Source organism: Equus caballus, chromosome 1 (assembly GCF_041296265.1).
Source record: "Equus caballus isolate H_3958 breed thoroughbred chromosome 1, TB-T2T, whole genome shotgun sequence".
Taxonomy (NCBI): domain Eukaryota; kingdom Metazoa; phylum Chordata; class Mammalia; order Perissodactyla; family Equidae; genus Equus; species Equus caballus.
The window spans coordinates 16,572,376-16,816,168 of NC_091684.1; the positions used below are offsets into that span (position 1 = coordinate 16,572,376).

The following is a 243,793-nucleotide window of genomic DNA, read 5'->3' on the forward strand; positions in this document are numbered from 1 at the left end:
AGCAGAGAAACAGACACCCTCCTGATGACATCATCTGAACTCCTAGATCCAGCCTTACTTGAATTCTCCAATAACATGAGACAGTAAATTATCTTTTTGGCTTAAGCTAGCTAGAGTTTGGTTTCTGTCACTTGCAACTGCAAGAGTTCCAACCAATAAATTTTTCTAATACACAAATCTGCTTCCGATTTCCAGGTTATGGGAAGAGAACTTCAAGTGCAATGATGCAGGACCATTGACTTAAGTTCAATGCTATACTTGACTGTTACTTTTGGGAAGATGATACCTAAGGACAATTTTAAAGGAATGAGAAGGTTGAGAGAGGTCAGATTCAGACTCTGTTAGACCACATGCCTCACCTACACACCAGAAGTTAGTTCCTAATAAAGTCTCTTGCCTGTGTAAATACATTCTGGGTCCCTCAAGAATGATTACTTTGGTCTACTAGGGTTTCCATTAAGGGATGTCACTCCCTATGGATTTTACCCAAATGTGCACTTCTGATATGAAGTGAATTTATATTCTAACTGAATATCTTGGTACTTTTCAAACTATAATAAATATGCTTGGTAAGAAAGGTTTGAAGTTAATGAGATTCCTCTTAGTTTACATTGTTTTTACTATACCCCAAAACCAAAACAAAACCCCAAACTTTAATAATTTAAAATGACCATTGACCAGTCAAATAGTCCTCACATTTTCAATTTTCCTGTAATATATCATGTCTCCATTGAAGTGGACTATTATAGCTGCCTGAAAAAGTATTGTTTGATGTCTGTAAGCGCAGTCAGCAATCAATAATTTGAAATTTGTACCATTTGTACCTTTAAGTCCTGGCACATCATTTTTTTATTTCATTCAAACTGCTTACTGTTGAAGAAAAAGGATTTTGAACCACTGCCACAGAGCACATTTATGTGTGAAACAGGGTTCATTTATATGGTGGGAAGTACATCATTTTGACGTTTATTTGCAATATTAATTGTATATATTGATTCCATTTTTTCAGAAATTGTAAATTTATTATAAATATTACCACTGATGACCTTATTTTGGTGAGAATATTCTTCTGCAGAACTTGAAAACATTTTGGAGTCAAGTCATGGATTTTTAAATTCAGAAAGACAACATATGCTGTAATATTAAATTAAAATTCTATACTCAGTTGTTAGTTCAAGGACAAACTCGAGCAGGAAATGCATTTTTTTTTAAAAAAAGTTTTCTCTTAGCTGTTGGATTAAGAACGAATGACCTTTCACGATCAGCTCTTCTTTACTCATTTCTCATGTTTGATCTTAGCCCAAATATAAATGTAGTGTGGAAAGTTATCTTTAGCCATTTCTAAGTGTCACTGGTGTTTTCTGTTAGTAATCATAAGAATAACCTGTCTCAAAACCTTTTGCTGCCCTCCCCATCTATACCACCCTACACGCAAACACACAGGGGTAGGTGTGGGGTTTGAAATAACTGCATAATGACCCTTACAGAGATCACCCGAGTTCAGCAGGCCTGGGAAGAAGAGAAGTCAAAGAGCTGCCGCCCGAGAATCCCGGGAACGTCTTCAGAAAGAGAAGGAAGACTTCAGACTTTCACAAGGGATGAGATGCTCTTGACCTGTTAAAAGGGATACAGGATTTAGGCTGGGCAGGTAAGCTTATCCCTGGAGGATTGCCGCTGACAAGGGAGGAATCCTCTTCAGAGAGGATAACTACACTCTGGGAGAGAGAGTGATAATCTGGATTCTGTCCTTTCACTCACTCAAAAGTATAGGTCAGTTACTTTATTTTGTGGACATGATGATTAAAAATATTACGTCAAGCAATTTAGTGCTTGCATTCTTATCCAGCACCTCCTATGGGATGATGTGATAGGTCCTATGGAGGGGATGCGGGTGGGGGAGATGAAAGATGTGACCCTTGCAGCTAAGAGGCCTCTACCATGGTGGAATAAAAAGTAAATGCATAGAACTCTAAGACATTTGAGTTGAATCTTGAAGGGTGGGTAAAGGGAGATGGAGGGGAGAACATTAAGCAAAGGGAATCACATAAGCAAAAGGCAGGAAGATATATAGTTATAAATATATAACAACATTCAGGAAATGTTGTCCAATATATGCGGCATGTAAAATATAGAGAGTAGAGAAGTAGAAGACTAAAAAATGCAGATTGGAGCCAAACCGTGGCAGGGCAGGTCTCAAAGGACAAAAACAGAATTTGGACTTTCCTCTGCAGACACTGGGAGGCCACTAAATGTTCTAGGGTAGAAGAGCCAGATGCTCGTTAGAGTCTAGGAAGGTCATCCCAGCGTCATTCTTCTTGTGCATGAGGATTGGGACAGACTAGAGGAAGGTGTCCAGGAGGAAGGCAGAGAGGAGCTGATAGGGGTCAGGGCACTTGGAGTGGAGAGAAGAAGAGTAATAAAGGAGGCATGGCGGAGGTAACACTGTCAGTCTCAGCAACTGCCGAGCAAGAGACAGGGGAGGGTTGAGCCTGGGTAAGGAGAGGATGATGGGAGGTGATGAATTCAATTCCAGACGTGTTGACTTCAAGTTTCCCGTGTGAGATTTAGGAAAAGAGTCCAGCAGACAGCTGGAAATGTGGTCGGGAGAGAGGATGCAGCTAAGATAAAGATTTGGGAGTCAGCCACAGAGAGGTGAGAGTTGAAGTCCTGAGAATGGATGAGATCACCAAGAAAAAACCATATGGAGGGAGGACCAGGATGAGCACAAAGGAAACTGAAAATGAGAGGAAAAACAAAGTACTTTGGAAGACTGGCAAGAGCCAGGGAAATGCGATATAGTAATGAGGATGCATAGAATAAAAGGCTATTATCTGGAGCTGAAAGAGACCTTAGAGATCAGTCGAGCCAATCTTTTCATTTGACAGGAAGCAGAGGCTCAAAAAGGTTAAATTACAGCTGGCCAACAACTGTATTCTGGGCTCTACTTAGTCCAAATGGAGAAGTAGGTAGAGCTTGTCTCCCGTCCCCCCACCTCCCTTTCTCAGACTGTCCTTTCTTTCTTTATTATTTATAATAACATTCATAGTAGCAACAATTGTTAAGCTCTTTCTTGGGGACATGGTAGAGAGTCACGGTTACGGACTTTGGAGCAAGACTCCCTGGATTCCAAACTCGGCCCCTCTGCTTCCTAGTTGTGTGACTTTTAAACCAGCTACTTAAACTTTCCGAGCCTTGGTGTCCTCGGCTGTAATGGGGTAATAATAGTATCTGCCTTGCAGTTGATCCATGTAGAATACTTAGAACAGTACTTGACATCTAGGAATCACTAAGTGAGCATTAGCCGTTATTTTATGAAGTACTGTAAGTTGGGGCCACCATATAATTTATTGTTTGAGGTGGGATGCTTTTGAGCAGTGCCTTGCAGAGCCATAAGGGAGCCTGAGGGAAAAGGAAAAAAATCAGTAAGACTGATCCTTCTTTCATTTAAAATTTTGGTAATTTGTTAATCCAAAATTTGAATTTGTTTGGATTTTTTGCATTAATTTAGATTTTTGAAAATACTGCCTTAAGATATGATTTATCTTGATTACTGAGTTTTTGGGTGCCCCTTAACTTTTGCACCCTTGGCAAGGACTTCACTGACTTCATCTCCCTCCTTCTGGCTCTGCTGTTGAGGGTGATATGGGAAACTTAAAAATTACGACAGTGGGTCCTGCCTGGCAGCGCAATGGTTAAGTTCATGCACTTCACTTTGGCGGCCCAGGGTTTGCAGGTTTGGATCCTGGGCATGGACCTACACGCCACTTATCAAGCCATGCTGTGGCAGGCATCCCACGTATAAAGTAGGGGAAGATAGGCACAGATGTTAGCTCAGGGCCAATCTTCCTCAGCAAAAAGAGGAGGATTGGCGGTGGATGCTAACTCAGGGCTAATCTTCCTCAAGAAAAAAAAAATGTATGTCAGGACAGCAGGCATAAATCAGTATCAGGTACGATGGGACACGCAGTCCCCCTAGCTTTCAGTGCACCATCTGTAGAGCTCCTATTTCTAAGTGTGTGTGTGTGTGTGTGTGTGTGTGTGTGTGTGACTTGTTTCCCACCAGTGTATGTGCTGTTTTCCCAGGGCATAGCTCTGACCTCAGGACCAATTGGGAACCATATATGAAATCCAGGTGTGCTCGATGAAAGATCACCTGGAATTGGATCCTGGGCCCCAAGCGCCGGGCTCACTGCAGTTGTTTCCCTCTAGGGTTGTGGCCTCAACCTTCAATCCATATGGCCCTGCAAATATGCCACGAGGCCCGATGATAGGCTAATCTCACGAGGTGAAAGTAAGACAGCTTAATGTCTTACTATTTCTTGGAGTATTTACATAATTTAAGGGATAACATTAGAACTTACCTCATAAGATTAAGTGAAATAACGTATATAAACTACTTAGCAAAGTATATGTGGACATGGTAGGTGCTCAATAGGTGGTAGGAGCTGTTATTGCTATTTAATGACAAATAATTATACAGTACCTAAGTAGGTAGGTGTTGTTAATATAATTGAACTGTATGAAATTGTTGGTAGTCAACAACGTTTGACCTACAAAGTAGCAATCTCACGTGGTTCAACCTATTACTGCTGCTATTATGATAATTAGGTGGGACCATATGAACTGCCACTTGGGAGATCAAAGTGGTCAAGTGTTTGCAATTTCACGTGGCTCAACCTAATAAAAACAGTATATGCTTGGCAACATTGAATTAATCCAAAGGGCTGGGTGATTAACAGTTGTTATATTGGGTAATCACTCCACATGGGCAACTGCTTGCTTTATGAATTAGAAAGCTCTTCCTAATTATATGACGTATCATTACCTGCATAGTATCATTGCATACATTCCACAAACATTTATGGAGCTTCGACAACATGCCAAGTATTGAGAAATGACTAAAAGGACTGTATGCCAGCCACAGTGTAGATTTTTTCCAGAGCACAGTGTTCTGGAGACCGAGGTTGTATCTCAGATTGTGTCCTTTTAGAAGCTAGAAGTTACTGGGAGGAATTGTTGCACGTGGTCATTTTTCTATGTTGATAATTCCCAAATTTTCAAAAAAATTCACTTCTTTTTAGCAGAGCCAGTGAAGTTATCAGGAATAATATATGAGATGGTGTCAGATGGTGGAGGGAAGTTGTTGCATTTCCGGCTTTATTCCCAGTTCCCTAAGATACAGCCCAGAACAAGCAGAAAGGCAGCCTACACACTTGATTTTGATTTGCTGACGTACACTGTGGATGCCTCTGCCCAGACCCTAAGTCATCCCTATGAGAAGGCAGGATTTAAAAATGTATAAGCATTATACTCTCCGGAAACAACGTGGTTTAAGTTACAGAATGTCAGCCAGCATGACCTTTTCATTTTTGCATTTGGAGAGAACTGGAGAGATTTGCAAACTCTTCCCTCTGTCTTTCCAAGTCCTCTCTCTTGACTTCTTACATTCTGCCCCCAGTGTGCTAATTCAGCCTCCTCTCGCTCACGAAGAATTTGGCGTCAACTGAAGTTTATCTAAAAGTAACCGTTGTGGTTAAATGTGGGTAAAAAAACTGGGAATCCTTGGGCAGGCCAGTAAAATGTCTAGGAAGTCAGTTACTTAGATCTATAGAAATAAACTGATTCAAGATTTTTCTTGAATTCCTATGAAAACCAGTAACTGGGACACAAATAACTCTCAGAAATAGTGGATGGTAGATAAGCAGGAATATGTGAACTTCAACATAACTTTGATTGAAAAAATTTTCCCCCCAAAATGACCAAATATAAAAACAGTTTTTAGAGAAAATTATTTCAGAAAAAGAAGATGTTTCAAAGTCACTTAAAACAATATTGCGAGGTTCCATCTTTGTTTTACTGACTTAGTTATTAGCTATAATTTATCTTTCTTTTGTGTTAAGAACACTTAAGATCTACTCTTTTAGCAAACTTCAAGTATACAATACAGTATTAATAACTAGAGTCAAATGCTGTACATTAGCTCTCCAGAACTTCTTCATTATGCATAACTGAAACTTTATACCATTCGGCCAACGTCTCCCGGCTTCTTCCACTCGTCAGCCCCTGGTAACCACTATGTGACTCTCTGCTTCTATGAGTTAGATTTTTTTAGATTCCACAAATAAGTGAGAACATGCAGTAGTTGTCTTCCTGTGCCTGGCTTATTTCACTTAGCATAATACCTTCTAGGTCTATCCATTTGGTTGCAAATTATAGGATTTCTTCCTTTTTAAAGACTGAATAATATTCCATCATACATGACCTCTTTATTTAATTCTCTTTCTTTCTCTGGATTAGAGGGGAAAGCACCTTTCAAACTGCAAGTTAAAACGTCCTCTCTTTCCTTTCCCTCCACACTCCCTGTCCTCTACTTCTTTCTCTCTCTTTACTCTTTCCCTGGATAGGAGCACTGATCATGTGTCAGTCTGAGCCCCTGGATTCTGCAATGCACAGACTACAAAATATGTCTATTTGCTCTCTCAGATTCTATAACTTACTCTGAATAGTCCTTTTCTTCTAGGCAGCATGGGGTTCTCAACTTCTCTTTGTCTGACGTTGGTCTGGTTTGCCCTTCTGGAAAGAAGTAGTCCCACTTCTGAAAAGGGCACTTTTTAGATAAGGCACAAGCTTCTTGAGGTACCTTTCTTTAAAAAAAAAAAAAAAAAAGTGAAAGTTTTATTTGCCTCCTTTTGTTTTCGTAATTGTTTTGCTGCCTACCTTCTCTAACACATAAATGTGTTAATTTTAAGCAAATGGTAACCCATTTTTGCTTCTTTCCAAATAGTTGTTCTGTGAATCATGTTCAATTATTTGTTCATTCACTGAATTTTTATTGAATCTCTATTTTATTAAGGAAGCATCCAGCACCTAATACACTGTGAGTTACTCAGTGCTGATGCTGAGAACTATTCAAAGATGACTAAGAAACAGTTCCCACCATCAAGAAATTTGCAATCTGGTAAGGTAAAATCATAAATATACATGATAACCTGTAATACAAGGTAGATTATAATAAATATCATCCAAGTTAAACGATTTAAGTATTTAGAAAATCATTCTCCTGAATTTCTATGGGACTCCTGCAGCCTAAAACCTTTATCTCTGACTCAAGCATTTAACAAATCATGTCCCACCAGGCACTTTTTCATAATATCAGATCTTTTAAAAGTAATTTAGCCATGAAAGGTTTCCTCTACTTTCCCTCTCAAAGAACCACAGCTTCCTAGTCAATGTGTCAAGATAACCCTTATATAGCATTGGTGAACTCTGGTAAATGTGAAAGTCATTCTTTTTTATTTTACTTATTTATTTTTGGTGAGTAAGATGGGCCCTGAGCTAATATCTGTTGCCAATCTTCCTCTTTTTGCTTGCGGAAGACTGTTTCTGAGCTAACAGCTGTGCCAATCTTCCTCTATTTTTTGTGTTTGGGATGCCACCACAACATGGCTTTGATGAGCAGCATGTAGGGCTGTGCCCCATATCTGAACCTGTGAACTCTGGGCCGCCAAAGCAGAGTGTGGGAACCCAACCACTATGCCACTGGGCTGGCCCCAAGTCATTCTTAAATGTGGAAGCCAAGAAATCAATGTCAATATTTCATCAATAACAAAAGGATGGATTAATGATGGAAAAAAAGACTGTCTCAAAAACTCGGAAGTCATCACTAGTGATACTTCCTTCATAGCTAAGGAAAAACATTGCTAATGTTGTCAACTCAGGTGCCTATAGATAGGTATTTAAGTATTAAATAATTCTTTGACAAACCCAGGGATCAGCATGGAGGGAAATTATTAATATTGATAAGTGGTATATGTGGATTTTGTGAAGCAATTAACAAAATTACATAGACAACAATTTCCTGTGATTTCCCAGCACCTGGCACAGTGCCTGGCCCATTGTACCTGAACAGATGAAGGAGCACATCATATTTCTCGTACCTAGTAAGGTGCCTGGCATACAGAAGGCACTTAACACATATTTCTTAAAGGAATGATTCATTAATAACTCTTGTTTTAGGTACTTAACTAAGTTATGACACCCATTTACAGTTCTCAGTGCTGATGAACGTTTCTGCGGCAATTCCAACATCTCAGTATTTCAGGTGAAGGTGAGAGAGCACACTTCCAGGCAATAGGGTCACTGCTGTTACCTCCCCTTCACCTGATATCTCTCATTCATCCTTTGAGACTCAATTTGAATGTCGGTTTCTCAGAGAGGCTTTTCCTGACCCCTGGACCAGCATTTATTGAAGTCTGGCTCATGACCCACCTGTATTAGATTCCCCTGGGTTATTGGTCAAAGTGCAGATTCCTACTCAAACACACACTTGTCCACCCATGTTTATTGCAGCATTATTCACAACAGCCAAAAGGTGGAAGCAACCGGAGTGTCCACCAAAGGATGAGTGGATAAACAAAATATGCTATATATATACAGTGGACTATTATTCAGCCTCAAAAAGGAAGGAGATTCTGATACATGCTACAACATGGATGAACCCTGAAGACATTGTGTTGCTGGGAGTAGAGGGGAATGAGGAGTTATTATATAAAGTTTCAGACTGGGAAGATGAAAAAAGTTCTGGAGATGGATTGTGCTCATGGTTGCACAACAATGTGAAGGTGCTCCTTCATTGAACTGTACACTTAAAAATGTCAAATCATAAAACGATAAATATTTTGTTATCTACTTTACCACAATAAAAAAAGATCAGATTTCTGGCTTCCACTCTGGCCTATTAAATAGGAAAATTGAGAGGAGAGGATGAATGCAGCAGGAACCTGCAAGCTTTCCAGGTGACTCTGATAAAAAAAATTTGAGAACACTGATACAGACCGTATTCCATCCCCCCGCTTCATACCTCCAGAGCAATCTCCACTTTCTCTTTGTGATCATGACTGTAGTTTGACTGTAAGCTCCATGAGGGCAGGAACTATGGTTATCTTGTGCAGCACTGCATCCCAAGCATTTAGTACAATATCTGGCTCAGAGTGGTACTGATTATATATTGATTGAATTGCTTTATTTGAACATGAGTTTCACATTCCTTGTTTGTAAAATAAGTATAATAATTATCTTGAGCGCCTGATATGAAGATTTGAGATAATACTCATAAAGGACCTCCCACCATGCCTGACTCACAGTATGTGTTCAATCACCAGAAGCTGCTTTATTATTATTACCAGGAGGAAGAAGAGTATAATTATTCAGGGTTTAGACCAGGAGTTACAGACTCAGATGCCACAGGCTCCAAGCAGGTAATGTAATTGCACTCAGCATGCTGTTTTAGTATTATCCGATAGGAAGTTCTCGGAACTGTGCTGAACTGAACCTGTATATGCTGTATAAAGGAGGTTACCACTACTTAGCTTTTGCCTATTGGTGCTATATGGGTACTCAGTCCCTGAGCTACCATATCTTTTGATTTTTCAAGAGAAGATAGAAATATGGATTTTCATCTGAAATTTGCCAATTTATAAAAGTCATCTAGTTATTTAAAGGTTTCTAAAGCTCTGTGCAAAACAAACAAAACACTTTTGACCATGGACCTTGAGTTTGTATGCCCTGATTCATCCCAAGGTCCAGGGTATCCCAGGTCCCAAGGAGAGCCCCTCCTTCTACTGAAATGGAACTGGAAGCATTCATCTTGATCCGGTTCACTGTGCTTCTGGGTTTAGGAGACCATCTACTTCAAACCAATGAAAACAATAGGTGGAAAGGGGTGACAGTGTCCCTACAATCGACCTTTCAAGAAGTTCAGGGGTGCGCAGGGCCAGGATAGATGTCCAGGGATGCTCACAGCAGTGTTGACATTACTACCAACCCAAATGGTAAACAAAAGTGGAGGATCACATTGCATGCTTTCATTTAATTCTTTTCCAGTAGGTTTCTTGGTGAACTACTTACTGCCTTTGCATTTAGGTTATTTATCTACACCCAGGAGGACAGAATTATTTCCAACAGCTAGGGGGCTCTAGCAGTCCACCTTTTAGACACAAATGGATTTGCTGTAACAGTTTCAAATCTAAAAATGGTTGACTCTTCATCGTCATCTCCAAATGTCAATAGATAAATGCTATCTTAGCATTATTTAATCCATATGCAAAATTATTGATATTCTTTGTCAAACATTATTTTTTTTCACTTTTTTCTCCTATCCATTTAAATTTTTTTTCTATATGTAATTAAGCTTCTTGATTTTATGTTGACAGAGTTCTTCAAATTATCTAAATTAGAAAATAAATTTCTACTGATGTGATAAATTATTGAAATGCCTGGTAATCATACTAAGCATTTAGGCTGGTATATTTTAACTCAATTCTTGCCTAGCACATCTAGGGAAAAACTATATATTGATACTGATAGATAAGAAAAATAAATTCTCGCTCCACAAAAATTATATAATTTGACCATTTTAGAATCAAAACAACTTTTCAGCTTTTAGGGATGCTCCACAAAAGCAGATTTAAGTGGAGCATCTGAAGTTTTATCTGCTTGTCACTCCTGCTATTTTTTCTGACATTTCCACTATCGAGACACTTAAATGTACTAATTTAGCCTTAATTCCCAGTTTCTCTTTCTTGTGCCCTCCATTCTGCTCTAAAACATGTTTTAAAAGCACTTAGAGGCACTTAATGGACAGATTTAGCCAAATCTTCATCCTGTTTCGAAAGCTCAGTTGCATACAAAAGCCTGAATAAACACTTTCCTCCTTCTGCCTTCATCCCTTAAAAATATTGATTGTGGTCAAGGGGGGATGCAGAGGGAGAGTTCTCTTGTGTGAAAGCTACACAGAAAAAAATTCTTTTTTGAATTGGTTCTTTTCAGATGCTAAATGCCCACTTCCTCTTTCTTATCAGCCACTTTAGTGTACTACTGGAAATAACAGTACTTAAACAAGTACCCATACATATTTTCAGTTTCCTGAACATCTCAAACGTCACTGTTTCCCAAATATACTGACTTCAGGAAAATAGGAAATGCATTTTATTCCAGACCCTTCTTTCCAATTTGCAAACCCAGGAGAATTTAAGGGAAATGCAATCCACATGTTTCTGGCCATTTCTACTCAAATACATTCATCTAAAGGCTTCTATTTTTTTTCTTTATGGAAGTGATTTGATGTCTATGAAGCTTTTAAAATAAATCTTGGTGCTTTTTTCCCTAAGAGAGAGTGAGTTTTCTTTTTAGATAAGATTAAATTAATATAAACCCTTTAGGATTTGACTTTGGCTTCAAATTTAAAAGTCATTTCAGTAAGCATGAGTTCTAAACTCACTTCTAAGTGATCACATAATCTGGTCCCTCATCTATTTTTATCTTTTAAAAAATTATTTTTTTTATTTTTTGCTTGAGGAAGATTGGCCCTGGGTCAACACCTGTGCCAGTCTTCCTGTATTTTTTATGTGGGATGCCATGACAGCATGGGTTGACGAGTGGTATAGGTCTGTACCTGGGATCTGAACCCATGAACCCAGACCACCAAAGCGGAGCACGCAGAACTTAACCACTATGCCACTGGGCTGTTTCCTATCATTTCCTTTATTACATTGCTTCAAATCCTTTTCATACAGTAAATCATTCATTCACCCAACTTCTATTTAGAATGTCAACTTAGGCCAGGTCCTGTGCTAGGTGCTGGGGATATGGCAAGAACACATCAGATATGCTCCCTGCCCTCATGGAGCTTAGAGTCCAGCAGAAAAGAGAGAGATTGAACAAGAGGATTGCAGATCTGAGGAGAGAACACCCGGGGATAGCAGAGAAGGCTTCCCAGAGGAAGTGTCCTATAAGGAGAACTTCAGCTAAATAAAAGAGGGGCCAAGAGCCAGGCTGAGGGAACAGCATGTGCAAAACTCTGAGGTGGAAGAAAAAGAAGGTGAGTATGACTGGAGCTTGGGAAAGTGAGCGGGAGGAGTGCAGGATGAGGCTGGGGCAGCTCACGCAGGACCCTGGTTCCCCATCTGCCTCTTCGAATTCATGGCACAGTCACCGCCACTAATAGGGATAAAACAGCATCCTCCCAGCCTGACACATCTCCCAGATCAGCTGTCTGTGAGCTTTTCACCTGAGTGCCACCAGCCAGGCAGAGCAAAGCCTCAAAGGGCGAAGGTAACTCCTCTGAAATGCTTCATATATATACGTACATATATATAAAAATAATATAAATATCTAAATAATATATACAAATATATACGAATATATACATATGTATGCTTATTGATATAAGAATATATTTATGTATTTAAATATGAACAATATATTCATATATATATCTTTATATGTATACACATATATGTAAATATGAATGTGTAAGTGTGTCTTTTATATTTTACTGCCTTTTAAGTGGAGCCCTTTTCTCTTGGCACTGTGGCTGCCTTGGTTTGGGCTTCGTTTTCATCACTCTCCAAGACTTTGAAATAACCTCTTCAGTCTCACTGCCTCCAGCCTCTCCCCTTTCCAATCTCCCAGCTGCTGCCAGGTTTAATAATGTCACTTCCCTGGTTAGAAATCACTGAGAAGTCCTCGATGAACCTCTGATAAATCTGCTTTGCCAGAGTGCGGAATCCAGAGCAGTTTCTGGCCCCAATCTGCTTAAGCAGCCTGGCCTCCTGCCATTCCACCTTCACCCACATCCTCCCCTCCTCCCCCATACCACTCCCGCCCCCAGCATCCTACTCTGTAGCCATGCAGCCACACAGACGTTCCTTTCTTCATTGAATAGAGCATCTCTCAACTTATGTCATGTAACACTGGTTCCATGGGATGTTAATAGGAGTTAGGTCCTCAAATAGTTAAATATGTTGGGAAATGATGATGAAGTTTGCTATGAGTTGTATTGCGTCCCCCTTCCAAACTCATATGTTTAAGACCTAACCCCTAGTACCTCAGAATGTGATTTTATTTGGAAATAGGGTCTTTACAGAGGTCTCGAGTTAAAATGAAGTCATTAGGGTGAGCGCTAATCCATTATGATTGGTGTCCTTATAAAAAAGGACAAATTTGGGCACAGAGACACACACACAGGGAAAATCCCATGTGAACATGAAGGCAGAGATTGGAATAATATATCTACAAGTCAAGGAATGCCAAAGATTGCCTGCCAACCATTAGAAGAAGGAGAGAGGTGTGGAATAGATTCTCCTTCACAGCCCTCAGAAGGAACCAACCCAGCTGACACCTGGATCTAGACTTCCAGCCTGCACAACCACGAGACAATAAATTTCTGTTGTTTAATCCACCAGGTTTGTGGCACTTTGTTATGGCAGCCCTAGGAAACTGATATGCAGCGAAACAGCTTATTATAGTGCAAGATTTTTCAGAGTCCTTAATATGCTAACACACACCCTAAATCTCCAAGATGTTACAGAGCATCCCAAACTTGTTTGACAACAAAACTCGCCCCCGCGACACACCCGTGCGTCTTCTAGGAATCAGTATTCTGAAGAACTCACTTTGGGAAAAGCTGACCTAGGACCCTGAACTCAGCTAAAGGTTAAGGAGGATAAAATGCAAGAAGTGAATGAGTAAACAAATTCACCCTAAATTGTGAATAACTAATAGCCATTTAACATTCCTAACATAACCCCTGTGGAAGGCTGAGTGAAAAACTGCCAGGGTGAGAAAGTAAGCATGGGCAACAAGATGTCCATTCTCTTATCTCTAAGTATCATCTTAACCCTCGACCAGTTTTGTAATTTGCAGGGCCTAATGCAAAATGAAGATGCAGGATCGCCGTTCATAAATTATTAACTTCAAAATAGCTACAGCAGAGCATTAAACCAAGCTCTGCTGCCTTCTACGCATGGGGCACTGTGTTAATGCACAAGTCTCATGCTCGCAGAGACCACCGCCTTGACCGGTCCACCGTAATCCTTTAAAATCTTATTCTGCTATCTGTTCATTGGACGAATTACATTTAAAATATTTCTATGTTGAAGGTCCCTAAGACCACGCCCAGGTTTGATGATTGCCTTGGACGACTCACAGGACCCAGCATCTGGTTGTACGGCTATAATTTATTACAGTGAAAGGAGACAAAGCAAGATCAGAAAAGGAAAAGCCATGTGGGGCAAAATCCAGAGGAAACCAGGCGCAAGCTTCCAGGCGTTCTCTTCCAGAGGAGTCACACAGGATGCGCTTAATGCCCCCAGCAAGCAGTTGTGACAACACCTGAAATGTTGGCTACCAGGGAAGCTCATTAGAGACTTGGTACCCAAGGTTTCTACTAGGGGCTGGTCATATAACAACCCTCTTCCTAGCATGAATCAAAATTCTGGACTCCAAGAAGGAAAGTGAGTGTTTAGCATAAACCATAAGCCATATTGTTTTCACAAACTGATTAGGCAGAGTGAGCCATTCTTACCAGGAAATGAGGGGGACTCTTCTCAAATCCAAGTTACCAGACACCAGCCAACAGCCAACAGCCAGCCTTGTAAGCAGGCCTTTCTAAGAATAGCAATTTCAGGCCTGCTGTGTTAACTCTTTTCTGCACAGTTCCAAGGGTGTGTTTTCTAAAAGTCATTAGATTTTGCTAATAAGTGTTTACACTAACAGAAACTAGCAAATCAGGCACAGATCAGCTTCTCCGAACGCTCTTTCCTGCCCGTGCTGGGTGGATGCACTTGTCAATGAATTCAGATTTCTCCTGCCCAGCAATTTAAGATGACTCCTCTAAGAGGCCTGTAAAAGATGGCACACAGTGAGTCTCAGCTCTGGTGGAGAAACCTTCCTTCTACCTCTGCTTCTACAACTTGCTTAGGCATGAAGCGAAAGTGAGAGTTTATTGTACCGTTTTTAGAAGCATTACATTCAAGCATTTGGGTGTTGTTAGACACGGCTGAAGTCTTCCCTTGCACACCCACTCCAAGCCTAACCAGTTTCCAGAAATTGGTCTCTTTTTGGGAGCTGAGTCTGCTGCCAATCCTCCTCTTTTTGCTGAGGAAGACTGGCCCTGAGCTAACATCCGTGCCCATCTTCCTCTACTTTATATGTGGGATGCCTGCCACAACATGGCTTGACAAGCAGTGTGTGGGTTGGCACCTGGGATCCAAACTGGTGGACCTAGGGCCGCCGAAGTGGAACGTGCAAACTTAACCGCTGCACCACCGGGGTGGCCCCTGAAATTAATTTGATAGGACAGGGAGCTGTCCTGAAGCCCCTGAATGGACATTACACTCACTGTGGAATCGGTAGCATTCAACAGAAGTCTCAGTTTGCCCATTGAAAGGCTACTCTGACTTGACATTCTTAATGATTTCTTAGTCTTCACAGTAACTACTGTGAATGAGACTAACTCAGGTTCAGTCAACTGTCCTCTAATATTTTGGAAAGGCATATAGGAGAAGGGGTCTGGGGTAACTCTCCAAATTATCCAGATTTCTATTTATCCAGATTATGTTTGGTTCTGATCAATCCATATGAGGTTACTATCTTAGTATTTCATAAATGGAGCAATCAGACAATTCACTAATCATTTTCAAAGGTAAATTAGTATTTAACACTTGTCAATTCAATGTGCTATGGGATGTAGCATATGAAAATTTATTTTTTTGTCCCTTAGAATGAATCTTGGATAGGTAGTGCGGCGTACAGGAAGGACCACCAGACTTAGAACTTGGCTCCTGGACTAAGAAGCTGGGTGGCCTTGGGCAAGTCACTAGTTAGCTCTGAGCTTCAGTTTCCTCATCTGCTCAATGGAGAAAATAACACCCATCCTTCATCACAGAGCAGGTATAAGGATCAAATAACGTAATTGAATTCATGTGGAAGTGGTTGGTAACTATAAATCAAATTGTGTGTGCGTGTGTGTGTGCGTGTGTGTGTGCAAGGGCTGAAAGAATAAGGGAAAGTGATTGCATTTAAGAAAACTCTCACGTTTAATAAATGATGGCAATAACCCCAGCCCCATTATTGGGAGCAGTTACTGTCATCGTCTGCATCACTGATGGCACAATTAACTTAATTAACACATACCTCTGTGGCGAGTCTGCTGAAATAACAGTTTTCCTTTTACATGCCCCTGCCTTGCCAGCAAGGCATCTCCAAGTCGTCCATCTTCCAAGTAGGAAGGCCAGAGTGTTAAATGGCTTTGAGTTGGTATGCAGAAGACAGAATTCCAGAATATTCACATTTTTAGCAGCTCAAATTACCTAGAGAAATAATAGAAGCGTCATCAAAATCTTGTAGAATAGGGCAAAGATCAATGCATGCTAAAGTGGAGGTGTGTCTGGTTGGGGTAGCTATGACCCCATAAGGACGTTCTCATCAAATCCAGAATGACTTCCATAGGACAACATCCTGTTCCACATGAGGTTCTAACAAAGAGCCTTTGGCCTTTGGTCTGTCATGATGGTAACGAGGGTTTTTGACAAATAAGGCTGAGTCTGTGTCTCTATGAGGAGCAGGTCTGTGGATGGGAGGCTTTGTCATATCACGGACCCCTGCTGATAGCCTTGGTTGAGTGCTAGATAGGGCTGAACTGGAAGACCCGGGATAAAAGGACATATCACTACTATTTTGGAGGTCTTGAATTTCATTCCAGTTCTTCAGAGTAGTTGAAAACCTCTCAGGAATGTGCCTCCTACTCCATTACCCTCTTTTACCCTTCTCTCAATTCCATGGATCCATTCATTTTCTACCTTTCTGCCTATATCTTCTGACTCTGTAGAGCCTTATTTTTATTTCCATTCATGGTGACATTTCATCCTACACACTTTTACAATGGGATTTGATTATTTCAGATATGCAGTTCATCAATGAGATTACATTTTCCTTCAGAGCCTTCTGCATTTCCCACAGCAACCTAGCAGAGGGCTGGACCATGGCAGAATCTCAGTAAATAATTGTTGAATTGAATTGACTTTCCTTTCTTTCTCTCCTTCCATTAGCAGTTGGATGTACTAGCTCCACAAGATTGGCTGTATGTATTGGAGACCCACTGTAACAGTGGCTTCAATAAGACAAGTTTATTTGTCTCTCACATCATAGTATGGGGTGGAAGGTCCTGGATGGGCAAACAGCTTTGCTCCAGGAGGCCATCCTGGGACTCAGGTCCCTTCTATCTTGTTGCTCTACCATCTCTAGTTATTCAACCTGCCTGGTTGAACGTAGCACAATGAGCAGCAGGATGGAGGACAATCGAAAAGTTTAGAGTAAGGGCACCTCTCAGAGATTCTTCACATCATTTAGGTCACATCTTATTTATCACATCCTGACCACATGACCACAACTGGCTGTGGTGGAGGCTGGGAAGTGTAGTCTTTCCTCTCATGGCCAGATGTCCAAATACAGAGTATTATTAACATAAAGATGTGGTTTTCAAAGTTGTTAATGATGATTCATCAATATGAAATACATTCTACATGACAATCCAATACAGGCACCATACACTTATAGAAATTAAGAGTTTTTGAAACAATAATTACCCCTGGTTTGTGTAATGCATTTTCGTATTTTTATATGATATAAAATAAATGTTTGTGACTAATGAATGGAGCATGGCCTGCAGTTTGAAAGGCACTACTATAGAAGGATGAGAGAAAAATCCTAGGGGGTAATTAGAGTGCCTACCATCAGGAAGGAAGCATTCAGATCTGACTTTAGGCAAGATCATTTACCTGCATTCTTTGTAGTGTACTTCACAGTACCAGCTACTGGATAGGTATGAGAAAATAAATAAATCAACCAAAGCAATCCATCCATGAATCAAGTAGTCGACGAAATCTGAGAGAGTACAGGTGGAGTCTCTACTGACACCTGAGACAAAATGTTAAAGGCTCGAGGGCCTTTGCACCATGAGATCCTCTAGGGACTGGAAAAGAAGAAAGTCTTTTTGTCTCTTAATATGGATTGTGTGTAGATAAAACACTCACACAAACATCCATCCCATTGATCCTTCTGTATTTTAAGCTTAAGAGATAATTCAGATCAAAACGAAATTGATCTCATTTTAATTCTTCATCATGGTCTCAAACTTATGAACTATGTCAAGGGCAACCTCATATATTCGTTGTGATAGTGTATCTTCTAGACTAGCCTAATTCACTTTTGTGCTAGAGTCATCTATATAACAGATTTGTCATTCCTTCTATACTTCAAATTTGAGGAAAACCTCATATCGTGTGATGTTTTTTTCCTTGACAGTTTCAACTGACTTTTGTCAGATTTTTGACAGGGGAAAATAAAGCCAACAACTCTAAGAACATTACATTGCATTTGTTTTCAGAGCAGCAGTTTTGGATGAGTTTGAAATGACTTTTAAATGATGTCACAATAGATGCTTTAAAACAGGCCCCAAATCCTTTGTGCTACAAGCACCGTTGGCTTAATTAGTTCTGGTGGGGGCATCATCGTTAACTGCAAGCTAATCGTGTTAGTGGGCGCATACTACAGTGCTGCCAGGGGTTTTGGTTTTGGTAAACAGTGCATTTCCATGGCATTTATTGAAAGACGCCTGGGTAAGTGGCATGACAAGGACATGCTGCACGACAGAGTCTGCCATTGTTGCAGCCAGGGCCTCTGAGCGTCTCACTCCCAAGTTTTTGGGAGTCTTTGCTGCTTTCCTGCTTCATCACTGCTGAGAGGCCCATCCTACCACTTCAGGCCTAATGAGCATCAGTAGAAATCAGAAGTTTTTACTCTCTTAAAGGCTGCTAAAAGGCTTCTGAAGAAATGAGTCAGTGTTTTCAGTCTTGTTTTCATTCTGCGTCCCAAAGCTCATCCGGATCGGCATCTGTGTTTGCTGCCTCTAGAGAGAGAGAGAGGCTAATTACTGGACAAAGCTGGGGATTAAGCTTCCCTCTCGCCCTTATGAAGGAACAGTCCCTCTGGAACAGGGTTGGGCTTATTAGGAAAGTGCTGGGGAGAAAGGTGTTTCTCAGTGCAGATGTTCCCATCCTTTGTGGATAAAGAGGACTGAAATGTACAGGGCTTTTAATACAGTACCTTTGGCAATCACTAAGAAAACCTTGCAAGTCCCCCGAAGATGGGGTGTCTTTTGCCATATATCGAAGCAATAAGACATGACAGGCACTTTATTTCATCGAGGCTACACACCTTGAATGCATTTTGTGGCATAAGGCCAAAGTACAAATGACTTCAACTCTCATGAAATGCAATATTCTTTCACAAATGCATTAAAACCTTTGCATTGGCTTATTGGTACTAAGAAATGAAAATTACTTGCAAACTAAGGAGGAAGAGAGGTTTCCTAAGACAGGTTCCTAGGGGTCAGGCTCCTTGACAGCCAATAAGAAGACGCCGTTTGCAAATAATGTTCAAAAGATGTATCTTAATATAGTCAGCCTGGAAAAGGGTTTTGAAATCTGAGAGCAACTGGCTCTTCCTGTATCACCGAAGGGCAAATGCTGAAGCACAGCCTTAGAAGGTGAGATCTGTGTCAGCATTATAGACCCTCCCACCAGCTTTCTGGGTTCGAATGATGACCATTTTCTCATTTTCCTAAAACATTGCACTAGGTCTTATGTGTTTATAAAAGTTTTTAACACTTTTGGGTCAATTCTGCTTTTAAAAATTTGCCTCCAAGGATGAGGGCTTCAGTGTAGTTGTAACCTGGGCCTTCTAAATCCTTCTCTCTCAGAGAGAGGCACATTTCTAGATGATTAGAGAACTTCAGGTGGAAACGTTACTCTGCCTCTGGCTTTATGCCTTAAAATATGACCTAAGGCAAGCTATCATTTCCCAGAAATGAAATATGTCATATGTTACTATTAAAGTGAACCAGAAAAAGAGCATTCTATTACAATAATGGGTTTTGTTAAAAAAAAAAAAAAAGTAAATGTCAAATCCCCAAAGGAATAATACATATTTGATACTATTATTGGAACAGCAATACCAGTAATTGCATGAGCTCCTCATATTTAGTATTGTTCATATAGTAAAGGGATTTTATGTAAACCTTTCAGTAGAATTATTGTGTCAGAGGAAAATGAGAAACAGCATCACTCTTTATTCACGCAATCAATATAGTACATTTATTGGGATGACTGTGTGTCAGTCATCAGTCTAAATGCTGGGGATGCAAAAAACAAGAATAGAGCATCTTCCTGCCTTCAGGGAACTCACATTCCAGTGGAGGAGACAGATATAGCAACTAACTACAATGCAATGTCACAACAGCTATAATAAAGATTCCAATGGGGCCATGGGAGTATGCTACAAAGAACTATTCATTATGGCTGAAGGAGTCCTTGCTATTCTTAGTGGCCTGTTAGAGCTAAGCCAGATCTTAAAATATCGCGATGAAGCACATATTAGGCAGATGCAACAGCATGGGTGAAAGTGTAACAGTAGAAAAAAAAAACCATGGTACATATATTTAGGAGATGGTGAGTGGTTTTGTGTAGCTACAGAGGTAGGTCTGCCAAACTGTCTAATGCCAAATACTTTGATGGATTAGTTTGAGTTAAAGAAACTTGAGTGATTTTTGAGCAGCACAATTTTACAAAATGAATGTATTTTACATTATACTCTATAGGGCCAAGGCAATGAGAGTAGGAGACAAAATACTGCATGGAAAACTGTCATTCTCACCATGACTCATCTGTTAACTTGAAAATACTCTTACATCAAGAAACGCAGGAAAATTGCTCACTTCACGTGCTTATGGGTGGATTGAAACTAATTTTCTAGCATTAAAACCAATTTCCCACTGAGAAAACATGTCACAGAGGATGGCATGAACCTTTATAATTATTAATAATATTTGATATTTCAATGTCGCCTTTCATCCTGAGATCAGTCCCATACACATGGGAACATAAGCTCCAAGGAAACAGAGATAATATTAATACAGTAAGTCACACTACATTTTTATCTTTCATATTCCAAGGGCTTGCTGTGTGTTTCTCTCACTTTTAGAAGGTAGAGGATATAGCTGTAAGGCAGTGATTTTTTTTTTATTAGCTCCTATTACGGGAAGGCTTAGGATAGAGTCAGGGCCACAACTTTCCATACACAGTTCTCCTCACGAGACCAACTTTTGAGGTATCTAGTCCCCTTTCCTTGGCTTCTTTGCCTGCTGATCTCATTCTGAGTGGAGGACACACCAGCAGTGGGCTGTGTCTTCATGGATTCTTCAACTTCCTCAGCAGAGTAATAAGTCATTATCATCATCATCATCATCATCACAACAGCTACTACTACTGCTGCTCCTTATAAAGTACTCGCTTGATGTCTGCATTATTCTGCTACGTGAAGAACTTTATACGTACACCACGTTAACTAATTTCACACCAACATTGTAGGGTAGAGCTGTCCAACAGAACTTTCCGTGATGATGGAAATGTTCTATATCTGTGCTGTCCAATACGGTAGCCATTAGCCACAGTGGCTATTGAGCACTTGAAATGTAGCTAGCGTTGCTGAGGAGGTGCATTTTTCTTTTATTTAATTTTAATTAATTTTCATGGGAATAGCTGCATGGCTAGTGACTATTGTACCGGACAACACAGTCATGGTGGCTGATGGCTTATTTTTTTCTAAAAAAATAAAGCTCGGTTTTCATCATCAGTAAGAACTTGAGGTGTGAGTGCATGATTCTAAAATATTCTTGAATCTATAAATATTTTTAAAAGAAGCCCCGTATTCTACATTTGGAGAACTTTTATTCCACTCTTCCCCACCCTGTTAAAATTTGATTTAAAAGATGTCTGTGGAATATCAGGGTAAGGAGAGTCATTGCTAAACAAAGAACACTTACAAAAGATGTGGATGATGTCCTTAAATGAAATATCCTTGTCATTCAACCATCCCACGTGGTCAGCAATGATAGGCACTGGTCTATCCGTTGAGAATTGGAATTCCAATAACTGATTTTCCAAAGGGAGACATTCACCTCCGCTTGTAAAACGGAATGGTGAAAGAGGGTTTTATGTTTTGAGTGTCCACGAACATTTACATTTCAGTCCTTGTCTCACTTAAACCACCTCCCCAGGGTTTCTCCGGTTTGTGTGTGAAAATACGGGAATAAACTTCTTTAAATGAAGAAACTGACTGAAAGACATTACATTTCCGCTTAGTCCACCCTGTAACTTAGACTGTTACCACTGCTTGAGAAAGAGAACTTAAGTAGCCCTTGGTTTGAACCATCTGTCGCGAAAATGTGACATATGTTTGCTTTGTTTACTCAACAACCAAGTGTAAACTGATACACTGAACAAAATAATCCGTGTATGGTGTGACTGTGTGTGTGTGCGTGTTTAGGGGAGTGCCTGATGAGTGCGTTAATTTCCTCATAGCTGCCCCGGAGGAACACGTGCCCAGGAGCGCGGAGCAGTGGGATGTCCCTGGGGCTTGGGGCGCGCATCCAGGCGCAGACACACTCCAAACAATGCGCCGCACGCATTCGTGCCGCCGCCACAGCCGAGGGGCGCGCCTGGCTGATGAGCAGTTGAATAGAGAGCTACTCACCCCTCCTCTTTCCTCCTCCTCTTCTCCCCGCCCTTACACCCGGGCCTCAAACTTCAACCAAAGCCTGTGCCCTTTTCAATTAACCCCCCTCCATCAAAACGAGCTCTTCTTTCCTCTCTTCCTCGGCCCATTGTCTAGCGAGATGGGTTTACAGATTTGACAGCTGGGCTCACTCCTACTTGATTCAAACTCGGTTTCCCTGAGAGATGAACTTGGACAACAGGAAAGATCCCAAATACACGCCCTGAGCGGCCAGACCGCCATGCATTACAGCGGGCTCTTCACTAGACCCCTCTCTGGACCTAGCGTTGACTTGAGCGTCCCGGGCGCCCCCCGGCGTTCAGGGAAGGGATCGTGCGTTTGGGGCGGGGTATGGGGGTCTGCAGCACTGCTGAGAACGAGTGGTCCCAGAGACTGGGGTGAAGGGCTGTGTATGTGTTGGACTTTTAAATTTATTATTATTTTTAAATGTACTCTTGAACCAGCCAAGATGGAGGTCAGCTTATAAATTTTCCAAAGCCTGGTCTGATGCGGTTTAAAAGGCGTGGGCCGGGGGTTCCGCTTTTGTCTCCTTGTTCAAGCTTGAGGAGAGAGGTAGAGACTGCCTGTGCATGTCTGAGTGTGAGTGTGAGTGTGCGCGCGTCGGCGTGGATGAGTGGGTGGGCGCATCCCTCGATCGCAGCTCCGAAGGACTGGGTTTGAATGTGTCTTTAACGCGCCAAGTCTTGAGTCACATCAGCGAGTGACGTGGGGAAAAACTTTGTGTTTGGAAGAAGGGTCTGGTTCGATTGCCCTACAACAGAAGAAAGAAAGAGCTCTTGTTGCATTGTGCCCTTTTGTGTCTCTGACTGTGTGTGTTTGAGAGAGAGAGAGAGAGAGAGTCAGTGTGAGTCTGGCAGCGCTCGCGGCCGGCTGCATAGCGCTGCGTGTCCTGTGCGCGCGTGCGGGGTCCAGCCCCAGGCCCCACCGCCGGCTAGTGTGTTCATCTGCAGGGTCCGCGCCGGGGAGCATCGGGGAGGCAGGGGGAGGCTGGCGGTGTGTTGCGGGGTGGCGGGAGCCGGAGCAAGCCGAGGGTCCTCTGGCAAAGAAATCTGCTCTCCGAACCTGCTTATCCTTCGCGCAGCTCCCAGTAACCACTAACATCCCTAACGGCCATCAGAGCTGGGGGCTCTCTTTGGAAATCGTGCTGGCCCAGCTCGGTTCTCCCAGCTCGCGAAGATTACCGCATCTTTCTTCCTAGCGCAGAGAAGTGAGTCTGGGAAGGGAAAGAGGGGGCGGGGACACCCCCCAACATAAACAAACAAGCAAACTGGCTTTTCGCTGCGGCTGGACACGGTCGATTGAGTCCAGGTTGGTGGGATTTGGAGAGTTTTCTCGTTCCGTCGGTTTGGGAACCTATTTCCGCTCTCCCACTCCCCGCTTCGCCTTTTGAAAACGCCCCTCAACTTTGGGGCCCAGGGGCGCGCGCGGCGCGGGGCTGCACCTGCCCTGGCGCTCTGGGGCTGCCGGCCAGCGCGCTCGTCCGGGGCTTTGGCATTGATGCGCCCGAGTCCTGAGCACTGGGCTAGCGCGTGTGCGTCGCGCACGCCAGGGAGGGAGCGGAGGACGCACGGCGGGTAGGGGCTCAGGAGCTGTGTTTCGGCCTCAGCCGGGACGCCGGTTCCCCCTCCCCGGCTGCCTCTGAAAGGAGACAGATCCGGGAGGAGGGGAGACGGCGACAGGGGGCAGCGATTGGTGGTTTGGGTGGGGAGGGCCGGCGGCTGGGAAATCGAGCTGGCGCGAGGAGGGGGCGGCGAACTTCCCGGGAGAAGGGGCTCTTTCCGCGCCAGGGCTGGCGAGAGAGCTGACGCCGCCGTGTGCTTCGACTCAGGGCAGCGGCCGTCTCCGCTCGCAGCGCTCGGAAAGTAACGTTATTTATTTATTTGCTCGCGTTCAGCCTCCTGGCTTGGACCCGATAGACACCCCCTTGGACTTTGGGAGTCTGCGTCCGACCTCTTCAGCCCCCACCCTGCCCGTGCGGGTGGCTCCCGGGAATACACGCACATGCACCTCCCGCACCGCCTCCCCGCGCCCCGACCCTGGTAGGGGTGGGCCCTCACCCGGGCGCTGGAAAGTCCCTCAAGGCGGGAACAAGGGTGGGTAGAGGGGAGGGGGGGAGGATCCAGTGCTCTCGGCTCTCATTTCAAAGCGCGCTCTCCCTTCCAGGTTGGATCGGACCTGAACCCCTAAAAGCGGAACCGCCTCCCGCCCTCGCGCCAGCCGCCCGCCCGGAGCTGAGTCGCCCGCGGCGGTGGCGGCGGACAGAGTTGAGAGTTTCCTCCCGCACTGGATGGAGCTGAACTTTGGGCGGCCAGAGCAGCGCGGCAGTCCGGGGATCGCTGCATGCTGAGCTCTCTTGGCGAGACCCAGCGGCGGCTCGGGAATTTTTGGGGGGCGGGGACCAGCTGCGCGCCGGCACCATGTTCCTGGTGACCCTGTACTTCGCGCTACCGCTCCTGGGTAAGTCGAGGCTGCCGCTAGCTTTCTTAACACGCTAAGTCTTTCCGAGGGGGTACTCACTGCAGCCCCCTCAAAATTGCGGCACGGGTGCTCTGGGTGTGGGAGGGTGAAGTTTCATTTTGGGGAAGGGGATCGTGAATCGTCAGCACCCCGGGCCTGGGAGGCGGTGACGGCGCGGCACTTGCCCGCAGCTTTTCGTGGTTGTTTTTTATCTTCTGTGGTTTTTAATGGCCTAGCCTGGCAGGGATTTAAGGGGTCCGAGCTCTCCACCCCCGGGCGCGGCGCCACTTGCGAGTCCCGGGGAGCTCGCGGAGGCGCGGCGGGCAGGTGGGGTGTGGGCGAGCACTGGGCTGGGAGAGCAAACTTCGAAGGGAAAACTTTTCCCCGAATAGCGTTTCGGCGCTCCCCGCCGGGCCGGCTGCGGACAGGGCGCCGGCGCCCCGCCTGCTGTCCTCTTCCGAAAGCCCGCGGGCTTCAGCCGGGCCCGGCGGAGCGAGTGGCTGGAGCTGGGGGCGGCGGGAGGGCAGCCCTGGAGACCAGGCAGCCTTTTGCGCACGGCTGCCCCGGGCGGCGGGGCCGGTGCGCGCAGTGGGCAGCGCACACTCCGGGGCAAACCGCGAATGGCCCCTCAAGCCTCACGGGCCTGGGGGTTGGGGTATGGGGGAGACCGAGGCCGCAGGAGGTCCCCGGGCGGGAAAATGGACCCTCGGGCGTAGAGGGGCGGGTCAGCTCGCTGCGCGGCGCGCCCCTGAAGCCAGGTCAAGCACCGCTCTCCCCCGGGCAGGGGCAGCGGGCGCTGCCCAACATTACTCACGCTCCCTCCCCTCCACCCGCAGACGTGCTCCTGGCGGCCGAGGTGAGCGGGGGGGACCGCCTGGATTGCGTGAAAGCCAGCGATCAGTGCCTGAAGGAGCAGAGCTGCAGCACCAAGTACCGCACGCTGAGGCAGTGCGTGGCGGGCAAGGAGACTAACTTCAGCCTGACATCCGGCCTGGAGGCCAAGGACGAGTGCCGCAGCGCCATGGAGGCCCTCAAGCAGAAGTCGCTCTACAACTGCCGCTGCAAGCGCGGTATGAAGAAGGAGAAGAACTGCCTGCGCATCTACTGGAGCATGTACCAGAGCCTGCAGGGTACGCGCGGACCGTCCTCGCCCCCCGTCCCCCCCAACCAAGCAGGCGGGCCCCTCAGCCCCCGGTCACGCTGACCTCATCCTCTACTCGCTTCTCCCCAGCTGCAGAATGAGGACCTTTCATTGGCCCCCAGGGACAGCGGCAGCTGGTGTTTGCTGCTTCCCGAGCAGCATTGTCAGGGCCTGGTTGTTGGAAAACCCATGAGGGTGTGGGGGACACCCCCGGGACCCCGCTGAGCTCTCTGAAACCTGGTCAGAGCACCGGAGTAGGAACCCATTAAAGGCCACGCGAGGACCCTGCAACTTCTCTCCAAGGAGAGCTGGCTTCAGAGAATAATAATACAAAGAATTGCCCTGCATCTTGGCTGCAGTTTTCCCCCTTTCTTCTTCCCTTCTGTCCATTCTGACATGAGATAAAGAATTAAGTATAAAAGGTCCGGTAGAATCCGTTCTGTCTTTACCCCTTTCAAACCCCATCAAAGACAGATGTGGGAAAAACCATTTGTCGTTTTAGATTAGCTGAGGCTTGAAGCAGCTGGTATGGTTCAACCTTGGTTAACAGAGAAGTGGCTTAGCTATAAAGGTCCACTTGTCACAACCATCCGTTCCAATGGGAATTCTTTGGTCCTTGTGTGCCAGAGGTGGCTCGTGTTTGTAAATCTAACACAAACATCCAGTGCATTCATTTTCCACTGAGACTCACACCAATAATTTGTAATAGCAGATTTGACCTCTCAGCTGCCATTTTCTCCAGAACCTATTAATGAAAACCTGTTTCAGAGGCTGACTGTTTAACAGCCTGGGTACTTGCTTTCTGACCCAATGCCATGTTTTGAGAGCAAAGAAATGGGAGCCTCTTTTGGGTCACCTTTCTTTCATTGGCTCCTGGAGGCAAGCTGGGCTTGTGACGTCACTGGGTTCTTCCTCTCTGATTTCATTCCTTTGCAAAGAGTGGGAGAGTTTTCTGGCAAGATCGGGCTGGGTCGCTCTCCAATGTTTTCATGGCACTCTGGGGAGAGCAAGGACAACAAAGGCAGAGGGAATGAAAAGAAATAACCATAGCCAAATAGATGCATTTGAAATCTTTGAAAGTTTCAGCATCTTTTTGTTACACAAGCATAACATAGTTAGAATTCAGTCAGTAACAAAAACTGCGTGAAATATGTCTGTTTTCCACATCTGAGCCCAATCTTTCTGTTGTTTTTAGGAAATGATCTGCTTGAAGATTCCCCATACGAACCAGTTAACAGCAGATTGTCTGATATATTCCGGGTGGTCCCATTCATACCAGGTAAGCAGATTTATACTTCCACTCTGCTGCCTTTGCCGGCTTGAAGTCTGTTGGCTTGCATTCTCTTTGGCTCTCAAATAGTGTATAAGTAGATAGTTGAATGGCGCAGTGTTTCTGGGAAATTAGAAATAGGATGATGATAATGAAGAGGCAAAATGCCTAGAGATGATTGTATGACTTGAAAGTAATTCTAAATGAAGTAATGTGCTATGGTGGTTTGAAAGAGGGTGGAGGGAGTGACTCGGTTGGATTTTTTTTCACATTAAAATATGATTGGCCAACTCTTGCAAAGGGAGGGCCACTTCTGTCTGTAGGTGGCAATCGTATTCTCTTTTTGCTTCTACATACCTTATACAGTGCCTCCCTGTAAATGGGATCTGTTCAAATGATGCCACTTACTTAACGAGACGTTTGAAGATAATCTTGGATTGTTGAAGAATTTTGGTTGGACTCACTTGTCTGCCTGTGATTTAAAGGATTCAGCTCTACCATTTGTGAATACTTCTTTTGTTTCTAAATTTTCCTGAGCAAGTATGCACGTATATAGGAGAATGTATTGCTGTCCCAATGGCCCTTCAAAAAGTATTCTCACTTCCCATGGTTGGTTTGGTCTCTCTCTGGAATTCTACATTTGGTTTAGAAGTGAACTTAGTTTTAGAATGAAGTTTTCCATAACATCTGCATTCAGAAACCCCATAAATAATGAGCAAAGCAGGAATTTCTCTTAATGACATACAGATTCCAGACTGGTGTTGTCTTTATTTGTTTACAGTTAAGAAATTTTCTCAAGTGTATACGGCCATTACAGATTATATGTTTCTCAGTGGTTAAACGTGGTGGTTAATGTTGAATTTGATTCTGTGGGATAACGGTTTGTTACTGGTGAGAGTGTTCTGGCTTTCTAAACATTTTCCTTCAGAAAGCGGTAGAACCAGGAGAGTATATAAACTACTGATGTTGTGTGTGGGTGTATTATATATACATTCATTCATTCACAAATATCCACTGAGCACCTACTAAGTTCTAGCTATTGGGATTTTGCAAGTCGGCCAGACAAATGTTGTCCCTACCTTCATGAATCTTAGTGGCAGCCAGCAACTGACGTTTATGAAGCTCTTTTTATGTGCCAGGCACTGTATCAAGAGCTTTCCATCATTAACTTATGTAATCATCATCAAGTGCTTCTTCAGTATTATTATTTCCATTTAGAGATGAGGTGATCGAGGCAGTGTGAAGTTAGGAAACCAGCCCAAGATCACAAAGCTCCTAATGGGCGGAATCAGAATTTAAACCCAGATTTGTTCTATTCCAAGCTTTTGTAACGCCTTCCCCTTGCTACCCAGAGTGTGGTCCTCAGACCAGCAGCATGGACTCACTTGGGAGTTAGAAGTACAGAATCTCAGGCTCCGTTGCAGACCTCCTGAATCAGAATTTTCAGTTTAAGATCCCTGGGCAGGGGGCTTCACATACACATGAAGCTGGAGAGGCACTCCTCTGCATTATTCTGTCTTTTGGTTTGAAGAAAAGTATGGATTTTGTGTGTTGTGTGTGTGTGTGTGTGTTTGTTTCTGTTTTAGGATAAGATATTAGGGGGTGTGTATATGTGCACACACACACATATATATCAAAAGCATTCATACGTTATTCTGAATAATGCTGATAATTACTACTCCAGATCCCTACTAATGCTCTCTGTTCCCTTGGTCCGGACTGGATCGTGGCTGAAACAGTGGAGGAGAGATGCGCAGACAAATGTATGTGACCCTCTAGGCCCTCATGGGAGCAGGGCTGGAGGAACTAGGATGGGGTGTGGCACATGGGGTACCAGAAGTGAACCTGGCCTTCCCAGTGCTTTGGGGGGCAGCACCTCTTGCCTGCGGCCTGCCTCATGGAAGGGTTACTCCTTCGTCTTTGTACCGACGCCTGGAAGGATATGAACCTCCCCGTGGACAGTGAGAGTGAGGAAGCAGGCAAGGAAGAAGCTTCATTTGGGTTTTAATTTCAGAACTGCTATGAGCTGTGGGACTTTAACAGACTCATTTTCCCTCTCTGGGTGTCTCTTTTCTTAATATAATGAGGCCACTGGAGTACACAATCTTCAGTCCTAACAGCCCAGGATTCTGAGGGAAGATTGAGGTCACCTCCAGAATCCCTCCACTGTGCTCTTGCATTGCAATTTCAGTTCTTGCTTTCATGCTACACTTCAAGTGGCTTGGTCATCCTCGGATACCACTGGTTTTCTGAATTTCTTTTAGGAGTATTAGAAATTCTTCTGCATGAACAAAGTCTCACTCATTCACTTTTTGAATCCCTCTCTCAGCCAGGTTTCTTTTCATAGCAAATATGATCCTGAGTTTGTGAGACCAGTCCTGCTGAGAACCAAAAAGTCATAATGAATTAATCAGAGCCAGGAAGGCCTTGTCTTGAGCTTCACTTTATATCTCAAGGGCATTTGAATTTAGGTTCCAGCACTAATGAGCTTTGACCTCTGACAGTGACTGTGTTCCTTAAGTGGGTATAAGAAAGCCAAATGGAGCCTTGAGAGGTTTTAAGTCTTTGAATAATGCATATTATCCAGTTTGGCATTTGTAGAATGAAGAAGGACAGAGAAACAAGATGATAAACGTTGCTTTTCATGGTTTGAATTTGAGTTTCTAGAACATCTCTTCTGTCTTGAAAATCTCTCAGAAGAAACCAGGACAACAGGGCCTGTGCCTTTCACAGATATGGTAGCAATCAGTTTCCATATTTGGATTTCTCTGCCCAATGTTAAGGGAATGTTTATCTACATACATTAAGTGTGAGCTGAATCCTCTCACCGAGCAAGACATGTTTGACGTTCTTGCGTTTCCATTTTCTTTGGACTCCTCAAGCCCACAGCCATCTTTGCCATTGTTTACTTATGACCAGTGAAAAGGCCTTATTGAGGTATTATCTCTTGCCTGGTGGGAAAAAGGAAGGGAACAAAAATAAGGTAGAACCTAAAAACTGTCCTGTGTGTTCTGAAGCGGGAGCTGCAGAAGGGAAATGAAGCAGGCTAGTCAGGCGAGAATTACGGTGGGAGCGTGGAGGGACTATTCTTGTGGAAACTTGATAGCGGAAGCGTTTGGCCTCGAAGGTGCTTTTAAGGGCTCGAGAGGAGGTGCCTTTTCTGTGGGTTGATGCCGGTGTGGTTTTTAGGCGTCTTGAACATCAAGAATCAGGCTGTGAGTGGGAGTACACAAAGGAGAAAGCTAGCCCGTGCAAGAGGATGTCGAGGAGAAAACACACAAAAGTGTCTTGTGAGCCAAGAGGGCAGAGCTGTGTGGGGGCGCCGGAGGCCCAGAGGACCAGCCAGCGCGTGGCGTTTCACATCTGCGTCTCTCTGCCCTGTAACCTCCGTTCCTCCCTCGCCTTTTCTTCTTCATAAAAGTTCAAGAAGCAGCAAGAAGTAAATAGTGATTTGGAAGGAAGATGAACCTGTTGGCGATGTTTTTGGACTCTCTGGAGGGGGAGAACAAAGCAGAAATTTTGAAAATACAGTGGGTGCCAAGAAAAGCCTGAGGATGGGGGATCAGAGGGAGGATATAAGAACCTCTGTAGCAGCGAGAGAAAAAGAGGGCTCCAAGGTTTAGAAGTATTGATCGGGAGGTTGGATTTTGTAGAGAAGAGTCAAGTGATGCCAGGCCTTCCTCGAATATAGTCGAAGTTGGTGGTATTGCAAACGAGAATCAAGTGGAGAGATGGTAGGGAAAGAGTGGTGTTAGGATTTGAACATGCTAAATCGGATGTGCTGAAGGACCAAGTTCTAGCTCTGGCTCTGTCATCATTTCCTGCTAAGTCCCAGGAGTTGCTTAGACCTTCCCGGGAAGCCTTAGGATCTTGAGATTGGTTCCCAAGTAGTAGTTGGAAATGGTTTGCTCCAGGATGCCCCTCAAAAATGGGGATGGCCCCTATTTCTGAATGATGCTGTGAATAACTAGCCATGTCTAGCATTTCTGTTTTAATGTACCTTCATATTTATGGCACTGTTTAAAAAAGCTTTCTTAAAAATTTTACGTGTTGAAGGAGAGCCTTCTAAGGTCATCTGCTGTCTTGTCAAATTGTGATGAGAGAAGGGCTTGTAAATACCAGCTGCTAGGGTTGTATGGTCCTTTCCTTTGCAGTCAGCTGTCTAAAACAGCTCTCTAATCACGTTGTCCCAGAATTTGAGAACGCCGGTTAGTTCCTTGCTACCTTTTCTGGCATATGGTAAACTCCTTAGCAGGCCGGCTTGGCCCTGCCCTCCTTCTCCAAGCCTCCTCCCCATTACCTCCTCTCCACTCAGACTCCCTGAGCAATCCATTCCCCAGATGTTTCATATACCTTCACTTCCTTGCGCCTTTGCACATGGCTTTGCCTCTGTTTGGGAAGTTTCTATTAGTTCTTCAAGACGAAGATCAGACTGCATCTCTGAGGGCCATGCTGGAAATCCCCCAGCCAGGCACTTCCACTCAGAACTCTCAGGCTGCATTCTGCTCTTGCCTTTATGATAGCTGTTAATCACAGCATATCGAGAGGACTTATTTATGTGTCTGCCTTTCCCACTGCAAAGTCAGAGACTCGCTTGTTGTGCTGGGTGTCTGCTCAGCATGGAGCATCCTTCCTGGTCCTGAGTAGGCGTCCCGTTAACCATGGGGGTTGAATATCAGAGAATAAGGGCCTTACAGACTTAGTCTAACCCTCTGCTTTTACAGCATTGAAGCTCAGAGAGGGGACGTGGTTTGGCCGGGGCCACACTGCTTGAGGGTGGCTTCCAGGACCTTTGCCAGAACATGGCGCTGCCTTAGGAAAGGCCAGCGTCGGCTTCTTTCTGTTCTCTGTACCCTCTGGACAAACTTCATCCATTCCTAAGACCTCAGCTACCACTTACACCAGTGCCTCAGAGCCTTGCCTCCCACTCCAGCCACTCCTGAGCTCTAAACCAGTGTTTCCAGCTGAATCCTGGACAACTCCATCTGGATGTATCTCAGTTATTTAAAACTTGGAGCATTCAAAATGGATCTCATCCTCTCTCCCCTTTTCTCCTTACACCCTTCTCTTCTGGAGTCTCCTGTCCCACATGATGGCATGATCTGCTTAAGTGATAAGCTTCGAGGTCATCTCTACCCCCTCTGCCACCCTCACTCCTTTGGCTGGATCCATCATCAAGTCCTGCTGAAATTACATTCCATCTTTTGTGCTGCTCTCCTCTCTTCATTCCCTTCGTATTCTCATCTTATCTCTCACTTCAACTTTGCATTGGCCTTCTTACTGGCCTGCCTGTGTCTAGTTTCTCCCAATCCAACGTGGCCTCCTCATTGCCAAGTCTTACCTTAGCACCTTGGTGGCTTACAGAAACCATCTGGCTTCAGTCTTCATCCACAGATTCTTCTACTAATAGCTTTTCTGTCTCGCCCCAGTTGCCCCGTGTCCAGATAAGCTGGGTTGACTAAGTGCTGTCCCACCAGAGGTCTGGGCAGCTTTGTGCCTGCACATCTTTGTACATGCTGGTGCTGGAGAAAGAACTCATGCTCTGGAGTTCCACCGACCTGCATCCTCGCTCTGCCTCTCACTTTGTCTTGGGCAGGTCATTTGAGTTCACTGTTCCTCAGGCTCCTTAGATGTAAAATGAGATGATGACAATGCCTACCTTATAGGTTCCTGCGAATTAAAGATGCTATATTTAAAGTACCTAGCATAGTGCCCGGAACATACTTGGTCCTCAATTAATCTCAGTCATTTTTAATGCTGTGCCAAGGTTCTGTTAGCTGTTGGCTTGCTCCTGACTCTAAGACTGGGACTCCTTGTAGCAGACCATATTCCCTGATCATGGAACAATGTTTGTACATCTTGAAAAGGATAGCAATCCGGAGACTTCAGAAAGGCTGCTCATAAACTACCTTGGACAAGAAATGAAAAATCTATCCTCTGTCTAATGGGCCCTGGAGGAAAGTCTTGTCTCTTAATAACCTGGTTTGAGTCTTACCTCCCCTTTGGGGAAGGTCTCCCTTATTCCTGCTCCGAACCCCCTGTTCCTGTGGGGCCTGATCCGTATGCTCTTTGGCCGGAGGTGAGTTTGCTGCAGCTGGTGGTCACCCGGGTGGGAGCTCTTCCTGTGCTTAAGGATTCTTGTGATCAGCCTTCCCTTCTCAGCTTGACTGACTCCCATTCTTCTCACCTTTTCCCATAAATCTTCTTTCCAGCGCCCCTCGTCGCAGGAAGAATTACTGCTCCCCGAGAAGGGCATGCCTTAAAGTTGGGAGATGCTTCTGTCTCCACAGGCTGTGCTAAGTACACTTACATTTCACTTTCACACACCACTACTTTTGGTTTTTATTCTCTCCCTCTCTGGCCCCTCCGCAATCCATTTTCTTTTTTTTTTTTTTTTTTGTAGAACAATAAGGAATTCCAAACAGGTAAAGAAGGAAAATGAATTTAAATCACCCATAGTCTCAGCTCCCAATTATAACTACTGTAAACGTGTTGATATGAGACTTTAGATTTTTTCCCTACATATATGAATCTGCATATATATGTGTGTATGTTGTGTGTGTGTGTATATATATATCTTATTTTTTTGAAAAATGGAGTCATAGTCTACACATACTTTTTTTATTACCCTCCTGATGACCTGAGGAATCTGTGTCTTTTTGTGTCACTGACCACTTCCTAAAGGCAAATTTTATTATTTAGATTAACTGTCAACCTCAAGAAGTTTCATGAATAAACCAGCAGGTCATTCCAGTATCTAGATACTTATGGCAAAGGCCTGAATGTTCCAGTGAAGGCTGTGAAAGTAGAAGACAGTCAAATATTTTGCATAGAGTCACTGTAGGTGCTGTTACCAGAAGAGGGGAGATAAAACATCAGTGAGTGACAGGTAATTGGGTGAACTGAAGATTGTTACAAGGTGCGCAATTATTTATAGCCAATGTGTCTGTCCTCATTCCTTCTCCTTAGTCCTCTGAAGTATTTCTTTCTGCCGTCTCTTAATTTTTCTGCTGTCTTAGCTTGTTCTTTCCAAAGGATGTCCTGTTTTTGTTCTTCAGGATACAGTACTGAATTCTCAAGAGAAGGTATCACATCCAGATTGTTTGGTCCAAAGAGTACTGGTCCAGGAGTCAGGAGAATGGTGTTCTGCTTCCAGCTTTACTCCTAACTTGCCGAGTGACCTTGGGCAAGTGCTTCCCCTTCCTGAGAGTGATCTAGTCCTTTTGTAAAATGAGGGCAGGGGTCTAGGGTGATCTGTAACATATTTTCCTTCCTTCTCGAAGGGCTTGCCTGTTGAATCATGTATTATTTTGAGACTTAACTGTTTTTCTTTCTAGCGTTTTCTTCTTACCAAAGAAACTTGTGAACTTGCCATATATATTTTTCATATTAATAACATTTATAAAGCATGATTTATTCAATATACTCCTTACTTTGAACCAGAATGTATTTAAAGCACCTCATTTGAGTACATGGAAGAAGATAAAACAAAATAAGAAATAAGTGTAGAAAATAGGGATGGGGAGAAAATGAAGCCAGGAGGGAGTTCAGTAGACAAAAGGCATATCATAAGATTATATTTAAACAAATTAACAACAAATTTAAACAAATTATCGGAAGTGCTATGTTTGTTTTACAGGGGGATAAATAAAATCAGTGGACTGTCGATGCAGTCAGACTTTTAGAGGTCGTTCTAGTCCAATCCCCTTATTTTACTGATAAGAAACTGAGAGTTCCATAAATTTCTAGGACAGTAGAGCATAAATTGTGTAGGACAGTGATGACAAGTAAAATTAGGTGTGTGTTTGTTTTTAAATTGATATTGGAAACTCTCCCCATCCTGGCATTTCCCCGCCCTGTTTAAATTGTCCCTCACCTGGCCGGGTCTGTGCCCGTTAGCATGCCACTCTTTGTTTTTATGCAGTCAGGGTGAGAACCACAGCTTCGGTTAATGGGGGAGTTGTCCATTGTTTCGGGATTGTTGCGAAACAAGGGTTGATTAATAGGTGTCTGGCAACAAGAACCAGTGGCCGGAAGGTTAATTTTCGTATCTTTTGGCCCCATCAGAGTTGTCTGCAGGGGAAAGTGAGAAATCGTTTGTTACTTTAAGCCCTCTCAGTCCTCGGATTAAAAAAAAAAAAAATTCATCTTTCATCTGGAATTTTTTGTTAAAGAAGGTAACCACTTCCCGTAATTTAGAGACTCAACTAGCTGGGTCAGTGATGGAAACGAATGGGTGATTTGCATAAGGGGCTAATTTATTATGTCCCCTGGGCATTTCTTTCATCTCTCTTTCCATTCTAATTAATGTTCTAAGAGGGTCTATCACCATATCAGAAATTAGGGGTGAAAGCAGCCATTGTTAACCTTTATTCTTCTGATTTTTTGTCTTCTGTGATCTTTTAACCATTTTCTTTTCATATCCAGGGATTTGCATAGATAAGGCTGGGAGTGTATGGAGAGGAGATTGTAGGGGTGTGCTCTTTGTTGATCTTTGTTCAAACAGTAGGTTGTTGTAAAAATAAAAATGACTCAGGATAGCTCTCCCACCGCGGAGGGATTCGCAAAGCATACGGAAGGGTACAACCGGGGTGCAGAATTGCTTCTAAATTCGAGCCCTCTGAAGCATCCATCTAAACTGCATACACACACACAGATCTAGATATATTTGTGTGTCTGCCTGCTCACGTGTGTCTATTTATAGTGTGTGTGTGTGGACGTCTATATCATTAAAAATTTTGGCCCCAAAAACGTCTTCCTTGACATGTGTTTCAGTTGGTTCTGGCTGTGACAAAGGCAGCTGTGTGTGAGAGAGTGTGACACAGCTGAGGAAAGGCACGAGAACAAGCAATTTCTTCGGAAATCAATTGCAATTTACTCCTACTAAATTGGCCCAAGGTCCGCCCCGTCGAAGCATTAGCATATGACAGACTTTTAATCATTTGGTCAAATGGCCTATTTTTGACCAAACCACAGTTCCCTCTGGGACTCTGCCCATCAGTCCCAGAACTCTGTAATCTCTAAAGCTGCGCTCTTTTTAAAGGGAAGGTGAGTGTGGGGAGAGGAGTACCTCTGGGGGACCCTTGCTGAGTGCCCTGCATGGCACAGCCTGCTCATGGGCGTTATTTCCTTTTGGTCCCCACCATCCTAAAAGCCAGGTGTTATCTCTGATTTCTGAGGAGGAAACCTGGACTCAGAGAGATTAAGCAACTTTCCCAGGGCCACACAGCTGATAAGTAGAAGAGTTCAGATTCTCATCTTGTTCCCCATCTCCAAAGCCTGTGCTCTTTCTGCTGTTACGTGATGAAATTTTAAGCACAGACCTGAGTCCTTGATTAAGGAGAAGATATGTGGTCCCTTCTCTCCCTCAATTCCCAGTTTCTTCACCTCTGTCTTCCACCTTAAAACTGTTCAACAAAGGGCCTTCAAAGTTGAAATATAAGCCAATTTCTATTACTTTAATATTTATCCCTGCATTCTGTGGGTTCTTAATTGACAACCGAAATCCAGAACACGCATACTATTAAAACCATTCCTGCGGAACTGCAGAAATATTAACTAAAGAAGCAATTTCTGGATTGTATCTTTTTTCATTTCAGTGGGAGATGGAAGGCTTCTAAAGTAGAGCAGAGTGCCTAGGGCCATTTTTTGTCATGTTGTCATATAAATAGCATTACACAGTGGTAAAGAAAGGAATACATAGTTTAGTCCCACTTTACGGTGACCTAATATGCTATTCATTTGTCTTCGCCATGCTGGTACCACTTTCCTTTACGTCCCTCTGAAGGGTCTAAGAAGCACCATGCCGACAGTTATTTCTCTTGCCCTCTGCACATTATCGTTTTGTATACAGTTAATAATGTATGAAAATAAGTATTGACTGCATTCTCTGTAGGAATAGGCCAGCAGGTTTCTTAAAGCCCATGTTTATGAAATGTTTCATTGATCCCTGTTACTACGAGTTTCAAGTAAACTCTTGATGAAGAAGATACCAGAGGATCCGTGAATTCCGGAGTGTCCTTGAGGGAACCACTATATTCTTGTACGCTTAGGAATAGCAGGAGGCACGTGAATGGGAAAAGAAGTGGCCAGGCTGAAACTCTAAACATATTCCCAATGGGAAATGATTACCCTTTCCATGAGACCTCAAGAGAAATAAAAGTAATAATTACAACGGCTGTGAGAGGCAATGAGCTAGGTGTTTCACAGGTAATAACTTCTGTCAACCTTGTTTAATAATGGGTACTCTTAGCCCCACTTGATGGGTAAGGAAACTGAGGTTGAAGTAAGAAACTTGTCTGAGGACACACACCTGAGAACTGATAGAGCCACAGTCTCATCTGGGAAGTCTGGCTCCAGAACCAGTGCTGTAACAACCATTTGCAGGAGAGAGAGTCTGGGAGGGTTATGTGCCCAAACTGCATGAAGGAGTATTAGGCATTTCAAACTGAGGGATATATATGTGAGTGTGTAAATAATATATATTTTATATAATACATGTAGTTACTTATTTATTTATTTTTTTGGTGAGGAAGATTGGCCCTGAGCTAACATCAGTTGCCAATCTTCTTCTTTTTGCTTGAGGAAGATTGTCGCTGAGCTAACATCTGTGCCAATCTTCCTCTACCTTGTATGTGGGATGCCCCCATAACATGGCTTGATGAATGGTGTGCAGGTCTGTACCTGGGATCTGAATCCGTGAACCTCGGCCACTGAAGCAGAGTGCTCGAACCTAACCACTATGCCACCATGCCGGACCCATGTGTTTATTTATTTTTGAATGAAGAGAAGAATTGGTCAGTTTCTGTAATCTTTGTCAGTGTTCAGTATTTCAGTGTGATGGAATGATGTTTTGTCAAATCCATTCATCAGATATTTACTGAGACCTTATTATGAGCCTAGTGTGAAGCCTGAGTGATTCAGAGGTAAATAGGACCCTGCCATTGCCTTCTAAGAATTCTCTTTTTTGGGGGGATAGGTATAAACAAAACAAATTATGATGCAAAGTGGTAAGTGAATGAGTACAACTCTGTACAAGGCTCAGATATAGCCCGAACGAGGGAGTAACTGACTAGATGGAGTTGTGGGTCAGAGAAGGCTTGCTGAAGGTGACTTTGAGCTGAGTTTTGAGGAATGGATAGGAGTGTTGTAGATAGAGATGGTTGGGGAGGGCGTTCCGGGCAAAGGCGACAGCATGGGCAAAGGCATGGAGTGTCCAGGGTGCTAGTAATGAGCCACTAGCTACGGCTGGAGCACCAGGTACAAGCCGTGGTGGGAGGAGAGCTGGGCAGAGAGGCAGACTTGCCATACTCGGGGGTTTGGCCTTTGTCTCAGCAGAACTGGGGAAGGAAGATGGCTAATTCACCTCAGCATTGCTGGAACTTTCAGGTTGAATCATATGAAATTGCCGTTTTTGTAGGTCAACATGGTAGAAAAGCAGAAATTTCATATAGTTCAACTTAATATGGTTTCGTGTCGTAAAAGCCTACCCAGGGCTCTGGATGCTCCTAGACTAGAGAATGACATAGGCCTGCTGTGGGTGAGAAACCCCTCATCACAGAGGGCACCCTTTGGGGAAGTGAAAAATGAGGCCAGGAGCACCGTGCTATTTGCCTCAGCTCCTGGTGGACACAGAGCAACTGTAGGTCAAGTTCAAGCTCCTCTCTCACAGCTTTGCCTTTTCCTTGTCGGGCAAAAGGTACACAAGGCTCCAGAATGCAAAGACCATGTGCACACAGCTCCCCATTTAGGTGCCAACAGTGGGCAGAGGAGCAGGAGTCAGTGGGGCTGCCTGGGCCTCATAGGGTGGTCCTGGGAAGGTGGGTGGGACACATATAGAACAGATGACAGCAGAGCAGACAGATGCCAGCAGGAGTGAGTGCAAGAAGCAGAGTGGTCTGGAGCTACGTCGTGAAAGGTCTTAATGCTTGTGGTAGGAGAGAGGTGTTCCTGAAAATTGTTCAGTGGGGCCCCTTGGGCACTGAGTGACCTGCCTGGTGAAAGAAGTCCTCCACGGATGGGCACTGGGTATGTGGACAGTCTTGGACCCCTGAGAGGACTGGCTCCCCACCTGCCTTTCTGCACCAGTCCAGTCCCCAACCCAGCGCTGCCCTCTGTCTCAGGCTCGGGATGGGCTTCTCCTTTTTCACTTGGGGCCAGTGGCTCAGGCATGGGCGTTTGGATCCCCAGGCCAGCACTGTCCTGCGGCTGGGAGGGCTGGCCCTGGCCAGCCTCTCTGTGGACCTTTGGAATCCTGACAGGGAGCACTTATTTGGAGGACTCGACATATGGGCTTGTTTTTTCATTTGTTTTCTATATGCTGTTTTATTTTCCTGGTTCTCCGGTCCTCTGTCTCGCTTGGCTGTTTTCTGTGCCAAATTCTCAACTGGCTTCAGAACATTTCGCAAGAGTGTGTCTGAATGAAAACTCAAAGATTCTAAATGCAGGGAGTTGTCTTAATTGAAAGAGATGCCCACTAACCCCAGGGCGCGCCGGCGAGGGAAGGACCAGGAGGGAGGGCTCGTGGGATGGCAGCCAGTAATTACCGCAGCTCACAGAGCTGGTTCCTGAGAAGTTACTGAATCTCTCCTGTGTCCTTTCTTGAGCCCAGGGTGTGTTTATGACATTGTCTTCATGGTATCCTGGGGGTGGGAGTGGGGAGAGGTGGTATTCGGCGGCAGCTGATCCCTGGGTAGGAATGCACCCAGAGCTGGGCAGCGCTTTCATACCTCAAGAACCACCAGGCCAACCATCTGCATTCATTCCAGAGATTAAGGTGGGGCTAGGGAGGGGCAGGGGATGAGGTCCTGATGATCCTAGGAAATTATGAAATGCAGAAGAGCATTGGGAAAGAGCAAAAGTCTTGGAGTTAAGCACACCCGGATTTGAGTCCCGCATTCCTGCCTTTACTGGCTGTGGGACCAGTTACTGACTGACTTAGTTACTTACTCCCTTCTCGGTCTTGATCTTAAATGGGCATAATCATAGTATCCAATTCATAAGATTATTGGAAGTAACACTTGGAAGGGACACTCAAAAGTGCTCAGTAAATGGTTAGTGAGTGACTGCCAGTCCCTTCCTTTTGTAGGCACCCTTCTACCTCCTCTCCCAACTTATTAGCACGAAACAGAAATAGTGGATTATTTGAGTGGATGTAGATCTCTTCCGCTCTGGAAAAAAAAAAAACCCAGAATAGATACCAATAGTTATAACTGGAATGATCATCACCAATTCAATTCAGTCCAAAATGCTTTTTATCTACTAAAAAAATAACTAATTACATTCTTTGAGAACTTTCTCTGTGCCTGGCATTGTGCTGGTTGCTGGGGAGATGGTGGAAAACCCAGAAAGAAAGTACAGAGCAGAGTGAAGTGCCATGGAGGGAGGGGGAGGAGAAGGAGAGAGGAAGGGAAGCAGGATGCAGGAAAGAATGCTCTGGAAGGAGGTGGCAGAGACTGGGGTGCAGGGATGTGGGGAGTGAATTCCGGGTGAGCCAGGGCACGTTGGTGGGAGAGGAAAGAGTGTTCACCCAGCATGGAAAATTAATATTGGATATGCTCGCCCTGTGTTGAGCGGATATGAGAGAGCTGAAAACCTAGTGTTTTTTTTCCCTGATTATTCTCAAGACTGTTTAAAAAATGTAATGTTTGCAAACAAAGTGGAAACAGTCGAAGCATTGTTTTCTATTAGCAGGATAAGGTTCACTGGCTATGGGTATTTTTTCATTCTTGTCTTCCAAATTGTAATTTTAAAAGATGAAGCATTTCATATTCAAGAATTTCCTTTGTCTGAAATAAATTATTCATTTCTACCCAGTTTCAGAAACAATGAACATAATACTTAATGCATCACAATTAAGCGGGTGTAGCTTCATATAAAATTATGTTCCGTGCATTTTGGTGGCAAACAGAACAGTGTATCCTATATCTTGTCGACATTTGTTCCTCATAAGCAAAACATAAAGAAGTAGAGACTCAGAAATGCGTTTTCTTTCCTCTCCTGGTGGAGGAGGGGGAACTTCAGACCCAAGCGGCCTTGTTTTTGACATTCCACAGCTGTTGGTGGCTATGTCACTGCAGAGAAAGTGAAGTTACTGCTACTATATTGTGCATGGGGTCAGGTGAGGGTCAGAATTCTTGAGCACCACCATTCATCTCAGTCCCTTTGTCTGGGTTTGAGATCCCCTAGAATCCTGTCTTAGAAGGGCTGCGCCTGGAAATGACTTCCTTTTGGGTTTGGCGGCAGCTGCTTTGTGAATGCTGGCTGGTTGGTTGTGTGTGTACCTTTCCCAAGCCTCTGGCTCTTGGAAAACTCTTCTTGTGACAAGGTTCCTCCTCAGAAAATTGTCATTGCCAGCAAGGGTCGAGATTTCCATGGAAAGCCTCTTTAGGCTTGAAGGTTTAGCTGTGATGGTTCCCGGGAACTCAAGTCCCAGCCCTGAGGTCAGAGTGAAAGCTGGCTGTGATTGCCGGAGAGCAACTGTGAAAACATTAATTGTGAAATGCCTGCTGTGTGCCCAGCAGGAGGATATGAGATGCCTTCGTAGGTTATTTCATGTAATCCTCATAAAAGCCCTGAATGCTGGCCCAAAGTTGGGCTGGAGGGCATTGTTCACATTTTATATAAGAGGAAACCAAAACCCAGAGAAGGTGAGTGATGTGCCTTAGGACACACAGCTAGTTGGTGGAAGATCCTGAATCTGGGCCATGGGTGTCCAGCTCCAAAAGGCATAGCTCCTGGCATGCTATTCTGCTCGTTGCCTTTTTAATCGTTAGGTCAAGAACAAAAGCAACTAAATGCAAGATGGATTCGCAGCTACCTCTGGCCTAAACAATATTTTGTATTTGAACAGTAAAAAAGAAAATAATTTCTAATTTTAGGGAGGCTTAGAAAGAAGACCCTGGACTTGGCCAGAAGTTTTCCCAGATGCTTCCCTGCCCTTGACCCTGGTTTAGTTCGTTGAGTGCCTGCCCTGGCTGGCTGGACTGCCTGTAGCCCTCCAGAGATGTGGGTGCTCCTCTGGTCTCTGCTTCGACCTGTGTGCCAATGTGTCACCTTTGGAGCTTCTGCCGAGTCCTCTACTCTGACCTATATTTCCTATGTGGGGTTCAGAGGACCCCTGGCAGCTCTGCACTCTCAGTTTGAGGGGCTCTCTTTTAGAATATATCCATCCGGCTGCCTCCTGGATAGTTCCACCAAGTTATCCTGGCCACAACTCAAGCATGTTCCATTTTGAACTTGCCTTCTCTCTTCAACATGGGGGATGAGGAAGAGGCATATTAGAATCTTAGGGAAGTGTTTTTCTGTTTTGGGGGAAGCAGGACTGTAGTGGAAAGAATGTGGATTTGGAGTCAGACCTGGGTTTGCATCCTGACTTCAACAGTTCATAACTTAGGCAAGTTATTCAGCTTCTTTAAGCCTCAGTTTCCTGATTTGTCAAATGTGGGTAATATCTACTCTGCAGGGGCATTGTGAGGATTGGCTCTGAGTTGGGAGACACTGTGTTTAAGTGTATAACACACTGTCTAGAGGCCTCAAAATGATCGAAGTTCTAGTTTAAAAACAAGAACTTACTCGTTGGCCTCAAGACATTTCCCTGCACGGTGGTCCATGTGCTCATCCTTCTAGCTTCTCTCAGACTTCATGGCTGCTTCTGCAGACCTCTGCATGCATTTGTAGTTGCCATCTTGAGATGCACAATCACTGATCGCCTGGTTCAGCTATAAAACAGAGCGGCCACATCACGCACTATGCACCAGCTGTATACCTCCCTTGTTATAACCTGCAGGCCTGCCTTATGGTTTCTTAATTTTCTCAGACATTCTCGCAGCCTGGCAGAGCTGATGCAGTAGCACACTGAACATAGGGTCAGTCACTGACTTTTTCCTTCACCCCTCACCCTCAATTAAGAGAAAGTACAGCATACACAGATAGACCTTCCAGAAAGGGCTTTTATGCAGATCTGGCCGGCTGCTCATGTCGTGGGTGCACGTTGGAGACTGAGGGGAGGAGAGTGCTTGTGGTTCACACGCAGGGTGAGTATCCTGAGTTGAATGTAGAATTTTCCTATTATGAGCAGAACCAAACAGCTTTTTACATAAGCACTCTGGCGTGGGCCAGAAATGCTGGGCAAATATTTACCCTAGATGTAAAATGCTCACTCAGTTAAATGTTGTTGAGAAAACTCTAAAATAGAAAAAAATTATACTCAGGGTTTTATATTTGGTAATTATAAAAAAAGGCCTGCTGTTGTTTTCCATTTCCTCTTGAGATGCCTTTTACAACAGGGATGACAAAACGGTGGCCTGCCTGGCCTGCTCACTCCTGCACCTTCCCCCTCGCTCCCTCAGCCTTCATCCGGGTCCCCCTCTCACCCACATACCTTCCCCCCATCAGAGTGACTCTGGGGTTTTTGCTCTAGAAGCCCAGCACCATCTCACCTTGCCCACTTTATGGATCTCCATGAGCTGAGTGTGCGATGCCGGCATTGGCAGATTTTCCTCCCCACCAGCTGCCAGGAGTACAGAAATTCTATTGACAGAGATGTTTAAAAGCCTAGAGGACTGGCACTGGGGACTTGAGAAATTCTTTGCATGTGTCAGACACTTGGATTTGAGTCTCTGAACGTCCTATTAAATAAGTTACTTTCCTTTGCTAGACCCTTCTCTTCCTCTCTGGCAAAGCAGAATATGTGGGCCACAGTGGCTTTCACCAGCAGCGTCATACCTTTGGTGTGGTCATTGTCCCATGGGGGAGGTGTAGGATATTCTGATAGCTTTCCCCACCTCCACCCCAGATGTCCTGTCTTGGCTGAAAATTGTGCTACAACTGGATGATTTCTCCAGGGACTTTGCAGTTCTGACCCACCATGTGCTCTTTGTTGCTTTGTCAAGGATCTTAGGATGATTTCTTCCTTCAGTTCATCAACGGATATTTACCAAGCCAACCTTTTGTGGGCTGGACACTGTGGGGACATGGGCATGGACAGGACACATGAGGCCCCTGAATGCATGAAGCTCACGGTCTAGTGGAGGAAACATAATGAGTTGAAACAAACAAGTGGTTTTCAGTGACAGTAAGTACTCTGAAGAAGACAGACCAATGTGACAGCAAAGAGAGGGGAGAGGGAAATCCCATTACACAGGGAAGTCAGGAGGTACTGCTGAGGAGGTGACTTTGCCCTGAGACCTCAATGACAAGGAAGAACTGGCCATTCTGAGCACCAGCTGAAGTGCACTGTTAGCAGAGTGCAAAGGCCCCCAGGTGGGCAGAAGGCTGGCACACTCTCAGTGAACAGGGATGCCAGTGTGGTTGGAGACTTGGGACCTTTTTGCCAGTGATGATCTCCTGTTGCTTCCCTGGGCAGGGGGCCAGCAATGGGAGCAAGGCCACCACCAGGGGTCAAGAGGAAGCTGTAGCCGGGGGTCATGGGGGCACTAGGAGGCTTCAGGGCCATGGCGCCTGCTTTTGGGGGGCTCATGTACCTTATACAAGAAAACGTCTTTGGCTGCATTTCACCACTCTAGAATTCTGAGACGTGAGCAAAACAGCTGTCTGAATAGGAGACTTTGTGTTTGAGTGTGACCAGAGTGACCAACTTTGCCCTGTTCCGATGTATGCTTCGAAAAGGAGCTTCTTTAGTGACAGTTCTCTGTTAGGGCTGGCTTCATATTTTCCATTGATTTATTTCTTTTTTAAAAGACAAAGGAAAATAATTATAGAACAAATTGGAGTTGAAAGAGTCTTTTATGATCCCCAAGTCCTGGCCCTTGGTTGATGGATGGATGACAGAACTGGAGACTAGAATGGTTAAGGGACTTGCCAGAAGACAGACTGGTCCTGGAGCTGCGTCCTCCTGGAGCTGCGTCCCACACGCTTCCCCCTCTCCTCAGCTGGCATATGCAGTGTGTCCAATTAAGGCAGGCCTGGAAGATGAGGAGACTCGAAGGCGACAACTCTGTCCCTGCAGGCATCTGGACTATCCTCGCAAGAAGAATTCTTAAATAATCAAGTCCCTTCCCACTTCTCTGGCCTCGTCTTGTTTCATTTCCCCCGGAAGGATCATAGACTCTAAGCCACTCTGCCTTTTTCCTGCCCCTCAAACACATCAAGCTTGTTCAGTCCTGGAGCCTTTGCTCTTGCTTCCCGCATTGTCTTGAATGTTCTTCTATGTCATGTTTGCTTGGCTGGCTCCTCCTGGTCATTTTTAATCCAGAAGTCTTCCATAACCACTTACCTAAGTATTTTCCCCTCCTCCCTCATTCTTTATTACATCTCACTATTTCATTATCTCCAAGGGACTTACCGCTATCAAAATTATTTTGTTGATTTACTCGTTTGTCCATTTCTCTCACTAGAATGTTAAGTTGCATAAAAGCAAGGACCTCATCTTGCTTGTTCACTTCTCTGTCCCAAATCCTGGAAAACCACAGAGTAGGCACTTGGCAAATATTTGTTGATGAATGAGTGAATGATGAATGAACGAACATGCAGTGAGTGTGAGCTGGGTAGGCAAAAACAAATAATTAAGTGCTTATTTGACTAGAACTTAGGTGAAGTAGGACAGAAATGTACAAAACCGTGCTGGTGCTGTGAGGGATCTTACAGTCTTGTTAGGGAGCTGTAGCTGGTAGGATTCTTTCTCTCATGAATGATGGAAAACTCACCTCTAACAGCCTTGGATGATAAAGAGAATTTGTTAGATCTTGGAATTTATTACATATCCAGGGGTAGGGCAGGTTTCCAGGACTGACACCGAGAACATGACTTCTTGACTTCCGGCTCTTGGATGTGCCCTTTGTGTTGAGATGTCATCTTCAGGGTCAATAGCGCGACATCTTCCAGCAGCTCCACACTCTTCCCTCATGGCCACAGAAGGGCCTCAGCCTTTCCGTCCATCTCAGCCTTGTACATGCCATCCCTGGCTAGGTACCTGGTGATACAATGGTGAACAAAGTCACAGTAACCCTGCCCTCATGGAGCTTCTAGTCTAGCAGGGGAGAGAGACACAGATACATAGAAAATTCCAAGTGTCAAAAAGTGCTGTCAAGGAGAAGCAGGTGGGGTACATGGGGCCTGTAATGCAGGTTAGACTTGGTCTGCGTGGGAACATCATCCAGGCAAAGAAAGGGAGAGACCATGTGGTGTGAGGAAGCAGGCGAGGAAGAAGGCCAGTGTGAGTGAGCCTGGAGAAGTCGGCTCAGGCTGGCTAGGACTCGGCGGGGGAGAAGCAGGGCTGCACACTGGGCCTGTGTGCCTAAACAGCGGAATGCAGTGTCTGTGGGGCCTGCATGGTTTTCTCAGCTCATTGTCGTCATTGTCACATTTGAGAAGGACTAACTACACCCATCTGGGAAAAGGAGGCCCCAGAGCACAAGTGCTGGCATACTAGGGATTTAAGTCACTTGCTTTTCAGAGAAAACTCTCATCTCTTAGGCCAGGCCCTTCACCCTCGCAGCCTCAGTGTCCTCAGCTGTGAACTGGGTCATATTCGTACCTGCCCTGGGTACTTTACAAACTTGTTGAGTAGACTCGCATTACATGACACATGGCAGAATGCTTTGTGAACTCCACAGTTCCAAACCAAGTTGCTTTCGGGTTCTTCGATCGTCCTTCAAATGTGGGAAAAAATACGGATTCAAGACAGTTTGACAACGAGTCCTAGAACTTTGGGACCAGAAGGAGCTGAGGGAGCTTTTGGTTAAGCTGTGGAAGGTGAGGTGTGAATTGCTGAGGCTGTCCACTGGTTGGGGCTTTGAGGTCATCTCAAGGTCAGCTACCTCTCCTCCCCTGTGAGCAGCACATCCCCTCCGTGCCCTGTAAGGCTCCCGGGGAAGGAACAGCCCTCCTCTTCCCACCTGATTGGAGCAAGGCTGGCGTGTTGTACGTGAAGCTCAGGCCTAGAGACTGTAGGTGACTCACCCCCACCCTCACAGGGAGAGAAAGGCAGAGCCCGGCGCCCTCCCAGTCTCCAGCTCTGTGGCTGCTCCTCTGCTCTCCCTGTACCCTTGGCTGACCCAGGCCACATTCTGGAAGGAAAACAAGACCACAGGTCTGTCTGATTCACCTGTGGAACACACAACTGGCTCCCCACTTTGCCTCATGTCTTTTAAAAGGAAACTATTATAGGTGAAGTTGAAGTTTCCGTAAAGCATCATTGAGTAATTGATAAATGCTACAGGTATTTTCTGAGTGCCTTTCTGTATATTGAGTGCTGTCCTGTATATTGAGGATACAGTGGGAACAAGCCAGAGAAAGGCCCTTCCCTCAAGGAGCCTACATTCTGTCTGGGGGGAGATAGACCATAAATAAACATATAAGGAAGACAAATCGAGGAGGGCAGGGATAGAGAGTAATAGGGGTGAGCATGTTTTAGGTAGAGGAAGCCCTCTCTGGTGACATATTTGACCAACAGTCACCATAAAACCTGGTAAAGAGTCTTTGAGGTTGAGGAACCAGCCTGTGCCCAGGCCCTGTGGTGGGAACAAGGTGACAAGTGAAAGTGCCATGTGCGGAGTGAGGGCGAGAGAGACAGCAAGGGGCCTGGTCACGTGATTGCAGGACCTTAGCAGCCACAATAAGCACTTTTGGCTTTGTTGCAGGTGTGATAAGAGGCTCTTGGAGGGATTGGAAGGTTTAGAAGAGAATAATGTCATGATTTATTTATGTTTTAGAAAAATTTCTAGAATGTAGAGGGGTAAGAGGAGAAGCAGAAAGCCAGTTAGAAGACTGATGTAGCATCAACTCCAGAGCTGACGGGGGCTCACACTGGGTTAGCGATAAGAAGCAGTTAGAGTCAAGGAATGCACCCAACTCACTGATGGATAGGTAAAGCGGGTGAGAGATAACGAGAACTCAGGAATGACTTCTAGGCGGTTTTGGTGTTGTCGTTTCCTGGGTGAATGATGGTGCCATTTTGTGAGACGGGAAAGACTGAGGGTGAGTGCTATTTTTGCTTTGGGAGATGAGGATTTAGAGTTCCATTTTGGACACGTTAACTTTGAAATGGCTTTTGCTGTTCTGAGCAGATGTTTTCCTCCTTGCCTCTTCAGAATTCAGTGTTCAGCTGTGGTTTATCCTGTCCATATTTTATGCTTTTCCGCCTGTATGTTTTTCCATGAACAATATTCCACTCTAGATCGGCATTCGGGTTAGTTCCTTGTTTTTGAGATTACAAATAATGCTGCTGTAATGTTCTTACTCTGGCCTCTCTGTGCACCAATGGGGGAATTTATACTTAGAAATGGAACTCCTGGGTTATGGGCCATGCATGTTTTTTGGGGAACAGCTTTGTTGAGATAAAATTCACATAGCCTACATGGGGACACACATTTTCACCTTATTTTTAAATCTTCCAAAACTAGTTTTTGTTTTTAAGTCGTCAGTACATCTTTCAATTTACTAACACATTTAACCACTTTCTCTGCTAACCTCTGCTGATGCTTATCTTTTCATAGCTATTTCATCAGGTGTCCTTGCATAATAGTCACTGCCTTTTCTTTTTTAATTTTTCTTTTTCTAATTAGTAGACTGTATTTTTTGGAACAGTTTTAGATCTACAGAAAAATTGGGCAGATAGTAGAGAATTCCACTATACCCTCCTCCCAATCCCCCACTCCCAGTTTCTCCTACTGTTAACATCTTGCATTAGTGTGGTGCATATGTTATAATTAATGAGCCAATATGATACATTATTATTACCTACAGTTCCCATTTTACATTGCTATTCCCTCTTTCTGTTATATAGTTCTGTGGGTTTTGACAGATTTATGATGTCCCATATCCACCATTACAGTATCAAACAGAGTAGTTTCACCAAGCTAAAAATCCCTTGTGCTCCACTTGATCATCTCTTCCCTGCCCCTGAGCCTTTGGCAACCACTGGTCTTTTTAATGCCTCCATGGTTTTGCCGTTTCCAGAAGGTCATATGGTTGGAATCATATGGCCTTTCAGACTGGCTTCTTTCACTTAGCGATTGCCCTTAAAGTTCCTCCCTGTGTTTTTGTGGCTTGATAGTTCGTTTCTTTTTATCACTGAATAATATACCATTGTCTGGATGTACCACAGTTTGGTTATCCATTTCCCTATTGAAGGAAATCTTCCTTCCAGCTTTGGTTGCTTTAGTTTTTAGAGATTATGAATAAAGCTGCTATAAACATTTGTGTTTCGATTTTTTGTGTGCATGTAAGTTTCCAACTAAATTGGGTAAATTGATTTCCTAGGAGTGCAATTGATAGATTATATTTTAGGTCTGTGTTTAGCTTTGTAAAAACTGCCAGACTGTCTTCCAAAGTGGCTGTATCATTTTTCAGTCCCACCAGCAATGAATGACAGCTCCTGTTGCTCTGCACCCTTGTGAGCATTTGGTATTGTCAGGTTTTTGGATTTTAGCCTCTCTAATAGGTGTATAGAGGTATCTCATGGTGGTTTTATTTACATTTGCAATTCCCTAATGGCATATGATGTTGAATATGTTTTCATATGCTTGTTTGCCATCTGTGTATCTTTTCTGAGATGTCTGTTCAGATATTTTACTCGTTTTTAAAATAGGATTGTTCTCTTCTTGTTGAATTTTAAGAGTTCTCTGTATATTTTGGATACAAATTCTTTGTTAGATATGTGTTTTTATGTTTGAAAATGTCTCTATTTAGTCTTAATTCTTGACTAATTTAGTTGGGTAGAATATTCTAGTTTGGCAATTATTTGCTTTTAGCACTTCTGCAATATTGTTCCACTGCCAGTTGGCAACTCTTGTTGCTGATGCAAAGTCTGTTGTCAGTCTAATTGTTGTTCCTTTGAGCTATCTTTTTATTTCTCTTTCTTTCTAGTAGTTTAAGATTTCCCTCTTGTTTTTTGCTCACTGATTTCACTGATATTTAGATATGGTTTGATTTTTAATTTGTCCTGTTTGGCATTAGGTTTTTTTTTTCCTATCTGAATACTTTTGTCTATTTCTGGAAAATTCAATGATTATTTCTATCTAATACTTCTCTATTCTCTCAATTCTCTTTCTTTTGAGTTCTTCAGAGCTCTGATTCTTTCCTCCATTTCTCAGAACTTTGGGTTCATATTTTTGATTGATTTCTCTGAGGTATGCTCTGGGTCGGGTCTTCAGACTTGTCTTCCTGGTCATTAATTCTCTGTTTTGTGGTTCATTGAACCCATCTATTGAGTTTTTTGTTTCAATAGGTATATATTTTCATTTTAGAATTCCTATATGTTTTTTTCAATCTTTTTCTTCTTTTTTATGAGATGTGTTTTTGTAATTTCCATTTATTCCTCTATCTCACTGAACGTTTATATTTTTAAAGCCTTCTTTCAGATTGATCTGTTCTCTCATTGTCCCATTCGTGGCTCCTGTTTATTTTGTTGTATGTTTTAATATTTCACCTATAAGAAATTCATCTTTAGTGACAATGGCTTTCCCTAGGAGTCCTATGTAAGGTCTTGAAGGCAATGTAAGAGCATAGACTAGAATCAAGTCTGAAGTTTTGAAAGCCTATTTTGAAAATTTGACTAAAAACAGAGAATATTCTTTTTAAATCCATCCCCTATAAGAAGTCACTTAAGCAGATAATGCCAATTTGTCCCCCCAAAACTAATACATATACAATAAAACATGACCTTAAAACTGCCCTACTTTGATTCTTTCATTATTTGAGGAGAGAAGGTATCCACAAAAACAAAGTTTTTAATCACAAAAAAACCCTTCAAAAATTGCCCTCCTTTTGCTTCAGAAACCATACTCAAGATGATAGGATCTTGAAATAATCTATATTTGCTTGTCTGGGCCTTACAGGTTTCATGGATTATGGGCCATGTTTAAGTGAATTCCTTGGCTTGGAATCCACACATCGTGTGGAGCATGCCCTTGGGATGGCACACTCTTACGAGATTCAGGCTTCTTTCCGTGTCCTGTCCCTCTGCCAGTGAACAGAGATATTCTGGGCCTGTTTTCAAGATATAGACCTTTGGAGCTGCTGGTTTCATGCAGGAAGGTCTTTGAGAGTTTCCTGGTCAAGGCCTGTGACTGTGGTGGCTGCGTTCTCATGTCCCTGTCACAGTGGTTCTCAAGCTGGGCTGTACCATGGAATTACCTGGGAGCTCTAGGATCCTAATGCCTGGAGCTCACCCTCAGATTTTTTTTCAAACCCCTCAAATGATTGTGAATGTGCAGCCAAGTCAAAAATTATTGCCTTATAGGCATTTGCCCAGTTCCCCAGTTTTTTCTTGCTTTCCTTTTGTGTTGTTGTTGTTATGTTACATTTAGTATTTTATCTTTCTTTTTGGGGTGCATCTCTGTATCTGCATCGGTTCAGATTACTATACTGACCAGAAATGAGAATGACTAAAATTTTAATCAGATGATAAAATGACTCAGACAGAATATTTTAAGAGGCCTCATTGGCTTATTGAATTCTTCCTGCGATTTTTAATTTCTCTGTGAAAGATAACTCTTTTGCTGGTGCCCTCCACCCTTCATTTCTTTCAGCATGTGTGCTTATCACATATCTTTAATTAAAATGAATTTACAGTTTGGGGCTGAATTTGAGTTAGTAGCATTCTCTGCTTCTCCTTTGTAATACAAATGTTTCAACGTATTTTGTAGTTGGAGAAAGTATTCCAAAATAAGCTAAATTGGGGGTCATAAATGTAGTGAGATTTTAAATGTCAATTAAGAAATGATGAAAGTTGTTTTTTTGGGGGGTAGTGGAGAGAGTAGATTGTTCAAAAATCAAGGTGAGAAAAAGTGATATATAGAAGGGAGCTGTTTTTTCTAGTTGATTTAAGAAAATGTATTTGATATAAATGTGATTTCTGAGGCAAAAAGTGGGTAATTTTTGAAGATTTTTTTTGTTATTAAAAACTGTTTTCATGGATACCGTCTCTCCTCAAATAATTAAAAGATCAAAGTAGGGCAGTTTTAAGAACGTTTTATTGTATAAGGATTGTTTTTTGGGTACAAATTGTCATTATCTGCTTAAGTAACTTTTTATAGGGAGTGGAGTTTAAAAGGAATGATCTCTGTTTATAGTCAGATTTTCAAAATAGGCTTTCAAAACTTCAGACTTAACTCTGGTCTATGCTGAGTTGCGTCTGCACATGATTGTAACCATAGACACTTGTGTCCCTAAGTATGTACATCTGCAGATAATTTAATTTCAATTGCCAATGCACAGGACGAGTTTTAAGCTATGTCTAAATAAGAACGTTGTAGAGATAAAGCCATTATCTGGATAATTAAAGCCAAAACACAAGAATCTTGAATTATGTCTTCCATTTTCTGGATATTTCAGTTGAGGGGATGTTTTGATTGAAATCATCTGGGCAATTGCCTCAGTTTTCCACTTCACTTTGTATGTGTAAACACAGCTGTTGTATGATTGACATTTTTGGGTTTTTAAAAAAACCTCCTTTTGGAATCACTGTTTCTCAAGATCAAAACTCTTACTCAAGGATGGTGTACTTGAGCCCACCTTTAATATCTAGATCCTTGGATATTAGTCACGTCCAGTGAAAATGCCTTCCAGTGAAAATGGCTGGGTAGCAAGTTAATTTTCCTTATCCCGGTGTTGAAGAAACTTCTTTCTGAATCTAGTGGTATTTCTAGCTAGCCTCTAGAGAAAACAGACAGTAGTCTAGCCAGCGCTGTGAAATCCTGCGCATAAAAAAGGTTCAGTCTTCACCTGTATCTAACAGTCACAAAAAGCATGGCGAATATTCCCATGTTTAGAAAAAGATCTAATTTGACCATCCTGTCAGCTCCAGATGGTACCTGCTTCTGATGAGCCCCTGTTTACTGCCAAAGTGGAACCTCAGCCAGTGCATTTTAATTCCATTCCCAAACTCATCTGCATCATGTGGCAATGTGTATTAATACCCATTGAGCTGCTGCTTCCATCAGCTGAGGATGCTAACGTGGAGAAGTGAAGACAATGCTGAGACACTCAGCTGGGAGGCTTCGGAGACCTTCTGAGACTCTGCATTTTTGAATCCGAATGAAGGCTGTATAAGATCTGAGAAATTCTGTGGTTGAGATTTGTTTTGACAGATTTGGTTCTCCAAGGCCTCTCTGTTTTCTCAGTCTCTTCCAGGCAATTTGAAATGCTTGCAGGATAGTTGGATGGAAGCATGGGGACCGTGAACCTCTTGGTGACAGGTTCTTGGAAATGTGTGAATTGTTTTTTTCCCCCTGTTGTTAGTTTTAAAAGTTCTTTAAGTTCTTCTGGCAGAAGACACTCTGTCACTTCTATATCCGAGAGTATTGTTTTGCAGAACCACACATGTTTTAGAAATCCAGTGTATTATGAAATTATAAATTATCCATTATGGGAAAATAGGTGCATCTTAAGTCAGGGCTTGTTTTTGAGGATTGAGAGCCAGTTTGGTAATTTGGTTGAGAGCATAAGGTCTGAAGCAGATGGTTTGGTTTCAGATCCCAACTCCACAAGTCTAAGATGAGTAATTGTAACCTCTGTACACCTTAGTTTCATCATCTGTAATATGGGATGATCTTAACTGTCCCTACTTTATAGAACTGTCTTGAAGGTTGAAAGCTTAATGTCCTCTCTGACTCAGAATAAGCACTCTGTCTGTTATCTGGTATTCTTTTGTTTATTCCTTTCAGTCTGTAGACATTTGTGTGGTGGGCCAGGTTGTAGAGACGGGTAAGATTTAGTCTCTCTCCTTTAGCAAGCAGTTCAGGGCCTAATGGGTTAGAAAAGTAGGCGAAAGTTACTGTGATACTCTGTGGTGAATGAAGAGTAGATAAATGTGCCCTTTCTAGTCCTTTGCCAACGTTCTGAGGGCCTCTTTCTGCCCTGCCCAGGTGTTATATTGGGTGGCCTTGAAGGGCAAAAGTTCAAAATGAGTCATTCACTCTTTTTTGTTTTGTTTGGTGAGGAAGATTGGCCCTGAGCTAATATCCGTTGCCAATCCTCCTCTTTTTTTGCTTGAGGAAGGTTGTCACTGAGCTAATATCTGTGCCAGTCTTACTCTATTTTGTGTGTGGGCTGCCACCACAGCATGACTTGATGAGTGGTGTGTAGGACCACGCCCAGGATCAGAACCCACGAACCCCTGGCCGGCCAAAGTGGAGCACTCAAACTTAACCACTATGCCCCTGGGCTGGCCCTCATTCACTCTTGAGGTGCTTTGATTTCTGACAGATGGGAAGACTTGATTCAGGAGGAGAAATCCACCTCTAGAAAATGCCTCTTTGTAAATGTGGTTTTGTTGCTGTTTATGAGAAAGAAAATAGTTCTTGAGTGCCAAGCATTCAGTCTTAATTTTCGCTGGGTGGGGAGATGGGTGGGGCATTATCTGAGGACTGGAAGGGTGATGCAAGGATGAAGTGGAGTAAGTGAGCCTGGGGTTGGGAGGTCTCACCATCCAGCAAAAACCGAGCTGAAGAGCATTTCGGTCACAACAATGGGAGTCAAAGGCGGGTGCATGAGGTCAGCCTGAGGCTGCACAGTGGGAGCTTTGTCCTGAAGACATAAGATTATGGCAGCTGCTTCCTCAGACTCAAAGTCACTTGGATGTTCTTGGTGGCTTGATGAACCAGATACAGAATGAAATGCAATGGCTTCCCATTTTTTATAATACACCATAGAGAAATCAGACGGACACCTGCTGTCGATGTCCTTTTCCCCTCTCTGAAGTGTTGTCACGTCCCGGGTGTAGTGAAGCTGTAAGGGATACATTGTGACGTTTTCGTCTGACGACCCTTTCCTCTGATTAGGAGCCGTACTAACAGGGCTCTATTGTGCAGCACTTTCAAAACTGCTTTCATAGTTTTGCTCAAATTTAACTCTTCGAAAATTTCGATAAATCCCAGGAGACTTGACTGTCAGCTTAAGGGTTTGTTATTGTTGTTAGAGTTTTTAAAAACTCAAGTATAAATTATCTTTTAATGAAGACCAGTAACCTTCTTTTGTTGAAGATGATACTTGTCTGTCACAAGATAAAGAATCACTTTAATTATTACTATGGCACGGGAAACTACTTTTTAAAAAGACTCTCATTCTAAATGTATGACAGACTAAATTAGTATTTAGGAAGTGCTGAAAGGAATTCATTGTTAAGTTACTTTTTATCTTACATCCTATCTGGCTTTCTTTCTTTAATTGAATGTTATTATTTTGGGCCTCATAATATTTGCTGTGGGTAAAATAACAATAAGTCATTAGATTCACTGCCTCTGCATGAGATCAATAATAAAATTTCCATTATTTATTTTCCCAGAAGACCTTTAGACGCTGAACTTCCAGCATGGTATAAAGGAAAGGGATTTTATAATGATTTACTTTTAAAAGATTTTCACCTCTGATATATATCCGAGAAAGCCCCACTAGAATTGCACTGTGATAATAATAATTATAAAACAAAAATGTCAAGAAATTGTTCCTTCGTGATCTGCATTTTGACTATACATGAAACCTAAGAAATACAAGGCATGCAAAGCATAACAGTGTTTAGGCACAGGCTTTATCTGAACAAAATTTATCAACATGATGTGTTAGGGAGAACTGTAAATATAAACATTTTTAATGGAAACCCACAAATGTGGATGAACATCTTTGTTGATTGATGGCTAGGTGATTTCTCTGTCTCCCTCCCTGGGCATCTTGGTAAAATACGTATTCCTATTTGTTTCTAATGTAGCTGGACATGGCTCATGATATTTCTGCTTTGAGATTTCTATTCCATATATTCCCATTGTGAGCCCAGATGAGGAAAATGAAAAACAAACATATAAGCTTTAAAAGTTTCTCACTTTAGGGGAATTGCAAATGCTAATCCTATAGCTGGCAAGCTAGCCTTAAACACGGGCAAAAATTATAGATTTTTGTTTCTTTAGTAGGGCAGCCTTTAAAAGGAATCGGCATTTGTTTTGCATGTCAATAGTTTAAAATTAAATGTGGAGGAAGAGATTGAAATATTCTATCTCAGAAAAATCTGTAATGTCTCATAGATTTTAGATTAAATGGATTAGATTAGAATAAGTGTAGAGGACATTATTCTTTCACTGAGCAGATTATAACCAATTAAATCGTAATTCCGAACTCTTGTTAAATAAATATCTCTTATCATCAAACAGGACAGCAAAGTGTCAGAGAAAAGACGGGTGTGTGTTTTCTGAGGCAGTCACTCGCTTTGCAGAAATTCTACATTTTTACGGAATATACACAAAGAATGTGGACAGGGAATGGTGTGTGTCACATTCTGAGTGATCGTGAGTCTGGCCCTTCCGAAGGCTGGGTTCTGTATCTCGAGGGACTGGGAGGCTGCATGCAGATGGTGAAGTTTGCGCTGTTCTAACACTCCCCAGTCAGACAAGTAAACCGTTCTGATACCTTGCGAGGTCACAGGGAGGTCACCTTTCAGGCCAGCATCCTCCAGGACCTGTGATGTTGAAAGACACAGCTCTCCTGTCGTCAAATGCTGCACCTTCCCAGCAGCTGTGCCCAAAAGAGCCCGTGAAGAAATCAGCTGTGTTTGAATGCACTTAATGTTGTATATAATTCCGGTGTTAAATTTATTGGATGGCTGAGCCTAATGTAAAACATAGTGTAAAAACGAGGCTACATGTGTCAGCTTTATGGCACATTTGGAAGGAGCTGAAGGTTTTCAGGATGTCTGCCCCGTGGAGGAAAACCGGCTGTGACCGTGGCGAGCGAGGCGTGGAAGCTGGCGGTCAGATGGCTCTGACGCTTAGAGGTGTCCGTGTGATACCCTGGGATCTGGGCACAGATGCTCTCTGCCTCCAGAACTCTCTTCCGCTGCTGGCTTGTGACCTTGTTGAGCAGACCTTTGGGGCTTTTGGCCAGCAGAGGTGACACTTGCATCCATTCCAGGATGTCCTTTATCCAGGGATGGAGGAGGATTAAATAATGTGGGGGGACCAAGACCCAGGTTTTTGTAGGACCAAAGAATAGCTAAAAACCTCTTTGTTTACTACTCTGATAATATACAGGAGTGGATGAGCGTGGATGCGGGTCACTACAGAGTGAAAAAGAAGAGCAGTGGTGGCAGTGAAGGATGGAGGAAAGAGCAGAATTACTTATCTTGCTATTTTTAAACTTTTTCTTTCGCCATTTTTTGTTGGCTCATTAATCTGTTCACCAAGTATTTATTGAATATCTGGTTTATACCAGCATTGTGGCAGGCGGTAAATACAACAAGTTGCTTAAGGGCTTGGGTTTGATTCTAACCCATTTCAGCTTGAGTCCTTGCTCTGCCACATACCAGCTGTGTGACTTTGGATAAGTCTCTTAACCTCTCTGAGCCTCCGTTTTCTCATCTGTGAAATATAATAATGGAAGCATCCATCTATTCATCAATAGAAGTGTGGTTACATAGTTTATGCTTTAAACATAGAGTGGAATACTATACAGCTTTAAAAAAGGTATGAGACAGTTTTCTATGTAAGTATCTTCAAGACAAGTAAAAATTTCAAAGTATAGGGCAACTTGTACAATATGCTACCTTTTGTATAAAATGTGAGGCTTATATATACATACATAAGCTCTGGACTGATACACAAGATACTAATAATAGTAATAGTTATGTGTGAGGGGGGTGGGAACTTGACATATGGCAGACAGAACTTGGAGCGAGACTCTTCACTGTATACCTCTTTTTATGTTTTAATACTTTTTAACCAGATGAATATATTATCTCGTATAAAATGATAATAATACAGCTTAGTAAGTTTGTTGTGAGGGTTAAATGAGATAATGCACTTAAAGTTCTTATTCCAATGCCTGGCTCAAAATAGCCCTCAAGTTATGTCTTTCCTAACATTGTTGTGGTGGTAATGTTGAAACAAAGTTGCGTAGAAGAAGTAAACTTTTCCTGTTTAGTGGAGAAGACAGATAATCACAGGATATAACCAATGTGGCAGTGAGAGAAGGTGTAAAGTGTTCTGGAAGCACAGATGAGGTTGTACCTCAGTTTTTGGGGGGACATGGGGAGCCTCGCAGAGGTGGTCTGGATAGTAACTTCATTTTCCTCCTTCAACTCCTTTCTTGATTAACTAAATGTGTTATTTAATGTAACAGCTGCCCCATTCCTCACGTAGGATACACATAGTGTATGTTTAATTTCTATATATATTGGGGATGAATTCAGTAGTTTTCATCAGTTGCCTCCTTTTAATCATTTTTTTTTCCTGGGTCTGTTTTTTCTCAGATCACCTGCCTCCTGGAAGGCAGGGACCATATTAATTTGACTTGTTTTCTTCATAGTGACTTGTTCTTACTTGGTAATTTTTATAAATAGGAAACACTGTGCACTTTTCTCCTTTTATATCTGAGAAGGTACTGACAACCTTCTTTTGGGAATGGAGAGGAAATTTCCCACCCTAGGCCCCTTTCACTGATGAAAGGGAATTGTTGTTCCCAGTTCTGTGGCTCCTGGCAAAGGCATTGACTTCTGGCCGCACCGGAAGTGATACGGGTGAGGCATCGGAGGGAGTGCCAGCGCCACGGATGTGGGACAGACCTCCCTTGGGGATTGTGGGCTGGGGTGGTTATCCTAACAGGGCACTAGGGGGCGCCCACGTTCATGGCCTGCTGGTCTGTGCTTGTAACAAATATCAGAGCAAAGGAAGATTCTGGTCGGAAGGTGAGCTTCCTTGCTCCCTTTCCGGGATTCCTCCTCTGTCAGTGTCCTGAAAGGCAGTGACAAAACTCACAGGGATGGATGGTGTCTCAGTCAGCTTGGGCTGCCATAACAAAACACTGTAGACCGGGAGGCTTAAACAACAGAAATCTATTTCTCACACTTCTGCAGGCCGCTGGTCCACGAGCAAGGTGCCAACAAGGTAGGTTTCATTCTGAGTCCGCTCTTCTTGGTTTGTAGGCAGCTGTGTGCTCGCATGACCTCTTCTTTGTGCGTGCTCAGAGAGCGTGCGAGTGAGCGAGCTCTCTGGTGTCTCCTCTTAGAAAAGTGCTGATCCCGTGATGAGACGCCTCACCTAAACCTAACCACCTCTCGGAGGTCCCATCTCCAAATACCATCGCGTTGGGGGGTAGGGCATCGACATAATGAATTTTGGGGGGATACGGGCATTCAGTCCGTAACAAGTGGAATGGACATTTGCCAGTTTTGGGGAGGGGTGGTTGCTGGAGCCACATTATGCTGGACTCCCCTCTCCCTCACCCAGCGTGGGGTACCGGCCGGATCTGCTTCCCTGGTTTGGATTCGGGTTCCAGGTACTGGGGGTGGGTCATGATAGGGGGCTGTTTCTCGGTGCTCAGAGGTGTAGTGACCTTTTGGATGGGACTTGAGCAGGACGTTTGGATATTCAATCAGATATTGATACCATTTTCCTCATTGTTAGGGAAAGAGAGAATGTGCGCTGCGAGATTCATTTCTTGTGAAAAGAAACTTGTGGATCAGAAAAAAAAGCTTTAATTTAACAGCCTGGGAATGCTCTGGCTAACCAGTAGTTTTCAGACAAGCTGTGGTGGCCATTTTAGCTACATATCTCTTTTGCTTGACTGGCCTTGGCCAACCACCTCCAAGGGTAGGTTTGGTTTGGTTTTCTGCTTGCTGAGAGAGATGAAGACGACCCTCACTCAGTGGGTCTCATGCTTGAATATTGAGGTGTTCCCAGTGCTACTCTGGGTTAGTGGCGTGGGTCCTCGTCCCACCCCAGGGCTTCACGGAGCGGTCCTGAGTAATACAGTTTTTGCATGTATGTAGTATAATTTACACTATAGAATGTTTCGTATACTAGGAGGGACATTAAGAGGCCAAATGTGTTGCCCAAGGGCCCTGAGAGATCTAATGGAGGGCACAACCAGGTGTACAGGCCCATGTCTTAGCTAAACTGGACCCAAATGAACAGACCTGCCTGAGTGAGGTCTCTTTTGCTGTTTGAGTTTAATCCTAAATTTAAGCTGTACTCTGAGGATTCAGAAACACCCATCCCAAGTGAAAAAGGCTGGCTAAATTTTAGGATTCAAGCCCCTTTTTTTCAGCACCAGCTGAAGCTGGTTTCTTCTGTATGCTTGTCCCTTCATTTCACTAGATCCTGAGATGCTGTGCAGTTAAAGGTTTGACCCTGGCCAGATGAGATTGAATGGATTCCCAAAGCTAGAAGTTCTTCCTTGCATCTTAAAAGTTACATTGGAAAGAGAAAAAAGGCAACTGGTTATAGACATTTTCCTTGAAAGGTAACCTATATATATATATATATATATATATATATATGTGACAGTAGGATAGTCAGAGCTCTGTTCTGGTTTAACACAAAAATCCTACATTCATCAGGGTTGTAAATATGAGTCCAGTGCTCCCTTCTCCCAAAGAGTAGGGAGATTGAAAATGCTCATTCCACCCAGGCGCTGAGGAAGGAGACAAAAGGAGCCGTATCCAAAAAGGGATCTATCCACAGCTGCCGGTTCTGTCATCCACGGCATGGAACATCGATTATAGTAAATGACAGACTCTTTCCCAAAGCCATGTTCAGTGAGGTCTGAGGAAAATAATTCCTTTTCTTCCTTTTTATGTAAGATGGGCCTTTATATGTAAATTGTGTTGGGGGAAAAATGAAAAATCAAATGTGTTTGTTAAAAGAAACCAGGCAAGGTATTTCGATGGTTCAGTTTTAAAGGAGGAAGCCAGTTGGGCAGGACAGATGCCCTTGAAGGAGGAAGATGGGGATTGGGAGCCCCTGATGGGTGGTGGCTCTTGGTGAGATGGTGAGAGAGGCCAGGTGACCAAGGGGAGCAGGCAGGCTGTGCCTCTGTGGAGCTTCTGGACTAACAGGGCAGAGTGAGAAGAGTGCCATGAGAGAGGACAGGGAGCCGTGGGTGCTTAAACCAAGGGACATCTGGGCTGGACCAGACCAGGCTGCAGCAGCATCTCCCCGGGTGTCTGTGGCGGGGGCGGGGGGAGTCATTAACTGGACAGCTCTGAGATCCTGGGAATGAATCCTGGGAACTCTCTAAGGCGGGGAATTCTCGTCTTTTAATATGCTTACACACTGTCAGGAGTACTCAGAAAGCTGACTAACTCAATTAAAAATAATTTTACTTTTAAATAATAACAAGAAGGAACTAAAGAGGGCTACTTAGAATCCTGGTTTAGGCCTGAACTTAAAATAACTTGCTCTTTGATCTTAGCTAGCAAACTATATTTAATTAAAGGTCAGAGATCTCTGTAGTCCCCTGCAGCAGGAAAACACATGAAAAGTGGGCTTTCCATCAGCTGCCTCTAGACGCGCTTATCAAAGAGGGGGCCTCAGACTGGTGACAGCCCCTAGTAGGAGGCCCTGGGAAGATCTGAGCCTTTTGCGCCCTGAAATTGAGGCCGTCCCATAACCCTCCTGATTACTTTTTAACACCTTGAGGAGTTTAATGATTAAAATGTGTTCCACTTCAGAAAACTTCAGAACAAGCTGTAAAAAGTAATTTGAAATTCTCCCTTTCTCCATATCTATGCCGATGTGATGTTTAATTACTCCATAATAGCTTTTTGTGCTGGTGATTTGTTACAAAAATAGACAAGTCCTTTATCATCATTGAACACCAGGATTAGTATTTTTTTTTTTTAATTAGGAATAGTTTAACTATCTTAAAAGGGTTGAAGAAGAATGGCAGAGAACTTTTTCTTGAGATATGAAATTTTAAACACAATGCCTTGATATTTACAATAAATGGATTCATTCAAATGGTATATATTTAAAGAGAAGTCAAGGCACCAAAATACTCATCTCTTTAAATCACCCAACAGCTTTTTAAGGCAAGATCCTGGACGGCTGCCAAATTACACTCTGTAATGTATATTCCCTGGGAGGATGAAATCGCTGGTGTTTTGCTCACGTGATTTCTGAATAGTATGGAATATGTTTAGTTTTTAACCTGTTTGTCTTAACAGGTTCCAGAGTCCAAGGGCAGGTTTGGTTAGTTTGACCTAAGGGGGCAGCACTCTTACTTGAAATTCCCACCAGTTTGAATCATTGGGTATTTGTCGGTGAGAAGAGAAAGTGAGCCATTAAGGAAGAAAGAGATCAATTTGCCTTCTCCTCTCTCTCTCTCCTCCTTGGCTGTCCTCTCCATACTGGGGTCCTGATTTGATCCCAGTAATAACATCTACTTGTCCACTGTAGACACAGCCACATATTAAAGCAAATCCTTCTGAAATGGTGCTGGTTGCCGAAGGAAGGAGAGTTGATTCACAACTTGGTTGAGTTAGTTTTAAATAAGCTTGTGTGCCCAGGTCTTGATTTAGGTGTTGTGGAAATATGAAGTAATGCCTGTCACAGAGCATTAGCTTTTATATTGTAGTTAGAATTTAAATTTATGGGTATATTCCAACAGATTATTTTTCTGCACTAAGCAGGTGAGTTGGGAAAAGGTTGGCAGCTGTTTTTAGTTAAGACAAAGGTCTAGAATTTGGAAAGGGAAAAGGGGAATACTTTCTAAGGCTGGGAAAGGAAAGCATTATTTAATCAAGGCAGCTTTCAGAACAAGAAGCTTTCACCTGGATTCACCTAACATATATACACTGAAAAAAAAATACTTTGTATAAATTATATCATGTGAATCCACATTGAGATCCAAATATCTTAGGACTAGTTATCACCATGCTTTATATGATACAAAGGCATATTTGCTGTGGTGGGTACAGATTTATAACTTTGAATTATAACGTTTTAGAGGTAGGTGTGGTTGTAGCTATTATTTAGTTCAACCTCATCATTTAAGACATGAGGGGACTGAGGCTCAGAAAGTTTCAGTAACTTGACTCATGTCACAGAGCCAGCTAGTGAAAAAGCTGGGACTGGAAATTGAGGCTGTCTGTCAGATTTCACTGGCTTTTGGAATAGCCTTGAGGACGGGTTCTGTGCCTGGTTGTCACCTTCTCTGGGACCCATCTACTGTTGCCAATCCCCATAACCGCTTTAAGGAATTCCCTAAAGCGCAGCTGTGGACATTCTACTTCCCTGCTCTGAAGTCTGCATGGCTCCCCTGGAATGAATTTAAAATGTGTATGTAAGAGTATTTTAAAATAGAAAATAAAGCCCAAACTTGCCTTAGCATCATCTTCAAAGTCTTTTCCAATCTGTAATCTACTCCTGCCCTACTTTCCAGCGTCGTCTAAGAAGTCTAAGATGCTCCATTCGTCCAGAGATGTTCTGTATTTCCGCTTCCCCATGTTTTCCTCTGCTTCTACTTGGAGTGTACCTCCTCTCTGAAGCTTCCTGAATTAATTACTGGGCTGCTGCTTATTTCTGTAATGCTCTGCTAGCTGATAGCTTTGATGAAGTACTTCTCTTTCCCATATTGTAATTGTGTGTGTGTCCATGCCTGGTTTCTTTAGGAGAGGGTAGGGGCTCCCGGCCTCCTTATGCGCATTGCCTCTGTCTAGTAGTTTCTCAATAAATATTTCTAGAGTTGAAACAGGTCCTGTTTATGTCATCAAGAACTCCTCCCTGAACTAGTTAGAGAAGCTCAATTTCAACTGAGAATCGACATAAAGCAGCCTTTTGGTGTATGTCTTCATTGTGGCACTTTTCCGGTAACTTCTGGGGAACAGATAGTTTCCATCTTGGGAGGTCATGTGGCATAATGGAAGAACTTGGACTTAGGCATGAGAGAGACCTGGTTTTGAATCTGGTTCCTTCATTTACTGTCACTGTGACCTTGAGCAATTTATCAGTCTTAGTTTCCTCATCTCTAAAGTGGAATAATAATACTTATGTGTCAGGGATGCTGGAAAGTTCAAATCAGAAAATACATGTGAAGTGCTTGGAATGGTATAGACACTCAGGAAATGGCAGTAAGAATCATCGTGATGTGTCAGGAATCCTTTTGGTTAGGAACCGTACTGTAGCTGGGTTTGTAAGTCCTCCCTTACCCTACGTGCTGTTTGAAGATGCCCTTTGGGTTGATGAGATGAAACACTGACTGAAACCTCCAGGGAGTTGTCAACTGGGAGGCTGACTCCTCCTTTCGATGGATGGTTGGGTAAAGTACAAAATGACCAAAAGAAGCTCCTTGGAAATCTCAAGTCAAAGACAGAGCCAGGGATTTGCTGCTAGATTTCCAGGGTAATTTAGGGAAACGGCAGCCTCTCAAACCGTGCCAGTGGAGATATGTAACACTGTGGAACCGCGTCCTGTCTCACACAGATAGGTGCATCAGTGAGACCTGCTTAAGATGAACTACCATCTCATCCTTAAGGAAAAAGAAGAGGGAGAAGAACACCCATCAGTCCCTCCAGCCATCCAGTTCCCCGTCATGAGCTGTGCCCCAGCAGTGTCCAGGCACTAACGTATTTGCTTAAAACGCAAATCTGTATTAGGGAGAAGGGCAGTCCTACTGCTGGTTGTCTGTACAGAAGCTTCATAGGTCTATGTTTCAAGCCAGGAGAGGAGTCACCTCCTCACCTTCATGAGTCACTCCAAGTATTTATTCTGCATGGAACACATTATGCCGTAATTAAGGAGGTTTGGGGAGGGTCGAAGTCTTAGGAACCAAACTCTGGGAATCCTACCCTTCCTTTCCCTGATCTCCTTCCACATGAGAAGAGGTCTGTCTAATAGTGTTGTTGGTGCTGAGAAAGCTCCAGATGGACAAGAACTAAGGGCTCTATAGGGCCAGCAAAAGCATACAGAATCGGGACCAGAGCATTGGCTCCTTCTCTATGGCCCAGGGCTTTGATGCAATTTGTACTTGCAGTCCCGTCCTAGACTGGATCATTCCACAGAAATACTTGAGCTTTCTTTTGGACAAAATTGAGTAGTTGGTTAGACTGGCTGTTTTGACTGTGTGATCATTCCACTGGTCACTTGGCCTCATTGCCTGACCATCCCACTGTTTGGTTGTGTATAACCAGTGAATTCGTTTTCTATTGTGCTTAACAAATTGCCCCAAGCTTAGTGGCTTAACCAGTACAAATTTATTCCCTAGTTCCAAAGATCAGAAGTCCAGTATGGATCTTTCTGGGCTAAAATCAAGGTGTCAACAGGGCCATGTTCTTTCTGGACACTCTAAGGGAGAATTCATTTTTTGCCTTTTCCAATTTCTAGAAGCCACCTGCATTTCTTGGCCCATGGCTCCCTTCCTCCATCTTCAAAGTCAGCAAGATACCATCTCTCTGACACTTTTTTTGTTCCAACATCTCTCTAGTGACAGAGTCTCTACTTTTAGAGGTTTATGTGACTAGATTGGGCCCACCCAGAAAATCCACGACAGTCGCCTCATGTCAACATCCTTAATTTAATCACATCTGCAGAGGCCTTTTTGCCATGTATGGTAACATAGTCACAGGCTCCAAGGATTAGAATATGAACATCTCTGGGGGCCATTATTCTGCTCACCATAGCCAGAGACAGAGAAGGGCTGGTGCCCTTGATCATCCATTGGAGCCATCCTGGCTTCCTAGGAGTGCCCAGCTAGGAGATGATTGAGGAACCTTTAAATCTCCTCATCAGAGGCCTCCAGATTTTGGGGGGCCTGCCATGACTTTGCCTTCATAATTCCCTTAACTTTCCGAGTCACACCACTCAGGGCTTTCTAAGGCTGCCAGTTGCTTACTGACGCCAGGCCTGGGAGATAATGGGAGTGGTGGGAGGAGAGTGGAAAATGATGCCTCTGATTACCCAGACCCTGAAACAGTCCATCTAGAAATAGCCATGTTACAGCCAGTTCTTTTGAAACTCTAAGTCAGGTACATTTTGTAACAACTGGTATAATTTGAAGACGTCTTAAGCCACTAACTGGCTCCAGAAGTGAGCTTTGTTCTTTACGGCACACTTTGCCCCAAACACAGGCCCTGTAAAATAACTTGGAAGGCCCTTACTGAGGAACATCTTAGAGAGATTGCGGTATGTTCATCTTTGTTTATGCCCAGCCCTGAGCACGATGCATGGCCTGCCCTAGGTGCTAGATCAAGTGTAGTACGTGGTGTGCTCTTCCATTTATGAGCACATAGAAGAAATGGGTCTAGTGTGACAAGATGCAGAAGTAAGTGCTGTGTTTCCCCCTTCCACCCAGTGTGGGCCCAGAAGAAATGAAGGACCCTGAGATATTTTGTCTCTGCTTCTGTAATGCACAGAATGAAGGCAATTAAGCCAATGAAACTGTCTTCTATTTCAGTTTACTGGAGATTCGGAACAAAAGCAGGTGCAGGAATTTGAGTATCTCATTTGAGGAGGCAAAATTCTAGTTGGTACATCTTTTTTAAAAGGATCACCCTGACCTTCTGTTGCCACAGCATGCAGAGAGGAGTAGTGTTTGTGGAATGAAAGGATGGCTGTAGAGCTCAGTGCTTATTAAGAGCACTAACTTTGGAATTAGACAACCCCATGTTGGGATTGTGGCTGTGTTACTTACCAGCTCTGGCCACGTGACTTCAGCTCAAAACCTCTTAACTCCAGAGAGTGGGGAATGACACTGTCAGTTGACATAGTTCTTTGGGCATCAGCTGAGTAAGGAAGAAGCAAACAGATATGTTGGTAGTGGTCTCAGCTCTGCTGCTCTGTGATAACACCTTTATCACAAGAGTCTGCCACATCTGAGGTCCATTTCTGTTTCCTCTCTTGGGGCACAGAATAACTTTAGATTTTTTATGAAGTTTCAGCAGAGCCAGGAGTTCAGAGCTTGCCTCTGCCTCACGGGCCCTGTTCTCATTGCCCTGGACGTGTGGATCAAAGAGGAACCTGGAGAAGGAGAAGCAAAAAGCTTCCTAAACAATTGAGGGCTCACAAGTGAGGGGTGAAGGGGGAAACCCTCACAGATGACATGCAAAGCCCCTGTTAGATGAAACCCCTTTGAGAAGAAATTTTCTTCCTGTGAATAGGGGTCTATCATCTCAGTCTGAACTTTAATCGTTTTCATAAGGCAGCTCTTTGATCATGAATCTTAAAGAGTTCAGATGAAATTTTCTGGGCCTGCCTTATTTGGGAAACATTTGTGCTTTGTAAAGACTCGGGCACGCCAATATTTAAAAGGCCATGCCGAGCATCTTCAACTCTAGTCCAAGGGACCAATTGGCAGAGGGCAGCAAACAAGGAACCTTTTGTGCCTCCATGATTGCAGAGCAGCAGGCATTTTGTAACTGCTGGGTGGACTTCAAAGTTAATTACCATTTAGAAGTCTGCATAAGATAATCCTCCAAAACACTGGAGATCAGGAAAGTTTCAATGATTTGTTTACACTTAAAAACCTAAGCCAGTACTACCCAATAGAAATAAGAGTGTGAGCTACGTGTGTAATGTAAAATTTCCTAGTGCCACCTTCAAAAAATAAAAAAGTGCAGGTGAAATTAATCTTAACATTTGATTTCACCCAATTTATCTGAAATATCATTTCACCATGTAATTCAATATAGACAATTATTAATGAGCTATTTTACTTTTTTTGGCTGACCGAGGCTTTGAAATCCAGTGTCTGTTTTGTACACATCTCAATTCAGATTCACCACGTTCAAGTGCTCGGTAGCCACACATGGCTGGGTGAGGACTGAAATACCAGGCGGTGATCCCTTGAGAAGGGGGGGCGTTGTCTTCCATCTGCACATAGCTTTTTCAGTGCACAGTGTGGTACCCAGTACCTGAGTGTCGTTCTTTAGATGTGTTCATAGGATGAAGAGCTGGATGCAGTTATGAGGATGGGCTTGCCCATCTGTGGCCCAGAGAGGCAGAGGTTGACGTTGCTAGTCATTAGAAATGTAGTCACAACTGAGGACTCTATTTTTTCTTCAAACAGCTTTATTGATATGTAAGTCACATACCATACAATTCACCCATTTAAAGTGTGCACGTCAGTGGTTTTTACTATATTCACAGAGTTGTGCATCCATCAGACAATCAATTTTAGGATGTTTTCATTACCCCAGAAGGAAACCTGGCACCTCTTAGCTGTCATCACCTCCCCATCCCCTCATCCCTTCCAGACCTAGGCAACTATTAATCTGTTTTCTGTCTCTAGATGTACCTTTCTGGACATTTCATATAAATAGAACTGAACAATATGTGGTCCCTTGTAATTGGCTTCTTTCACTTAGCATAATATTTTCAAAGTTCATTCATATTGTAGCACGTATTAGTGCTTCATTTCTTTTTATTGCCAAATAAGATCCCATTGTATGGATATGCCACATTTTATTTATAAATTCACCAGTTGATGGACATTTGGATTGTTTCCACTTTTTGGCTATTATGAATAATGCTTCTGTGAACATCTGTGTACAAGTTTTTATGTGAACATGTGTTTTCCTTTCTTTTGAGTATATGCCTAGGAGTGGAATTGCTGGATCATATGGTAAACTCTATATTTAACCATTTGAGGACCTGCCAGACTGTTTTCCAAAGTGGCTACACCATTTTACATTCCCACCAGCAGTGTGTGAGGGTTCCAGTTTCTCCAGATCTTCGCCAACACTTGTTATCTGTCTTTTTGATTATAGCCATCCTGGCGGGTGTGACGTGGTATCTCATTGTGATTTTGATTTGCATTTCCCTGATCTCTAATGATGTTGAGCATCTTTCCATGTGCTTATTGGCTATTTGCATGTCTTCTTTGGAGGAATGTCTATTCAGATTCTTTGCCCATTTTTTAATTTGGTTGTTTGTTTTTTTATGTTTGAGTTGTGATAGTTCTTTATAGAGTCCAGGTTCAAGTGCCTTATCGGATATATGATTTTCACTTATTTTCTATAATTCTGTAGGTTGTCTTTTCACCTTCTTAACGGTACCCTTTGAAGCACAAAATTTTTAATTTTGATTATGTCCAGTTTATCTATTTTTTTTGTTGCTTATACTTTTGATGTCATATTTAAGAAACTATTGCCTACTCCAAAGTCACGAAGATTTATACCTTTTTTTTCCTAAGAATTTTATAGTTTTAGTTCTTTGATCCATTTTGAGTTAATTTTTGTAGGTGGTGTGAGATAAGGGTTCGATTTAATTCTTTTGCACGTAGATGTCCAGTTGTCCCAGCATCGTTAGTTGAAAGATTATTTTTGCTCTATTGAATTGTCTTGTCAAAATTCAATTGGCCATAAATGTGAGAGTTTATTTCTGGACTCTCCATTCTGTTCCATTGATCTATATGTCTATCCTTTATACCCATACCTCATTGTCTTGATTACTGTAGCTTTGTAGTAAGCTTTCAAATCAGAAAGTGTGAGTCCTCCAACTTTGTTCTTTTTCAAGGTTGTTTTAGCTATTTGGTATCCCTTGAGATTCCATACAAATTTTAGGATCAACCTGCCAGTTTTTGGGAAAGAAGTTGGAATTTTGATAGGATTGTGTTGAATCTGTAGATTGGTTTGGGGAGTGTTGCCACTTTAACAAATGAAGTGTTCCGATCCATGAACAGGACTCTGGTCCCAATTTAGTGCCTTTTCTACCCTTCCACAGAGACACATCATTGTACTTTGTGAAACTCTGTAAAAGGACCTCGATCCCTGTCATTTACCTGATAATTCGGAGAATTGTAGATTGTTAGATCTAGGGGGAAAACGAGTAGAGTAGTTAAATCACCTTTGATGAGGCAGAAGAATCAGGTATGTGGGAAATATGTTCAGGAATCGTTACTTAAAATGCACAAATTTAAAGACTCCAATGATGTATTACACACAGAGTGTTTAGTACGATGTGTATCTTTGGCTACCATATATTATTAACATCCAATTCCATGAGCTCATTTTTCCAATATTTCACTATGACAAATTTCAACACAAGTTGAAAGAACTATACATTGAACACCTAAATACCTACAAGCTGAATTTTTCAATTAATATTTTACTATATTTACTTGACCACATCTCTGTCTCTTTCTTCATCTACCTATCCCTCTATCAATTCATGTTATTTTTGATTCCCTTCAAAGTAAGTTACTGGCATTAGTACACTTTATTCCTAAACACTTCAGCATGTATATCATCAATTAGAATTCAATATTTGTTTATATAGTTTACTTACAGTGAAATATACCATTTGTGAGTTTTGACAAATACGTATACTTGTGTTACCTAAATCTTTCTGAAGATACAGAATATTGCTGTCACCCTACAGAATTCCCTTTTTTCCCTTTTTAGTTAGCTTCAACCCCTTCTTCCAACCCCCACCCCCTCCACCGAGGCAACTAATGCTCTGTTTTTTTTTTCACCAGAGATTAATTTACTTGTTCTAGAATTTCATATAAATCAAACCACACAGTATATACTCTTTTGTGTAAGGCCTCTTTCGCTCAGTATAATATTAATAAGATTCCTTTATGTTGTGTTGATGTTACTATTTCTGTTCTTCTATATTGTTGAGTAATATTCTATTGTATGAATGTACTGAAGTTTGTTTATTCATTCTCCTGTTGATGGACACCTGGGATATTTCTAACTGTTATGAACGTTCATGTACAAGTTGTTCTTGTGGATTTATGTTTTCATTTCTCTTCAGTGAATACCTAGGAGCAGAGTTGCTGGATCATGGTATGGGTGTATGTTTAGTATTATAAGAAACTGCTAGACCTTCTCCTGAAGTCATGCCATTTTACACTACCACTAACAATGAAGGAGAGTTTTAGTTGTTATTTATCCTCACCAAAACTTGGTGTTATGAGTCTTTTTAATTTTAGCCATTCTGATGACTATATAGTGATATATCACTGTAGTTTTAATTTACATTTCCCTTATGACTAATGATATTGGACACTTTTATGTGCTTACTGGTCTTTTGTGTATCTTCTTCTATGAAGTGTCTGTTCACATATTTTATCCATTCAAAAAGTTGGGTTGTTTATGTTTTTATTAGTGAGCTTAGTGAGTTAAAGGAGTTCTTTACGTGTTCTGGATACTAGACTTTTGTTATATGTAGGTTTTGTGAGTATTTACTCCTGAAAATTGTTTATAGATTCACTTTCTTTCTTTTGTTTTTTTTGGTGAGGATGATTGTCCCTGAGCTAATGTCTGTTGCCAATCTTCCTTTTATTTTTCTCCCCAAAGCCTCAGTACATAGTTGTATATCCTAGTTGTAGGTCATTCTGGTTCTTCTATGTGGGATGCTGCCACAGCACGGCTTGATGAGTGGTGTGTAGGTCCACACCCAGGATCCAAACCGGTGAACCCTGGGCTGTCAAAGTGGAGCATGTGAACTTAACCACTCACCTATGGGGCCAGCCCCCTATGGATTCATTTTCTTAATGGAATTCTTTATTGAGAAAAAGTTTTAAATTTTGATGAAATTTAACTTATTTTTTTTCTTCTATTGCTCTTAGTTTACTGGCTAAGAAATCTTTACCTGTTCCTAAGTCACCAGGATATTTTCTTATGATTTTTCTAGAAGTGCTATAGTTTGAGCATTTATCAAAACCTTTTATTTGTCTCTTTCTCTATTTATCATTTATCTATGACTTATCATGAGTTAATTTTGTGTATGGTGTGAGGTAGGGCTCCAAGTTTGTTTTTCTCTATGTGGATGTTCCATTATCATTTGTTGAAGAGACTTGCCTCTCCCCACTGGCTTGTGTTTGCTCTTTTGTCAAAAATCAATGACTGTAAGGGGCTGGCCCCATGGCCGAGTGGTTAAGTTTGTGTGCTCCGCTGCAGGCAGCCGAGTGTTTCATCTGTTCAAATCCTGGGTGCGGACATGGCACTGCTCGTCGAGCCACACGGAGGCGGCATCCCACATACCACAACTAGAGGGACCCAAAACTAAGAATATACAACTGTGTACCAGGGTGCTTTGAGGAGAAAAAGGAAAAAAAATAAAATCTTAAAAAAAAACATCAATGACTGTAAGATCACAGGTCCACTTTTGGGCTTTCTGTTCTGCTCCACTGATCTACTTTTCTGTACTTACGCCAATAATACTCTGTCTTGATCACTGTAGCTTTATTGTCTTTCTTGAAGTCAGGTAGCATCAGTCCTCCAAATTTTCTCTTCTTTTTTCAAGATTACTTTGGATATTCTAGATTCTTTTTTTATAAATTTTAGATTTGGCTTATCATTTCCTACAAAACATCTGGTGGAATTGTTATTGTGATTGTGTTCAATCTCTAGATCAACTTGGGAGAGCCAATATCTTAACAATATTGAGTCTTCCAGTCTGTGAATACAGCATATACCTCCATCTGTTTAGGTCTTCATCAGTTTCCCATGAGCTCATTTTATTTTTTCTGACTCACTTGTCCTGTTGCTCCCTTTTCTCTCGTTTCCACCTTTTGAGTCCTACAGTGCAGTGGTGACAAGGGAGTGCCCTACAGTCAGATTGCCTGTGAGATCTTGGGCAAATTACCTTATTAGTAAATTGAAGATGAGAATGATATTTACCTCATAGCGTGTGAGGGAGCATTATATGAAATATTTAGGTAAAGCCCTTAAAAATGAGGGCTCACTAAATGTTGGCTTTATTTAGGACTGCTCTTCGTGATCCAGCTCAGACTGGACGTGGTCTGTGAAGCCTGCTTAGTTTCCCATCTCTGGAATTGCTCTCTTCCTCACTGTACTGTTTTCTTCTTTAGCAATTTAGCACTATTGCCTTGAGTATGTCTGACTCTCCTCTTTACTATAAGCTTTTTGACTGTTGGGTCAGGATTTTAGCTTGCTTTGGATCCATTACTTGCTCATTATCATGCATCAGCTCCAGTGGACAGTAAAAAGTATCAGAAATGTTCAGTTTATTTTATCTGAGCGCGAGCACGTCCACTATCTTATTTTTTCCTTGAAGAAGTAGTGAAGACAGGCTTTATCCTCAATTGTAGATGAAGAAACTGAGGTGCCCCAAGAGAGACTAAGCCACTGGCCATAACCAGTTAGGGACAGAGGTAGAACTAGAACCCAGCTCTCTGGACTTGAAAAATAATAACCATGATGCTTTAAAAAATATATGTGTAAAAGCGTAAAGCATGACTAAAATTTCTCAACCTCTATAAGATGCTGGAATCCTTTTTTTCAGTGCAAGCCAGTGGCACAAATGCTTCATGAAACTGACATTTACATTTCACAACTGTATTGAGCCAGTGAATAATATCATACAGATTTGAAAGATTCTTGGACTGCCAAATGAACGTCCCCTTCTTTTCTTGAAAAGGTGCTCAGTAGGCTATGATCTGTGGTAACCACATTTACTGTTTGCTGACTCTTCTTCACAGGGATGAAAATTTACACTGCAGAGGTTGGTTGTAAAGTGTCCTCAGCTCCCTCGGTACTCCGCCTTTTGCAAATGCCCGCTTCACTGTAGAAGAGCCCAGCCCAGTGTGTGGTCCCTGCCATACACAGCCATGACGCAGGATGATGGAGAGAGAGGAGCCAGGTTAGCTACCGAGCCTGGGAGTAGGTGACTTTTAAAAATATTCTGCCTTCCAGAAGAAAGACCTGTGCTCTGAAAGATTCACAAAGTACCTGTAGTTCACATTTAATTACTTGCTCCTAACTACCTTTGAAAAATACTAGCACTTATGTGATATAGATTGTGGAGTAATACTTCTAGGGTTTAATGTTCGTTCATGCGATAAACATTGATCCTGCTTCCAAAGGAACAAATATGACTAGGAGAGAATGAATACTCCATTGCTAGAGGTGTTCTCTCATATCTTTTCCCTGGGCTGCATCATTTCACGCTGGAGACTGGTGGGCATGGGGAGTAGACTCTGGGATATTTCACTGGACTCCTCTGATTTTTTGGTTTTAGAAGCCATGCAAGTACATTTTATTTATCATGACAAGCATAGTTGCCAGGGTGCCAAAGAACTGTGTTGATCTTAATGATATCCTGAAACTTAATTTCCCACAGGTCTCTGTCCAAATTGCCTGCTTCCATTAATTGCCTTCTTTGTGCCAGGCACTGTGTTAAGTCTTTACGAGCTTGATATCCTTTAATCCTCACAACAGCCTCTGTAACTCCAAGTGTATCAGATGGAGATGCTGAGCCTCAGAGAGGGCATCTAACTTTGCCAGTGGCTGAGCCAGGATCAAAACTCAAGCTCTCTTGACTCCAGAGCCCGCATGTGTATTGCCTGCACTGGGTTACCTCTTACCCTGGGCCTTTCCCTCCCACAGCCTCTCATACCCTCCTTTTCATGAATCCTAGTGGGATGACAGCTGGATCAAGGGCAGCTGCACGGATTTTTGTAGCTCTGTCATGTGTCCTTGTATTGTATTGTTCTCTCTTTCCTTATCCTCTTCCCGGAATGCTCATTTTTCATCCAGCTCTACAGTCTTTCCCCATGTCCTTACTTACCTTAGCTGTTGCCATGAACCTACTGAGATAGTTGCATTTTTTCAAAAAGAAAATTTGTAATATTTTTAAAAAGTAAAGGAATGTCTAGGTGCTTTCTGCATTTGGACCCAAAATCCACAGATAATATAGGTACAGAAAAAGTGTGGTTGGAGTTCTAAAAATACAGGGAGTATGGTATTAAAAATATTATGGGTATGGCTTGAGTTAACTCTCTGGGGTGTTTTGGAAGGAAGGAGGCATTTTTGCTTGATTATCCTTCCACACATCCATCTACTGGGCATTCATTGAGAGACAGTGTAGCATAGTGGTAAAGAGTTTGGGCTTTGAAGCCAAACTAATTGGGCTGAATCCACGATCACTTGCTTCCCTGTGACCTTCAGCAACTTAAGTTAACCTCTCTGGGCCTCTGTCTCCTTATCTGTGAAATGAGGATAATAAGGACAGCTACCTCTTAGGCAGTCTATGTAAAGTACTCAAAATAGTGCCTGATACAGGAAAAGCTCTGAAAACATTAGTTATTATTAATATTAATATGTGCCTACTATGCTCTAATATTCTGCCCTGGACTTTGGGACTACAATGGAGAAAACATCCCTGGCATCGGGGTGCTTTCAGCTTAGCTGGAGAGAAAGAGAGAGAGAAAATGACAAGTGTATATTAGTGCAAGTAATTTGGGAGCATATAGCAGAGGGTCCTAGTGGAAGACCCTGGTCACATTCATTATAGAACTCTAGAACTGGAAGAGATTGCAGAGGTTTTTGGGTCAAACCCCCTCTGGAACCCAGAGTGCTTAAATGGTTGTTCTCTGTTTATTCAGGGGATTTATCATAGGGCCAGGCCAGATCCTGTGCTTCTGAAACTCAAGTCAGGCCAGAGTGTATCATGTGGCCAAACCTCCTCCTTGAAGACTTGGGCCAATTTGCTGAAATGTATTTACTCACAAATTGTTCCAATTAGCAATGCTTGATGTTGGGGGCAGTTTCTCCAAACTCAGATTTTAATTGTCTCTGGCTCCTGGGAGTTCTTCTGATAGAATCTGTGCCAAGCCATCAGAATAATGATGATAGCCATTGTCTTACATTTAATGTAAAGTTGTCCATCCTGGTAATGATCACCTGGCAAAGAGAGCTTCATTCTGCAGGACGTTTGTAAATATTTAGGAGACTGGGTAACCCCATCTGATTAAAACCAGGATCTCACAGACCTACCTGAGGAATCCATACGTGATAAAACTAATCAGTTGACTTGGAAATGGAGATGGAAGAGCATCTTTCAGGAAGTGCATGTTGGGGGTGGGGGCGCAGATAGAAACTGATTCAAGAAGGCACTGTAACCTTAAAGGTTTCAGATGATTTATAATTTATCTGTAATGGGAAAAACACTTTACTACCGAGACACTATCTTGGGATAAGTTTGAAATCACTAGCCGTATTATGGATGTGTTTGTGGATGTATGTGAATTGCGAGGAATGAAATTTTTTTTCTGTGAATGTAATTTAGCGTGGATAAGATGACTAATAAGCTATATGCAGTAAGAACCCATTTAATATAGTGTGTGTAACTTTAAACTTAAAACCGTCATGTTGTAGAACTGGAAGGGACCTTAGAGATCATCTAGCACAAATCAGTTTTTGGATGGAGGAACTGAGTCCCAGAGAAGGCGAGTGGCTTTGCCTGCAGTGTGAACTAGAATCCAGATATTATTGGATTATTGGATTTGGAGACTTTTTAGAACATAAGTTTTGATATCCACAGCCTTACTTTTAGTATTTTACCACTAGTGGTTTTATGTCATTGCTAACCAGAGCCATAATCTGATTTCTTCTGGAAGATGGACCAACTCTTCAGGCCTTTGCATATGTGGCTGCTTAATAAAAATACTTTCTGTGACTCCTAATTGATACTCAATTGCATAAGTTTAGGGAAATTAGAACAATATTATTTGTCAACTGCTTCTTTTGTTTGAGCTATTAATGTGGTTTCTTGTGATTTCTCAGTTAGCTGATTTAAAAGAATTCAGAGAAAGTCGTGTATGTTGTTCTTTTCAAAGAAAAGTACTGGTTTCTAGAGGGATTGAGTTTAATGTAGTTTCATATCATTGAGGTTTTAATAATGCAGTCTGAAGTATTTGTATATGAATTCATTAAGCCCAGATTAGTCTTATTATAATTACTCAAAAAGTAATTCAATTTAAGAGAAAACATTTTAAATGGATATAAAATACACTGTTAGCTGGGAAGCCATACTGTTCTACTTTATCAGCTCCATAAAGTACTAGCAGATTTGAACATAACTTTCACAGTATACAGAATGCAATCATAAAAAGTATTATTCCTAAATCTATTTTTTTTATGTTCTTTCAGTAGTTAAGAGCTTTATCCCTCTGTGCTAGGAATGAGATATGCTAGGGATAGAATGTCATAAAAATGTTAGGGACTTACTAGCTTGTGTCCATTGCACTGCCTTCCCAAGTCACTGTAGGGTAATGGGTTACAAGCACGTGGCTAAGATTGATGTTGATAGCACATGCCATAGAAAATGTAGCAGGAAGATACTTCAGGGCTTTAAAAAAATTTTTTCTTACTCACAAATAAAAGACATTTACGTGTGCCTTCAGAGATACAACAATGACAGGCAAAGTGTTGGTCTTCATTTCGAACATGATAAAAGGTGAGAGGAGGCCAGGAGCAAGGAAAATGATAGAACTTTCCACAGTCCGCATAAAAAATGAAACAAAAGGAAAAGGAGCGAGAGATACAAGGCCTACGCACATTAAAGAGCGGGTTAGTTTTTGGCATCAAGGGCTAGAGTTTGAGTGAGGCCTTCCGGTTCGTCCTTAATAACCAAGACTCACCAGGGTCTGTTCAGTTTGAGCTGCCTGAATGTGCCTGGGAGAAGCAGGAGGGGCATGGATATTGGCTGTGTGGCCACATGGCTGCCCGAGCTGTCTGGCTTTGGAGACACAGAAAACTAATCATAGCCCCTATGTGGTGCCATTGAGGCCAAGCAGTGGCTCTGGAGGAGCCCTTGACTCTGGCTGTGCTCCAGGAGAGCACAGACCCACACCTGGACAGGAAGGGGCTCCACTTAAATGGTTTGTTGTGTTCCAACTTTAACAGATTTATTTAATAAAGCAGCAGAACCTTTTTCTCAGGCAAATTCTTCACAGAACCCCAGTGTACTGAGCAGAGTGGTTCTCAATTCACTTGTCCCCATGCACTCTCTCTCTCTCTTTTGAACCCTTGGCCTCCAGGGAGCATGGCTTGAAACACTGATCAAAGCCAATGGCAGGGCTGGGTGAGCCCCTTCCTTGGTAACCTTGAGAAATAATGATGGATCCAAAGGGGAGAGGCTGTGTCAGAGGGGCGAGTGGTGCTGAAAATAAAGGACAGGCCCTGGGTTTCTGGAACTTTTGGGTTCTAATCACAACTCCTTGGATCATTGGTGTTTGAAGATAGGATGTCATTGGACCTCTGATCTCAAAGATTAAAAATAATTCATTCATAAGGTCATATTTGAGAATTGCTTTGGAGTTTCTTAATGGCACATAGCTACATGATGACAAGAAGGAATTAAAACGATCATTTTATTTTAATGGATTTTCCTCTTGTGATACTTTTACAGTCCTATAAAAGTCACAAAGCTTTGTCAAATAGTAGGCAATCAGTAAAATGTTTGTTGACTAATCATGTTACAATTTATAGAAGTCTTTCTGAGTACCACTCCTTTTGCACCCTTATATGTATTACTTCATTTAACCTCCATAGCAATTTATAAGGTAACACAATAATTGGCAATTATTATCATCTGCATGTTGCTGCTGAGAAAAACAAGGCTTGGGGAGGTTGAGTAATGTGACCAAGATCACACAGCCAGAGACGTGGGACCAGCTCTGACTTCAAGACCTGAGCTCTTTGCTGCCCTGTTCTATTGCTTACTATCCTAATAACATTAACTTTTGCTTGTTGAACATGTACTCTAAACAAGCTACCATGTGCTAAGGATTTTACATACATGATCTGAGCTGTCTTCATGAATTCTGAAACATGTTTTATTTTCCCCCTTTACAAATGAAGAAACTGAGACTCTGAGGGGCTAAATAGCTAGCCCAATATGGCTATGGCTAGGATGGTGGTTTAACAAGGCTTTGAACCTGGTGTTATTTGACTCGAAAGTCCATGTGCTCTATGCTGATTAAATTCTCCGACTTGATCCTCGTGATATCCCTGTGATATGGAAAAGCTTCTTTCTACCATCCCCTTTTTATGGATGAGAACATAGGCTACAAGAGGTTGAGTGACCACTCCTGGTTTCCACCTGGTGAGGGCCTGGGACCCAATCCTAGGTCATTGGGATCCAGTGGCCACAATCGTGGTGACACGGCAGTGAAACATATTTGGGAGAGAAGGAGTTAACCCTGCCCTCCTTGGGAAGCCCACCTGCCATTTTTGGACCTATGCTTTGTCAATTTGAAGCTGAACTAGTCTGGAGTGCTGGTATTCCTTGAGAGGGGAGGCATTTGTGGGCCCCACTTTTCAACACAAAAAAGAAAGATTTACTTCATTCACAGAGATTTGGAGAAGTACACAGACTGAATTCAAGTTACTCTTCATATTCATACATAGAGCTTGCTGGTTTTTGAAATTTGGTGTGGGGGCAGCTCTGCTGATCATGAAATTGACTTCAGTTAATGGTGAACCTGACCCCATTCAAGGAAGCAGCGTTCATTGCATCTGTTCCCTCCATCCCTTCCTTTGCCCCTGGTTAGTTGGGTCCCAGTAAAATTTCCAGTCCTTTGCTGTAAAAGCACTTGTACTTGAAAGGAGAATTTTCTTTCTGTAGCTCAAACCACAGGAGGACTCACAAGACAGCTGTCTCCCCAGGTGTCACTTCTTAAATGGAGTTAAGTGCATGCATTTTCAAGAAACTAAACTCCCTTCATATATAATTTAACCTAGAAAAGAAAGCAAAATTGAGAGAGTAGTGTGATTACATTGTTTGAGAACTAGTAACTTTACCTCCCCTAGTCTTATGGAAGTCATGCACACTTTCACTGTTTGGCGTATCTTTAATGCTATGGGGTGTGGACTAAGTGTGATATTGTAATAATAGTGAGAGTTTCTCTAACCATAGCTGGGGACTGTGGATTGAAATAGTAAATTATGCCCAGCAGACTGAATGAGCAATAAGACTGCCATCCAGTTCTCCTCATAAAACAAAGTAATAGATAAATAAAGGAGAGCCAACTCACTTAACCTGTGTGGCTCTGTGGGCTGCTAATTATTAACCCAGGCGCAAGAGAGGGCTTCACCCAGAATGTAGTTAAATGATTTTTAATAGAGGTAAACACTAGCCGTGTGGATGAGTAGCACTCAAGAAAGTTTTTAATCAGCAACGTTTAGCAATCACCCAGCCTAATTGCCATAACTTATTAATAATAATAAATAATCTAGTCTTTTTATGGCCCCTGTCTCTGGAGGACTCAGTGCATTAAAGATCTCTGGGGTGTGAATCTCTCAGTAGCAATGTGGGAGAAGGACAAGTATTCTTGATGCTCACTCCTAATGGAAGAAACTGGACATTGAGGCTAAGAAAGGCAAATCTGAGTTCCTTCTTTCTTATTTTCTTCTTGCCATATCTGAATCACCAACCACACATGCCGTTTCATCTATCTATAGGACCAGAATGGCTCCAGGGGGTGGGAGTGAAGCCAGAGAATAGGCTTTCTTTGTTCCTGTGAATGACTGGGGTTGAGCTTTTCTCCCTTGGGAAGTGAGTATGAGCAGAGCTTTGTCTGAAGGAGTTCATTTCCTCTGCACAAGTGTCGCTGGCGTCCTTTGGGCTCAACCTGACTGTGGCTAGGGTGGGCAGTGGAAACTCCCAAATTGTGTGATTTCCAGTTCCTGGGAGAGCAGAAAAAATGGCACTGAGTCTTACTCTCAGGGTGATTCTCCACAGCAGCTGATGGGAAAATGTTTGCGTGAATTATCAAACTTAACCTCCCCAACACCATGATGTGGGTATTAAAACATCCCCAGGTCAGCAGCGAGGCAACTCAAGCTCAGAGAGTGCATGTGGTTGACTCCCAAATAATTCTTAGTGGTTGGTTGGGCTGAAAGGAAAATATCACGCATGAATTTGAAGCCCTTTGATTCTTATAAGTAACAAGTCCCTATGGTTTGGGAGTTGGGGTGGTGGACGTGAACAGGAGAGTAGAAGATGGTAAGAGTATTTCTATGGCTAATATTCCCTGAGGTCCACAATTTTGGGGGAGTAAAATGTAGCCAGACAGCATGGAATCTACCTTTTTCTCACTTGTTTTCCATTTTTCTGTCCATAAATCATCTGAGCCTGAGCTGGAATGACTTTTTCAGTCTGGAAAAGTGAAATTTTAAAGAAAGTACCCAAGGCGTTATTATACAGAGCAAAGAGCTAAATAATGCTAAGAACAGAATTATTTATGCCATAGACTAAAAAAGACATAAATTTAGAGTGTAAATTACAAGATAACTCCTGTGCAAAATTGTTGCAATATTTATGCTAGTGTTTATTAAAATTTACGTTTGAATAAAAATGTGCAAAATGTAAATGAAGCTGAAAAGGCTTTAAAAAAATCTAGAGTAGCTTATACAAAAATCACGAGAGTCTTTTGGAATAGAAACTATGCATAGTACTCTATGCAGATTTGTCTGCTAAAGCGTGAAATATACATTGGAATTGGGAGGAATAAGGTCAATAATTCCCTGCCCGAATTTCGTGCCTCCCTGCTCACTGATACTTTCCAGTGATTCAAATGAGTACTGAATTTCGAAGGAAGTGCTCCCTGACAAAAGCCTTGGAGAGCAGGTTGAGGATTCTGGACGGATGTCGAGACTGGATCGGTGTTTGAAAGACTAATCTTATTTCACTGATGTTTTCAAGGTTGGAAATTTTTGTCTGTATTCATTAGAGGAGGATGATAAATCTCTAATTTGTACTTTGCTAATAATAGGGATGAGCTTTTGCGCTTCATTAAGGTTAAAGGAATCTCATGTAGTCCTTGCTCAGCCATTAAAGCCGTGTGTGACCTTGGGAAAACTCTCTTATTTCTATGGGACTCAGTTTCCTCATCTGGACAATGAGGGGGTTGGACCAGATGAGTACTGAGACAGGCAGCCCTTTTTCCCTCTCTCCTGTGTGGGAGCATACCATGCCAGACAGTCAGGACCCCCAAAGGCGGTCAGGACACATAGCACTTGTCCTCAGGAGCTCATGGTCTACGTAAATAACTAATTATAATATGAGCTATAATTGCAACGTGCACAAGTTCCTCTAGGAGCACAGAGGCAGAAACAGTGACTTCTCTCTCAGTGGAGATAGGCTCTGAGAAACTTCCCACTGGCTGTGACATTTGAAGGCTGAGGAGGAGGACTCCTCCAGGTGTGTAGGCTGGTCAGAGGGTGGGTGGTTCAGACTGTGTGTTCCAGGCAGCAAATGCATGGGAAAGTGGTATATTCAGGGAGCTGCACATGGTCCTTCTCTCAGTCTCCGGACAGTGTCTGACACTGCCGTGTCAGAATTTGTACTAAGGATGAATTACTGAGAATGGAGTTAAAGTTGTCCTGTAATGGTACCAATATGGCCCATGTACATTCCAGTTGGCTTTTATAAGTCTGAGAGAAAGGGTAGTGTTTTAGCTAACTGCCTGGGAATTGTGAGCTTGCAATCTGCCTTACCTGGGCCCCCTCCACTGGCCTGGGTGTGCCCTTGGGAGCATGTGTGTATTGCATGTGAATGACATCCCTCATGGGGGTCACATGTGCGCTAGTGGGATGAACACTGCCCCCACAGGCATTCTCTCCTTGTGGTCTGTTTCACCCACCGGGTGCGTGTTTCACCCACACCATTCTTGGGCTCTCGGCTCTTTGTGACCTTCTCGGATCTGATGTTTTAGTTGATGACTGACAGCAAATTTAGATGTTGATGATATAGTTCTTATTTAGTTTTTAAGATGAAAATAACTTGTCTTAAAATTCAGATTATAAAGGTAAGTCATGTTCATTTAAATTTAATAAAGAAAGGCTTACATAAGTTTAAAAAAAAAGAACCCAGGTTCCATCACCTGAAGATAAACATTTTGTGACGACCATCACAGATCGCACTTCACATAGACATACGCGCACAAGCAGTGGCTCAGGATACATGTTCCATGTTGCTGTCTGATTTTTTTCATTCAAAAGTAATCAAAGTCTATAAATAACCATTTTAAATGGCTGCACCATAATCCATTTGGTTAGATTATTTTTGGTTTGATTCCCTATTGACAAACAAATAAGCAATATCCGTTTTTTTGCCATTGTAAACAATGCTGTGATGAAGACCCTTGTAGACTTCTTTTGTACCTTTACTGATTTCATTAGATTAAATTCCGGAAAGTGGTATTGTTAGGTCAAGGAATGTATATTTAACATTTCTTTGCATGTTGTCAAATTGCCTTCTAGAAGTTTTGTACCTTTTAAAACCCCACCAGCAGGGCAGGAACTGGCTCATATTTGGGTATTGCTGTCTGTATTCCTGCCAGCAATATCTTCCCTCTTTAAGTTACTGAATGAGAAAGGATGAGCAGATAAGAATACTTTTGGAGCCATTGGGAGATAGTAGAAGCAGGGTGAGCCAGTGTGCACATGATGGGTGTCAAAAAGTACCTGGTTTATGCACATATGCTCACCAAAAGAGATATACAAGAATATTCATCACAATTGTTAATTGCCAAATACTGAAAAAAATCCAAATATCCAGAACATTAAAATAGAGAAATAAATTATGATGTAATCACACAGTAGAATACTATACAGCAGTGAGAATGAATGATCTACTGCATGCTACAGCATGGATGACTCCCACAATCACTGTGGAGCAAAGAAGGCAGACAGAAAACATTCAAACTGTATCAGTCCATTTATATAAAGCCCAGAAACATGCAAGACAAATGTAAGGTGTTAGAAGTCATGCTGGTGGTTCCCCTCAGGCGGGTGTTAGTGACAGCTACTTCATTTATGCTCTTTGCTATATGTGTGTTTCCCGGTACCAGACAGTGCTTGGCATACAATAACCTCTCAAATATTTGTTGAAAAATTTTTTTTTCACCTTTTAATAGACTTTGACCTGGGATTTGTTATGAAGTCATGATGTTATTAGTTGGGAGTTATGATGTGGAGAATTCATACAAATGTTTTGTTTCTGTGATTTAAATATGGCATTTTAGTCTGTTCACAGGCCTTTCCTCTGTTTTACTTCTTGTGTGTCATTGTTGCTTTTGTTGTCATTTATAAACCTGTCAGGCAACTTAGCGGTGGGTAAGAAGATGCTTTTTGAAATCAGGCAGACTTGGGTTCAATCCTGAGCCCGTTGCTAGTAATCCTTCCTCTGTGGCCTTGGATAAGTTACTTACCCTTCCAGAGCCTCAGTTTCCCTATCTACAAAGCGAGGATGATAATACAACCTACTTTATAGGGTTGTTGTAAAAGTAATATTATTAATATTGATAATAGCTACCAAATTTTGTATGTTTATTATGTGCTGGGCACTGATCTAAGCTCTTAAAGCGTAGGGAGTAATTTATTTCATCTTCCCAATACTCCTATCTGTTTATGGTTTAGGGAACTGTAAGGCACAGAATTAGTAAGTGTTGAGTCAGGATTTAAACCCAGGCAGTTCATTCCAGAGTCTGAGCTCTTTAACCACTGCCTTCTCCGGGTTAAAGGAAATATTGTATGAAGTGCTTGGCAAAGTCAGCATATGTTAGCTATGACTACCATCATTGTCATTTTCAGCATCTTTACTAATATATTTTTCTCTTCTCTCTCCCCTCCCCCTCCATTATTCCTCACTCCTGGCAGATATTTTGCAGCAAGGTAAGCTCACTGTCTGCTTCCTGCTTTTCCATTGGCTGTGCCCTTTTGGGAATAAGAGTGGGGTCAGTGTGCAGAGTTGTGGGACTTTGCATTCTCTGTGGACATGTTTTGGGGGCTTTAGGAGGCTTCATGGAGACGGTGGCCTGAGGTGGCCTGAACACCGTCATCTTCCCTGGGCCTCTGCTGTCCAGCCTCTGCTTCTTCCTCTGGACCATGTTGTGGGTAGAGTGGAGAACTGGACATTTGGGGCAGGGACACTGGGGAGGAGTTCAAGGCTAGGCCCTGTCAGGGGCAGGCATGCTGTAGGACTTGTGAGACCGGAGAGGAGCAGGTGTCTCTGGAGGGGGTCAGGTGGAAGGCCCCTGTCCCTCAGGACTCCTGCATCAGGGCCGGCTGTTGCTTGGCCAAGGCTCCATATACCAGCTCCACATGGAAATTTCTTCACCAAGCAAATGTGTCGCTGTCCTGGAAGTGTGGGCAGGGCCATGGCTGGCTGGTTGCTTTGTGCCCTTCAACCCAGGGGTGCCTCACAACCCCTCCAACTGGGTCTGTGACCGAGACAGGGCCAGGTGAGGGTGTGCAGTGTTTTATCTGTTTTGCCAGCCAAAGGCAGGTGTTCTGGAGGAGCTGGACACAGAAAGCCTACCCCTAGACTCTGTCTTTTTGCATACGTCTTAGTCCTCGCTTAGGATGCACATCCACTGTGCTGTAGGAGACTCATGGGCATGGCCTTGTTGAACCTGCGAGACACATGGTAAGGGGGAACTGCCTCTTTCCCTTTTTTATCACAGTCTCAAACTCCCGGGTGAAAGCGACAGGGCGTACATAACTGTTTGTATTCAAGCTGGGAAAATATGTTTGCAGCACACTTCTGATACATCTTTCTTGAATCCAAACCTGGCTTAGAATAAAAGAGACTGGTTTAAAAATACATCCAGGCATTCCATAAATAGCTTCCAAATAATCTTACAGGCTCCATATTTTCACACCGATTATTTCACCCCAAACAGGCTGCATGTGTTATGGAGAATGTCTGTCTGCTCTCTCTGGTAGAAGCACAGTTGCGGGTACCAATGAAGGGACTGTGTGTTGTTTTTTAAGAGTCTGGAGTCATACACCTACTTTTATAAATAATTCATAAATCCCAACAAGCTATAAGTAATAAGTTCCATTTGGCTAGAGACTAAGAGATGAGCAAAATTGAAAAGGTGCCGGGACTGTTTGTGTAATAAAAATGCTGCCGTCAGGGCCCGTTGCTGCAGTGTTTTCTTCCTTGACAAATTGGGGGTTCAGTGGGATGCTCCTGGAGAGGAATATTTTTTTTTTCTGTGGGCTAGAATGCAAGCACCACCCAATGCTGAGCCACATTTCTCCTTCTGAGACATAAACGCTGGAGTTTGGAAAGTCTTCCTGGTACATGTGTGCAGAGGCCTCTGGAGAATGGGGAGAGAAAAGGCTTGTATCAGATCCGGCTTTTCTCTAGACAACTGTGAGCATTCATGTTTGTTGTAGTGGGTATAAAAAATGGCTTATCAGACTGCCTATGTCAAATTTGCCTCCTTTTTTAATCAGTCACACCATTCGATTGATGGGATTTGCCTGTCAGTAACAATGATATGTGGAGCAAAAGTTATAATCATCTGCAAATCACTGGCTATCGAGACTTAATAGCATCTTCCAGAGATGGAAGCTGCTAGCTACCCATTGTCCTATGTGATGGTGGGTGGCAGTCCTTTATAAGATATTACTAGGATTTCAAATGGAGGGAACCGAACTCGATTTTGTGAATTATTAACATGGCTCTGGCCTTATCGGACCATTTTGTATGGAGAGATATTCTCTGAAATAGTGGCAAAAAGCTCACCAGTTGATACCCCCTCCTTACCTTCGCTTCTGGCCATTCTGCCTATGAAATTAATGCTCAGTAAAATGTGGCTGTAAAAATGTGCTGCTGACAGACACATCAGACCAAGACAAAAGGTTCTTTGTCTTACAGACAGAATCTAAAACATGACTCCACAACATCTAGTGTGCTTGAAATTCTGTTCCAGAATTGTGCCATTAAGTTGAAACATGGGGGGCTATGAATTGTGCTAGAAGTAAACAATCAAAAAACCGTGTGGCTTCGGATGAACAAAAGCCACTGGGTCGTCTCTGAAGCCCATCCATACACACAGTGGTAACTCTGAGTCGCTCTTACCTCCTGACCCGCCATGGGCATCTAGGCCCTGCTTGTTTTAGTTTGGCCAAAGAGTCCCAGGCAGTTGAGGGAGATGCTACTTTGCAATGTGGGCTTCTGGCAGTGAGGGAGTGAGGCCTCTTTGCCCAGAAGAGTCCCTGCATATTTGGGCTGCTGTGCACGGTGGCAGGCAGAAGAGGGAAGCGGGCTTGCAAGTTGACGACATCAGACATTCTCAGAGGAAACCAAAGTTATTTCCTCTGGATTGCATTATCTTTTATTTCGCTGCAGATCAATCTTGTTATAGTAGGTGACAGCGCAGCAACTACTGCTGGGCCTTTCTCTGCTGTATCCATGGTGTGTGCGCGTGGGAGCGTTTTTCTCCTCTGCTCCTGTGCCATTTTATAGCTTGTTCAGTTCTTTCATCTGTAAATGCCACTTGCTGTGGTGTTGGACCTCATGGCATGAGGACTGTCAAGGACCAGTGGGCCCACAGCTGGACCTTTGGTATGTATGAGTTCCAGGGCCATGGGGCCACATTTTCAAAGAGCCTTAATTGACCCACATTCTCTGTCATCCACGGAGCTCATGAGCCGTTGGATGGCTCTCAGAAATTCCAAAGTGCCATAGAATTGCTCTTCACAACATCAGATGCAATTGAAGGTGCTGTGTGTGTACACGTGTCTAGAATCTCGAGTTTTAGAGCACTTTTATACCAATCGTTTAATAATGAAGTCAGAACCACACACGCGCACGCCTCATTTGAAGTTACTGAAGCACTGTTTGAATGCTCATCCATTAGGCTCAACCTTGATTCTGAAATCGAACAGAAACCAAGCAAGCGGCTTGGAAATCAGAGCGGTGCCACTCAGCAGGGCATTTGAAAGCATAAGTGGGCACAGTATAAGATTTCACCGTTGAGTTAATTCTCTGCTCTGAGCTATGAACTGAAGTTCCTTAAAGACTCCACCTGAAGAGGCATAGCCTTTCCTCCTCCTCAATTCTCACCTGGAGCTGGGATCTTGCTGTTGGAGAGATTTTTCTTCTAGCTCAAGTTATTTTTGATACCTCTCAAAATTGTTGTCTATTTTGCAACCAGTAAATATGTGCCAGACACTTTCTAGGCCATGAGGATAAGGGAGTGGACAAGATAGCAAAGGGCCCCGTTCTCATGGAACTTACAGTCTAGCTCAGGGGACATTGGTGCCAAGCATACAAATAAATAAACAAAGTAAATCCTGGGAGGGATACATGCAGTGAAGAAAGTATCACAGGATGGTGTGCTAGTGGCTAGTAGGTGGGGTGGCCAGATTATGACAAGAAGGACCAGCTATTGGAGGATGTGTGAGACAGCAGGGGCACTTGCAAGGGAGAAGCTCATTAGGCAGGAACACCTCAATGTTCCAAGAAACTGGAGTGAAGGAGAGAGTTGTGTGCCATGAACAAGGAGAGGAGGGCAGGAGTGTAGTCTGGGGGTGGGAGGAAGGAAGTAGGTAGCGGGTTTTAAGCAGAAGAGTGGCATGGCCTTATTTACATTAAAAATCACTTCACTGGGGCTGGCCCCGTGGCCGAGTGGTTAAGTTCGCGCGCTCCGCTGCAGGCGGCCCAGTGTTTCGTCGGTTCGAATCCTGGGCGCGGACATGGCACTGCTCGTCAGACCACGCTGAGGCAGCGTCCCACATGCCACAACTAGAGGAACCCACAACGAAGAATACGCAACTATGTACCGGGGGGCTTTGGGGAGAAAAAGGAAAAAATAAAAGCTTTAAAGAAAAAAAAAAAATCACTTCACTGGCTGCTGTGAAAATGCACAAGAACATCGTGTGAGAAGTTAAAACCAGAACTGGGACTGAGTGTTGAGCAGGCTCAGGCCAGGCTGAGATGGGGCCCTACCCACAGGCCCTAATTGCTTCCCTTAGTGGGTCTCTGCAATCCTGGGCAGTGGGAGGGGGCGGCCCCATTCCCAGCCAGCTGGCCTCTACTGAGTGTCCAATTTTCTGCTTGGTTTGCCTCTGGGGAGTCTTGTATCTATGACTTGCATCTCCTCTCCTTAAGGTTGGCAAATTATGCTCATCAAGAGCATCATTAAAATATTCCTATATGTGTCTTTAGATTTTAAAAAACCACTTTTCTCCAATATATACATACATGTATATCATATATTTTATATATTAATCTATATGTTATTGTGCTTAAGGGACCTCAATTTGGCTCCCAGCAGGGTACTACCTTTGTAGGGGAGCTTGGGCCGAGTGCTTTGCCCTCTAGCCTCAGTTTTTCCATCTGTAAAATGAGAGAGTTGGAGAAATTCCTGACCCAACTTGGCTTCCTGCTGATGCTCTATCTTGAGAAGTTTTAAGCGGATTTGAGTTAATGGAGTACAGAAATAGCTAATGCTACAGATTTTGACTGTTCTCTAGAGAACTTGGGTGAAAGCAGAGGCTTCTCTAGTGGCTGAGAATTACGGTTGAAGGAATTGTGGTTTTAAAAGTGTAACCTACTCGCGTGGCCATTTTGAAACATAAACTCTTTCCCACATGGATTAGTACTGGAATTCTCAATGGATGGCATTGCTTTTACTAATTTGAAGAGGACAATAAATCATGGTTTGGTTTTTGGCAGCCTGGCTAAGCCTGTTAATTGTTGGGACAGACTTGTGGTGACAGGGACCACTGCCATTTATAATGTGCTTGACTTGAGCTCTTTTGCATGTTTCAAACTTCTTGGTCGAATTGCTGGGGCTGGATCTTGGGTTTTCCACCCACTTCAGAAAACCCATTTATTATAAAGCTCTGACCCGTTAGCCATGAATTATGGTCCCCTTGGTAATGTTATACATTATGAAATATTGTTTTCTTTATGAGTGTGGGATTTGGGTGAATAAATTAAATCTATTGTTACTGTTTCCAGATAAAAATTCCAAGTTGTTGTATGATGTTAACTAGTAACTGAGAAAAATGCATTAATGTTTTTACGGTGGAAAGTGGTTGGCTCCCTGGTCACACTTCCTATATGCTAGTATTTACTATATACGTATATCATCCCCCGTTCTATCCAAAATCAGTAGAATATTCTGAGTCATGTACGAAATGCATCTGTCTTTCCAGCACAAAGTGAACAACATTACCATTTAATTTTACATAGATTCGCTTTGTGTGTGTGTGTGTGATGTATGAGGAAAAATGATAACGATATTTAAATAATCACAGTCTCTGAGATGCTTTATCATATTCTGCGTAGGCTGTGCACAGCAGCCTCTTCCCTGCCAGGTGACCTTGGGGTGGGTTTTTCGTTGTAGCAAATTTGTTATGTGCCCACTCCAATCCCAGGGTATGAGTTTGGGATGAGGTTTCAGAGCCTCTTCTCCCAGTAACTTGAGTTTCAAAATTGCCAGATCAGTAAGGGGGAAAGCTTTTAGATTCTTCTGTTGGGATGGTTGCTAATAAGAAGAGTGGTTAATCTTTTTAAAATTTTGTTTTATTTGGATGATGATAATGATGATAATAATAATAATGTCAACATTTTCGTACTTCCTTCCTATATTCTAGGCATTAGGACAGGTGCTTTACACATGTTCTCTCATTGAATCTGCCCATAAATTTTATGCAGTAGGTATTATCACTAATAATCCCACTTTACAGAGGAGAAAACTGAGGCACAGAGTAGAATCGACCTAGTGATGGTTATAAACTGGTGAGTGGTCAAGCCAAGCTTTTTTTTAATTGAGAGATTTTTTTCTATAGAACAGTTTTAGATTTTTAGAAAAATTGTGAAGATAGTACAGAGAGTTCCCATATACCCCATACCCTGTTTCCCCTATTACTAACATCTTACATTAGTATGGTACATTTGTTACAATTAATGACCCAGTATTGATCCATTATTAGTAACTAAAGTCCATAGCTTATTCAGATTCCCTTAGTTTTTACCTAATGTCCCTTTTCTGTTTTGGGATCCCATCCAGGACACCACATTAGATTTAGTTGTGATGTCTCCTTAGGCTCCTCTTGGCTGTGACAGTTTCCAAGACTTCCCTTGTTTTTGATGACCTTGACAGTTTTGAGGAGTCCTGGTATTTTGAGGACTATATTGTAGGATGACCCTCTCTTGGAATTTGTCTGATGTTTTTCTCAGGATTTGACTGAGGTTATGGGTTTTGGGAAGATCACAGAGGCAAAGCACCATTTGCATCACATCGTATCAAAGGCACCTGCTATCAGCTTGATCTATGATTGTTGATGTTGATCTTTATCGCTTGGCTGAAGTGGTGTTGGTCAAGTTTCTCCACTGCAGAGTTACTTTTTCTCCTCCTCCTTTCCATACTGTACTCCTTGGAAAGAAATCTACACATAGCCTACTCCTAAGGAGTAGGGGTGGGGGGTTATGCTCCATCTCATTGAGGGGACAGTATCTACATAAACTATTTTGAATGGGAGACTTGGCTCTTATCCCTCATTTATTAATTTGTTCAATCATTTATTTAGATCAATAGAGACTCATGGATATTCACTTTATACCTTGGGTTATAATGCAGTACAATTTTATTTATTCTCTTGCTTTGGCCCCTGGGAGTTCTTTTCCAGCTTTGTTTCACCTTAGCCATCGGAGGCTCTTTCACTTGCTCCTCATGCCCCTTTGATATATCCCTGTCAATTTATTTGAGCACTTCTGTAGTCCTTATTGAGACTACAGGATGCTCCAGGGTCACCTTGTATATTTCCCACCTCTGTCCTAGATTCAACTGTTTCTCCAAGGAGCCCTTGTTCCTTTTATTGTAGAATGATATTAGAAACCAAGATCTGGGTGCTAGGTGTGCTTGTTGCTACTGGAGTTTTGTTTCTTTTAGGCCCTCTCAGCTGACAGAGCAAAGAAATTATGTGTCTATACAACCCATGTATATATATGCATATCTATTTCTATACGTAACTAGGTCTATCTATATTAAATTAAGTTGTGAGTTTTTACTGGCATCTCTAACTCTTATCCATTAGCAGTCATTCTAGCTCCTCCCTTGCTTATTTGTACATTCCCACTGCCAAGGTGAGACACCTAAGCTGGGATTTTTGACACCAGGTAGTGTAACTTCAGGTCCTACAATATGCTCGCCTAACTCCTAGAGGAGGGTTTTTGTCTCCTCCTTGTGGGACATAGTCACAGATCTTTGATCCTTCCCAAGGCCCAACATGACTGCCCAGGTACAGAATCATAAACTGGAGGGACTCAAACAACAAGCGTTTATTTCTCGTGTTCTGGAGGCTGGAAGTCCAAGATCAAGCTACTGGAAGTCCAAGATCAAGGTGTTGGCAGATTAGGTGTCTGCTGAGGACCATCTTCCTGGTTCATAGATATCTGTCTTCTCACTGTGAAGGGCCAAGGGAACTCTTTGGGGTCCCTTTTATAGAGGTATTAATCCCATTCATGAGGCCTCTACCTTCATGACCTAATCACTTCCCAAAGGCCCCATCTCCTAATAGCGTCACATTGGGGGTTAGGAGTTCAGCGTATGAATTTGTGGAGTACACAGACATTCAGTCCATCTCAGTGCCCCTCTGCTTCCACACCGGACCCAGGCTTGTTCTCATGACTCCTCAGCCAGTTCTAGCTCTGCAAGTTTCTGAGCGGATTTGCCTTATACAGAGCAGAGGCTGATTACTTAGTGCCTTGTTTCTGAGCAAAGGCATTTGCACTTTCTCCCATAGCCTGGGCAAGCCAGAGACAAAACAAATGGTCTGTTTATAATATTCCAGCTATTGAATGCTCAAAGCCCCCTGCACCTTCCTTAGATTGATTGCTGCTCATTGGGGACCAAGATAGACCCATCCTTTAAGTTCCTGAATTTGTCCTGGGGACAGGTTGTGAAGCTGTGAGTGTTTCCAGCTTGGGCAGGAGGGTGCATGGGAGGTTGAGCATGTTTATCTGTTTGGGCTGGCACTCACCTGCCAATTTCCCCCAGCTTCGTCTCTCTGACGCCCCTCCCCAGATGCCCCTGCTGGTGCATTGTCCCCTTCAGGCAGAGGGGATGTTCTCACATGGAAGCCTGCCTGTGAGGCTGCATTCATCACCTGGCTGACAGGTGCCTGTGGAGGTAGGTGGTGCCCATTTGACAGTGCCTTCTGCTACCTCTGGTGCACTTGGTCCCCTCGAGCCCAGCAGTCAGGGAGTGGGGGCTCTTGAATCCCATGATGTCAAGGAGCTCCACTCCTGTTGTTTTTGGAGTCTGGCTTGCTGGAAGCCACAGAACATTACAAACAAGTGCAGTTGATTCACTCAATTTTTTTGTTTGTAGCTGAAGCTGTCTTTTGGGAAGCATTTTGGGAGTTGATAGACATGTGTTCTTTAGACTTGACAGTGGGTTTGATGGTGTGTTCCCAGGCTGATGGCAGGATGTGAGTGCTCATGGACAAGCAGCTTCTTCTAGGGGACACCAGGCCAGACCACCTCAAGCCCACCCTTCATTTCTGACACCCCTTCCCCATCTTGCCCCGTTCATCCCCCGAAAGCTCTACCAGGTTGATCCCTATTCTTCAGTGTTCATTCACACCTCTGTGCCTTTCGATCTACTGATTGTTCTATTTGGAATGCGTTCTCCTCTTTTCAGCACACCTTGTCATGTTCTGCACCTCACCCTCAGGAAAGTACCCAGGTTCTGCCATCATGGTGACTGGCCCAGGGGTGGGTGTGGGTCTGCAGCCTGACGATGATGCCTCCAATGTGTGTGAGAGGTGGACGCTAATTTTCACATGGTCCTCTAATGTGTTATTATTACAATATTCACAACCATTGTGACAACAGATTGAGCTCCTAGAGAGACAAGATTGTGTCTTTTATTTTGAATCCCTAGCACAAATGCAGTGCCTAGCACATAGTAGGTACTCAATAGATGTTTCTGCTTTTTGTCTTTGTTTTGCTGAGGAAGATTTGCCCTGCGCTAACATCTGTTGTCAATCTTCCTCTTTTTTTTATGTGAGCTGCCACAGCATGGCCACTGACAGATGAGTGGTGTGGTTCTGCACCCGGGAAGTGAACCTGGGCCGCCGAAGCAGAGTGCACTGAACTTAACCACTAGGCCACTCGGGATGGCCCTCAACAGATGTTTGATGAATGAAAGTGGAAATGAAATAACAAAGCTCAGCAGAATTGACATTTTTTGCATGGCTCTGTGCATGTGTGTGTGTGCAAGCATATGCATGTACGTTTGCATCTTTTGTGTTTGACAGTCTAGGTTCTTTAATAAAGTTGAGGCAGAATGCTGGCAGTGTCATAGATGGTCATGTTGACCGCCAAGCCATATCATTTCCTATCCTTGAGGGCAAACATCTTTTTCTATTCTGTTCCTTCACCACCATTCTTTTTTGGCAGGGACAGTATTTGGACCTAGAATCAATCAGCAAGTATTTACCTGCTCAGGTTTGTGCAAGGCCTGAGCAAGGTATGAACATGGGGGATTTAGGAGACAGTGCCCCTGCCTTCCAAGAGCTGACGATTTCGCCAGAGACCTAAGGCTAGTCATTCTGTGGGCCAGTGGGTACTGTTCTCATCCAGTGCTGGAGGAAGTCAGGGAGGATGGGGGCCCTGGGAAAGGGGAGGCGCTGATGAAAGGGAGGTGCTGGAGAAGGTTTTGAAGGAAGCAGAGATCTGAGTGGGCAGGATAAGGGCAGGCCTGTCGGTGGATGGGGTGGTGGGAGGGCAGTGTGAATGGAGGCAGAGACAAAGACAAGCATGGTGTTGTGTCTATGGGATGTCGAGAGGGCAGTGAACCTGACAGGCTCTGGGCTGGGATTGGATGGCACCAGTTACGGAGCCTTCACAACCTACTGACTGCCAAAACCACTTTGTCTCTCATGGCCCCCAACATTCCCAGTATGACCGAAAAGATTTTTGTCTACCCAATGAATAGTATTGGCTATTGATTTTTCCCATTTTTTTAACCCATTTTATTACTCCTTTTGCTATTTGAGAATTACGAATCAGCCAGTGTTCCTGGTTAGCACAGTGAGTGTTATGCCCCTGAGCTGATGAAATTCCAGTCTATAAAAAGCCAGCTTGATAGTTTTTTTAGTACTGTAACATTGGTTTATAACATTATATAAATTTCCAGGTGTACATCATTATATTTCGATTTCTGTGTAGGTTACATCATGTTCACCACCAAAGACTAGTTACAATCCATCACCACACACACGTGCCTAATCACCCCTTTTGACCTCCTCCCTTCCCCCTTCCTCTCTAGTAACCAACAATCCAATCTCTGTCTCTATGTGATTGTTGTTGTTTTTATCTTCTACTTATGAGTGAGATCATATGCTATTTGACTTTCTCCCTCTGAGTTATTTCGCTTAGCATAATACCCTCAAGGTCCATCCATGTTGGTACAAATGGCCAGATTTCATCGTTTCTTATGGCTGAGTAGTATTCCATATATACCACATCTTCTTTATTCATTTGTCCCTTGATGGACACCTAGGTTGCTTCCAAGTCTTGGCTATTGTGAATAATGCTGCAATGAACATAGGAGTGCACGTATCTTTATGCATTTGTGTTTTCATGTTCTTTGGATAAATACCCAGCCGTGGAATAGCTGGATCATATGGTAGATCTATTCTTAATTTTCTGAGGAATCTCCATGCTGTTTTCCATAGTGGCTGCACCAGTTTGCACTCCCACCAGCAGTGTATCAGAGTTCCCTTCTCTCCACATCCTCTCCCATACTTGTTATCCTGCCATTCTGATGGAAGTGAGGTGGTATCTCATTGTAGTTTTGGTTTGCATTTCCCTGATAGTTAATGATGTTGAACATCTTTTCATGTGCCTGTTGGCCATCTGTATATTTTCTTTGGAGAAATATCTGTTCAGGTCTTTTGCCCAGTTTTTTAATTGGGTTGTTGGTTTTTCTGTTGTTGATTTGTATGAGTTCTTTGTATATTTTGACTCTTAACCCCTTATCAATATATGGTTTGCAAATATCTTCTCTCTATTGTTAGGCTGTCTTTTTGTTTTGTTGATGGTTTCCTTTGCTGTGTAGAAGCTTTTTACTTTGGTGTAGACCAATTTGTTTATTTTTTCTATTGTTTCCCTTGCCTGGTCAGACAGGGTACTTGAAAATATGCTGCTAAGACTAATGTCAAAGAGCGTACTGCCTATGTTTTCTTCTAGAAGTTTTATGGTTTCAGGTCTTACATTCAAATCTTTAATCCATTTTGAGTTAATTTTTGTGTATGGTGTAAGATAATAGTCCACTTTCATTCTTTTGCATGTGGCTGTCCAGTTTTCCCAACACCATGTATTGAAGAGACTTTCCTTTCTCCATTGTACCTTCTTAACTCTCTTGTCAAAAATTAGCTGTCCATGTGCTGGCCCCGTAGCCAAGTGCTTAAGTTCACGCACTCTGCTTCGCCGGCCCAAGGTTTCACTGGTTCGAATCCTGGGCGTGGACATGGCACTGCTCGTCAAGCCATGCTGAGGCGGCATCCCGCATGCCACAACTAGAAGGGCCCACAACTAAAAATGCACAATTATGTACCTGGCGGGGCTTTGGGGAGAAAAAAGAAAAATAAAATCTTTAAAGAAAAATTATCTGTCCACAGATGGTGTGGTTTTATTTCTGGGTGCTCAGTTCTGTTCCACTGATCTTTGTGTCTGTTTTTGCGCCAGTACCGTGCTGTTTTGGTTTCTATAGCTTTGTAGTATATTTTGAAATCAGGGAGTGTGATACCTCCTGCTTTGTTCTTTTTCCTCAGAATTGCTTTGGGTATTCGGGGTCTTTTGTTGTTCCATATAAATTTTAGGATTCTTTGTTCTATTTCTTTGAAAAATGTTGTTGGAATTTTGATAGGGATTGCATTGAATCTGTAGATTGCTTTAGGAAGTATGGACATTTTAACTATGTGAATTCTTTCGATACATGAGTATGGAATATTTTTCCATTTCTTTGTGTCTTCCTCAATTTCTTTCAACAATGTTTTATAGTTTTCAGTGTACAGATCTTTCACCTCTTTGGTTAAGTTTATTCCTAGGTATTTTATTCTTTTTGTTGCAGTTGTAAATGGGGTTGTATTCTTAATTTCTCTTTCTGCTATTTCACTGTTAGTGTATAGAAACACAACTGACTTTTGTATGTTGATTTTTTACCCTGCAACTTTATCGTATTCATTTATTGTTTCTAAAAGTTTTTAGTGGATTCTTTAGGGTTTTCTCTATATAAAATCATGTCTTCTGCAAATAGTGACAGTTTCACTTCTTCCTTTCCAATTTGGACTCCTTTTATTTCTTTTTCTTGCCTGATTCGTCTGACTAGGACTTCCAATACTATGTTAAATAAGAGTGGTGAAAGTGGACATCCTTGTCTGGTTCCTGTTCTTGGAGGGATGGCTTTCAGTCTTTCTCCACTGAGAATGATATTAGCTATGGGTTTGTCATATATGGCTTTATTTTGTTGAGCTACTTTCCTTTTATACTCATTTTATTCAGAGTTTTTATCATAAATGGATGCTGTATCTTGTTAAATGCTTTTTCTGCATCTATTGAGATGATCATGTGATTTTTATTCTTCATTTCGTTAATTTGGTATATCATGTTGATTGATTTGCAGGTATTGAACCATCCCTGCATCCCTGGAATAAATCCCACTTGATTACGGTGTATGAAGTTTTAAATGCATTGTTGTATTCAACTTGCTAGTATTTTGTTGAAGATTTTTGCATTGATGTTCATCAGTGATATTGACCTGTAATTTTCTTTTTTGTGTGTTGTCCTTGTCTGGTTTTGTTATCAGGGTAATATTGGCTTTGTAGAATGAGTTAGGAAGCTTCCTCTCCTCTTCAATTTTTTGGAGGAGTTTGAGAAGGATAGGTATTAAGTCTTCTTTGACTGTTTGGTAGAATTCACCAACAGGCCGTCTGGTCTTGGACTTTCATTTTTTGGGAGCTTTTTGATTACTGTTTCGATCTTATTGGTGACTGGTCTATTCAAATTCTCTATTTTTTCTTCATTCAGTTTTTGAAGGTTGTATGGTTCTAAGAATTCATCCATTTCTTCTAGATTATCCAATTTGTTGGCATATAGATTTTGTAGTATTCTCTTATAATCTTTTGTATTTCTGAGGTGTCTGTTGTACTTTCTCTCTTTATTTCTGATTTTATTTGTTTGAGCATTCTCTCTTTTTTTCTTGGTGAGTCTAGCTAAAGGTTTGTCAATTTTGTTTATCTTTTCAAAGAACCAGCTCTTGGTTTCATTGATTTTTTTTCTTTTTTTTTTTTAGTCTCCATTTCATTTATTTCTGCTCTGATTTTTATTATTTCCTTTCTTCTACTGATTTTGGGCTTTTGTTTGTTCTTCCTTTTCCAGTTCCTTTAGGTACACTGTTAGATTGTTTATTTGAGATTTTTCTTGTATGTTGAGGTAGGCCTGTATTGCTATAAACTTCCCTCTTAGAACTGCTTTTGCTGTATCCCATAAATTTTGGCATGTTGTATTTTCATTTTTATTTATCTCCAGGTATTTTTTGATTTATCCTTTGATTTCTTCATTGACCCAATTATTGTTCAGTAGTATTTTGTTTAATATCTACATATTTTTCACTTTTCTGATTTTCTTCCTGTAGTTGATTTCTAGTTTCATACCATTGTGGTCAGAAAACATGGTTGCTATTACTTCAATCTTCTTAAATTTATTGAGACTTTTTTTTGTGGCCTAATATGTGATCGATCCTGGAGAATATTCCATGTGTATTCGAAAAGAATGTGTATTCTGCAGTTTTTTGATGGAATGTTCTATATATATCTACTAAGTCCATCTGGTCTAATGTGTCATTTAAGGCCAATCTTTCCTTCTTGATATGCTGTTTGGATGATTTATCCATTGGTGTAACTGGAGTGTCAAAGTCCACTACTGTTATTGTGTTACTGTCTATTTCTCCTTATATGTCTGTTAATAATTGCTTTATATATTTAGGTGCTCCTATGTTGGGTGCATAGATATTTATAAGTGTTATATCTTCTTGTTGGATTGTTCCCTTTGTCATTGTGTGGTGCCCTTCTTTGTCTCTTGCTGTAGTTTTTGTCTTAAAGTCTATTTTGTCTGATGTAAGTATTGCTTCCACAGCTTTCTTTTCATTGCCATTTGCAGGGAGTGTCTCTTTCCATCCCTTCACTTTTGGGTTGTGAGTGTCTTTTGGTGTGAAGAGTGTAGGCAGCATATATATGTGTCTTGTCTTTTTATCCAATTGGCCACCCTATGCCTTTTGATTGCAGCATTTAGTGCATTGATATTTGAAGCAGCTATTGATAAGTATGTAGTTGTTGCCATTTCATTACTTTTTTCCTGGGTGTTTTAGTATTTCTTCTCTGTTCCTTTCTTCTTCTCTTGCTCTCTTCCCTTGTGGTGTGATGGCTTTCTTTAGTATTATGTTTGGGGTCCTTTCTCTTAATTTTTTGTGTATTTGTTATAGGTTTGTGGTTTGTGATTATCATGAGGTTCATATATAATAACCTACATATATAGCAATCTATATTAAGTTGATGGTCTCTTTAGTTTGACCTCTTACTAAAAGCTCTACTCTTTTACTCCTTTCCTTCCACATTTTATATTTTTGATATCATATCTAACCTCTTTGTGTATGTGTGTGTGTGTTATCCATTCCCCTCCTATTGTGGGGTAGATAATTTTAGAACTTTTGTCTTTTGGCCATCATATTATCTTCATAGGTGGTTGATCTGCTACTTTTACTGTATTTTTGCCTTTACCAGTGATTTTATTGCTTTTTTTTTCTTGACAATTTTCTTATTCCTACTTATGGTCTTCTCTTTCCCACTTAAATAAGTCTCTTTAGCATTTCTTGTAAGACCGGCTTCTTGGTGATAAACTCCTTTAGTTTTTGCTTGTCTAGGAAACTCTTTATCTCTCCTTCCATTCTGAATGATAACTTTGCTGGATAGAGTATTCTTGGCTGTAGGTATTTTCCTTTTAGCATTTTAAATATATTGTGCCACTCCCTTTTAGCCTGTAAGATTTCTGATGAGAAGTCAGCTGATAGTCTTACAGGGTTTCCTTTGGATGTAACTTTTGCCTTTCTCTTGTGACTTTCAGGATTCTCTCTTTATCTTTAATTCTTGACATTTTAATTATAATGTGTCTTGGTGTGGGCCTTTTTGGGTTTATCTTGTTTGGTGCTCTCTGTGCTTCCTGTACCTGGATGTCTGTTTCTTTTCTTAGGTTAGGAAAGTTTTCAGCTATTATTTCTTCAAATAGATTCTCTGCCACTTTCTCTCTCTCTTCTTCTTCTGGGACACCTATAATATGAATGTTAGTGTGCCTGATGTTGTCCCAGAGGTCCCTTAGACTGTTCTTGTTCATTTTTTCTTTTATCTGTTCAGCTTGGGTGAGTTCCTCTAGTCTTTCAGCCAGCTTGCTGATCCGTTCTTCTGTGTGATTTGTTCTGCTATTGAGTCCCTCTAGTGAATTTCTCATTTCCAGCATTGTATTCTTCATTTCTGATTGGTTCTTTTTTATATTTTCCAATTCTTTGTTGAATTTCAAACTGAGTTCATCCATTTTTCTCCCAAGATCAGTGAGCATCCTTATGACTTTTTGTTTGAACTCTTTGTCTGGTAGATTGTTTATTTCTGTTTTGTTTAGTTCTTTTTCTGGGGTTTGTCCTGTTCCTTTCCTTGGAATATATTCCTTTTCCTCCTCACTTTTCCTCTTTCTCTGTGCTTATATCTGTGTATTAGGTAGGTCAGCTGCGTCTTCTGATCTTGGAGAGTTGGCCTTATGTAAGAGATGCCTTATCAGGCCCAGAAGTGTGCTTCCTTCTCATCACCAGTTCCAAATATTCCAGGGGTGTCCCCTGTGTGAGCTACATGTGTCTTTCTGTTGTGGCAGGGTTGCTCTTGCTGCAGGTGCCCAGCGAGGCTAGGCTGTCCCCCTGGCCAGCTGATTGTAATGCTCAACTGCATGTGGCTGCTGTGGACTCTTCAGTCACTTTATTGGGCATGGGAAGCCCCAGCACAGATGGCTGCAAGGTCTAATGTCACATTCCTCTTGCAGTTTTTCTGTTAAGTCAGTAGGCCCCCAGTGTGGCTGGTTGCTAGGCTCAGGGTCTGACAATTGTTGTAGGCCTCTGGCCACAAGGCCCTTGTCAGCTCCCTCAGGATGGCAGCTGCGTGGGGCTGGCCCCAGGCATGGGAGCATACAGTTGTTTCAGGCTTTGGAATGTGGGGCCAATCCCCTGTGTGGCTGTTTGAGAAGCACAAGTCTTCTGCAGCTAACAAGCCACACTTTCCACAGGGCCACACACACCATCAACACAGTCCTGCCCTAGGCGCAGGCCCCTACCACCTGAAGCAGACCCAGTTGCCCCACTGCAGAGGCCTCACACACTCCACCAATGCCCCACACACTGCATCCACTCTTCACACACACCCTGCCCCGCAGAGGTGGACTCAACTGCCTGGCTGTGGAGGTTCAAGGCACCCAGCCTATGCAGGCCCATAAGTTGCCTGAGGACTTGCTGTTGGGTGAGGCCAGTCCCTAGAGCAGGCTGCTTGCCCTTGCTGAGATCGATTAAATCAGCATTCTAGTGGGTGGGGCAGACCTTGGGCTAACAGGTCAGTGGAGGAACTCCAATGGCATCTGCCAGTCTCTGTGTCAGCACACCTGTACAGGTCACAATAATGGCTGCCACCAATGTTTCAGTCCTTTGAAAGGTCTCACTTCTCACTGAGATGACCCATAGCTTATCAGGTGAGTCTCTTTTCACCAAAGGACTGTACATCTTTCTTTCTGGTGATTTTAGGTTGCTTTCTGACATGGGTGAATTTGTGCATGGACCCTTTAAGAGCTGACTTTTTTCCCCTGATGTCCAATAGCTGTTCTGGGGATATTCCCAGTTGTTAGTTGCCAGAAAAGCCAGATGTTATGACACTTGTCTCAGTTATGCTGAGTCCAAAAGATGCTTATAGTAGTAACGCTCCCCTGTTCAGGTCCTCCACTCTTCCAGGGAAGGCTGCATATTTTAGGATTGGTCCTGGCTGGCCATGAAGTGCCATGGCTTGCTAAGGTGCTGTTTTTTGTTCTCTTCATAAAGGAATTTCTGCCTCTTCTACCTTAGTCAGGACCATCCCTTGTTGTGGGGTTTCTTTTTATTCAGTTTTCAGTTCTCTCTCAGGAGTACTTCTTCCAAGAGTAGTTGTAAATTGGTTGCATCCATGGGAGGAGGTGAGTTCAGAGTCTTCTTATGCCACTATCTTGACACCAACCTTCCAGCTTGATATTTTAGATAGCTTGAGCAATGGTTTTCTTGGTTACTTTAATGTCTAGACAGCAAAATTTAGACTTGTTCTAGGAAGACCAAGAAAGCTATTGGAGCTTTTTAAACAGAGAAATAGCATTCACTGGGAACATGATAAAACTTCTCATGCTTTGTGTTGGGTGGCAGAGGATAAAGATGGTCTCTACTTACTTACTTAGTGTATACCAGGCACATCAACTGCTCTGTATATGTTAACTCACTTCTTCCCCAGAATAACCCTGTGAGGTTCACACATTCATTTATCTCCATTTTTCCCTCCTTTTTTAGATGCTGAAATAGATTCAAAATCTTAAGTAGTTCTACTTTGGGGAAGGTCCCACAGCTAGTAAAGCACTGAGTCTGAGTTCAGACCCATGCAATTGGACTTAGTCTAAATTCTTTTTTTTTTTAAATTATTTTATGGAGGTCATATTGGTTTATAACAATTTTATTTGTACATTTTCATATTTCAGCTTCTATATAGACTGCATTGTGTTCACCACCAATAGTCTAGTTTTTATCCATCAACCTACATATGTGCCCCATTGCCTCTTTCACCTTCTCTCCAGCCCCTTCTCCTCTGGCAGCCACCCATCTATGCTCCTTATCTATGTGTTTGTTTATCTTCCCCATATGAGTGAAATCATAAGGTATTTGTCTTTCTCTGTCTCACTTATTCTGCTTAGCATGATAACCTCAAGATTCATCCATGTTGTCGCAAATGGCATGATTTTGTCTTTTTTTATGCCTGATTAGTATTCCATCGAATGTATATACCAGCTTCTTTGTCCAATCATCCATCAATGGGCACTTGGATTACTTCCACATCTTTGCTATTGTGAATAATGCTGTGATAAACATAGGGATGCATAAATCTTTTTGAATTATTGGTTTCATGTTCTTTGGATAAATATCTGTGGTGGAATAGCTGGATCATATGGTATTTCTATTTTTAATTTTTTGAGAAGTGTCCAAAAAATGGGCAGAGGATATGAACAGACGTTTTTCCAAAGAAGATATACAGATGGCCAACAGGCACATGAAAAGATGTTCAACATCACTAATTATTAGGGTAATGCAAATCAAAACTATGATGAGATATCACCTCACACCCGTCAGAATGGCTATAATTAACTAGATAAGAAATAACAAGTGGTATAGAGGATGTGGAGAAAAGGGAACATTATAAGCTGCTAGTGGGAATGCAAACTGGTGCAGCCACTATGGAAAACAGTGTGAATTCTTAAGGACCACATCACGCAGTCATCTTGAAGGGACCAGGAGACTGAATTGGGCTCATTAATTGCTCAGCATAGATAGTGCCATGATCAGGCAAGAAGTCCCAGCCAAACCCCAGAGAAATGGATGCAATATGTCCAAGAAGAGGGCTCATGCATAAGTCTTCCTAGGAGTTTTATCTGTAATAGCCCAAAACTGGAGATAGCCCAGGTGTCTGTCAGTAAGAGAAAGGACAAATTGTACTACAGGCATACCTTGGAGATATTGTAGTTTCAGTTCCAGACCACCGCGATAAAGCGAATATGGCGATAAAGTGAATCACACAAATTTTTTGGTTTCCCAGTGCATATAAAAGTTATGTTTACACTATACTGTAGCCTATTAAGTGTGAAATAGCATTACCATCTAAAAAAACAATGTACATACCTTAATTAAAAAATACTTTATTGCTAAAAATTGCTAATTGTCATCTGAGCCTTCAGCAAATCATAATGTTTTTGCTGGTCTTGGGGGGGGGGGGGTCTTGTCTCAATGTTGATGGCTGCTGACTGATCAGGGCAGTGGTTACTGAAGGTCGGGGTGGCTATGGTAACATAACATAAGATGACAATGAAGTTTGTTCCATCAATTGACTTTTCCTTCCACAAATGCTTTCTCTGTAGGATGCCATGCTATTTGATAGCATTTTACCCACAATAGAGCTTCTTTCAAAATTGGAGTCAATCCTCTCAAACTCGGCAGCTGCTTTATCAACTAAGTTTATGTAATATTCCAAATCCTTTATTGTCATTTCAACAGTCTTTGCAGCATCCTCACCAGAAGTAGATTCCATCTCAGGAAACCACTTTCTTTGCTCATCCGTAAGAAGCAACTCCTCATCAGTTAAAGTTTGATCATGAGATTGCAGCAATTCAGTCACGTCGTCAGGCTCCATTTCTAATTCCAGTTCTCTTGCTATTTCCACCACATCTGCAGTTGCTTCCTCCACTGAAGTCTTGAACCCTCAGTCATCCATGCAGATTGGAACCAACTTCTTCCGAATTCCTGTTAATGTTGATATTCTGACCTCTTCCCATGAATCATGAATATGCTTAATGGCTTCTGGAATGGTGACTCCTTTCCAGAAGATTTTTTAATTTACTTTGCCCAGATCCATCAGAGGAATCACTATCTATGGCAGCTACAGCCTTACAAAATGTATTTCTTAAGTAATATGACTTGGAAGTCGAAATTACTTCTTGATCCACGGGCTGCAGAATGGATGTTTGTTAGCAGGCATGAAAAAACATTAGTCTCATTGTACATCTCCATCAGAGCTCTTGAGTAACCGGGTGCATTGTCAATGGGCAGTAATATTTTGAAAGGAATCTTTTTTTTTAAGCAATAGATCTCAACAATGGGCTTAAAATATTCAGTAAACCATGTTGTAAACAGATGTGCTGTCACCTAGGCTTTGTAATTTTGTTTATAGAGCACAGGCAGAGTAGATTTAGCATAATTCTTTTTTTTTTTTTTTTTTAAAGATTTTATTTTTTCCTTTTTCTCTCCAAAGCCCCCCAGTACATAGTTGTGTATTCTTCGTTGTGGGTTCTTCTAGTTGTGGCATGTGGGACGCTGCCTCAGCGTGGTCTGATGAGCAGTGCCATGTCCGCGCCCAGGATTCGAACTAACGAAACACTGGGCCGCCTGCAGCGGAGCGCACGAACTTAACCACTCGGCCACGGGGCCAGCCCCTATTTAGCATAATTCTTAAGGGCCCTGGGACTTTCAGAATGGTAAATGAGCACTGGCTTCAACTTAAAGTCACCAGCTACATTAGCCCCTAACAAGAGAGTCAGCCTGACCTTTGAAGCTTTGAAGCCAGGCATTGACTTCTCCTCTATAGCTATAAAAGTCCTAGATGGCATCTTCATCTACACTGAACACCTGTTGTTTGTGTAACCTTCATTAATTACCTTAGCTAGATCTTCTGGATGACTTGCCGTAGCTTCTGCTTCAGCACTTGCTCCTTCACCTTGTCCTTTTATGTTACGCAGAGAGCTTCTTTCCTTAAACTTCAAGAACCAACCTTAACTAGCTTCAAATTTTTCCTCTTCAGCTTCCTAAACTCTCTCAGCTTTCGTAGAACTGAAGAGAGTGAGGGCCTTGCTCTGGATTAGGCTTGGGCTTAAGGAATGTTGTGGCTGGTTTGATCCTCTGTCCAGACCACTAAAACTTGCTCCGTGTCAGCAATAAAGCTGTTTCACTTTCTGATCACTCGTGTGTTCACTGGAGTAGCACATTTAATTTCCTTCAAGAACTTTTCCTTTGTATTCACAGCTTGGCTAATTGTTTGGTGCAAGAGGCCTAGCTTTCGACCTATTTCAGCTTTCAACTGCCTTCCTCACTAAGCTTAATCATTTCTAACTTTTAACTTAAAGTGAGAGATAGGCGACTCTTCCTTTCACTTGAACAGTTAGAGGCCGTCATAGGGTTGTTAATTGGCCTAATTTTGATATTGCTGTTTCTGAGGGAATACGGAGGCTGGAGAAGAGGGAGAGAGGGACATGGAACGGCTGGTTGGTGGAGCAGTTAGAACACGTGCATTTGTCAAGTTCGCCATCTTTTATGGCCGTGGTTCGTGGAGCCCAAAACAAGTACAATAGTAACGTCAAAGATCACTGATCACAGACCACCATAACAAATATAGTAGTAATTAAAAAGTTTGAAATATTGCAAGAATTAGGAAAATGTGACATAGGGACACAAAGTGAGCAAATGCTGTCAGAAAAATGGCGCCCATAGACTTGTTCAGTGCGGGATTGCCACAAACCTTCAATTTGTAAAAAACACGATATCTGCAAAGTGCAATAAAGTGAGGCGCAATAAAATGAGGTATGCCTGCATACACATAGAAAGGAATACTCCTCAAAAATAAAAAGGAGCAAAATGTTGATATACACATCAACATGGATGACTCTCAAAAACATCGTGCTGAGTGAAAGAAGCCTTTCACAAACCAAGGACACTCTGTATGGATTTTCATTGTAAATTCTTTCAACTTTGCTATATGTTTGAAAACTTCATAATAACATGTTGAGAAAAAAAGGGAGACCTCAGTTGGGGTCTTTTAGATACATAGGGATCATGTGACCTCAGTAGACACCAATGCAGAGATCAGGCAGAGGTTGGACACCCCACAGGAGGAGGCAAGGCCTGGGGTTTGGCTGTAGAGCTTCATGGGAAGAGGAGGCTCCAGGCTAGTGATGGGTGGAGAGCAGGCTCTGGACACTCCGCTGCTTTCCTGGGGCTGCTGTAACAAAGTACTGCAAATGTGCTAGCTTAAAACAACGAATAGGTTTGGAGGCCAGGAGTCTGAAGTTCAGGCGTTGGCAGAGCCCTGCTCTCTCTGAAGCCGCTGGGGGAGGAGCCTTCCTTGCGTCTTGCAGCTTCTGGACGTTCCCAGCAATCCTTGGTATTCCTGGCCTGTAGCTGCATCGCTCCCATTTCTCCCTGCATCATCGCTTGGCCTTTTCTCTGTGTGTCTCTGTGTGTCCTCTCCTCATCTTCTGAGGGCACCAGTCATTGGATTTAGGGCCCACCCGAGTCCAGTATGACCTCATCTTAACTTAATGACATCTGCACAGACCCTATTTCCATGTCACATGATGAGTGAGGCTCAGGGTGGACATGACTTGTGGTGGGACACTATTCAGCCATGACAGGTGACCAACCAACCTGGGGAGCCCAAAATGAGGAGAGAGCATTATGGGAGAACAGGGGCAGAAAAGAGAGTAAAGGGCTGGAAGCTAGGGAGGAAATCTTGAGGAGAGTGGAGAAGGAAATCAGAGTAAATTTGGCAAGAGGAAGAAACAAGGGCCCAGGAGTGAAGAAGACAAGGCAAGAATCTGGTTTTTGAGGAAAGGACCAGGCCTGAACCTTAGGCCTCTCTATCCATTTATCTCCTGAATATCTTAAAGAATTAAAATGTAAATCTCAGAAATTAAATCCACGGGCAGAGTTGGTAAACAGAGGAGGTTTTTGCAGAACAGACAAAGCTGTTCTTTTTCCTTGTTAAACAGCCATGATGGGAAACCACGTCTGTATGCACAGGTTTTATTTGAGATGGATTAAGATTCATGATGAGTGAATCTCTGAAGGATTGGAGGTGCAGTTCTCATAAGCCCGCAAAAAGTTCAGCTCCTTATCTGAGGCTTATCCAAACCTGAGGAAACCTTTTAGGCCAGCGTGGAGGTTAGGGACCTCCAGCAGCTGAAAGCTAATATCCTGCATTAGGAAACCACCTGCACTGTGAGGGGGAGTTGGAGAGAGAGGCCTATAAATTAATGCGCTCTCTCTCTCAGAACACAGGCCTGCTGTGGTTTGGGGCTTCCTGAGCTTGGACCACCCACTTTCTTTGGTGGGCGGATTACAAGTTCCGCCCTTTAGCCCTGTTGGAGAAGGAGGCAATGCACACTAGTTCTTGAGATCTTTTACTCACGTTCAGTTCTCAGCTCACGTAATCTGGCCCCAGGCACCTCGCTCTGTTGTCTCCCCTCACCTTGCTCAGTCACCTCCTCGGGCCTCCATTTGGACTCGTGTACTCATTGTCTGAGCTCACTCGTGCCTCAGGGCCCTAGAATATTCTTCCTGTAGCTGCTCCTCCTTGTTGGGCGATCACCTCCTTAGAGGTGCCTTCCGTGGGCCTCCTAACTGAAGTTTCTCTCCCAGACACTCTCCCTCATTTCCTCATTTAATCTCTTTTGATAGCACTTATATAAAATGGGTAGCGGGTTAAAGAGTGTGACCCCCAAATTCATGTCCCTCTGGAACCTCAGAATGTGAGCTTATTTAGACATAGTGTTAGTTAAGGATCTTGAGATGAAATCATCCTGGATTTAGGGTGGGTCCTAAATTCAATGACTAGTTGTCCTTAGAAGAAGAAGAGCGGACCCAGAAAGATTCAGAGAGAAGGCCACATAAAGGCTGAGACAGAGATGGGAGTGATGCTGCCGCAAGCCAAGGAACACCTAGAGCCACCAGCATCTGGAAGAGTCAAAGAAGGATTCTTCCCTAGTACCTTCAGAGGGAACATGGGCCTATGGAAACCTTAATTTTGACCTCTGGCCTCCAGAACTGTGAGAAAATACGTTTTTGATATTTTAAGCCACTAACCTTGGGTAATTTGTTGCAGCAGCCCTGGGAAACTAATACAGCACTCAACACTGTCTGAAATTATTTTGTTCATTTTTTTGCTTACTTGTTCCTTGCCTGGCTCTCCAGCTAGAAGATAAACCACATGACTGCAGGGGCCTTGCTGTGTTATTCATCCCTACATCCCAGTGTCTAGAACAGAGCCTGGCATATCATAAGTGCTCACTAAGTATTTGTCAAATGAACCCTGTGCGATAGGAATTGTTGTCTGGACCTCTGGTTGATGAAAGTGACACCTAGAGAGGTTAATGCACTTGCCCAAAGTCACGTGTTTGGAAGAGTCAGGATTCAAATTCAGGCCTTCTAGTCCTCAAGGTCAGGTTTATTTTACCACATCATAGCAGCTTTGTAGTTATTTTTTAAAAATAATAAATTTAGTATCTTTACAATTTATTTTGAAATGGATCCAAAAAAATTAGTATGGTTTTATAGTATATAGTATAGTTTCACAAAGCTGGAGCTGGAACTTTCTCCAAGAGGTTTTGGGTATGAGCCTGCCATGGAGGGGAAGGAAGTCCATGCAAGCACAGAAACATGCAGCTTGCTCACATACACAGCAGAGCGAAGACTGCAGTCTCCTGAGGTTTGACAGTTCATGAGGGAACAAAATGCTGTTCCCACCTTGACTGGATGGGTGTGCATTTCACACAGACTGGGAAGGACTTAACACTTAGATGGATTGTAACTCTGATGGTCACTGCTGCTTTCCTTTCCCCACAAAAGGAAAAAAAAAAAAACTGGATTTGATTATTTTTTTCCTGGTAACTTGAGCACATCTAGATCGTCCATTAGATTTTGTCTGGGACCAGAAGTTCAGCTTTGGGATTGATCGCCTTGTGGATTTGACTCCTGATGAAGCCCTTGCTGCCTACCCTTTACTCTCTCCTCTGGGTCTCAACATCAGCAAATCCAAATCAGTCCTCTTGTTTTGCTCCGGTGGAGCTGTTTCGTACCTGCATCTTTACGAGTCCCATCCACCAGCTTTACTCTCTGACACACACACCCACAAGTTTAATTTGTTTTTTCCTTTTCTTTTTTTTTTTATAAATAATGTACATACTGTCAATTTTTAATTCAAAGAAATACGATTTGATGTGCTGGCATAACTGCTTTTGTGTACCCTAGTACCATGTGGCTTCAGATTTAGCACCTGTGAACAGATGTGCAAGACCTTTTTTACACTTTTTACCAAAGGGAGTTACCGTTGTAGTACTTTTGTGTAAAACTTGTCTTCCCCCAACTTTTTTTTATTGTAAATAAATAAGACTTGGTTCTTACTTAAGGGGAAAAAATAGTACATAGTATAGGTTTTCTAATATCCTCTCCTAGTGCATGTCTTGGTTATGTGAGGATAAATCTGGCTTTCAGAAATAAGTTAAAGCTCTTTCAAAGTTCATTTTGCTAAATATAGTGAGCAAATCATCAGACGTGGTACTGCCAATCTAGGACAGAATTAGGATGTGGCTTTAGGGATAGCAGAATGGTTTTCCTGTGCTCACCCCACTGGACTACAAGCTTCTCATAGGGGAGACCTATCTTAGTCATCTTTTTATCTCCAGGCCCTGGAACGCAATATGTATTTAATGGATATTTGAATGATTGGATGGATGGATGAATGGATGGATGGCTTACAGGTTTACAGTGAGGGCAATTCGGAAAAAGAACTTGCTGTGGAATTTAGAAAAATGATTACGTATGTGGCCACTCTGAAAGTATATCAGCGTTCTAGTCTGTCAGAGGAGGCCCCTGGCTGTATATGGTCATGGCTTACATGTTTGAGTGGATCAACAGTGTATTAAATCCTTGTCTTTTCTTATGTTTTCCATAGCCACTAAACTGTGGTTGTTCTAAAATCTAGAAAAAGTATAGATTACAAAGTGGAAAATTCATGTCATAGTAGACTGGCATTCAGAAGGTATGGAGACTTTTTGGCACCATTGCCTAACTACTGTTTGATATCAGGCAAGTCAGTTTTGATGCTTGAATTTTCTTATGTGTAAAATGAGAGAATTCGACCTCACTTGAAGACTCACCCTGTATGGTCTATTATTGTATGAAATGATTATTTCCAATCACTTTTGTAATGATACTCTAAACTGTTTTACCTGTATCTTTCCCCTCATTTGTATCTTTCCTTCTTCCCTAGGTTATAAGCCTGTCCTCCATCACTGCAGCCCCAGTGATGGAGTTAGCTGAGGATGGCATGTGTTTTTAACCTCACTCTGGATGAAGTGTTAGTCACCCTGAGACTGCCACGGTTTTTGGAACAGCTCAGGACTGTGTAATTTCTTTGAACTTGCTTCTTGTTTAAAATGATGATATACAGATTTCTGAAAAGTCAATCAGGATTTGGGGGGAGATTTTGAAGGCTTACTTGAAAGATTTCTAAGCCAAGAATGCTGATCCAAGCTCTTCTTTGTGTCTTGGGGGATTCCCAATGGGGAGAGGCTCAGCTGACGGCATACCTCTCCTTAGAAACTTGAATGCCTGTCTCTTTGTTTCCACTGCCTCCGATCTCTTAGACTTTAAAGATAGTGTGGTAGACAGAACAATGGCTCACCAGAGATGTTTGCATCCTAATTACTGAAACTTGAGAACATGTTATGTTGCATGGGAAACAGGACTTTGCAGATGTGAGTAAATTAAGGATCTTGATGTGAGGAGGTTATCCTAGGTTATCTGAGTGGGCCCAGTGCAATCACAAAGGTCATTCTAAGGGGGAGTCAGAAGGATCAGGGTCAGAGAAAGAGATGTGATGATGGAAGAAGAGGTGAGAAAGAGAAATTTGAAGATGCTGTGCTGCTGGCATTGAACATTGAGGAAGGAGCCATAAGCCAAAGAATATAGGTGGCTTCTAGAAGCTGGAAAAGACAAGGAAAAGGATTTTCTCTGAGAAAATCTAGAAAGAATACAGCCCAGCTGACACCTTGGTTTTAGGACTTCTGAACTTTAAAACTGTAAGATAATAAATTTGTGTGATTTTAAACTGCTAAGTTCATGGTAATTTGTTATGGCAGCAATAAGAAACTAACACAGATAGGGAGGCCTGTACTATGAGATTAAAAATACTAAGGGAAGAAGAGCTACTTGGCCGAGATGATTCTATATTCTTTCACCCAATTAACATTTGTGGGGCATCTATTATGTGCCAGGCACTGTGTGAGGCACAAAGTGGGTGTGCTGGATTGAAACAAAACAAAACAAAACAAAACAAACAGACATAGATCTAGCCCTCAAGGATTTTACAGTTCTATGAGGAAGATAAGACATGTATAAGAATAATACCACAAGGCTGAAAATGGTTTGTATTTAAATGATGGGTGGGCTAGCCAAGCAGCTGCTTAGGGTATCCATCTATAAGTGGGGGCTAAAACATATCAAATATGGCTTAGAAAAGACTGTTCAGACTCTTCTCAAAAAGAGTATGGGATGTGTATGGAAGACATTATTTGATAAGTAGTTTGAGATAAGAAGTAGAACCTCAAGGAACCCTCTTTGGTGGTGAAGCTTAGGTTTCCCTGAGTTGGATTTGCAAGTTTGGGTCAGAGCTGAATTGCTGGGAACTGGGTAGGGGAGTCTGAGTGCACCCCTGAGGGGTCTCTCTTATTCTCCCCTAACATAGCGCTCAGTCTGCTCTCTAAAAGAATGCTAAGCTGCTATTTAAAAGCTATCAGTTTGGAGAGCACAAAGTTAACAGTCTGCCTGGCATGCCGTGCATCTCAGTCTTACTGTGAAAGTATAACAAAAACAGACAGAACTAAATCAATAGGATAATTTCAAGTAGCGAAAGAGTTCTCCCAGAAGACACTAAAGAAGGCTCAGTGGGGAGGTGTTTTCTAAACTTGGCCATGAAGGGAAAGAAAATATTATTTTAGTGCAGAGATTGACAGACCATGTCCTGCCAGTTGGCTGTTTATTTTTGTAAATAACGTTGTATTGGAACACGGTCACACCCATTCATTTAAATATTGTTTATGGCTGCTTTTGCGCCACGGTGGCAGAGTTGAACGGTTTCCACGAAGACTGTATGATCTGCAAACTGAAAACATTTGTTATCTGGTCCTTTACAGGAAGAGCTTGCTGAGCCCTGCTTTCCTCCACAGTATGTATTTGGTCAGCAGCTGTAATGAATCAGAAGTTTCAGAAATGGTTCTCAGTCTGTTTGGGGAATTAAAATGAAGATATTGACAGAGTGATGAAATGAGCCCACCAGTGGCTCAGAGGGGCTCCTAAATGCTGAAGTATCTTCTTAATTCAGTCATATAGCAAACAATTATTGATGCCCTGCTGTGTGTGAATTAATAGGCTAAGGGTTGAATCATAAAAAGAAAGAAAGAAAGAAAGTTTCTCAGTGGTTTTGTTTGTATTCTAATTATTGAACATTGATAATCCATGGCTATAGAGTAATTCTGTATCAACCAGAATACTTAATTATCCAGAAACCTAGTCCTTGATCCAGCTAAACATTGTGTACCTACTTAGATATTGACAAGAGGTACACCAGAAATTTTAATTAACCTTTCAAATTCCCTTTCGATTTCTTCAGGATAAATTAGAGAGCTTAGAGTGTCTACCGGGTTCATCCACAGTGAGGGGTAGTTTAAAGTTGACCCAGAAAGATGAGCTGGGTCAGGAATGATTCATTGGAAATGGCTTTGTTTTCCTGACTTTCCGGTGGGAAAGAATTCATGTGGTTATTTTTGGGTATTCTATTCTCATTTATCAGTCACCTTTGGCAACATTGATTTACCTAACAGACCCAATTTGTAAATAGTAAAACAAATTCGTGGGAATATTTAGAAACTACTTTCTGCATGTAGATACAGGAAATTATTAGTAACTCACTACCCATCCTAAGGCTCCTCATTTAAGGTTCTATATTGAGCCCGCTTTTTATAGATTGTTGACTGTGGTTGGCTTTGGGACAGGGCTGGCATGGTAAATGAGGAGAGGGGAAGGGCTACCTGGAAGCAGGTCCAAATGCAAGAGTGCCCCACCAGGGTTGGCTCAGAGACTATCTGCACCCGTCTGCCTATCTTCTCAGGTAGCAGAGCACAGAATTTTCCCAGCAAAAGCAGGATTTGTGTCTCTTAGGAGAGTGGTCCTTCTCTGCTGGCTACATCAGAAAATATAAAACAGATAAGATTGATGGTGAGCGATTGGTGACATTTCTGTGAATTTGGGACTTAATGAAACCCTTTATCTTTTATCCCTAACGTGTAGGGGTTTTTTGCCTCATCTCCCCACAGTGTGTTTGGTTTTATTTTCCTTTGAATGGTAAAGAATACGTTAATAGATTTTTAAGAATCAACTAAAAAAACCCCCAAAGTCTTAAAAATCCTTTCTGTTTCCTTCCCCTCCGCAAACTTTAATAGCCTGTGGAGTGGGTGTGGAGGTGGCAGGAGTCCTTTGTACTCTCCAAACCTGCTGTTTGCACAAGTGGCTGTTATGACTGCAGCAACATAATTGCTCTTAAAATGCCTCGATAATAAAAAAAAAAAAAAATCTATTTTTATTTCGTAATCTTGAGGCTCCTTGGCTCCCATTTTTCCAGGCCACTTCAGTAACTCCTGAAAATTAGCCTGATGAATATAGTTTCCCAGCTTGATCAAAGAACAGCTCTTTGTCATGGGGCTTGGCTGTGTGTGTGAACTGGGGAGAGACGGAGCGGGTGGAGTTGTAAAATGGTGTAGAGATTTGATTCTAAGACGGCAGCTGTTTCTGCCTTCTCTTGACCACTTAAAAGAAAGCATAAAGATAGAAAATGCACTTTCCAACACTCCCCTGGGACTGCCTCTGTTTCCCCAGGCTTGGTCGAGAATGAGCGGGAAGCATCTCTCATTCCTTGTCTGTTCTTTTCGCCCATAACTGTTTGCTGGGCTTGCCAATTTGGATCTTCAGCACTGTGGAGGGTCCAGCCACACTCAAGTGGAGTTTTCTATGTTTTTCTGAACCATGCTTCTAAGAGGATGTACTCAGGCTGAGGCTGGATGGATGAGAGCTTTTTAGCTTTGAGAGAGAGGATTCCTCCTGGGGTGAAGGTGTACTTGGCAGCCTTTTCTGATTTGACTCTGGATTCAGCCTCCAAACAGAGCCAGCTCTGTGTTTGCCTTGGACCCCTCATTCACCCTTCACTGGTGTTGGTCTCATTTGGGATACCCTGGAGGTAAGGGCTCTTGGGGGGAGAACCATCTCAGATGGTCATCTTAGTGGTGGTCAGGGCAGGTCATAGAATGGTGGCTCCTGGGCAGGCCTACCCCTGACTTCTGGGGGCCCAGAGCAGGCAGCCAAGCAGAGGCCGACCCCAGCCACTTTCACAGGCAAGCAGCCTTAGGACACCCAAGCTGTAAACCCAAACTCCTGGTCTGTAGTAGGAATGAGGATTTATTTGCTGCCTTAAGATAGATATTTCTGGCCCCAGGGGACAAGGAATGAGGGGCCCATTCAGAGCAAGGGCATTTTGTCTCAGGGCAGGCAAAAAAGCCCCAAACCACTAAGAAATGAAACTATTCCTTAAATCAAAGTGAAGAACAAAAAGAAGAATTCACTGGGACTCTGCGGCGCTAGCCCGGCAGCTCCTAACCTCCTGTTGACTGCAGACTAACTCGGATTTGTTCACACTGCCCTGATCACTGAAATACCAGGCCTTTATTTTTCTTTTAAAAGCTTTAGCTCACTTTAAAATGTTTTCAGGTATTTGGAGACTTGAGGAGACAGTCTAGTAAAACCTAGTAATTTCCCCCTGGCGATGTGTAGGTCGCCCCTTCTTGTGGGGTGAAAGGTATAGTTAAAATGAAGTCGGGCTGTAGGATGCTGTACCATTTAGAACGTCAGTTCCTCATGACGCGGCTGCTAAGTTTATTGCCTTGTGCCAAAAAAAGTCATTCTGATTTCATTTTTGAAAGTTGAATTTAAAACTCAGAATATACTTTCTTTATAATTATGCTTCTTATTTGGCAACATATGGTGAAAATTTATACGGCCTATCAATGTAAAAGAACAGAGCCGAGGCTCCAGGCTTTTATGGTGATTACATCTACCTGTATGGGGGCTTTATGTGCTTACAATTTGAATCATTTATAGATGCACACTCAACAGAGTTCTAGCATAACTAGTACTGTGGGGTTTTTTTGCTGACTAAATGATAGGCAAAGCAATTTTCAACAAATGTCTCCCAGTAGGCTGTCATCATAGAAGGCTTGTAATATTGCTTTTTAACCTTAGCGCTGGCAGCTATCCAGAAATTATTGCATTGATACCAAACTGCCTTGCACCAGGCAGTTGCCCTTTTCTCCATGGGAACCCGGTGAACTCTCAAGTAGGTGCCTGCTCCCCACCTTGGACTCCCTGGTTTTTATTTCCGGGAGATCTTTTACCTGTTCTTGTTCAGCTGTAGGTAGCCAGGCACGCTGGAAGTTTAGAAATACAGCAAAACAATTCTGTGGATTGCGTTATTATGCCTTTAATGCATTTAATTAACATTCAGAGCTTTGTCACCAAATAAATGACGTGCACATCAGTGGCACAAAGGAGAAGGAAAGGAAAGGCTTTGTGGATTTTTTTTTCCCTTAGGCATCGTCGGATCCAGCTTCCTTCCTTCTCTCTTCCTTCTCTCCCCCCTCCTCTTCTTTCTTTCACTTTCAGAACCTCTTGTAAATGGCTTTTGGGAATCGGTAGATCATGATTCTGTGTTTGGGGAGGGATTTGCTGAGACTTCTGGGAAAGGGCTGAATGGAACACACATCCTGCAGTTTCCCCGCATAGGGGGTGGAGCAGAGGGTGGGATCCTGGCAGACAGCATTCTTCAGGCCTCTGCAGGAGCTTTGGCTTCTGGTTCTGCACCTCTATGGGGACTCTGGAGAAGGGTGTGAATCCAGCTTCCTTGCATCTCCTGCTTGCAGAGCACTGCCTTGGGAAGGACCTGACTTCCTAGGAGCCCACCGCTCCTCTTGAACTCCAGCAAGAGGGGTGTGCTGCTTCTCTCTCCTGTCTAGGTCAAGAAAGGAGCAGTCTGGTGGTGATTTAGTTCTAGAGGTTTAATTTCAAGCACCCATCAAATTTTGAGTACACCTGTTCTGTGTCCCGACAGGCACTGAGCTCTTCACAGAGAAGAAGCTCAGTCATCGTTTTGAAAGAATGGTTCTTCTCTCTTTCCGCGGGAGTACGCTGTTGTGTTCATGTGCCCAGCTTGCTCTGGGCCTGACTCACACGTGCTTCCCAGCTGCATCTAGGTTGCTCCACTGTGGTGCCCTCCCCGAGCTCTGGTCCTCCTCTCTGCCTTGCCTGGGGCTCTCATCAGGCTTGAAATGTCTCCCTGGGGGGCATTTGTCTTCTCATAGAGCGCTATACCTATCTTCGCCTTCATCAGGAAAAAAGACCTTAAAAAAACCTCTGGCCTAATGCATTTGCCTTGACCTTCTAAAATGAGGAGTGCTATAAATGGAGAAATAGATAACTATTATATATCTATGATTCATAGAAAATTCTGTCTTTGGCTTGGAAAAAAGCATTGTACTGGATAAAATTAGAAATGTAAACTATAATAGAAAATCAAACTCAAAGCGTTGAATAAAATTGTGGAAGTCAATGGTTTTTGAACTACTTTCCTTATTTCCAGTGCCTATGGAGATGTTTCATTCAGTAAGTATCAATGAATGAATGAATGAATGAATTTCAGAACCTGTGTATGTAATAATTCTGCTATGATTAACACCGAAAGAGAATTGAACTTAAGATAGTTGATGAATCTAGTTGCAGATGTAAATGTTGCCCCAAAGGGTAAAGCATGCTTGGAGTGTAGCTGGAGTGGGTGGGGAGAGAAAAGGAGAGGGGAATGAGGGTTGCTCTCTAACACAGATAACGTGTAAATAGATGCACCGAAGAGCATGCTGGGCCCGAGGGGATGCTAGTCCTTTGGTAGACCAGATATGTTAATCAAGGAAACTCCTTGAAGGAACTGTTTCCTAAGCTACGATCTGGAGGAACAGAAACTCCGACCGAAGCTCCTGTGCCAGGGGCTTCCTGATGACACTCACCCACTGAAACAGTTGCCCTTTCTGGAGGAAGAATGGTTATTCCACTTTTAAGTCAGTAAAAAGAGGCAGGACCAAGTCTCTGCCTGCAGGTGGATTCATTAAATGCCTCAGGGAGCATGCTGAATGATTAAAAATGCCCAATTGCTTACCCACCTCATTTTTTTAAATTGTGGTAATATATGCATAACGTAAAATTTACCACTTTTGTCTTTCTTTCTTCTTCTTCTTTTTTTCTTTTTGCTGAGGAAGATTCACCCTGAGCTAACATCCATGCCAGTCTTCCTCTTATTTTGTATGTGGGTCACCGCCACAGCATGGCCACCTACGAGTGGTGTAGGTCTGTACCCGGAAACCAAACCTGGGTGGCTGAAGTAGAGAGTGCTGAACTAACCACAAGGCCATGGGGCCAGCCCCCATTTTCATCATTTTTGAGTGTACAATTCAGTGGCATTAAGTACATTCACACTGTTCTGCAGCCATCACCACTATCCATCTCCAGAACTTTTTCATCTTCTCAGACTGAAACTCGGTACCCATTAAATAGTAACTCCTCAATCCTCCTCCCCACAGGTCCTGGTAACCACCCTTCTACCTTCTATCTCCATGAATTGGACTATTCTAGGCAGCTCATATAAATGGAATCATACAACATTTGTCCTTTTGTGTCTGGCTTCTTTCACTGTCGCCTCTCTTTTTGAAGACTGGTTGATCATAGCCAGGAGCCTGTGCAGGAGGACTGCTGGTGTTCATTCTTCTGAACCTCAGCTCCTCTGGGTACCTCTGCATATGGCTGGACCCCTCACCCTGCAAATCTCAGCTTAAATGGTTTTGTCTCAAAGAAGCCCCCATCCCAACCATTCTCTCTTAATAGATCCCCTCTCCCTTTCCTTTCCCTCCACGTATTCTGCTGGTTGTCCTTATTTCTCTTCTTTGTGTGTAATTATATATTGATTTATGATTTCCTCCTTGCTGGTTGACTGGTCCCCACCAGATTTGAAGATCTGAGAGGGCTGGGACATCTATTGTCTAGATTTATATCTGGAGCAGCATAACCCACTGCATATTCACATAGTAGGTGCTCAGTAAGCACTTGGAGGGTAGAGGAAGGGGTGAAAGGATGCATCTCTGTCTCTAGCCTTGGCCGAGAACGCTCGTGAAATCATACATGTGACTGTGTTTGGAGCGCCTTACAGATAAATGGTAACTTAATGCTACCATTCTTATTAGAGTCCTCACTGCCTTCCCATAATTTTTCCATGACAAATGTTTCGATTTCCAGCTGCTCCCCTCTCATAGCCTGATAAGGTTCTCGACTGCTTTGCTCTAGTCCCTCCACGGATGTGTGCTCAGAGAAGGTAAACACATTTTAATATCAACTTAAATAAAACACAATTAAAAGCTAAAACCTGCTACAGAAAAGTCAGTCCCTGCATGCTTGTGCCAGATAAATTGCCTTCTGGATGAGCTCCTTCATTGGATTATTCAAGCCACTAACTCCTAGATTATTATGTTAATTAGACTTTATTAATATTAAAAATAAGACAGCAGTTTTCAGGCCTGGAGAATTAGGACATAACTCCTTGAATAAGACTGAAGTCTTAGAGGGGCCTCACTGAGCGCCTAGTCCAACTTCCTCATTGTTTGAAGGAGAAAATTGAAGGCAGGTGACATCAGGGGGCCACCCAGAGTTCTTCAGAAATGCTGGCCAAGCAAGCCCTGGAACCCAGGGCTCTGGTCTCATGACCCCAGAGGGCGTTTTTAAATGAAAAAATAAAGTACAAATATTGAATATTCATAGAATATTTGCATTCAGGAAGAGTTAGGTCTTTTTCTAGAATACTTGGTGCTATTATTAACCCATGAAAGTTTTGCATTTGTCACTTTTTATACCTCGTTGCCTTGAAAACCCCATCTTTCATTCAAATGCAATGCTTTGATCGTTTAAATGGCACAGTTATCTGAACACACCTGTGAAAAACCTAGTTACTTCCTCATTGAGTTCTAACATTAAAGTTCCCAGGAGCAATCCGGGTTCTTGAGAACGGACTCAGACGTGACCCTCTGTGAACTGGTCATCTTGCAGCTTTCCGGGTACAGCTTTGAGGGCTCTTAGCTTGAGTCTGGCGAGGGGAAGAAGTACTTGAAGTTTGCTTAAAGCTTACAGGGGCTTGAGACGTGAATTGCAGTTAGAATTGTTCTGTCTCTTTGGGGGAAAAGTCATTTTCCTTATAAATACAGTACTTTCATTTGCCAAGAAAATTTCATTTCTTTTATGTTCTGTTCACCTGAAATGCAAATAGGAGTTTACTTGTGATTAATTAAGCAGATGATAGATGGCACTTAGAATGAACATTCAGCATTTTCTCCTGTCTGTATACAGAGTACAGAGATAATTGGATTGGAAACAATATGGCATTTAAATGTGGATTTTTTTTAAAGAGCCTTTCCTCTTTGACTTATATACATAAAGAGAAATTGGCCTTTCGATGTGTAATGTCACAGACATATGTGTAAACCAATCAGTTGTGCCACATGCCCTCATTTTGTAAGTGCACCCGCTCATTTGGCTGTTGGCAAGACTTTGCTTAGTGGTGCATCAGTAATTAGGAACGGCCGTCACCTCTGCGTGAAGTAATGTGACTTTTTTCTCTTGTCACGTAGTTCCTTGGGGGTTGTGGGGGAGTGAGATTTCATCACTGGTAAAATACAAGCTTATTTGGAAAATGGCAAGGGGGTCCACGACTGTTTTAACTGCATTTGGACCCTCAGAAGTAGCTCTTTCCCGGACAGTCCCTGGTACACTAGTGTCCACTGCCATCTCCAGGTAGCACAAGAGGCTTTCATGCCTATGGTGCCATTTCTGGGTCCTGTGCTGAGAGCCTAGTCAAATCACAGAATAGCTGCTGCTGGCTGACCCCGTGTTCTAAGGCCCTAGGAAGAAATTCCCCTTGGAACATCCTTCCTCTCTCAACCCCTCCCCCCCCAAAAAAGTATAAAGTAAAATAAAATAAAACGGATCAAAACTGCAGCTTTCCTGGAGGTACACAGAGTCCATGCCTAGATATCAACTGAGGGAATCCAGTCCTGTGGGACATTGTGAAGGGCACAATAATAGTTAAAATAGCAAGAGTATCCGTGGTGCCTAGGCTTTATTGTCCTGCTGGTGTTCAGCAGTCTTGGATGTGAGAATGCGTATGCAAATGATTTCTTAAGGAAGCGTTCCCTGAAGACACTGGTGAGGGAGCCAGGGATGCAGGACAGAGAAGTCTAAGAAGCCAATGCAAATTCAGATGGAGGCCTCTTGTGGGCATATGTGGACTCCCAGTGAAAGACGTGTCTCACCAAGGAGGCTCTCTGCTTTGGTCCTGGCTCCAGGGGCAAGAGGCTTCTGGTTCCTGATGGCCAGGGCTCTGGTTAAATAGCCAGGAACCCGAGATGACTGACATGACCAGTTCTCCCTGGGCCTCCTGCTTTGAGAACTTGATCCAACTTCACGTTAGGGCAGGGAAGATGCGCTGAGGGGCCTCTTGTCTCTGTGGTGACCTCTGAGGAGACATTTCAATTAGAGCTGGAGCAGCCAGCCAGGGAGCTCAGCTGCGGCGCCACCTCCTCTTGGAGATCAGGGCCTGGCAAGAGAGATGGCCTTCTCTGGTGGCCAGAAGCCACCCCGAGCCTGTTGCGGGGTTGATGTGGGGCTGTAGCTGGGAGCTGCAGGTCCCTGCCAGGGCCAGTAAAGGAGCACACAATGCTCTTCTGGGGAAATGCTGTCATTCATTGTCAACTTGGTGAATGAGGGCATTTCTGAGAACTGGGGAAGCTGATGGATGCTGGCATGTGGGCCCAGAGAGAAGCCTACCATCCATCCTCAAGCTGTGTGGACCTCTCCACTAACAGCCAGCCAGGCGGTGCCTGGTCCTGGCAGCCCATGATTTTCAGGGGCTCCCCAAAGCCATCTGGGGGCTTTGGCAGGGAGCTCTTCTGTACACCTGGAGATTCCATGAACTTGTTACTAGAAGATCGGGGAAGCTGCTCTTCTGGGCCTATTTTTACAGCATAGGGAGGATCAAAGGGTCTGTTAACAGTGTGCATTTCATGAACAATTGGGCTTATACAAAAGCAAATGACTTTCTTAGATGGCTTCCAGGTGGGATGGGTACCACATTTTGTGAAAATGTTCCATGTAACCTCAGGAAGCACTTTTAGTATCCAGGACCCTGGAGTACTCCCAAGCACTGGCTGAGGCAGTGATCTTCACTCTAGTAAATTTCCCAGGGGAGGCAGTGGGACGATGCGAAGAGCATTCACCTGGAGATCTGGTGATCTGTCCCAGGCCCTGATAGTGAAATTGGAGTATGTCCCTGGGGATGCTGAGATGAAGCAAACCCTCTCCCAGCCTTCAGGGAGCTTGAACAGAAATTGGACTGATAGGTGGGCAGTGATGCTCATATCAGCAGCCCTGGTTTGCTGCCAAGCACAGAGGAGCCTGGCACCAAGATGCTGGGTCAAGCAGCATCAGCTTCTGTTGCCCTCTCTGAATAAGAGACTCGGTGGATGTAGAGAAAGAGTAAGTGAATTAGCAAGGGCCGGAGGAGGGAAGGGATGAAAGAAGAGGGAAGACCAAAAGCTGGACATCTCATCCCAGCCTGCAAGAGCCCTGGGCCTTTCCCGGAGAGGAGGCAGCTGGGATAAGGGAGAGCCCAGTGGTGCTGTTCTCTACCCACCCCTCATGCCCCTATGAGTTAACAGCATATGAGCACCTTGCATATGATCATCCATTGGGCTCTGCCTGCTCGGTGCTGAAAGTGGGGCAAAAGAGCATGATTTCAGACTGAACCAAAGTTCACCAATCCACCCTCTTTATCTTGAGCAAGTTAACTCCTCCGAGCCTGAGAACCCCCATGGAATGGGTATAATAAAGGGAAGCTCATGGGGCTATTGAGACAATTACGTGACATAATGCATTTAAAGTCCTTGGTAGACATTGGCAAGTGGCAGTCAACATTCAGTGAGTATGAGCTCTTAGAACTGGGTCCGACCCACTAGGGTGCTCCCTGAATGGTGGTAACCTCCCAGTGTATGGTGCTGTCCTCGCCCACTAAGCCTTAGCTGACCTGAGGGCATCAGCCTGAACCCCAGGCCCAGTGAGCAAAGCTTCCTTCTTCATCTTTCTAGAGTGCACTGATGAGATGTTTTGAAATGGGGAAAGAAAAGGAAATTGATCAACAAATGCCATGCTTATTTTCCCAGGGGAAAAGAATGCATTTTTCCCTTCAATACTCAACACTTGGGAAAAGTCAGGAAGGTAAGGAAAAATGAAGAGGGCAAAATGTGTCCAGCCAGACATTTGGGAAAGCCCTTGGGTGACCTTGATTCCAAAAGATAAATTACACAGTTGGGTCATGACAAACCACCGGGCTGTGTTTGGCTGAAAGCATGGGAAAACCAGGATCTCAAGATACTTGTGGAATGTCTTGCTGGAGCGCTCAGCTCTGGGTGAGAAGTGAAGTTGGACATCGTTACCAGATATCTTAGTGACTACAACCTTCAGACTGAGGCATCACTGGCTTCCTGTTCCCCTCTAAACATGGGCCCGGACATCTGGCAGGGCTGGCAGATGACCGGCCTTGGCATTTCTTTCATTTTGTGATCCTTGGGACTGGGATGAGTGGGGTATCCGGTGCTCCCAGAAAATAGACATGCGGCAAATGGTGGTTTGTTGACTCCTGAGTCATTGAGCTGCTTCTGGGTTATCTCCAACTTAGAAGATGGGAAACAGCTTGATCTGTTTTGGAACTGGCCTTGGCACCTAGGGAGTTCCCGACTATAGTTCAGTGAGTGTTACTGCCACAGAATCAAGAGCTCTCCAGATCTGCTCACTCAGCGACTTTCCAAAGTGTTTGTTTAATTAGCCTTTTGACTTCTGGGGGTTGCAGGTAGAGGAGAGATTACAGATAGAGCAATGTTTAGTTCAAAACATGTTTTCTCTTTAACTAAACACTTAAGACATGTTTTCTTTTATGGTTCCTAAGTAAAATACAGAGCCAGCAAGAAAGTTATTGTTGTGTTATTATTATTATTACTATTATTTTATTATTAATAGTGTCATTAGGTCACTCAGTCACTCTCCTTGATTTATGGAATACTGTCATCATTGCATCATCCCCCCTCTTTGGTTGATCTAGGTTTTCCCCACTCCATTCCCCATCTCTGCCCTCCTCCTCACCCCTGACCCCTACTCACATATGTTTAATCTGTGCTCTTGAATATGTGTATGTTTTTGAATATGTGTGTATCCTTGAACAAGATGTTTTCCATTTTGTCCAACAAACAAGATGTGTCCATTTTGTTTGTTTTTTAATACAAATGATGTTGCACTACAGAGCTTGCTCAGTTTCTTACTGTTTTCACTCAAAACTTTCAAAGATCAATCCATGTTTTTGTACATATAGCTAGTTCATAGCTTCTGCTACGGGGGCTTTTTAATGAATTCTTGAGAAAAATGAAAAAATGAACCAATAGTTCAGGGAAGTGTTATTATGGCTGTTTTACAGATAGCTAAACTAAGACTTCCAGCCCGAAGACATATGTTATGTTGCATGGCAGAACTAGGCCTTACTCTTAACTCCCGGCCCAATGCACTTTCCACTACTGGGCCAGTGGCTTCAGTTTTCTTAAGCCCCTTCATGACTTGAGTCCGTACACCAGTCTGGTCTTGGTTGTCTTGGTGGTTGCATCCTCATCAATCCCAGTGAAGTTGTACCTCATTCTCTTATTCTGCACTTATGACTGTGCTCACAGACCATTTCTACCTATGTTTCCGGCTCTTTGCTACTCAACGAGAGATAGCAGTGCCTCCCACACACTAGAGCAAAGGTAATATTGTAGGCATATTATTATTCTTACAGGCATAAGAATAATAGCATCTTTGTTCCTAGGTTCTCACAAATGGAGTCCAATAGGCTTATTTCACTTCATTATTATCATCCACCTCAAGAGCTTCATCAGAATCGGCTTTCTACCAGGAAACACATTATTTACAGACGATAGTAGATGTGAGTGGTGATTTAGAAAGAGGGGAGAGATTGCGTTTCTGAACTCAAAGCCCTTCCTTGCTAAAATTGTGGATCTGTAAAAGGCTTATAAATACTATATTCAGAAATGGAACAAAGATCTTAGAAAAAGGATGATTTCTCGAAAGAAACTAAAGATGCAGTTTACAGAAAGGTCTAGAAAGAACTTTATTTGGAGGGGGTGATGGTGGGTTGTGGAAGCCCAAAAGGGATGGAGCTTCCAATTGAAACAAAAAAAGAAGCTCTGATGCCAGAATTCAAAACCAAAACAGAGCAGTTAGAAAGAGATCTTAAAGGAAGAGGCTAGAAGGAGCCGAAAAGCAGACAAAAAGAGGCCAATGATTGGCCATTGTTGGGTGTAGAAGCTACAAAGTAAGGATGAGATAATTAGTTTTCTTGGGAGAAAAAGTTAAGAAGTTGGCGACAAAATTTAGTGACTGAATATTGAATCAAAGTTGATACATAACTTTAATTATATCATTCTGTTATTTGTTACTCTATTATTACCGTCTTTTTTATTTAGTAACTGAATAATGAGAGAGAGAGTTGATATTGATGAAGACCTTGAAGTCGAAATATTTATCATGGGACCCAACTTTCTTGGAATATGTGTCAGGGAGCATAGATTCACAAAAGAAAATTTCATATTTGTGAGGACAGTATAAGTATTTGGCTTTTATTTATGTTCTCACACACTACACAAATAGGTTTTCTGTCCAGTGTGCTGGAATTTATGCTGCAGAGTCTTATTACAATATTGTAAATTGAACTATGTATGAATTTTCCTTTGGAAGTGCCATTATTTTTCTTGAATGTTCACCTCAGCCAGGCACTTTAAACCCTTTGAGTCAAAAAGGTGTTGTCTGAATTAATTATGTATTTGTTCATAAAGAAATATTTGCTGACTGGCATGGATTGGAATAATGATTATTAAGGAATCTAATTCATTTGACAAATTGTGGATTGCCAGATTTACAAGATTTGCAGTGTAGGAAACAAAATGTCTCCTTTGCAAGGTTGGCTTGGTGGGTGACACCTAGAACCAGTGTTTCCTCTCTAAGGGACAGTGCACAGGGCCAGTCTCTCTGGGCTGACAACCCCTGGAACACTAGATTCTGCACCCTGCCTTGCTGTAGCCACAAAACATGCCCCTCTGTATACAGTGTCTACTCACTTCCAAACCCTTGCGGCTCTTCAAAGCCTTCAGGAGTGGGACAGGTCGTCTCCAGCTGCCATTTAGAGGCAGCCTTTTGGTCTCTGCCCAGTGTATGATTCAACCTTCTTTCCCACTGACACTCTCCATGTTCCCAACGCTCCAGCCAAGCAAGTTTACTCATGGTCCCCTCTGTGTACTTTCCTGGCTCTCCTTCTGACGTCTCTTCTGCATGAAGCGACTGTTCCTAGCCCTCTCTTCCTATCTAAATCCCATTCGTTATTCTAAGCCCAAGGCACACGTCTCTGTCTCAGATCATTATCTCAGACCACTTGAACCAAAGGGCCTGCCATATCTTCTGTCTCCATCATCCAACTCTGGTGTCTGTATGAGTAAAAGGCAGTGTATTGTGATGGTGAAGAGCATGGGTTCAAATCCTGGCTCTACCACTTACCTGTCACATGACTACTTGCTAGGCACTTAATCTCTGTGCATCAGTTTCCTTATTGGTAAATGGTGATGAAAGCAGTTACCTCATAGGGTTTTTATGGGGAGTTAGTTAATTACCATTTGTAAAGTGCTTAGACCAGTACCTGATATACAGCAGGCTTAATATGTTAAATCAAATAAAACCCTGAGAATATAGCCACTTGGTACTGAGGGCATAGTTGGTTAGTTTGGGATTGTATTTGGTCTTCTCATCTGGACTGTAAGCTGTTTGGGGACTGGCCAACCTGGTGCTTCTTGTGTAACTCCCTCTGCATCTAACACTGCACCATGCTCACCAGCCATTGTTAAGGGAGGGAGCAGTTGGAGAGCAGGGCCCTGGCTGTGGAGAGCTCTGGCTACTGCAAACAGGTGTGCTCTGCCTACATACATCGAGCTCCAGTGCACACAGGGGCTTCAAAGGATGGACCCCAGGTTCTCCTCTCAGTGACCAGAGGATGACCCTATTGGAGAAGAACCTTAGAAAAAAATGGGAGAGAAAGCCCTCAGTCTGCACAAGAGATAGGATGATGAGTTTCTATTTGTACATCTCTCTTCCTTTTGGAACAGTGTTTCTTTGGGCCCACTCAGGGCTCCTTTGGTTTGAGTTTATTTATTGACTCTTGCAAAGACACATACCTTGGGGGATCAGAGGTCGTACCACCCAGTCAGATCAGAGGTGGGAATTAATCTCTGCCCTCTTCTGGGCGTCCACTGTACACTGTTTCTACCTCTTTTAGAACTTCGTTCAGTTACTCATAGGATATGAATCTGCCTTCTGCACCCAATTTTGAAACATTGGATTGCTTCCCTAAACCACTGAGTTAGATTCTTGAAATGGTGTAGTCATTGAGTACCTGTTTTGTAACACACAGAACAGTGTAACTCAGCTCATTCTCAAGAAGCCTGACATCTGGCTAAATGACAATTAAATAATAATAAATCAAGAAGTAGTCAATTAACAGTACCAGACAGTAAAGACAATGTATATTGTATGAGTTTAGGGGGAGAGAAAGTCCCCCCTCCCAACCCTTTGTGGGCTGGAGTGCTCCAGGGAAGGGCTCCTGGCACAGAGAAGATTCTTGTGTTTATAATTTGGCTTTATTTAAAAACTTCACGATTTACCAGTTGGGAAGAAGCCAAGCCCAAACCAAATCTATATGCAATTCAACCTCAGGTTTACTTCAGGCAGAACTATCGCTGCTTGAAAGTGTGCATTAAGTCAGTCTAACGTGCAGGTTTATAAAGAGGTATGGAAGTACAGATTTTGAAAATGCAGTTGTGGCGGTAGCTATTGGATCCCATCATTAGTGGACGTGGCGGAATAGGCTGCCATGAGCCTGGCCTCTTTGGTGGATGCTGTTTCATGGCATGTTCCCATTGCAGTTCAGGAGGTGGGACATTTGGCTTTGTCCTCTGTGCTCCCAGAAGTGCAAGTGTGCATACTTATTTGTGGATAGAAAGAAATAGCAGGGGGTGGGTAGAGGTGTTCTTTGTTAATCTATAGTGCTACCACTCAGATATTCAGGAAATATTCAATTTTATTGTTTCTTTTGCATGTGATTCATTTTCCAGCTAAATTACCATCTCCTTGATGGTACCTCATGTTCCTGTGGAAAATGGGAGTGAATGCTTGGTGCCTCCTTTTTCTCCTTCTGTATACTCTTATATACTCCCTTGGTGTCAATTACCCACCTGTATTCTGACAACTGCCAACTCTAGCCCAGATCCTCCTCCCAGCTCCATATTCTTATTTCTGACACTTCTCCCTTGGCCTCCTCAGGCTCATCATTGCCCCAACCCCAGACCTGCCCGCCTCCTGTGTTTGCTATCACAGATAGCTGCACTGCCTTGGCCCCAAGCCTGTGGTCAGCCTGTTTACCTCCTGCTCCTCCCCTCCTCCTCTCAGCACATAGATATTCATGAAGACCTGGGTTCATCTCAAATCCTTCCCCGCATTTCCATTCCTGTGTGCTTAGCCTGTGCCTTCATTATTTTGCCCACACCATTGCACAAGCCTCTCAATGGGCCAGTCTCTCTCTGCCCTCCACACTCACTAGGGTCACCATCATAACACTTAGATATGCTGCTATAATCGTCTAGTTTGAGCACTGTGGATGACTCCTCATTGCTGGAGGCAGAAGGCTATGGTACTCTTAGGTCTGCCTCGACCTTTCTTTCCAGCTTCATCTTCTCTAGAATCCTTTATGTTCTAGGCACACTTGGCTTTTTACGTTTTCCTAGATGAGCCAGATACGTTACAGTCTCTGTGCTTTTGTTCATGCTGTCCATTGGGCTCTGTTTACGTTGTTTCTCTAGTGAATGACAGCTCACCTTTCAAGACCCAGCTGTGAAGCTGTGTTCCTGGACCACAACTCCACTATAGCACCTGCCACACTGCATGGAAATCACCTGCTTGTCTATTGGCTTGTTAGTGGAAGTTAACTTCCTGAAGGCTGGCACTGAGTCTTATCTTTGTATCTCCAGTGCCTGGTCCATGGTAAGCCCAATATTATTGATTGTGAGAATGGTTGGAAGGACAGAAGGACAGATAGGAGAATCAGTAGAAGGAAAGAAGGAAGAAAGGAAGGGGAAACAGGGGGAAAGATGGAAGAAAGGAATGGATGAATTCTACTTAGAATCCTAAAGTATTCTCCATGCAGGCACTTCTGTCCTGTGCCCCTCATGCCTAAGGATGTCATGTACTTCTTGTTTCCCACACCAAATCTAACCAGGAGCACTGCCATGTAGTAGGCTCTTAGTAAATATTTGCAGATTGACATATGTTTGCAGAAAATGTCCTTTAAAATTCTCAGGTTGTAATAAATAGGCAACTCGTTGATATTCTGTATGCTTGTAAATTAAAGATTTTGCTTGTCCTCTTTTAAGAAAATAGTGCATTTGCTGGGTTATTTGTGGTGGAAACAGTCTTTCTGCATCAGACATTTGTAGCCCCGTCCCCCCCTTAAAAAAAAAATCCACTTAGGAAGAAGCTAAAGGAAGGTCATTTGGTAACCAGCTGGGAGCTCCACTTCACATAGGGGCCTGCTTTTTGACTTAATGCTTAGCCCTTGCAAAGTTGAAATGGGCAGGTCCCTTTGGAAAATAAGGCAATGAACATGAAAAGAGAAAAACCAAGACTTTCATTTCCTCTTGACTTTGAAAAGCAGAGCAACTGAATGCTTTGTTTGCTTTTATTACCATATTGATGTTTACATTCTGTAACTATGGTAATGGAGCAGTCCCACTGTGAAAGATGAGGGGTAAATGTTTCCCTATGGTAGGACAATGGCAAAATAAAGGGACCCTGAGGACGGCAGAGGTCTGGGCCAGGTACCTTTACTGATTTTTCTGAAGCTTCTAATTTAGCTCATAAAGCAAAGCTAGGAAGGAGATTCTGGATGCAGTTCCCAGGCGAGGATTGTAACGAGCATAAAATCAACCAGCATTAATCTCACCCTTTAATGATCTATGCATGGTAATCTAACATTGCATTTTTTTGTTTCTTCTTCTGTCCTTGGCGGAAGGCAGCCTGCTGGACTCCCGCTTGCTCAGGCTTTCTGATAAATGTCAAGCCATCTTTTGGAGTTGGCACGTACTTAGACAGCTAAGAAGTCACATATTTCCTTCAAGTCATCCTCTTTCCCAAGGATATGGCTCCATGTTGAGGATAAAGCCCAGTGCACATTCTGCACCAGGCACAGAACAAACGCTATTAACCTGGAGGGAAGCTGACATTTCTGCAGGCTGCCGCAGTGTTGGTATTTTATTTGCTTCCCTTGGGGCCTGACCGTATCCTGCCTCCTCCCCGTGATGTGCTCAGGTGAAGCCTGAATGCCATGTACAGTTTTTCTAACAGGTTACAGAAGAAAGAGATTTCATTTAGAGTCCTAGTATAGAGGGAGCCAGGAGCACCTGCCACCTTAAATTGATTAGGACAGTGCATTTGCAGGCAGGCCTCACGGTTGGGGCTTTCTCATCAGTTATGGGAAATGGTCGTGCAGATCTTTTGGAAAAAAATACAATAAATCCATAGCTCTCTCAGAGCCATTTATATATTATATTTTGCTTTCAACATTGAGAGAGAAAAATCATGTTTTAATGCTTATTAAAATGTTACCCATATAGATAGTTTTAAAAGATAATTTATATTAGCACTGGTGCATAACCTTTTAAATTAATAATTCAGAACTGTGACTAGAGGTTTCAGTAATCTCTAGTAGTATATTATCTGCCTGTTCCACTGAGAAATTAGCACTTATGGACTAAGGTATAAAATTGAAAAATCTAACCCATTTGGTAGTCTGTTCTCAGTTAGGAGAGCCCTGTTAAATGAAAGCCGATTAGTGTGAGAATTCTGATTTCTAGAATCAAATCTGTTTTAAGTCATTACGGAGTTTTATAAAGAAAGGCCTCTGGTGCCTAACAACACGTTGAAGTCTTAAAAGTAGGCAGACTATTGATTTTTAGCAAGAGTTTTACTGCCCCAGACACTGAAGAATGATTCTCATGACTAAAATTTATAGGTTATTAAGGAGAAGAATGCAGGGAAAAAGGCTAGTTGGAAGATTCACAGAATTAGCTCATTTTGTTCGTTAGAATTCACTTAGCACTCTTTCCTGAAATATAGATATATCTGAGTCTGAAAAGGACTTCTTGGTTACCTGGTAAATTTATATAGATCAGAAATATACTGGAATCATATTTTAGCCCACAAGGACACAATCACTTTTTGGAGGTTTGCAAAGAAAAAGCAAAGCGATTTTTTTGAGAAGCCTAATTTGTCGAAAAGATCAAGGTTGGCAGATCTGGCCACTGGCTGGCTTGTTTCACCTGGGAAAAAACCCATTCACCTCAAACCAACCAGACAGATTACAGAAAGCTTTCTCTACTTAAGGTTGGTATTTAACACAATGTTTTGTTTTTAAAAAATCGGATCCTGTGCCTCAGTTTAGAATAGAGGAACCTTTCTGAATTCCTTGGGGGTGATAGTTTATCGTTTGCCCTTCAGAGGGAATGTGTAGAGTTATTGGAAAGGTGGTTCTGTGAAAGTAGTAGATATACTCTTCATCATATATGGGTTAACATATAAAATGTGCCTTATACCGGAGGCAGTGCAGTACGGGAGAAACCACTGCGCTAGGAAGATTAGAAGGAGGCATCTGGTCTCAGCTCCATCACTGAGCTAATGTGACACTGGACACTGTCAGCCTCAGTTTCTTCATCTGTAAAATGGGAGCCATAACACCCATCAAACCCCCATCAAACACAGCCTCAGAACTGTAATCCAGCCTCTCCTCTACCGGAATCAAAGAAGGCATGGCTCAGCAACTGGGAAAAGCACCAGCCCCGTAGCACCCATCCCCAGGAACTGAGGTGTGCCTGGTACCCGGGGCTTCAGGGGTGAGGATGAGATGGAATAGTTTATATGGAAGTGCTTGTAAAAGTATATTGCTGTAAGGAACTGGGCACGTAACAATTTCCAATTTTAAAAATGGATGTTTGTATTCAATACCACACACACAGAATGTATTCCACAAGTGTTTTTGTGTGAGTGAATGAATTTATATATTAAAATTATAATTGTCTTCTTCAAAGTATATCCCTGAAAAGTGCTGCTCACAGCCCACTGAAGAAGTTTTCATATCGGTATTTTGTCCTCAAACCTCCTAGTGACTGTAACGGCTAACCAGGGGGCTCTTGGCTGTTGAATGTGCCTTTTCTTAAGACTGTCTCCTCACAGCTGCCAGAGAGATCTTCCTCAAGTGCAAATCTGAGCCACTGTGTCAGCTCCAGCCAGGAAAAGGTGAGGGGTGCGGGGGTGTGTCTTGAAACTTGGATGGTGATTGCCCAGCCCTGACGGAATAAGGTCCCCACTCCTTGGCCTGGGACACACGGCCCTGTATTTTCTGACTCCTGCCAACTCTACACCCTTCTCCTCATGTATACTCTTCCTTCCAGGCCAGCTGGAACTACTTGAATTTCCCAACAGTGCCAGTCCCTCGGTGGCTGCCTGCTTTCACACCTGCTGTCCTTTCTGCCTGGCATGCCCTCTCTGAACCTAGCCTTCCTTCAAGATGGGACTCAAGTGTCATTTCCTCTTGAAAACCTTTGCCTCCCCTCTTCCAACTAAGTCTGGGGTTCTTCCTGTTTGCCACTGACAGCCTTACCGTGTTGAACTGTAACTTTTGGTCTCCATATCTACCTTCCTTACTGGACTCTGAATTTATTGAGAGTGGGGTTACTGGGCCTTCATTTCTCCCCCAAACCACATCAGCGGGAAACACATCCCAGGCTCCCAGTAACCGCTGGTTGGGTGGGTGGATGGATGAATGAGTAGACATACATAAGCTCCCATGTCTTACCTTCTAACTTCTGGTGTGTCAATTGTCAGGAGTGAAGAGCGCTGCAAAGGGATTAGGGGCTGCATATTCTGTTAAGATTTGTGAGTAATTCTGGATTCTTTCTGCTAATTTTCCAGCGAAATTCTGAAGACTTTGTAAAGATGACTGAATCTGGCTCAGGAACATTTAACCTGGTCCCATCTTCCAAGGGGTTCTCAGGACTGAGGATAGACAAGGCTAAAGTCTTGAAGTGTCTCCTCAGGAGAGGGAAGGCATTCATAATAGAGCAGTTGGGGATCCCAGTGGATACAGGCGAAGGGAAGAGGAGAAACTCCCAAACCAGGGCATACAACAATTGTAGGTGGGCTAATCTGAGTGTTATTTCCTAGCCACACCTCCCTCTGCCTATTTCCACACTGATCCTGCCCATTGATCCTTGTTGAGGACTCCTCTTTAATAGTGAGCAGGAGGCAGTCAGTAGGCAGGGGCCCTCAGACCTTCACAGACCTGGGGAGAGGGCACATGAGTTTGATGAATCCTTGGTCCAAGTGGCAGGGAAGTTCAAGGAAAGCCACCGCCAAGATGTGCTTGGGGTTAGCATCTGCCAACAGTCACCATCATTCCAGCTGTGTGTGTGTTGCTTCAGGAAGCCTCATCAATCTGGTGATTTAATTACACTAAATTACTTAATCAGAGAACTTTTTATGTTACAAATTATTACTTTAATAAGCCAGAGAGAATAAAGAAAAATTTCTTGAATATCTTTGCCAAATCAGTCTAGGCATCCATTTTCAATTTAATAACTAATAGCAGAGGAGATTGAAATAGATGTTATTACAGATTTTTACAAGGCAAAATATATTTAAGCAGGATCATAAGGTTAATTAAAATTATAGTTGGGTCTTGTCAGTACCCAGCCACTCTTTTTCTTCTGCACTGTTACTCCGAGTTTAGCGTTTTTTTGATAAAAATCCTTAAAATGGAATCCTCATTTAAAAGAGAATTAGACTCGGTATTATTCCTGAGCCTGATCTCATGTACCTACGTCGGAAATAAATGCATAATTAACCCTTTTTCATGATAAATTAACATTCATTTTCCTAGGATTAGTAGGAAATAGCATAATACAGGGCAGGGTTTGCCTTCATTGGAACAGTCCCGTGGGACCTCTAACACTCTTAAAGGATTAGTGAAGCCTGTGATTCATTGTGTGTCTATGTACATGAAAATAGGATGTAGTTCCTGACTGTCAGAGAGGGAGATTTTCCTAATTGACAGCTTTTACAACTAAACGTAGAAAGATTAGCCTGCAAATATTGTGAGGATGACTTTGGAGCCCTGGCCAGGGTATGTTAGCAAAAGGAAGTGTCCTGTGAATATTTAAAATTTAAAATGAATTCTTCCAGGACGTTTAGACATCAGGTTACAGCAGCTGTTGAAATGAAGGTCCCCGGAGAACAGATAAGCTTTCAGGAGAAGCTCTTTGTCTGGTTCCTTCTCGTCTAAACTCTTGGGGGTTTTCTTGCTTGTCTGAGCCCAGTTTTATCAACTGATAGGTTTAAATTTACATAAACAGTATAGTTTGTTTCATTTGATTTATTAAGATCAGATTGGAAAAAGCAGGGGCCTATTGGAGAATAGAATTCTGAGCCTCTTATAGTCTTTAACTCAAAATTCCCAAAGCCTCGATGAACATGAATAAGTTGCCATCAAATATGTATTGAGCACCCAAAAGTCATGAGGTGGGGAGCCTGCATTTTAAATGTTTAAGGGCAAGGGGTGAGGAGAAGAGAGGATTAAAGACTTCTGCTACTGCAGTCAGTAACAAATAGGGTATGGGTTTGTTTGATTTGGTCCAAAAGACAGGAGTTTGGAAGGGCGAGTGGGGCCACCATCTCTTGAGGGGCTGTGATGTCCGGGTTGTACTCCAGGCATTTAATGTGAATTATCTCAATAGAGAAATTGAAAGAAAGGGTGAGACAGTTGTGAGCCGTGTAACCCAGCCCGAGGATGAGCTTGGCCTTTCCTCCTCCTTTTCAATGCCACACACCTAAGTAGATGCTAGAAAAGTAGTTAAGGATCCTCCCTGATTTGTCCTCTGTACTTAGTGGAATCCGTATCAAGATAGGCTTGGAGCCATGTGTAGATAACCCTGGTGACTTTCTTTCTGGTAGTAACCTTCAAGTGAGCTCATTGGAGGCCTTTGATTAGCAGGTCATTAGGATCAGCTTTAGGAGAAGGAGCTTTTTATTTCACTTTTTAAAGTTTAGGATCCAGGCCAGCCTTTGAAACTTAAAGAATGAACTATACCGGTTAGGCCAAGGAAAATCTTGATTTCAGGGCACTGGGTGAGTCTGACAGTGGCCCTGAAGCTGGTCCTGTGTTCTGAAGTTGGAGCCAGAACTCTGTGGTGGCAAGAGCAACCAGCGCAGGGAATGGGTGCGAGTTGGCCAAGGGAAGGAGGCCATGGCATCTGTGGCCATGAAACCACACTCATTTCCCAGGAGTGAGGTACATTTAACTGCCGCATCTGGAACCCGCCTCTAAACACCACTTAGGGTTTTGTTTTCAAAGGGAAGCTATTGAAATACTCTGAAGGACTGAGAGCTTGTTTACATAGCAGAGTCATTGCGGGTTTTATTTTTGAAAGAAAATCTGGTAGGCATGTAATCTGCATGCTGGATGTGGATGGCTTCAAGAAACAGTTGGATCAAATAAAAGTAATGATGAATAAAACAACTCGAGCAGCAGCCAATACACATGAAAGATTCAGCACCAGCCCCACAGCCTCTGCCTGACAAACAGCAGAAGGGAGGCTCTCTGGGGACCTTAGGAAAATTCCTTACCCAGCCCCCGCAGGCTTGCCCTGCCTCACCACTGGCCATAGTTGCCCTGAAGGGGCTTGAGTATTTACTTCTCCTTCTGTCAGAGGCCAGATGAGCAGGCAGAGCGAGGCCAAGACCAAGGATGACACAACAGCAGGTAGACATTTGGGAAGCAAAACAGATGACCAAGAACACTGGGCCAGGGCCACCCCATGTGGGATCTGGTTAAACATGCTATGGAAACACTTGTGTTTCAACCCTATTGAAAACTTCAGGAGCCGGTTTTTCCCTGCCTTGTCCTCAGTCCTCTTTTGAGACTTACGTAAATGGTAACATGGTGGAGGCTGCACTGGCACTCAGGCTCCTCCAGAAGTCAAGCCTCAGGGGAGCAGGGATTTTTGCTCTGTTTAACTCACAGCCATATTCCAAGAGCCTAGAACAGTTCCTTGCACTTAGTAGGCCCTCAATAAATAATGGTTTATTGACATCACACTTGCCTATCTCACCTACAAAAAAGTCCATGAGGTTTTTGGCCATTAACTCTTAATAAGAGTTAAGCATTTCATGAATCAGGACTGAATTTTGTACCCGACCTGAAGGTTAACTCTCATGGATATTTCTTAGCAGTGGTTATATGGGGATTATGGATATAAAACAGCCTTCCTCAAAGCTTGGCCTGATCGCTTGGAGTGCTTGATAAAAATGCAGATTCTTGGGATCCACCCTAGACCCCTGCTTCAGATTTGCTGAGGGTGGAGCCCAGGGATCTCCATTTTAAACCCAGGCTCTCTGGATTATTCTGCACAGTAAAGACTGACAGCTTTGGTCTTATGGTGGTGCCAAATGAAAGTCTAACAAAGAAACTGGGAAGGAAAAACAATGACTTTGATTGCAGCTAATTTTGAAAATGAACTCATCCGGCATTCAGCAGAGTGAGGCAATGGGCCAAATGCACAGAGATTTTAAGAGGATTGAGACAGTGTCCACCTGCAACAAGTAGAGGATCTGGCCAGCGGAGATAATGGGGATACAGACAACCATGAAGTAGAGCGTAAGAGGGCTGCATCAGAGAAAGTGTTCCGCTTGTTCAGGGAAGAGGAAGATGGAGGGAAGCAAGGGGCAGGTCTCATGAAGCTGGACTTGTGATGATGGCGGAGAGGACAAGTTCAAGTCCAGGAATTTCTTAGCCAAAGTATTGATATGAGAAAGGCTTGCAGAGCAGTTGGCAAATTGGGAAAACCTTGAGGGTCTGATGTCAAGGGAGAAAAGTCCATGAAGAAGTGGACAATTGACAGTCTTCTGCTATTTAAAGGTGAAAGAAAAAATGTCGGAGAAAAAGCTGTTGGATTTGAGATTAAGGAGGTTGTGGGGATCCTTCAAGGGAGGACATTCCATGGCAGGGTTTGGCTGAAATTGGAGTTTAAGGAATGAGAGGAACTGGCTGGTGAGGAAAGGAGACTGAAGTATAAGCTCCTATCTTCCTGACTCCGGGGCGTGATAGTGGGTAGTTAGGAGTTAGGTGGCAATTTGAGGAGCTGAGAGAATGTGTTTTTAGGAGGGAAGATCTGAATGTGTTTATGCACAGAAGAGGACTTTGTGGAGAGAGAATTTATTGAAGATGCAAGAGAGAAGTGAAGTGATCCCACAGAATAAGTATAGATCTGGGAGCATTAGTGTAGTGGGTTTAAATAGCCACGAGGTCCTGTTTCTCTCTCCCTCATATGTGTGGTGTCTATGTGTGTGTATGTGTGTGTGTAAAAGGTGGGGAGAGACCAAGACCAAGGCAGTAATTGGAAACCTCACACATGCACAGTGAGTTCCAGAATTGTTTCATGAGCTGGGAGAGTAACAATAATCCACCAGACTTATCCTGGTTAGAAGTGATTTCAGAGACCAAGGAAAATGCGGTTAATGGCCGTGGTTGGATAGCTGATCTGAATTACCAGTTGAGAGAGCAGAGAGTACAATTTCGTGAGAGTTACAGCCTGCCACTGTGATTGAGTAAGTTTTTTCCTCTTGGGATATCCTCGGTGTCATAAGGAGAAAAATGGACCAAACAGTTTAGGAATATTTAAAGTAATTTCTTATTATTTACAATAAGAAAAGGATAGTTGAGTGATAAAAATAAAATATTGCAACACAGAATCTCCCTATGTCTGCTATTTTGGGCATTCCTAGATATTTTTGAGGACTAGGATGTATTGAATGCAGGCCAAGATATTAAGATAGAACCACTGAAGAAAGTTAGACTCTAGTTTATTCAAAACTCACCTCAGACTCAGAGATTTCAGGACCAAAAGCTCTTATAAGCTCCGTGTTTCCAGAGAATACGAAGTCTGAAGGACAGTTGTAAAATTTAATAACATGTTATTAAGAACTGTCTGTCCCGTGCAAGGTAGAATGAGAAAACACAATATTGGTAAGTAGTGTTGGTTACATACTTAAAAAGAACAATAGTTTTTAAAAGAAACTTACAAATATTTTGTTTAAATGGTTTCACGGATGAGGAGCAAAATGTCTGTGGTACTTTTAAATGACCTCTCCGGACAGTGGTCACTGGGAAGAAAATGAGGGCTCATTTTGGATGGATGACAAGGTCTGATCTGGCTTAAACTCTGCTAAAGGCAACACTGGGTTGTTGCTGTTTGAAAGTGAAGTAAAGATCTTATTTTTCAAGTGCAAATCGCATTTGACTTTAATAGTATGAATTCTGTCAAGTAGTTCATGGAATAAATTTGCACACAGTTTAACATAACACAAGTACATTAAATAGGATTTGGCATTAAAAGACCCAACACTGAATGGGAATCCGAAAATAAATGCCCACATTCTCCCCAGAAGACCATTCACCCTGAGGCCTTGGGCATTAATTTAACTGAATGAGGAAGCCACTGGGGCAGCTGTCGGGAGCTTATTTGATTTGTGAATAAACAATGCCTTCATTTTAAATGCTGTTCACTCTTACCCAAACCAAAGCAGGACTCAGAGCACAAAAGAGACTAATTGGTTACACAAAAACTACTGAAAAACAAAACAATCTGAGATTTTTTTGGGTGAGCGTTGCATTTTTTTTTAAAGGAAAATGCAGAACTCGAGAAGTGCTGCTAATTTTTAAGCCCAGTAAATAGTACTAAGCCCCAGGTTGTGTCTTGCTGTTAAGTGATACAGAGCATTCAGACATCCAGTAATGAGGAGTTAAGGTATGACAGGCCATCCTGTAGAGTCTAATCCGTGGGCTTGTCAGCCCGAATTAGCCAGCATTCTGTCTGTGGCAAATAGGACTGGTGTGACAAGGAGAAGGGCTGAGAAGAGTGGCTGCCCTTTGTTGATGCCTTCAAAGGCAGGGAGAAGCCAGGGTCTCCTGCCCTAGTGCTGTGATAGACCTCTTTAGGAGTAGGAATGGTGTCCACTGAAAAGAAGCATCAAGGAGTTCAGTGGGAGCATTTCTGGCGTGTCTACAGCAAGGACTTCTTGACATTGCACAAGGTCTGGTGGCATTTGAAGTCTAACATCTCCCTGGTGCTGGAGAGACAGATTAAACTTGAAGACACCGACTTTTGAGAGTTCACTTGAATTAGAATCCCTAGATGAGGAGGGCCACTTGAAGGAAATCTGTGGCCAACGTTTGAGAAGAGTGTGACATTATGGCTTATCTAGGTCCCCCTCCCTACATCACTAACAAATTTTCCATATGCATTCTAGTCTGAAAAGGGAAGGTAGAAGAGCCAGGACATCCAAGTGGGGGCAATGTGCTGGGTTCTGTGGACCTGCCGCAGGCCATCTGATACTGGGGGAGTGAGGCAGCCTAGCCTGGGGGGAGGGAGGCTTCACGGGACAGGCGAAAGCATGTATCCAAGGAGCAAATTGTATTTATTCATGAATTCACATGATTTTCAAGATGCTGCTTGGCATTTGCACTTAGCAACTGACAACCCAAGATGAAATGGGCCTTGAAGGCACCATAGTGACGCTGGAAATCTAGGTCTGTAAATAGATTGTTTTCCAACAACGTCTTCACTGTGTTGAGAACAAATAGGCTTGTCTGTGGTATTGGGCTGTGCTTTGGCCTCTGTTGTTTCTCAAGCAACTACCTGGCATGTGAGTGCTTAGCGAATGCCGGATCCAACTGAGGAAGAAAACATTAGCATGAGTGTCCATGAGTCCTTTTCCTCCTCAAATCACATGTGTTAATGGAGCATGGGGTTATGCCCTACTCATAGATTTTTATGGTATTTTCTTTCCTAAAGAGCCAGCGAATAACCAGAGGTGTTTAGTGACCTTCTTTATGAGCTGGTTCCTCTTGTGGGTCATTACATTGATTTTCCTCATCCAGCCCTGGGGAGATTAAGAGCGGGGCACTTGGCCTTTCCCACACTGTGGACCAGGAGTTGTCTGCCAGCGGCAGCATGTGACATTAGAATGATCAGCTGCCTTGTGACCATTACGATGAGGATGTAGCTTCTTCCCATCTTGTTCCACATGCAGGTATATCTGGCCTTTTGTAAGACAGGAGATCCAGATCCCAAATCTGTCTTTGTGAATCTAGTCACATTGTCCATCCACCAAAGGCACGCGCAGCCCTCGCAAGGAAATCTTTTCTAAGTCAGTCTGTTTTTAAACAATTGAGATATAATTTACATACCACAGACTTCACCCTTTAAAGTGCTTTTTAGTATATTCACAAGCTTGTGCAACCATCACAACCCAGAGTCCTTTGAACAATGGAATAATCATCTTTTTGAAAATCTATTTTGATAGGTGAAAGTTTTCAACATGAGATTTTTGCTCTCTTGTGAGCTTTTTCTGTTAAATGAAGTGCCCATGTTTGTGTGTGTGTGTCTGCGTGCATGCACATTCTCTAGAGCCGCTGCAGATGAACTTTTTTGGAATGGACTGTGAAGCCTGACCACGTGAGCTTGGTGAAAGGGACCTGGAGCCAACTGAGCTTGGGAAGTCCTGCCCAGGAAGCCAGCATTGCTGGGAGGCCATCATGGCTGCCTCAGCTGCGCAGCCACCTCCGATTAGTGCAGTGCTCAAGCTGGTGGAGAAATACATGCCCTGAACTCTGAGACTAGAGTTAATGCTGCTCTCATAGGATCTCTGATCTCCAGCCTCTCTGTATCTAGACCTTGGGTCCCTACTTTTCTCTCACTCGACCCCCTCCTGCTTAGGTCCACGATATGGGTCAGACCAGGCCTGGCTACATAGACTCCAGGTCCAGCTACTAGTAGTTATCCCAGTTTTGGCACCTTCTAGATTCTGGGAGACCTGATAAAACATAACGTGGTCAACACTTGGGATAATCCCAGAAAACAAAGTAAAGAAGATAATCCTGCTCAGAAACCTTGAGTTTGAGAAAAAAGCGGTAATCAGGAAACAGCCTGGAAAACTAGCCCCAGGTGTTATTATCTGATGTGGTGGCTTAAAGTGATGCTAAGTGTTTTAAATGACCCTAAATGCTGCTTCTTGTTCTAACAAGGCCAAGAGATCCATTTGCAGGGTAGCCTACAATCTTTTTGCACAATAGTAGTAAAAGTGTATATAGGTTGTATATTTTCATGGCATAGTTGTAATCAACTTCCTTCTTGACATAAGAAGTTTCCAGGCTTTATTACAGAAATGCCATTGTTTCCAAATTAGTTCTTGTAGAACATGGTGGGATTCATCATAAATAAGAATCTGCATGTTTGGGAGTTGGAAGGTGAGGGTCTTGGATTCAGAACCAGCAGGAAAAACAGCACATCAAATGCTGTGAGTCAGGGTGGAAGCATCGGGCTGGAGGACTGACCTTCCAGTGACCATTCTAGGAAAACCTAGAGTTCCAGAAGATCATGGATAGTGCATTTCCCAGTTGAAATTTTCCCAGACTGTGCTTAAAGATGTGTATCCCACATTCCCCTCCATCTGCTTAGTCTCATGGAGGTAGCACGCAGCACCAGGGCTCACCTCTCAGCTCCCAGTTGGCATCACAGCTCCTATGCCTCTCCTCAGTTCTGCTTCCCAGTCCCATCCTCCAGGCTGGAAACCAGCCTGTCTCTCCTGAGAAGGAGACACGAGTCCTGGTGTCCACTCTTGCATGGATTTCCTATGAGGAGGTGAGCAATAAATTAAGATCCTGTAAACAAAGAATTAATAATTCATTGTTGTTATTGACAGGTGTCCTCCTTTCTACATGGTTCAGGAACCCACACTGGCTTGTATAGAATTGAATGTGGCATGTGAGTGGATATTCAGATCTATTCATGGCTGTGTGCCTGGTGGTCCCCGCCACTTGAGGGTTGTCTAAATGCATGATTTGTTAAAGGCAATACATCCTTTTGTGAAACTTATATTGCCCATTAATTGGTCATTGATCTCCAGCCCATTTAGGACGGCTATTCTTACAGATAATTGTATGCCTTTGTCATGTTGTATAACACTGGATCTTAGTTTATTGCTTGTGGATTATGGTTTCATCCCAGGCACTTGAATGATGTCTAATGATTTCTTACTGACATTCATCCAGCAAATATTCCTTGAGCATCTACTGTGAGTGAGATGAAACGCCAAGTGCGTGATGCACAGAGATGGATAAGTGATGTTTGCTGCCTTCTAGGCATTTTCCGACTGGTTGTGGAAATAAGACATATACCCAAATAACTATTATGGGAAAGTGCTAAGCACCCATCTTCTATAGTGGTGGTCAGAATGTAAAATGGTTGCAATAGTTTGGGAGAGTAATTTGAAAATATCTTTTAAAATTAAAAATATCTTTTCCTTTGACTCTGCAATCCTCTTTCTAAAAATTTAGTGCCCAAATGTGGTACATAAAGACATAAACTCCAGAATGTTTACTGCAACATTATGTGTAACAACAAATAATAAAAGCCCAAAGACAAAAACCAAAGCCTTTGACGTCCAGCAATAGAGGCCTGGGAAGTAACTGACGGTTCTTACAAGGAAGTAGAGTGAAGTTAATCGCATGGACAGGGCAGTTCCATGTGTTGGCCAGGAAAGTTGTCTCTAATAGTTTGGTTAGTGATAAAAAGTAAATTTCACATGCTTCTGGTTTTGCAAAGAAAAAAATTTTTTACATTGAAATCTTTATGGTTTGCTTATCGATGGGAGGCGGGATTAATTACTAACTTATATGATTTCTAAATTTCGGAATTATTGATGGACTTCACTTATTGTTTTCTGAACCCACCTAAGAGCAGCTCTGGTGGCTGGGAGGAGTGGGGAGGGTGTGCTATCCCTCTGGCCCTCTGTCTGGTCACCTGTGGCCCGTGTGCTGTAGGGGTCACCTGTGATCAACAGAGCAGGTTTTTGCCCCAGGCTCCCCCACAGCCATAGTCTCTCACTTTACTTGTCTGTGGAGAGTGTGAACCAAACAAGAGCAGTGCAGCATATAGTGCAAGTTCAGAGTGCTCACTTCTGGCCAGCCCTTGACATCCACAGCCAGACCTAGGGCCCAAGCAACATGGACCTTTATACCCTGAAAGGAGCGCCTTCATGTGGGGAAGGTTCATGTGACACAAAACTCTGCCCATCCCCTGTTCTGTGACCCACTCTATGAAGTAAGGTCGGAAATACAGCATAGTACTTAGTGTCACCTGCTTAAGGGTCCACCATATGGTAGCATATGTAAAGGCTCTGACAAGTTCTGCAATGCTGAAATGTGCTAAGCGGGGAGGGACTGGGTGTGGGAGATGGGATGAGGGGGACAAATGAAGGAAAGAAAAAAAGAGAAATGTGCCAACATCTTTTAAACCAGGATGGCCCAAGTTTATTTGACTGGGGAAAACTCCATATGATCCTTTCATCCAGTTCTGAGGAACACATTTGGGGAGTACTGGATTAGAAGATTCCTGAGACTAGAATGAGTTGGGCCCGAGGGGGTTCCTGATTACTCTGCCATCTGCAGAGAGGCAAGATCAGAAGGTAACCTGGGACCCTGATTTTAGGGACTTTGAGGTTGTGATAGAGGCTGGTTTGTTCTTCCTTTGCCATTTTGGTCTGTACTTAGTGATTTTGGTCCATAGCTGCGTGGTCCATGTTGAACACAGCCAGGATAGATGTTGGCTTTTTTTTTTTTTTTTAAATGTAGTTGTATCACACCTCCATAGCTGAGGTTATGACAATGCACTGTTTCCTTCACATGCAATGTTCTCAGGGCGAGGATGGGAAGCCCCTGTGTTTGGTGTCACTGAAGGGTCCAGTGTGTGTGCAAGGTTGGAAGGACCACACACACTGCTGTCGAGGGCTGAGTCTGGGCATCAATGTTAAGCCTTTAGCACTGCTGTAGAGCTTCGGGCTCCCTGTGCCCCAGTGAGCTTGCCCCTGGGCACCCACTGCCTTTGAATGAAGGGTAGCTCCCTGGGCTCTGGGCTCTAACTTTCTGTGGAAGACCTCACTGTTTTGTTCTCCCTGAGTGCCCCTTGGGGTAGTGGGGACAGATCTCCCTGACTTCCTTGTTTGGGGTGGCCACAGCATTTTACTGAGCAGTGGCTGGACACTGCTGTCCCTGTGCTCACACTGTCCTCCCAGCACTGCTGGCTTCTCCTCTGGAATAGTGGTCTCCCTTCTGGTGGACTAGCCTCACTCCAGGACCTTAAGCCCCGCTCCTCCCTTCCATGGGGCCTGAAGTTCAACTCAAGCTTGTGTAGAGCAACCTCTTTGGGCCTGCAGAGTCTTCTCATGAATGAAACAGAGAGAAAATCACCTTCTTTGCCCACCTCCCAAGGGTTTTGCCTGAATCGTTCATTCATTCAATGAGTATCTTTCGAGACTGACACTATGGCCGTCCTTGGTCCTAGCCCTCATGGAGCTTGCAGCCTAGCAATCTGTTCATGTCATTTCTGAATGCACTTGGCGATCACTGTCACAAGGAGATCTTCAGTCATTTGGTCACTCTCTCTACATTGCTTTCTGGGCAGCACAGACCAGGAATAGTGACAGCACCTTCTAGCCCCATGGCTCTTTACTCTTTGCAGAGTACATCTTACTGTCTCCACTGGTTGGGGGAGTGGTTCATCATTCACTCATTCATTCGTCAGGCTGTCATCCATTGTATGTAGTGCTGGGGACAGAAAACTTGCTAAGGTAGTTCTGTAGCAGGGAACTCCCCATTTAGCAGAACAGACAGACACGTGAACAGATACAGTGACAAGTGTCATTGGTTCTGTGAGGGTGTGGCAGGGCCAGGAGGAGGAGGAGCCTCACTGGAGGAGAGGGCAGGGTGGTGAGACTCAGCAGGCAAGGCCTTTTCTTTAAGGACAAGTAATAAATCACCAGGAGGACAAGCAAGTGCTCAAGGTGTAGGGACAGCATGTTGAGTAGAATGAAGGCTTGCGCAAGTAGAACTCTAGCTTGTGGGAGAGTGACGCATAGGCTGTTGCCTCCCACTGCCAATGGTCACCAGAATGCAAGTGTGCTGGGTTTTTCCCAGGTGGCTAGTTCAGAGAAGTGCAAGAAACAGTGTGTCTGCCCTGCCTGGACATTTGATACCCCGATCTAGCAGCTTTAGAGTATTGGACCCTCAGAAGAAGTCACTAAAACCCTGTTTTGGAATCCACATGGAGAATAGTTCGCATTCAGGTCAGCTAGCAGCATATTTTCAATAAACTACTTCCAAATATTCTTCCAGATTTCACTGTCCACTCACAAATGACACCCAGGGAGCTAATGCCGGAGGAAATGTTTGGATTAACCTTTCCTTTAAATTTTTAATGTTTAAAAGCACCTTTTCCCTGAGTTCCCACCTTATCCATTCTAGCTGGGAGAGCAACACGGGTTGCAATTGAGTCCCTTGTTGTCTGATGGTTTGAAGGCCGTTCTGCCCCTAAACTCTGCAAAGGAGTCATTCGGCTGTCGAGAGGAACTGGTTCTAATTAGCAGCGTTGGCCAGGCTACATTTATAAATGAGGGCGCCCTGTGCAACACGTTGGAGGTGGAGATAATGAACCCTCCCCTAGTTTGCTAACACAATGGGTACAACTCAAATTAAAGAACAAAAGGGAAACAGTGTAAAGCCGGCAATGAAATATCATCTCTAATTGGGTTTTCCTTCCACAATAGCACAGATTAAATGCAGAGTATCAACTTAACCTTTTCATTTGCCGCCTTTGTCAGCCAAAGACAGATGGTTAACCTGATTTATATTTTTGTTCTTATTGTAGTTCTTAGCCGTTTAATTGGAATCAGATTATCAAACTGTTTTGTAAACAACCCTGAATTGAGGTGTTTGTTTTATCATTGAATAAAATAAATAAAGAATAGGTAGGGATGGAATACATGTTCCATTGAACCAGAAAAACACTGCGTGGGAGAAATGTGGGGCAAGACAGATTTTTGAAACGGTTTTAGTTGTAGTCCAACATTCGGGTCTCCACACAGTTCTTTGCACGTGAATGGTTTGTGAAATCATGTAAATATTATCTATCGTCTGAATGAAACATGCAAAATAAAATTCTGGGTAAATTCTTCAGAAAACTGAAGAAAATCATTTAAACCCATAACTTAATTTGAAATTACTCCTAATGACCTGTAATTTCCTCCTTTTGAAATGGTCCCATTACATTAATCAGATTGGTGTAGTGGTGATAGATTATTCTCATTAAAATGAATATTCTTTTGTTGTCCTTGCCGATCTACCATCTAGGATCTCAAACCAGGGACAGTTCAGACAGCTATGGCTCCGTTCCTTGTTTTGAGCGGCACACTTCATCTGGCTTGATTTGAGGTGGGGCCCTGCGTTGCTTGCTTTGGTGGCTAAAGAGACCCATTTGTGAATGGAAATAGTCTCATTCCGTGTCTGCTTCACATGAAACCGATTCTCCTGGGCCACTCAGGCCTGCATGGTCCTTCTTTATTTTCTGGTATTTTCTTTCAGGGTGCCTGCTGGAGAGCTTGTTCCCTTTCCAACTGGCCAGATTTGTAAACCAGAGTTGGTCTTTACAACCATCTATTCGTTACCAAGTCCATAAACCTCTATGGCTCTGGCAGTGCTGGTGGTTCCAGCATGCATCGAGCGTGATGATTTGGTGGCACAGAAGCAGGGCCATTTTACACCCTGACAGCTAAGCCTTCAATTTTTCATGAGATGCTAGAGGAATAATTGTGCTTTCCCGCATTTTCCTCAGCACATTCCTTTCAGAGCTTTTCCTTTGTTAACCGTGTTTCTCTGAACCTGACGTGCTTGAAGGATAAAACTTGCTCAACAAATCAGTGAATTTTGGGGGGGGAAATACAAAATCAGATTTTATAGTTTTGTATTCCATTAATGTTTTCTCAGTGTCTGGACTCTGGAAGAAAGGCCTTTGTTTTCACTGGAGCCTTCTCTAGATGTTTGCTGGTGACTTGGAGCAAGTCACTCTCATCTTGGGGCTGCCTTTCACTACCCATGAGTGAAAGGCAGGTGACGGGTGGCATCTGCTGCTTGCCTCTTCCCTCCATCCACTAGAGGGTGGAAGGTTTAGAGGGAGACTGTGTCACTGTGTTTGGGACAGTACCACCCATTCTTAAAGGGCATGAGTGCACAAGAACTTGCATTTAATCCATTTTGCTCTGCCAGTCACCAGCTTTGTGACCCTGGGCAAGTTACTTCACTTGCTTTAAATCTATTTCTGTATTTTTAATATGGAAATAATAGTACATACCTCATAGGATTGTCGTGAGCATTAAATGACATAGGCTTCTTGACACTTAAGAGTTCTGAGAAGCTATTAACAATAGTATGACTTTAAAATGGGCCTGAAAATGACCCATGTTTTCAGCTTTACTATATCTGGTATATAAATACCCATTCTAGAAAACAGGCAAGGTCCTGGACAGTTGTATTTCTCAGGATGATGCTTTCTTCTGAAGAACTGGCAGAGGTACTTTGAGTAGGTCTCCCCTGATTAGTCTCTATTTGATAGTCTCTATTGATTTAATAGTTTCTATTGATTAGTCAGCAGCAGCCAAGGGGGAGAGGCCTAGGGACTTCAAAGATGGGGGGCCACTCAGATGGGGACCTGGTCTTCTGCATGGGCAGACCCCTTCCCCTCTGCCTCAGCCTGGGACCTGGTATATTGCAAGTGCTCAATAAGTATTTGTGATGAAGGTGTTAGTAGTCACTATTTTTAGAGTTAACTTTTTATTGAAGTTAAAAGAATAGTGATGCAGTACTACTGGATACAATTTTCCAAAGTGAACACAGTCATGTAAGCACCACCCAAGAGAGAAATAGAACATTGCCAGGATCCAGAGTCCCCATCCTGACCCCTCCGAGTCACCATCCCCACAAAGATAGCCACCATTCTACCTCCTTCCAGCATGGATTAGGTTTACCCATTTGAACATTGCATAAATGGAATGGTATAATATGTATTTTTGAGACCAGCTTCTTTTGCCCCACATTATTAAGTCCATGAGATCCATCCATGTTATTGCATATAGTGCCAGTTCATTTTAATTGCTGTATAATATTCCATCATACAACTACATCACAATTTATCTGTCCTACAGTAGTTAGACATTTGGTCTTTCCCAGTTTGGGCCTATGAATAACACTGCAATGAAAATTCTTGTATGTTTCTTTTGGTGAATATGTATGCACATTTCTGTTGAATGAAATTGCTAGGTCATAAGACAATGCTTATGTTTATCTTTAGTACTACCAGTTTATTTTTCCAAAGTGGTTGTACCAGTTGACAGTCCTACCAGCAGACTAGAAGAGTACTGGAGGCCTCATATTCTCACTCATGGTTTGTTTTTTTTTAATTTTGTCCCTTCATTCTAGCCATCTTGGTGGATGTGTAGTGATATCTTGTTGTGGTTTTATTTTGCATTTGTCTGATGATTAATGATGTTAAACACCTTTCCATATGTATATTTGGCCACTCGAATGTTCTGTGTTGTGAAATGCATGTTTGAGTGCTTCTACTACGTTGTCTATCTTTTTGTGGTTGATTTGCAGAGAGCTTATAAAATCTGGATATAAATCCTTTGTGAGATAAATGTATTGCAAATATCTCCTCCCACACTGTAGATTGCCTTTCGCTTTTGAAATGGTATTATTTGATGACCAGAAGTTTGTTTATTTAATGTAGTACAACTTATCAGTTTTCCATTATGGTAAGTGCTCTTTGTGTTTTGTTTAAGAAATCTTTGCCTGTCCCAGGTCTTTAATATGTTTTTCTACTTTCTAGAAGCTTTGTTATTTTCTTTCACAGTTAGCAGAGTCACTAGTTTTTAAATAACTCTCAAATAAATGGAAAACTATCCAAAGTGATGTCTTCCGGTGATGGATCTTTAATTTCCAAAGCAGCAGATAACACCCAACCTGGCAGGAACTCTAGCATTGTTTAGGTGGGATGTATTTGACAAAGTCCTGTTGCTCTGCAAAGGGCCTGACCCTGACCAGGTAGCCATAGGAGAGTCCTCACTTTTCACGTGTGTCCTAATCCTCATCTGTACAGACTCGTTCCTGCTCTAGGAATTCCAGAAAGATGCATGAAAGGAGGGAGCATGGGGAAATAGTAGCCCCAGGGGCTCTGGGAAAAGCTTCATCCTTGGTTCAGCACATCCCTTGCTCATTGTCTCTGTATCTTTTGAAAACCTTTGTGTCCAACTTCTACACCTGCTCTCCGGGCTCAGTAGCTCCATAGATTACTGGCTTTGTGGTGTTAAATTATTCACTTAACTGTCTTGTGTCTGTTTCTTGATCTGTAAAATTGGAACAATAAAGAGGACCACTTAGAGTCCTTATTTGTTGGACAGATGGATGGATGGTGGGATGGATGGATGGATGGATGAGTGGGTGGTTGATCAATTGTGCCGACCATTAAATACGATTAGGTTTATAAAGTACTCAGTCCAGTGTTGACACGCAGTTCACTGCTCAGTAAAAGGACTTGTCTTCTATTCCCTTCCTAACAAACGATAATTACTTGCTGAATAATAAAATGTCACCAGTTTAGCAAATCTAGTGCAGCGGATATTAAAATAAGCCTAAATTATGTTAAGAATTCCATAGTACAGCTTTGCCTTATGATTGTGGTAGCAAATGTGTGTGATTTTGAAACATCACCAAAATAAATAAATACATAAAAGACACTGCCTTAAAATGTTTAAATTGGAGTATACCTGACTGCAGCTGAGTGAAGAGCAGTGCTTTTTTTTTTCCCTAAAGATTGGCACCTGAGCTAACATCTGTTCCCGCCTTTTTTTTTCCCCTTCTTCTTCTTTTTCTCCCCAAACCCCCCAGTAAATAGTTGTATATTCTGGTTGTGAGTGCCTCTGGCTGTGCTATGCGGGACGCCGCCTCAGCATAGCCTCACGAACGGCGCCATGTCCGCACCCAGGATCAGAACCAGCGAAACCCTGGGCAGTCGAAGTGGAGCACGCGAACTTAACCACTCGGCCCCGGGGCCGGCCCCAAGAGCAGTGCCTTTTGGTAAACATTTTTAAATGGTAGTTGTGCACATGATGTTGTGTGATTACACAGTGTAGGGTAATGCATTATTGCAATAGCCTCCCAACTGGTATTCCTGCTTCCTCTCTGGTCCACCTTATACCACCATGCGCATCCATTCTTCACCCAGCAGGCATGAATTTGGATCATGTCATTTCCCGCTCAGAGCCCTTCAACGATTTTTGCATTGTACTTAGAATAATATCCAGACTTTTCCCATGTTTATGAGTCTGTGCATACCCTGATCTTTGCCAACTTTTCTGTCCTCATTTTCTACCACTCCCACTTCTCACACCACACTCCAGACACAAAAGTCTCCTTACTGGTGTCTCCAAATCACCAGGCTTTTCCCTGTCCCAGGACTCGGCTCAACCTTCATCTTCTGGGAGAGGTCTTTTTTGACTTCTTTTCCTAAAGTTGAGTGGTCGAGTTGACTCCTCATCTTACCATGGCCTTGTTCTCTCTGTAATACACATCTTATTTATATGTGTTTGTCTGCCTTGCTTCTCTCCCCCACTGGAATCTAAACTGCGGTTCACTTCTGGAACACAGTAGATGCCCAATAACCAATTAAATAAATGAATGACCATTTGTTACCAGCCTCTCCCCAGCCTGGATTTTAAGACCACCAACCTGCCAGGTCTTCATTATGTATATATCATGCCTCTTTCCCTAACTAACCACCAGGCCTGCTCTCTGCCCCCTTGATTGTCATTCACAAATTCCAGATGGGCCCTCTTCCTTCCATCTTGCCATAAGAGCTTGCAGCCCCTCACCTCTCTAGCAGATCCATTGTTTCCATTCAAGTCTTTCCTTAAATCCCATTTTATCCAGTGACAAAAGTTACCGCTTCAGTCCAGTACTAAGGATCATTGGCTGTCTCTCCCCAAGAGAAGAGTCAGTGGTTGTGACATAATGGATGCCCCCTCCCTGTCTGGCCTCGTAGCAGGTGTGGGTGTTCCCAGCATCCTTGCCAAGGGAGGGGCTTCCTACTGTCATCAGTTCAGTACATAAGCTGCCAAGGCTCCCCTTTGGGATGTTTCTTAGTCAATGGTCTCTTGGTTGGGATAACAGAAACCAACTCAACTTGCTTAATGCACAGAGGGGAATAAGAACCCAGGCATGTCTTATGGAAACCTAGGAACAGAAAACATGTCCTGGGCTTGCGAGGGGCCTTGCCTTGATATCCATTCTTGGTTTAAGCAGTCAGCAGAGAGTACCAACACTAGATTTCTGGGAGACAGTATTTTGCTGATCCAGGTAGTGACCACCCCTGGGTTTAACCAGATGTGGCTAGGGTCGAGGGACCACCAGCGTGTGAAAACAGTTCTTAGAGAGATGTGGACTGTGTAGACACCCAAGGGTCACCTACTGTAGAACCCCTCAGAGGCATTTCCTTGTCCCTTGCCTAGGAGGTCACATATTGGGCAGGAATATCAGTAGGAAAGGCTGGCCAGCCCTCATCTGGGAACGTTCCTGAAGGAAGTGCAGTATGGCCAGGCTTTTTCTTTAATGATGAGCAGTGGGACAGCTGAGGAGGTTAGAGGAAGCACATTCACCAGGATGGAAGGAGGAGGAGCCATGCAGACTCTGAATACCACTACTGAGAAGACTTGGAATCTGATGGGCTGGGATGGGGGAGCAAGTGGAGAGAGGAGAAGTAATTGGCCCTCAGGAATGCGGCAGACCCAGAAATTAGACATCTGCCTGAATTCAAATCCCACCTCACCACTTAGCCTTTCTGGGCCTCTGTTTCCTCATCTTTAAAATGGGGAGAACACAGTAAGATAATGTGTGTAGGGTGCTTAATTGGTACCACATATAAAACCTCAGTAAATATTAACAAATATAACCATTAATCTCTAGAAGGTTCTAACTGCATCTGCCCCCAGTGAGGTCATTCTTGAAGTGCTTGGAACACATTAAGAAGGAAAAGTTCTGTGTGAGACTCTCTTGGCCCCTGGAACCCTGATTTCAACCTTTAAAATGATAGTGATTTTGTTTTTAAGGATAAGGAAGAATGGTTTGATGAAGTCAACCACACTCATATCCTACTTAACCTGGGAAATAAAGGACTGATTCTTATCTTTACATAACTAGATGTGTAAATAAGGGGGAAAGGCCTAAATCAATTCCTTCATTGATGTCCTCAATTAAGATGTTGAACCGTGTGACATTAGGATGGACGGAGTCCATTAGGGGAATCAGCAGGTGAATCTACCTGAACCAATTTGACATGCTCGGAAATTGTTAAGCACCAATGATGTACCAAAGAAAGAATACATTTTCTACTTCTCAAATGGCAGGTGTCTTCCTGCAGAAGGGAAATATGTTTTCTTCCTCAGCGAGTAGGGAAGAGTTTGTGTGCTTACAGCTTAACACCCCTTCAGCTATGCATTCCCTTTGATCCCGAGCTTATTAAAAAATGCAAATCTAAATTGTATCTTATTAATGTGATCCTTTGTATTAAAGCGGTGGGGGGTTAAAAATCCCAGTTTCTCTAACATATTTGGATTTTTAATGTGCAACGTGTGACGAGAGCCTCATTTTCCGCAGGCCAAATTTTCTAATCAACTGTTATGAAATATTTTTTCATTGTGTTACTATGTTTTGCGTTCTTGGGATTCCTGGAGATAAAGAGTAATGATTTCATTGTTGTACCCACGTATTCTCAAGCATGTGCAGATTCTTATTAATTTGCTATAACTTCAACATGACAGTGGCTCTGTCTTACAGGAACATCCTGGAAGCACATTTTAAAGATGTGCATAATCTTGGAGGTAGTTGATCCATATAATTTGCTGGTGATCCCCCTAGGCTTGTGGGGAGCTTGTGTGGTGACAGTGACAGCCAGTCCCTTGTCCGACGTGTGCAGCAGTTCTTGTTGTTAGAACATTTCTTTCTCTTAAAAAATAATGCGTTTGAAATTTAATTGGAATCAAGTTAAAAACTGATCCCGTTAGCGTACAGAGGCATTTTTCTCACTTGTCTCATTTCTAGTGCTCCCAACTCCTCATTCTCTCATCCTTCCTCTCTTTTCTCCATGCCCTGGAATAAGCTGCATCCTCGTGTTTAATGATTTTTTTTTTCTTAAGATCAAAGCCAATTATTTTGCAGAAGTCATCATATGGAAATGATCGTTTTCTATTTACTAGGCTGTCAGTATGTACCCCCAGTAAACCTCTTTCTGAAACAATGCCTGGAGAGTAGAGCCCTAACAGTGTGGAAGAAGTAAGTGAACTGGCTAATGATAAAACTAAGGCAATCAAGACTGCCAGCACTTGTGTTGTGCTATGCGTGTACCATCCCATTTAACCCTCACAACTCTATGCGGTTCATGCTATTACTCCTATATCCCCATTGAACAGATGAAGAAATGGAAGAATAAAGGTGAAGTAATTTGCCCAAATTTGCCCCATGCTCATGGGGGTCTGGTTTGAGTGTCTGTGCCCATAACCACTGTGCACACTCCTGTTTCCTCGCTGTGGGAAGATTGGGTTCTCCTCCTGGCTCTGCCCTTAGTTGGCTGTGTCGCTTCAGACGGGTTGCTAGTTTCTCTCACCTTTCTCTAATTTAATTTAAATTAAAATCTCAGACTAGATTATCTCTTGAGGTCACATTAGATCCTAAAGTTTTATAATTCTTGGCGATTATCTTAAAGTGTTCTGAGGTTAAGCCAGAAGACAAATGGCAAAATTCTCAAAACACCTCCCCCCCAAATAATTTTTCCTGTGATCACTCTTGATGGAAGCACAAAAGAAAGAATCCTAACCATCGCATCCTAGGACAGCCTTCATTTTAGGCAGAAATTGTTACAGCTTGTATTCCAAAAAAGCCTCTGTGTTGGCTTTTTGACACCTCCACTGGGTCCGCAGGAAACGGATATCTGGGGAAGGAATGTTCGTGGGTGGGAGGAATGGAGGGTCTATTTTTAACTTGAGACCTTTTACAGAGTTGCTTCCTCCTCTCTTGTCTCCAGTTCTAGGAAATGAGATTTCACCTCGCTCTCATTCACAGAGATGGCATCGTGGTTCATAAAGGAAATTTTCTCTTGGTTGCTGTTGAAGTGTTTTACAAAAAGAAGTTTGATAAGCTCTGGGAGGGGATGGCAGGTGGCAGCTTTTTGTGTCATTCTTTGACATGTGCCAGCTGATGTGAAGTGACATGTGGTGACAGAGTCACGCTTAGCACTAGTGATTTCTTCTTTCCTGATAAAACAGGTAGCCCTTTCTGTGGGGAGTCAGGAGTCGGGGGCACAAGCTGGGCTCTTCTGGAAAAAAACGATACATCACCACATGCATTTTTAGATGCAATAGTGTGGTGTGAACCACCAGCTCCAACCAGTAGTGCAGGTGAGCTTGACCATTGGTGACTGACAGCTGTCATAAGAGCTGTCAGGCTGCCCCTCCCCCAGGGTCGAGCAGCTCTCTCACAGCCACTTCTGCAGAACTCTCCCCCGCTGTTCCCCGAGAGACTTCAGGATGCAGGCTCGCTCAGCGTGTTCTGTCTCTATCTCTTAATGGAACATTTCAAATATACAAACAAATGTAAACAGTACTATAAATGTACATACAAGTACCCACCACCGCAGCTTTATCAAATCTTGAAATGTTGCCATATTTGTATCTGATCTTTCTTTGTCTCTGTCTGTCTGTCTGTCTCTCTCTCTCTCACACACACACACACACACACACACACACTCTCTCAGATAAATAAATCATTACAGATTCCTTCATCATCCCCAGATCCCCGGGGGTGGATTTATGGTGAAGCTAATGAAACTTCAGATGCTGTCCCCTTCTTTCCATAAGCCCGAGCAATGTGTTTACATGACTATACGCTTTTGTAAAAATTTGCGAAAGTAGGAGATTTTAGCTGCAATTGGTGAAGATCACTGTCTCTTTCCACTCTGACCTTTCCTCCATCACACATTCCCTCCTGTGTCCAGCAGAATTGGACAGGTCTGAGACACTTGAGCATCTGGCTAAGGGGAAGTTGACATTGGGGATGCGTTTAGTTTGGGTTTAGCAGGATATGTTTATGTGGGTCCCACTTAATTCCATGTGTTGTTAAGTTATTGCTGGACGTCCCAGTGGAGGAATGGTGGCTTCCAGGAATACATCCACCTCTCACTGTTCCCACTCACCAGCAACATGACACAAAGGCACAGGACCAGAGAGTGACACGAATGTGTCATGTGGTGCCCACACCTGATGTTTGTGGGTAGTAGAGGAGAAACAAAGTATGACATGTATAGAGCCAGAAGCTAGTCAGGGAAAAAATGTCAAATCATTAAACATGCAAATTATAAGCAAATGATTCTATTCTTATCAACACCTGCTCAAGTCGGAAGTGCTCTCCTATCAGGGATATATGCTTGATAACATAGCGTATGCAAAGATAACACATCATATTTTTCTTTTCAAAACTCTATTCTTTTTCTTAAAGATAGTAGTCTCCTAAATTGTACATGCTGTGTCCCCACAAAATCTGGGGTCCACTCAGATACTGGATTCTGTTCCTCTCTTGATTTGGTGTTTATCATTCTCTTGCATGCTTTATTTTTATCTTCACTACATATATAAATATATACATATACGTGAGTGTTGTGTGTGTTTGTGTGTATCTGTACACATTTGTTTTCTAGGTTTTTGTTCTTTATATAAGTGTAACTATTCAGTACATATACGTCTGCAACTTGCCTCATTTTCAAACACTGTTTTGAGATTTATTCATCTTGATACATGTAGCTCTTGTTTATTCATATTCACTGCCATTTACAGTATTTTATTGTGTGAATATATCATAATTTATTTGTCCTATCTTCTGTTAATGGGCATTTGGCTTATAATAATGACTAATTGGAAGTAAATAACATACAATGAAAATCTTATATTTATTTGTATGTGTGAGAGGTTCTTCATAGCTGTGGGCCTTCAACTGTTTTGCTCAAATATTCTCTGAAAGAATTTTGGAAAACTGTGTGCCTCCTCATACATTTTTAAATAGACATCTAAAATATTTCAGTCTAAGTTTAAAGAGTTGGAAAGAATTTAATCTGCATAATATTGTAATATAGATATTTAAAGATAAAACTAAAGATCATTTTTTTCAAAGAATTCAATGAAATGAAAATAGTGTAATGATTTGACTCTCACTAGCATCCATTTAAATCTTATACTACTAAGACTTTTTAATAGTTTGAAAGTTTATATCACTCTCTTTGCCCTTTGAACTTGAAATTCCATTCGTTTCCATACTCAGAATCTCATCTTAATGCAATATATTTTTATGCTTGACAATCTTTTATTAATCACCTTATCATATTTCTTTCATGTTGATTCATAGGAGTTCTATGTGATTTTGGGGTGTCATTCTTTTCTCATTTTGTGAGTTTAAATCTTTTCCTAGTCTGTGGCTTATCTCTGTACTTTGTTTTTGGAACTTTTTGGTTGGTACTGAGTTTTTGATTTTAATGTAGTCAATTTATTAGTCTTTTCTTTATGGTTTGGGGATATGTGTGTCTTATTTAAGAAGTTTTTTTCCTACCCCAAAGTCATAAAGACAATCTCCTCTGTTTTTCTAAAAGTTTTAAAGTTTTGTTTTTCACATTTAATTCTTTCATCCATTTAGAATTTATTTTTCTGTATGGATGCCTTAGAAATCTAATTTTATCTTTTTCCAAGGGGATACCCTGTTGTTATAGGGCTGTTTTTAAGCAGTCATCCTTTGACAACTGATAGTTTCTGTCAAATTCCCATATATATCCAGCACTGTTTTATCCCTTTAGTGTATTTGCTCCTTGAGTTTTTAACAAAAAGGGGCTTTTTTTGGTTTAGCTGACATTACATTGTCTTCCTCACAGGTAACCAGCACATTCACACCATGCCATTTGTTTAGTTAATACTCACTGACTTGAACAGAATGTGAATGGGTAGATTGGTCTTGGAATAATAAGGGCACAGTTTGTGTTTGTTAGCCTGATAGTAACTGCTATGAATGAATGAAATTATTAAAGCATACTTGTTATAGCTTAGATTATATTGGTTTATTTTATACTCTGGGGTGCAGGAAATTCATCTCATTAATGGACTAAGCTTTCTAGGAAGCCATTTTCCTTTAGTTCTGCAGTATTTCTCAAAACGTGGTCCAGCAGAATCACATGGAAGTGTGTTAAAATGCAGGATCGCATCCTAGATCCACTGAATCAGACTGTGGGAGTGGGATCCAAACTCTCCAGGAGATTCTTATGCTCAAAAAAATTTGAGTCACTGGTTTAATAAAATGTCTTTCATAGCTCCCATTCAGATGTTCTACTGAAAAGAGGAGTGGCATTTAGGCCAGCACACCTCTTTTAACAAAGCCATCAGACTTGCAGGTTATAACACATTAGAATAGAAAGAACATTGGCCTGGGATCAAAATCCTGGAGTCTTATATTCCAGTCCTCTTCTGAGAGCACTGATAGCTTATCCTGCGACCTCCCTGTGCATGTTCCTCAGTTTTCTGTGTGTTAATTTCCATCTGTGGCTCTTCCAGCTTGTTGGAGAGTTACAGTTAAATTGGCCATGTTCCTTGTAGGGGAGAGAGAGAATTAAACTAGGACAAGGAGCCCTGCCAGCTGCTATCTTTTTCTCTCTCCATAAATCTAAATAACTTTCAGGTAGCAGTTGCAATGTTTTTTGTCAGCAGCTCAGAGCAAAGTGACCCTTTCAAAAATTTGGCTTGGGGTCTCGGCATGGAAAGTGCCATCACTGCCATATTTGTAGGTTGTCTTGGCCACTCAAACGATTATTTATGCAGACCACCTGAACATTAGTGGGCCCATCATGGTATGCTAAAGACACCCTAAGAATTTCTTTCAAACCAACCTCTTTAGTAGACTCATTAGGCCTTCTGGGTATTAAAAAAAAAAAAAAAACAGCTGACAGTTTCCATTTGTTTGAGAAGTGCTTTACCCAGTGTCCTAAAACCCAGCCTCAGGAACTGGTTCACCACAAGTCTCCAGAATACTCCAGCTTTTCCTCTTTGCAGTAATTCAATTTGAATGAACCATACACTCAAAGTATATGAACCGTACAACTGGTTTTAAGCAGGGATAAAGTTGGGCTCATCCCCACCTCCATCCTGATGGTACAATCATTTTTTATTTCATTCTGCTCGGCAGTGGCAGCAATTAAAGCTCCCAAAGTATGAAATGTTTTCACCAAGTAAGGCATTAAAAATATTGGCCTGTCAGAGGGAAAGTGGACCTGGGCTTTACTGCGGCTATTCTTCAGCGGCACTAGGGCATGAAGTGGTGAAAAGCATTCATTTCATGCAGTGGAAAAATAAGGCCAACTTCAGCTTTAATCTCTATCATGAGGAGTCTAGTCCCTGTTGGAATGTAATGAGTGGATGCACCCCATTTAGCTTAAAGTAACAGATCTATATGGAGTTGTTAATTTGTAGATAAATATGGGTTTTCTACTATTGATGTTTCTTGATCCACACAAAGTGGTTATATTAATACTGAAACATTATTAATCAATAGTTTGCTCTTTAAAAATACATCAGTAGGACTACTCAATTACCTTTAAGTATATATCAAAGGGCAGAAAGCAATCTGACGAATACTCAAGTCCATTAGAAGCCACCAGGCATATTAATTAAAATTTCTAGTTACAATGAACTTTACAATGTGGGTGAAGACGTCTGTTTTTGGTAACAAACTATTGCTGGCTAACTGAAAGCTGAAACTTGCAAATCCATTTTGGGATGCGGGAGGGCTTGGGGATTTTGGCCTTAATGAAACCCAGGGTGACTTCATTTTACTTGAATCCGACTGTGAAATGAAAGATGCAGAGGACTTCACTCCTGTGTGTTGAAGGGCCGGGACGCAGTCTCATACTTTGAAATGTAGGCATTACTGAGGTGGTGGTGGATTACAGGCAGTGCAGGTAAAACCTCACTGGAGATGAAAAACAAAACAAAACACTGAGATGTGTGTAACGCAGCCCTTTCTCGGTCCTGCTGTGTGGCCGGGTGTTGTTGAACTTGATTGATCTGGTCGTAGCAAATGCCCACATGAATAATCCTGCACTGTGTGGTCGCTGCCCCTTCAGCACCCATTCATACTAGTGGAAGGCCCTGAATTTGTGCTGAGAGGTAAATGGTCTTTTGTTTTGTCATCTAGCGGCAGCAATAAGCTTTCCTTTCAAACTTCGGTTCTTGCTGCCAACAGCCCAGCCACATCTCTTGTCCAAGACGACCTCCTTAACCAAACTATTCACCAGATTGGCACCCAGAACTCACAGATGGTCCAGGAGCTTTAAGGAAAAAAAAAGAGGAGAGAAGAGCAAGTCATGGGAATGCTGCCCCCTCCCCAAAGCCCACCACTGTTGGGTTCTGCGCATCTGGTTACTCGCTGCGAGGAGAGAGACAGGGCATCAGCTCTTACGGTCCAGGAATGTGATATGCTCACTCAGAAAAACTCAACAACGAAGACCTGGGTGCCCTGGGGAACTTGCAGGACTCTCCAGCCTCATACATTTCTAATCACTTTGTCAGAAAGTGGCAGCCTCGTCACATCCAGAGGAGGTGGCCAAGACGAAAGATACCTGAGATCCACATTTAAACGTTGCATACCTGCATCTCTTGTTTGGGGATATACTCTCACCCCACTCCTTTGGCGTCTGTCCCTGGGCCATTATCCAGCACAAACCATCCACTGAGACTAGTGTCAGGTGTAACTGATTGCCATTCAACGCAAGTGAAATCTTTAGGTGAACATTAGTCACTGTTTTAGACATGTTAGCTTCAAGTGGAAGCAGTCAATTATAGACCAGAGGTTTTATGGCTACATTATTACCATCATACTATTAGGTTTTCAGCAGTAGCATTCTGTTTGATCGATCTGTGCCAGGACATTGATGGATAGCTTTGTTCTTCAAATGTCAAATATGTGGGACTTCTGTACTTTATGTATTTACTGACACACTAATCTCCCGTGGATACCTTTTCCCCTCTGCGGTGTTCAGGTTTAGCAGACGATTGTGATCTCTCTCTTTGGAAGACCATGTGGAGTTTGTAGTCCCATTTATGATTTCCTTCCTATTCTCTCTCAAATGCAGAAGTACTTCTGAGTTATTAGTACTTTAAAGAATTCTTCACCACGTTAAGAGGACCTCTCATTGGTGTCAAGAAATAGATTTAGACAGTTGCTTTTTGTTCCTAACATGCAAACACCATACTAGAAATGAATTCCCCAATTCAGGGTGTGGGTTAGATTTCCAAAACTTTGTTTCTCTGTTTTTAGGTTATTGACCTATCTTTCTTAAAGTTACATTTAATTTTTGCTTCTTAAATTTTTTTTCTACAAATGTATTCCTAAGCCAATCTCTGAACTGCATAAACACCACTACCACCCCCAGACGTCACTAAGTATGGTCCCACTTATAATATCGAACAGAACTTCTCATGTGAAATCCTTGAAGGGCTCATAGAAGACTCTAGGGGATAGATCTTTAAAACTAACAGCTCTTAAATCTAGCATTCAAGATGATCTGTCCCACACAATAAATAAAATAGAAAGTGGGAAAGCCTGATTCCCCACCAAAAAGCCAACTGGACCTTCGATTTGTTTTTGCAAGAACTCCTTGGAGGACCCTCCATGGTCCTGGGAATGCAGCTTGCTTACTGAATCAGACCAGCCCTCATTTCCACCTTCATGCTTCTTTCTACCTTGGAAAGCCTAGTTCTACCATCTTTTCCACCTTAGGAGCTCTCTAAGCTCTCTTGGGTCAGTTCACTAGCTAATGCCACAAGAGGAGACTGTCCAGTTTTTCCTGGTGATGGAGGCAGCTCTAGACACATCAGGGGAAATTCCCGGGAGCCATTCATTATTCATTTTTTAAGGCCAAAGGGCAAAAAGCTAATGCCTGTGTTTGGTAATATGGTAAGAAGTCTAAATGTGGTAAGGAGATAGACAGTCTGGCTTTGTGTGGTTCTCTCGTGTCTTAAAACAGGATTTTCTGCAACCCAGAGCCTCTTCCATTAGTGCAGGGCTGTTCGGGGACCCAGGCTTGTCCTCCTATGGGGCAGAAATTCCCTGCTGCTTTGCATCCCTCCATCCCTTCTGCACCGAAGGGCAGCATGCCTGCCATTCTGAGGCTGGCCTTCCTCACTTCTTCTGTCGTCCCTGATTGCCCTAGCGAAAGGGTGACCCCGTACCTCTGGCATGTCCAGGGGTGCTGAGAGCAGCATTAGCAGCTGGCCTGCACCCCGGCACTTGTGCTGAATGTCGTTCTGATCTCTCTAGGCGTAAAGCTGATGGAATCATCTTGACCCCAATACTCACATCCAGCTTTAGCCTCGCCCAGGGTTAAATGTGACCGTTCAAGTGGGCATTTCTCACAAAAACACCAGCTATATGCAAGTCCAGATCTCTATCAGAAAAGGCACGCTTTGAAGCTTGAAGGAGTTTTGGGTAGAACACACGCATTTTGCCTAAACTATACCTGTTTTTACTAAGCCAATAGCTAAGTGGCGATATCAGGCTCTAGGAGCTGGGATTGTTCTCAGTTGGCCCAGGTTCTTAATTTACATGTACATCAGGGACTCTACATGTACATTAGGAACACAGCAACTCCATAGCTGACATGCTTGTGTGAGAAACTGAGGAAAGTTCCAGAAGCAGCCTGAGAGTGCTGGTCACCCACTTGCCTCAGCTTGCCTCCATACACTCTCAGCATCCCGTGGACAGGAGCCAGGTGGCAGAACACCTCCCGGGGAGAGGTGGCTTGGTGCCCACCAAGCACCATGCAGATATAGCTGTATTTCCTCTGCAATTCCAGCGGGAGACAGAGCTGCCAATGAAGTTGCAGAGACACAATGCAGGTCCTGCCTAAGGAATTTTAATGTAAAAATTCCGGAGTGTCAACCTAATCCTTGAGCTAACCAGTGTAGCCCTTCAAATGGGGATCTAACAAGAGTTATCCTGGGGCTCAGAAGGGTAAATGTGTGAATGCATTTGGAACCAATTTAAAGCTGGAAATGAAATGAGTGGGAACGCTTGCCAACACACCATTAAAATCAAACACAGAGTTCACTGAGGCATGTAGATGGGCACACACACGCCCGTTCTGCTGTCGGCTTCCTCCACAGCTCACGGGGGGGCCATGGGGATTGGTGGGGGGGCTTTGTCTTGGCGCATCTTCGAAGTATCTGTGTCCTTAGCCCACCTGAGAAGTATCTGTTCTAGGGCCACGTGATAAACATAGTCTGGGCTTAATTCTGAAGTTACACTGGGAATACAGGCAAAGAATGTCCTCTCGTTAGTTAACAAGATCTTCATGGAATGAGGCTTGAATGTGCTGTCCACTACAAGGCATCTCTTAGGGGCCACGTTCCTGAAAATGTGACCAGAACTAACCTGAGAGCCAGGATGTATTAGGAAAATAAGTGGAGGTGCAGGTGGGGAGTGAAAAGGAACGGTTTGACTTACTGAAGATCAGCAAATTCCAAGTCAAACCATCAGAAAAGTACCTGGGAACTTTGTCAAAATACACATTCTCCGAAGGTGGGACAGGACCCAGGAATCTGTGGTTTTTGTTTTTTAAAGTTTCTTCTCCCAGGCCTCCTGATGCCCCCGAGGTTTAGTCACTGCTTGAATGAACCAACTTTTCAAATGCTTAACACCTGTTTGCATAAAAGAGAAATAATATGCTAATCTTCATTAAAATGGGTCACCGAAGAACCCTTAACCAAACGAAATTTTATTAACCCAAATTGACATGAAACACCTTCTTGGATGAAACAAAACGTCATTAAAAAATATTTGTATGTATAATCCGGATTCACAAATCTGACTAATTAAGATGGACATTCCTTCTCCCATAATCCTCTGGAACATGGCTACACTTATCTCTAGACTTTCTGCCCAGCTAGTGGCTTCTCTCCCTGAAACCAGCCTGAGCTTATGGCTACTGTCCTTCAAGAATGCACACCCTATAAACGGAAAGCCTGCTATTATTATTCATGCAGCTTTTGTTTCTCTTCCCAAAAGAAACAATTGAGCTGTAGCAGATGAGTGATGCTTGCAGGACCGTGGCGAAGGTAAAGCCACTGCAGGTGGAGTGGCTTAATGGGGTATTAATTGGGAAGCAGGTGAAGGCAAATGGGTAGCACAGCAGGTATGTAAATAGGCTCGTGGGAGGAAAGGTATTGAATTTTATGCTCTTTAACTAAAAATAAAGACCTGATATTTAGCTTATCTTTGCTGAAATCCTGCACTGTGAGGGCCCTGACAACCGCCAACATCATCCATGATTCATTATTATCTCAGCATCATCCAGGCTACTTAATAGGATCTTCAGCCTCTTCATTTTTCATTGTTTCAGCTGATCCTTTGGCTTTAGACGCATACTTTTTCTTCTCTCTTTGTAAATCAGAAGCCAGAACAATTTTTGTAGGTTGTGTAGAAGTGACATTCAGGCCCCTAGCCTGCCTTCTGGTGGCATCCTTTTGCTCTAGCTCACTGGAGAAACACAGCAAATGTACAGTATGACTGAGGATTATGAGCCTACCAAGAACTCATACATCCAAATGAGTATTGTCCTTCAAAGTAGTCACCTTGAGAAGCAAAACGTTTATTCCAGTCATCATTGGCTTAAAACCTTTCCAGGAAAGCCACTTCACTGGTTAATTTCAGAGCCAATTTGTTAGTCACCCATGTGAAAAAATCCTTACATGTATTCATCACTTATTTTCCACCCTTAAGCTTTGCCCAACATCATCACCTATTTCATCACTGCATTTAGTGCTAAATGAAGTTTGGCTTTTAAAATCCATCCCTAATGCAGATTTGCTGTTGCTCAGAGTATTCCAAAGAACGTGCCTCAGGCTCCTAAGGAAGAGTTCCGTGAAATGTCTGGAGTGCTGGCAGCCTCCTTGGGATAAGTGTCCAGCTTCCCAGAGTGATGACTTCGCATGGCACACACTTGGAAATTTCTAAATTTGGCTCTGCTAGTTTAAAAGTTCAGGCACATTATTTTAAGGTACCTTTTTATTTAATAGTAACTTAGAAGATTATTAAAAACAAACCACTCCATATTTCCCTTCCAGTTAGTCCTCTCTGTGGTGATACAGTGATGGAAAAATAAAGGGGCACTTGGATTCATTGTTACGTCATTGACCCGAATTTGGTGTTTTCTCTAGAGAAGCTGCATTGGTTTTGAAGACATGTTTAGCCCTTTACTGTTGAAATGGCTAAATATCATTGAAGCTTAAGCAGGCTAAATATTAGTGGAGCTACAGTTTGTACCCCATAAAATGAATTAGGTTTACATTATCATGCAGATCTTTTCCTGTAGTTGGAGTACTCATTAATTTTACTGCTAATGAGATGTTAGCAATTAAATACCTTTAATTAATGAAAATCAGACAAAAGCAAGGGCTGCTTTCTGTGTCTTCATCAAAATAGGGATGATGTTTGTAGATCTCATTGTAACTTTTGTCTGTAGAAAGACAACAAATCTGAGCTACTTGGGATCAAGCGTTCTGGCCCAGAGAAAGTCATTAAAAGATTTTGCTTTTAGAAAATTAAAGGAGTAGCCATTTTGGATGTTATAAATATTGTCTGAGATTGGGAAAAAAATTCTCATAACTGAGAGCCAGGGCTACATGTAATAGCAAATTCCATGGTTGGAAATGCAACAGGATTGAGTACAATTAATAGTTCTGAAGCAGGCGTTGAGTTCTGGGGTAGGCCCCGAACACATAATTAGATTATTAAAAATGGCCTGTCTTAGGCCGACTATTACTAAATTGAAATCCAATTATGGCTTTATGATTTTGCTGAAAAATACTTAGCTGTTTTGCTTGAGTCCTCGTAGAAGATCATTTCCTCTTTGCATTAGCGTTTGCACATGTCTCAATACATTTTCCAAACAAATCTGACCTCAATTATCTCAGAATCCATCTTACATTAGATAGAATATATTTTAATGAGTGTTTTTATGTCTAAATATCATAATTGTGCCTCTCCATACTTGAGGGATTAAAAGATGGCGATAGAAGACTTTGCAAAATATCTTTTTAATGAGAGGCATGCATATTTCAGAAATAACTAAATTGTGCCATCTTAATACACAGAAAGGCATTATGCTCAAATATGTGCCTGAGTGAGCTGTAAGACAAACTTGGTTCAGTTTTCAGTAATTGGCATTGGAACTGTAATAAAGCAGTTGTTTGCAAAGAGATGGGCTCAGAAATTTCGTGCACTCCTGCAGTGTGGATTTAAATGCTAAGTTAAATATTTATGAACCCGAGATTTTTATAATTGATCATTGTATGATTTATACACAGTAATTATAATTAGGTTGAAAGAGATTTTCAAAAGCCAGTTTCCTGGTAGCCAAGGCCATTAAAAAAAGCTAAGCTGCCAAAACAAAAATTAGGTGGGAACCCAGCCACCAAGTTCTGAGCGCCTGTCCCTGTATCCCATGTACAATAAGGCACCGCACCTCACCAGGCATCTCACCTGGGCACCAGCTCCTGCATCACCTGCTATCATTTTTCATGCCTTTGTTTCAAACCTAGTTGAACACAAACAAGTAGGAAACTTCAGAGATCCAATGTATAACAAAAGGAAAAGGTGGAGGAGGTTGGAAAGGTTAATTAAAAATGTAATGATCCCATTTGCTGAGACAGCACTATTAATCATTTTGCAGCAGCAAGCATGTGGCTTGCACACCACTTATAGGAGGCATCTAATTTTTTAAGGTATGGGGGGCACAGTGTGTGCATTATGGAACTGGAAGCTCTCATGGGTGAGCTTAGGGGTGAGCCCATGACTTGTGGTTAACGTTGGCACTGTCTTCACCAGACAGAAGAATTATTTCCAAATTCATAGGTATTCAGAATAATTCAGTCACTGTGAATTCCAGAGAAAACTTGGGTATGGCTTGAGGCTTAATGTAGTTGTATCAGGTCTGAAAAAACAGAACAAGGAGGAAGTTTATCATCGTGTAATACAATATATCTGAAACGATGTATGAATGACAAAATGGGCTCCGAAGAGCCAACATGTGCTTTTTAAATGTAATTTTTAGCACCCCAGCTGCAAAAGGCCAAGCTCTTGAAGGATCGATTACAAGGGTCAAAACCTGTATGATCAGATTTGCCATCTGAGCCACATGGAAATCAAAAGACCAGACTGTAAATGTGGGCTTCCAAAAAAGCCTGCCTTACGCCTGTGAAGATCCTGGAGCCTTTCGCCTATTTTCTATTTGCTGGGACAACATGTTAGAGGGAGCCTATTAGAAGAAGAACAGTAGTTACGTTAACATGGTAATTAATCAAGTCAGAAAGAAAGAGGAAACCAGTTGTGAATTCAATTCTGTAGCCCTAAAGAAGAAAGGCAGAAAGATACCCGGAAATTGGCAAGCGTTTGTAAACACCCTCTCACTGTGTCTTGTGAACTTTCTGCCTAATGAATCACATCTTCATGTGGGCCATGCAAATTTTAATATATTTACTGTTTTATTCCACCTCATAATCTATAGAAATGGATTTCTAGTTGCTTGCATCTGTGTTTCGTCCTGAATCATTCTGACTGGTTAGCTGGCCCCGGCATTTGCCAATAATGGTGGCATTTTCTAAGTGTAAATAATGAGAGGCTGCTGGCCACACCGATAGCCTCTTTGATTTGGGACAGTGTGAGGATTGTACTTGGAGAAAGGCAGTTCCTTGCTCCAGAGGAATTTAGAATATGAAAGCTTCTCCCAGTGCATAAATCATCCCTGACACCTTCACATCTCGCTATGTTGGAGGGATCTTTTACATTTGTTCTGCCTGTAGGTCAGGGTTGAAATCGTTGGTCCATGTACTCTTTGATGCCGCAAACAGCTGAGAGGCTAGCGCCTTCGAGTGCTGGGGTTTTCCATTCTGTCCTTGATTGTCAAGTTTTATCGTAAATATTTGAAGTTATAATCAGAAAGCCAATTTGTATTATAATCATCAAATCAAAGAACTTTGAGGGTTGAAGGGACCTTGGATATATCGTCTCACAAATGGGGAAACTGAGGCCCACTTGTACAAAAGCACTCAGATGATTGGACCACATTTAAACTCCCTGACTCCTAATTCATTGCTCCTTCAGCAGCACCTGACCCTTTTCATTCTATGATCTGGGAGTTGACCCTCAAGTCGCTATGAATGTTATACCCCCCCAGAAAACAGGAAACAAATCACGTTAGGTGTGATCACAGCCTAAGAGACTTAGAATGACAATAGAGAGAACAATATGTAACCTGCAAAGTAACAACATGATTATGTCTAACTTTGAAAGGAGAAGCTGGTTAAATGGCGTTCTCTGTAAGACAGCGATGGGCCGATGCTGGAGAGCAGCTCATTATCCAGCACAACCCACACGCATATGCCCTCCCCCAAGAAGAAGGGATTTCTAGTAAACAGCCTTCATTCTGAGAATACTTCCCATTCAGACAGCATCCTAGACGTTCTACTGAGTTAAAGAATGAATAACAGCAGATGGAGGGAGAGATTAGAGGTGGAGGGGCGGGGGAGGAAGCAACGTTTTAATGCTGAGCTCTAAAATGAGCTGTGGAGAGAATGGCACTCAGAGTTATGGTAAAGCTGTTCAGTAGCCTTCCCACGCAACCGAGAAGGCTCGTGTGCCCAGACCGTAAAACAGAGACGTGTGCCTGCTCCTCCGTCGGGGTGGGAGTTGATGGAGAACTGGATGTGACTCGAGTGGCCTCAACTGAATCATTCTGCTCGTTCCTCCCCCTGCCCTCAAGTCGCTGAGGTAGCACTTTTGTGCACTGGGGGACCCATTTAATAGATATGGGGGAATCAATCTTCTTACCAAGTGAAAACTCGACTCTAATTTATAAATGTCTTGTGATTTCAGGAGTGTTTATTTTGAGCTTCATTGCAGTGGGATACACAACATTAAGGCCTGAGAGGGAATTGGAGGTGCACTTGTGAAGTGACTAAGAAGGGAGGCGAACGGGGATGCGAGGAGGTCTTTTCCATATTCTGTGCGTGTGAAACTTTTTGAAAAAGAATAGAGTATACATGAATCTATTTTTTCAATATTTTATTCGAACATTTTCAAACATAAAGTGAAAAAAATTTTACAGTCAACCCACCGCCTAGGTTCTACGATTAAATTAGAAGGTAATTGCTTTGTAAGTATCTTCTCTCCATCCTTGTGTCCATCTATCAATCCAGCTTAGTTTTTAAAATGCACGTATCAATATACTTCCCCTAAATGCTTCAGCATGCATATCATTAACCAGTTTTCATTATTGGTTTAGGTATTTTGCCCCTTTGAGGTAGCTCTATATATGCACAAACCTCAAGTGTAGTTTTGACCCAAACTTCTATCAAGAACATTACCAGCATGCCAGAAAGTTCCCTCTTGCTCCTTCCCAGCCAATACTTACCTCCATCCCATAGAAGCAACCACTCTTCTACTTTCTTTTATAATAAATTAGTTTTGCCTATTCTAGAACTTCTCGTAGATAGAATAATACAGTGTGTACATTTGTGTGTAAGACTTTTTTTTCACCTGGCAGAGTTTTTTGGAGAGTCATCCATGCTATTGTGTGTATCAGCAGTTTATCTGTTCTTGTTTCTGAGTAGTGTTCCATTGGGTGAATAGACCACAGTTTGTTTAGCCATTTTCCTATTGATAGGTACATGAGCTGCTTCTAGTTTTTGGTTATTATCAATATAGTGTTATTCTATATGTTATATATTATAACACATATAGTGTTATATGATATTCTTGTATGTCTTTTTGTGGACATATGTTCTCATTTCTCTTGGATAAATATGTAGATGTGGAATTGCTGGGGTTTTGGATAGGCATATGTTTAGTTTTATAAAAAAGCTGCCCAACATTTTCCCAAAGTGGTTGGACCGTTTTACATTCCCACCAACAACATAGGGGATTCCAGGAGCTCGATATCTTTGACAACATTTGAGGTTGTCAGATTTTAATTTCAACCACTGTGGTGGGTGTATAGTATATCTCATTGTGGTTTTGATTTGCATTTTTCTGATAATTACTCATGTTGAACACTTTCCATGTGCTTATTAGTCATTCATATATCTTCCTTTGTGAAGTATCTGTTCAAATATTTGGCTCATTTTTCAATTGGCTTGTTTTCTTTTTCATTATTCAGTTTTAGGCATTCTTAATATATTTTAGATACTGGTCCTTTGTCAGATTTTTTTTTTTTTTGAGGAAGATTAGCCCTGAGCTAACTACTGCCAATCCCCCCCTGTTTTTGCTGAGGAAGACTGGCCCTGAGCTAACATCCGTGTCCATCTTCCTCTACTTTATACGTGGGATGCCTACCACAGCGTGGCTTTTTGCCAAGCGGTGACATGTCCACACCTGGGATCTGAACTGGGAACCCCAGGCTGCTGAGAAGCAGAACGTGCAAACTTAACCGCTGCACCACCGGGCCGGCCCCTATCAGATTTTTGTTTTGGAAATATTTTCTTCTAGTCTGTGATTTGTCTGTTCATTTTCTTAATTTCTTAACAGTGTCTTTTGATGGGCAGAAATTTTAATTTTGATAAAATTCAGCTTACCAATTTTTTCTTTTATGGTTATTGCTTTCTGTTGTCCTAAGAAACCTTTGTCTATGTCCAAGATTATCTTATGTTTTCTTCTGAAAGCTTTATGATTTTAGCTTCTATGTTTAAGTCTGTGATCTGTCTTTTATTAATTTTTACTTATGTTGTGAAGGCGGGGTTGAGGTGTTTTTGGTGTTGTTGTTTACATTGATTTTCGGTTATTCTAGTACCATTTATTGAAAAACTTTCTCTGTTGTATTTCTTTAGTGACTTTGTCAAAAATCAAATGACTATAGATGTGTGGGTGTATTTAATCTGAGCTCCATTTTCTGTTCCATTGTTTGATTTGTCTATGCCTATGCTGTACCACACTCTCCTGATAACTCTAGCTTTATGGTGAATCTAGAAGTCGGTGTAAAGTGACTTAAACTTTGTTGTCCTTTTTCGATTGCTTTGGCTTTGTTATGTCCTTTGCATTTTCCTATAAATTTTAGAATCTGCTTGCCAATTTCAAAATATGTGATTTGGGGATAATTGACATCTCAACAATACTGAGCCCTCTGATTTATGAACATGGTATATATTTCCATTTATTTAGATCTTCTTTAATTTTCTCAGTAATGTTTTTTAGTTTTCAGGGTAGAGGTATTGCATGTGTTTTGTTAAATTCATTCCTAAATGCCTTTTTGGGGTGCTATTATAAAGGAATTATGTTTTCAAATTTTGTTTCTCAATATTTTTGCTGGTAGCTTATAAAAATACCATTGGTTTTTGTGTATTAACTTTCTATCCTTTGACTTTGATAAATTCACTTGTTAGCTCTAGTAGCTATTTTGTAGATTCTTTAGGATTTTCCAAGTCGTCTGCAAATAGAGATGTCTTCCTTTCCAATCTGCATACCTTTTATTTCTTTTCATTGCTTTACTGCAATGGCTAGGACCTTCAGTACAACATTGACTATAAGTGTTAAGAATGGGCACCCTTCGTTTGTCCCTGATTTTAGGGGGGAAACAGTAAATATTTCACTATTAAATATGACTTTAGCTGTGGGTTTTTCATAGATGCCCTTTATCAGATTAAGAAGGTTCTCCACTATTCTTATATGGCTGAGCATTTGTTATTATGGAATGAGTGTTGAAATTTGTTGAATGCTTTTTCTTTGTCTATTGAAATAACCATACGTTTGTCTTCCTGCCCTTCCTGTCTGTTAATGTGGTGAATTACATTGACTTTTAAATATTAAACCAACTTTGGGGCTGGCCCCGTGGCCGAGCGGTTAAGTTCGCGGGCTCCGCTGCAGGCGGCCCAGTGTTTCGTTGGTTCGAATCCTGGGCGGGGACATGACACTGCTCATCAAACCACGCTGAGGCAGTGTCCCACATGCCACAACTAGAAGGACCCACAACAAAGAATATACAACTATGTACCGGAGGGCTTTGGGGAGAAAAAGGAAAAAATAAAATCTTTAAAAAAAAAAAATATTAAACCAACTTTGCATTTTGGGATAAACCCTAGTTGGTCATGGTGCATTATCCTTTTAATATATTGCTAAATACTATTTACTAAACTTGAATATATATCTGTAAGGAATATTATCCTTTTAACGTATTGCTAAATACTATTTACTAAACTTTTTGAATATCTATCTGTAAGGAATATTAGTCTGTAATTTTCTTCTTTTGTCTTTGTCAGGTTCTGTTACTTGGGTAGTTCTGGCTTCGTATATCAAGTGGGGAAGGGTTATGAGAATGTTTTCTGTGAATGAGAATTAGAAACACAAAGAAAGTCACACATTGATCTGTGAGCTGGAAATCAATTAGTAGTTTTTTGCTTCTCCTAATGTGCCAGGTTGTGCATTCTGGAATTTGTCAAAGGCTATGAAATAACGGTAGGGAGATGTGCTCTGGCAGAGTTATATATTGATGAAAACAGAATCAGCTGAAAGTGAGGCTGAGTCACGCCAATAGCTTTGAAATATTGCTTTTCTTTTTTGATAACATTAAGAAGAAAAAATTAGTAGTTTATGTAGTTTTAACAACTTTAAAAAGGAAGCTAAATTATAACAAAGCAAGCAACACTAGGCCACTTTTTTTTTCATTTTTCTTGAGATAAAATTGACATACAGCACTGTATAAGTTTAAGGTGTATAACACAATGACCTGACACATACATTGCAGAACGATTGCCACAGTTAGTTTAGTTAACATCCATCACCTCATACAGACACCAAAAAAGAAGAGGAAAAAAATGTTTTTTCCTTGTGATGAGCACTTTTAGGACTTCGTCTTAGTGGCTTTCAAATGTACTGTACAGCAGTGTTAACTATAGTCACCATGTTGTACATTGCATCCTCTGTACTTATTTATCTTATAACGGGAAGTTTGTACCTTTTGACCTACCTTCATCCAATTCCCTCACCCCCTCCCCCTGCCTCTGGTAACCACAAATCTGATTTTTTTTCCTTATGAGTTTATTTTTTTAGATTCCACATATAAGTGATATCATATAGTATTTGTCTTTGTCTGACATTTCACTTAGCATAATGCCCTCAAGGTCCATTCGTGTTGTCACAAATGGCAGAATTTCCTTCTTTGTTATGGCTGAATAATATTCCACTGTATATGTATAACCACGTTTTCTTTACCCCTTCATCCATCAATGGACAATTAGGTTATTTTCATATCTTAGCTATTGTAAATAATGCTGCAATGAACATGGGTGCAGATATCTCTTTGAATTAGTGTTTTTGTTTTCTTTGGATAAATACCTAGAAGTGGAATTGCTGGATCATTTGGCAGGTCTATTTTTAATTTTTCAAAGAGCCTCTATAGCTGCACCAATTTACAATCCCATCAACAGTGCACAAGCGTTCCTGTTTCTCCACAGCCACACCAGCCTTTGTTATCGCTTGTCTTTTTGATAATAGCCATTCTAACAGGCCTGAGGTGATAGCTCAATGTGGTTCTGATTTGCATTTCCCTAATGATTAGTGATGCTGAGCACCTTTTCATGTACCTGTTGGTCATTTGAATGTCTTCTTTGGAAAAATGTCTATTCAGGTCTTTTGCCCACTTTTTAAAGGAATTATTTGTGTTTTTGCTTTTGAGTTGTAGGTGTTCTTTGTATATTTTGGATATTAACCTCATATCAAATATGTGATTTGCAAATGTTTTCTCCCATTCCATAGGTTGCCTTTTCATTTTGTTGGTAGGTTCCTTTGCTTTGCAGAAACTTTTTATGATGTAACCCACTTGTTTATTTTTTATTTTGTTACTTGTATCATATCCAAAAAATCATTGCCAAGACCTATGTCAAGGAACTTTTTTCCAGGACAATTTTTTAAAACTTGTGTATAATATGGACTACTTTCAGAGAGAAAGAAATTTTCTGGACCTTGTATGTTGAGTTTTATTATTTTTATTATAATTTTATTTGAAATTTATAAACATAAAACTATCAGCTCTTAATCTTTACTTTTACACAATTATAAAAGCAATACACAAATTAAGTATGAATAAAACTTTGAAAACAATGGAATCCAAGTTAATAACATTAATTTAATGTAAGGGATGATATTGTTTTGCTGAATCTCAGTTGGTGCTGACCATCGGAATGTAGTTCTCTGCTTCACTGTGAGTTGTTTTGAGTTTGTCAGGCCTATATTGCTGGGTACCATGTGAGGCCTTAATTCTTCTGCTATTTTTCTCCATTTGAACTTATATGAACTATTTGTTCGTGTATCACTGGCTACATCATTTAAGCATTAGGTCCACCTCTGTGCCTCTATTCTTTCCTTTTTAGCCAGAGATCCTAAATTACCATTCAACACTGATGAAGGTGCAGATGCAGGCAGTGAAATTGTGTACCAATATCCAGCCTTGAGGGCCTAATCCAGATGATCCAGAATATGGTCATATTAATTTATTTTAGATTATCATTAAAAAAAGCATAATTTAGAAATCTCCAAACCCACCATAGACCTTCAAGAATATAAATCACTGTTGCCTATGGGCCCAACAGCACAACATTAGAAGTCTCAAAAGAGGAAAAGGCTAGAAGTATTCCCAAGGCCTGGAGGCCCTGGTGATCCTGTCAGGGCACGTGGTGAATATTTCGCTCCTTGAGTCCTGAGGAGGCTGTGTATGAAAATAGAGGAGCCTGAGAGAAGCTGGTTCAGGAAGGTCATGATGGAGAAAATGCACCAGCTGTGCTTGTTACACCAGCGGGGATGTGTGTGTGCAGCTGCTGGCTTCCTGCACTGCTCACTCAAGAAGGGCTGAATGTCTTGTTGATTGCCTTTCCCAGCAAATTGTTAGACTCAGATGTCGTAGGCAGAAACATGAACCTGGGGCACAGTAAAATACTGCTCATGGTGCAGGGTGTAATTTTGTGATTTCCGATGTTTGCATATTGGGTTTTCTTAAAGCGAGGCACATCATGCGTAGGACAGGGAGAGTTGTTTCCCTGAAATGGTGGACTTGCTTCATGTGCCCTGTACTTATTTTTTATCTTATTGGAGTAAGAACATTTAACATGAGATTTACCCTCTTAACAGACTTTTAAGTGAATAATTCAGTATTGTTAACTTTAGACATGATGTTGTGCGGCAGATCTCCAGAACTTATTCATCTTGCACAACTGAAACTTTATACCTCTTGAATAACAGCTCCCCATCCCCCCTCCCCCAGCCTCTGGCCACTGCCATTCAACTCTCTGCTTCTGTTAGTCGGACTGTTTCAGATACCTCATATAGGTGGAATCATAGAGTATTTGTCCTCCTGTGACTGGCTTATTTCACTTAGCGCAATGACCTTAAGGCTCATCCATGTTGTCACATACGGCAGGATTTCCTTGTTTTTTTAAGGTTGAATAACATTCCTTGTGCCCTTTATTAATTTATTAGCATATAGACTAAATGCTCTGCCCTGTCTTTCAGGGTAACCCACCCGTACTCTCTCCTCTCCTGTCAGTTCTCTTGTCTCTTGTAATTTCCCAAATGCCTTTATGGTCCCGGTCCACTGGGGGCATCAAGAGAATGAAAGATGGTTCCGGAACCCAAGAAGGGGTGGCCTAAACAGGAACTTGCTGAGGATCCAACCTCTCAGTTGTATGGCACTTGTCTGCCACCTCCCTGCTGTCTCTGGGGGGTGGGTCACTGCTACACCTAATTATCAATTTTCCATGGACCGTCTTATAACTTGGCTCTGGAGGGTTTTTCCATCACTTCCCCTCCCTGTGGAAAATACCTGTATCATGGGGACTGAGTTTAATTTCTCTTGGTCGTTCATCTTTTAACTTTGCCCATTGGGCTTGGCCCTGGACAGCTCATGCAGCCACTCCAGTAGGCCCTGCCTCTACCATGCTCTCCCTCCAGGCCACACAGTGGGCAGCCTGGCAGTGGACAGCCCTGGTTTTTCTGACAGCATGAGCACAGAGGGCTTAGGCAGAAGGCAGCGTATGTTTTGTGAGATTCCTAAGGCCTATGGTTTGTAAGCCCATTGAAATTCTAACCAAAATTCTAGCTGAATTTTTCTAATCTGCAACCTCAATACTCATAGATCCCACATTTTGTATGTGGTAAGTTAAATGGTAATTGAGGTTTGCAAATTTTTATGTAATTTATTCTGGTTTTCTTCCAGTGGGCTGTGAGGTGGAACTTAAATACAGCATCACTGTAGTTACTTCTTCCTGTTTAGAGAGCCTAGCATAATATTTTGTCTTCTGGGCTCAAATAACCATGTAATTACTCTGTAATCATATAGTAATTAGCATGTACTATATGCATTTATTACATAATTATATTCCTGGAGGATTGCATGGTAATTATACTTACATTCAGCATATCATTTTATATACTGTATAATGAACAAGTATATAATTTGTTGCTTTTTTCTTTTATCCTAATTTCAGTTTACCAACCAGGAGCTGGAGACTTATTCTCCTGTTGCCTTGTTTATACATAGTTGGGCAGGTGCCTGAGCTCCTTTGGCCCACTCAATACCTCCTAATTATATATCTAAGAGAGTGCTAGGAGCTTGTGGGCTGCCGTGGGCTCCCAGCCTTTGCACTCCTAATACTTCCTCCTTGTCATGAACTCATTAAGTTATTAGCTTCGAAACAGAGCTCCCAGCACTGCCAGGTAAATGGCCAGATCGCAATTAAAACAGACAAGATGTGAGCAGCCCAGGTGCCAGCACCATGATCACACCTGCCTTTCTCTCCTTTTGCAGTGGAGCACATCCCCAAAGGGAACAACTGCCTTGATGCCGCCAAGGCCTGCAACCTTGACGACACCTGCAAGAAGTACAGGTCCGCGTACATCACCCCATGTACCACCAGCATGTCCAACGAAGTCTGCAACCGGCGCAAGTGCCACAAGGCCCTCCGGCAGTTCTTTGACAAGGTTCCGGCCAAGCACAGCTACGGAATGCTCTTCTGCTCCTGCCAGGACATTGCCTGCACTGAGCGGAGGCGGCAGACCATCGTGCCTGTGTGCTCCTATGAGGAGAGGGAGAAACCCAACTGTTTGAATTTGCAGGATTCCTGCAAGACGAATTACATCTGCAGGTAGGTGTGCCGCAGCCGGGTGATTGATGAGGCAGCAGGGAGAACCTTTGCGGCTGCTTCAGCGGCCAAGCTCCCGTTTTCTGTGTTTTTATGGACGGCAGGAGGGAGAAGAGGGCAGTCATTGGAATGGATCGGCCAGAAACTGACCTCTGCATCTGACACACGGTTCTTCAGAAGCTGGTCAGGCTCTCATGCTGGGGAAGGTTCCTATCTTTAACCTGGGCAAGCTTGGAGAGGTGCTAGAATGAGATAAATGTGTCTGCTCTTAGTAAGCACAGAGGGTCACCTGAGGCCAGGTGAACTTGAAGGCATCTGCCTACCTGGCAAGCCTGAGCCATTGCCAGGGATCACAAGGGGTTAAGTAAGTCAGGGGACGGTTGGACTGGAAATATGGAGGCTTTTGACTGTCAAGGTCAGAAAACTGGAAGAGACCAGTGAGAGGGATTGAGCTGTGTCCAACCCTGCAGAGGAGAACTTCCAGAATGCCTGGGTCTGTTCTGGGCCATTCAGTCATCTATGTGGGCAGGAAGAGTGGGCATCTTCCTTGTCAGCTGTGCTTCCAGGTCTCAGACACCCTGTCGAGTCTGGGCTGTGATGTTGAAAACAGTTGCTTCCTTTTCCTTTTGCTATGTATTAATTCATTTTAACATTGGAAAGAACTCATGAACACATTCTATGTGTTTTAAAAAAAGAAGCAATGTAAAATTAGGTAGTGGGAAAGAGAAAGTTTGCTTTTGCTCTGCTCTCGCTCGCTTCCGACCGTCCCTGTCAACAATGTGATATGTGTCCTTCCAGAACTTTGGGTTGAATTCAGTTGCTGATTGAAGCAAGTAGATTTTGATAAGCAGAGCTTGAGTCTTTGCAGCCTGAGGCGATGCTGGTGCTGCATTCAGATGTGCAGAATGGATCCTGGGCTAGAGATTCAGATGGGGCATCATATTGGACAACACCTGTACTTTATCCCCAGGGTAGAGCCAGGGGGCTTCAAATGCCATCTCTGACAAAATTCTGTGCACTCAATAAATGTTCACAGGTAGACAAGTAGGTGAGGATGTGGCTATGTGCTTGTTTTCTTATAGGCTTCCTATTTCTAAAAAGTAGAGAGCAGGAAAAAATGTGTTTGATATTTTGAGGAGTCTGGTGAGCTGAATTTCTGGTCAATTTAAGTTTTATTATGGTAGAATGGGATCTCATTCTTTCCTTAAACTAGCTGTAATAGTGAGTAAAGAAAAATAAAAGTTCTCAGGGCCGGCCTGGTGGCATAGTGGTTAAGTTCACATGCTCCACTTCGGCTGCCAGAGTTTGCAGTCTCAGATCCCAGGCACAGACCTACAGACCCCTCAGCAAGCCGTGCTGTGGGGATGTCCCACATACAAGATAGAGGAAGATTGGCACAGACATTAGCTCCGGGACAATCTTCCTCACCTCCCACCCCCTCACCCAAGAAAGTTCTCATTATCTGTAGAACCCTCTCATGCTGAAGATTTTCTGGGAGTAATGACCCTCCACTTTTTTTTTAAGTTGAAAGTAGGTGACCTACTGTATGAGGAAGTACTCAGATGACCAACTGTGTCTTGGGAGGAGTCAGGTGATCCTGAAATGCAACTTCATCAAGGACTCTTTCTCACTTCCATGCCCCTGTTCCATGGAGACCCTCTTAACTGCAGACTAGGATTAGGGTTTGCTGTGCTAGAAGGTCTCTGCATAGTCATGACCTGGGGAAGCCAATCAACCAGGGAGTCAAAGAACCCCCTGCTACAGTTGAATGTGCCTGAGGAGCAGGACACAAGGGAGAAGCTGTAGGAGCTTTGCTCAGGGTGTAGGGTGGGAAGGAGCAGAGATTCTGAAGACCCCTGGATCTGAAACCCACATCATTGAGTAGAAGGGATCCCTCTGCTAGGAGCAGGACTGGGTTCCAGGGTCGTCTTTGGCTTAAAGGCAGACAGCTACAGCTCCTCACTGTCCCTACAGTAAGGCATTATCCTGTCCACTGATGAGTCCAAGCCAGGAGGCCTGGAGACGGGAAGCAGTTCGGGGAGGGAGTAGAGCAATGGGTGAGCCCTTCTCCATTGGGCATTAGCTGGGAAGTGGGGGAGGGTGTGGTGATGAAGCCTTTTCTTTCTCTTCTCATGAGGTTCATCTTGCACGTGAGGTCCAGAGGAGGTCCGTGACATCTCCCATACAGGCTGAAAGCCCACCCTGAGTGATTCATTTGCATTACCTGGCCTTCTCTTCTAAAACAGAGACTCCTTGGAGGGTTGGTGTGAATTAGTCAAATCAGATTGCTTTCCTGCTGAGCTCTAGTGAGAAATAGCTGAGTATGGGAACTTGGCGTGTTCTGGGGGAGGTGGCAGGAGGAACCCACAGATAACAGGATGGTTTGGGTTCTGTTTGGGGCTCAGACTGAACTGGCAGGAAGGTTCCAAGAATCATTTGTGTTGAGACAGTAGCATAAAGTGGCCTCACCTAATGGGGCAGAAATCAACAAGAGGCAGTGGGATGGCCCTTGCCTAATAACTGACTGCACTTGGTCATATCAAGGTCGGGATGTGGTGACAACAGCCACCATGCAGTGGGGTGAAGGTGTGCTGGACTGGAAGGTGCAACTGGAGGCAGCCTTTGTGCTACTGACACATTTCTAGCTCTGGGAAGAACTCGGAGGCTGTTCGGGAATCCAGATCCTAGACTATCCAGGGGCTCTACCAAGTGAGGTTTGTCTCAGCGTGATTGATGGGTTTTATACCCTGTCTTGAGTCTTCCCTGGGAAGGTGAACCAGTGACTTCCTCTGGTGTTAGCTGTCGTTAAGTTAGTTAGCCCATAATTTCTTTCCAAAGCCTGGACTTATTACTCATGATTACCCCCTCACTGTCAGATGTGGGAAATGTAATTTAAGGTGCAATGTAGGCAGCTAGGTGTTTTCTTCCATCAGATTTTGTTAATCTTCTCTTTAACTTTATGCCTTTTATTCCATCCCTTCTCTATCCATCTCAGGGAGGCCGTTGAAGTTACTACTACCCAGAGCAACAGCTAGTACTCACTGGAGCTGGGGCTTCTGGGGAGTTTCACATTATGACCCATCCTCATCCAGAGAGAGGGAGGTACCGCTGATGAGAAGACTTAAGGCTTAATTTGAATATCCCCAAAGCAAAGGGATAGCAAGAGGGAAAATCGCTTCTTAAAAACCATATTCTTCGAAAGCTCACATTTTCAAATGCTCCATTTCCATCTCAACATCAGCGACTATCAAAGAGCTGCTCAAGCTCATTAAAACTTCCCTGCACTTAATGTTTTCCAACTTGCAGCACATAGATTTCCTTCCCCCAGGTCCAACAGTGCCTCTGTGCAAAACCTGTCTTTCTCCTGCCTTGTGCCTTCAAACAGAGGAGATGCAACTTCAGCTTTCCCTTTTGACTTTGTTTTCTTTTTCCCTTTTCCCTTTTAGGGAAGCTGACAGGTTCCTTTCCTCTCGGGGTGGTTGGGGAGAGGCGAGAGCTTGACTGTTCGGGCCTTCAAGCTTGTCTACAGAAAAGCGAACGTGGAGGTATTATTAGAAGGGTGTGATGAAATTTAAAAGCCTCCCATTCTTCCCCTGAAGCACAGCGTCTCCCTTGCCAGTTTTCCTCTGGTTGCTTTCCTTAGTGCCTGGAAGGATGTCAGGACTGAGTTTGGCCTTAAAGGAAGCATATTCCTTTATTCCTGATGCAAGTTGTTATATATGCAGAATTTAAACTTGTGCCTTACTTCCTTTCTCCCAAACTCTGATCTCCAAAATCAGCTCAGCACTTGAGCACTGGTTCAGGGTGCTACAAATATGTTCATATCTCTTTTATTTTTCTGATTAATCACTCAGACACCTCAGCTATTCTTTATCACCAAGAGGTCTAGCATCTTCCTCTTGAGCATGTCCCCACCTATTTTCATATTCCAAAGCCCGTTCTGCCTGCAATGCCAAACAAAGAGGGAGCTTGAGGTTACCGACCAGCTAACCTGCCTTGTGACTATAGCTGCTGCCACACCACGTCACTGTTGTGAACAGCCTGGAGGATGCTTGGTGATTCAGTGGCTCTATCCCTCTTGGTCATTCTGCACGTGCAGCAGAGGTGCTGCATCCTTGGGTACTAGAGTCACAACTCTTAGTTCATACTCAGTATGTGGCCACTAGTTCCCAAGCACCACATTTTGCCCAGGGGGCTTGGTTCTAAGGGGTTCCAGCCACAGCCAGCCCTCCAACTGAACACATAGTATCCCAGACTCTCCCTTTCCTGGCAGTGCATCGTAGGTGGAATTGAGTGTTGTATTTGCTTGCTTGCTTTTTAAAATTTTATTGTAGTAAGAACACTTAACATGATAACTACCCTGTTTGCAGATTTTTCAGTGTGCAATACAGTATCATTATCTATAAGCACAATATTATACAGTAGATCTCTAGAACTTATTCATCTTGTGTAACTGAAATTTTATACCCATTGATCAGCAACTCCCTGCTTTCCCCCCTCCCCCAGCCTCTGGCAACCACAATCCTATTCTTTGCTTCCATGAGTTTGATGGTTTTAGATGCCTCATCTAAGTGGAATCGTGCAGTATTTGTCCTTCTGTTTCTGGTTTATTTTGTCACCAATTTTGCTTCCCCCTGTTGGGACTTGAACCCAGAATCATAGGGGACCCAAGAAAGGGCCCAGGGCCGGTGGGCCTCAAATCCACAATCAGCCCTTTTCTTCTTCAGGGGATTGTTTTCCATTTGGTGTCACAGATTTGAAATGAAACTGAAGCTGAGCATTCAACGGCACAAGCTTCATTCAATGGCCAAAGAGAATGGAGAAGTGGGCTATGTTCATGAATCAACTTCTCAGCTCTTGGGGCGATTCAGCAGCTGTTATAAGGGGTCAAAGTAATGAAGGGGAGGAATATTCATAGGTATTCGGGGAACTGGGCAGGCTTTTTGGGGAAACAAACATGCCACCTCTTTTCTTTCCTTATGTGGTTTATATCTTACCATTGCCATGGCAGTTGTGAACTGTCATGGCGACAATGGGTTTGTTCCATAATATGGTAATGTATTACAATGAACATATAATGAGCTGCGGTGTCTATGTCAGGTCAAGTCTCACTGCCATGTTGCCTTCAACCAGTTTTAACTGGTTTCGACTATATGTCTCAGCCATCTTCTCCTTCCTCTCTTTGTGGTTTCCTGTAAGCTAAAAAGAATGTGTTAGGTTTGTTCTGACCAGGGTTATGGTAAATGTCTTATGGGGCCAGGGCCAGGGTAACAATTTCACTTAGCAGAGAGCCCTCCAGGTTCCTCCAATGTTGTCACATACTGCTTTTTTAAGGCTGAAATAGTACTTGGTCAAGGATATCTCATTCCTTTTAGAAAGATTCTGATAATGCTGAACCTCAAAAGGGAAGGGATCAGGGCCTTTGTGCCCTCTGTCTCCAAGGCTTTCTTGGCCCCACTGGAGATATACTTGCTCCTCCAGGTGCCCAGCTTCTGTGTCCCCATAGTTTCCAAGAATGGTGGCTTTGATCAAGTCACCAATTATATGGTTCTACCTTTCCCCAGCGACTGAGGATCCTGTCATTGTATCCTGCAGACCTGGGGGATTTTTAGCAAAGCCAAGAAGATCTCCTGGGGTACAGTTCCAGAAAAACAGCATATGTAATTTTTCAAAATTCTGCCCTAGACAGCTCCACATTTTCCACACTAGGGCTGACCCTGTTATACTTAGAGGAAATGTGTTGTTGTTAATTTGTTAGCTGGGACAATTGGGGAAACATGTCACAAAACCATGCAGCAAATTTCTGCTCTGGTAACTTATCTGGTCTGACAGTGTTAGTGCTCCTTTAAAAGGTGAGGAATGTGTTTCATTTTCCTGGACTCAGACCCCTTTCGCACAGTAAACTGTGGGTCTTAGAGATCAAGGATGTCCTCCGCTGTTTGGGCTGAGTTCCTGTTTTGAAAACTGGATTCTACATCACTATATGTGGGCTTGTCTTGACATGCGGCAAGTGCAGGAGAAAATGGCTCAGAGGATAATTAATGCCTAAAACTAGATGGATAGATTAATTTGGCACTTAATTTTATTTTACACTGATTCATTCACAAATGGAAATCAGCAATTAGACAATGCAAACTTTTGAACCATGGAAAGAAAGGTTCAAGAATGTGAGAAAATACAAGTAAAACATTTTCCAGTTCATTTGAGCAGTTTTCATTTCAAATGATTACACGACTGTCTTTAGCAACGGATTCAGAGTGCCGAGCGGCTCGTTTTTAATGCACTGCACCTGCACGAGCTGCCTGCTACCCCGTGTCTGCCCCGGAAGCCCCCCGGACTCATGCCGGGAGGCTCCTGCCTGTGTGCAGCAGGTTCGTCAAGATCCTGAGAGAAGGGCAAGGATATCCTCCGACATCTGCTGCCACCTCTTTGCCTTTGACTCCAGCAGGCAGGGAGGAGCATGGTTCTTGTTGGATCTCCCAGCCCTCCGCCCCCAGCCTGTGTGTCCAGACGTGTGGCTGTTCAGCACCAGCTGAGCAGTGTCAAAACTCGCCATTCTCCCTGGCTCACAGGGGTAACTCGAGTTGTGAATCAGGCGGGAGCCTGCTACAACTTGCTCTATCTTATCGCCTCGTATCTCTTTCTGTATCTCTCCTTTGGCAGAGGCGGGTGTGAAGCCATTTGTCTGTTCCTGCTGGAGCCTGTCGCTAAAAACGCCTGTCCAGATTTACTCCGTAGTCTCTCGCTTCAGCCAGCCCCTTCCGTGCACTTGCCCAAGCTCAGTGTCTGCCTCGTTTTCCTCACCCCTTCCTTCGCCTGCTCTCGTCCACACCAAGGTCATTTTTGCTACTCTTGGCCTTGAGACAGAAAGAATCAGAGACTCCTTGTCTTTACATCTTGCACATTCTGTTGGTTATTAGATCCTTGTGGACAGATGGAGTCTTGGCACCAGAACTGTCATTTACTGTCTTTGAGTGTGAACGTGGATGGAAAAGGAACGGAATTGAGTCTGTCCAGGAAGCCCAAAGAGGAAGCCCCACATTTCTTTGGGGGAGAAAGTGTAATAGTGGAGGATCTTAGGAGCCATATTCAAACCAGGCGTCAGTGGCTGAGAAGGAAGGAAAGTCAAGCAGAAGAAAGACAGCTTAGTTTCAAGGGGGATGCAGTGGTGGGTGGGAGGTAGGGGCCTGGGGACTGTCCTAGAGGCAGAGAGAGAAAAATCAGTGTGATATAAAGGTAAGGTGTTAGGGGTCTCCAGTGCCGTGTTGAAGTATTGGATTTTATCCATCAAAGGTTTATGAGGATGAGAGACATGATCAGCCGGGCTTCAGAGAGCTCTCAGATGGCAGTGCAGAGGGAGGATCAGAGCAAGGGGAGGCCAGGAGACCAGGTAGGAGGATCTTACAGTGGACCAGATGATAGGTGGCCAGAAGAACAGGTGAGAAGTTGGGAAACTTGATAGGCACCATGGAGGGGAGGACTTGGTGATTTATTGAACACCCAGCATAGACAGAGGATGATGTGGGCCTCCACAGCCTGGTGATGGGGCAGTGATGGCGTTAGTAGCTAGGATGGGGAACAAAGGAAAGAGGGCAGACTTGTCTCTTGGGTTGGAGGCAGGGGAAGAAGACGATGAATTGTTTTGGCCATGCTGCATTTGTGGAGTGTGTTTATCAGAACTCTTTTGATCCACAATAGAAACCCAGCTTAAGCTTGCTAGGACTAAAGAGGGGGTTTGTATTAATTCATAGGACTGGAGGGGAGAGTAGTTGGACACAGTCAGGACTGAGGGCTCAGTGCCACCGTGAGCTACACTCTCAACTTTCTGTTCTCCTCCACTTGTCTGCTTCAGTCTCTTGTATTATTTCTCTGAGTGCAGCCACCAGCAGCTCCACACATTTAACCTGTCACCTCATGATCACAGAGATAGAGACCCTATCCTCCAAATCCTGTTAAAAAAAATCCCAGGTGAGAACTTTGATTGGCCATGCTTAGATGGTGTACCCATCCTTGGACCAGCCACTGCGGCCAAAGGGAAAGTATGCTGTGGCCCAGTCGAAGCCAGGGTCAGCAGAGACTACTACCAGAAGGCGGGGAAGGAGTACTGGGCTCAGAAAACCAAGACCACGTCCACAGGGCACAAGGATGTCCACATGGAGATGGAAGGCTCATATAGCCAGGCACTTGGAGTCAAAGGCAGGGTCCTTTCAATGGCCCCAAAGCCCCACATGGACTGTCCTCCTGCCCTTCACCCATCTTGTTTTCTCTGATTGTCCTGCCTCTGCTCCCTTTGCTTCAGCCACACTTGTCTCCTTGCTGGTCCTTGAATGACCAGGCATGTCCCACCTCTAGGTCTTTGCTCTAGCTGTTCTCTCTGCCAGGACCATTCTTTCCCCAGATGCTCCCAGGCAAACTCCCTCACCCCCAATCTGCTTAAATCTCTTCTTAATGAGGCTTACACTGGCCACCCTATTTAATACTGCAAGCCCCTGCACATTCCCAATTCTCCTATCTTGCTCTCATTTTTTTTCCCCAAAACACTTATCACCTTCTAACACACTATATAATTTACTTATTTATTTTGATTATTATTTACTCTTTCTTCACTAGAATATAAGATCCACCATCAGGGCTCTATCTGGTATATATCCCAAGTGCCTAAAACTATACCTGAACAATATTCTGTGCTTACAAATATTTGCTGAATGAGTCAATGAATGAATAAATGTAAAACATCCATCCATCCATTCATCCATCCATCCATCTGTCCGTCCATCCATCCATCCATATATTCATTCATCCATTCATCTATTTGTCCATCCATCCATCTGTCCACCCATCTATCTGTCCATCCACTTACCCATTCATCTACCCATCCATCCGTCCATCCTGTAGTTATTGTGCCAGGAGTAAAGATCAGGCTTCTCACCTATAGTGCAGAGAGGAAGGCAGGCACACATACCATCATTGCAGCCTGGCATGGTAGTCTGTGGTCAGAAAGGTAAGAAGTGCTACGGGAGAATAGAAGTGAGAATGGCCAGCCCATCTTGGCAGGTCAGCAAGGCTTCCGGGAGAAGCGGCCATCTGAGCTGGCCTGGAAGGATGAGCAGCATGCAAGAGAGTAGCCTTAGGAGTAACAGACAGGGGCCTAGGGCTGTGGGTTTGAAGAAGTCCTGGGAGGCAAAACAACCACCTGTTTACTGGGTTTTGATCATGAGCAGCACTGGGCACACACCTTGCAAATGTGATCTTTAATTAGCCCAGCTGCCCCACGGGGGAATGACCAGTGGAGCTGCCCAGCTCCAATGTAGAGGAGTTGGAATCAGCCTGGTCTTTCTAACTCCAAAACCTGGTTTCTGTCACTATTTCCAAATGGTTCTCTTTCATGACAAGAATACAATGTTCTTACACTGTTCAGCCTTACTACCTTTAGTTCCAGACAGGCAGAGTGATAACTCCGGCCAGCCTCTGAATCTAGACACTCTTTATGGCTCAGTAACTAAGACAGCATCAGTTTTAAAGACAGTTTTCACAGAGAGTTAGGACATAATGTCCATCACAGCCTCTTAGCATCATTTAAAAAAATTTTTAAAAAGCTACTCTGGTAATGCATGCTCAGTAAGTTCTTACTTTATCTAATTTCCTTTTGAGCACTCATTGCTTATTACAGAGTGGTTTCTCTGTGACAGCTTACTGATTGCAAGAGTCGTTTCTACAAATAAGAAAAAAATCCTCTCAGACCACACTGGTTTTCTGGTTATTATTATTAACTCAATAATTCACTTCGGGCACGTTTATTGAGCAAAGTCTTCTTGACCTTGAGGGTCCTAGAAATGGAAGTCATGTGCCCATCTCCCAGGAGCTCCCACTTGCCTGGTTGGACTCCATAACTCTCTGCTGAACTGTCATAGGAGTTCAGAGTCTTCAACCCTCACCTACTCCGAGGCAGCTGATATCAGGGACCTGGCTGTGTATCTCACCGGAGGTGAATTCTTTGCTGTCACAGGGTGACAACTAGCTCTAAATAATCCATGGTTGTGTCACCGTGTTGGGGTCATCCAGTTGTTTGCCTTCTTACCTTCTCTCTCCCCTGTGCCCATTCCATTAATCACAGGAAAACCTCCTGGTAAAAGATGTGGTGGGTGAGAGACCTGGAATAATTTCCAGAAGTGCTGAAATGGGAGTGGATGGGGAACTTGAAGGGGGTCTGTGGGACTCTAGATTTCAGACCACCTTGTCCAAGACTGCAGGCAGCTGAGAGACACCCCAATTGATGTCCTCTGCTTCTCTATGCATCTTGTTCCTCTTCAAAGGGGACCCTTCTGTTCTGCCCAGCAGCTGTTCACAAATAGGACCCATGCAGTTCACAGGCAAACTAGCTTGCCCCTCAAGCCAGACCTAAGCGCAGCCAGACAGATTTTGTGATCTCTTTTTTTCCTAATTCCAAGGGCAGGGCATGCTTCCATTTCATACAGCTCTTTTTTTCAAATGTGTTTTATCCACTGAGCAAGGAATGGGGTCAACAGAATGGAAGAATAGGAGACCTCAGTATTCCTAGGGAGCTGCCCCCTCATCCAGACCAACAGCCTGCAAGGTCCCAGGGCATCCCATGCTGGCTGGCATGCTAGTCCCGTAAACTGCGGCTGTGACCTCCCTATCCTGGTCCCCACAGGAGATAAGAGTTCTTCTGTCGGTCGTACATGGTTTGCAGTTGACATAAGCACCCATAACCTGTGACCCAGAGCAGTCTCATTTTTGGGTGGGAAATCCGCCCCCTCAGTCACCAGCTGACTGTCATGTGTAATTAGCACCCGAGTCTCAAAGCCAGGCTTGGAGTCCCGCTACACCCAGAGAGACCCCAGAACGTCCTCCCAAGCTGTTACTCCCAGTTAGGGATCCTGCAGTCACGTTGGCACTTACATTTCTACTGGGCATTTCCAATTCAGTGAATGGGAAATTGCTCTGTAATTTCCAAAAGCAATTAATTATGCAGAAAATTTTGCATCCAAGAAAAACAAGAATTTAAAAGAACCATCAATGTGAAAAATTCCACTCTAAGAAGGAGTTGGGACTCTTTTTTTTTTTTTTTTGCCTTCCTCAGTTGCTGTCAATGTGTTTGTGAGTGAGGCGCACCTGGGCTTCTATCCTCGTTCTGCTAGTTCTGGGACGTGGGCAGCTCGAGACCTCAGTTTTGCATCAATAAATGGAGGTAATGACTCCGTCTTCACAGGGCAGCTGTGAGGATTAAATGAGGTAGCTCTGCAGATGCATGAGCACAGTGCCTGCCACCTACCCCAGGAAACACTCAATAAATATGGCTCTCTTTCTCCCTCACTCTTTCCACAAGTTTGTATCATAGAGGACAAAGAAAGCTTATGATTCCAAATGTAACATTTCCCCTCCCCCAATAGCAGACAGAGACCTTTAAACTAGGATTCGTGGGTGGAGGGGGTAGATTCTTACTGCTTTACACTTGCACACACCCACAGCACTAAGCCGCATGTGAAAATGCCAACGCCGTTATGTGAGGCCGTGTTGCTAAGCTTTATACATCACCATCTTTTCAGTTTTGTACCATTAGGGAAAACTGGGGGGGCAGAGGCGGGAGTAGACAAAGTCCCGAGGTGTTTGGAGTATGTGTCATTTCAAGAACATTCCTGTCCAGAATAGACAATTATTGACATACAAAGAGACACAGTAAGACGTGAACAGAGCTGGCCACGAGATTGTTGGGCCTAGAGTGGTAGATACGCCATTGTTTAAACTGAATAGGCAGTGGGGGGACCACTGGCAGCCTCTTGGGGCACGTGCTGCTTCAGTGACCCAGAGTAACTGCGAATAAAGGGTTCTTAGAGGTGCTTGTGTCTGAGTCAGTGATGCGAGCGATCCAGCAAAGGGCAATCACTGACTCAGTGCCACTGAATCTGAACGTTCCTCTCCTCTGGGTGGTTCTGTGCTGTGAATCATGCCATCATCCTGTTAAGAAGCAAGCCACAACCGGGGGCAGCGTGGCTTGTTGTACAGGACTCAGGAGCCCAGAATCTGCAGAGCCAGGGCCATCATTGTAGGAACGTGTGGACGACAGTGATGGTGATGAGGGTGATGATGAAGAGAGCAACATTTATTTGCCATTTACTGTGTGTAGGCACTCTGCTGAGCACTTCACCACAGCCCCAAAAGTGTGGGCTGTCATAGTCATCCCCATGTCACGGAGGAGGTGGTGTGGTCTTGAGCAGCTTCTGCAGTCGCCCAAGTGGTGCTACTGCAACAAAAGCCCAGAGGGTCTGTCGGCTGCAGAGCCGGGGGGCCGTATGCAGTGCTGTCTGCTTCTGCATGAAGTGAAGTGTGCGTACCTTGCAGACTGCCCACATAATTTTGCTATGACTCTCAGGGTGTGTGGCATTGGATACTAGAGGTGACTTTGTTTTCTCTTTTTATTTATTCATTTTAAAACAAAAAATTTAAATAGGAGCTCTTTGGATCTTGTCAAGATACAGCCTGAGTGCCCTTTACCAAACATATTTCACTTCTCGTTAAAACTGGTTTTCGAACTTTTTTGGTTTCAGGACTCCTTTACAATCTTAAAAATTACTGAGAATCCCAAAGTTTGCATGGGTTAAATATATCAATACTTATCCTACTGGGAATCAAAGGTGAAGAAATGTTTGTGTAGTTATTACTTCTTTTAAAAATAACCCCAAGAGGGGCCAGCCCCGTGGCCGAGCAGCTAAGTTTATGCGCTCCACTTAACTGGTTCAGATCCTGGTCTCGGACATGCACACCATTCATCAAGCCATGCTGAGGCGGTGTCCGACATGGAAGACCTAGAATGACTTGCAACTAGGATATACAACTATGTACTGGGACTTTGGGGAGAAAAAAAAGATTGGCAACAGATGTTATCTCAGAGCCAATCTTTAAAAAATAATAAAATAACCCCAAGAAGCTGGTCCGGTGGCGTTGTGGTTTGGTTCACATGCTCTGCTTCAGCAGCCCATGGTTCATAGGTTCAGATCCCTGGTGAGACCTGGCACCGCTTATCAAGCCATGATGTGGTGGTGTCCCACATACAGAATAGAGGAAGATTACTACAGGTGTTAGCTCAGCAACAGACTTCCTCAGGAAAAAAAGAGGAAGATTGGCAACAGATGTTAGCTCAGGGCCAATCTTTCTCACCAAAAAAAAATAATAATAATAACTCCAAGAAGCCCATTACATGATACCATAAATAGCAGAACATATTTTTATTAAAATCACGATATTGTCCAAAACAAAATAATTTAGGGAGAAGTGTGGCATTGTTTTATTCTTTTACACATCTAGTGTCTGATCGGAAGATTCTTGGATTCTTATACATATCTGTTTGGGCATTCAGTCTCTTGCAGTATCGCATGTCATGTGGTCTGTGGAAAAACTCCATCAGTGCTCTTAAGAGAGCATGAGAGTGAGAAAGGTTCTCACTTACCTTTCTATGGCTAGGAAGACACTTTTGACCTCATGGACTCTAAAAGACTCTCTGAGATTGCCAGGGTTCCTGGACCTCACTTTGAGAACTGCTGCACTAGAAGGACCAGAATAATTTTGGACTAGAAGACATGTGTACACAAACATTACCTGGGTGTACGCACCTGCTTTATGCCCAACCCTTTCAGCTCCAGCAGGTTAGGATGGTGAGCCTGGGGGACATGTGTGGGAGCCCTTCTGGGTTGAAATGGGTACCTGTAACTGGAGAACTGCTGAGCTTCCCATCAGCCATCACTCCAGGACTGTGTGGCAGGCTGGTGAGCCCGACCCAGCTCGGTTTCTTGCTCTGAGAGATGCTCTCCCGAAAGACAGCACCTGTCTTCTCTTTTCTAGCACACCAAAGGGTTTCCAAATTGTTTTCAGCTCAGTCAGGCAGAACTCCAGGCTGATGTGTAAAAAACCCTCTGTGTCCAGAAAGACTCAGTGGCGCTTCTCTCTTCGGTAGCAGCTTGGGAGAATGTCGCAGGTAAGCCTCTGCTCCTTGCAGTGCTGGATGGGGTGGTGCACCTGGCTTCAGGCCATCTCAGGTGCAGCTCCTCTCTGCTCTTCCTGCTCCATGATCATTTGCCATGGCAAGAGCTAAAGGATTATAATGACATGGAGCCTGGGATAACGCTGAGAATTGGAAATGCCTGGAAGCTGGAAGTTTTAGATTCCTTGTCAGCACCCAGCAGTTGGAATTCCTATTGGAGAATCAGCTGACTCCATCTAACAGCTTTGAACTTTTCAGGATGGGGGTCTGGAGAGAGAGAATGCCATCTCTCCAAGAATGTTCACTCCAGCAAAGGGTATTGACACTGTCCTGCTAGAAAACCTTTCTGTGGAAACAGACAAAAACAAGTGAGAATCACTTCTTCCTTGTTCCAGGTTCAAAAATTCAAGTTGAAACATTTTTAGATACAAATAACCCATGTGGTTTGCAAAAGTTTGCTTTTTGCCTAGTGTACTGGCTGGTGGCGGGCTCATTCACTGGTTCGGCAGGACGGGAGTGCCAGGTGCTCTGCCAGGCCTGGGGGGGTCAGAGACCAGTGAGCTGTCCACACAGAGTGTCCATGCACACCTGAGGGAGGAGGAGTGGCCTCAGGGACTTCTCCCAGATGCCATTCCTCTGGAGCAGTGGTTCCCCAACTTTAGCCTGCATCGGGATCAGTTTCTGATTCCTGAGGTCTGGGTGGGGCTTGATAATTTACATTTCTAGAGCATTCCCATTGATGCTGCTGCTGATCTGGAGTCCACACTTGGAGAGCCACTGCCTTAAGGGATGTTGACCAGGTGACCTAGGCTGATAGGCCTCCCTCTGCTCTAAAAGGGGTCTGCAATGGTGAGGATGAGGAGGAGTGGGCAGCCAGAAACTTATGAGGGGATGTGGGAGATAGGCAGCACAGCTGTGGCTGGGGGTGGGCTGTCAGCCCAGTGTAGGGGGTTGAGGGATACCACACTTGGAAAGTTTCTTTGCTGTACTAAGATCTGGAAGGCTGTAGGGATCCACTATGAAATCTGTAATGCCAGCCCGGGTGATAGCTCCTTCAGGAACAGGATCCGGAGATGTAGCTAATGTGCATCTATTTAGTTACTGCCTGAGCCGGCCCCAGTGCAAGGTGGGAACTTACCCTCATTGCACAGGGGAAGGAGATAGACTGTTGTCCGTAGGCTGAGCTTGGCCTGAGACTGGAATTCATTTGGGTGAGTTATGACTGAAAAATGCAAAGCAAAACAGAGGGTTTAAGGCAATTATTTGAAAAGCAATCTTCCTTCCAAAATGACCTTCAGAGCAGTCTTTGACCTGAGCTATTCAAATAAGGAAAGCTGACATGCTTTACTCTGCTCTTCTTGTCACTTTTTCCAAGCGGAAGCATCTTTGATTGTCAGGAGGGAACAGAGGATGGGCAGTGCCTATGGTGGAACTATGAAGCGGGTTACTCAAATACACATGCATGTCTGAGATTCAAAAGTGCTATGATTCCGTGAGCCAAGGTCACCATGAACCTTGACCCGTACAAATAAATATTCAGTGCTGTCTCACCTCTCGCTCACTGCTGGTTATACAAGTGGGAAGGCGGTGTATGAAGATGGCGGGAGGTAGGATGCAGTATTCCAAAGGGATTGTATCTCCTTCATCTTTGTCCCTGTCCCCCATAGCCACCACCTCACACAGCATCTTGCAGTGTAGGTGCTTAGTGACCTGAGGGAGGTTGTCATGGGAAGGTTGGTGCCTTTGTTGAACCCTCTGTAGTCTGTGCCAGGCACTGTGCCAGCCACTGGGCTACAAAGCTGAATATACGCACTCTGTCCTAGGTGCCTGGATGCTGAGGTACCTCTATGAGTCTGAGAAAACCTCAGGCCCAGGGCTCTTTCTAAGCTGCTCCCCAGCATCTCCAGGCTCAGAGAATGCGGGAAGGGGTGTTTTTTGGCTGTATAAGAGGTGCCACCAAATACTGCCTGTCCACAGGACTCTGGTTCGACCTGAGTGGGAGAGCGCCCTCTTGAGGGAGCCAGGCCAAGTGTTCCTTGTCCACATGCAGGCAGGGTGTACTGGCCTCAGGTGCCTCCAGAACCCAGCTGCTGTTGTGTTCCCATGCTGGGTCTGGCCCTCCCTGGCTGAGGATCCTGGAGAATCCATTTGATTCCTCTATACCTGTCCCTTCACGTGAAGGAGGAGCAGCACCTGCCCCATTATCTGCCTCACGGGGCTGTGACTGGAGAGAGAGAGCTAGTGTTGAAAGCACCTTGAGAGTAGTAACAGCAACATTCATATCCAGCCCCTTGCTGAGCACTGACCTCTATGCCGGGCACCTAGTTTCAGGCCTTAATCCTCCCCACAGCCCTGTGAAAGAGGTACTGTTGGTGCCTGCATTTTTTACATGGGGAGCTGCAGAGATGAAACCCAGCAGCAGGGGCAGTTGGGATTTGAACCTATGGTCTGACTGCATGGCCCATGCCCTTTCTCACTAAGCCCATCATCCACCAGCTCTGGGAAGGGTCCACACATGTGTTTGCTCTTCCCAGAGAGGCACCCAAGAAGTGATCTCTGCCAGGTGTCTCCTGTCTCCAGCCTCAGGGGTAATGTAGTCAGGAAAGGGCTGGTTGGAGGCCTTCTGGCTTCTCCCAGTGGGCCTGGGTGGCCCCCACTTTTTGCACCCCTCACTTCTTGACTTCTGTGGCATCTTCTAGGGGTGACTGTATAGACAGCCTGGGGAGTTGGGGTGCTCACTGGGCAAGGCCTGGGCCAAGATGACTTCTCCACACAGCTGTGTTGTGGATTGCATTTGAGCCCTACTGAACAGTAACAACAGATATTATTTTTTTATGTTTTTAAACTGCAAGCACTATTAAATAAAAATAATGCCCACTAATTCTGTCATTACACTTTATTGGGCCTAGTAAAGATCACTTATATCCACCTAAATCAGATTTCGGCTCTTCGAGCACACAATTCACATCAAAATGGCGGCAGAAGTCCAAGAACTAAAATTAGAAGATGGACCATTAATTCTTATTTCAGTGCTATGGGGGTGAGTGTGAGCTTGAGTATCTGTGACCTTCTTTTCAAAATCTGGCTCTAACTTTTACCAGCTCCATGACTTTGGCTAGATGTTGACCTTTCTGGACCCAGTGCCCTCTACTGTAAAATAAGGCTAACCTGGCTGGTGAGGTTATTGGGTGTTAAATGACACAGGCTTCTGAAGCATTGGGCACAGTGACTCACTCTAAATAAATGTACTTGTTGCTAGTGCAGTGTCTGGAGCAATTAGCAGTTAGCTGGGCTGCTGTTCTCCTCACCTCTGCCAACACTGTAGCTCTAAGATGTCTGTGATGAGTACTGATCTGTAGGTGATTGGAGCCATAGTATATGGCACTTGGATTCATTCATTCATTCATTCATTGACTCACTCATTCATTCAACAAATATTTACTGAACATCTAATTTATGCTGGGCACAATCCTAAGTGTTCACCTTCTTATTGTGGAGGCAAGGCTATCAATAAAGTTAAGACAGAAAGTAGGAGTGAAGGAGAGGAGGTGTGAGCAGGAAGGCTGAAGCTGGTGCCCTCCTCGGGGCTCTGAGCCCTCAAGGAGAGTTGGTGGGAGGGCTCAGAGGAGCCCCTTGCGATCGCTGCGATCAGGTCAAAAAACCCTTAAGATCACCTGGTTGGGTGGAGTGGTTGAGGGGACAGTTTATTAGAAAATGGCTTATGTGGACCATGGAAATCAGCTCCTCACCCTGAAGAAAAAAGGGAGGAAGTAGTTTTAAATTCAGCTGAGAGCTAAGTGTGGGATTGGGGGGTTTGCTGTATGATGTATGGTGAAAATGAGAGTACGATGATAATGAGAATGGATTACTAAGAAGAATTATGAGTTTTCTGAAAAGGGGGGAAATTGTCATCTGATGGCAATGGAATAAGTGATTTATTCTGTTGATGTCTAACACCACAATTCCCTGTCTCCTGAGCAATGCCCCTTCTAGGAAGGAAGATATTGGGACTAGTTGTTTGCAGAACTAAAGTCTCTGTTGACCTTAAAACAATTTGCTTGCAAGAAAAATGACCTAGTGTATATTTACTATTGAACATAATTTTCCTTAGGAAGTCTGCAACTCTACTAAAGATTAATAGGGGGACTTATTTTCATATGTTTCTGCTTAAAGTATGTTTGTGCAAGTGTAAGCTGTTAGCCATTGAGACATGCCTTTGCCTTCGCGCTTCCCCACCCGCTCCCAGGGCACGCAGAAACTAGGCTCGTTTAATGTGAGGAAGATCAATTACCATTCCCTTCAGCAGAGCTTGGAGCCTGGGGTTCAGGTACCACAAGAGGTGTTTAGTGCTTGTCCTTTGGGGGTGGGGGCAAGGGGAGGAGTTCTGCAAATTAGTAAAGTCAAGAGAGCCTGTGTAATTTTAATTTTTCATCTTCTGGGAATCCCCAAAGAAGCAAGGTTTGACTGAAGGAGGCCAGGCAGCATTTGGGATAATTTCTAGAATTTATCTGTTTCCCTAAAGTAATTAGAATTCAGTTTCTCTGGATATAAACATCATGATGTGACACTTGTTAGGGTGCAGACAGCACCTCTTTAAATTTACGCAGGCCTGGTGCCAGCTAAGCCAGCAGAGGGCGGCATATAGGGGCCACATGTAGTGACCTGTGGAATTGACCTGTTTCCTTGGGTGTGATTCCATTGGCCTGTAAAACATATTTCTTTGCTTGAAGGTGTGGAGGACTCATGGGAGAAATGTCTCCTTGGGCTTAGTGGTAGGAATAATAAGCCTGATGTTAATCGTGACTTTATTGAGCACATACAGACCTTGAACAAGTGGATTAGTGACCTCAGGATAAAGAGTTTCATATGGGAAGTTATTAGGAGATGAATTCTAAATATCAGTGTGGTCATCTCTACCCTAGGGCTTCATGGAAGTCTCGAGGTCAGAGTGGACCTCCTGGGCTGATCCAGAGCAGAACAGAAGACACCAGTGCTGATGAGTCCTGTCCTCATTTAGGAATCCAGCCATAAATGGGTGCTAGGTGCCAGGTATACCTAGTTCTCCAGTAATGCCTTGAAGGACTTACTGTCATTCAACTGGAGTAAATTAAGCTTCAGAGAAGTTAAGGTAGTTGCCCAAAATGTCACGGTTAGTAAGTGGTTGAATTGAAATTAAAATTCTGGTCCATTTTCAAATTCTATATTCAAAACTACTGTGTACCTCTGTTTAGTAGTGTTTTAATTTTCTGTTGCTGCTGTAACAAATTACCACAAATGTGGTGGCTTTAAACAACACAAATTTATTTTCTTCTGCTTCTGGAGGTCGGAAGTCCTACACAGATCTCACTGGCTGAAATCAAGGGGTCCGGTGGACTGAGTTCCTTCTGGAGACTCTAGGAGTGAACCCGTTTTCTTGCCTTTTCGCCCTGATGACCCTTTTACCATGTCATGAAACATGTTCTCAGGTTCCAGGGGTTACAGCATAGACATCTTTGCGGGGGAGCATTATTCTGCCTACCACAAGTAGTGTTTCTTCCAAGTATCTATCTTGTTTTTCATTTTTGTTATATCATGAATTGTGGAACTGGTTACTTCTCCCCTCTTCCCAGTGGTTTCTAGAAAGCATGCAGTCAAATACATAGCTTTCATCTCACCAAAGGTATGTGTGCTGTCTCACTACCTCTACCTTACCTTTCTGTGGCCCCCAGTTCTCTCACTGATTTTTACATTTATTCTGTTGCATCGAAGCTACATCTGAATGCACCTCAAAATTCTCTCTGAATCAAGAGTGGGCATAAATAATTAAATGAACCATAGCGGGTGACCTTTGCTACCCAGGGTTCCTAAGCAAGTGGCTTGGAGCTTAGGTTCCAGGAAGAATGTGCGGCCACCTCTGGAATTCACTCCTGAAGATGAGGGTGCCGCAGAAATCTACATGAAGTAAATTCACACCATGTTGGTGTGGAGTTTTAAGGTGTAGTTCTACCAGAGAGAGACTAATTGAAACATCTAGATTTCTATGTCTCTTTCTGGCCAGAAGTCACAACACTGTTTTCTAAAGTTTCCCTGCAGATATGTAAAAGACTTGTTGGATAAGATTTACTCCTAAAGAATTTTAGCATATTTGTCACCTGCCATTATCCCAGCAGATAGCTACTGGATATCTGAGAGCTTTATGATAATTTCATCATTCAGAAACTTCCACTTTCTTTTCTCCCTCAATTTCTTTCCATAAAAGCAGGTGCTGCCAAAGCTAGCTTTTCTGCACTAATGGACGTGTTGTAGCATGCATGATACAAAACAACTTTATTGACTTGGCAGTGCATCATAGGGTTGTCTGCAGTCTCTCTGTGCTCCTGTTACCTCTCACAGTCTGCTTGTACCGTGCTCATCAGTGTGTGCATTGGAGAAATTGGCTGAGGGGGTGGAGGGAGGAGTCCCGGCCCAAGGGCAGCTTTGGGGCATCTGAGCAGAGGCTGCCGAGAGCCCCTTCTAGGTTGGAATGGATTCTCTTGCCAACCACCATAACTTGCTTTTCAAATTTGCCACGTAGAGATTAGCTGTCAAGCCCTGTCAGCCACTCTGTGGATATTGATTGATGGCTGTCAGTGTTCATGCAAGGTGGCTTCGTGAGGGATGCTGAGATTGATCAGATGCTGACCTGGACTTCCCTCAGGGGGCCGCTGCAGTGGGATGTGATCAGAAAGGCTGAGGAAGCGTCGTGTCTCTGTCCTGCAGCCTGTATTCATGAGCCCTCACGCTGGAGAGACACCCCAAGCAGGATACGTAGACTAGAATGATGTGTGGTTCCACCTGTGTTCCCTGCATTCCTTCCTCCATAGGTGAGGCTTTGTCACAGCCCTATGGGTCAAGCTAGGAGGGCAGTGACCACAGCCTCCTGTAACTCACATGCTGGGCCAGGAGCTCCAAGCAGCTGGATGAACAGCCATGATCAGGGCCTCCCCAGGGTGAGTGGGGGGCAGGAGGGTTGTTAAATGGCTTGTAGCCTCCTGAGTATCAGGGTGAAGCTGAGCAGGGATTTGGGGCAAACAGGCGTTGCTCCCTACTTGGCCACAGAGGCCACATTGTCCCAGGAAACGGAGGCAGTAGGCAAGTCATGAAGGCTTCTTGGACTTCATAGCGCCCTTTCCCAACAACATGTGGCTGCAATCTGGCTTCAGTCACCGAGAAACACATCAATTGGCCAAGGCTTTAATCGTCTCACCGGGAGTGGGAAACCCATGTTAAGAGCTGAGGAACACAAGTGTATGGAGCTTTGGGTGTCTGTGCCTGGGGCGTGCCCAAGGCCTTTGCTCCAGAGTGGCCACGCTCACTCCCAGGCAGGGGGAGGACCCAGGCTTTCTGAAGGGCCCCTGAGCCCCCCAGCTCCACAGCCTGCCCCCGGGCAAACACTGGGCCTTTGCTTCAGGAAGCCAGCACACCCAGCACAAAGTGGGGAACAGTAAGGCAAGAAAATGCCGCCAGCAAAATGTATTTAATATAGGCTGTGACTTGCTGAAGGATGCTTTCCAGATGTGCTCTCCAGTAGGGTGCTGGAGAAGAAGGGCTAAGGTAATTTTCTAAAAACAGAAAGAGAAAAATCTGTTTTGTGTCACTGTACCAGAAAATTGCCATCAGTGCTCTTGCTTTGCCGTCCCAGGTCTAATATTAGCAGCATGTTTTTCAAATTATTTTTATTCTGCATAAGAGATTAGCAGTATTAACAAACTTACTGATATTTACTTGTTTGAAAAAATATGCCATTTTCCCCTAAACCCCTGGGAAAAAGTAGCTTTTCTTCAAATGCCGTTGTCCTACGAACTCATATGACCGAGAGGTTTTAAGCAACGCCGCAGGGTTCCTGGCTTCAGACGTCTCAAATTTGTTTTGGTCAAAGTTGCTACCTTCAATTCCATAAATGTAGCCTGTTCTAAGTAGGTAATCCAAGGGCCAGCAGAAGATAGACTGAGATAAGTGTTTCTCTGTCTTGAGCTTGCTGTGTGTTTTTGCTGCAAGGGCTTAATGTTGGCACGGACCAGGAATTGGGGAGAGATGAAGGGACGGGAAGTAAAAATTTATTGGGCAACGTATATTCTGGGTTCGGGGTGAGGCACTTTATATAATTGTCATTTAGGTCTCACAGCAGCCATTTAAAGTGACTGTAGATAGCATTGGACCCATTTCCCAGTTGAGGAAACTGAGGATGGGAGAAGTGAAACAACTTGCTAAGATGTAAGAGTGTAAAAGGTGGGGCTGGGATTAGAAACAGATGCGTGTCATGCCCATGCCTGTCGTATTTGTTTCCCCTGACCCATTGAGAAGGCTTTCAGAAACTAAATGGCTCGAACTAAACACCAAGACTGTAAAGCCCTAATGTTCACATTGGGTTCAGAGATACATGTTAGTGGTTTCTTACACAAGCAGATTAATAAAGGGATCCTGTCTCCAGGTTCTGGATTTCTACTGGGTAGTCAAGACTTGCAGTCCTGTATGGGCACTGGTGCGGTCCCAAAGACCCTCTTAATGAAGGGAAGCCTACTTCATTGATAGACTCACCACCCTCTTAGGCAGAGGTCTGTCTGCGTCCTCGGGCCCCTGCTGTACTCCTGCAGTGCATTCAGAGTGTTCTCTGAGGCTAAGTCAGTGGAACACTAGGAAGACGGCTCTGAAGAACAATCTGGTGCAATGGTGGCAGGAGGACAGCAATTATACACTTGATGACTTCCAATAAAATCCTGGGCTGTTACAGGCAGTTGCCAGTTCCTCTTCCAGTGAAGGCCAGCTACCACCACCCACGATGTCTGTGACTCTGAGCAGGAGCTTAACCTCTGTGACCCTCAGCTTTCTTGTATGTGAGATGAGGGATCCACTAGAAAAATCTTGGTCTCTGTACACAAAGGAAATCACATGCCTTGACACTAAAATCACGTGTAATGGCAGAATGGAACCATGAGTAAGAGTAATAATAATGCCTTGAAAACGAGTGTTTTTCCCCAAGTAGCTTCGAGTGCCTCATCGACTGCGTTTCTGAAGTGGAAGGGAAATCCAAGAGCTTAAGTTGTTAAGCAACATATTCAGGAACTCTGGTTAATTAGTGTCAGAGCCTGGATCCCATTCAAGATCTCACAATTCGTAGTCCAGGGCTCAATTCCACCAACCACACAGCTTGTGTCCAAGTATGGGATTTATCCTGGAAAAGCCTTTAAAGAATCAGGCTTATTCAGAATGAGTGAAATTGGGCATTTCTAGTATGTTTTTAACCTGTTGACCGGAACACTGTTTTCCTAAAAGTGTTACAGAAAACATAGGTAAATGATTTTTCCCCCACTGTCAAAAAACCATCTGCTGTTTGAGAAGACTGTCCTAGATTTTATCATTATCATTTTTCTATTTCCAGTTAGCATGCCTCCTTTAATACGATATTTTCTGCATAAACCACTGTTTTCTCCTCTGCAGATTTCCTAAGGCCCACTTGGCATTTGCTTTGGTTTCCTTTCTCTTAAGGGTGGGAAATTTTCTCTTTTGGAGGAAGATACGTTTCTGCTTTAGCATCTATTCATTTCATTTCGTTTTCTCAGAGAAAAACAATCAGGTTCATCACTGCTGTAGTCATGGAGATTTCATGTCTCCAGAAGAAATCCAGTTGTGGAATTTCTTTGTTAATCCTACTTTGGATGTTTAAGCTTTCTTGTCTGGGTCACTGCAGCCCAGGCAGGGAAGCCCCCGAAACAGGTTACAGTGTGATTCTTAACCCGGGGGGCAGGGGGAAGCATCTGAGGGGCTGTCCTGGGATGCTGGGATGGATAGCAGGTGCTCAGGCCATGGTTGGACAGATGAAGATCTGGGGTTCTAACAACCTGCTAGACGCTTGGCTCCCCTCAGTGCCATGAACTCAGCACAGCCACAATCCACCTCCCTGTCTTCCTTGCAGACCTGTCCTCCCCTGGGTTCCCCCCAACCACGGCACCAGTGTCTGCTGAGTTGTCCATGCCTCGCTTCCGCCTCCTCTCTGCAGTCTTGACTTCCCTCCTAGCGATACCCGCCTCAGTGTATCCTCTTTTCTTCCTCTCCTTCCGGCCCTCAGTATTTTCCTCTGCTTCACTGCTAGCTGCAGTCTCGTAAGTAACCGTCCCTCCTCCCACCTTTTCCTGTTTCCTGTCCCCTCTGCTGCTAGGACAGTGAGGGCACAGAGTAGATCTCAAGAAAATCTTGGCTAACAACTGAGAGACCCAAGAGTCTTCCCACTACACAGATCTGATCGTGTTACTTCTCTGTTTAAAATCCTTCAGTGGATCCCGCTGCTTTTAAGACAAAATCCAAACCCCTGGGTCATTCAGGGCTCTTTGTGACCTTGCTAGCACCACCTCTCATGCTGTGGTCCAGCCATCCCAACTGAACCACTAATCAGTTTCTGGATGACGCATGTGTTAAGTGTAGTGGTTGTGAATAATCTCTGTTCCTGGAGTCAGATTGAGTGTGACCACATTCTAGCTCCACCACAAGCTCTACAACCTGGAGGGAATTACTTAGGCTCTCTTTGCCTCAGTTTTTCCCTCTGTAAAATGGGACTGATGGCATCACCTACTAAGGTTGTTGTGAGAATTAAATGCGTGAATACATGTCGAGCACCTAGATCAGCGCCTGGCACAAACAAACACTCCATTGTCGTTACCCTGGAATTACACTGCTTCCTTCTGCCTGGAATACCCTCCTCCCTTTACCTGACAGATCCTCCCCGTCCTCCAGGTCTCAGTCCAATATCATGGCCTCTCTGAAACCAGCTTCTGTAGCTGGGTAGTGTTTGCTAAAAGCTTACGTTGTGGGATCAGAATGTGTGCTTTGAAATCCTGCTTCTCCAGCTCACTGTTTGACTCCGGTCTAAACTTGCTAAGCCGTGGTTTCCTCCTCTGTGACAGGAGGATGATAAAATAATAGTCTCTACCTTGTTCCAGTTGTCAGGAAGAAATATAAAGTGTGTAAAGACATAGCGACCATAGACTTAAGTCCTCTGTTCGTGTTAGGTGTTATTTTTATTAGCAGCCTTTCTTTCCTTTTATCAAGAACTAGCCACTGTGTTATTATAATCTTTCTACTTGTTTCTCTCTGCTGCTAGACTGTGAGTTATTTGAGTTGAGGGACAGGGAACTTATTCGTCATTCTATCACAGGCACTTGACACATCAGTCAGTCGATGGAATGCACAAGAATTCAGCTGCTTTCATCCACACATGTAGCCATTTGCACACCCTGCTTTAAGAGATTTCAGAGGACCGTGTTGGTAAGAGAAGATGTTGAGAAGGAAAAATCTTTGGGGGATAACTGTTTTCATTTTTTGGAAGGTATTGAAGACTGGAGGTTAATTGGTACTGCACCATTTCATTTGGCCCAATGGTGACTGGGGAGGGAAGAGGAAGCTTATCCTGGAGAACGGCTGGGACTTGACTCCCAAAACACAACACGTGCTGTATCGGTGGGATTCGGCACATCATACCTGTTTTTAAACAGAGTTTTGCTGTAAATATTTAACAACTGGCTCTCTAAGAACAACACATGGCCCTGATTTGTAGTGTTCGCTGATTACTGTAGTGTAAACACTCCCACCAAGGCTGCTTTCGAGCTCCACTGTGATGTTAACTAACTTGCAAAATTCCTGAAAATCTACCAGTCAGCCAGTAATGAGCTGGCTCCAGCACATCGCTATATTAACTTCTTCTTCCGTGTGTTTTTCTATCTGTAAAGTCTGAATCCTGAAATGTGACCATCCTGACTCCAAGTATAAATGTCAGGGGGAGGTGGGTCAAATGTGATAGAATCGTGGAAATGTTAGTGTCTTAGCAGTACTACATGCACTCACAATTATTTTGAAACGCTCTTTTCTATCCACCGGCTGGGTTCGTCCTAGGGCCTGGATGTATGCTAATGATCTTCTCTCAAAAAACAGCCTGTCCGGGGTTCTGCTCAGAGCAGTATATCTAGTTTTATCCTCCCAATCAGGGCTATGCTCTCTGCAGCAGACTGACTCAATTAGCCTTTCATTCCAGAGTCCAATTGTGAGTCAATTCTGAGGTTGTTAAGCAAAATGAGTCTGGTGGCATTAGCCTCGCGCTGAAGGACAGTAATCCACATGACGGTGCTGTTCAGTTAATAGTCTGCTCGAGAGACTAGGAGAAACAGGAGACAAGAAGTCAGAGCGACCTTTCACCCATCTCTGGGGGACAGACCAGGAGCACAGGGCTGCCAGGTCAGAGAGCTGTTCAGGGTTGTGTGCAGAACTGGAACCCCAGCTGCCTACACCGCAATTGGCCTCTGCAAAGTTAGAAGCCCCAGTACCACTTTCATGACCAGGAAAATTCTTCTGAAATTAACACTCAATCCAAGCTGGATGCCATTCGAGCCAGTTGAGTAAGCCTGAGTCACCTTTAGGGATTTCCTCTGAAAAATAAATCCTTTAACCAGGCTACAGAAAGTGGCCAGGTTTTATGCCCTTCACTGTGTTCAATTATAGTCAAAAAACATCAACTAGGTTCAGACTGTGGGAGAGATCCAGGCGCACACACAGGCACATGCGCAGCCTCATTTGCAGGATTTTGCCAAGCCACTTAGCTTCAGCACATGGCCCTGCTTGGGCAGCGTTATAAAGGGCCTCTCTGAGGAGCGTCAGGTGCTGTGCAAAGAAAATAAAGCAGAGCTCCAGCACTTGCCCCGGGAATCACAGAGATGGAACCAGGCACAGGACTCAGATCGTGCAGATAAGGGAGCTCAGACACACCTTGTTTACAAGGGTCCAGGGAGAAAACGATCCCATAGGAACACCATGCAGCCTTGTGCCGTGAATTCAGATAATTTCATCAGGCCTTTTAATCCCCTTCTAGTTAAAGTGGTAGGAAAGGGACACATCTGTGCTTCCTCCAGGCCTTTCACAAACCTTTGTGATCTCCACACATCCTACCTTGCTCTGCCCCACCAATGCAAGCTTGTTTATATCCTAAAGCATGCTAAGTAAATACCGTCCCTTGAGTGCAAAGAATTAAAAACCAGCGCTGAGTGTGCTGGCTGCCAACTCGGGTGAGCTAAAGAGAAGAAAGCTGAGACAGCCCTCCATTGTCTCCCATAATTGCCAGATCACTTAAATTCTCTTGAAGTCCATTGTGTTCTTCACATAGAAACAGAGCTGTTGTCTGCTGAGATGACCTCAGAGGTGGCCCAGCTTTCATTCAGAATTTCTCCAACAATATCCTCTTCAGATTGAGAAACAGCCAGTTGGCCACAAAGAACCCTCCTTCTCCCCAGACCAGCATGTCTGCAGCCCCTCTCCACTTCTGGGTCTCTGCAGCTTCACCACCCCGCAGGGCTTCTGGGTGTACTGTGTTGGCTCCTAGAGAGTTCCCAAACTGCAGACAGATGCGGCACTTAGATCAGTGGATCCTCCGGGCACCAGCTCCAACCACAGGCCCACCGCACCCAGTGAAAGACAGTGAAACCGTTGCCAAATGAGCCTCACCTGTCCCTCTTGCCTTTCCCTTCAGTTCCAGAAAGGCCAGCTCCTCCTCCGTGTCACTTGGCTGGAATAAATCACTGCCCCCAAGGCTGGTGGATGAGAGATGACTTACGAGACAGATACACGTATTTTTAAAGCCAGTAGGAATTACGAGAGCAGATGGGCTGTAGGATCCTATTTGGATGCCAGGGACATGTTTCTGTATAAAGTAAATATTTTCCCAGTGTGGATCTCCGGTGAGTACGTAGAGAAGCGTGTTTCCTAAAGATGCAAATAAGTCTAGTCAGAAATAAATATTGAATGGAAACTTCAAAGTATCTAGATTTCTATAGTTATAGGCCCTGAAGACTTCTCTGCAAATGAGCAGACACACAGGTGGGCGAGGGCTCGGGGAGGGAGGAGACGGTTGGGGGGTTGTATAAGAGAGGATGCTAACATTTTAAGAGTTTATGTTTTCTATATTTTGGGGGGTGGAAAAAGGCATATCCACAAAGAAATAAAGAAAAGTTATGTCTGTCCGGAGGTTTAGGGTATTTTAAAGCACACCCCCCCTTTCTTCCTATTGCAGATCTCGCCTTGCGGATTTTTTTACCAACTGCCAGCCGGAGTCAAGGTCCGTCAGCAGCTGTCTAAAGGAAAACTATGCTGACTGCCTCCTTGCCTACTCAGGCCTCATTGGTAAGAACAGGGAGAAGCGGGATGGGAGAAAAGTCTGGTTTACAGATACTCACAGACTCTTTCCATTGTAGCCCGCTGCTATCTGTGAGAGTAAAAACCTCCCAGTAACCCTCTGGACTAGGGGTTTGATAGTAGGCCCTTTACGACTCGCCTGTAAAAAAAAGGGAAAAAGAGGATAATGGAGGCACAAAGGCAAAGGCAGGAAGCAGGGATTATTAAAGAGCAGGAAGGTGGCAAGGGTGAAGACCTGTGAAGTGTCTCCGGTGGAGAACTGACTGCGCAGAGCAAAAGTAGGAGAGAAGCATAGTGTGGAAGAGGGAGCGAGTCAGACCAAATTAACTGAATCAGAGGACTTTGGAGAAAGGGAATGTGGAAGTCATTCAGTCTGGGGAAATCAAAAAGGCTGTTTCCCAGAAACGGCCTGTTGGAAAGAAAACCCCTTAATACTGGGGTCCTTCTCAGCATTAATATTCTTGGTAAGTCAGCTCCTTGTGTGCAGGCTTTAGAAGAACCAGGTTGTCAGCATTCAGGAGAACAGTGCAATTCAACAAGGCACTGGTGAGTTGGAAGAGAGCCAGAGGTGAAGAACATTTGTGCCCATGGATAAACAGGGCAGGCAGGAGGCGAGGTGGGTGCTCCAGGTACCAGGGACTGCAGAGGCCTTGGTGGCAGGGTTCTGTCACAATTGACATTTGAGAACAAACGCATAGCGAAGGCTGTGGAGGGATGAGGGAAATCATGGTTGTCAGAAGCTGACGGCTCAGCCAGGGTGTGAGTTCCTGCCAGGATCACACAAGTCACCAGGCAGGAAGAACTTCCCCCCAAGAATGACGGCACAGACTGATTTCCTTGTAACCAGAGTGTCTTCGGCCAGAACCACTGGGAAAATCAATGACGGTACTTAAGGCAAGGATATTACAGGTGCCTGCACACTCCTCCCAACTGTTTTTTGAAAGGATACCTGTGCTCTCTTGGGAAATACCTTTCAGCAGTTATTGACCATTCTTATGGATATGTCAAATGAATGCATCTTCCTTAAGTCAGTATTCCAAATTTGCATGTAGTCTCTCCTCTCCTTAAATAAGTTAGTCCCTAGTAGAGATGACTTAACGACTATGGAATTACAGGTTTAAGAAATAACAGAAGTAATTAAGACATGCTCTTTGTAAGAAGTTAAAAAAATACAGAGAAACACAAAGGAGACAGTGTTCCAGATCTACAGCTCCTCTGCCAGATGTACTCACTGTTAACACCTTAGTGCCTATCCTTCTAGGCATACATCTTCATTAAATCCTCCAGGAGTGGCCAAGGTGCAGTGCTGCCAGGCATTTCTGGCTTGGCAAACTGTTACGTGCCCGAGGGGGATGAAATCCTCATCACTGAAGGGAATAACTGGTTGAGGCAATGCATTCTGTGGACCAAAATTTATTTCTCTCTTGGGCCCAGATCTCTCCCTCTGCACTAGTCTTTGGGTTCTAACTTCTTTCAGGACAAAGCTTGTTCCTGCTTCTTCCTTGTGTTGGAGGTCCACTGTGGCATCAGGCATACTGTGGGTGCTTAGCAGACATACTTTAACCTCTTCACTAAGTGTTTGGGGTAGCTGTTTCTTTCTCGCCCAAAGTTGGGAGCTCCCTATCTGCCATGGGGTGAAGTTCTCATTCTGAGGTGTAACAGGATATTATTTAGTTCAAGTCAGTAAGGAATGTAGGGCAAAGAGGATGTGCTGTTGACCCAGAAGAGCTTACAAAGAAATTCTTTTTCTGTTTCTGAACCAAATATATCCTGTGGATCACTGACCACCTATTACATCTTACTTCCAAAAACATATAAAAACAGAAGACTTCTTGGCATGAGTAGGCCTTGCCTGGTGCGAGCCACCCAGAGAAGACATTTGGGTTGTGTTAAGTATAAATGTGTTGTTTATTTGTGCCAGTACAGAACTCATCAGGAAAACATGAATACAGGGAGATATACGCCAGAGAGACCACCCAGCATTTCTGTGAGGACTTTTGAGGACTTCTGAGACAAATACTCTAGGAGCCATTTGCTTAGAGAATTTCCACTGTTTGTTTCCAATTCCTTCACAGCTTGAAAGAGTTTAAATCAGTTGAGGCTAGTGAGCAGAGGCCTTGTTACATACATTCAGGATGCGGGGTGACCCATAAGGATTGCTTCTAAGCTTCCCTGTGTTTCTCTGAAGAAGCCATTTGCTTCTGAGGGAAGTGGATTCAAAGTCCTAAAAGGAGTTTTAAGATACGTAAAACCAGTTCTATCCATTTGTGAAGATTAATGACATTTTCAAGAAAGTGCAAGGGATTTGGCAACTCATGCATTCTAAGTTAATTCTTTCCTGCTCCATGACATCCATACCATTTGTGCAGAAAAAAAATTTCCTAAGTGCAGCTCAAGGAGTTTTGTTATAATTTTTTAAGTAAATGTGTAAATTATTTTATGTGCTCAAGATAAATTGCCAAGAAAATGCACTGCTTAACATAATTTCCCACTCAGCAAACACAATGTTTGTAATTATCCATGATGCATCCACCATCAGAGGAACACTTGTTTCTTTTTAGGCTATAGAAAAGTCTGTATCATCACACAAGAATAAAACACCTTGTTTTTACTCTTTTAGGTACAGTCATGACCCCCAACTACATAGACTCCAGTAGCCTCAGCGTGGCCCCGTGGTGTGACTGCAGCAACAGTGGGAATGACCTGGAAGAGTGCTCGAAATTTTTGAATTTCTTCAAGGACAATACATGTCTTAGTGAGTTTAAAAAAAATCAGAAACACACAGACGTTTTCCTCTCCAAGCTCAAGCGCTACCTTTGTGTTTCTTGTGTCTGCCTTCTCTATCTCCCTCTGTGTCTCTTTTCCTGATCACTGATGGTGAACCCAACTCCTTTTGGCCACACTGGGTGATGCAGCAGGAACAAAGCAAGTGATGGACTGGGCCCTGCCAAGACTGTGAATCCAAGGACCTGAGAGAGCAAGAGATTCAAATAACTGAGGGTACATTGTGTGGGAAAGAACATTGCTACCCACAGATCAAATTTTGATCTTGGCAACCAGCACAAAGTCTCTTCCAAAGGTTCTTAAAACCTGGGCAGAATATACAATGTGAAAAGCTCAGACAAATTAGGTGGGGGTAGGCCTCCAAGGGCTCTCGGAGAAAAATTAGAATGTTAACGTCAGTACCCCCCCTGGATGTTCAGGGTTGGCTCAGAGGAGAAGCAATTCTTGAGTGGGATAAGCTGCTGATGTAGCCAGGAGCCTCAGGATGTTGGTTATCTCAGGAGATGAAAAAAGCATTGGGGCAGAGGCAGGGTGGGGGCTCCTTGGGAACAGTATCAGTTATTATTGCAGTGTCCTTTAGGCAATTTGGAAACTTGTTTCCCAAAGGGAGAGGGATAGAGAGAAATGTACTGATGTGAGCAATGACATTTATCAGAAGAACTCCAAAAGCACCATGCTAGGTCTCCCTTCTATCCACTGAGACATGCACGCTTGAGGTGACGGTCCAGCTGAGATGCTTGAGTACCTCACTAACATTTTGTGACAGCCACCATTAATTTGTTTGGTGCCTTCTATGTGTGCAAACAAACTCTGTAGGGAGTGTAGTATATACATTATCTTGTTTACTGTAATCTGCACAAGAATCCTAGGACATGTAAGTTTTGTGTTATCTCCATTTCACAGTTGAGTGAATGGCTGGTGTTCACATGGCCCACCTATGCCAGAGATGGGATCCAAAGCCTGAGTTCCTTCTTCTGCAGCCCCCCATCCCGGAGGGCTTTTGGGTCATGCCTGATACTGACAGGCCCACTGGACAAGAACATATGCCTGGACATCAGGGACCAGGTGTGACTTCCTGGTGAGAGGCGTGGACCACATTTCTAGGAACCAAGGTTCAGCCACTCCTCTGAGAGCCATGTCCTCAAGTGACAATTTCTCCATGATACTCTGCTGTATGGTAACTGATTTCTTGAAGAATTAGCTAGCAACTTACCATGTGCACATGAAATGCTTTTAAGTGTTTCTTCAAAAACCTCTTAATTGTTTCCTTTGTTGAAAAGACAAATCTGAGTGATTTGCTCACTAGGTACTTGAGTAATGTGGCTATAACTACATGCTTTGATCATCTTAAAACTAAAAGATGCTTTTGGACACTTGAAATTCAAGCCCGCAAAGCTAGTCTCAAGTATAGAGACATTTGCTAAGACATTGGGCATACCATGGAACTACACGTTGGACCTCTTGTTTGGTCTTGACTTAAAAAAATAATAATTATATATATATTCTTTTTCACATCCTGCATGCTCTTCTGGCAGAATACATGTTTTAATGAAGATAAAGCAATGACAATAGAGATCAGTATGAAAAAAGATTATACTCATCATGCTGGCTGGAAAACCACTCCCTCACAGAGAAATTAAAGTTGTCCCTGCTTAATAATATTTTCGTGAAGGGAGAATAGTCTGGTATCTTATTGCTAATGACTGTTCAATAAAAATAAGTACATTTGATCTTCAACAGGGACTACAGCCAGCCAGAATTTTTCAGAGTCATTCCATTTATACTTTGATTAGAAGAGGCACAGCATACCAAAGACACAGGGCTGTAGCTTCAGTCTCTTGCAGAACGCCCTAGAATAGAAGGAATTGGAATTTGTAGATTCCAACCCAAATGCAGTAACCTAATTCTGCTCCCTTTAGATTAACAAAAACATCTCCCAGATTCCTCAATCATGAACACAGCTTCCACCTGTTGGTTACTTCTGGTTATTGGGGAGGAAACAGTTGTTTTTAAGCCAAGAGCGTGGCAGACGTGAGGGGAAAAGAGAAGGAGGAGGTAGAGATCGAGGTGAGATATCAGTTACTGTCACTCAAGTCTTTGTTCAGAATGCCACCTTCGCCTCCCTGGACCACTTCATCTAAACTGCAGCTCCCTACTCCCACCCCAGTGCCCTCTGTACCCCACCTCTGCTTCATTTTTCTCCAAGCATTTCTCACCGCCTAATGTGTTGTATCTTCTACTTCTTTGTCTCTCCAAGTAGAATGTGACCTCTGTGAGGTCAGGGACTTTTGTCTGTTTTTGCTGTCATTGCTCTTCACTGCTGCATCCCCAGCACAGAGCAGTGCTTGGCACTTACTGGATGTTCCATTGACATTTGAATGAATGAATGAGCAAGTGAACAGACTCCCCAAGTGGCAAAGCAAACTCGCGGGAAAGCGCAAGTAGTTTCAGTCAATGGCAAGGGCCTCCTGAATCTACATGTCTTAACGAGAAAAGGGAAGATTTTATTTGTTGTTGTTGTTCTGGGTCATTCAAGGAAACCAGTCCCTCATGTGCCTCTTTCTTTATATGCCACCCACCCATTAAACCATGTAATATGGCTAGGAGCATAAAAAGCATTTATATTAATTTGAAGCTGTTTCTCACAGCCTAAAAGGTGTAAAGTTCTAGAAAACAAGCTTCCAATTTGCTGAACTTAAAGGATAACAACTTTAGAACAAAATGTCACTTCTAAGAGGAAGATTAGGCTTAAATTATTCTGTCTTGTGTATCGAAAAATGCCAGCTAAGAGACATATATTAACAATTTGCACATTCAGGTCCCAAATGGAGGAGTTTGATTTCTTATACAATGAATATGAAATAAAAAATTCCTAAATCCAGACCAAATCCCTGAAGACCTGATTAAAAACTGTTTTTTATTCATTTGGGGGAGGGGAACAACACACAACCAATTTACTCTTGCCATAAAAACAATCTAATCCCATGAAATTGTAATAAGCTTTTAAAGTTTTACGTTTTAAACTTTTCATTTAAGCAAGGCTGCTCCTACCTAATTATGTAGATTTTGTTTGGAAGACTGGGAGCAGAAAGGGAAAAAAATAATCTTACTTAAATTTTCACTATATATTGATGAGGTTTGGGGTAGATTTTTCTCTTAAAGAAACTGGTTGTATTTTGCTTTGAACAATGCCTGGCTCATAGTAGGTGCTTGTGGTAGTGAATCACGTTTTTTGCTGTTTCATTTTACTGCCTGTTAAATTAGTGTGAATGCCATCAAGTCGCCTCAGTCTCATAATTAAGAATGTTGTCCTTTAAAAAAAAAGCATTAGTTAGTTTGCTTTTTGTATAGAATCTTGATAGAGCACAAGGATTTTCTTGGAAGATGGGACAGTGACTATGATCCCAAATAACAGGTCCAAGGCTGGGTTTCAGAGGGCTCAACTGATGAGTATTTTAGGGCAAGAATCTTGCTTACCACCTGCAACATAAATATGAGCGCAATAAATATTTGTTGCACTTGGAGCATAGCTAAGTGTCCAGCTCAGTGTCTAATGAATGAATTGATTTTTGAGCCAATGGCCAGCTCTCAGCTCATGTAGGGTGGATGGATGGATGGGTTTTGTTCAGAGAAGTCCAGTGCTGCAATCAGAATTCCTAGTGAGCCTCTCTGGCTTCATGTATCCTGTCTGTTACATTTGCTGCTTGACTTTGAAATTGGATTTCCTCCTGTTTTACTGCAGAAAATGCAATTCAAGCCTTTGGCAATGGCTCCGATGTGACAGTGTGGCAGCCAGCCCTCCCTGTTCAGACCACCACTGCCACCACCACCACAGCCTTCCGGGTCAAGAACAAGCCCCTGGGGCCAGCAGGGTCTGAGAATGAAATCCCCACTCATGTTTTACCACCTTGTGCAAATTTACAGGTAAGGGTGGGGGCCGAACTCCCTGTTGGAACTCACTTCTCGGGGGAACACAGACTCGTTTTCTGAGATGCGTTTAGAAGTAGATAGCAGATGCTACTCAGGTTTGAATCTTCAAAGTGCATTTTAACCGTGATAAATGGAGATTGGGAAGTGCCGTAGAGTGGAGAGAAAGAAGGGTTCTGGAAGTGATTCTGCCATTTACTTGGGGTGTGGCTTTGGTTAAGGCCCTTGTGTCTGGCCTTGGTGTCTTTACCGATAAAGTGAGGAGGCTGGACAGGTGAATCCTTAAGCTTTCTGCTTGTGGAGGGGTAGAGTTGAGTTGGCTATTTATTTATTTACTGTGCTTATTCTGTGTTTTCTAGAAGCGGCATATTGAAAAGAAAGGAACTCTTGGGTTTGTTGACATCACTGACATATAACTTAACATGGAGCATTTAACTCTATCTAAAGGTGAACCAGACACAGTGTTACTAGTGAAGGGTTAACTCAAATGTAGAGTCTGGTATGGGTTCATTCTTCAGGAACAGAAGAAAATGCTCTTCCGCAGCAAGAGGAGCTGTGAGGAGCTGCCCTGCAAACTCCTCAGGTGGCTGAACCCAGTGACAATGGCCAAGAGACTTTGGGGTTAATCCAGTTCTCCAAGGCCAGAACCACAATGACACACTAATGGCGGCTTCCTGACTTTAATCAAAGCAGAGTGTTTATTCTGCCTTTTTATTGATTTTTTTATAGTAATGAGTATTCAGCTATTTGGCAAGATATTACATATTAATATGTTCACAAGGTATTTTCACCCACTTTACCTCTTTGGATGTTATCCTCCTGACAGCTGCAGGAGAGATGCCGTTATTATAGTATTAGCAGCTTGTTCTTTCGTTTGGGGACACGGGGGCTCTTCGAAGTCGCACTTTTGCTGGAGCCTGCAGAGCTAGTGAGGCACAGAACCAGCGCTGGGAATCTAGGAGCCTCATGTTCTTTTCATGATTCCTTCTGTGTTTGGGGGGTAGCGGTGACCACATGGTGACTTCTGCCTCCTGCCATGCTAGGGAAAGGGATGTTTGCCAGGAACCGTGATGTCACTTCACACTTGTCACTGGAATACATCATCCCTTCTCTCCCCCCACCATCCAAGGATCAGCCTCGCCAGAATGCTCACCAGAAACCTTCTTTTGCCAACTATCTGCTTGATTCACAGCCTACTTTGTTCCTTAGAAAGTATTGGGGCAGTTTTTCCACTTCTGATGCGCTTGCTATCTTCTTGTCCCTAATGTCTCCCCTCTTTCTCCTGGATATCCTACATGCCATTCATCTGAGCTTTGGTGTCTGTCCTCTGTCTTTCGTTGTCTCCACTGCCCAACACACACCGTTAGACACGCTCACACACACAACACTAAGGAGAAGGCAGGTAGGGAAGCCACACTGCCTAGGGTGAACCAGATGTTCTTCATACTTCTAAAGCATTTCCAAAGCACTTCCCATCTCCAAAGCGCTATGCAGAAGATGCTGGAACTCAGAGGAGGCTTGGGGAATACTATAGCATTTAACTGCTACACCCTACCGCAGAGCCCTGAGGTTCAGGGAGGGGAAGTGACTTGTACAAAGTCCCCCAGCTGGTTAGGGGTGGGTTTAGAGCCAGACTTAGCAGCGAAGAAACAGGGTCTCTTCTTTATCTCTGGTCAGTGCTCAGCATCCTGCTTCCTCCTAGGTCAGCCTTCTGCTCTTGTTGGGTCCACGCAGATTCTAGCATCAGTAAAGACACGTAGCCAGATGAGGGATAAGACCTTGTTATCATAAGGTTGTAACAGTGGGCCCGAGGTGGTTCCTGACCAGTAGAAGAAGCAACAGGGCTGCAGTAAAACCAGATTCTTCTCTGCACGTGTCTCATTGCAGCGAGCATGACTGCAGAGGCAGTGTTCATCCTGTTTATGAAGCCCCTTCTGTGTTTTGGAAAGTTCATGGAGATGGGATTCAAAAATGATTGTTGTTCTCAGGGAATTTACAAATAGGGGGAAGATGCAGCTTGTCCACATCTTTGGAAGGTCAGACTAAGGTGATAGATGACGTCTCAGAAGAGTAGTCATCACTGGAAACTCCATGAAATTAGTTTCCCCCATGAGAGAGGAGTCTGTCAGCCATAAGGGGGTGTTCTCCCCACCTCCCTGCCCCCCGCCCCCACATCACAGCACCTGACTTTGGCTTCCTGTGATGCAGTGCATGCACCTTGGCCACACAGTATTTTGCCTCCAACACAGACCTGCCCAACCACCCCTCCCTGCAAGGAGGACTCTGTACCGCTGCTGTAGGGTTCCCTGGCAACATCAGGGGACCCATGAGCTCTCTTCCCATGAAACAGCGCCATTCCTTCCCCTGTATTAGTGATAGGAACTCTGCTTCATAAATACAGGGGCAAAGTAAAACTAAAGGATGGTGTTTATCTCAGGGCTGCCATTTAACTTCTCAGCAGAGGGAGAAATGGAGGTGTGGGACTACCAAGGAACGAGGGGGCAACCCCACCTCTCTTCGCTGTGACACAGAATCCACATATCTTGGAGCTAAACAGCATTTCATTTCCAGGGAGCCCTTAAGGGTTCCACAAAACCTCACCTTTCCTCCTAAGATGACTACCTGCTTGAGCCCATTTTTGCACACATGAGGCAGGAGACAAGGGTGTGGACTCTGCAGCCCAGCATGTGTTCAGACATGACTCTCGTCTTCACCAGCAACTTGTCCTGTCCAAGCCTCAGCTTCCACATCTACAAAACACAAGGATGGTCCAGCTGCTAGAGTTGAGAGGACTGAATGGGGGTAATGCTTCAGTGCTTGGTGAACGCTCCAGAATGGTGCTTTGAAAATGTCTCATTTGATGCCTGATCCCAAGTCAGTTGGCCACTTGGTCTCTTTGCAACAGATGGATGGTGGTGTTGTGCCTTGCTTGCTTGGGAACATTGGTGTGAGTTTGCACTAACAGGCGTATGGTATATTTTACTTTTCAAAACACTTCGCATGCTTTGTGCCCGTTACACCTCACAGTAGCCCATGAATCAGGTATGGCAGAGGCGTCCTTCCCTTTTACAAATGAGGCACCTGAGGCAGGGAGAGGCAAATGACTTAACTGAGATCACACAGCAACTCCCTGGCAGGGCTGGAATTTCTGGCTCTGAGGCCAGTCTACTTTTGCCTTGTTCCATGACCTTGGACAACTTGGGCTCTTTCTTTGAATTAAGAATGGACAGAGAGGATGAAGTAAAAAATAGAAAAGGAGGTCATGCAGTATTTTTCTTTCTGTGTCTGGCTTATTTCTCTTACATAATGTCCTCTAGGTTCATGATCTTATTTATATGTGGAATCTTAAAAGGTCAAGCTCTTGGAAGCAAAGAGTAGAATGGTGGTCACCGGAAACTAGGGCATGAGGGAAATGGAGAGATGTTGGTCAAAGGGTGCAAAGTTTCGGATATGCAGGTTGAATAAGATCTGAAGATCTAATATACAGCATGGTGACCATAGTTAACAATACTATATTGTATACTTGAAATTTGCCAAGAGAGTAGATCTTAATTATTCTCACCCCCTAAAAAACAGTAACTATGTGAGGTGATGGATAATAGGTTAATTAGCTTGATTGTGGCCAACCTTTCACAGTGTATGCATATATCAAAACATCATGTTGTACACCTTAAGCATATACAATTTTTATTTGTCAGTTGTACCTTGTAAAGCTGGAAGTAGAAAAGAATAGAAAAGGAGGAAAGGAGAAGCTGGTTCTCAGACGCTGTATACTCCACTTGTTCCTTGAAGGCAGCGATTTGAATGATGGGAAAACACAAAGCTCAGACTTTAGGCTGGGTTACTTCATGCCACAGTTCCAGGAGACAGGGCATAGGAGAAGGACTGAAAGTTTGCCCACAGAACTCTTTGCAGCTTGATCATCTCTTTAGGATGACCTCTGTAAAGAATGGTTGAAAGAATCCTTGGAGGCCAGAGGATCGGGGGGTTGAGTGAGTGATGAGAGATGGGCCTTAGCCTGTGAGAACGTGGTCTCTGGTGCTGATTTAGGACTCTTGCTTCGGCGTAGGGCTCCCAGGAGACTCATTCTTCCCATCTGTCCTTCCTTTGCCTGCCTGGCTGTCTCCAGATAAATTACCATTTGCCAGGGGGTCCTAGAAATATCTTAGAATGGCGTTTGTCCCAGCCGCATGTGTCATTACTCAGAATAGAACTGACTTAAACCAGCTTCGGATCCATTGGTAACAGATTTGGAGAAAGTCAACTATCTTTGGCAGCTCTAAAGTTCACTTCCCTTGAGAAGCACCCTCTTGTAATATTTTAAAATATACAATAATATGAGAAAACTCTCAGGGACTTGAGTTTCTGTCTTAACATTTGTGATAGATTTCCCGCTTGGAAAGGAAGAAGTAAGAATAAACATTTTCAGAAGTCAGCTTCGAAGTGTAATTATCAATAAACCAAACACAATTCTGTTTGAGGAAATGGGTGGCCTTGGGTGTGGGGCATATAGGACTCATCTACGCTTGCTATGAAAGGCTCAGCTTTAAAAAAGGAAAGTTGATTGATTAGTCTAAAATGTCATAGAAATGTCCAAGTGCTGACTCCCCGAGGTGATAAAATACCAGGTTTTGGGTAACCCGCCAAGCTTCCATGTCAGGATTAATTGGCAGTCATATTAGTAACAAGTGTGACGCAGGCTGTGGTATTGTTGGCATATCCCTTTGACTTGTACAAAATGGTCACACAAGAAACAAAGAAACATTAAAAATTCTACCAATTATTTCATCTTCTGTGCACTTGAGTGGTCTGGTAGCTGGGAAAAGCTCAGGATATTTAAACCAAATGGATCATACTTGTCGCTTATTTAAAGTAAATATCTTTCGGAGGTGTAAGTGTTGGAAAAATCTCTATTTTGCATCATTGTGCACTGCTTCACTCTGATGGCATGGAAGTGAAGACCTCTTAAAGTGACATTTGTAAGCTCCTGATTTCCATGGTTAAATAGGATTACAGAGACTGAGGAATATAGCCTTGGGACTAGAGCTGAAGACCCCTGAGAAAGTTTTGCTGCCTCTGCCCCTTTTCCAAAAAGAGATGTGATGGATGATTGAGAGGAGAAAGTCTGATAGATCAGGGCACATGCTAAAGGCAGGATGGATATAGGATAGTTAAGGGGAAGTGGGTAGGAGCTCTAGTGAACAGTGTAAGCCATATTCAAAGTCAGCTTTTTGTGAGCCAAATAAAACATATCTGTGGGTGAGGCATGAAGGGCCAGCAGTTGCACATCTCAAGATCAAGTTTCCTCTCTTCATCCCAAGGGGACTTCTAAGGCAGAATTCTAGAAATGAACCCACAAAGTAGTTTTCTCAATCTTAAGAGATGTGAGCAGGATCCAAATGGATAGCCTTTGCAAGAATGTTTACTACTAAAATCAGCAGTGCAGACGCCACCTGTCCCTTTCTCCCTCAACAATTTCATCATCTGCTTTGGTGGTTAGATCATGCTGGCCCTAAGGGTCTCACAGTGGGGACACTGCTGGCGCTCTGTGAGCTGTGGGCTTGGACATCTTCCCTGGAGCAGAGAACCTGCAACATCCACTGGATTTCAGTCTAGGTCCACACCTCTGGCCGCCTGAGAAAGGCTCAGTCTAGTCCCTTCTCTTTGAAGAATACAATTGGAAGCTTGCAGGATATAGTTCAACATTTACAGATTGGTAGGAGGGGCAGGGGGCGGGCAGGATTTGCCCATCTTTTACACAATCCATTTAATTTCTACATCTTAGAGTACTGTTCCCATATTGAATTTGAATATTGAATATTAGAATACTGTGTTAGAATACTGAAAATAATCTGTATCTGAGACAAGACCTTCCATCCCAGAAGAACACTACATCCTCCACTGCCCCAGTACCTCATGAGATCTAAACGAAGTCCGTTTGTACCGGACAGGCCCAGACAAGACCAGAAGTGATTCTGAAACTCTTCCCTGGGCCAAACCCCAAAAGTCTCTATGTGGCAGGTGGGCAATTATCCAAACCTGCTAAATACTCAGGACTCCTCTGGCTGTGACCAAGAGAAAATTTTAAGTGTTGAGTTTTTAAAAGGAAAGTTGCCAATGGGTGTTCTGTAAATCATTTGTGCCAGCAGACTGACCCCATTATGTCAGCTAATCCTGGAAATACAGGAGGTAAATTTAAATCTTCTAGCATGAAGCACTTAATCAATATTCTAAATGTTTTCCTTGCAATTTATGCTAGCAGAGCAATGGGGTGCTTTGGCATCCCGTTAATCTTCCACTGGAGGAGAGGCGCTTGAGAGCAAGGCCAGGGTGGTGGGATTTTGTACAGGATGACTGGTAGGAGGGCAGGGAGCTGGAAGGAGAGAGAGAGGTGCTTATTTCCACACCAGGCCTGAGCATACTCATCCCCTGTACTCACTCCACCCTTTCAGTGGGCAGAGCTACCCTGTGGGCACCTCCTCGGCACTTTCTTTTCAACCTGTGGTTGACAGCCTAGGAGTCGGTTAGCTGGAAAGAACATGAGCTTTAGAGTTGGTTGGACCTGAGTGAGAATCTCAGCTCACTTCCTATTGCTCTGGGACCTGGGGAATGTTTCTTACCCTCTCTGAATGTCTGCTGTAAAATATTACCCACCTCTTGGGTTTGTTATGAGGATTAAAGAACTAGTGCCAGTGTGCAAAGGGCCCAGCAAGACTGGCCAACCCTCTTCACTTGGTAAGTGGCCACCACTCTTATCACGATTGATGAGATATGTTGGAGCTTTAACTCTGGACACTGGGGCTATAAAGGATGGGCTGGTCCCAGGGACTGGGGCCAGAGAGGGAAAAAGACGGAGCTCTTTAGATTTTGCTTTCTTAATTTGTAGGAAGGATTTGAACCAAGAAATATTATGCCAGTTCTAAGATGTAGTCCTTGTAGAAAGTCCCAAGGAAGGAGGGGAAGGGGTGGCATGTTCTTTGGAGATCCGGCCAACAAGGAAGGGAAACAAAAAATGCAACAAAGAAAGGAGCCGGTCTTTGAGGGGTTAGAACTGGTCCAAATTCCATCTCTCCATGCCCAGAAGGAGTCTTCTGGAATCCTCATCCTAACGACCAGCTTCTTGGTGCCGTGACTTGGAGCTGCGACGATAGTCAGATCTTAGTCCAACCTGGGCTCCAGAGTGGGCCTGTCTGCCAGGGGCTGTTGCCGCATCTCTTTAACCAGTGCTGACATTGGGAAGAGGTGACACAACTATAAACAGGAAATACTCTTAGTTGCGGAAAAGATGGTGTTTGAGAACTAGCCCTGCCTCTTAGCCTCAAAGAAGAGGATTTTGCAGCCTTTCCCATATCTGCATTCCTCTGGTACTATTATTTGCTTAATATTTATCTTTAAACTCAATTACTAGATATACTTATTTATATACACACTACTGTTTTTAGACTCATCCGAAGCTGTTAATAACATATATGAAACATATGTGAGTCAATGTGCTAGCTCTCTATAAGTTACATCAATATATAAATATTAAAATTAAAGCAATAAAAAATGTTTGTATGCCGCCTAAATAATGTCATATACACCAGTAGTCCCCAAACCTCACTTTGGGAAACATTATAAACAATCTGATCATATGACAGATCCCAGAACTATTTGCTCTGATAATTTGCATCACCTCTGCTTTTTATGTTTTGGTATTAATAAAGCAAATGTGCACATAGCACTTCCCATGAGTCGAGTACTGTTTAAAGCACATTGATGTGTGTGTATATATATATATTAACTCATTTAATCCTCACAGTAACCTCATGAGGTCAGTACTGTTATTATTCCCATTTTTCAGACAATAGTCCTGAAACACAGGGAGGCTTCATCAAGAGAGGAGAAATAGAAAAGTAGCAATTTTCCCCTCTGTGCCTTGTAAATGGCTACCCTGTATTAGCTAAATGAGAGCACTTTACCTTTTGTTTCTAGATAACATTATTCATTCAATATGGGTTAAATCAGTCCCTAAATTCTTGTTGAACATCTGGCGGGTTGAGGTGCCAGACTGGTTCATAAACTAGCATAAAGAAAGGTAATGATACCTATTCTGACACCAACTGGTGCCCTGCAATACAACTCAATTCTGATGCTAGCCCCCCTGGAGTTGGCACAGACTCCACAGGTTAAGGACCCGGTCTTCTGCAAGACTGCCCCTACTTCAGATGCCAGCCACACTTCAGAGGTCCCCAGGCCACCTGTACTTCTGACCAGTCAGCTACAAATTCAGCGCTTCCCCTGACCCCCTCAGATGCAGTTTGCCAGAACAACTCAGAACTCAAGAAAGCACTGTGCTTAGGATTACGGTTTTATTATGAAGGATACAAATCAAGACTAGCCAAATGGAGAGATACTTAGGCTGAGGTCTGGAGGCTCTCCAGTGGAGACCTTCTGTGCCCTCTCCCTACAGAATCAAGGCACATCATCCTCCCTGCACATTGATGTGTTCACCAACCAGGAAGCTCCACCGAGCTCTGTAACCAGAGTTTTAACTCGAGTTTCATTACATAGGCATGATTGAGCCCTTGGGCACGTGATTTAACACAATCTTCCATCCCTCCCTGCTCCCTGGAGGTCAGGAGGTTGGGCTCACAGCCCCAACCCCTTGACCCATGGTTGGTCTTTCTGATGACCAGCCCCCATCCTGAGTCATCTCATTACCATAAACTTAGGTATGATCCAAGAGCTCATGACTAACGAAACACTCCTGTTACTCAAGAACTTACAAGGATTTACAGAACCAGGAACAAAAGCTAGTCAAATTCTAATTTTAATTCTAAGGACAAACCATGAAACTTCTCATCAGGAAGCTGGGGTTGAAATTTTGAGCATGGGCTCACTTCACCACTCACCAGCCATGAAACCTTGGGAAACTTAGTTATCCTCTCTGCCTCAATTTCCTCGTCCATGAAATGAGAATGACAGTAGGAGAGCCTCCTGGGTGTTATGAGGATTAAATGTGATCCTGCGTGTAAAGTATGCTGGGGGTAGCACCCAGCTCAGAGATGGTACTATGTAAGTTTTTATTATTTGTAAGTTTCATGGGGCTTTTGGCACTCAGATATCACTGGCCCTGGGTCCCGTTTTCCAGTGGCTTTTCTAGTCTTGGTAGCCCGTGGGGCTTTGCACCTGTAGAGTGGATTTGTTATGGATAAGAAAAGATGAGGCCTTGTCAGAGGGGAGGTTTTGAAATGTAATTTAGAGTCCAGTGCTTTTCCATCTGAAGTCACTTGCTTCCCTGGCATTTTTTGCAGAAGGTGGGCTGCTCACCTCTATGCGAATCTTGGAAATTTCAAAAAGGATTGTTCAGTGACCTCTTGGCTATGAATTGAACAGTTCCTCCAGGTCAAGCTTGCTTAACCTAGGCCCTCTCTGTGGTGGGGGCTGTCCTGTGTGCTGTGGGATGTGTAGCAGCACCCCTGGCCTCTACCCATTAGATGCCAGTAGCATCTTTCCCCGGTTGTGACAACCAAAAATGTCCCCAGACTGTCCCCTGGTGGGAAAAGTCGCCCCTAGTTGAGGATCACTGCCCAGGAAATGAGGGCTGCCTCAAAGACCCCCTTTCCTTCCTACTAACAAGGGAAATAGAGGCCTTAGAGAGTCTTTTCAGGTTTTCTCCTCCTTACATGGTAAGGAGCTTAAGGAAATGTAAGAACAGACTGGTCCGTTGGACCAAATCTTTCCTAGGTAGTGCAGGCAAGAACAGTGAAAAGGGCTGCAGTTACCACCAAATGCCCATTTTGAGACAGTTAATTTCCCCAAGGCCACACTCCCCCTTTAGTGGGACCTGTGGATAGTATCCCAAGTGTGTTAACTGAGGTTCTTTCCTGGTTCTCATCATCCAGAGGCCTGCAGGAGTCTGCGGGCTTCAGGGCCTCACACCCTCACCTTCTTCTGAGTGATGCCTTTACCTGTCCAGCACCCTGGACAGTACCCTACAGGTGACATTTCAAAGAAGACTTGCGTCACCACCAGAGTTGAGGGAAGTGTTTATACCAACACACAGTCAGGTTTCTCACGCATGGGCTCTGAGGATGGAGGAGTTTTAGGAGGGCTGGGGATTGAGTGGGAATGTATGGCTAGTGCCAGACATGTCAACACTGAGCCCTCAGCACATGCGCTGAATCTAAATGACTGTGGCAACGCAGATGCCATTTCCTGAGCCTTTTGTTTAAGAAAACAGTCTTGGTGCTGCATGTTATTTGTGGTATTTGGTTTATGGTCTTTTTGAGGTTTCCATCATTTCTGTGTATCCTATGATGTATTCCATCATTTCTGTGTATTTTCTAGCACCCACTGTTGTTTTGGTCTCATAAAAAAGAAAAATCCAAATCTTGGCTACACCTAGCATTTCCTTTGCATAATGGTGTACTGCTCATTGTGAGCTTATTTACCCATTCTGGGAGAAATGAGCTGTGGGGGCGTCTTCCTTGGTAGAAGTGCTAAGCTGCAGGGCCCCCCACCCAGGCTGCTTCTGGGCTCCCCTGGAAAACTCACTACTGCGCTCTGGACCAGGCTGCCAGGCGGTCCCGGGGCCCTGTGGGATGGGCCTGGCTACTCCCAGCGTGGAGAGGCTGCCGGAGGCCTCCTGGGACTTAATCTTCCCGACTCCAGGTGCCAGCAGATGAGCTCAGAGGGAAGCTGCATCCCAGAATCCACCCACGTTAGCTCTGGGAGGAAAGAGGCTGTTGTAAAAACACTTTTTGAAATAACTGCTTGTGGAGCGTTTTCAAAGCCCTTCATCCAGGAGAGTGTTTGAATTCAGAGCTCGAAATTGGATATTACTCTGTTAAGTTTGCCATACAATCCAGAATGCCGAAATGCATTTTCAAGTGCATTCAAACCCTACTGGAAATGGAAGCTTTCAGAGTATAACCAGTACCAAAAAATAGTAATTTTATCCTGGGGGCCAGGCTTCATGGTAGGTGGGTATGCATATCACCCTATATCACAGAGCGCGGTGTTGTACGGTGTGTCTGCTCGGGCTGCCATAACAAAATACCACAGGAAGGGGGCTTAAGCAACAGAAATTTACTTCTCACCGTTCTGGAGGCTGGAAGTCCAAGACCAAGGTGTTGGCAGGTTTGGTTTCTCCTGAGGCCTCTCTCCCTGGCTTGCACGTGGCTGCCTTGTCTCTGTGTCCTCACATGGCCTTTCCTCTTTGTGCACCCCTGGGGCATCTCTGTGTGTCCACATTTCCTCTTCTTATAAGGACACCGGTCAGATTGGATTAGGGCCCACCCTACCGGCCTCATTTTAACTTAATCACCTCTTTAAAGGCCGTATCTCCAAATATGGTCATTCTGAGGTACCGGGGTTAGGGCTGCCACATGTGAATTTTGGAGAGACACAATTCAGCCCATAACATGTGGAAGGGGCAGGTCCTCAGTAACTAAACATTTGACATTTTAAAAATCTCACTTATGGGGCGACTTTAAGGGGAAAAAATTGCTATTACCACAAGCCTGTCCTCAATCCCCAGGGTTCTGCCAAGCATCCCTTGGGGAGCCTCTAAACATGTGAGGCTCTGACTCTTGCCTAGTCCTGAGGCAGAAGGAACATGGGGAAAGACACCTCCCTTGGGGAACGAGCTGTGTGTCCGCCCCCCCCCCGCCCCCCCCCCCCCACAAACATCAGGTGCTCTCTGCCTGGCTGAATCAGATGCTATCAGATTTCAGGCTTCTGCAAACTTAATTCAGCTAATGATTTCTTTGTGATTGGCATGTTTGCATTGTAGCAAACTTTGGTTCAACGTATTGTTAGAATACACAATACTGTAATTTAAGATTATTTTATCAGCAGTAAAGGGTTTTATAATTCATTTCAAAAGTTGTAATGGGCTTGAGCATCTTCAGTATAGTTTAATAATATAGCATTTTATAGCTGGCTGTAAAATTTCAGATTACGGTTTTAGCAATTGTGCAATTCTATTTTATAGTTTAATAATTGTTCAAATGAAGGAGAGTATAAAGTTCCCAAAAACCAATTTAATGACTTAGAAAAATAGCCTTTATCAAAATCTATTGCGCACCTTTAATGAACCCAGATGTTACCTTTTCAACAAAGGCAGATCATGGCGTCTATTTTTCTCAACCACAAAGCCCTCCAAATTAAGCACACAGAGTGCAGTATCTCTGAATTATAATTTTTCTCTTTTTTTTCCTCTTGTATCCCTAATCTCTTATAGCTGGAATAAGCCTATTTGCCAAGCACAAGGTGAATACCAGTTAGGCCAGAAAAACTTTAACAAGAACAGAGAGTAGGTTGGGTCTCTGTTGAGAAGGTTCCTCATTTTACAGATGGCCCCTTATCATATGGCTTCAACTCCACCTCCTAAGTCTAATAAAGTCTCTTATTAATGTCTCCAGATAACCCATATTTCATCATTCTGTGAAGTGAGTGGCAAAACGAGGAGCCCTACATTCTAACATAATTGTGTACTATCATTACAAGTAATGAAAATGTTAGCATAGGGCAGTGGGGAGACGGCACTATCTCACATTGTCATTGGAATTAGAGTCCTTGTTATTGAATTTCTGGGATTTTCCAGGAGTGTGTTGTAAGATGACTGAGATCAAAAAAAGAGGAGGCCCTAGGCCAGGTACACAGACATGGTTACCAAGGTGCCCATGCAGCACACCTTGGGAAGACAGTCCCAGGACCCTTGGGTGCAGGATGATTCTTGGGCAGACCAGCTCTGGCTCGGAGCCTTGTTTCTGTTCCACAGAAATGACAACAGTCAGGGGAAGTCCTATATGGCTGGGCTCCTTCCTCTCTGGGGTGCAGCCGAGGGACTTGGGGCTCACAGCTCATTTCCACTCTGTGTTATAAACAGTGGTGCCCTTTGTGTGAATGGTAGGGAGGCTGACCCAGAACTACTGACCTGGTAAATAATCCAGGGGGAGAGGTCACCTGCAGCAGCTAGAACCCCTCTCTTGGGTCACCCTGAAATGATCTGAGCCTCCTTTCCTCCGCCTCTCACTCGGTTCCCTAGTTGCCTCCCCTTCTTCATCAGCTCTAAAGTATTTCTGGTTGAAATTTGGTGTTGCTTGGAAACAACTTAAGGCTGTCTGTCCCTACCACATCGGGGTATCTTCTGCCAGGTCACAGTCTTCACAGCAATCATGCCACAGCTGGAAGCCAATTTTGCTGCCTGGGAACACGCGTTTGCTCCAGGCTTCAGCTGTTGTACCCCTGTTCCCTGCCCAGCACGTGACACCTTCTACATTATAATGGGGATGGGGGGATGGCTCTTAGTGATTCTTAGGTCCTATGGAGCATGGAGGCAACACTAGCATTTGTTTTACTCCAAAACCAAGCTCACTTTAAGATAATACAGCTTGAACTGTGCCAATGCTCAACAGGGGATCATGCAGACAGTTGGCCAACAGCTGCATGGTTAGTTCTCAACGTTGCTTTTTTCAGAAAAAGAGGCTGTTGTGCTTAAGAGTAGAGAATACTGAAGGGCCAGGCTTCTTGCCACAATAAAATCAAACCTTCCTGTGGACTACAGTGGAGAATAGTTTAATCTTCTTAGTCCCTGGATTCATCATCTGTAATATGGGAATAATGAGCACTAGTACCTAGGAGGGCTGTGATAATTAAACAAATTAAAATTCCTCAGCACAGTCACTGAGCCTCCAGCACAGCAATTATTTTTATCATTACTTTATCTTCTTGGTTCGTCTGTGTTGACCATGAGACAGAAGGAGCCTGTATTGAGGGGGCGTTTGGTGACCTTTACCCAAAAATTCATCCAGGAAATGAACTTGGGCATGGTACAGGGTGTGGACCCTGAAGAAGTGGGCCTTAGGTTGCGCCAGTTTTTTATGATCATCTATTTGTGATGTCTTCTCCTAAACATCCTTTTTTTTTTTTTTAACCACTTTTCTCAAAAAATGAGAATAACAACTTAGGATGGGGATGGGAAGAACAGACCCCCTCCATACATTCTGTGAAGAGCCATTAGGCCACCTGCACCTGTGGTCCAGAGGGCAGTGAGGCTGACCCATCAGAGGAACAGTAATTCAGCAGTTGGACAATTGCTTAATCTAATTGCTGGGTAATAAACATGCTTAATAAAAAGGAATAGGATGTCTGCACCATCTTGGCTATAAATATGCTCTCTTGTTCTGGGTAACCTACGTGAATACCTCTGAGCACACTTAGATCACATACTATAAATACATCCAATTTCTTGTATCCCCTACTGACCTTTTATCCTTAGGATTTCTAACCAACCATGCCTCCCTGAATAATAGGCGCTACTTTGTACTTGAGCCATGGGCTCCTGTTCTCTTGGGGGTGAGGTTCAACAAAGGGCTCCCCTCCCCTGTACCCCTCATATTTGAAGCCCAAGAGGAGTCATCATGGACAAGACTGTCTAGAGAGGAAGCTCAGGATGGTGGGCACGGGGGAAGCGTTGTAGGAGTTTTCTCCAGAGTGGCTACAGGGACCTTAGGTATGACATGAGATGTGCTCACCTCTGAGGCTTGTGGTGGAATAAGAATCACCAGGGCTGGCTTGACCTGTGATCTTGGGCAGAAGCCACATTTGCGCAAGTTGCTCTGGTTTCCGGGTGAGTCTTAGGAGGACCCCCTACTGCTGTGTACCCCTTGTCAGCCGCTCAGTTGACTTTAGGCTACCTGAGCTGGCTCTGTCCTTGCTGCCTGTCTGACCCCCAGCTTATTACTCCCCACTCAGAACCTTCCTCAGCAGTTAGCAGGAGAACAAGAACTATTTCCAAGGGTTGATGTAGGGATTATGGGACGTGACGTGTACTGTGTCTGGCACGGAGTCAACATGCATGGGTTTTGGCATCGAAAAAGACCAGGTTCAAATCTCAGCACAACCACCCCAAGCTGTGGAAACCTGGGCAAGTCCCAGCCTTTCAGAGCCCCCGTTTCCTGATCTGTACAAAAGGGGAGTACCGCCTTCAGAAAGTCCTTTGAGTCCTTGGAAGTCTTCAGTAAAATGCAGATGGGATCATTATCAATGGAGGCTGTTATCAATGGTAATCCTCACAGCCTTCATCACTATTCGTCTACGTGGTTTTCCTCTATTTTCTAGACTATTCTTCTCTGTCTACTAAAAGCACATTTTTAAAAAAAGTTTATAAACTTTTTGCTTTCATCTTGTTTTTCATAGCACCAAGAGTGCTCCATCTTCTGAACAGAGGGCGAACAAAAGCCCTGGGTCCATGATGTCTCCAGACCACAGGGTTTTATATCAAACCTTAGTTACCACCATAAGTCACAGAGCCGTTACAGGGCCGCACTCAGATGCACATAAATGCACAGGAGAATGAGAGGCTTAATAAATATTATCTGATGGTGATGAGGATGCGTGTCTGATGCGATAGGCTTCATGCGCTTCTCATCAGGGACCACAATGAATCTTTTCTGGTGCTCCTGCACATTTGCATTTCTGACTGCACAGTTTGAGAAAACAAATGTTTCATTTTGGGGCCATCCCCCTTGTTGCCTTTACACCATTATCGCAAAATGTTGGCTCTACAAAACTCCCCCACCCCAAACCAAAACGTCTTTCACACATTGTTTGGCATAATCTTACTGTTAATTGGGTGTAATTTTCTAAAATACAGCTCATAATTGCTTCTTGTCTGAATATTTTACTAATCAAGCCAGTTAACCATGAACGAAAACACACAGTTCTCTGATGTAGTTGGCAACCTGTGTTTGCCCCAACTTGGAGAAAAGCAAAATAGATGTAAGATGATCCTGTGAAGTTATGGAAAGAAGCAAGGCCAGCTCGAGTGCGGTGTTAAGCTCCCTGCTGTAGACAGTGTCTGCACACAGCTCTCCTTGCCATCCTGCCATTAGTGTTAAATTACAAGTGCAGGGCTGCGGGCATCCTTTCTGTGGTGTGCTGGAGACTGACAGGCAAGCCCCCGGGGGACTGCTTAGCTAATGGAGGACTGTTGATATATCTTACTGGACTGTATCTCTTTCATTGCATTCATTTTTAAATCTAAGGAACCCCATGAGCCAGTTCTAATCAATATCATATTCACAAGCCAAATTGAGCTTTCCCATTTTCCCCACCTCTACCCCCATCGGAGGACGACCAGCATAGGGACCACAGAGAGGCTTAGAGATCAACAGCAACTTGGATTTTAAAAGGACTTCCTCCCAGGTATCCCATTTGATTCTCACAACTCTGTGAGGTAAGCAGGAGGGCACAGATTATTATAATTATAGCTGATGGTTGAAAAGCCAGGACCAGGACCCTCCTAACCTGTGTTCTTTTTACCATCCCATATCAATCAAGCCAGTGCCAGGAGTAAGTGCTAAACCTTAGTAGCAGCTCTCTGAACTGACCCTCCTTTAACCAACTCACCACGGAAGCCAGCCTCTCCGTTCCCCTGTAAATGTCTAACACCCAAGGCAGGCCGAATGCCCCAGGCTAGTGGGCCTCTCCCCTGCTCACCTGGGCCTCGGCTCTCTCTGGTTGAGACGCAGGCTTAAAAGAGTCAGGTATGTTTGTTCTCAGACTTTTTTGTCCTGTTGTGTTTGGTGTTTGCTTACATCATTTAATTAAATATTACATGAATGATTGAAATAGGAGCACAGAAGAAAGCATAGTTGTTTCAATAAAAACTAAGTTGACTATATTGGAAAAGGCGAATTCCTAAAAAAAGAAATGCCTTCAGATTAGGTGTGGGTGGACAACTGTAAAAGACAGAAAAATTATAAAAACTTCGAAAGATTCAGCACTGAGATTCCTCTGCGGGTATCAAACAAATGTCACTCCTGTTTTACAGAAGCTAAAACTGGAAATTGTAGACTAATAATTCTCTGTAATTGTGAATTATAAGTGTAGCTTACGCAGGACGTAAGCCAGGGAAGTCCGATCAGCAAACTCTTTCTTTAACAAACTTATTTTAAGAAGGTAGCCTTGGTCATGTGTCCAGAAATCAGTAAATGAATGACATTCAGAGTTTCAGTTAAAATATTTGATGCAATACATACAGTGGAATATTATTCAACCTTAAAAAAGAAGGAAGTCCTGCAATGTGCAACACCATGAATGAATCTGAAGGACATTGTATTAAGTGACATAGGCCAGTCACAGAAGGACAAATACTGCATGATTCCACCTACATGAGGTATCTAAAATAGTCAAACTCATGGAAGCAGAGAATAGAATTGTGGTTGTCAGGGGCTGAGGGAAGGGGAAATGGAGATTATTGATCAAGAGGTAGAAAGTTCCAGTTGTGCAAGATAAGTTTGTTCCAGAGATCTGCTGTACAACGTTGTGCCTATAGTTAACAATGCTGCATTGTACACTTAAAAATTTGTTAAGAGAATAGATCTCGTGCTAAGTGTTCTTACTATAGTAACAAAAAAAAAGAAGCTTTGAAATAATAAAAAGTTTGATACAGATGTATAATTTTTAAGGGATTTAGTGGTTTTACCTTTTAACTTAACTTCTGATGAATAACCAGAGGTCCACGTCCCCAGGTCTGTCCGGTAAGAGGGTTTCTACTCTAAGGCTTGGCTCTAAGCTCAACCTAAATTGCACAGTTAAACTTGGAACACCCCACAGATGCCAGGAATCCAAGACCTTCCAGCTGTAGACCATGAATCCACGTCATCTTCGAGGCTATGACCACCACACGCACACACACACAAAATCTGGTTTCATGTCAGTTCTCTGCTCTCATGATGTTGGAGGCCTCTTCTACACAGCCCAACCGGGATCTGAGCCTGCACTTCCTCCGGGTAAGGAAGCATGACTTCAGGCCTCCCGAACTTTCCCCACCCCTGTCTCATGACCAGACACAACCTCCTCAGAGCCTGCCAGACTAAATAAACTTGGCACCCAGTGGGCCCTCCTAAACCTGTGCTGAGTGAAATATCTTTATAAGGCCTTCTTAGAGCTTAATGTAATGAAAGCCTTTTGGCTGAGGTTCAGACAGTCTGTAGACACAGTGTCTTGGAGGGAGCAGGTAGAAGGATGTGGTAGAAAAGCTGCCAAGGATTATCCCCACCCTCTGCTCAGAAGGATACTTGTCTCCTCTCACCTTCTCTCTCCTCACAGCCCCTCGGCCCCTCCTTGGCCTGTCCCAGGGCCCGTGGGCTGACAGAGATCAGCTTGGAGGAAATAGATCCCTTCCCTGCTGAGCAGTCTCTAAAAAACAAACACCGAGCCCAGGGGCTCAGAGCAGTTTTATTTATGTGTCCACTTGTTTTACGCAGCTGACTTTACCGCACATTATTCAGACCACTGGTTGCAAGTGGTTGTTACCAAGTTTGTAGGAAAAGCAAATCACCAGGAAGGTGAGTTGCAAAATAGACAGTGGCAGGGATTTTAGAAAGGCCGGCCAACTGCTTGTGACCAGACCAGCAAGAAAACCTCCCCTGGCTCTCTCAAATCCAAGAGGCAAAATCCGAAAAGCTGGAGGGAGTGTCAGACTAGAGAACCCTGGGCAGACCACCGTTACTTAGCTTGGATTCACTAGCAGGCAGCTTCTTTTCTCCATCTTTTTTTTAATATGTCAAAATTAATTTGGGCAAATACATATCGAGTACACAATAGAATTGTTATATAGTAAGTTCTACCCATAAAATTCCATAATCAGGTGAGTCAATTTTATTAAAATGCAGTGTGAAAAATGCAAACTCTGAAGCAGATTATTCTGCTCAGTTATCCTTCAGAATTTAGTGCACAGCTTTCTTCCTATGTTTTGTCTTACGAGAAAACGTAAGATGTGTAGATTTCCATTGAGAAATGGTTTTCAGTTCTGAACTATTTCGGGAAGAACTCACACAATGGTTTTCCCTAGCAGAGGTCCAATTTATGCTGCAGAAGAGACTCAGATGCTAATAAACTGGTATTGACAAGTGTGATAGATGCAGCTAGGTACTTAGTGAGTGCTGGAGAGCAAAGTTGATTGCATTTTACAGTCTGTGTATTTCTCTGTTTATTGCTTGTATTCTGTCATTAAGCAAACAGGTTCCTAATATAGCAAATCTGTCTAATCAGTAAAGCAAGGGAGAAAAGAACCAGAAGCATCATTAATTATGACCATTTGGCTGCAGCCTGGACAGTCTGTTGCTCTTGGATTGGGAAACTTCCTCTGGTTTTATTTTCTGGAGGTAGAGCAGAAACTGGCCTTTCTTGAGCATGGAGGAGAGTAGAGAAATGTTCCATGCCCTGCTGGCTGACAGCTGCCTAAAAACCAGAGATTAAACACGGGCTTCTCTACAGAAATGGAGTCCTCAGGCAGCAGAGGCTAGGCTCTGAGTGGGTGCGCTTTGAAGTCTCCAATTCCATAAACAGGGCAAGCATGCTGCTCCAAAGCCTGACCCATCCCCGAGTAGGGGAGAGCCTACTGTGGGCAGAGCTCATGTTTGCATGCGGTGGCCGATGAGTGGGCTTGACCGAGAGCTGTGAATTATGTGTGTCTGTGCATTCTGTACAGGAAAGCCATTGGCACCATGGCAGGCTTTCCAAATGCTAATCAGAGGAGTAAAAGGCGGGAGAGTCATCATTCTGACTCCAGATAACGGAGGTTAACAGCATCTAATGCATTTATTAACCCTCTAATGTCAGGGACTGGCGAGGTCTGGCCCCGCAATTACAGTGCCCTGGAAATTCTATTACGTGATATTACATCTATTGTGGGTGACCGCCAGTGACAATTGTATAACACTGCTGGAGAGACAAGGCTTATGAAGTTCCTAAAGAATAATTTCCCTGCTTTTCCAGAATGACAGCAAGGCTATTGGTTTGGGAATAGGTTTCTCTAGTATCCTTTTCATGTCCCTATTCTCGAGATGAAAACCTCGTGCTACTGCGTTTTTTGATGGTAGTATTTCCACCAACTTGGAATCAGACAGCTTCCCCCATAACCACATAACTAGGAATTAGTGGTTATGAAACACTCTTTTATAAAAGAGATTAAATAATCATTTTTCAACATGCTGTAACAATGGTTAAAATTGACTTTTAGAAAAATGAAATCCATTCTCTTCTCTTCTTCTTTATCGCTCTCTCTTTTCAAACAGATATCTTACTCTAGAGCCACTAAGTGTAAGGTGTGATGTCTAGATAGATCTGGGCTGGCCAAGCTCTATGTTGGGTCCCTGCATATCCTATTAATGAGCAGGGCTGCAGGGCTCGCAGACAGGACCTTGAGCGCTGTGCCAGCTCTTCCATAATCACATTCTTGTTTTTACGGGTTTAGGACTCAGCAATAAAAGGTGCTCTTCCAGTTTCTAACTTACCTTATACCTTACAAGGTCTCAGAATTTTTTTTTAAATTTTCCTGGGACCATCCCAATTTTCATCAACTGGGACAACATTTAAAGCATGTAAGTACTCTTTGCAATAGTTGAAAGTGGGGGACGCCCTGTAATTTTATCTGTTTTCATTTATCATACCTGACTAGCAAGACAGTGATAGCTTGATGATATTTTCAAAAATGCTCAGGATAAAAGCCTTTAAAATGTGGAAATAACAGGTTGTTCAGGCTTCTAAAATAGGCTTTAAGAGCCAGATTTTCTTAAGTGGACTCTGGCTCTGCATAGGTAGATTTCTGACCCTCAGTGGTCACTGGAGGGGTTCAGACAGCATACAGGACTTACAAGCATTTAACCAGGTAGACATACACAGGTCTAAATTCCAAGGCTCTGCCCCTCCATCTGTAGCTTACAAACTCTTGGAGGCACGGGACAGCCAATGTGACAATGCTCCACCTGTAGATGACACCGTTCAGTCTAGGCAGCAGACCCACTGCCTCTCATTTCGTAATATGCAACACAGATTTGGTGTGGGATTTCCAAAGATCTCATGTCTATGTGCAGTCTTTTGATTCTGTTACCCAGGTGCCACCTGCCATTCCAATGGCAGACAGGTAACATTTGCCCTTTGCCTTCTACTCAGACTCACAGACCTTACTGAGGTCTGTACTAGGTTCAAGTGGAATTCCATGACGGCTCTGCTCCACCTCTGCAGTTATGGGCATTTCTACCAGCACACAGACCTCTTGATGGGAAGCTGAGTTAATAAACTATGTAAACAGAGTATTTGAAGGCCTGTGTTCGTGGACTGCTAAGCCTCTGGAGTTCCAAGTGCTTCCGTGGGTGGGGAAGGTGTTTAACAGAAGTTAACATCGTCTCAGAGCATCTGCAGGGGCCTGGCTGCACAGTATTACTTTTACCTAGCAGCTCATCCAGTTATGCCAACCAGAATGGTCCTCAAGGTAAGAGGAGCTTGGAGCTGCTGCCTCTAGTTTTAGTGAAGCCAGTGGGGCTACAGGGAGACAAGGCCAGAAATTGACCATTTCCTTTATCTAGAGGCCAAGAAGATGCCCGCTTTAGGGGAAGACGAACCCAGAGCCTTCACAGACTCGAAGCCGGTATAAATTCATTTTCTTGTGTGATTAAACAGTTATCCCAGCCATTCTCAGATGGAAGGAAAGAGCCTGGGAATTTAGACCCATGCCTATATTCCTGGTTGTACACCTGTAATCCCGTACACAGCTGAACTCTCAGTGACAAGGGAGGACCAGAAATCTACCTCTACACATCCAGACTCCACTTAAGAAAAACTGTGAAGATAGAGGTCTTTTCTAGTCTATTGGTGGAAGCCCCTTTATAGTCATTTAACAATAGTGGGCATCGTACTAGTACTTAGGTTCCTGAAGGCACTAAGAGCCATGGCTGGTGCATGTTGCAGATCGTGTGAGGGAAGCACGGCACGCTGGCTGGTGCCAATCACACAGAACAGGTCGGAAGGAGGCTCACTCAGCCCTTAGAGCTCTTAGAGGCCACTGTAGTCTAGGACACTGAGCGCTTAGTTGTGACCACAAGAACAACTTGAAGGCGTAACGTGTCCTGGACAAGACATTTCAGTGAACTTCTTAGTTATGCAAACGTCCTTAGCGAGAGTTTTTGTGGATTATGGCCTAGAAAAGAATAGACAGAATGTGATGTTTTAGGGCCATTTTGGTGTCTGGGCACAATTCCAGTCTTGAACAGAAATAAAACATGTAAAGTTCTACACACTATTCTCTGCAGATAACAATGCAATGGACCAGATTTGCTATTAATATAGAATAAAAGTAGGCTCTTGAGTAAGGTTCAATTCCTCTTCCAGTTTCCCCTCAGATCTTCTTATCCATAACATTTAGTGACCTTTGAACAGCCTGGGGATGCTTCACAGTGTCTTATTCTTGATGCTTGTTTAAAGGTTTCTATTTCATATTCACAGCTGACATATGCAAATATAGGTAAAGATTATGATGCCTCCCAAGTAGCATTATGGTCAATGAATTACTCCTTGGGTGAACATGCTGTCATTGCAGCCTGGCATGTCTTCAGCAAGTTGCAAAATTCTTCTCGCGACAGGCATCCTGCCGGTGCCATTCCCACACAGCTGCCTGGCCAGACAATCCTTGATTCAGGCATGATGGTTAACCAGGATCGTCTCATTGGCAAGCGAGCTCTCTGTCTTTCAACGCCAATGGGCTTCTATTTTGGGGGGGGGGGGGGGGCGGGGGGGAGGGCGGGCAGGAGTCCTGGGAGGGGTTCTCTGTGTGGATTTTGGGATGGGTAGAGCCCGAAGAGTCAAGCATGCCAGGATTGTCTGGAAGAAACACTGTAATGCCGTGAAGAGCACATTTTCATTCAAGAGTTTTTGCATCCTGTCTAAATCCTGATTCTACAAGTAAATTGCTGTATGACCTCGGATAAGTCAATTAGCTTCTCTGCACACTAATTGTTTTCTTTTACAAAACAAGAGGGCTGTACTGGGTCAGCAGTTTCATCGTAATTGTTTGAGCAATAGAACCTTTCCTTCAACTCGATTCTCAGGTAGAAGCCCGATGGAAACTCGTGCCAGTTGCAAAGAAATAGGGAGCTTAAAGCCTTCACAGCTCAGCCCCCTTGTTACTGGCCTAGAAGCAGCTTTAAGATTGCTGAATCGGAGATCTGTAACGCCCTGCGTGATTCTCAAGGGCACTGTCTGCAAGAGTCCCTGCCCTGTGCCTTAGCCCCCAAGCCGTGAGAGGTTTGCTCACTCAACGGCAGCCCCCTGAGCCCAGGGACCACATTCTTTTTGTCATATCACCATATGCCCAGCATGGGAAAATAGCTTGGTAAGTGTTCGTTGACTGGGGCGACTAATAAATAAACAAATACACAAACAAGCTTCAGGAAGACCAAACTATATTACTAATAAATGGGATTTTTATTGCAACATTTTTACCTAGAAGGCACTTCCTCAAAATTAACATAAAAAAATATAAATGAATTCAAAATGCAAATAACTTCACAACTTTTTTTTTAGGTAACCTAGTCCCATGCTACCCCTACTAGCCGCAGGCAGCTATTAAGCCTTTGAAATGGGGCAGGTCCTAATTGAGATATGCTGTGTCAAAAACACTAAATTTTGAAGATAAAAAAAAGAAAAAAGGGAATGTAAAGTATCTCATTAATAATTTTTTGTATTGATTATATGTTGAAATGATATGTTAAAATATGATCAAAATTATCTTCACCTGTTATCTCCTTACTTACGTGGTTACTAGAGAATTTAAAATTACATATGGGGCTCATAGTTGTGGCTCACGTATTGCTATCAATGACACTGCCCTAGACAGTTGGTTAATGGATCGGTAGTTACTCTTCCATTTTATGTGTCAGTGATTTTGTGTGTGTGGTGTGTTTTTGTCTTTTCCCAGGCACAGAAGCTGAAATCCAATGTGTCGGGCAGTACACACCTCTGTCTTTCTGATGTAAGTTGTATTTCCTTCTGGGTCTCCCTGCATTTATAGAGACAGAGCCTTTGGGCCCTGGGGCAGGGTACGATGTGAAGGATTCAAAGGCAGCAAACTTTCAGGTCCAGCAAAAAATCTAAGGCAACCTGGAGGCTCCTCTGCCGTTTGAGCAAGATGCAATCCTGAGTTCTAGTGCACAAAGTTAGAACTAAGCGTGGGACCTGGGATCCTCATCTCAGAACTGGACCCAGCATGAATACCATTGTCCCAATGCCATGAAGAGTCCCTGTGATCGTGGTCAGGTAAAATCACCTGGCGCAGAGAAGATACATGACAGCTCTCATTGCTTACCAGATGCCTTCTATCTACAGTTCCTTTGACCTACATAGCAACCCAGAGGTAGCTAGGGCAGGCCACATTACTCTCCCCAATTTACAGGGGAGGAGATGGATGATTCTGTCACGATCATAGCTCATTGTGACAGGATGTGGCATTAGGTGATTGAGTGTTACTAGGGGGTGGGGATGGAAGAATCCATCCTTGGGGGAAGGACAGGTGTTCTGACTGGGAGTCTGGAAGCCTGGGTTCTGGTCTGGGCTCTCCAACTTACAAGCAAGGGCAGGCTCCTTCATCTGTAAAATCTAGGATTGATCTGGCTGATGGAGGGAAAGGCTACTGCCTGCTCTAGCACGATTTGTGACCCATCTCCACATGAATCGGTCCTTGCCTGAGCAAGTTTTCTGAGCTGATTCTTCCTGCCCTCCTTCCATGATGAGGAGAGACAGTAGCATTCCTCCTCAGTCAGTGGTACCCAGAAAGAGAAGGATTCCATGTTGCACAGCTCCTGGGAGATCTGGGGAGTGGGCGTGAAGAATGGCAGGGCTGTCTGGGCTCAATCTCTTCTCACAAGTGGATTTTAATAATCCATAACAGAGGTGAAAGAAGTAAGTGTGAGCCAGACAGTTTATCAGAAGTATCCAGTTCTCATCTAGATTCATGATTCCTTCCCATAAAACTACGAGTCAGTGAATCGCAGTCTCAGTGATAAAATATTGGGTCAGCTTTGGTGAGCGGTATAGCTAGTTGGGGTGGGGGTGTGAGAGAGAAAGAGTGTGGTTAAAATGCATTGAGACAGAATGAATACCTGCAGTGGGTGATAATGAAAACATTCTTTCTTACAGCGTGATTTTGAAAAGGATGGTCTCGCTGGTGCTTCCAGCCACATAACCACAAAATCAATGGCTGCTCCTCCAAGCTGCGGTCTGAGCCCACTGCTGGTTCTGGTGGTAACCGCCCTGTCCACCCTATTATCTTTATCTTTGGCAGAAACATCGTAGCTGCATTTAAAAAACGATATGGACATGTAAAAAGACAAAAACCAAGTTATCCGTTTCCTGTCCTCTTGTATATCTGAAATTCCAGTTTTAGGAGCTCAGCTGAGACACTACTAAAACAGTTTTATCCAACTGGAACTTTTTTCTTTTTTTTTTTTCTTTTTTTTAAGAAAGCTTCTTGTGATCCTTAGGGCTTCTGTGGAATACCCAATGCAGTGCTACATTCCAAACTCAAAAGGCTTTGGGGCATGCTGTATTGTAAAGGGACAGTTTGTAAGTTTAGCTGTAAAGCAAACTGGGGCCGTGTTTTTCATGATGATGATGATAATTTTAACAACTTAACTCTGGCCTTCACTATCTAGAGGAGTTAGTATTTCTCAAAGATCTTGCATATCTCATGTAATGGCTTTGATTTCTGATGACGTAACAGCCGCCTAACATAGATGCCAGCTTTTTTGTCACAAAGTGAAGATTCTCATCAACAGAATCTTGGTAGACTCTGTGCAGACAAGCTTGCACCAATGTTCACCTTTCTATACGTACTAGCATTTTCTTCGCTAATGTTTATGTATTGTGAACAGTTCTGCTCTCTCCTCCAAAAGAAAAAACACCCGTCATATCCAAATGTAGTGTCTGTCTTCTAGTCAAAAGAGAGAGTGAGAGTGGATGTGCAACTTGACAGTACCTTGATCATTGGAGGACACTCTCCTAAGCCTTACCTGAGTTAGAAGCCCTTAAACTAACAAGAGTCCAGTATAGCTGAAGCATTGCTCTAATACTCTTTACACGTATGAGGTTATATGTAGAAAAAAAAGATTTTACTACTAAATGATTTCAACTATTGGCTTTCTATATTTTGAAAGTAATGATATTGTCTTCATTTTTTACTGATGGTTTAATACGAAATATATGGAGCTTGTTCTCCTCTCCTAAGTAGTGTTAGCTCCAATATTAACTTCACAAATACAGCTCTTCAAAAGCAGACTCTGAGGAGCCTCATCCTTTAGCAGAAAGCTCTGCATCACGTTACTGTGGACAGGCGGGAGAAACAGAGCAGCCAAGCATTGTCTTTTATCATTTCTTGAAATGCAAGCGTGCGTACCCGTGAGAAAGCCGGTGGCCACTTGTAAATGTTCTGCAATGTCTAATGGCACCCTTGCCAGCTGACACAGTCCAGTACCTTGGTTTTCATGTTCCCTAACAAGGGCAGCTTTGATTGGGACAGGGGCTGGGGACGTGCTGCCCTCTTTTCTGAAGCAGATCCATGCCAGGGTACACAGCTTTTTTCTAAGGATTGTCTTTGCTCCCAGCAGTGAAATGTTGGTCACCGTTTAGAGCAGTTTGGTCTGAAATTCATCAGAAATCTGCTTGCATCTTGTTCTGTGTTCTCCGTGACAGACTGTGACTGATTATGTGAAAAAGAAAGAAGGTTTGTGGATCAAGAGGATCAACATTAGGTCTGTGGAGATGAGTTGATGGGCACAGATACACAGAACAGAACAGGACTCGACATAAGCATCTGGCTTGTTAACTGCACATCACCTTCCATCATTCTCCTCCTTAAACCCATAGACCCTAAAGTGCACTTGTGAAGTCTGGCTGAAATGGCAAGATTCAGAATCTACAATGATCAAGTCCTAGTGGCCGTGGTTCTCCAAAACTGAGTAGAGAAGAGGAGATTCCTTAACAGAGTGCTGGGAGCATTGACTTGCTTCCAGCATCAGTAGAGGGGCTGGCGGAGGAAACCCATGGTGCACGTTTCATACTGACCCCCTTTGCCCGCTGATATTTGCCTTGTAAGAATTAATCAAATTACTGGGGTGGGAAATCTATTAAATCCAAGATAAAGGCATAGTCTTTTAGCTCTATTGGTGTTTGAAGTACATTTATGTCCAAATGTTAATAAACATAAATGTATAATACTAAGTACTGACTTTTTTCACTTCAAAATGTTTTCAAGAGAAATTCGTCAAACAAATTTGATTAGTGAAAGGTTTCGTGAAGACTCTTACTTTGAATAAACACATTAAATGTGTTGAAATATTTGGAATTCCAGTCATCTATGAAAGCTTCTCTCTCAAGGAGCATATTTTGTTTTAATTAAGGTATCTCTATGTATCTACACTGGACTAATTGCATATGGGTCGGATTCTATGTGATCTACTGTAGAAAGCTATTGACTACTTCTGCAGTGAACAGCAGCTCTAATTAGCTTCAGATGACCAAAGAGGAAATGGGAGTTACCAGAGCTAACAAGGGTAGCTTCAGTGAAGAACGCGTGGATGTGCAACACATAAATTAAATTTTGAAAAGCCTCATCTATCACCAATAAAGATCTCATTTTTCTTCAGAGATAGAAGCAAATTAGAGTTACCCAATCCTCAATTTGAAAATAAATTGCTGATTAAATAAACAGGGGGAAGGATGTTCAGTGACAACACATTGGAGAGATTCTTATAAAATCATGCCGAGCCTTTCTGCCATTCAGTGTGATCTCAGTTTAACATGGTGGCCCTGAAACACCGTCATTTGCCCCAGGACTGGAGCAGGCAAGTGACAAATCCTTTACCTATCTGACTTCCTCACTTCCTTGACTATCTCACTTCCTTGCAGTGCTGAAACTAAAAATGATTCACTGCTTCCTCTCCTTCAGCTCCTGGGTTTAGGGACAGGGGCTCTTTGTTGGGGTTTGCACCTCCCGCAGAAAGCATTTCATTGCACTTGATTTTGATGAAACAAAACAGTAATTCATGTCTGTGTAGACCATGACTCCCAGATCAAGTCTAGCCACGCCCTACTCATTTCAGAGAAAAAAAAAGGTAAGACTGCCAAACTAATTAGAAGCACATTCATTCCACTTTGATGTTGACTCTCTTTGACCAATAGATGTTTGAGTATCTTTTTAATAGAGCACACGAAGGAAAAAGTGCACAATAAAGAGAGGGAATTCAGAATGCCACCTGAATATTTATTTTTCCATATCTGATTTTCTTCAAGCCTCTAGTAAAGAAAAATGTAAGTTGAAAATTATGTAGGTTATTTTTCATTATGTGTAGCAAACTGTAGTCAAAGTGTGATAGGAGGTTCCGTTAAAAAAATTTTTAACAATTCTTTATCCTGTAGTAAAAAATTTCTTAGAAGCTGTGTCTTTTTGTTCATCAAATATAGGACAGGGCTCCTCCAGAGCTGCTGTGGCCTTTGACTTGGTCTATATTAAGACTGTTCCTGTCTTGCATACACTCCGAGGATGGGTTGTCTCCAGCTGCATCCATTTCCCCACCTGCCTCAGTACTCTAAGTCAGACACTCCCAAACACTCCATCTGCTGAACTAGGAAAGTGGGAGAGCGGAAGCAGTTTGGAGTCAGTGTAAAGTGCTTGGGAAAAGAGATGTAAGAGCAGTGGGAGTTTATATAATTAGCAAATTCTTTTCTTAGAATCCAGCAAAACTGTATTTCTGTTGTTATTATTTACAAAATAGTGGCCTCAGAGGAGCTATCTTTGGGAAAAATAAGTTTTCATTCATGTAGTCAGACATGCATGACTTATCTGAGTCAATAAACTGTGGGCCAGAAAAAGAGGTGCTTACATGAATTCACATTTTCTCATTCTCAACGCTGTTCCTGGTCTCCTGGATTCATACCCCCGTGATCTCTGTGGTTTCTGCTCTTTGATAAAGCAGATGAGACCATGTGAGACCCATCTTTGCAAGAAAGACCGAAAAGCAATGGCAACAGATGGGAGTGAATTACCAACGGCCCGGGCACCGTGATGGCAGAAGGGCCTGTCTGCACTGAGCGTGGGGAGTTTGGCGAGATGGAGCAAAATCAAGGAGCAGTAAGAGGCCGCGTGCCGTGGGTGCCTGGATCATGCAGTCTGATCTAAACGGGAACCTTGTTCTAGCGAAACAGCCAGAGTTCCCTGACTTAGACAGCGGTGCCTTTGCAAGAAGCAAGCCAGAGTGAATATCTGGAAGACAGAGGGAGGAATGTTTTTTCAGAAATTCTAAAACAGCTGGGATTGTGGTTAGATACCCTTAGAAGCTATGTTTTTCTCTTACCCCTAAGATAGGCATCTCATGTATAGACCTGACACCTCTTGACTTTGACACAGCTTTTACTCTCAAGTGACCATTTGTTTTAAGTCTGTTATCTAGAATTCTTCATGAGGACTTTACCTCTAAAACATATTCTCACTGCAGAGGCCTTAAATCTGTGAGTTTTGCCGCTGCCTCCATCCTGGGATGTATTTGGTGGGACATTTCATTTCGCAAGGAGAGTTGTCTTAAGATACTGGCTGATTCCGTTCTCATTGATATTGATTACCAATGCCCACAGCCCCCACCCTTGTTTTTTATTGCCTAGGTGTTTAACAGGGTCCCTTCCCATCAAGTCTTCATCCTAATCACTCAAAATTCAGTCCTACCCAAATTAATTCTGGTCCCGTCAGATGCCCATTTTACATCATGGCTTTTTGAAGACGGAGAAGCCTCTCTCAGGAGCCGGGCAATCTGAAGATGATGCTAATTCCCCAAGTAGGAAGTTCGTCTATCCAACCCTCCCCTGCGCCCCGTCTTCTTAGCTTTGGGATTGTCTTGTCAGCTCCATCCTCACCAGGCACGCCTTTGTTGCTCCAGGGATCTCTGATGAGCTTCTCCTCCCTCCCAGAGATGGCACGGAGCACGGGTTGTTCAGCAGGATGCGCCACCTGCACTTCTGATTGCTCTGAGACCCAGCCCAGAGGGGTGGAGAAGGCACACAAACCCTGTTTCAATAAACTGCCTGCAGAGAACAGCAGACTGCTAGCAGAACTCGAGGTCCCAGCCCCTGAGGTCTCCAGGCTCATTTGACCAGCACAGCTGTGACTTCGGCTGTCTGCCTCTGGCAGGTGCCAATATCGGCATCTTGTCCCACTGCCACGGGAAGTTTATTTTTGCTCAAGGGCAGCTGCCAAGCCCAGCACCAGCATCAATAGAAGGTTTTCTCTGATTTTCTTCTCTTCATCCCAGGCCGGGCTTTCTTACCAATCCCTATTTTCATTTTGTAGAAAGTGCCAAGAAACTAGCCAGAGACTATCAGCCCCTTCCTTCGTTTTAACATCTCTTCTCACTCCCTCAGCCTTCCTAGCAGGAAGCATGACCCAAAGTAGGTACTTAAACAACACTGGGTGCCTGAAAAACTTGGGACATTGAAGGGCTTCAACATTCTGTAATACAGCAGCAAGAACTGGAACATCTTGCCAGTACTTGGCTGTTATACATCGACACTGAAGGTGTCCTCCTGAGCTTGTTGAAGGTGACCTGGAAGAAGGGGTCTAGGAAAGCATTCAAATCAAAGCAGCTTTAAATCTGCCCGCTGTGTTCCCTGCTGAGAGATGAAAAACTAGCATTTGTCCCCAGGAGGAGCTGAGCGTGACCAGCCAGTCCCAGCAGGTTGACTACATACACCAAGAAGGACAGGACCCAAAATAGGATTGACTTTGGGGGAAATTAGCCAGTGAGTCTGCTGTTATTTTAATCTGCCTCATGTGCAGGACGCTGGAAAGAAAGATGCACCACTCCACCAGTCCCAGACCAAGCCCGGGGATGCAGCCTCTGCCGGCATCCTGAGAAGCAAACTCAGGTACTTGACAATTTAGCACAGTTGTTGAACATCTACGCTAATTGAATGAGCCATCATTTGGAGCTGAAGCCCCACCAAGAGTAACTCAAGAATATAGGGCCCGGGGCTGGTCTGGTGGTGCAGCGGTTAAGTTCGCACATTCCGCTTCAGCGGCCCGGGGCTCACCGGTTCGGATCCTGGGTGTGGACATGGCACCGCTTGGCAAGCCATGCAGTGGCAGACGTCCCACATAGAAAGTATAGGGAGATGGGCACAGATGTTAGCTCAGGGCCAGTCTTCCTCAGCAAAAAGGAGGATTGGCGGCAGATGTTAGCTCAGGGCTAATCTTCCTCAAAAAAAAAAACAAAGAATATAGGGCCCTCTGACAGCAGTTTAGGGAAACACCCATCTTTTCCAGATTGGCAGAATCCTTCACTTGACATCTTTCAGAGAATCTAAATTCTCTTTATAAATAGTCCATGAAGCTGTTTTTCAGACTTGATCTCTGGAGGTAAGTCCCAGTCCATGTGGATACAACAGCCCACCCAGCTCACTCCGTATGGAGAAGACAGCACACCCACCCTCAGCCTGAGCCCCAAAAGCTACCTCACAGAACCAAGTAGGGTCACCCTCTGAGCCTCAGAGGGCTGTGAGCCTGGCCGGGTAGGCATGCCAGTGGAGCTGTCCCAGCTGTGAGGGCCCAGCCGTGGTACAGTGGGAATAGGAGACACCAGAGGCGCTTCAGCCGAGGAAGGCACTCAGCAGTTCTCATTCAATATGGCGAAACTTTGTGCACAATGACCCCTGATGCCTGCCAAACATGGTGTATATCCTAAGACTTGAGTAGAGTAGGATGGAGGATTGAACAACCAGTGGATACCCTGGGTACAGGAAACGCAGGGCTGTGACAGGTGGGTAAAGGTCTGTCATCTGTCGCTGGGGCTGCGCAGGGCATCTGTCACAGGTACAGGTGAAGGTTCTCTGGGTCTTCTTGGCACACTGGCTCTTAAGGCCCCATTGATAAAGCTGCCCGTCCCTCTCTGAGTCACAACTGCTGCAAGGCTGTATGATCCAGCGTTATCTTCCTGGCATGCAGAGCGTGCTTGATCTGGAATTTGTGTTTTTATTGTTTAGCTTTAGCTGAAGGCGTTTCTGAAATGTGGGGAAAAAAAGAAGAATGGAAACCATAGAACCAAATCTCAGATTGCCCTGCCTTTTTTGGCTGGGGTCTTAGAGTCATCAGACATTTCTAATGTGCTTTTCTGGATTCAGAAATAGCTGATTGTCCTCAGAGGGTTGAAGAAATGGCTTCAGAAACCTGAAATCCAGGGCCTTATATTTCTCCTAATTATCTTTTCTCTTCTTCTCTCTTTCTCCCCCAAGGGAGGGGGAAAACACTTCACCACAGAGTTTGCTTTGAAGAGTTTTCTCATCCTCTGTGATTACCCCTTGATGTTGAAATTATGTTCTCTTGTTTAATCCAGCTCCTGCTGAGAAGTTGTGTGAGATTTAGGATGTGGGATTCTTTACTTGTTCTCTTCTGGATGGCGTTGCATTTTCACTCTTAACCCGAGGGTATGTCTCTGTTTATGTTCCTTCTATTTCATGCAGGTTAACAATCCAGGTGGAATAGAATGAGGGTTCTGGTTTGGGGGATAGTTTTAGAGCCCTGTCCTGGGAGCTGGATTCAGACACCCAGCCTCATCAGACCGGAGTGAGGGGTCAAGTGAGCTTCATTGAAGCCTCCAGTCAGGAGAGGATACAGATGAGTGACTTTCCGTTAGTCTCCATTTTATATTGTTTCTTTCCTGAGTTTCCCACTTGTAGAAGACAACACGTCTAGCTCATTGTGTATCTGCTTTCCTGAGGAGCCCGTGCGTCCTCCTGAGGTCCTTCCCACATGGCTTCCTCACACAGCTGTTTTGCCGACGCCCACAGAAGAACGTCTACATGTAGAAGGACCAATTTTGCTCTTTGAACTTTGGAAGTGGTTTTGTGATGTTTGAATTTTCTGTTAGCGTATTGCTCAAGCCCTGCAGAATGTCCGTATGTAGTTCCTCCAGCCAGTCCCCCACCGCAGAATATCCTAATAAATATTGTTTTCTTTTTATTAAAAAAAATGTAGTGGTGTCTTTTTCTTTTCTCTTAATTCATTGGAAAGTGATCTCAAAATCCCGAATGTCAAGATATCTGGGTTTTTGACAGCAGAGGAGGTAAGATTCCCAAGGGTTGAGTGTGGTTGACACAGATGCTTTTAGCTAATTCTTTGTTGCAGGGGTGGGAGGGGTGTCTGGACCTTTGCACCGTAGGATGCTTAGCAGCATCCCTGGCTTCTACCCACGAA

General features: G+C 43.4%; 1 protein-coding gene and 1 long non-coding RNA gene across 7 annotated transcripts; one reads left to right on the forward strand and one right to left on the reverse strand.

Annotated features, from left to right (window-relative positions):
• Positions 1–1,395: 1,395 nt before the first annotated feature.
• LOC138916466 (uncharacterized) lies at positions 1,396–16,742 on the reverse strand. Its single transcript, XR_011423791.1, has 3 exons — positions 15,976–16,742; positions 6,498–6,644; positions 1,396–1,614 (listed from the first exon to the last, which is right to left on the reverse strand). It is a non-coding gene; the product is annotated as an uncharacterized lncRNA (long non-coding RNA).
• Positions 16,743–23,212: 6,470 nt separating this feature from the next.
• GFRA1 (GDNF family receptor alpha 1) lies at positions 23,213–243,569 on the forward strand. 6 transcript variants are annotated; one of them, XM_023638784.2, is made up of 11 exons: positions 23,229–23,781; positions 24,637–24,930; positions 25,767–26,060; positions 27,267–27,350; positions 84,421–84,435; positions 175,502–175,838; positions 203,897–204,006; positions 206,639–206,773; positions 210,545–210,726; positions 234,482–234,535; positions 235,699–237,892. In XM_023638784.2, the coding sequence occupies exons 2-11, from the start codon at positions 24,891–24,893 to the stop codon at positions 235,852–235,854; spliced, it is 1,407 nt and encodes a 468-aa protein (XP_023494552.1). In that variant the 5' UTR covers positions 23,229–23,781; positions 24,637–24,890; the 3' UTR covers positions 235,855–237,892. The 6 variants fall into 6 exon arrangements, with proteins under 6 accessions (XP_070116582.1, XP_023494552.1, XP_070116577.1 ...); XM_070260481.1 differs by lacking the exon at positions 84,421–84,435 and having other exon boundaries at positions 23,213–23,781; positions 235,699–243,569; XM_070260476.1 differs by lacking the exon at positions 84,421–84,435 and having other exon boundaries at positions 23,266–23,680; positions 235,699–243,569.
• Positions 243,570–243,793: the final 224 nt, after the last annotated feature.

What these genes read in the sequence shown, in the direction of transcription:
- GFRA1 (XM_023638784.2), top strand. Translation starts at nt 24,891, where the DNA reads ATGTTCCTGGTGACCCTGTACTTCGCGCTACCGCTCCTGG. An exon ending in CATGTACCAGAGCCTGCAGG is followed by an intron (nt 26,061 to 27,266) that starts GTACGCGCGGAC and finishes TGTTGTTTTTAG; the next exon opens with GAAATGATCTGCTTGAAGAT. An exon ending in CACACCTCTGTCTTTCTGAT is followed by an intron (nt 234,536 to 235,698) that starts GTAAGTTGTATT and finishes TCTTTCTTACAG; the next exon opens with CGTGATTTTGAAAAGGATGG.